This window comes from Thermobia domestica, chromosome 18 (assembly GCF_964235325.1).
Source record: "Thermobia domestica chromosome 18, izTheDome1.hap1.1, whole genome shotgun sequence".
NCBI classification, from domain to species: Eukaryota; Metazoa; Arthropoda; class Insecta; order Zygentoma; family Lepismatidae; genus Thermobia; species Thermobia domestica.
The window spans coordinates 17,134,460-17,422,817 of record NC_137471.1 but is presented as its reverse complement, the minus strand read 5'-3'; the positions used below and the strand labels follow the sequence as shown (position 1 = coordinate 17,422,817).

Genomic DNA, 288,358 nt, shown 5'->3' with positions numbered 1-288,358 from the left:
TCTGATAGAGAATGTGAAAATATGTGTATGTGCAAAGTTATAGCGGCTGAGCGCCATAAGAAACAGAGCGGGAGGGGGGTCAAAGTTGGTGGGGGAAAGGGCTATACTATGTTGTAGAAATACATCAAATGAACTGTTGAATCGTAAAAATAGTGGAAGATAGACAATACAAACGGTGATAATTTTACATATTGGCAAAAGAAGAATGGGCAGAGTAGATCACGAACCTCCGCCGCCATCTTGAAATCCGCCATTTTGAAATATGTGATATTTTTTGAAGTTTAAAGGTAGTCATGTGATACATCAATTAGGTCTAGAATGTTCTCAAAAAGTCAATTATGAACTTTAGTTATCGTTATCTGTACTTATTTGAAAAATTTAGGATCATGTTTATGGTTATTTACGAAACTGATACTCGTATGTTGAAAGTTTGGATTGTCACGAAAACACATGTAGACCTAAGTTAAACATATCTACAAGCCAAGAAAACTAAAAGTGAAATATGATATCCAAGTTGAATATTATTACATTATTATTTACGACATTACTTCCAATTTGCTTCATATAGTGCCAAAGAGAATCATTCCGGTCTGAAAGAAATTTCGATTTTTTTTTCGCACAGGGTGGTCGTTTCGAGAATGTGTTGCAATGGTATCCAAAGCGATAAAACAGGACATAGTTCATCAATGGTTAGTGATATGACAAAACGGACAGCAGCATCGCATTCCTAATCGAAACACAATCTTAACACATGTGCTGCATGACTACCTTTCCATTTAAAAAAATATGACATATTTCAAAATGGCAGCGAAAGTTCGTGATCTACTCTGCCCATTCTTCTTGTGTCAATATTTGGAACTACCACTGTTTGCATTGGCTATCTTCGATTATTTTTACGATTCAACAGTTTATTTGATGTATTTCTATAACATAGTATAGCCCTTTTTCCACCAACTTTGACCCCCTCCCGCTCTGTTTCTTATTGTGCTTAGCCGCTATAACTTTACACATATACATATTTTCACATCACCTATCAGACGCACTATATCTCATCCCGCAACTCGATTCATCCATTTGGGACCTTTACTTGTTAGGAAGTTAATTTTTAATTTGTGTTCCGTGTCTTAATGCAGCCACGGAAACTTTTCCTTTTTGTTGTTGTTGTTGTTGTTGTTGTTGTTGTTGGCTGTAGGAAAAACACATTTTTATTTTATTTTATGTTCGAATTAATTTTTTTCATTCTCCCAGTGTAGTATATTGTCCTGATCCTAGGTGATCATTACACTTCGAAGTTTCTCTTTGTTGAACGATCAACATCGCTCCTTCTATTTCCCTGAAGCACACTTCTTCCGGAACCATTCTGAGACCAACTTTTCTCCCTGCCTGCTTATTTTCATAAATAGAAACACAATGGCTCCTTTCTCTTCTACTTCCAATTCGAGTCCTTCTCCTGATTGTTTATTTCCTTCACAAATTTGTTAAATTACTTATGATTACCCTTCCATATGCCGAAGCAATCATCGACATGCCTGCTGAAAAACATAAGCTTGTCCCTTCCTTTTCTTTTGGTTTCCTTTTCCTATCGGTTCATCACTATCTCTTTCAATACGGGACTAATTCTTTATCCTATGCTCAGGGCTTCCTTGATCCTTTTTAACTTCTCTCTATAACGCAGAAACTATTTTTCCATATAGACTTCCTGTTTCTTTAAGTTTTCTGCATTCCAACCATGTATTTTCTTTTCTCCCATTTCCTTCTTCACTATCTTCAATATGCACTCCCTCTTCAAGCTCCCAAATCCTGTCTGAATTGCTCTACCTTTTACCTTAACAAAGTAATTTAACAATATGAAACGTGCAAGTGTCAATAAATATACGATATGGAGCCTACATCACACGTAGATCCGCAAGCGTTTGATATATATGCAAATACCCTTGGTATATAAAAAAATACACTACGCCGCTTCTCGTGTTTTATACTCCGTCCTCTATCTACCTTTTTGTTTTGTTTCTTTTATATACTGTAATAACAATGAAGGGGAATATAGTTATATACGCCAAATGACAAGTGAGTGTAAATAAAGCTAAAATAAATACTTTAATCTACGAAATAAAATTTAACCATTATTTGGAAAATTTTCTAGTGGTATAAAAAAAATATGCCGCGCCCGTTCTCGCGTTGCAAACTGTAGCGGTCTCTCCGAAAGGTTAAATATAAACCGTAGATGACATTTACATAAAAGTCTCAAAAAAAATTATTATTACACGCTTGTAACAAAAAGTACGGCATTGCAGTAAATGTGAAAGAGCAGCTTCATAGGAATCTACATTTATCAAAAATTCCAAGCGACACAAAAGCGCAGAAGTGAATTTCTCACGCCATTACGCAAACTGCCACTTCATTTATTACACGATGACGTTCCTCATTTTTTTCCTTCCTTCTGTCCAGATACGCCATAGTTCTAATGCCTCCTTCTGCTGTGAGTGCATCGATTTTTGTATCTTTTTTATATATATACATCAGGCAGAATAGATAATATTAAGCTGGACAACACACTAGAATATTAGCTGAGATGAATATTTAGAAGCATCTGTGCGTCAGGAGTAATTGAACAGTTTATACTTTTCATTTGCAGTATCAATAAGTAAATAAATAAATCATTCCAACAAATAAAAACTATCAACAAAGAATGACATGACTTTTAGCGCCATAAAAATTCATTTATCCAAGTTTTCTTGAAAACTGTATGAAAATTTATCCTCAATCAGAGGCGTACCCACGGGATATACACTACTTCAGACCTCTCTGTCCGTGTCTTTGTGACTTTTTTTTTTTTTTTTTTTACATAATATGTTTGTTTCATCTGTGCCAGGGGCACATTCATGTGGCGTCCACCTGGTAATGATCCCTTGCAATCAGGGTGCGAATTCCCGGGGGATGAGGGGGATTTTCCCCCTCAATCACATTTTGTTCCCCCCCCCCCCCAAACCATGCTTAGTACAATGCCAAATTGCACTGATTTTTGTCATTTCTTATAAGTTTAATCTGCTAGGCGTATTTCGAAATGAGCGATGTAAACCATTCAGTTTTGGTCATTTCTAATTTCCCCATCATTTTCGTCGTTGTTTAGTTGAATTATATTATTATGACTACAGTTGTTACTTGCAACCGCATCCTCGTATCGTTCAGTTCGTCGTTGTTCGCGAATCTGAATGTACTAATTGAGCATAATAAAATCACATACGGATCATAAATGCTCTTAGCGGTTGGCCAAGAAGAACTAAACAAATAGCTTCTTCCACCATACTTAGCGAAGATCGGACGTGTCATATTCATCCCGTACATTTGAATCGATTATAATCTTGTTTTAATTTTTGTTGTATTTCATTTTAGTTTGCAAGTTTGCAAAATATTCATAATATTCAATAAATACAAAAAGCAGACTTAATAGAACTTAGACGAACTATTATTGCCTGGGCATCACTACGTTTTACAGTTTACAGAAATGAACTTTGGAAACTGTACTCAAAATCTGAGTTATATATTCTCTCTTGGCTAATGTTAACGTACATGCTGGGAATGCGTCCGTAGTGAGCAAACACGTTTGTGAAGGTAAGCACATAATTAAAGATTTGTTTCAGCATTTACTGATACGACTTATTCTCCTATCACTGTTCGTGTTTGTACAAAAACGTCAAGTGCATCGTGCTTTTTAAAGTTAACCCTTCAGTTTTCCATCTTTCTTTTCGCTGTATACAGTTTGCTGTCCACGCCAATAATGCTGTCTGGAGAACTTCAATGTAATGTTTATACTTCATTTGATAACGTAGCACATAATGAATCAACTTAGCTGTAACCTAACTGTAAAGTAATTGTAAGTGTTGGCTTTTTGAGCTCCGTCACGGAATCGATATTTGAAAAAAAAAATCGTGGAGAGTGCAGCATTAGCGAGGAGTGGAAGTGCAAGTTCGAAATTTTTAAACATTAGACCTTCGATTTGACTTTGATGTCAGAAATTGGAACCAGCAATAATCCATTTCTCGTATAATAGGCTAATACGTAGATTAAAAAAAAAAAAAAAAAAAAAAAAGTAAGTCCGGTTTAACTGATAATTCAAGTGTTTCCATAATACTGAAATACAGGGTGAGGCATAAGTCAATTAACACTTCTGTGCACACATACGGCTTGGCATTCACCCTCGGTTCATGGTATATGTTGTTCGGGTGGGTAATGGACCATATTGCACGAAACGGTTGCCATGACGGCCATCTTGGATCCAACTTTGGGTTTTTAAATGTGAAGGGGTATCATTTGACTCGAGCTCAATCTCACGAAAATAGTGGTGCAGTCCATTTTCAACTACCGCTATTGGTTAATAAGCTATTGCGTCACAAAGGGTGAACATTTGGCACTACAGCATGTTTTCTCTGTTCCAGGTGATGTAAGATGTCGCTAACAGTCCCAGAACGAATCGCGATTGTGCAGAAGAATGGTGGACGATCTACCAGGTTGATTGCGGCTGAGTTTAATGCATCTCACCCAGAGAGAGAGAAAAACATCTCACACGTTAATTGTTCAAGTTGAATAAGTTCGATGAGACGGGCTCGGAGCAGGACAACGATTTATCTGGATACCCACGGACCGCTACAGCCGACGACAAGACGATAGCAGTGTTGGCTACTGTTGTGAAAAGTCCAAAACGCAGTTCTGGTCTTGTGGCATCCATAACAGGAATCAGCCAGCTATCAGTGGTACGGGTGCTGTATGTGAATAAGTGGCACAAATACAAGCTGCAACTCTAGCAGTGGTTAACAGAGGATGATCCAGACACGAGAGTGAAGTTAAATGAATGGGCCACAGAAAGGTGTGGGGAGCACCCCCATGTTCCCACAACGTGTTCTTTTCAGTAATAAGGCATTGTTTTTCGTCCCCGGAGAGGTCAATAAACAAAATCACACATACTGGAGTGACACAAACCAAGTTGGCGCCAAGACAGCAAAAATATGGGTTGGGAAAACGTGATAGTGTGGTGTCTAATCTGGGGAACGCGCATTATTGGAACGTACTTCATCCTGACTGGTGAGAAATATCGTGATCTGCTCGAGGATGATGTGTTCCCTGCTCTGGTGATTTTCCATCTTTTTTCCAGCAAGACGGGGCTCCACCTCATTATGCGTTATGTTCATGCCAGTGGCTCGATAGACAATTTCCGGGACATTGGGAAGGGCGATGGGGACCGATAGAGTGACCACCACAATCCCCAGGTCTTCCGCCGCTCGACTTCCTCTGGGGCCATCTGAAGAACCTGGTTTATCAAGAACCCATCTGATGCAACAAATTCTGCAATGTTGTGAAACCGTTGATCCTGACATACTGTTACGAGTCCATGCGAATTGGTAGAGGCGCCGTGCAGTGTGTCTTCCTCAAGAACGACAGCACATAGCTGCCTGAGATCGAACTCGTGTTAAATGATATCCCACATGCCCCCCTTCATATTTAAAAATACAAAGTTGGATCCAAGATGGTCGCCATGTCAACCATGTCGTGCAATATGGTCCATTACCCACCCGAACAACATATACCATGAACCAAGGTGAACACCAAGCCATTCGTGTGCTACAGGGGTATTAACCGACTTATGCTTCAGTCTGTAGGTTTTCTTTTACAAGACTGTGTGTAATAATGCAAAGTGGAAAATTTCAATATGAGCGGAAAAATTAACATATGCTTGTGACCAGGGCTATCAATCTGCCGAATTATTAAGTAAACAAACATTAGAGAGCTATGAGCACAAAAGTTAGTACACATTCAGAAAGGTTAGGTGTGGTGTGTGCATGTCAAAAAAAATGCGTATACATAGTTATTGTCGGTAGATTTATTGAATTAATAAATCCCTTATTTATTACCGATTCCATATCATATTTATGTGTAGGGGGTAAGGCATTATTGTCTCATTTTGAATTATTGTACCTCCGGACTCTACGTCCTGTTGGTCTAATTTTATCCCCCACCCCCAATATAAATTATCTAATTCGCACACTCCTTGCAATCTTTCTACTTTCGATTCCACCCAACAAATACTTCTGGCCGCATAAGTATTCTCAAGCACACCATTTTGTTCAGAACGATTGATGGGCTATGCCTCATCTTTGGACAAAGATTAAGGTTCGAAACTTTTAAAATCATAATTTGTGGCAATGTTTCATTAGCCATATTGCACACTGTCGTCTTTCTAATGTCACAATTCAAAAGTACGAGAACCGAACGGGGCGCAATAAGTTTTTAGACATTTTGCAGCAGTGTTTGAAGCTTGGTTCAATTTCTAGTTTTTCCCAGATTAACAGGGTACGGTGGTTCAGTTGTAGAGTGCTCAGCTCTAGCGCAAGGGATCCCTGGTTCAATCCCCTAGCCGACCGAGTGGTCTCAGGCGTCCTACTTCCGATTTGTCCTAGGTTCGAGTCCCACTGAACAGCATGATCATTTTTACCCGTCCTCGAAGTTTGTGTGTTCATGTCCCTGTTCTATTGAAGTAGGTAGAATATTGAATACTGTTAGTTAGAAGATAATGGAGAAAAGTGTCCTTGTGAGGCCAATTCAAGAAAGTAGTAAAGCACGCTTATAGTAGCCTCACGCTATAGACAGCCACTTGCTTACAAAGGGAAGCCGCCCCCATGTGCGGTTTCTTTTCATACTGTCCTGTTTGGTTTTCCTCTCCCTTGAAAACCGAATAACGGGCAATAAACTAAACCCAAACTGTTCCCAAATTTTTGTCAATGATCCTTTTTCGTTGACACAACCTCACCCACACACTATTAGACACATGGACGGAAGAGACAGAGAGGGAGAGAGGGAAAGGGAGGCACTACGTATGGCAACGTTTAGCCTTTTCTTCTTCCAAAGGGAACACAAACTTTATGACGGGTTCTTTGTGCTAAATTCAAAGTCTCCCGACTGGCTATCGTTTGGGCGCGCTTTCTATACTTTTGGTGCGAGGGGTCCCTAACTTGATTCCTGGTCACCTGAATTTATGGTGAACAACATCCTGTCCCGAAGTTTTCTCGGTGGTCCTCTATTTCCTCCCACATTCTCATTCCAACAAGTGCTCCATCTCCTTTAGCCTACAGGGAATACTTGTGGGACGTACAATTTTTTGTTCATTTCTTTCCCGAAAGAAATAAGCACTCATCTCTTGTAGGAGCAAACTCATAACGCAACCAAGGGGTTTCAAGCCCTCTCTAACACAAATAAAGAAATAATAATAATCTATACTATACAGGGTGTTTGAAAACAACACCGACAACGTTTAGGAGGTGATTCCTTACACCAAGATAATACGAAAAGTATAGACCAACCACAGTTGCTTCCTTTCGGAGTTGTAGGTTGCCAAAAACATGAAAAAAGAATGAAGTTTAAACGTCCACAACTCCAAACCTATAGAAGCTACCGTAAGAAATGAAATATTTGAGTTTTACGTCCCACGGTTATGCCGGTTAGGCTAAAGGAGACGGAGATGATGAGTAATGAATGTAATGGTGGAATGAAGAAAATGGGAGGAAACGGGAGAACCCCGAGGAAACCCACCACAAGGTTCACTTCGCGGTGGCTGGGATCGAACTCGGGATCCCAAGCACCAGAGGTGAACGCTCTACCACTGAGCCACCTCGTAGCTATAATATAGCAACCAAGGATTTGAGCCTCATCTCTAGAAAATTTTCTTCGGGCGCCCATGATTTCAATTCATGGAAATAACGATCTAGGTGAATAACAATGAAAGAATGTGGACGAGACCATAGGCGGCGCCAGGATTGCAGGCTGGGAAGAGACAACACATCCTAACATTGTTGCCAGAACGCTCTGCAATATTGAGCCTTTTAAGATCTCAAAAATAATCCCTAGGTTTTACTACTACTACTAATAATAATAATAATAACTCGTAAAACACGATATGATAGCAAGTAACTTATGAGAGACTTAAGAAGCCACTCAAATATATCCAAACATAAAAAACAATAAATATACAAAATAGAAAGGATTATTATAGGAAATCTGAAAATTGAAGTTAATGTGGGTGCAGCTGCACCCATTGCCCCCAGTGTGACGCCGCCTATGGTCGAGACACAGGATTGCTCGCAGAATGTTTTGTTAGGAAGGGTCCAAAGTATGGGGGTCCACTACTACCAGCCACTACATCTCTGTAGTGTTGAACCGATGATATTCTACACCCGAAAAAAATGATAAGTAATTTTGAAGTATTGCTACCTATATTTTCAGCAAAAAATGATAGAAGTAGGTTGTTTTGTAGGGAAAGAAGAAGTATAAATGGATTGTAAGATTAAAATCTTTAGGCTAAGCAAGTATAGTTTTATTAACAAAGTGTACGAATATTTATACATTAGCGTACGCGCCTTTGGCGTGGGAGACCCGGGTTTGAATTCCGGCGGGAGTTCATGTGGTTCGGATTCCACGTTAATCATTAGGTTCAAGTCTCACATAGCCTCACTACTGAAAGGAACGCTAATCTCACAATCCAATCCAAAATATTTGTGCAAATATAGTTAAGTTTTACTAAGTTTTTTTTGGGAGGGGTCCGGACCCGGTGGCCCCCTATATGGGTGCACCCTTGTCGAGATATAATAATATAGAAGGAAACAGTTCCCCCCATCCCCCCAAACTGACACAATGTTGTCCACCACAAACTTATGTGATGTGATTTTGAATCTGCCACTTATCTTTTCTCCCCAGAAGTGAGCGCTCTTGACCACAAAGCGACTTTTTGTCTCCCAAAATTTAACAGTCGATTGACAACGAATTGCTTGGTACATTTCTTCGCATTTCTAGGCGGTAGTAAATTTTCTTATTCTGTCAAAACCTCTTTACTTAATCGTAAGAATCTATCATTTTTTTTTTTAATAATGACAAACATTGTCACTTTGCTTCATGAAAAACAAATTAACTCGCTCTTCGTAATATCGCCAACAATTGTACTTTTAAAATATATTTCTGGAATATTTTATTTCCGGTAGCGAAATAGTACTTACCTAATATTCTTCAACATGTGTGTACTGATATTGAGCTCGTGCGGTATGGGGACTCTGCACCAATGATCGGGCCTTGCAGCCATGAACAGCTGATTGTAAGCGTGGAAGCCACATGGCAGGACTCCCGGGAGCAACACGAACCACAGCAGCAGTTGCTGGTAGACCCCGAACTCTCCCACGTCGGGAAGAATCGCGTCTAAATCCATGGCACACGCTACGATCACTGTTCCTCCGTGGATGGATTCTCAGCAGCAGACGCTCTTCCCGCCCCCGATCAATCCTCCGTCGCTCGCGCCGCGCAGACACGCTCGTTTACAACGACGACGCTGCCGGACAACTTTTTTTAGTGCCTTGGCGTTTGTCAATCGCAAGTTGCTTGTCTTGGGATTCTGTGTACTTCTTTAACGTCGATGCTATACATGAGACGTGTTCTATGCGAATCATAGGAGCTCCAACCGGGAATCGAACTCAGTCGTATGAATAATGGCGTCGTATCAGCAATTGAGGAGGGGAACACACTCTCATCATGAACACTAAGGTTAAGGTTTAAAAAACTGGACAACGAGGTCACGGGAGGTGAAGGCAAATGAGAAATAGAAAATAAATGAAATCCTTAGTTCTACGTCTCAGGTTACGCCCTGAAGTCTAAAGAAAACGAGAGAATTCATAGGTAGGGCGACCATACGTCCCGTTTTGACCGGGACAGTCCAGTTTTAGGGGCGTGTCGCGGTCGTCCCGTCAATAGATGGAAAAAATAGCATTTGTCCCGTTTTATACACGTGAAAAAGGTAAATAACAAACTCAGTACATTTACTTCTTGTAAAGGTATTAATAATTAATAGTAACCAAGACGCAAGAATTGAACTGAAATTCCCAACATTGAACATAATCTATATAGTTTGCAGTACTGCTCGAAATGTAGTAGAGGTTGTATCAGTTGCTTGTTTTTGAACAAACTTCAACGTCGTGTCGTTCCTTTTTCATAAGTATCGAATTACTTAACCCCGCCCTGTAACAAAGAGAGAGTGAGAGGTGGGGGAGCACTGATATTAGGGCGCTGATAAGAACAAAGGTAAGCTTAAAAGTCCAGGGCTGCTAATTTAGCACCAGTAGCAATCCTAGCCACTAGTATACTCAAGTCTTAGGTCTCAAACACTATTTATGAGCTTTTAAAGATACTCAAATCACAATAATATATAATATTTCAATAATATATATGGTTTAAATGTTGTTAGATACATCCTTCTTACAACTCTCTTGACGCAGAAGGATTCTCAGAACTTCTAGATGAGAATTAAACAATAAAGAAGTTTCCGAGAATTGAGACGAGACGAGACCTATAAAATTTATGAGATGATAAATCTTATTTCTGGTCTCGTTTCGTCTCATGGGCGACACCAGTTTGCACCGAAAGATGTAAAGGAAACTCTATTCAAATTTTATCTGAACATATTCATGGTAATATTAAGCATGGAGTAGTCAATGATTTGTTCCATTTTAGGTGATCTGTAGTAAGTTATACGATGGTATGTTTAGTTTTCTTTGTTTATGACGTATGTTAAGGAAATAATTCAGCAAATAGGCTGGAAAATTGAGGATCTGATCCTCACGAGGGAAGACTTCGCGAAGGCTTCGTCACCCTCAAATAATCTCGCCCTCAATGATATGAGAGCAAGGGCGATGAATAACTCCCTTCGCGAGGGCGAGGATGCGCGAAGGCGAGGAGAAGTTACCAGTACGGGAGCAAGGGCGAGCGAGTGCGATGGACAACCATCTTCGCGAGGGCGAGGGTGAACGAGGGTGATGGACAACTCCCTTCGCGAGGGGGAGGATAAGTTTCCAGCACGAAGGCGAGGGCGGGCGAGGGCGAGGGCTAACTGCCACTGCGAGGGCGAGGGTGAATGAGGTCGGAGTAAAATGAACATCTATGGTATGTAGGCAGAGGAAATTTAAAAGCGATTTTTTAACCCAAAACTTTTTATACATACTATGTTATATTACAATATAAATGTATTAGGTATTGATAAGATAAACAGGAACTAATTTACACACTCACGTGTTTCTCATTTCTCATGATTTTTAAAAATCCCGAACCTGTCCCGTTTTCAGCTAAAAATTTTATGGTCACCGTATTCATAGGGAAAAGAGATCGTCTGAAAACCCCATGGCCGCAGTGTCGTTCATCACAAATTAGCATGATTTCCTATCGAACCACTTACCCTTCAGTAAGTATCATGTGCCACTACATTATATAATCGGCATGAGATGTAGTGATGAACAAATAAAAGACCAAGAGCAAGACCCAGCTGGTCTTGGTCTTGTCTTGGTTTTGGTCTTGCACACCCAGTCTTGGTTTTGGTCTCGGTCTTGGTCTTGCTTGCAAGAGTCTTGCAAGTCTTGCTTTTAAGAAACCTTGTGTTTTTCATAGGTAAATTTTACTCTGGATATAAGGGATAATAAACTCTACAATGTGTCAATAGTAACGGAAATACAATGTATGTTTTTAAATATAATATAGTTTACCTTCGTGTAAGTATGATGATGGATCACAACATAGGCGATAACCTTTAGTTCTTTTTTTTTTAATGCGTGCTCACACTTTACTACTTATAAATCACAACGTTTCGTAATCTTTTTATATTTTATTTTAACATATCCAATACTCCGCTGATTCCCAAACTAGAGAGCCTACCCTTGAGAGACTGAAAGAAAATCAAAACGGCAAAGATTAATGAAATACCATGAATTCCAATATGTACTTTATGGAGCAGGAACATGGACATTATGTAAAAGCAATTTAAAAAAAATTGAAGACTTTCGAAACGTGGACCTGGAGAAAAGAGGAAAGAATTAGCTAGGTTGAACGAAAAACAAATGAGGTGTTAGAAATAGTAGCAGTAGGGGAGAAAAGAAGAATTTTAGATGTAATTAAGAGGAGGAAGAGGAAGTGTTTGGGACATTGACTGAGAGAGAAACTGTATTATGAGAAACATGCTAGAGTGTATGGTGGAAGGAAAGAGAGGGAGGGGGCGAAGGAGATTGTAGTTGAAAGAAGATATTAAAACAGAAAATTTCTACATCAAGACGAAGAGACTAGCTGAGGACAACCGTACATCGAAGCTTCTCAGTTGCAGCAAGTGACCCGCCAATAATGGCAGAATAGCTGATGATGATGATGATATGTTTAGCAATATTAGTCGAAAAAGAGAGATAAAAAATTAAAATAATAATGATTATAATCAAACCTCTTAATATTTGAGTGAAAACTGAAAACGACTCTACGTCTTTTGTGTAAACTCAATTTATATAAATACTTTTGACCTATTTTAGAAATACAAAATAACGGTATCAAACTCCAAGTTGTTGGAAATAACTATACAAAATCACACTCACTTGTGAATATGGATTATTTATTGTTGTATAATGTTATATCGCTCAATCCTCGATGTGCCGTATATTTAAGAAGGCTAAAAGTTATATTGATAAACAATTATTCAACGTATAAGGATCCGCCCATGAAATCAAACTTGCGGTCACATGCACTATGTTTTTGTTAATGTAATGAAAATGCTATTTCGATATTAATTTTATGAGCATACATTAAAAATTCCCAAGGGATGCTTAAGCCTGGAGCAAAGGCCATATCCAAGTAGTTGGCACCTATGGTTTACGGAATTACCGATGTTCAATACTACATTTCTCTTTAGTTTTGGAAGAAGAACACTACTAATATGTTTTGAAATCAAATCTAGTTTAACGTCCCACGTTCTACACCGAGGCTAAGGGAGACTGTGATGATGAGAAATGATGGAATTAAGAAAGTAGGAGGAAACGGGAAGACCCCGAGAAAACCTACGGAAATAGTGTTTGTCCGTCAAAAATGCTCACATTGCGCAAGCTTGGGTCGAACAAGGACCCCATGCGTCAGAGATTAACGCTTTATCACTGAGCCAGCGCGGATAGCATGTTTTAGTTTACTTTTCGCTTATCCGTTTTTTATGGACATGGGGCAAATTGATTCACACGGATTGCATACAATTCTGGGAACACATTCACTCCAGAGGCATTTTTACTGAAGTTAAGAAATTTAAGTGAAAGTTGTAATGACTTTTCCCCTTACTATTTACATTATATAAAAAAATCAAATGTACCCGTACTTGTTGCGACACTCTTGCGCAAGAGTGTTGGTCTTGGTCTTGCATCCCCTTGGTCTTGGTCTTGACCTTGCATCGGGATTCCTCGTCTTGGTCTTGGTCTTGCATGCAAGACTCTTGCACAAATTGCAAGACCAAAGTCTTGTGCTCATCACTAACGAGGTCAGAAATTTGGCGTTGGAAACCGATGCACTGTCAGTACACGATAGCGGCTGAAATGTGAATGATGTAGTCGATTAGAGTCCTTCATGGAGATGCAGGTAGCAAAAGAATCTCTTTTCAGTTTTCTATACTTAAACACTATTAAAATACTAATTACCCATCAGGATCCTGCCACCTACAGTCGGACAATTTGGCCATGCCGACGAGATGCCGCGGTCGGATTGCCGGCGCCGTACACCGGCTTCTTTCCGCGCGATTTTCGACCGCGACGAATAGTTGCCTTCCCGAGCAGTCGGCAAACAGCCGGAAATGAGAATTAAATGCGCCGGCGCCGCCGTCGAAAAGAGGCCGGCATAAGGATTCGGCAAAGGGTCGAAAAGAGGCCTTTCCGACTGTTTTGCCGACTCTGACGGTCGGCAACAGTCGGCAAAGAGTCGGCAAAGGGCATTTTGTTTTACGATTTTCGACCACTTGCCGCCTCGGCAAAAGATAGGCAACTTTGAACAAGTAGATCATCATGCCGCCGCGGATGGGTGCCGGCTGCCTCCGGCGGCAATCCCTCTTTCCGACCGCGACTTCCTGATGGGGTAAATTAGCGAACCGATAGAAAGAAATACTAAACATCCTGGTGCTACAGCCGATGAAAGTCTATGGCTCACCAGAAGGCACACGCTTAATTGGATGATGCATGAACAAAGCATCGGTTCCCGAGGCCAATTTTTTCTGGCTTTCTGGACCTGTTTAGAATTAGAAATTAGATTTCTGGGTTGTCGGCATCTATAACCATGTTATCCCGTCAGGTTTGATGGATGATATATCGTGGCGATCACGCTGCCCGGGAATGGGGGAGAAAGAAAAGAATGGGGAGGTAAGGGAGCGGCCTAGGACATTTATATGAGGTACCATTCCGGCATTTCCCTGGTATGAATGAGGACAATCCAGAAAAACCTCACTCAAGGTGACTGGACTGGAAAAGCTTTTACTCGTTTTCGACCGAGTGTCCCCATGGGGAATCGAACCCAGAACCGCTCGCAGTTTCTGGATCAGAATATACGACTTCTTAATTCAAGTAGCTTTCCAATTGCCGGGATGATATTGGATTAACACTGGAAAATTTTAGTGTTAACCGGAATAGAATCAGTGACCATGCACACTGAACTAAGAACCCTAACAATTTGGTAAGTAGGAGCTGAGTTTTATATATATATATATATATATATATATATATATATATATATATATATATATATATATATATATATATATATATATATAGGGAGTAGACAAAAAATTCTAAAAACACTTCATACAGAATACGTAAGTTTGGCTCTCCACTGTACAACACCTATTGCGGTTGCCGATCGTTTTTTGTTTTCAATGTGTCATGTGGATCTTCCTCTTCCCTTAGCAGTAACCAGTTCACCTGTGAGTGTTGTAGTGTGAAAGTGGGCGACCTGATAGACTTCTAAAGAGGCATGATCGTTGGTGCCCGTCTGGTTGAAGCTTCACTGCCAACAGTGACGAACATTGTGGGGGTATCGAAAGGCACTGTGTCCAATGTCACGAGGGCATACACAACTCATGGGCAAACGACGTCTGCAAAACAGAACAGTAGCCGAAAAACAATCCTGTCGGGTAGGAACCGGAGGGCATTAAAACGGATTGTAGCAGCTAAAAAGAAGACCACTGCAATGACAATTACATCTGAACTCAATTCCGGCCTACAGAATCCGGTTTCATCGAAAACAGTGCAACGGGAACTTCATAAAATGAAAATTCATGGCAGGGCCGCTATCGCTAAACCCCTGGTCACAGCAGTAAGTGCGAAGAGGCGTATCCAGTGGTGCAAGGACTACCAGGCGTGGACTCATGAGTAGTGGAAACAGGTAATGTGGTCAAATGAATCAACCTTTACCTTGTTTCCAACAACCGGTCATGTTTACGTACGGAGAACACCGACTCAGGCCTATGATACAGACTGTCTGCTCCCAAGTGTAAAGCATGAGGGTGGTTCTGTTACAGCATGGACAGTGACATCGTGTTTTCTGCAGGTCCTATCATAGCCCTGCATGGAATGATGAATGTTAAGGCGTATGGGGCCATTTTGGGGGCCTGGTTCTATCCATGGCCCAAATATTGTTCCCTGATGGTGATGGCATCTACCAAGATGGTTTGGCATCCCGTCACGCTGCAAAAACGGTGAAATCATGGTTTGAGGAGCATGACCAGGAGCTATCACATCTCCCCTGGGTCTCACAATCACCAGATTTGACATCATTGAGCCATTGTAGTCTGAGTTAGAAAGGTGTGTTCGGTCTCATTACCCTCCACCAGCATCCCTTAAGGAACTGGAGCATGTTTGGTGGAACAATGGTACAAAATTCCACACACCACGATTTAGGAGCTGTATACGTCCATTCCACGTCGGATCCAAGCTATTTTGGACGCAAAAGGAGACCCCACACCATACTGGGTATGATTTTCACACTTTTGCAAACTTTTTAGATTTTTGTCCAACCCCTATATATATATATATATGAAGGGTGCGGCAGAAATAGTTAGACGATGTAAAATGAACATAGAAAACGTAACCCGATAGATAACTTGCTCATTGTTGTTTTGTCGGAGCGTTGGTCGGACGAACATTGCGCTTTCGCAGTGGAATGTTTCTTCAAGAACAAAGACCCTGCAACAATTACGCAGCGTAAGTTTCGGAGTCATTTTAACATTGGCAGAAATGGACAAGTACCGACACGACAAACTATTCTTAATTGGATGAAAAAGTTCCGAGTTTCGGCTTCTGCAAGATCAAAGAAATCCCCAGGTCGTCGACGTTCAGTGAGAAGACCAGGCAACATAGAGAGGGTTCGAGAAGCATTAATTAGAAGTCCAAGGCGTTCAGGTTGTCGGCATGCTGTGTCACTTGGCATGTCAGATAGGAGTGTGCGGCGAATATTACACCAGGACCTACACTTCCACCCATTCAAAATTCAGATGATTTACAAGTTGCTCCCTGAGGATTTTAATGCTTGCGTACAATTCTGCAATACGTTGTTGCAAATGATTAACGAGAACCCAAACTTTCTTCAGAGGTTAATCATGTCTGACGAGGCTCATTTTCACGTTGTTGGGTGTGTAAATAAACATAATTTCCGTTACTGGGCACCCAGAAATACAAGGTTGTTGCATGAAGTACCCCTACATAGCCCTAAAGTAACAGTATGGTATGGTGTCTATATTGATGGGATTATTGGACCCTATTTCTTTCAACGACGAAGATGGTAACACTGTAACTGTCACGTGTGCTCGATATGTGGACATGCTCGAAAACTTTTTACTCCCAGAACTGCGAGGGCGTCGCCTTAGACATGTGGTTCCAACAAGACGGGGCCACGTCACACACAGCAATTGCATCGATCAACATTCTTGGGAGGATGTTTCCAGGACGGGTTGTCTCTCGTCGCGGCAATGTTCCTTGGCCTGCACGCTCGCCCGACCTATCGACATGTGACTTCATCCTATGGGGTTACTTGAAGCAACAAGTGTATGCAACAAAACCTGCAACATTACAGGATTTGCGTGAATCCATTCAACATGCAATCCACCAAACCCCGCTGGACATGGTAAACGAGCTGTGAGTGCTGTGAGGCGACGTGCAGAGATCTGTTTGAATAACCATGGTGCACACATCACTGACATAATTTTCAAGACGTAGTTACCATATGTAATGCTTTTGTATGTACATTCTGGACATGTAAAACTTTTGTTCATAAAAGGTCATTAAAATATTTATTTTCAAAAAAAAAAAACATCGTCTAACTATTTCTGCCGCACCCTATATATATATATATATATATATATATATATATATATATATATATATATATATATATATATATATATATATATATATATATATATATAGGAACTGGAACATGTTTTGGAGGAACAATGGTACAAAATTCCACACACCACGATTCGGGAGCTGTATACGTCCATTCCACGTCGGATCAAAGCTGTTTTATAGATAGATAGATAGATATAGATATAGATATAGATATAGATATAGATATAGATATAGATATAGATATAGATATATAGATATAGATATAAAGAACATTTTAACCACCTCTATTCGCAGCCAACCGATAGTAAAAATATTAGAGCTTTTGTTCTCTGATAATTAATATTGAAAACGGAAATGTCTACCACTTCTGGTATTGGGTTTTATGTAGTTATAGTAACCTTTTGTTTGAGTTAGTTATATTCCGACATGGCACCTGGCAATACTGAAAAAAAGACAGTGTTATACTTAATCCTCTTTGGTGTGAGAGGCTTCGATTGTGGTGCGCAAGGCAGACATGTAGTGGCACTGAGATGAGTTGTTTCTATTTATATATTCGGATCAATTTTGTAACATCATTTGAAATAAATAATATTCTCTTCTTTTATAATGAGTTGTGTCATATATAACTTAAAACCAAGTGACACATCTGGTTCGATAGAAGGTTAAGGGCAGACATATTAAATGTGTATATAAATGCAGAGTATTGGATATAAAATATATAATTTCAATATAAAGTCTTGGATGTTTTGTCATTATCCTAAATTGTGCTGTCAAATAGGAAAAAAATCAGAGTCCAATTTATGATCGTAGACCTTTTGTAAAACGATTCCCTTTCTTTACTTTGTAATTACGAAACCATTTTTGATTAGTACTTCGAGCCTCAACAGTATTAAATATGGAGGGGTGTTTTGTTGTTACGCCCTGCCGGATAAAAATGGGTCGGGTATTTAGAGATACTTTAACATGAGTTAAGTTCTTCCGATCCATCTTGAGTCCAGTGGCGGCTGTACTATATGTTGCATGGTTGTGCAACCGGATATTTCTTTAATACTAAAGATATTTTTAAGTATTAAAGTAGTGTATCAGTAAAAAAATAAACCTTTGCTCTTGAGCGCAAAACAGTATTGATGCATTTCTAAAAAAATAATTTTAAAAAAACTGAAAGAAAAAGAGTGATATACAAATCCAGTGGCAGCAAGCGTTGCCACTGGAAGCAGTAACATTGAGCATATGGGAACGAGCTGCTATCTTTTAACATGAGGAAATGGATTTATTCTTGCATCGCTGCTATCCTCCCGTATTACGCTCTTCCAGTTGCTACTCCGTTCGCAACTGGTATATAGTCAGCTTCTGTAGTAGTTACGAATTCCTCCGTTTGGCAGCGCTTGACTCGATAGGTTGAGTGAGATATAGACGCTTGGAAGAAAGAAGTTAATCACCAAACAGAAACTCGCAAAGAGCAAATTCGCGTCTGGTGGCAGCAGGGGCGGATCCAAGCTGAATATTTCGGGGAGGGCAGTCGTTCGAAGTCAATAGATTTTATTTTACTTCTATAATACAAAGGTAAAAATTCTTGGGATAGATTTTATTTTTAAAATAAAAAAGATCCTATTCTTGGGGGGGGGCGATCGAGACTCGAAGAAGAGAATGTCTTACCACTGGTCTAATTCCTAGCTGTGTGTCGCTCGTGCACATGATCCCGTGTTCAATTTCCGGCGGAGAGCATAAAAAAATTAATCTCAAATTATTCACTTTCAATACTCATCTGTCTTCTTTAGCCTAAATTGTTGGAATGTTAAACTATTATTTTTTTCATTTTCGAAGGAAAAAATCTTATATTTCATGTTTCTTTATAATAGAACAGCAGACAAAATACGTAGTTACTGAAAATGAACTCTTTGTCCCTTATATTCATACAAGGGGTCGCGGTGGCTCAGTGGTAGAGCGTTCACCTCTGGTGTTAGGGGTCTCGGGTTCAAACCCTGCTCCCGCCAAGTGAATTTTGTGGTGGACAAACACCGTGTACGTGGGTTTTCTCGGGGTTCTCCCGTTTCCTCCCACTTTCTTCATTCCATCATTTCATTCATTACTCATTATCATCGTCTCCTTTAGCCTAACCGGCATAACCGTGGGACGTAAAACTCAAAAATTTCATTTCATTTTCATTTTTATATTCATACAAAGAAATGCTAACAAAATGCATATTGTCGGAGGAGAGAGGTGTTTCTGTACCTTAAAGAAAATAAAGCGGAAAATATTTACAGTAGCGATGCTTTTTATTCAGAAAAACTTGGCGAGCAACATTTCAGATTTCAATGAAGTCATAGAAGAATTTGAAGCTCGAAAATAACGAAGAAAAACCTTCCATCCTAATATAATGCATAGTTTACTTAATTAAATAATTTTGTTTAACTGTGTGCATGAATATATGCAATTTTCTTGCTTTTTTTCTTCTTTTTGGGTTAACGATATCATTCATGGCTTACAGCTACTGCTCTCAACGGGTCGGGTCGGGTCGGGTTGAAGACTGACCCGACTCCACCCATGACCCGACCCGATGACCCGACCTGTGATCCGACCCGATAACCCGACATGAGCTGACCCGATTGACCCGACCCGACAACCCGACCCGAGCTGACCCGACCCGATAACCCGACCCGAGTAGCCTGACCCGACAACCCGACTCGAGCTGACCCGACTGACCCGACCCGACAACTCGACCCAAGTTGACCCGACCTGTAACCCGATCCGAGTCGGGTCGGGTCGGGTCAACCCGATCCGTTTGAGAGCACTATGGTCACGACATTGGGTGAACGCCAAAATGCATTGGGAATTAAACCCGGACCACGTGTACCGAAGTCGTACACGTTAACCACTAGCTAGATCAAGCGGGGGATTTGTATATGCATCTTAATATTTGGCACTTTTGAGGTTTGGTTATTTCTTTTTATAACTGATACCAATGTCCGACGTGGGAGAAATTTATTTTGTTTTCTTGCTTTAGTTCTATATGACAAATTTTTCTTCAAGGTCAGTGTTCTCACCTGCTCGGACGGCAGGGGTCTTCTCGGAAGGCAGTAGCAAGAGTCTCTTGGCGGAGATAAAAAGGAAATCGTTTAACTACAATGATAAGGATTGAGGAAACAGGAGAACACCTGTGATTTTTTCCAACCCTTCAACTTTCATTCCAAAATAGTTTCTTATGATTCCTGGACCCGTGCCACTTTGATTTTTCTTTCTCGGTAATTAAAACGTATTTTACAGTATATATAGTTGCACGTAAGAAGATACATAATATGAATTTTGTAATTTAAAATTTAAAAATACAGTATGATAATTAATTATAAAGTACTAATTTTATTTCATCACTTTCAGCCCAACAAATGAAATTCAAACAATTCGCTCCCTGGGTCTTGGTCATCATTACTGCGTCTTATTCTTTGTCTTGCAGTCAAGTCTTGGTTCTACATTTCGTAGTCTTGGTGGTCTTTCATGCTGTACAAGAGCCAAGAACTCTCGCCTCATCGGTACAAATGAAGACCAAGTGTGATTTTGATTATGGTCTTTCATACTATACGGAAAGCAAGAAAATACGCTCATCACTACTTGGTGATCACCAAAACAAGGCCAAGAGCAAGATTACTATGCAATTCGTCTTGCATATAAAATCTTTATCTTGTTCTTGTATCGATGTCCTTGGGCTTGGTGAAATAAAATGAAATATTCAGTTTAAAGTCCCTCGATTCTGCACCGAGGCTAAGGCATATGGTGACCATGAGAAATGAATGAAATGGTGGAATGAAGAAAGTGGGAGGAAACAGGAGAACCCCGAGAAAACCGACTACACGGCGTTTCTCAACCACAAAGCCTACTTAGCACAAGCTGGGATCGAACCATGGACACCATGCACCAGAGATGAATTCTCTACCACTGAGCCACCGCAGCCCTGCTTGGACTTGGTCGTCCATATCCAATCTTTCTTTTGACCTTGTTTAAACAACTTCTAGTTTTGTTCTAAATCCAGACTCCATATTGGCGTAGATTTTGTTATTACAGTCGATTGGTAAAATCAATCTTCCACATTTAAAAATTAAAGTACACACAAGTACAAAAATAAGCATTTACCATAAAAACACTAGCTGCAAGTGTTCAAAATAGATGTATGGTTTCTATAAAATCAATTGAAAATTGCTATTTTTAATTAGGCAGCTAGTGAAAAACAGCAGCTTTCGACTCCAGCCGAGTTTAAGCTCAACCTAAACTCAGTTGACCAAAGTAAACTGGCCCGACTGACCCGACCCGAGCTGACCCGATTGACCCGACACGAACAACCCGACCCGAGTAGCCTGACCCGACAACCTGACCCGAGCTGACCCGACTGACCCGACCCGACCCGTTTCAGAGCACTACTTACAGCACATGCTATATATTCGATTTATCTCTTGTTCAAACATGAACGTAGAAGTTTTTTGTATATAAATAGTGTATAAACGTACATTGATAGTGGTTGTTTGAAAAAAGGAAATAACTTATATATTAAATCAATATTAGAGAATACACTTTAATCAATAAATATACAAATGGAGCTTATAAGGACTTTCCTCTTCATATTTCCTGAATATTTTTTTGGATAAGACTCATGAATGCTGGGGGGAGGGGAACACTTGCGCGTAACTACATACCTTTGATATTGCAACATTGCAAGACCACGAACCGCTGCTGATATATATGGTGCTCAGAAGAAACGTTAAACTTCAAAGTAACCAAGCAGAATCTTTGAATGTCTGTTTAATTATAATGCCAGTAATCTTAGAACTAAAGTAAAAATCTAAAGCTCACATTAAAATTACTTGAGGTCAATGATTTGTTATATTGAGTACAAAGAAGTACAAAGAAGTATTCAGAAGTACAAAGCAATCTTTGTTGTTACACATTTTGAAATGAACTGAAATACAGCGTAAGGTTTGATAGCTTTTTTTTAAAGACTAAAGCAACATACATTTTTGCTTTACATTGATAAAAATACAAGAACTAATGTTGAATGAAAACCAAAATAAGGGAGCAAATGGATGATTCAAACATAAGGAGTAGTATTCTAAGCTTTAAAATTAATTTTCTATAACAATTTTTCATAATTTATGTATTATACAGGGTGTCCGAGAAGTCCTTCCCTGATTACAGAAATTGATAACTCAGGCTAGAAATAAGATAGAAATATGAAACTGGTGTTGAATTGTTTACAAACTATAAAAGTTTTTGTCTGTGTTAGGTGTCCGAACACGTGTACCAGATATTGAAACCCTGCAGCAACGAATAACTACAGTCGTTGCATCGATCCCTCCAGTGATGTTGGCTAATGTGTGGATGGAAATTGAATATCGCCTAGATGTGCTACGTGCTACCAAGGGTGCTCATGTGGAAGTGTACTGATATGACCAAAACTTTTATAGTTTGTAAACAATTCAACACCAGTTTCATATTTCTGTCTTATTTCTAGCCTGAGTTATCAATTTCTGTAATCAGGGAAGGACTTCTCGGACACCTTGTATCTAAATTATAGCAGTTCCATTTACTCTACTACAAATACGAAGTATACGGCAATTTGGAACTATTCATATTGTTAGCCTTAAGAAGAGTCAGAGTATACCTATATATAGGGATAGGCAAGAGTCGAGTTTGATAAGTGGCTCGCTCGTTCAGTTTGTTTTAACTCGTTTTGAAATCATGGGCTGATTAGACTGGTAAGTGAAAGCCATGAGAAATGTAAGCAGTAATGTGGAATATTTTTAGTGTTGCAGGCCCGTATCCAGGGGGTCTAGGGCGGCAGCGGCCCCCTAAATTTTTGCTGCCCCCCCCTAAAATTTTCACGGTAGGCTTACAAATGAACTATCATATGGTAATGAACTATAATATGGTTGGATCGGGCCCCCCTAACTTCAGCCGGGTCCCCCAAAGGCTGGCTACTGGCCTGTAATGTTGCTCACAAGAAGGGACACTGCCCGCATCTTGTCTCGTCTCGATTAACGAGACAACAATGGATTTTTTATAACGAGACAGCCTCAAGTATCGCGAGCACCATTATAAATATATTCTGTACTGACCTACACGGTCGAATTTTTGAGCCCAAGCAGAAACCCAATGCGGGTAGTAATGTCAATCGGATCGCATCGGTTCAACTGAGCAAACCGTTTGAGCCGGCTCCGTTGGAATGTGCCATCGACTCGGTTCAGGTTAGCCATTGACTTGAGCCAGCTCCGATGAAAGAAATCCACCGGCTCGGCTCTACTCGGCTGGTTCGAACCGGGTCGGTTGGGGTGAGTCATCGGCCCGAGCCGGCTCCGTTAAGTAAGCTGTAGGCTCGGCTTCTTCTCAGTTTGGCTCGATAGTGAATGAGCTGTGAGCCGAACGGTTGGCAACCCTAAACCCGGGCCGAACAGTTTTGAACAAGTTTGGCCGGCGCCCTATAACTTTTAGCAATTTTTGGCTTAAGCCCGAATACTTGCTCCTCCGGAACTCAAACCCAGAACCTCGTGAACAATGTCCTTGCCTCCTGAAGACTTCTGGACGATCGAGATCGGCAGTCAACTACTTTTTTGTATTCCGATACAAACCGCCTGTCTTTCATGGTTATACATGCTGTTATTACAATAATAATAATTTGTAGTAGTAGTAGTAGTAGTAGTAGTAGTAGTAGTAGTTTCATTAATAATTATATTGTCTATGTAGAATACTTGAAGAGAGTACTAGAAACTACACACAGGATTTAGCTCGTTTTGGCTCGACTCGACTCGAAACTCGACCCGAATTAGAGTTGAGTTGAAGGAAATTTTTCGAGCAGAGTTCTCGAGTCGAGCTCAAAGATGTCTGTTTCGAGTCGAGTCGGGTTTCAAAGAAAACTCGATCGTGTCCATCAACAACATATATATATATATATATATATATATATATATATATATATATATATATATATATATATATATATATATATATATATATATATATATATATATAGGGGCGGATCCCCCTCAGAAGAGCAATCTTTCTTATTTTATATATAAATAAAACCCATCCCAGAGTTTGGATATCTTAAAAGTAGCTCTAAGTAGCAGTATTGCAACACACCGTTCCCCAGAAGTCCGTCCTGGATCCGCCCCTGGATATATAATGCATTACTACCAGAGGCGGACTGGAAGTACAAGGACCCATCCGGAGAATAATGCTTAAGGGCCTTGATGAATGCTGAGTTGGTTTGGAGTCTGAACTGCCCTTTTAGGAATGAACCCTTAGCTGTAGACTTGGATGGCTAAACTCCCGCCCCTACGAAATGTAAAGTTGTGTATTCGTATCTATAGCCAAGTATTATTTCTCTTTCTTTATTTTCTACAGTCTGAAAATGTTCGCAATAAATCGTATATGTGCCTTCAAAGCAGCGACTGTTTATATTCAAAGAGATCTGAATATGATACGCAGATTAATCCAGTTATGGCCTTGGGTAACGTCTTCCCCTTGTTATTTCTATTGGAGTAAATTGCTTTGTCGTTGACATCCCACAAATTCAAATAAATGAATGAAACATGTTTTAAAATATAAATTGTGTACTTTTTCTCGATTCCATCACTTTCAGATTTTAAAGAAAAGCAAATTCGCCAAATGATACAATTCTACGCTTAGAGTATCGGATATAGAACATAATCCTTACTACAGTTTTGGCGTCACATATACACAGCTATTTGCGTAATGTTTCTCAAACCTAGCGGAATTGTATTGAAACTGAACTAGAACACTCTGAATAGCGTTTACTTAGCTATAATGGAGTTTATTTTTTTAACGCTTTTCAATTCTATCTTAAAAAAAAAAAAAAAAAAAAAAGTTCGGGTTACAACAATCAGGACCGTAGCTAGGGGGGCGAGCGGGGCAGTTGCCCCGGACACAGATAGCAAGATGGCGCAGAACGAGCAAGAAGAAAGAAAAATGTTGGAAGTGAGTAAACTACGCGTCGCCCCGAAAAAGTATTGGCGCTCTATTAAATCAATATTTTTTCGGTTTGCAAAGAAATAGATTTGGTAAAAAATGTTCTTGCTCGCTTCGCTCGCAACCCACACATTTCAAGGAGAGTCAAAACAAGTTTTTACTTTTTACTTAAAGAAGGTTGGTAATGACGATTTGATATAGAAGGTGCCGAGTAATGACTTACAGTGTATACGTCTGAATACCAGAAACGGTCAAAGTCTGAAATACGTCTTCGGCGGTTTGATGGTGATGACATCGCTTAGTTAATCACGCTTTTCTAACGAATCGGATTAATTACGACGGTGAGAATGAGGGTATGAAAATGGGAGGAGTGTAGAGACACACACAAGTTGCTGTTTGTATGGAAATATTAAAAATGAAGATAAACAAGGCAAATAATAACATTCTCGAACATGAATCAGTTTTAGAATAAGGGCTTAAGGCGTTAGAACTTAATCCAATGAATTTAGTTTTTTTCAAAGACTGATCACTAACAGCACTTTTTTTTTATTCCATTGACATAACTTATGAACTCCTTTCAATCTAAAGGAATTTATTAGAATCATTTCTCCATCAACTCCTTGTATCGCCAGGACTTTTTTTGTGCATACGTATCTAGTTACGTAATACGTTTATCTATTTACATATACAGGGTGTTTCAAAACAACACCGACAACGTTTGGGAGGTGATTCCTGACACCAAAATAAGACGAAAATTATAGACCAATTTGAGTGCACAAACGCTTCCTTTCGCAGTTCTAGGCTGCCGAAAACATGAAAAACTGAACTTTAAAAGTCCATAGCTCCAGAACTATGGAACCTACATTAGTCGGGTAAGACTTCACTTAGGAACTAGTACGTGTCCTATTCAAATATCCAAGTTTCAGAATCCTGTGGCACTTTCGCAACAATTTTTATAAAGGAAGTTGATGAGTACTTCAAATTAAATAACCGTAGCCAAACTGCCTCTATAAAAATTGTTACGTAAGTACCTTAGGATTCTGAAACATGTATCTTCAATTTTTTTTTCGTTTTACACTTTTTACATATCTACTTTGTTTCTCTTCTGTGAATTTTGCTTTAAGTTCTATTGATTTTATTATATAGCTGTTGGTCTATTGATTGAGCATATTTAATTTCCCTTCTGTGTATTTAATCAAGACACTTACACGCACACAAGATATAAAACAATTTTAATACAACAAAAGTGACCAAAAGATCACATATAAATTAATATTGTGTAACTGTTTCAGCAATGTAACATTGCCTTCATCAGACACCTTATTTGATGATGTGTCTGATGAAGGCGACGCACAGTGGTTGAAATGACGAGAAAATGCGGCGAAACTATTTGCGGGCATATTGAAAGCACGTTTTTGTCGATATGGTATTTTTTTGAAGATACATTAGGCTATTTTTGATTGTTCTGCTGAATTGTGAATAATAATTTACTGTTTATGGTAAATGATTTGGGTTGCCTATGTAGGTGGCGAAAAAAGTCGACATTTTCAAAATCAGGTTTACAAATACTATCATGGGTCGTTATAAAAAAATTTAGAACTTGTGGTACCGGTAATGTTATCTATCTATTAAAATGCTACAATAGCAACATAAGCTTTTTTTTTTTTTTTTTTTTTAGATGGTAGTTGCTGGGGCTAACACTTTATTTTTGTATACGGAAATAAGAGGGCATCTTGTTATCAGTGGAACAATATTTTTAAGTAATTGGAATAAGCATTAGTTGTATATAGTCTGCCACTAGAGGGTTTCGCCCTCTCTCTTGGCCTGGGGTTTGAGATCATCAATTATTCCTTATTAATATTATGGGTGGCCAAGGAGCGGTGAAAGAAATATTTATTTTAGTCATTAACAAAATGAAAGTACAAAGATTATATCAAAATAAAAGATTATTTTATATATCAATATAATAAACAAAACGAAATATGAAAAGAAATGTTATTAAACAAAACAATATTAAAATAAGTATTAAACTAGTAAACAAAGATGCGAGTGCAGAAAAATAACATAAGTGCAAAAAAGTGATAATAGAAGTAGAACAAAATAAATATTGTGAAATATATAGAAGATACTGTTGAAAGAAATTATAGTACAAATTTATGACAAATGAATAGTGATAAGTGAGGTGCTCTGGACGTCACAACACAGAAGATGGATGTTAGAACAGACAAATGCATCTTCTGTCCTGGGGCGGCTCAGGACTGATGAAAGACATATGGATAGCCCTTATTAGTGGTGTGGAGAAACAGTGCTATGGTGGTAAAAGATGAGGAATGTGCTGCTGGATATGTTGGTGACGAAAGAATGCTGCGTGATGATTATCTGCTGGAATATTGAGGAGATATATTGTAAGCAGGACGCAGAGTGGTGTATAATAGTATTTATATGTGGATTCTTGCTGTAAGTCTGTAAATATTGTATCAAGAAATATATCCTTACGATTCTGGAGATTCTTTGCTACAAAATTTTCACGCAAGTTAGCAATGTGCTGAACGTGCGAAGGAAAGTCAATTTTATGATATAGGTCAGTATTGTGATAAAGAAGTTTGATCCGATATGCTAAACGAATGGCGTGTCGCTCTAGAATCTCACGTCTGTTGTAGAATTTTTGTGGGGCTGAACACCAAGCTACGTGACCAAAAGTAAGGACACTCCTCATGAATGCTTTGTAGGTGTTACGTAATAATTTAGACTTCAGTCTCCAGTTCTGACCAACAAGGAAACGAAGAAGTTGTAATCTGTTTCTAGCCTTCGTAACATTTTTTTCTTCTTTTTTGTAACTGGGGTGTTCATTGCAACTTATCATCGAAGATGATACCTAAGTATGTAACAGTTTTAGAGGGGTGAAGAAGGTGATCGCCTACTCGTATCTGCAACAAATTCGGATTACGCCTAACTTTACTACTACACTTTGTTGGTAGAATAACTGGTGTCTGAGTTTTGTCTTCGTTTACTGATAGTCGCCATTTACGACACCATCGCAGAAAAGCTGTAATCGTAGTCTGCAAATGTATGTTAATATGTTGTATTGTTTTGCCTAATGTTAGAAAGGCTATATCGTCAGCATATTGGAACAGATAAGTATTCGGCGCTGGAGATGGCAAATCTGAAGTATACAAGATGTACAAAAGAGGCGATAAGCTAGAACCTTGCGGTACTCCCGTGTGTGGAAATACTGGATGGGATCAACATAAGCGTTTTCTTTTCTTTTTTCTTTTAGTTGCCAGCTAGCCGACGCTAGCTAGCTACTACCCGAAGAGGGTTACGCCCTCTATAGGGGAAGTGATGTTTAATATATTGTGCTGTTCAGGAAGCAGTGGTTGGGATATGGGTTGATACATAAACTTTATTGTTCAAATTGTGGTGGTCATTATGGCCTTTAACCATAATCATGAGGTAAAGGAAATACATAAACTTCAGTGAAGGAAAAGCAGAACTGTAAAATGATATGAGATGAGAAATGAAATTAAGTGCGAAACTCACTACAACACATAGGTTCTGTTAGTTGAACAAATGCAGGTTCTCTTCTCGCCTAGGGGCAGCGCTAGGCATCAATGAAGACAGAGGAGCCCTGTTAGTACAGAAGATATTACTGTGCATATGATGGCCATATGTGAGGTAGATGAGCGTCTGTAGAGTATGGTTCGTAATAGGCGGTGTCAGGGTGGTCTGGAGGTAGAGTGTAACGGTATAGAGTAAAGAGTAATGAGAGCGAAGGGAAAAGAGCAGCAGAAGGAGAGATGCTTCGGACGTGGTCTTCAAAAATTTTCTGGAGAAGTGGATGATTGTTGTGCAGGCGCTGGGTGATGTATTTGCTTCGGAGTGTTTCTAAATTATACAAGAGGTGTGGAATCGTAAGTCTGTCATAAAGATCTTGAGTGGTACTTGGTAATTTGATACGGAAACCGATTTGCAAAGCATGATGTTCCACTATGCGTAATTTCTCATAGTAGTGGATCGGAGCAGATATCCAAGCTGTAAATCCGTACGTGAGAACAGGACGGAGAAAGACCTTATATGTGTTGAGAATTGTATGAGCATTGAGTCCCCAGATAGATCCAGCAAGACGTTTCAGGAGATTGAGGCGAGAGTAAGCCTTCTTGGAGATACCTTTTAGATGTGCTGTCCAGGTTAGATGCTGATCGAAAGTGACTCCAAGATATTTGACATTGCGAGTAGGGTTAAGCAATACATCTTGCACTGTGAGGTGTAGAAGTCTTGGATTTTTGTGGACACGGGAACGATGCTTCGGAACAAGAAAGAGAATTGCCTGAGTTTTTGCAGCGTTTATTTAAACATAAGCATTTTTTTTTTGCTAGCCAAGGCTAGCTACCCGCCCGAGGGTTACGCCCTCCATGGGGAAAGAGAAGTTTGGGAATTGGGAGAAAAGGACTGGGAGATGGTCTAAGGGAATTTTCATTATTTTATTATCACTTTATTTCATAAAATTTATTATTATTCATCAGGTGGATATTGCTATCTTTGCGATAGCAATCATGAGGTAGGGGAATGTCGGTATTGTATGATTGATTGTGAGATTGGACAATACTTTCTATATGGGAGAAGAAAAGAATGAGATGACTATGAGATGAGGTGCACTAGACAACACAACACGAGGGTGATTGTTAGAGGACAGATGCAAGTTAATCTTCTCGCTTGGGGGCTACTCCAAGCATTGATGAGAGACAATGGGAAGCCCTGTTAGTAACAGAGGACTACTGTGCTGAATATGACGGTGTGATATGAGGTGGAGGATGGTCTATGAGAAAAGTACGAGTCAATGGAAGATCAGGGTGGTCGGGTGGTAGAGAGTAATGATACAGTGTGAAAAGGAGGGAAAGAGGAGAATGTGTGATGGGATGTGGAAGATCGAAGTTGGTATGAGCGTTGATAGTATCTCGGAGAAGCGGGTGATGAAGAGTGAGACGTCTCTGAAAGTACTTAAGGCGAAGTTGTTCGAGATGGAATAAGATGTGAGGAAAAGGCATTCGGTCGTATAGAATCTGAGTTGGACTGGGAAGCTTGATGCGGTATGCTATACGAAGGGCATGTCGTTCGAGAACTTTAAGTTTGTGATAATAGGAAGGGGGAGCTGCAATCCAGGCAGGATGGCCGTAAGTCAGCACTGGGCGAAGAAATACTTTGTAGGTGTTTAAAAGAAGTTTTGAATGAAGACCCCAAGTGGTACCAGTTATGCGTTTAAGTAAGTTAAGTCGACGGTATGCTTTTGCTGTAACATCCTGCAGGTGTGCTTTCCAAGAAAGGTGTCTGTCCAATGTAAGTCCCAGGTATTTGACTGTCTTAGAAAGCTGAAGACGAGTGTCGTTAACTGTGAGATTTAATAGAGATGGATTGCGGTGGACTTTGGAGCGTTTATTGGGTGGTAGGAATATTGTAGTTTGTGTTTTACTGGCATTGATCTTAAGCCTCCATTTATCACACCAGAGGATAAATGTATCTATCGCCTCCTGCAGTGCTGTGTTGAGTTGGTGAACAGTGCGACCTACGGCAAGAAAGGCAGTGTCGTCGGCGTATTGAAATAAATGAACGTTGTGAGGAAGTGGAGGCATATCTGCAACATACAGCAGGTAGAGTAGGGGAGAGAGCGAAGAACCCTGTGGTACACCGGAATGTAGGAAGATAGGATGAGATGATTGTTGATTAATGAAAACGTATGCGAGGCGTCCAGACAAGAAATTATAAATGAATCGAATGTATGCGAGGGGAAGGCGAAAATTGAGTAACTTAGAGAGAAGTCCTTTATGCCAAACTTTATCAAATGCCTTTTCCAGATCAAAAAGGACCAGGCAGGATGGTTTTGCCGTATTGTAGTGATTAGTAATGTAGTTTAGAAGACGCATGAGCTGATCGTTAATACTGAACTGTGGGCGGAATCCTGCTTGGTGGACTGGCAAGAGGTTGTACCGTGAAAGATGGAGATGAAGGCGTTGTACTATGATTTTTTCCAGAATTTTAGTGAAAACCGGGGTTAGCTGAATCGGACGGTAAGAGGATACTTGGTCGGGAGGTTTCTCTGGTTTAAGAAACATAAGAACTTTAGACGTTTTCCACTGAGCGGGTATATAGCCAGTACGAAGGATAAAAGTATAGATCAGGGCAAGAATATTTATCAGAACAGGTGGGCTTTCTTTCACATGGCGATAAGAGATGTTATCGATGCCGGGTGCTGTGTTGCGTTTGCGGGTAACTACATGCTTGATCTCGATAGGAGTGATGGGGGCAGTGAGAGCTTTGTGAGAAGAGACTGTGTGATGCACGTTTGGTTGAAGATGTGGAGACCAAAAGTTAAAGTGATCTGTAGGATGATGACGAAAATGACGTGTAGCTGACAAAGGCGTAAAGATATCCTGTAAATAGGTAGCGAAGGCATTAGCTTTATCTTGGTCTGAGTGGAGTGCTTGATTATGATGAATGAGTGGATAGGATGTTCTCGTGAATTTTCCGGTGAGGGCGTTGAAACGCTTCCAATATTTGGTAGGGTGGGATGTATCAGAAAGAGAATTGCAAGCCTTGATCCATTGTCGTAATTTATAAGCTTTAACATAGTTTGAAACTGTACGGTGGAGGGCTCGGTGATGTTGAAGAGCTTCACGGTTACCAGATCGCACATATTCTGTATAAAACTGACGGGAGCGCTGTATGAGAGTAAGATATTGTGGGGGTAGTTTATTTTTATGGGGTGAATAAGTAGATTTAGGAATGAACTGTTCGGAGGCAACTTGTATATGTTTAGTGATATGATCTAGGATAGAGTATAACTCATCTTCCGTAGTGGGAGGAACGCATTGCTGAAGAGAGTGACTTAAGTAAGTTCGATACTTCGACCAATCTGCTTTATCATAGCGGGGGATTAGTCTGGGAGGGGGTGGTGTGTTGGTGATAGAGGTAGTGGATACTCGGAGGCTGAGTTTAATTGGGACATGATTGCTTCCTATTGGATCTAAAATATCGATGTGAATACGGTGTGATAAAGAGGATGAAGTTATGGCGACGTCAGGAGTAGTATTGGATTCCGGGCGGGTGGGTTTAGGTAAAGGATGAATTATACCGGTCGTAGTTGTGACAATGAAATTTGTGAAAGTTGTCTTATCTCTATCAGAGCGGCTGTGAAAGTTAATGTCTGCTAAAATGATGTAATGACGGAAGTTGTTAGAGATGTAGTGAAAGAATGATAGTGGAATTGTGTGACCGGGACGAACATAAATGGTGGCTACTGTTACACATAATGACTTATAATATAGAGTAGTAATGAGATGTTCTGGTAGGTTTTGAATCGGAGCGGAATAAGTACGATGAGGTATATGAGGTGAAAAACCTATGGCAACGCCACCATTAGCACGGCGGGCTGGTATGGTACTATCATGGCGAAGAATGTGATATCCTGAAAGGCGGCAAGTGAGCTTGGGTGTAAGATGAGTTTCATTCAGAAGGAAAGTATTGACTTTTTCTTCTAATAGAAGTTGTTCAAACAGAATTTTATGAGTGAAAAATGAGCGGATGTTGAGGAATAAGAATATGAGAGCCATGATAATAGCCATAGTGAAGATAGATTTAGACAGCAGTTGTAAGTGGAGTTGCATGGAAATGTACGTAGGGGCCATTATATGTAGCATGGAAGTCAAGATGGAAAAGGTTGCGAGCGGCATGTTGAACATGCTGTAACATGAGTGGCCGTGCAAAAGGTTGGACGTTCTGAAGGGTCAAAGTGATGAATGCTAATAATTGATGAAGGGTGACATATTGATTGGGTTCCAGTGGTGTATCCACTGTTTGATTCTGAGCGTCGTGAGTACGTAATGGTACTACGAGCTCTGGTTTAGTCTCTTCTGGAGTAGGCCGAGATTTACATTTATAACTGTAAGTTGGATGAGATCTTTCGCGGCAAGTATTACAAGTAGGAGCTTGTTGAAGATTAGTGCAGGTGCGAGTTGGATGTGGTCCAGAGCAATAGCCGCATTTGAATTGGTTTGTGCAGCGATCAGTGGAGTGCGTATTGTATTCCTGGCATCTTTCGCATCTAAGAGGAAGTGGTGCTGGTGATCGTGACGGTTCTACACGATGTCTCTTTTTGAAGATGAATACTCCATTATCTAGTAGATCGTTGATCGTTTCTTGTGAAGTGGTCAAGATCCGGACCATGTAGGTAGGCCCCTGGTTATTCCGAATACGGATACATTTTTTGAAGGAATAGGCTTCCTCTCGTAGTTCATCTTCAATCTCTGCATCTGTTATCGACGGATCAACCCCGCGGACCACTACCGACATGGTAGGTGGTTGGCGTGGGGGTGGGCGCTGTTTCTGCTTATTGTTAGCGAGTGGAGAAAGTGTTGCGGTTTTTCCGAAGATTTCGAAGCTATGTTTATCTCGGATGGTTGTAGCAAAGTTTGGTGATGATGACTTGATGATGAAGCCGTTCCTGGTTTCTACTATTTGTGATATCTCAGAGCGTGGTCGGTATTTCAGAAGTTGTTGAAGAAGAAGTTTCGAATTCCGGTACTTCGGATCGTAATTTTGAAGAAGATAGCTATAAATGTCCGGTTTCAGCTTTGGAGGAGGCAGAGGAGGAAATTCCTCGTCAATGATGAGTCGGTCATCGTCGGAACTAGAGATGCTGTGGGCATCTGTATGGTATTTCTTGGATGGTGGCGATCTTGACGACGGTACTGGGCAGCTAAGAGGTGAGCGAGATCGATCTGGGCTTGTTTCTGCTGGAGACTTTTCCCTACGAGGCTTCCGCTTTTCCGTCTTCGTCGAGATAGTAGGTCTGGAAGCTGATGGTCCTGAAGCCTGTCCGGTATCCATAGCCAGATACCATAAGCGATGTGAAATTATACACTGCTAACTGTGAAGTGATGGAAGCGAAGCGAAACGAAGGAGTCAGAATTGATGAGCAAAGAATACACAATAATAGTGTACTTCAGCAGGCTTCCACTTGGGTGAAACCCTCGATCTCTCGTAACCGGTCGCCCGAAACTGAATTCCGATCGCCGTGCGTCCACACGTACGCAAAGAAAACAGTCTAGACTTGTTACGAAAGCTGTACTGCGCCAGCTGGTAAAGTGAACATAAGCACCTGACCTCCAACCTATAACCTCTGATTTCAAACATTTGATTTACGGTTATTTGTGATTTCACATTTAACAGAAACAAATATTTTAAACTATGTGTATTTTAAATAAATTATTTAAGTAGACTTTTTCATATAAAGTTTATTTTTAAAATTATTGTTAAAAACCTTTGTATTTTAATAAAGCTTTCCCAAAATCAATGCAAATGAATTGTGCTGCCATCTTTGGAGTTCTTTTCAACTATATGTTTGTGAGCGTTTATATGTTTGTGACCAATCCTTTCGACAATGAGATCTCGGATACTACAGGCTCTAGAAAGATGACGTTTTCACTGATCGATTGCAAATTTTATGTGAATTCTCCAGTTCTAATTGAATATTTAAAAAACATAGCCATTATTTCTTTATTACATTTTTACGGGTACACTGGAAGTGTTGAAATTAAAAAAGAAAAAACTAAAACATTATATCCTACACATTATACATTCCAACGCCACATAATTGTATACAGGGGTTGCATACCAATCGAGTGTTTGTTTCGATGATAATGATAATGAAAAACGAAGGATAATCATTTTTCCACTCTAACAGTAAGTTGAATCTTTATTGTTTGGTGTGTTTTGCCCAATAAACACCAAATATTACTGACATTATAATTAATTGTGTGTGTAATATATTTGCTTATTACATACTGCATGCAAGAAGAAAGAAAACACTGATCATATATGAATTAAAAACCCCAACCTGAAGTAGGCTCAAATCTCGCAAACGGTGCGAGATATTGAAGAAGTAATTGACAAAATCTCCTCTTTATAGTATCTGTTCCAATTTTTAACAAGACGTCTTTCACTTGTGTCTGTAAAGGAACATGTACAGATGTGAGGAATAACAAGAAGATTCATGCTCATATGTGAGTGATGCGCTGTGTAGAGAGCGCAGGTTCAGCTAGTCTATATATTAAAATGTTAAGTTTATATGTTTGTCTTCAAAGAAAAGTTTATATATTTGTCTCCAATCGTTTCGACAATGAGATCTCGGAATCCACAAGTACTAGAAACGGGCCGATTTCATTGGTCTATTACAAATTTTGTGTAGATTGTCCAGTTCTAATTGAATATTTAAAAAAAAACATGGCCGTTATTTCTTTATTATATCTTTTAGGGGTACACTGGAAGTGTTGAATTTTTTTTTAAAGTAAAGCATCATATCCTATGCGTTATACATTTCAACAAAACATAGTTGTATATGGGGTTGTATATATGCCAGGGGTTTGTTTTCTGCCCAAATGATAATGAAAAACGAAGGATAACCATTTCTCCAGGCTAAGATGAATCTTTATTGTTTGGAGTGTTTTACCCATTGAACACAGTAGTAGTGGTCCGCGTATGGCTCGCCGAGTCAGCAAAAATTTCTCGATTCTGATTGGCTGAGAGAGGTCACGTGACTTGAGGCCCCGCCCACGCGGGAAATTTAAATTTTCAGGTCACGTGGTATGGCGTCATGAGTCACCCTCATTCTCTTTTATGACCAAGATTTTTGAAATTTGTTCCCTTTTACGGGTAAGATGAGTACTTTGATACCTCATTCTGATTGGTTGACAGCTATCACATGATCTTAGACCCTGGGATATTTGAAAATTCGTTTCCTTTTACGGGTAAGATGAATGCTTTGGTACCACGATGCTGATTGGCTGATAGAGGTCACGTGATCTTAAGCCCTGGGACTTTTGAAATTTGTTCCCTTTTTACAGGTAAGATGTGTGCTTTGGTACCTCGATTCTGATTGGCTGATAGAGGTCACGTGATCTTAGGTCCTAGGATTTTTGAAAATCGTTCCCTCTTACGGATATTTTCTTTGATGAGTACTTTGGTACCACGATACTGATTGGCTGATAGAGGTCACATGATTTCAGACCCACCATACGGTAAACAGATTACATGGTATAACGTGGAGAAATCTCTCACTGATTTGTTTCCGTTTACAGGTAAGATGAGTGCTTTGGTACCTCGATTTTGATTCGTGTATAGAAGTTACATGATCTTAGCCCCCCCCAGTCCATGAGGAATATTCAATTTTTGTTTAGGTTACGTGATATGACGTCATGAGATAAGTCGATCCATCCTAGACCGGGATTTTAGAATTTTGTTCCCTTTTTATGGTTATCCTTAAAGTTCACATGGAGGGTTCAACCCTCTCCTTAAATAACTTTTTTTTTGTATCATGATATTGTACTAAAGTTTACATTAAATATTATCGTTCTCTTTGACAGATAAGATGATTACCAACTTTCTTACCTTGATGGAGAGACAGCTTGCCTTATATGTTTACGTATGGAGATCCTGTCCTGGAATTAGTACCCTATGTCTGTGAAAGGAACAATGGTGAAAGAGGGGTCCATCATTGTCGCTTGTAGATTTCTTATAACACATTGTTGTGAGTTTAAGCGATTTTTTTAAACGCTCAGTAAGCGCTTCATTAATGGAAACAGTGTTGCCAGATTTTTCTTACCGAAACTGCTCCGATTCTTTTCGAAACGGTTCCGCAGAGTACAAGAAATTTTAAACTAAAATTTTTTCGAACTAAAAAAATTTCAAAACTAAAAATTTTTCGAACTAAAAAAATTTCAAAATTAAAAATTTTTCGAACTAAAAAAATTTGTAACTAAAAATTTTTCGAACCAAAAAATTGAAACAAAAAATTTTTCGAACTAAAAATTTGAAACAAAAATTTCAAAAAAATTTCCAACTAAAAATTTAAACAAATTTTTCGAACAAAAAATTTTACACTAAAAACTTTCGAACTAAATTTTCAAATCAAAAAAATTTCAAACCCCAAAAAAATTTCGAACTAAAAATATTTAAACAAAAATTTTTCGAACGAAAAAAATATTTTAAACTAAAAACTTAAATTTTGAACTAAACCAATTTTTATAAACAAGTTTCGAACTAAAGGTGTAAATCACATCTAAAAATTTTCAAATCAAACTTTTTTATCGAACTAGAAATTTAAACCGTTTAAGAAAAAATCCTAAGAAATGTTTCTCCAGGAATCGAACTCAGGTCTTTCAAACCAAAGACGTGTATCCTAACCGCTTAGCTATGAATGAATTCGGTTTTAATCGCGCTTGGTGGGTTTCGAACCATGGTCCTTGAAAAGGATACACTTTTAAGAAAATAAATCTGCCAGTGTAACGTGAATTAAAATAAAAGGCTGATAGACTTCTTTGTGTGTTGACATAGAAGCACATATGATTGAAAATGCGAACGTCAGCGGATCGTATTACTTTAGTTTTACTACGAACGTGTCAGCATGATTCATGAAAAGGAAACATTGACATTTTCTTACGGAATATGAGGAAAATGAAATGTCGTCACAATTTACGACAAGTAGTGACATGATCCTGGCAGAAAGCATTTTGGGATGATGTCATGATCGGAATTGCGATACTAGATGTTGTAACTATTGAGAAACGTGAATGACGTCACGATCGATTGTTACACATCGTTTTGGTTCGTGATTCATGACAAAAGCAGCGAGCGTTTTGATTGGTTCGTTGTGATGTCATTTTATAAATTTCCTCGTTTCTGATTGGCTGACGGTGACGTCGTTTTCATAGCGACCTAAATAAAAATCTAAATTTCATTTTTCAAATCCTACACCGCTCTCAACTATCGAATGAGAAGGTCTACTTTTTTTTAGAAGTGTCTTCATTGCGCCGACTTTTCGTTCATTGAATTTGAGGTAAGTTCAGTGAGATTTTATTTTTCACACAAGATTCGAAAATCATTTTTATTTTATATTTGTGGGGGTGGATCACTCATACAATGTTTTACTTTTAGTACGAAATATTTAGACTATGAAGGAATTAGTGGAATGGGAAAGTGGGAGTACGAATCAGGAACCCCCACACATTAAAACTAAGCACGATAAATGATATGGTTTAGCGTCCCTTCAGCGAGCGCCCGTCGGGAATTGAACCATGACCAGAAAATGTGTATGCTTAGTTTTGAAAAGAATGCATTACAAAATTTCAGAAACTATGCCTGAGAATAATATTGTTCGATACCCATTGAAAGCATTATTTTAGTTTAGCGTCCCCTTCAGCTTAACGTGATATTCGAGCAATCACACGGGATTGAACCTGGGCCAGAGGTGTGTACGTCAACTATTTAGCTTAGTTTTGAAAGAATGTATGATAACGCATGAGGATATTAAATTTCAGAAAAGGCTTGACAGCGATCCGATGTGAAAAGCAAACCCACTGAGGATTGAACCAGGGCCTTCCACGTTAGAAGCATGTACGCTAACCACTTAGCCACGATTAAAAAAAAGATTGCATGAATATTTGGTTAAAAGATTTACGCTATACAGATTTTGTTTTGACAATTACGTATGCGTAACGTTGATGTTTGATGAATCTCTTCAACTTGCAAGCGCATCATTTAAAGGTCGTTGTGAGCGGAAAAAATGCTTACGCGTACTTTATCACATCTCAGTACTGTTAAAACATTCATTCATTTCATGCATTCTTTTTATCATTATAGAATGGTAGGTCAGTTACATGCTGATGTAATGGTCTCGAGTATGACAGCAATAAAACACACATTTCAGTAACATAATTATTTTTTAAAAACTTTGATTTCTAGTACACGTGCTTTAATAATGAGATTCTGAACGCCACCGCCAGGGAATCAAACTCAGGACCTTTACATGAATTACTTAGTTAAGAATTTATCATGAATGTTATGATTTCCTGTTTATCAGGTGATTAAGATTTTTCTTTCTTCTTTTCTTTTCTTTTGTAGTAAATTCACGCTGCTCAATTCCTTTTTTCCCATTACATATTTTATCGTACCTGTTTGTTTGTTTTTTCCTGTTTTTAACCATGGCCGAATCGGGTTTTACTGTTTGTAATGAAATCACTCGTCATTATAGACGATTTAACATTGAGGGCAGAATGCTCGAAATTCAATTTAATGCACCACCCGTAGGAACCGATATTATCCAATACGTGCATAATAGTTTCCAAGCAATGCTAGACCATTTATCAGCCAATGTCGACGATGAGGCGATGGTTGGTTTATCGGTAATATCACCACGCAATACCAATAAGCCATTTTGGGTGAGTTTTCGCCAAGCCCGAAACCTAACACTGGAAACAATGTGGGCCTCCTTTGAAAGAGTTTTACAAAGTAACAATGCATTTCTCCTGCACGAGCCATTCACCGTTCATTTTCATCGTGTGGATATTCCAAGAGGATACGGCGGCGGTTTGCGGCAAGGAGTGCTTCAAAATGAAGAATTATTACGTTGCAAACGAGGGATTGTACGTGTAAGAAATCAAGATTCAAGGTGTCTGGCGTACGCCCTTGTCATTGCTATTGGCCTGAGAAAATACAAGAATGTAGATATGAAACGACATAAGCAATATAAAAATCAGAGAAAATGTGTTGTGGACGATGAAGTGGATGCGTTATGTGCAAATGCAGGAGTGAATTTGGATCATGGTGCCAGTGTAAATGAAATTCGACAATTCCAGGCATACCTCAAAGAATATAAAATTACTGTGTATACCAGTTTCACAGGCCATGATATCATGTACGAGGGGCCCAACGATGAAAATCGCACTCCCATAAATTTGATTTGTTTGGCTGGCCATTTTGACATCATCCAATCCTTAACTGCTTGTTTTGCAACCAAGTTCTACTGTGAAGCGTGCCATAAAAAATACAGTGAACGTAACAGACATGTGAAAAATTGTCCTGTAACGTGCTCCAAATGCTTACAGAGACCTCTATGCGACAAGAATCAAACGCTAGTGCTGTGCAACGACTGCAATCGTCAATTTTACGGCGAAAAATGTTTTAATAACCTCGTAATATTGTATATCATCGTGGGGAACCTGTATGCAAAATGGTGAAGCAATGTACTAAATGTTACAGAGTATATTCCTTTGTGCATACTGGACAACGCATTCATGATTGTAATGAGATCTTTTGCAATGTTTGTAAGAAGATTGTTCCAGGATCACATCAATGTTTTATGCTTCCTGATCGCCAATGTTTGAAACCTGGTGTTCCTTCACTCATGCACGCAAAGAAAGCCTTATTGATTTTCTATGATATAGAATCTATGCAGGACACGAATATTGGCGATAATACGTATGTACACGTTCCAAATTTATTGGTTGCACAACAAGTATGTTACGCATGTGTTGAAAACGATAATATCCAGCAGTCTTGTAGTACGTGTGGTCAGCGCCAGCATATTTTCCAAGGAGACGATCCAGTTTATGATTTTCTCCAGTACTTGCGGGAACGTCGTCCCAATATAAATAGGATTTTCTGTCTCTCTCATAACTCGAAGGGCTACGATGGACATTTTATTCTAAAGACCATGGTAGAACAATGCCAATGGAGACCTGACGTCATATTAAATGGGACCAAGATATTGAGTTTAACGTTGAATAATCTGACGTTCATTGACTCGTTGAACTTCCTACCTATGGCATTAAGCAAATTGTCCAAAGCGTTCAATTTACCCGCAACCAAAGGCTACTTCCCGCATTTCTTCAACACCAAGGAGAATCAATCATATATTGGACCACTTCCAGAAACGAAGTATTATGGTGCAGATGAAATGGCCGTCGAAGACAGGAACAAGTTCATGCAGTGGTACAACGATCATCGTAATGACACGTTTGATTTCCAGAAAGAAATTCTCAAGTATTGTATTCAAGATGTCAATGTACTGCGACAAGCATGTGTTTCGTTTATGACGTCATTTGAAACAGAAACCAAAGTGAATCCCTTCTTGGAGACGATCACGATTGCCAGTGCTTCCAATTTAGTATTCCGCCGGAATTTCCTCAAACCCAACACCATTGGAATTCTACCGGCACATGGCTATCGATGGAGAAGTACGCAATCGATCGCTGCAATGCAATGGTTGGCCTACATTGAAAAAACCGAAGGAAAGCAAATCTTACAGGCGGCCCGACAAAAAGAAGTGTTTATTGCGGGATTCCATGTTGATGGCTACTACCAAGATCCTGAGACGTTAGAGGAGCACGTCTACGAGCATGCCGGCTGCTTTTATCACGGATGTAAAGTATGTATTACTACAGGCCGTAATCAGCCCATCTACGGCAATCCAGAAGACACCATGGAATTCCGTTATGAACGAACGCAACGAAAAAATGCAAGACTGCATGAATTGGGGTACATTGTACATGAAATGTGGGAGTGCGAATTTAAACAGTTCTTGAAACAAAATCCAACAATGGCGACGTATCTGAAAAATCACCCGTACATGAACCGCAGACCAATAAATCCAAGAGATAGCTTTTTTGGAGGAAGGACCAATTGCGTGAAATTGTACCACCAAGTCGACGAAAAAGCAGGAGAAGTAATAAAATATTTCGATATTGTTTCACTTTATCCTTACATAAATAAGTGTGCTAAATACCCTGTAGGTCATCCTAGAATTTATCTACAGGGTGATGAAAATATACCACCAATAAATAAAGTCAATGGTCTGATCAAAATGACGATATTGCCAAGTCGCCATCTTTATCATGGTCTCCTGCCTTACCGATGCAACAAGAAACTACTGTTTCCACTGTGTGCTGCGTGTGCCGAAGAAATGAACCCAGACCCTACAGCAACGTGTACGCACAACGATCAGGAGCGATGCCTCACTGGAACTTGGGTATCATATGAAATACAGAAAGCAATAGAATTAGGATATCAACCGGTGGAGATCTTTGAAATTTGGGATTATGACATTGAACAATATGATCCCATCACGAAAACAGGTGGCTTGTTCACGGAATATATCAATACGTTTTTGAAATCGAAAATGGAAGCTTCTGGCTGGCCCAGTTCCTGTGTGCCCGAAGAAGACAAATCAAAATTTATACAAACCGTCCTGGAGCGTGAAGGTATTGCATTGGATCCGACCAAAATTGAAAATAATCCTGCACGAAGAAGTTTATCTAAGCTTTGTGTTAACGCATTATGGGGAAAGCTTTCTCAGCGTACAAACTTTAGCCAGACCACAATTATTGATCGGCCGGAAGAATTTTATGAAAAACTCACTTCCCCCGACATTAAACTCCATCAAATTGTACCCATCAATGATACGATGTTATATGCGTTCTGGGAGTACAATGAACATGTGACTGTTCAAAACCGAAACACCAATGTCGTGTTAGGTGCATTTACAACATGTCAGGCACGTCTGGAACTGTACAAGTACCTGGAAATGTTGCAGGAACGTGTTTTATATTTCGACACGGATTCTGTGATATTTACAGAAAAGCCTGGGGAGCCAACCATTGAACCTTCAACGTACTTGGGATGCTTATCGGATGAGATGGAGTCTTACGGCCAACGAACGTACATCAAGACATTTGTCAGTGGAGGACCAAAAAATTACAGCTTAGAAATATACAATCCAGACACCAACATCACCAGCTACATATGTAAAATTAGAGGATTTACATTAAACTACAATGCAGGACAGCAATTAAATTTCAACACGCTAAAAGAAATGATTACAAATCAATGCCGTGGACAAGTCACTATTACCATCCCTCATAAAATATGCAGGACCAAAGACCATACCATCGTCACACGCAAAGAAGAAAAAATGTACAGCATCCAGTACACAAAACGTCGATTTAAAGAACTCAATTCCTATGATACGGTTCCGTACGGGTACGTTAAAAAACAGAAGTTGGAACTGGAAAAAGAAGAAGATGAAGAAAAAACTGTAAACACCCAATGAGGCCTCCATTTCTTTTTTCCTTTTCCTTTTTTTTATCTCCTTAACCACAAAGCAGCAACACCCAGAAAAAATGAAGTACCCAGAAGAGTTCATAAACCACCAATACCATCAGTGGAAGAAATGTAGTTATCTCGTATCCAAGGGGGAATCTTGACCATAAAGCACCAACACCAAGAAAAATGCAGTACCCAGAAGAGTTCGTAAACCACCATCAGTGAAAAAAAAAAATGCAGTCATCTCGTACCCGAGGAGGAAGATGAAACTAAACAGATCCATCATTTACGAGTAAGTTTTATTTCTCTCTTATCAATATTGACTCGTTTTTATTGTTTCAGAAAAAAAATAAATTCATAAAGTAATCCGTTGTTTCTTCTTTTTCTTTACAGGATACGTCTACAACATTCGAAGATGATGACACGTGCAACATATTCATTAATTAGATCCTGTATTTATTATGTTAATCACCTTGTATGAGAAAAGCACATACCTTTCGTTAAAATACAACAAGTTGAAAAAAAATGTGTTTTATTATTTCTTGAAACCTTGAACACATGTTTCCAAATCATGGTAATCTTGAAAATTTAAGGTGGAAAATATATCCAAAATTTGGTTTACATGATTTTGTTCGAAAAATTAATTAAAGAATTTTTAGTGTCCAAAATTTGGTTTTTAATCTAGTTCAAAAAATTGATTTGAAAATTTTCAAATGTGGTTTACATCTTTAGTTCGAAACTTGTTTTTAAAAATTGGTTCGAAATTTTTTAAAAAAAAATTTTTAGTTCGAAAAATTTTGATTTGAAAATTTAGTTCGAAAGTTTTTAGTTTAAAATATTTTTTTCGTTCGAAAAATTTTTGTTTAAATTTTTTTAGTTCGAAATTTTTTGGGGTTCGAAATTTTTTGATTTGAAAATTTAGTTCGAAAGTTTTTAGTTTAAATTTTTTTGTTCGAAATTTTTTCGAAATTTTTGTTTCAAATTTTTAGTTACAAATTTTTTAGTTCGAAAAATTTTTAATTTTGAAATTTTTTTAGTTCGAAAAATTTTTAGTTTTGAAATCCTTTTAGTTCGAAAAAATTTTAGTTTAAAATTTCTTGTACTCTGCGGAACCGTTTCGAAAAGAATCGGAGCAGTTTCGGTAAGAAAAATCTGGCAACACTGATTCCATTAATGAAGCGCTTACTGAGCGTTTAAAAAAATCGCTTAAACTCACAACAATGTGTTATAAGAAATCTACAAGCGACAATGATGGACCCCTCTTTCACCATTGTTCCTTTCACAGACTTAGGGTACTAATTCCAGGACAGGATCTCCATACGTAAACATATAAGGCAAGCTGTCTCTCCATCAAGGTAAGAAAGTTGGTAATCATCTTATCTGTCAAAGAGAACGATAATATTTAATGTAAACTTTAGTACAATATCATGATACAAAAAAAAAAAGTTATTTAAGGAGAGGGTTGAACCCTCCATGTGAACTTTAAGGATAACCATAAAAAGGGAACAAAATTCTAAAATCCCGGTCTAGGATGGATCGACTGATCTCATGACGTCATATCACGTAACCTAAACAAAAATTGAATTTTCCTCATGGACTGGGGGGGCTAAGATCATGTAACTTCTATACACGAATCAAAATCGAGGTACCAAAGCACTCATCTTACCTGTAAACGGAAACAAATCAGTGAGAGATTTCTCCACGTTATACCATGTAATCTGTTTACCGTATGGTGGGTCTGAAATCATGTGACATCTATCAGCCAATCAGTATCGTGGTACCAAAGTACTCATCAAAGAAAATATCCGTAAGAGGGAACGATTTTCAAAAATCCTAGGACCTAAGATCACGTGACCTCTATCAGCCAATCAGAATCGAGGTACCAAAGCACACATCTTACCTGTAAAAAGGGAACAAATTTCAAAAGTCCCAGGGCTTAAGATCACGTGACCTCTATCAGCCAATCAGCATCGTGGTACCAAAGCATTCATCTTACCCGTAAAAGGAAACGAATTTTCAAATATCCCAGGGTCTAAGATCATGTGATAGCTGTCAACCAATCAGAATGAGGTATCAAAGTACTCATCTTACCCGTAAAAGGGAACAAATTTCAAAAATCTTGGTCATAAAAGAGAATGAGGGTGACTCATGACGCCATACCACGTGACCTGAAAATTTAAATTTCCCGCGTGGGCGGGGCCTCAAGTCACGTGACCTCTCTCAGCCAATCAGAATCGAGAAATTTTTGCTGACTCGGCGAGCCATACGCGGACCACTACTACTAACACCGTATATCAATGACATTATAATTAATTGTAAATATAATGTATTTGCGTATTACATACTACATGCAGATGCAAGAAGATAGAAAACGCTGATCATACATGAATTAGAAACTCTAACCGGAAGTAGGTTCAAATCTTGCAAACGGTGTGAGATATTGAAAAAAATAATTGAAAAAAATCTCCCCTTTATAGTATCCCTTGCCGATTTTTATCAAGACGTCTTTCATTTGTGTCTGTAAAGGGACATGTACAGATGTTGTGAGGAACGACAAGGAGATTCATGCTCATATGTGAATGATGCGCTGTGTAGAGAACGCAGGTTCAGCAAGTTGTTATTAAAATTACAGAGTAAAGATCTCATTATAAACAAAATAAACATGTTTTTGGACAATAAGGAAAAATTACATACAAACATGAATAATGAATTCAACCAAAAATCAGTCCGTGTAAGAAATGTTTACAGAAACGAAACTATCTCGCAACATGCATATTTGAAAATAAAACGGTGGAAGTTGTGCAATCAGGTACAATAAAAGTCACAAAATTCGTTTCTGAAATTAATTATTTTCAAAAGTCTCTGGTGCCCAGACATTGGCGATGGCTATTTAAAAGTTGTGGTTATGATTTAGGGCATACTGGGTATAAGTGATGAAATTATCGTGTCACAAAAAAATGACAAAAAAATGTGTAGGAATTCTAGGTAAACATTTTTCCTAGAGTTTTTCTGGCACCATTTATCGCGATACTTGCGGGATTCTGTTTCGAGACTTCTGAGCTTCCTCACTTAACACCTCTAATTGGGAAAGGAACTACGGGTATACTAAATCCTCCAGCGATTTACCATGTGCACGAAGACTTATCTAAGGCTAGTTTTAGACGGAAGCATTTATCGTAGCATTTCTCGTAGCAAAAATCGTATCATTGATATCCTACCGTGTAAAGTAGCAAATGCTATAGCATTTCCCATGCCATGGCATATTCTATGGCATTTATTGTCTATAGAACCTGCTCTATTTCGTAGCATTTCCCCCAGCATATCTGGTCCGATTGCAGCACCGTGGTGTGTTAAAAAGAAGCGAAAGATTTTGTGCCAAATATCCAAGCTCTTTGTTTTGTGTGGGAAATTGAATTGTAGTAAAGAAAAATGAGTTGGAGTAGGGATGCTCTTTGCCCACATACTTCTTTGTGATTTTCGTTTTTTAACATGACCGGCGAGAACTGTTGTTACAATTAGTATAGCTTTAGCTACCTCACGCTTAATTTCGGAGTTATAATTGCGCTCTTCTAGAGTGATTTGTTTGCTACGTCATCGAAATGCTACCGTTTAAAAGCACCATATACTTTAGATGCCATAGAATATTATATGAAATTTTTGACAGCACATCTGCTACGTCTAAAACTAGCCTAAGTGGCAAGATGACAGGGCATAACGGGACTAGCAATCAGTCTCTGTGAGTATTGAGCGTTTGCCCAGACTCATTGAAGCTCGTTTCGTTTGCCAGGTAGTAGGTAGTAGCAGCTAATTTTAACAAAAAATCATTAATTGAGAGACCACAGAAAATATTAAAATGAAAATGAAACCTTGGACTTGCTAAGAAAATTTTAAAAGTCTACAAATATATATCAAAGCATTGATTTTGAATACAATGTTGTAAAAACTCCGCCAGTGCGCATGCGAAGTGCCTCAGAGGCCTGCTATTGGCCTTAAAGGATTGCTATTGTTCTTATCAACAATATCAAAATTTAGCATTTCATAACTATCAACATACCTACGAGTAACAGGTCAGTCATACAACCACACACGAAAAGCATTTTTACAAGAACGCGCAATTATCCATTTTCGATAGGTGTTTTCTCATGAACAAGTGATGCCAGGATGAAAAGCAGTTCTGTTCTATGTAGAGTGGACATTCCCCTACTAAAAGACTATAGACGTTCATTCCAGTAATAGAGTTCATTTTTGGGGTTTTGTGCAGCTTTTTTTGCTATTTCGACCACTGCGCGGCGTTATATTGGCGAAACTGTTACACGAATATTATTAATATATACTAGCAAACCCGCACGTCCTGCGCAAGTACAGGACACTATTGTTGTGTGAATGATTGAATTTTTATATATTAATCTCCCCTCCTCCCCCCTAGGTTCTACCGTCAAAGTGAAAATATTTTTTTAAAAAAACTTTCCAGGCTCGAACGTCATCTATGCAGAAAATTTGATCGAGATTGTCAAGTGGTTCAAGAGTTATTAAGTTTTATTCAATTTCATATATTTTCTCTCCTCTCCTCCCCTCCATTCCCCTAAGCTCTACCATCAAAATGAAATAATAAAAAAAAACTTTCCTGTTTCAAACTTCATCTATGTTGAAATTTTGATTGAGATCGATTGGGTGGTTCAAGAGTTATTAATTCACGAACATGGTCACTTTTATTTTTATATTTATCGATTATATATATATATATATATATATATATATATATATATATATATATATATATATATATATATATATATCCCTCCTCTCCATCCCTTAGGTTATTCCGTCAAAGTGAATGCTAAAATCCATCCCAGGCACGAACGTCATCTATGTTGAAAATTTGATCGAGATTGGTCTTTTGGTTCAAGAGTTATTAAGTTTTATTTATTTTTCAATAATTCCCCCTCTCCTAAGTTCTATGTCAAAGTGAATAGCTAAAAACACTTCCAGGCCAAGACTGCATCTACGTCAAAAATCTGGTCGTGATCGGTCGGGTGGTTCAAGAGATTAAAAGTCACAAACATAATCACTATCAATTTGGATCTGAAGTTTTTTGTTCACAGACACCGCTATAGATATTTGATCCTTTGATCACTTTTGTCGTATGAATAATGTGGAATACTTTCAAAGGCTGTAATGAATATGATACATAAACAAACAAATAATAACAAAAAAATACACAAACCCATCATCAACAGATAAATGACAAGATACTATATCAGATTAACCTTTTTATGTCTTTGTCGTACTCTTCCCATCTCTAAAGTTCATGAAATTATGTTTATTTCTAGTGTTTTTAAACACAGAATATGTAAAATCTTTTAGAGAGTTGTTTAATTGAGATTAATCCACTGATTTTTTTATCACTTAAGTTTCTTCTTCATTTATTATTTTCTTATCACTCAAGTTTCTTCTCCTTCATTTATTATTTTCTTATCACTCAAGTTTCTTCTCCTTCATTTATTATTTTCTTATCACTCAAGTTTCTTCTCCTTCATTTATTATTTTCTTATCACTCAAGTTTCTTCTCCTTCATTTATTATTTTCTTATCACTCAAGTTTCTTCTCCTTCATTTATTATTTTCTTATCACTCAAGTTTCTTCTCCTTCATTTATTATTTTCTTATCACTCAAGTTTCTTCTCCTTCATTTATTATTTTCTTATCACTCAAGTTTCTTCTTCATTTATTATTTTCATTTCTATGATTTCTCTGTTCTCAAACATTAGATGCTCTGGGGATTGATGTTATCTCCGACAGAACACATTTCATTATTTAAAAGTTCTAGTTTACTAAGTGAGGATTTAAAGCGTCATGTCATGTTAGGTTTTCTTTTTTGATTAATTAATTAATTTTCTTTATGTTTGGAAACATTGTAAACTCCCTGCCTTATTTGATTTTACAAATAAGATTGGCACTTATTACAGTTATTTTTTTCAATGTCTTAAATACATTGAACTTTCAACATCACGACTAAAAATGTCTGCAACTTTATCGCAAGGGCCACGAGATTTTCGCACTAACAATTTGAAAATTTCGTGTTTTGTCGCATTTTCCAAATAAAGTTTCGCATTTTGTAGCTCTTGGTGGAAAAGATATTCCCTGACATTTTTACAATTATTCCTATTATTCATAGATCACTACAGAAATAAGCCATTGATTACCTAAGAATAAAATACATTGAATATTTCACTTGACATTGTAAATTGCACTTATATAAAAATCAAACTGAAGGAAAATCAGTAACTAAACTTACTATGAGTAGGAAAGTTTTGCTGTCTTCTGAAAACATATAGGCACATGTTACATTTAAGCATTAAACATAAACATGTTACATGTTTCCACATTTTTCTCCTTCATTGTTATGCGTTTTTTACTTATCACCAGCCCATGCCATTGGCTAGCTAATTTATCTATCATATTATATCCTCATTGAAGAGGCTTTAATGTATAATGGGCTTATATAAATGAGTACAGAACGAGAGTACATAGTACATAGTACATTGATGTTTTCCTTTCAAAGTTTGGGAGGGGTACAACCGATTTTCATGTTACATATACGGTACAATAACTTTTTTCACACTTTGAACCTTAAGGCGGATCTTTATACAAGCGTCTGTTGCGTTCTTTGCTTGCTTGCGATATGATTGAATAGCCAATTGAGAAAGTTGTTTAAGTACCGTCCTACGTGTAACACAACTTTCTGTTGGCTACACATAGAAATCACAAGCAACGAACGCAACGGATGCTTGCATGAAAATCCGCCCTTAGTGTTTGTGACCGTGATTCATACATAGTCTAATATCATTAATGAAATATGATTAGTTGATCCTTCTCTAGTCTAATATCATTAGTGAAATGTGATTAGTTGATCCTTCTCTAGTCTAATATCATTAGTGAAATGTGATTAGTTGATCCTTCTCTAGTCTAATATCATTAGTGAAATGTGATTAGTTGATCCTTCTCTAGTCTAATATCATTAGTGAAATGTGATTAGTTGATCCTTCTCTAGTCTAATATCATTAATGAAATGTGATTAGTTGATCCTTCTCTAGTCTAATATCATTAATGAAATATGATTAGTTGATCCTTCTCTAGTCTAATATCATTAGTGAAATGTGATTAGTTGATCCTTCTCTAGTCTAATATCATTAGTGAAATGTGATTAGTTGATCCTTCTCTAGTCTAATATCATTAGTGAAATGTGATTGCTTGATCCTTTTCTCAAACTCGTTAAGTGTTGGACTTTTAACCTGATAGGTTAATTATTTTAATATATCGATATACCTCTACAATTTCATACTTTGAAATTTAGCATGGTAGTTATATCTCATATTCTAAGGTCGCTGATGAAAAATCATAGGACTTGAAACCTGATCGTTAATTAATAAAACCGATTTATGTGTAACAACAATCATTTCATACTTTGAACTTCTAGTCTAAGGCTATTAGTAGAAGACTGTCCTTGGTGCACTTTAATTGGATGATCACTTTTAAATTTTAATTTAAAAATAATTATAAGTGTATGGAAACTATTGTTAATTTTTCGATCATGTTTTATTATTATTGTTATTATTATTATTATTATTATTATTATTATTATTATTATTTTGTTTAAACACTTGTTTAAATTTTTTTAAGTTTGAAAGATTTTGCAGGCATTTAATTTTTTTTTAAATTTTTAATTAAAATTTTGCTCTTCGATGGTTCAGTTTGAAAATATTGCATGAAAAAAAATGAACAACAATTTGGAACTAAAAATTTTGAACAAAAAGTTTAAAAACAAAAGTTTTGAACGCGAGCAAAACTTTCAAACTTGACAAATTGTAAACAAAAATGTTCAAACAAAAAGAATGTAAAACAATGATCCAAAGATTACCAAAAACTTTCTTTCATAAACTTTTTAAAAAATGTTAAATAAAAATTTGACAAGTGATCATCAAATCAAATTGCACGAAGGGTAGCCATTAGAAGCTTTAGAATATGAGTTATGACTAAATTCAGTGTGAAATGGTTGAGTTGCACATCAATTGCATTAATAATTAACTGTCAGGTTTTGAGTCCTAAGACTTTTCATCAAATAATTCTAAGGTTGAAAAATATTGAAAGTACAAATTTTTAAAAAGTGATCTAAAAATGTTTTAAATGTTTTCGAAAACTTAAAAAAAAATTAAAGTTTGAAAAGTGATCGGGTAATCACATTACACCAAGGATAGACAACTTTCCACTAATGATTTTAGAGTGAGAGTTGTGATAAAGTTTAAAGTGTAAAATTGATCTTGCATATCAATCGATTTTAATAATTAACTATCAGATTTCAAGTCCTAATTTTTTCACCAATGATTCTTAACTAAAACCCTAAGTTTAAACAAAACCTCTCACTAAAAATTAAAAAATCAAACAGCGGTTGACAATTTTTTTGAACTTTAAGCAAAAATTTGGAACTTTTTGAAAAATTTTAAACAAAAATTTAAAAGTGATTAGGCAATCAGATTACACTAAATATAAGTTTCCACTAATGAAATTAGACTATGAGTCATAACTGAAGTTCAAATGGCAAATTTGTTGTTGCATATCAATCGATTTCAATTATCTGTTATGTTTCAAGTTCTATTTTTTTTTCACTAATGATCTAAGACTATGAGCCGTAACTACAATCCTAAGATTCAAAGTGTCAAATTGTAGATATGTATAGATGTATTTCATCTAACCATAGACCGAAATAATTAAATTCTAATACTCTTTGGATGTTTTCTTATCTATTTTAATAAGCGGATTCCTTTTCAGCTTACCACCTAATATATATGTTTTACTAGTTGATATTTTTAACTTGTTCTAATCGCATATTTTTCAAGCCCGACCCTAGCCATAGGGACTAAATACACGTTTCTGATTGAATAGAAGAAAATTGTCATTTTGTGTGTTTATAAAAATAAAAAGATAATTATATTTGGGTTCCATTTCTGAAGAGCATGAGGCATTTTTTCAAGCGCTACCCTAAAGAAATATGCATTTTGGTCACAAGCAAGCGGGTGAGGTTCGAAATTGGGCCACTCGCCCAGATAGCAAAAATGACTTGCAACAAACTTGCAGCACATTTGCAGTTCAAGTCTTGCAAACTTGCAGCAGACTTGTGATGCAAGTCTGCAAGTTTGATGCAAATTTAATGCAACCTTCCTAGTTGACGCTCTTCGAACTTACAGCATGCCTGCAGTGCAAGTGTATGGCAAGTTTGTATAGCAAGTTTCTGCAAGGGGTTTGCTTGCACAGCAAGCTTACTGCAATTTTCCACTTGCACTGCAAGTGCACAGCAAGTCGGCAACAAGTTAGTGCAGGTTTGACGCAAGTCTCTGCAAGGATACCACTTGCACAGCAAGTTTGCAGTAAGTCTTCTGCAAGTATATACTTGCATTACAAGTCTACAGCAAGTGAGTGTAGTAAGTCTTCTGCAGGTATATACTTGCATTGCATTACATGCCTTTTACAAACCGAACATTTACTGTATCAAACAATCACACAGTATATTTTTCTCATCAACTTTGTCAAACAATACACATTTAAAATATAAATTATCTCTACATACTGGATACTTACGTAATTATTATAATTATCCACTTGTTTTAATGCTTCACACACTTCGCTCCTACTACAAATGGCGGCCTGGCAAGGAGATTTCTAAGATTAGACTTTTGTGCCACCTGTTGGTAGAAACTAGAACTGACACACTTGCTACAAAGTTGCAGCAAGTCTCCGAGGCAAGTAAAATCTAGCAAGTGAAAATCAAATTCGACATTTGTGGGTAACTCTTTCAAAACGCCTGCAGCAGGTGTACAGTGCACGCACGGAAAGTCTAGCAAGTTAAAATCAAATATGGTGAAAGACTTGCTGCAAACCAACATGCCATTAGGGTCGAGTGTGACGTAATGTCACGTGGTATTATCATGGGGTTAAAGGTGGAACAAAACGAATCCTGCGGGGCTTCTAACACCTTCGCTCGCTGCTGCTCCCTCAGCTGTGTTTCGTAAAGTAAATAAATCACTTTTTATGTATTATGTATTACATACAAGAGCAAATGAGTATTTTTATCTTATTTTAATGATAAAAGTGTTATGAAAATTTAAAAAACTTTCCTTGGACAGGGTTTGAACCCACGCCAAAAGTGATTTTTATTATTACCTCGCTCGCTAGCACACTCGGCCACGAGGACCGACAGCAGCAGGCGTTTTATTTCTGCTATATGCACGCTACGTACCGCATATTTAGCTCCTATGGGTAGGTTTGAGCGTGATTTAAAAATATGCGTTCTGATCACACCAAATTTTAAAGTTTTTGTAACGCAATGTTTCGTTTTCTAATTCTTGCTTGAATTTCCTGTAATATTTATATCGCTACATCATCCGTATGTCTTACAATTTCAGCAACTTCTCTCATATCATTTAACATCTGAAAGCATGGCTGCACAGTTATATATATAAAAATAAAAGAACCCACGCTGAGTTATATGGACATCTTTTTATGGTCTGCCGAGATATCCAAAAATTATTACTTGGTACTTGCTTCTTTCACTAACTTAATTTTCAATTATTTTAAGCAATCTATTTATAGCACCTTCTGTGCTTTTCTTTCCTTTCACCGAAAACCATGCTGAAGTTTAAAATGTTGTATGCTGTTTCTTTGGTTTCTTCTTGCTATGACTTTTTCATATATTTTATTTAAACAGACATACTGTATAGAATTTTGAATATTTAGTACCAATTGATCGATGTAGTTATCCTTATTTTTTTATTTTTTTTATTTTTATTTTTATTTTTATTTATTTATTTATTTTTTTTATTTTATTTTTTTTTTTTTTTGTTTTGTTTTTCCAAAATTATTACACTTGGATCTGTCTGGATTATACTCCAAACTGTGTTCAAGCCGTATGTTCAAGGTCTCGTTTACAATGGTAAAGGTTATTGGTTGATGGTCACTAGTGATCCTGCTCTCCAGTCCTTTACCAATTATTAATTTCGTCCACCACATTTTTAGATACTATTGTTACCTACCGTATTTGCTCGAGTATAAGCCGCGTGCGAATATAGGCCGCACCTAAACATTTGACGCAAGATTATAGAAAATCTCCAATACATGCCGCACTACTAAATTTACAAGAAAGTTGTGTGTTGCAGCTTTGAATGTGTATATTAATCATCCATTTAGAACTAATGTAAGATAGTTCTATAGAAATTATATCATGAACAAAACAACTTCGACGTCACGAGGCCGTTTGTAACGTGCATTTATGTTGAATATTGGCTATTTGGCGGTCAATATCGGAAGAACTTGGTATGAAAAACGGATTTCCAATAATCTTGATGGGACTGAAGATGACCTTCTTTGTGATAGTGACTCTGAGCAGCATTTCGAATCGTCTAGCGTGGGTGAAGATTCAGACGCTGGTGATGCTGAAAAGTGATTGAACTTGGTTTGGGTGGGTACAAACAAGCTGGCATAGTTTTGCTAAACCAAGTTGCTTTTCTTTTTTCAAGAACATGTACTGTATATAAATGTACCGTATATATTATATATACTGTATAAGAAAGATGTGTATTCCTGCTAATAAAAGTATCAAGTGTACAAATAATTTTTGTGCCAATAAAAGGTGTTACCAGTACCCAATGAAGTTGGCAATTTTTGCAAACAAGCTAAGTTTTTGTGCTATTTTCTTCTTAAGTCTTTGATGGTTTACAAAATTAACTTATAATTGTATTAATTTCTACCTAGAAGATACGTGTACATATCATTTTGGAATTGATTTATTATCTGAGGGGAAAAATCTCGATTATGGGCCACACCAGTTTTTCAAGACAAAATTTAGAGGGAAAAAAGAGCGGCCTATATTCACGCACATTGGAGATTCTCTAAGTCGGCGGATTTCCCTCTGATAATGACTAAACTCTTTTATTTATGAAGTTTCCTACTTTATCTCCTCTTGAGTCTAAAATATTACTATTCCAGGTCGGAGACAGCGTTTGCATTAAGCAGATCATCAACTTATGTGTTCTATAATTCTGACATATAGTTCTTCGTTTATGAATATATAGTTCAACTTGATGGTTAAATTGAAGAATTCACCAACATAGTTACCAGTTGTTGATACGATCTCGGCATACACTGTTCACTTATCAGAAAAATGTGAAATTTTAACTATAATGTACACAGTGGCCCAAAAATAGATATACACTCCTGCATTGATCAAGTTTGACATTTTAGTTTATTAAGATAATTAATTCTAAGCTCGAAGCATGAGTGAAAAAGAGAATAAGAACAAATAATAAAGAGTTGAGTTGAATTTCAGTTTAGCGTCCCTTTCAGCAGCGAGGCTATGTCAGACGTGGACCTACTGATTAACGTCGAATTCGAACCACATGAGCTCCCGCCGGGAATCAAACCCGGGTTTCCCGCGCCACAAATAATGAAGAAACTAAGTCACTACCTGTATGGATAACAATAAGTAAATTATATAAAATGGCATGAGTAGGTCAGTACGGGACTCTATACCTATTGGGCCACCCTGTATATTAATTTTGAAGTTGATGATAGTTGGCATTGGTTGATCCCCCTTCTGTCAAAGTTTGTGCTCTTACAGGTAAATTTGACATTCCTTCTTTTACAAGGGGTTCTTACTGGCACTCAATTCCCATTTCTTCAGAGGTCATGAATATTTCCTTCATAACAGCATCGATCGCATAGTATTCAACTGAAATATATTTATACGATCGGTCTTCATCCACCAGCTCAGGCATTCTTCTTTTGGGTTATACACCGTACAACCATACAGCCGCACAAACTGTTTAGATCCAGGTTTAATTCTATTTAGGTGTAGAATAGCTTAGTGTTTAGAAGCCTTCGCAAATTTAATTTATTTTGGAATAGGCTTTGCCTCGTAAATACAATTAATAACGAATTGTAGACCTGGGTGGAATCGTGGTAAATATCATCCATACCTCTAGGTCCACAACATAAATAAGACAAGAAACTACAAAATAAATTTCAGCTTCCAGTACAAACCTACACTGCAGCATACAAGTTGAGAGTTTCGTTGCACTAGCTGCCACATTTAAACTCTGTAAAATAATTTTTAGAAAGGAATAGACAACTTTAAGCCTGCGTTTCTCGTTTTTAAATTGTTGTTGGTTAGACCACAATTATTTATTTATTGTTTTTTTTTCTACGATAAGACTTTTCACTAAAGTTCATTCAACGAACGTTCTGATCCTGATGTAAACATTGCAGAATTGTATTACTCCGCCAGTGATCGGATGATTGGCTATTGGTCAGCGCTTCTTTCGAGAAGCACGTGCTTGTATCCTGTCGATGTTTTACTTATTCCCCGCATGTGGCCATATTGTTAACTGTGATTCGCGCTAAAGTTAGGTCAAAACCACTTTCAATGCATGCATATTCTCTTTTGTTGCATTAATTCAATTTAGTTCTTAGATAAAGTGTTGTCTAATTCTAAGGAATTCTGGTAATGAGCCTTATAAGCAAGGACTATTTTCTTCTGCCGCATGGTTGTTCTAAGGCTCTCTAACCAATAAAATCAATCACCACGTGTATTTGTTTACATGAGGTACTGAACGTTCCTTGAATAAATTTTATATTAATGTTTATAAATGTTAAATAAAATTTTAGCTTTGGTTTGAAATACAGTATATTCCTGTTTATGCGCAGAAATAGCGGATAATCCATAAAATGACCGAAAAGGACACAGATCAACACGAAAATGCAATTTTATTTAAAGTATGGAGTATGCAATTGAAGGAGTTAAAGAATGAAAGTAGTATGTAACAAACTGCACATTTTCAGAAAACTGAGGTCAAAGTTCTTAATGATGGCATTTATTAATGGATCAATTTATATGTTACAAATTTCTCTCTCTTCATCCAGACGAGAATTACTTAAATCAGATGTATAGCAAGCACTTTCATCCATTACCAGAACACATCTAGTCGAAAAATATACCTCTAACTCCTTTAATTATGACTTGATTAGTTGTCTGTACTTACAGGATTGTTGGTTTACTTCTTTCACAAAAATAAATAAATAAAAAATGGTCAATTGTTTTCGCTTTTCCGTGTTAAAACTTCTATTTTTTTCTTTTTTTATTTGAGATTGATTTTTTTAAAACAAAATTAGAAGGAAAATGATCAAAAGACTCAGGATAATCTAAAGCTAAGGTTCAGTCAAATGAAAAGGTCCGGACAACGAGTTGAGGGAGCTGTTTATATCCACATAATGTGTAAGCCATAATAAATGTTGCATTTGTTGCGCACAAGCGTAGTATGGCACCTTAGCAGAGATTGGTTACCTATCAATGTTCCTTCTTTTCCCCCAGGTAAAAGAAACCCACGCCGTGAGACACACAAATGGAGGTACCAGTGACCAACGTTACCAAAGAAGAATAGCGGGATGTGATACGCTTTCTTTGTGCGGAAGATGTCCATCCAGCGGACATACACAGGAGAATGTAGAGTGTGTAGGGAGCGAAGTGTGTTTCAGACAAAACCGTGCGGTGGTGTCGGCATTTTCATGGTGGGGAGAGACGTTGACTGATAATGGACGACCAGGCCAGATGACGAATCGTATTCCTGATGGGACAGTTGCTGCTATTGTCAATTGCATTCAAACTGATAGAGAAGTCTCCTTGGATGCCATTACTGCTCAAGTACAGGTGTCTCATGGCAGTGTGCATGACATCGTGCGCAATAGACTTGGTTACCGGAAGATTTGTGCTTAATGGGTCCCAAAGTGTTTGTCTGAGGAACAGCGAGACAACAGAATGGGAATATCACTGAACCATTTTACGCGATATCAGAACGAGGGTGACGATTTCCTTGGAAAGATCATTGTCAGAAATGAATCCATATGCCCACTTTTTCAACCGGAATCCAAACATGAGAGTATGCAGTGGAAGCATGCAGGGTCGCCTAAACCAAAGAAAATCCGTTCCATATCAGCTGCTAAGGTCATGGGGACTGTGTGCTTCGACGAGCAGGGACCTCTGCTAGTGAAGTTCCTCCCCAAAGAAGAAACAATAAACGCCAACAAATACTGCAACATTCTCCGTCAGCTGCGGCTAGCAATCAAGAATAAACGCCGGGGTAACCTCACAAAGGACATCATTTTATTGCACGACAATGCCCGGCCTCATGTTGCCAAACAAACACGGATCTTTTGGCGTCTTGGAAATGGTAAGTGCAAGACCACCCCGCGTATAGTCCTGACTTCAGTCTTTGTGATTTCCACGTTTCTGGGCTACTCAAGAAACACCTTCAAGGGCATCACTATGGATCAGATGAAGAAGCGCAGCAAGATGTGACAGAGTGGTTCCATATTTAATCCAAGGAGTTCTTTCAAGGTATTTATAATTTCGTGTCAAGATGGAATAAGTGCCTCAACAGCAATAGTCATTACATATACCTCTAGCCAGTAATAGAGTCTGTACATGGAAATGGACCTTTTCATTTGACTGCACCTTATATATATATATATTTCAATTTTATGTCTTATTGCTAAAATTGCACGTGTTATACACATATGACATGTCTGTAAAAACAGACATCAATAAATGACATATGGCTCCCTCCCAACATCTGTCCCACCACTCTTTCCACGGAGTCAGTTCACCCCTGCTAGCAGAAGAATTTAAAAATGGGTTGTATGGACCTATAAATACTGTGTCCCGAATGTGTTAAGTAACAACTCCATATTCACATGATCAAATAATTACACCTTTTATTATCAACATAATTATGATACAGGAAGCAGAAGTAATCGAAGGAAAGAAACGTTTTGGCTGCCAGACGCTGGACCTTTTTTAGGAAGCTGATAAAACATCTTTTTGGATTCTTCAGATACAAGACAGAATGTTTGTTTCAACGATCTAACAACGTTTGATTCCAGTTAACACATTGATAAATAATCCACTTAACAACAAGTGAAAATATCCCATTCTGCTTATGGCCGACCCGATGTTCGATGTGGCAAGTTGAGTGACCTGATGCTCTACTTGTCCAGGTCTAAGTCTTCAAGGCTTTCTTCCAACTCATCCAGATCATCATCTTCAGTAAATAGGTTCTCATCAATGGGCACCGTGGCTGCAGCGGCTTCATCCAGCAATGTGTTTGGCGCTCCTGCAAAAATAACAGAAAATTTGTTAATTTCATTTTTTACGCAACTTGTACATTCATGACCAAAATTATTGTCGCATATCTATAAATATGTTATTTACCTGGCTGCTAGCCCGAGAAAACCTGTTCACAATATAAATATATTGTTGTAGGAATATAATTTGATAACGAATTTACCCGGTAAATCTTATGATGTTAGTAGTATATAACCGGCAAAGACATGTATGTGGCAAATTTCATGTCAAAAGAGCAGTAAATAAGAACAGTAAAACGAAAATCAAACTTTCTTGTCCATTTAGCAACATTTTGTTTTACTTATTCTAATTTTCGTATTTATAATTCTTTCCTATGAAATTTACCACATATATACATTTTCCGATTATACACATAGTATCAGTATTTAAAGTACCCTGCAAAATCATCATCAAATTATATTCTTACAAGAAGCCAGTTATAGATATATGCGACAATCATTTTGGACATGAGTGTACATATAATGAAAAATGAAAGTTATTTTATCTTCCTGTTGCGTTATTGTTTATTATCACCAGTGACGTAACTAAGGGGAACAAACGGGGCTTGTGCCCCGGGCGCCGGACTGGGGGAGAAAAACTGGGCACATATTTATCGTCACTATAAGGCAAAGAATGAAAATGAAATGAAATTAAATCTGAGTTTTACGTCCCACGGTTATGCCGGTTACGTTAAAAGGAGACGGTGATGAGTAATGAATGAAATGATGGAATGAAGAAAGTGGGAGGAAACGGAAGAGCCCCGAGAAAACCCACGCACACGGTGTTTGTCCACCACAAAGTCCACTTGGCGGGGGCCGGGATCGAACACGGGACCCCAAGCACCAGAGGTGAACGCTCTACATATGAGCCACAGCGGCCTGAGTCACATAGGAGAATTACTGTGTGATGCCAATATCAGGTGTAGTCGGGGAGCGTGTTGATTTGGTTGGGCACGAGGGAAGGGTGCTAAGGTGAGTTCTTGCCCCGGGCGACAAATAGCTTAGTTGCGCCGTTAATGATCACCAATATTTCGCTCTATCAAAATATTTTATTATCACTAAAATCAATAATATTTCATCAGAGTTAGAACTTTCTTATGCATTTTTTTTAAACATTAGATCTAAAATTGTTTCGAATGTAAATTTGTTAAAGACCACCGAAAACTATTGCTGACCGCCACTAAAAGCACAAATAAAATCTGTCATTTTATACCTGTTATATTCACTGTTGTCAAGTATTATAACTTTCTTGATGTATAAAGCTTTAAAGAGGCGATTACTAAACTTGTAGACGAGTTAAGCTTATTCGGTATAGGTCTAACTTCAATAAAACTCCCGAGTTACAGTTCTTACTGCCACTACACGCTAAACAACACGTGGATATAACAGACAATAAATGCTAATCAGATTTTATTTGTATTCGTAGTGTAGGTTAGCAATAATTTTCACTGTTCTCTAACGAATCTATATTCTAAATAATTTTACGTCCAATATAAAGAACAAGTAGTCATCTACATAGGTACGCTCAAACTCTGATGAAGCCTGGTGCAGAGTTGGCGGACGAAATATGAGTGTTGACACACACTCCATACAAAAGAAAAATAAATAACATTTATTATCATTATTATTTCATTTTACAACTAAAAGAAGCTAATGAAGAACGACAGATCATGAAGATAATAGGAAAAAGAAGAAACAGCATGCACGGTTATTTTACTCGGCACTCCGATTGAATCACCGAATTGGATTATTGATAGAAAATCTTTGAGTTTTACGTCCGACGGTTATGCCGGTTAGGCTAAAGGAGACGGTGAAGATGAGAAATGAATGAAATGGGAATGAAGAAAGTGGGAGGAAACTGGAGAACCCCGAGAAAACCCACGCACACGGTGTTTGTCCACCACAAAGTTCACTTGGCGGGGGCTGGGATCGAACCCGGAACCCCAAGCACCAGAGGTGAACGCTCTACCACTGAGCCACCGCGGCCCGGATTGTTGATAGAGGAGAAAGGCAGAAGAAAAACCAGGAAGAGGACGACCAAGGACAGAATATCTAGGTGTAGTATCGAAGAAGAGAACTTATCAAAGTATAAAACAGCTCTCCCAAGGGAAAGAAAAGTTTTAAAATTTACATGTTGCCCACCAACCTATGGTTGAGGTGAACAAGAAGATGATGATACAACTGTTATTAATTTCGAAGACAACCCTTTGAAACCTAATAAGACTATGACATGGTAACCTTTTTCATACACGTATATGATCGCTGAAGAAAATTAGCAATTTAAAAGTAACCAATGAACACTATCCCACTAAATAAGCTTTGCACATCTTCCAATGTAAGAAATAACATTTCAATTGTCTTTCGTGTCTGGGATGATCAGAAGAAAATCTCAGACTTTCCAAAAATAAAAGTTCAAAACCTTGTATTCAACGTAAAATTTTGATACGTTAAAAAAATACAGGAAAGCTTATTACAATTATTATACATCATATTACTTCGTGTATATATCCTAATTTACCTAGCACCTGATAAATATTAAGCCTTCCTTGTTTGTAAATTTATGCTGAAGTAATGTAGCTCCCGCAGTGGATATAACAATTGAGAATTCTTGAGAATCGACTTATTTCTGTGAAACAAAACTACACCATAACAAATTAATTTCAGAGATCCCCAAATAGAAGCAACACCTGGTTATGTAAATCTATAATTTTCTATGAGTCTAGGTGATTCTTAGGAAACACTTTTTTCTTTGTTCTTACTTTCTAAATCAATGGGGAGATACCAAGATAGACTACACATGCAATAGTGCATTCCTAGAAATGTTGATTTGAGTTGATTTTTGAGTTTAACGTCCCGTTCAGCAGCGAGGCTATATGAGACGTGGACCTACTGATTAACGTGGAATCCGAACCACATGAGATCTCACCGGGAATCGAACCCGGATCTCCCACGCCAAAGGCGCGTACGCTATCCGCTTAGCCACGAAGGAGCTCTCCTAGAAATGTTGTCTGCTTTAGCATCAACGTTGTCTAAAAAATCGGAAACGTGAGATTTAAGAAATGTGTGTATTACCTATCTTTTGTACTTTCTACAGTCATGTACCATAAACCTCTGCATTATAATTACGAGGAAGTACAACTGGTACGTCTACATACACCAATACATTAAAAGTTATAGGTGTGAAAGTGAGACTTTTGTAAGATTACAAATTTTCCTAAAGCCAAAAACGTACACTTGCGTTCATATTCTCAGAATGGGGACATTTAGCTACAACGAAGCTAATTGCTTAATACAAAGTACATCGAATCAAGATATGAATTTATCTCTAAGTGGGAACCATTAAATGACTGTTTCTTAAAAATATTTTCCAAATAAACTATTAAATAGAGACACGATTTTGTGGTAAATAAAAATTCGTAATTTCGTTATAAAAAAATATGCGTAAAGCGGGATAAAATCGTTGAATGAAAATTCAATAAAAGAACACTGTTTTCCTTGGCAATTACAGTTAGTTATCTTTTATTTTACCTTAATTTCCACTCATCAATCATCATGACATGAACTCATGCATGACTATATTAAACAATATTTGAGTATTTTTAAAAAAAATACACAGCATCCTCATTGAATAAAAGTATCATTTAAGCAAAGAAAGAAAAAAACACCTAGAGAGAGCATTAATAGAAAAAAAAATAACTTTAGTGTTCACAGTTTACTTATGCAAATAACACCTAAGCATTGTTTCAACGTTTTCTAGTGTTAAATTTGTTCTTTTGTCGGTAAGTATGTCATTGTAAGAAGAGAGAGAGTCCTCTCCACATCAACATTCGAAACTGATATGTGCGTTAAGGTCTTAAAATGCGATTTTTGAATGCTTATCTAACATACCTCGCAATACTCTCACCACACTATCCACTTCACCAGTAAATACCGTTTGGAGCTCATTTTGTAACTGCATGTAAAATTTCAAAAATTCATAGTGGTCTATTTTCTCAAAAATAGAAATTTTCGTCACGTTGCTACTAATTGCCAAAACTGGTCATGAATAAGTCGTAAAAGCGTCATCACTTTTGCGTAAATTTCGTGGAATATGAAGACATATTGCAAATTTCGCTAATTTGACAAAATTTCGCGTTTAATCGCGAGCGTTATATGGTCTAACAAATAGTGAAAAAATATCTATTTTAGGTACACAACATTTTCATACAAAACTGATACATTTCACGTTTTCGCGTGTCACCAAAAAATCGTGTCTCTAACTATGTCAGAAAGGTTCCGGTATGCTAAACTATAGCGTAACTAGAGATAATATACATACATACAATGCCGATCAAACTAATATCACCTCTTGGTTTTTCATGTGTTTCTGAGAGCGAGGATTACACATACATTTTTACAGATAATGGGTAATGGTGTGTACATTTTGGTACAATACGTGATAAAAATGGACAAACAGAAAATGGTGAGTTTTGGAACCGTATGTCAATTTGGCGCAAATAGAGCATGGCTTGTATTCTTCTGGTTATAAATATTAAATATTGCCTTTTGTTCTCTGAACTATAATGAAGAGTCGTGGCTAACCAGTGTAATATATCCAGGACAAAAACGATGTTCCTCAAGCAGTGGAAGTTACAGGATGGATACACCTGGAACAAAGCTAAATACGCCTGGATTCGCTTAAGCAGTCATCTCATGTGACAGATCGAAGCATTCTTCGTCCATCCCACAACCACCTCGTCTTGCAGTACTCGAAATTTGCATAGGAGACTTAGACTTTTTATGGGTCTAATCCATCTATAATAACCGTTCACTGCCGTCTGCAAGATGCAGGACTAATGACACGTCATCCTGCCAGAAAACCTTACACGTCTTCAGCAAGTCGTGGAACACGAGTGAATCTTGGAGTAACAATTCAACAATGGTCGAGGGTGTGCGGAGTGACGAGAACAAGTATAATTCGTTTGGCGAATCCTTAAACATTTTAAACAAATGCTCTAAGATTTTATGTAGACTGATGTGACGCGAAATTACATTTACTGAGAAAAAAAATAGAGAAAAAACTGGCGACCTACACGGAAGAGTAGTTAAAACAAATACCGTTATAAATAGCGTCGTCATTTTCTTCTGTAATTTATCGTTATTGCTTTGTACGGAAACTTGTGTAATGATCTGAACATGATTACAAATAGGAAGGACTCTAAGAAGTAAAGATCATTAAAAATCAAGCACTGATAAGGAAAAACAGCATTCGAAGAAGAATTTTAATAATTTGGCCTACGATGGCTGCATCATTATATTAATTGATATAATACACTTTATGCTATCAGTTCACACTTAGTTTTCTTAAGTTTGTATGTTAGTAAAGTTATGTTCATATTTACCAATATGCCCTTGTACAGTCCGCAGCACAAAACCTGCAACATGAACATGTAAGTTTATTGTAAAACGACGAAGTCTTTTGCTCCAAAATAAGTGTGCACGGGAGGAAGCCGAGGTTTCTCCTGGCGTGATTCGTGCCACTTAGACGTTACGTTGATTCCCTGCGCTGTTAGGCGTAGTTACACAATAAATTTACACGCTCATGTTGCAGGTTTTTTGCTGCGGACTGTACAGCAGACAGTGACTGAAACTTAGAAACAAGGAAGCAAGGAAGGAAGAAAAAAATGAAAAATAAGAAAGAGAAAGGAAGAAGAAAAATAAAAATGAAAGAAAGTAAGTAAGCAAGCAAGCAAAAACACGCACGAAAGAAAGAAAGAAAAGCAAACAAGAAAGAAAGAATGCATGCAAGAATGAATGAATGCTTGAATTGGAGTTAAGTGTCTCTTTCAGCAGCGAGGCTATGTGAGACGGGGACCTACCAGTTAACGGAATTCGATCACGAGCTCCCACCAGGAATCGAGCCTGGGTCTTCTGCACCGAAGACAATTATGCTAGCCATGCAGCCATGAGGGAACTCGATAAAGAAATAAATAAATCCTTTTATCTGTCGATAACCTTACCTTCATCGGAAGAGATGACTTCGCCATTAGTTGAGCTATGGTTCATTTGGGTTGAAAGACGGTTGTTAGGAGCAATGGTTCCTGAGTTATCAGCCTCTTGAGCTTCCAGTGCAAGATAATCCAAATTTATTTCACGGTACTAGCAAAGAAGAAAAAATACATAATACTAATTAATATTAATTCAATCAAATCTTAAATAAAATAAAACTAGACATCACAATTTGGGCATGGCTTGTATTACAGAATGACAAATCCAGCAAAATTACGAATACTCTTATATGAAGTAAGACTTAATCATATGTACTATTTTATTGCGTCTTTCTTTTGAGTGTACTAAGGATGCACAATCAGCAAGGTTGAGTGATTTAAATTAGCTTGGTTTAAACCAGTTTTTTTAATTATTATTTTTAAATAAACCAATTTGATTTTTTCATCCTTTTTGAACATCTTTTATGTAATTCATGTTATGAGATGCGACAAAAAATAGAAGAGACAGGTAAGACGTATATTATCTCATACGTGTTTTCAGATCATGTGTTAGTCTTCTAATATAAAGGAACAAATAATCAGTATTGTAAAGTACTTCAAGTATAAGGTACATAGGAGAAGCTAGGGAACTTAAATTTGTTTCTTCTAACGAAGATACGGAAGAATAGCTTCGCAGACTGTTTGGAAAAATATGTTAACAGGTGCAAAACAATTGTGAAAGTATGCAAAAAAACAACTGACTAGTAATTGATTCACCTGTACAGAGGTCTCTAATCTGGCACTAGAACGTCAAGCTGAAGATGTGTTACGTCTTTCTAAACCTACAGCTACAACACTTGAAATGCAGAAGAATAATTGCACTACGGAAGACTTACTACGAATATGGATAAATCTTCAATGAATTAACGCTTCTATCTTTGATTTTTCAGTTTGAAGGTAAAAGGAAACTATTTAACGAGTCATATTTTGATTCTACAGTAAAGACACAAGTATCAAAATATAAATGGTTGAAAAATCACAAATCTCAAATAGAAAAATAACTAACTAACTAACTAACTAACTCTATGGCCTATGGAACCCGGAGGTTCAGTGCCGCGTTCACAAAAGCTCTCCACTGACTTCTATCCTTAGCTAATTGCATCCAGTTTCTACTTTGTATTCCTATCTCTGCGAGATCCATCTTAATATTGTCCTCCCATCTGCGCCTAGGTCTTCCTACTGGTCGTTTTCCTATGGGTCTACCAGTCAAGACTTTGAAAGCGTTTCTACTTTCTTCCATTCTAGCTACATGACCTGCCCACCTAAGCCTCCTAGACTTGACGACCCTAACAATGTTGGGTAAACCGTATAAACTATGTAGTTCCTCCTTATGAAGCTTCCGCCATTCCGCATTCTCGTTCCTCTTGGGTCCGAATATTCTTCTCAGGATCCTGTTCTCAAATACTTTCAGTCTATGTTCTTCCCTCAGAGTAAGCGACCATGTTTCACAACCATACAGAACAACAGGCATGATTATCGTTTTATATATTTTAAGAACAAACTTATTTAACAACTTATTTTCTGTTATCATACAAAAATTAAATCTTTAAGTTTTACGTCCCACTTTTATGCCCGCTAGGATAATGGAGACGGTGATGATGATAAATGAATAGAATGGTGGAATGAAGAAACTGGGAGGAAACGGGAGAACCGCGAGGAAACCCACGCACACGGTGTTTGTCCATCACAAACCCACCAGGAACCCCATGCACCAGAGGTGAACGCTCTACCACTGAGCCACCGCGGCCCCTGTTATCATATATTTCAGAGACTTGGACATTACGAAAGTTAGAGAAGAAATATTTAGAGAGCTTCGAAATGTGGTGTTGGAGGAAGATGGAGAAGATAAAATGGACAGATAGAGCAACAAACGATGATGTTTTAAAACGGATACGGGAAAAGAGGACACTTCTAGCCACCGTCCTTCGTAGGAATGCCAATTGGACTGGACACATCTTGTGAAGAAATTGTCTTCTTCATACTGCCATAGAAGGAAAGATGGAAGGAAAGTGAGGAATAGGAAGAAGAACACAACTGATCGATGATTTGAAAAAGTAGAAGAAAATGTTGGGAGTTAAAAGAGGAATCTGAAGATCGAGAAACGTAGAACATTTCCAGGCCCAAATCTAAAAGTTAAAAACTCATTAGTCCCAGGACCTTCCGAAAGGCAGATTAATTAATTAATTAATTAATTAATTAATAACATCGTACAGTAATTAACTGCACAACTGTAGAAGTGTCTACAGCTACCAATGATTTTTTTTTTTCTAATTTGGTTTTGCTCTATAATCGTTATGAAACCGAAAAGGCAACTAAGCAGATATTTTTGTTTAAAGTTTTCCACACAAGTATCACGTTGTTAGTTAGCTGTATGCATAGAATATACGAATGACTAACCAATTATGTTGAACAAGAAAGCTACAAGTGGTCTGCGAGTGGAGGAATGGAGTAAAGTATAATAATTATAGTTTCTAGTTTCTACTACTATCAGTAACTGACAGTATTCATTACTGTATTAAAATAACGTACTTATGTTACTCCCAACACGATTACAAAGAATCATTATTAAGAACAATTCTATTTGGAGTAAGTTGATTTCTATTACAACAACTGAATTATTATTTGCGTTCTTAATGCTATGTGCTATAATGGAATTTAAGAAGAGTTTTCAGGGCAGAAAAAAAATGAAATTTAACAATCCATATAAAGGAAATTTGAAATGAAATCTCTGTTATTACATTCTTATCCAAAATTCACTTATTTGTGCAGCTTTGTGTGCATATGAGATATACCTTACAATTACGAACGTTAATTAGCAGATTGGTTTCGTTTTCAATTTACGATACAAGAAACTTAGTAATAAAGTAATAAAAAGGACAAAAGTGGAATTACAATACATCTGGGCCTACTACTCCTTTATGTAGAAGAGCTGTATTCAGTATTCTAATATGTATTGTAATATCCCACGTGGTATTGTATACAAACAATACTCTACGCTTGTGCTTACAAACACTACCACATGATTTTACGACAGTGTACTACGCACCACGTGGATTTACTATAAACAGAAGACGACGGACCTCTGGCTGCTCCTACGAAGCACAGGATGACATCGGAGCAGCAGCGCCATCGCCGCAAGGACGTCTATATAATGGGACGCAGCCGGCAGTTCTTTACCAGTTCTCTGGTGTCCCTCCGACTGTTTGCCTTGGAACATTAGGAGTAATCTAACCCCAAGCCCCTAGTCTGCTACGGGACTCTTGGTTATTCTTTTCCTCCTGGTTTAGTCTGCTACGGGGCTCTGTTGGGAATCCTACCTCAGCTGCTTAGCCTGCTTCGGGGTTCTGTGACTACTAACCTCCTCATTGCTTGCCACGGAGCACTGGGGATTCCTTCGCCACTCTGCTTAATCTGCTACGGGGCTCTGTAGGAATTCTGTCCCCGGTCTCACGGTCAAGGACGTCTTGATAGATTTCTAACTCAATAATTTAGAGGAGAATAACATTGTAGTATTTTCTGTAAATACTGTTATAGTGAGTTTTTATAATAAAAACCGGTAGTGTGAGTCGATTCCAGACACTCATTTAATTTACCTTGCTCTACCTAAAACCTATAAGGGACAGAGTTTTACAATATATATAATATTCAAAATAGGTTTTTAATATGAATAAAACAGACAGACTTAAACCATCAACACCGGTTGAAACCAAATAAACCTTTTTTTTTTTCCTGCCTCACAACCCTGACAATCAATAATGAATCTTTCCTTGTAATCCTATTTCGATCATTAACAACAGTACCTAGAGTGAAGATCAAAGTGTTGTTATAGTGCACTAAATGCAGTAATACGAAGTGGTTCTCTTAAGGGAGTAATTTGTCAACTAAGGCCAACAGTCTCTTGGGGAGTTTTATGCTTAATTTAAGAGAGAAGATATATCTGACAATTTTGCTTTACAAACTCTTTGAAGAAAATAATGCTACTAAATTTTAACTACATATTCTAACATAATCTATATGAATGAATTAATATTGCACAGATATAACCATCATCATCGTCATATCATCATCATAACAAATAATTATGTGTCAATTTGCCAAGTACGTTCGTTTAGCATTTTCCTCTTGCTAAAGAAACATTGTCAAAGTTGGCTTTTGAATAATACCCTGCAGTTTTATTTCACCAGAATTAATTTCAACCCATTTATGGTCCCTATTTTTCAGCATCATTCGCCCAATATGTATAGTCTTGGATTGAATACACTTTTCAGCATATCTATTTGTTTCTCTTGCTACCATTTCTGCCAGCTCAACGGAAAACAAATGCTCGAAAATTGTTTCTGGTGAAATATTCTCACCAAAACGAGTTTCCAAAAACATCGACCCTTGAAAAAAAGGTAGCGTTGCCCTACCGAATTCTACCCATTGTGTTGGTACTGCATCAATACTGTACACATTATTGTCGAATTCAGTTCCAGTCTCATTGTCACTGGGCCGGTATTCTTGGGAGTCAACTAGAACTTTCATTTGTGGTTAACAATTCGTATCAGCCTGACGAACCCGTTTCTCGCAAGAGAAACTAGCAGCAGAATTTGTAGAGGAAGACTTTTTTCTTTCTTCTTTCTTTTTCAATGAATGCGTAACACATCGACAACAGTGACTGTGCGTCATTGCTGATATTATATACAGAAAGAAAAAAGTAAAAAAGGACATACTCAATAAATGGCACGAATAAAGCTAACGAAAATATGCTCAATAAATGCTAGGACGTTTCCTCAAAACATAACGCTCATATATGGTACCAACTGCTAGAAAAAAGATGAGGTACTTTCACGACGCCTACAAGCGGTTTCTCCAACAAACCTCCTCCATGACACTAAAAACGGTTCACCCAGTTAAGAGGTTAAATATGGTTCCACAAGGCATATATTAGTCCACAAATCGTGAGGAAATGCATGACTGGTATAAGATTCGAGGCCAGGTTTCCGGCTTAACGTGCCCGATGTGTTAACCACTACGTCAGCCAGTTCGTTCTCTGAATAGCTATACATTTTATCACTCCTGAAATAGGTACTTAGCAACTCAGATCTTAAGGTCTGTACCAATACTCTGTTGTGCTTTGATAATCCAGTCTTTACATTACAGAAAACCTCTGATGATTAATTATATTATATTATTCGTGCATACAAAGGATTTCCTGTGATATAAAAACGATTATTTTTTAAATTTATTAATATTAAATATAACTTAATCAAGGTTGAAAAATCTGTATTTAAATCATTTTTTAAAAATTTAAATTACTTGCACTTGATCTTGTTTTTAAAAAAGTAAAGATTTAAATACCGTTCGTTTTCTTAATTGGTAATCTACGGGGCTTTCAGGTTGGTGTTATGCTCAAAAATTTATTACTACCGGTTCAGCTGGTTTCTCGTGATGACAAGACAGACATCGTTGATTTCAGCGTGGAAGGAAAAATAATATAGACATTTTGCCCTTTTTTCTCCTTACGAGCGGAATTTTCGAAATCGTTGGAACACGTGTCAAATTGCCTTTAATGTTAAGCTTATATATGAGCTTCATTTTCCTAACTTGTCTGTTCAGGTCTTTATCCATGCATATACATAGTTTTACTTTTGTTGAAATAAAAGACAGACCAAGAACAACGGCTAACGTGTATGGAAAAGTATATTTGCACATGTTCTCAATAAGAATTTATGTCTAATAAAAGGAATGCATCAAAACGGATTATATATGGAGTTGACGGAATCATGTTTAACCTTGATTCTCACAGAGACTCAAGCTTTCCAAGGTTCAGTACGCGAAACGTCTGGGAAACAGAATAAAAGTCAGCACATTCGAAACGTTAAGTTGAAATAAAATTCACAAAATACGGATGGAATATCAAAAATTAAACTTTAATTACAGGTATCTCCGTGAAAATTATGAGGAATATATCAAGTGAGTTTATCTAAATCAAGTCTTCAAAATGTTCTCGATCACTTTCAATGCACAAATTGGATCTTTTCATCACAGGACATATCAGACGACTATATTGTTGGATGATAATCTACCAAATTCGGAACTAATAAGTTGTTTTAAAAACTCTATATGCGTTAATATTTTTCAGGAAAAACTTCGTATTTCACTATTCTACAGACAGAAAGAATGGAGGTACAGTGTGCGGATAGGGCTGCACATATATTCAATCACATCTCGTTAATTGTTGTCATGTAACCACTACTTTTGACGTTCGAACGCATGTTCTTCAAGGGTTAATCAGAAAGTAAGGTTACAAAGCCTGCAGTGAAACGTGTATATATACTAGTTCATACAACCAATACAGACAACAGATAGTACAGACATTAGGTTATTTTTGAACATAGCCTCCATATCAGTTGAAGCATTTGTCGCATCGCGGAATGAGTTTGAAGATTCCTTCCTGGTAAAAAATCCTGTCCTTGCGTGTTCAGCAACGTTGTCACGAAGTGTTTCGCCTGCTCGTCTGAAACGAAGCGACAGCCTCCTAGGTGCTCCTTCAAGTGTGGAAACAGGTAAAAGTAGTTTGGAGCGAGGTCCGGGCTGTAGGAAGGGTAGTCTATGATATCCCAGCGAAACTACATCTGGGCTGGGCTGTATGCGGGCACGCATTGTCGGGAAGGAAAATGATGCCCTCGGTGAGAAGTCCTGGCCGTTTCCTCCTGATTGCTCTGCGCAATCGCGACAAGGTATCTAGTATCGGAGAATTTCAGCCGCGATTACATGTTTCACCTACGGAAATCGTAAAACTGAGCGGACTTGTTTGCGAGACCGGTTTTCCAAATGTGTCGCCATTTGTGTTTACCAACTACTAGTGCCGTAGGTGACGGGTGGATGAAACTCTGCACAGTTGGCACTCTATGTATTAAAATTACCTCATACTCCTCCTTCCTCTATAACAGACGAAACTCCAGAAATATTGACCTTGTAACCTTAGTTTTTGATCCTCCCTCGTATATTCATTGCACACTTACTGTCGTACAAATGTAATAAGGTTTAAATATTATATAAAATAACTTCCTGCAATATACTATTCACAAATCACACCATAATGATTTGTTTAGGTGAATCACCTGCTCCTACTCTAGTCAACTGAGACCTGAATGACTACTAGTGTCAAATGTCTTAAGGCCTACGCTATATTTTCCGTAATTGACAAATTCTGTATAACCAAAACAATATTAATGGATCTTGATGTTTACTGTTAGTATTATCACAGCTGGGTAGCACCACTCAGCGGAGGCATATACCGTACCTGTACTGATTCTTCTTCCTCTTCTGGTTCCAAATTGGTTGTATCTACGGCATCATCACCCTCATCATACATATCCCCAGCCGCCAGCTCAGGATTGAAGGTAAACATATCTCTTCCGGACAACTGCAATAACAAATAATACACTTACAAATCTCGTCTACCAAATTTAACACTAGAAACACTTCAAGTTACTGAATCTTGGAGCGGTCAAGATAAAAATCATTCTTTACATTGGTACCTATATTTCATGCAAAATGTCTTTTTTTTACAAAATAAAAAGACACGAAAGTAGAGCTGGTAAAGTATTTTTCTTTTTTTTAAACTGCATATACAATCATGAGTTATGGAGAGTATGTCTGTCTCGTAATATTTTATAACTTCTCTTGCAATGCTTTTTAAAATTATTGTAATTACAACTACCAAATACTATCGCTGTAATGCTCCTATAAATTCGTCATTTTAAGCAGTGTTTGAAACTCTCCAATGTATATAACAATTTGGAATACACACCAGTATGTATTCCAAAAATATGACATTACATTGGTAGAGTTTGCAACACTGCTTAACTAAAAATTAGTAGCTGAAATGTTTGCACTCGGATTGTTATGAGGTAGTATAAAAAGTATTTAACCTCTTGTGCACGAGATGACGTTAGTATTTCAAACTTTATGAGTTGCAGTGGGTCAGGTCTAACGTCATTTAAGTGCTAAAACTACCAATGTGCAAAAGATGTTGGAATTCTTATAAATCAGACGTAAGGTGTTGGGCCTTAAAAATAAGGAAACTTTCCGCAAAACTGTGCTACATTTTACATTTTTATTTCGATAAGAGCGCAAGTCCTTCAAGAAATTTTTCTTATTATCAAAGTTAACAGCCAAACTATGGTTCAGTCGCTTTTGTTCTGAGAATTTCGATGTCCAAGTTGCTCCTTGCATTGAAAATACCAATCACAGAAAAAGTACGTGATATTCCGGCAAAAGTTGAGCGCAAGCAGTCTTGATATCGCCAATGACCTGAACAACCATCAGCAAATAGTCTTAAACCATTTGGAGAAGGCTGGATACAAAAATAATCTCGAAGTTTGAGTGACACATGATATGACTTAAAAACTTTTACTCCGTCGAATTTCTACCTCCGAATCTGTATTGAAACTAATGAACTCGAACCATTTCTGAAGCGGTTGATCACGGATGATGAAATTGTGGATAAGCTACAACAATCTGAGAGAAAGACCATGGTCGAAGCGAGAAGAATTTGGACTGTAGCAAAGCCCACATTGACTCCAAGGAAGGTTATACTGGCGTTTGGGAGGGTATAGGCATCGTTCATTACAAGCTGTTGCTGCCGGTCAGAACGATATGCTCGGATCTGTACTCGACAATTAGCGCGGATACATCTAGCAAATTCAGAAGAAACGGCCCGAACTGGTCAACAAATTGGACTAAATTTTGAGTTTAGTGTCCCATTCAGCAGCGAGGCTATATGAAACGTGGATCTACAGCTTAATGTGGGATCCAAAACCATGAGCCCGGTTGGGAATCGAACCCGAGTTTCCCACACCAAAGGTGCCTACGCTGTCCACATAGTCACGAGGGAACTGAACTGGTCAACTGGAAGGTTGTCGTATACCACGCTGATAACGCCAGATCGCATACATCTTTAACGACTCGTCAGAAATTGTGTGTACTTATCTGGAAGGTTTTAATGCATCCACTATCATTTGTTTCGGTACCATCCACTACCCTGCAAAACGTCCTAAATGTTGTCAAGTTAGTTTCCAAAGAGGCCTGTGAAAACCATGTGTCAATTTTTTGATCGGAAACTACAGAAGTTCTCCAGCGACGTGATTATGGTGTACCCGGAAAATGGCATAAGATAACACTAGTTAACAAAGGTTTTGTTACATAAAAGGAAATACCTGTTCTTAAAGGAACTTTTTGCGCTGAATTCGAATATGCACTCGGTTTTTCTCCATCACGTACGATTTTCCCGTAACAGAGGGATTTTCGGGAAAATCCCTCAAAAATTTCCCTTTTCGTTTATTTTACACCCCAAGATCTTGTCCCCTTGCATATACTAACATAGAAATTATACCTAAGTATACTTTGATTCATATTTAACAAACCCTCCAAGTTTCGTAATAATCGCTTTATTCTTTCTAGAGAAATAAATATGTTTGTATGTATACTGTGTGTACTGTTTATTGCACCTTATAGTAATGCTTTCAGATCTCTTAAGTTGAGGTAAAACGTTTTGCTTTATTACCACAAACACATATATAAAATATAATACAATATAATTTACAAGTGTGACAATTTACAATAAACAATAATACAAATGTACCAAAAGGTCATGAAAAGACAATCAAAACTATCACAATATATGAAACTTCCATTGGGTTACAAAAACGTACACTACTTCCTTCTTTTGTAAGAAATGTTGCATTCTCTAACAAGACCCCTTACAATAGTCCCCCATCATTGAAGGATCCCATCGTCCCTGGTACCTTTTCTCCATTGCCATTATATCTTGGTGGAATCTTTCCCCCTGTTCGTCGCTGAGAGCACCTAGGTTAGCAAGAAAGAAGCTGAGGTGGGAGTGCAAAAAGTGGATTTTTAAAGACATCCTACAACCCAACTCTTTGTATTTCTGTATCATGTCCTGTACGATTTCTGTGTAACTCTCAGCTTTGTTATTGCCCAGAAAGTTGCGCACAACACACTTAGATGCTGTCCAGGCAGCTAGCTCAGCACTGTTTAACTTGCTGTCAAAGCTATCACCAAGCATTAATTTCCTAATTTGGGGACCAATAAACACTCCCGCTGAAATCTTAGCATCACTCAGGTTAGGGAACTTATCTCGCAAATACTTGAAACCTTCACCAGATGTGTCCATGGCTTTGACAAAGTTTTTCATAAGTCCTAACTTGATATGAAGTGGCGGTAGTAATATCTTATTAGGATCTACCAAAGGAGCGTATTTGACGTTGCATTCTCCAGGTACGTAATTCACTCTAGGTTCCCATTCCTTCACTTCATAATGTTTGTCATCAGCTCGGCTATCCCATAAACATAAAAAACATTGGTACTTCGTGTAACCGCACTGCAGTCCTAATAAAATACCAACTACCGTGAGATCACAACATATTTGCCAACAATGGTCCTTGTAATTTATAAGATTTAGCAAAGTTGACATGGTGTCATAGGATTCCTTAATCTTCACTGAGTGCGCAAGTGGTATAGAAGGTTTTTTATTTCCATTATGTAAAAGGACAGCTTTAAGGCTGACCTTTGACGCGTCGATAAATAACCTCCATTCTTCTGGAACGTCAGGAATTCCTAGCTCCGTCATCAACCCATTTATATCCGTACATACGCACACATTATCTTGCATTGAGAAATAGCTTGAAAATTGAACATGCCTTTTCCTGTACACTGATATGTTCGTTTCTGCATCCAATAAGTTCCACTGCTGGAGCCTTGATCCCAGAAGTTCCGCCTCTTGTTTTGTCAGGTGCAAATCACGGACTAGGTCATTAAGTTCACATTGCCGGATGAAATGTGGCTCGCGAACACAGTCAGGGATGAACGTTGGATCCTTGGATGTACATGTTGATGTCGATGGTTCATCAAGGTCATGATCATCATCAGAGTCTTTTGGCCATATCTCTTCCCAGTTGGTACGGGGCTCGGGAAGTGGAAGTTCATCCCCGTGCGGAATAGATCTAATTGCGGATTTAACGTTGGGATAACTTATTGTGTATTTGCTTTTTTTAGAATGTCCCTTAACTACTGTGAGACAAAAATAACAATCATCTAGATGGTTGGTGGGTTCTCTCCACACCATTGGTACAGCAAATTTCATGAACCTCCGTTTCCCTTTGGCCCATGCAAGTAAAGTGACGTAGCACGACGCACAAATTATGTTGGGTGCCCAAGTTTTGTCCTGATCTCCCACACGACATCCGAAATATATATAATATGCTAGTTTCACCGATGGCGTAATGGATCTACACTGTCCTTTAACTACAAACTGGCCACACACACAACAAAAACTATTTGGTGAGTTAACACACGAACGCCGTCCTCTTGACGCCATTGTACTGATCACAAACTAAACTTCTGGTCTTAGTTGGGTATAATGCCGTTAAGATCAAACATGAAAGCACTCTTAGCAGCAAAGACAACTTTGAAAGTGAAGTAGTGTTAAACCACACGTCAATATAAAAATGTACAAAACTCCCTCACCAGGTGTCAAGAACACAAGAAAAAAAGAAATGCGCGGGGGGAGGGGGGAAACGATACCGTAGTGGAAAATTCAGACTGCATTAGTTCATTGTTGTCAACAATGAGTCTGTATTCCATTCTTTCTTTCTTTTGCATTCTGTTACATTTGATAACAAATATTGATAACCATTTCATGAACAAAACGAAAAAACTTGGGGAATTGTATATATATGTATTAAGATATACATATACTGTACGTTTAAAAAAAATATACGTTGGAAGTACATTCTATTTTTATACACGTTTCTAATTTACAGAGAGCAATACAAGTGTGTTGTTGACTATTGTAAATATTCATTTTTATGTCTGTGTTTGTAGTAATAAAGCAAATCGTTTTTACCCCAACTCAGGAGATCTGAAAGCATTACTATCAGGTGCAATAAACAGTGCACACAGTATACATACAAATATATTTATTTCTCTAGAAAGAACAAAGCGATTTTTACGAAACTTTTAGGGTTTATTAAATATAAATCAAGGTATACTTAGTTATAATTTCTATGTTACTATATGTAAGGGGACAGGAGCTAGGGGAATAAAATATCTGAAAAAGGGAAATTTTTGAGGGAATTTCCCGAAAATCCCTCTGTTACGGGAAAACTGTACGTGATGGAGAGAAACCGAGTGCATATTCGAATTCAGCGCAAAAAGTTCCTTTAAGATCAGGTGATTTTTCTCATGTAACAAACAAAAAGTTTAAATTTGTTAACTAGTGTAATCGAACAGACTGGTTCATAACATTATTTTCAAATAACAATAAACGCATTCTTAATCTTGACCTCCAAAGGCTCAAAATCTTTTAGGCAACCTAATATTTGGGTGCTTACCCCTTTCACTGTTTCTAATGTTTTCAGTTGAAACAAACAAATCTGTATCAATATGTGGAATGACGTGTGGAATTGCGTCTTTCTCTGAACTTAAAACAAAAAAACAAACAAAAAAATCCATGGTTCAAACTGGTTTATTTTCTGAATCCAATTTACAAGATTTTGAGAGAAAGCACTTCGTTCCTTTCAATGTGGTATGTCTATCGAATTTCAGAACTAGTCCTGGTTTTAACGGGATCGCTGAGGGAAAAGTGACCCCAGAAAGGGGAAACTCGAAAAGCGCCAATGAGAGACAATTACATAGAAATTTTCAATTTCAATCAATCAGTCTCCTTATGCTACGCATGCTTCACTGTCCATAAATTATACCTTTCATAAATCTTTGATTTATTCTGTGTTTGTTTCCTGTTTCACGTCTCTAGGTCAATCAAGGAATGAACTACTGGCATTTGAAACTAATTATGAAAAATGCATTTCGTTCAAAAAGTCGCGAAGTGTATAGGATGTCACAAAAACTTGTCATATTATTTTGGGAACAGATTCTTCACTCAAAATCAGAAAAAGAAAAAAATCACACGGACCTGTGGTCGGAAGTGCATAGTTTCGCAGTTAAAGGCTGCCGAAAACGTGAAAAAATGAACTTTAAAGGTCCATAGTTTCACTCTACAGGACTGATTGTAGTCGGGTCAAGACATCACTGAGGAACTATTATGTGAACTATCCAAATATCCATCTTTCACAACCTCTGGTACCTGCACAATCATTTTTAGAGAGACTGTTTAGGAATACTTGATCACTCTCCACCTACCTCTCTAAAAATTGGTGTGCAAGTACTGGAGCATTCTTAAACATGAATATTTGAACAGTGCACATATCAGTTCCTCAGTAATGTCTTGATCTGATTACGACAGGTCCCATAAGTGGAGCTATGATCTTTTTAAGTTTATTTATTTCATGTTTTCGACACCCTATAACTCCGAAACTATCCACTTTTGAACGCAGGTCCATATGAACTTTTTTCTTTTCTTATTTTGATGTCAGGAATGTGTTTCCAAAATATTGATACATTTTTGTAACACCCTGTACTGTATAGGACAGCGTTCCCCAAACTTTTTCAACTTGCGGCACACTACGGGTGTTACTTCTAATGATTCTCGCGGCACACTTATAGATATTATTATTTGTAAATATAAAACACAGTGGTATTTTTTCTGTGATTATTGATCTCTTTCTCACGGAGAAGAAAGTTCTATCACTGGGTTTTCCCCGTAGTAAATCATTATGCTTATTTTTCATTCTAATTTAAAAATAAAAAAACAATTGCAATGAAATATTGGACTCAGGTTTTTAAAAATACCCTTTCATTTTAAAAAGATCACTAAATAACGAACGAACAAACAAATCTCTTTTAGTTTTAAAACACAAATGTAGGTAATTTGTCGAAAGGATTTAACAATATTTTAAATTTTCAAGTTACGAAATAGTCTGCAACAATAAAGAAGCAATAATGATGATAACAATGATAACAAATACTTTTTTCAACATTAGAAATGTACAGAACAGTAACCCGGTATGAAACTTAAAATTGTAGATTCATAGTAGAGGTTCATAGTAATGTGAAATACAAATATACATTTTTTCTCTACGTTTTGCAATTTGATTGCTATAAAATTAATAATTTTGTTTCGATTCCTCGCGGCACACCGGCGACCCATTCACGGCACACTGGTTGGGAAACGCTGGTGTAGGGTCTTACGCCTGGTCGAGTAAACTCGTAGTATATTATATAAAGGACTTACCCCAACATGTCTTCCCGCTTTGAACTCGTTTCTTTTCTTTTCCTCTTCTTTCTTAATGGCATCTTCCTTCTCTTTCAACTTCCGCTTCTTCCAAGCAAGAAAAGTTTCTAAAGTGACTTTGGTTAGAACAGAGCCTAACGACGCTCTCTCCTTCTCTATTAACTCTTCCAAAGATATCTCCTCCTTTTTCTCTTCTTTCTTCTTATCCTGAGAGGAGAAAAAAAAAGCATCAATACATTTTCTGATTCAGTCTCATGCCCTAGGATTTCGAAATAAATTCTGATAATTTAATGAACTCAAAAGTATTCACTTTATTCCCCGAAATATTATACGCTGTAGTCATTTAAACACAACGGCGGAACGTAAATAAGTCAGATGACTTCTTCTTCTTCCTCTTAATAATAATAATAATAATAATAATAATAATAATAATAATAATAATAATAATAATAATAATAATAATAATAATTCAGTACGAAAATAAGCAAATCTAAAGATGTGGCTGACGAAATCAAAAAGTTATTGAATTGTCAGAAAGTTACAGTAAGACCAACCATTATCTCAACTACAGCAATTGTCCCTGAAAGTACTGTGACACAACTTGAACAGATAAACGCAAAACATCTCCTAACAAATCTACAAAAAATCAGTAATACTAGACACTTGTCATATGGTCAGAAAGTTCTTTGGAGAAGAACTCTTAAAATAATCTGCACTTGCCAGAGACGGCCGTCAGATTATTACGCTGAAACCAGTTTAAATAGAGATATAGCATTAATAATAATAATAATAATAATAATAATAATAATAATAATAATAATAATAATAATTCAGTACGAAAATAAGCAAATCTAAAGATGTGGCTGACGAAATCAAAAAGTTATTGAATTGTCAGAAAGTTACAGTAAGACCAACCATTATCTCAACTACAGCAATTGTCCCTGAAAGTACTGTGACACAACTTGAACAGATAAACGCAAAACATCTCCTAACAAATCTACAAAAATCAGTAATACTAGACACTTGTCATATGGTCACAAAGTTCTTTGGAGAAGAACTCTTAAAATAATCTGCACTTGCCAGAGACGGTCGTCAGATTATTACGCTGAAACCAGTTTAAATAGAGATATAGCATTAATAATAATAATAATAATAATAATAATAATAATAATAATAATAATAATAATAATAATAATAATAATAATAATAATAATAATAATAATAATTCAGTACGAAAATAAGCAAATCTAAAGATGTGGCTGACGAAATCAAAAAGTTATTGAATTGTCAGAAAGTTACAGTAAGACCAACCATTATCTCAACTACAGCAATTGTCCCTGAAAGTACTGTGACACAACTTGAACAGATAAACGCAAAACATCTCCTAACAAATCTACAAAAATCAGTAATACTAGACACTTGTCATATGGTCACAAAGTTCTTTGGAGAAGAACTCTTAAAATAATCTGCACTTGCCAGAGACGGCCGTCAGATTATTACGCTGAAACCAGTTTAAATAGAGATATAGCATTAATAATAATAATAATAATAATAATAATAATAATAATAATAATAATAATAATAATAATAATTCAGTACGAAAATAAGCAAATCTAAAGATGTGGCTGACGAAATCAAAAAGTTATTGAATTGTCAGAAAGTTACAGTAAGACCAACCATTATCTCAACTACAGCAATTGTCCCTGAAAGTACTGTGACACAACTTGAACAGATAAACGCAAAACATCTCCTAACAAATCTACAAAAATCAGTAATACTAGACACTTGTCATATGGTCACAAAGTTCTTTGGAGAAGAACTCTTAAAATAATCTGCACTTGCCAGAGACGGCCGTCAGATTATTACGCTGAAACCAGTTTAAATAGAGATACAGCATTAATAATAATAATAATAATAATAATAATAATAATAATAATAATAATAATAATAATAATAGACGTAATGGATCAAGCAAAGGGTTTTGTAAAATATACTAAGTTTTGAAGTGCAAAAAACAGTGAGTTATATAGATACATATGAAAAGAAAACAAACAAACAAACAAACAAAATCTTTTGCGTTTGAATGTAAGTCAATACCGTTAAAAAAATGTAAGTATACTTTATACACTCAGTTAAGTAAAATCATCTTCCCAGTCATAAATTTATGAGTACATTTCACAGAAGATATACACATCTAAGGAATCTCTATTCCACAATATATAAAAAATAGGAAAATGAAAAAAACTCTTTTCTATCTTTTTTTTTTTTTTTTTAATATTACAAACGTTTATACACATTATCTGTCTTCACGAAACATGATGGTGAGAGTGAAAAATATTACAGATAAAGTAGAATGAAATTTATATTAAATGTGGAATTTCCAGTGACAGGTGTGATCTTTGCGAACACTTAGATAAGGAAAGGTATTTAATGGGAATTAGTTTACTCTATTTATTAAATTCAACGCTTTGTAAGATGAAATGGTGACTTAGTTTTAAAGCGCTTCACCCGCTGGTTTGATTCCGTCTATGTAAGATTATAGTGAGTTCCCCTCAAGTTCTCCAGTTCTCTCCCATATTCTGCTTTAACCAATTTGTCCTTACTACGTTTATCATCCTTTACACATTATACCTAAAGGATACATTATACTGTTTATTCGAATAATTATGCAAGAATAAAAAATATAAAACACTGCATAAACGAATAAATCATGCTTACAGGTGGTGTGGAATTTACTTTTGGCTGGTTACTCAAAAAACAGTAAGAAAGAGGAATATAGGGATTAGTATTAGATATAGGGAAGGCCATATTAGCCTGTCACATATGAGGGATGACATCATTCGACGATCACAATACCCAGGAAATTGAGGAGGAAGAAAGAAACCAGCTTGAAATTATTCTGTTAAATACCATTCCGACATTTGCCTCATGTGAATGAGGAAAATCTCATTGAAGATGGCAGGCCGCGCTTTTGAACAACGTTTTTTTCATTGATATACTTATTTACGAACTGTAGATGGAAATATTGCGTAAGCCGAGCCGATTATTAGCTTCTGATATGACGAGAAGCAAGTTTTATGCGGTGGGTGAAGAACAAGCAAGTAAGTAAGTACGAAAGAAAGACAGACAGAAAGAAAGAAAGAAAGAAAGAAAGAAAGAAAGAAAGAAAGAAAGAAAGAAAGACAGAAAGAAAGCAAGAAAGAAAGAAAGCAAGAAAGCAAGCAAGCAAGAAAGAAAGAAAGCAAGGAAGAAAGAAAGCAAGAAAGAAAGAAAGAAAGAAAGAAAGAAAGAAAGAAAGCAAGAAAGAAAGAAAGAAAGAAAGCAAGCAAGAAAGAAAGCAAGGAAGAAAGAAAGCAAGAAAGAAAGAAAGCAAGAAAGAAAGCAAGGAAGAAAGCAAGAAAGAAAGAAAGAAAGAAAGAAAGAAAGAAAGCAAAAAAGCAAGAAAGAAAGAAAGAAAGAAAGAAAGAAAGAAAGAAAGCAAGAAAGAAAGAAAGCAAGAAAGAAAGCAAGCAAGAAAGAAAGCAAGCAAGAAAGAAAGCAAGCAAGAAAGAAAGCAAGCAAGAAAGAAAGCAAGAAAGAAAGAAAGCAAGAAAGAAAGAAAGCAAGAAAGAAAGCAAGGAAGAAAGAAAGCAAGAAAGAAAGAAAGCAAGCAAGAAAGAAAGCAAGCAAGAAAGAAAGAAAGCAAGGAAGAAAGAAAGAAAGCAAGAAAGAAAGCAAGAAAGCAAGAAAGAAAGAAAGGAAGGAAGATAGGAAGGAAGATAGGAAGGAAGGTAAGTAAGTAGGTAGGTAAGTAGGTAGGTAGGTAGGTAGGTTTAAACGATCCTAACAATTTTTTAAATAACAAAATACACATTACATCTTCTCTTTGTTAATTTTTTATACAATACTTTAAAAAAATAAATATTTTTTAAACGGTTTATCACCCTCAATGTTTGTGATGAAAAGATCCATTGTAAACAGACTTTCAAACTAAACGCAATGTCTTGTAGAACTTTTGTTTTCAAGAATGGCCTTAGTGTTCCAAGAACACGTTCCATCCTTTCCCTCGACCCTCTACTCAATCTGAAACTGATATACGAGGTGTGTATCAAAAGTACACGCCATTTTTCCTATAGTTAAAAAAAAACTAAAAAGGGTAAATTAATATATTTACACCTGAATTAACTTCACATTTAAAAGCTTCAATGTGCAAAATTTCAAGTTTCTACCATGCTTGTTTTTAATAAACTGTGAAAACAAGCTTCTTTATATATACAGATGGTGATCAGAAAAATAGAAACACCTGAACGAAATTGCAACTTAACAGATTAATATGGTGTCGGGTCACCTTTTGCCTTCAGAACAGCCTTGATGCGACGTGGGATGGAGGCATAGAGGTCGTGAACTGTAGCAAGTGGAATTTTACACCATTCCTCGTGCAGGGCATCGGCCAGTTCTGTGAGAGAGGATGGAGGTGGAAATCGTCGCCGAAGTCGTGTTTCCAAGACGGACCACAAATGTTCAATTATGTTGAGATCTGGGGATTGGGCGGGCCAGGGGTGGTGTTGAACTTCATCCCGATGTTCCTCAAACCACGTTGCAACAACGCCAGCTGTGTGACTGGGTGCATTATCATCCTGGAAGATGGTGTCATTGTCCGGGAACAACATCCGGACCATAGGATGCAAGTAGTCTCCTAAAATTGCGACATAACCGTTGGCAGTGATTCGTCCGCTAAGTGTGACCACAGGACCCAATGAAAACCATGATATGGCGGCCCACAGCATGTTTCACAGTTGGGCGGAGACACTGCAGATCATAAAACACAGCCCATGGTTGGGAATAGGGTGAAGGATGACTCATCCGACCATATCACACGTTTCCAGTCCTCAACGGTCCAAGTTGCATGGTCGCGGCACCATTTGCGGCGTGCGAAAGCGTTATGGTCCCTGATGAGCGGTTTGGCCCATGCAACACGACCCCGTAAGTTCATGTCATGTAATTCGTGGCGGACTGTGATTGTCGAAACAGGGTGCTGATTGAGTTCCTGCGTCACTTGCTCCGCAGTGGCACGACGGTTCTGCGTGACAATGCGCTTTAATACCCGGCGTGACCTGTCACTCATGATTTTCTTCCGCCCACTATTCCGCTTCCCCGATGTGGTTTTCCCGTGTGTTGTGTAGGCCGTCATCACCTTCGACACTGTCCCACGCGACACACCTAACACAGTAGCCACTGCCGTCACACTCACTCCACATAACCGCTCCCCAACAATTTGCCCTCTTTGAAAATCTGAGAGGTCTCCCATTTTACACTACCTCCGTCTGCTGCAGCCACTGGACACTGCTGTTCCACTGCGCCTGACGTAGTATGGAGACCGACCTAACACACCACCACCAGCGGTCCGGCGCTGCGGGCGCCACGACACCACTGTCAACCCATACATCTGACGTATTGCCTACTACAGGTGTTTTCCATTTTTCTGATCACCATCTGTATATCTTCGTGAAATGAATTTCATGACAGGTGTCTAAAAAAGATTTTCTCTACATGTTATGTAAACGGTATCGATATTAATCGCCAGTTGAAGGATGTTTGTGGGAATACTGTCTTCCGTAACTGTATTATGCGGAACTGTGTTCGAATTCAAGGAGGGAGGAGGGGTGTCAACTAAATATCTGCCAAGGTCCGGAAACTTAATTTATGGAACCATTCCTCCTAAAGCCCTGGTTACTCAAAAAGGACAGAAATAACTGCTGAGGATCTGTAACCTTACACGATTCTCTCATTGAGTCGTAGAAAGAATCTTGATAAATCTTTGACGCTGTCATGGTAGGTTCACTGTAGGTCCCTCGACAATTCGATGAAGAGAAGATGGTCCCCTAAATAAGAAGGATTTTACAGAATAAGAACATCAAAGTGGTCTCTCATTCATTCTAGTCCCAGGGACTATTTCGCAGTAACCTCTGCCTCTTTTCAAAGCTGAAGACTTCATTGTGAGGTAGATATTTTCCGCCATGAATGCCCTCGGAAATATATTCCAGTGTCTATAACGTCTTCTAAATGTATTCGGAGATACTTTCGAAAACTGAATACATACTGCGACGGTGTGTGTGCAGGTGGACGGAGATTACGTTAAAAACTGATGGAAAGACTTCACTTAAAAGACTGTATATGAATGGAGTTATACGTGAACTGTGCACCTTGTACCTGTGAATTTTGATATGCACCTTGTAAATCTCTCACTTTCGGTTTCAATCTTGATTGATCCCCATACAGCAAACACGATAACGGTTGGTGAATTCCATGAACAGTTGAATTGAGTTGATTTTGCGTTTACCGTCCCTTTCAACAGCGAGGTTATATGAGACGGGACATACTAATTAACGTGGAATGCGAACCATATGTACTCCCGCCGAGAATCGAACCCGGGTCTCCCACGCCAAAGGCGCGTACGCTAACCGCTTAGCCATGAAGAAACTCTCTAAGAACAGATCCCACCTAAGCTCTTTTTCTGTTAGGGAGGACAAGGTCGCTCACTTCTAGTGCAAGGGTTCTCTGCCATGTCATGTGATTTTGTAATGAAGAACATCGTGTCTGTGGGGTTTATTCGAGGTATCTTCCGCTCCCTTCCACATTCTTATTCCACCAATTATTTCAGAATCACTCAGTTTCATTTTTGATCCGTCTCCTTCAGCCTAAAGAATGGAACCGCATTAGCCTTTTGTCAATCGATTGAAACCGGAAGTCGTGGAACTCTAGAACTTTCTGTATTTATAATGATTTTCATAGAAAAATTGCAAGAAAGCGAGAAACGGTATTTGATATGGATTCTACGTCTCAAGAGGTGGTTCCATCATCGAAATGAAATGAATTCTTACAGCTCAACGTCTCTCGCTTAAGACCTTTATGCTAAAAGAGACGGGTGATTCAGGCAAGTGAATGACGATGGAGGAACTGATAGAATGAGAATGTAGGAGAAAGCCGGAGTACCCGAAAAAACCCACGGACACGATGTTGTTCACCAGAAACTTACTTGACCGGAGATCGAACCAAGGGCTTCACATACCAGAGGATAAACGCTCTACCACCGACCCACCGTGCCCTCCGGTTCCATCATCGACCTTGTCCCTCTCTTATAATCGGAAGTCTATCGCAGTTTCACATTATGAAACGAAACCCATTTGCTATAGACGGAAGATCTGATGCTGCTCAACCATATTTCATGTTTCCCACTACTACCGAAGTCATTTCATTTAGATACCAATTTACTTCCACACAAATTATCATCTACAGAACATGATATTGCTTTTAATAAACTCAGAGGTACACTTTAGCCCCTATATATTCTTATAGATCGTTTAAAAGTTTATATTAAACGTCGATTTCTCGCTGACAGCTGTAGCATTATGAAGACATAGGTAAGGAGAAGAGTTTAGTAGGGACAGAGTATATGGAAACTAAGTATTTATCTTACCCTATATCATATACATTTTTGAATAAAAATTAAATTACTTTTTTCTTTTAGTTTAACGTCCCACGATTACTCACTCCCTTTAGGCTAAAGGAGACAAATGATTATGAAAGTATTGTTTATGCTCTTCCACCGGGAATCGAACCCGGAACCATGTGCATCAAAGGCACACGCGCTAGCCAGCGGATAACGCATATTTTTTTTAAAATGATCTGTAAGAATTTGGAGTTTAAGGAAGTACTTTTGCGTTTATTGATAAGATTACCATTCAAATGGTCCATATCACAACTGTACTGCTTTTAGTTCTAAGTTTCACCATCTTTCGTCTTTACCTACTTGGTGGTGAGACTTCTGTACTAGAAGTTTCCCACTGTGTTATTACCAGTTGATAATTACGAACCATGTAAATGAAATTTGAGACATACCATACTTTCTTGTGCTGCTGCTTCTACGCACCTTTTTCAACTGAAATCCTGGGGGCAACGCATGCCTGTAGATGCACTTCTCACCGTTTGGACATTCCCAAAACCAGCCATATTTGCTCTTCTCTACAGCTTCAAGGAAGTATTTGCATATCTGCGAACAGACAAAAACAGCACCATAAGTGTCAACATAATTTCTACATTATTATAAATGTAACCAAGAAAGTTCCGTTACTTTTTCACCCACCACATTCGAACATCGATATGTAACCTAAGACGTACCTGGAAGATCAAAAATAGTCCCCATCAGCATCGACGATCTTCTGCCCACGTTCTGGAAAAACATGGATTTCATCGCGGTAGAACTTGGTGGGCCGTGAAGCGAAGAAGTATCAAGTGCATGTTGAATTCTACTAGAGATTTGAACTGGCGTCCTCTAGCGTGATTGCCTAAGGAATGGAACAGGTGATAATCGAATGGTGCAATGTCCGGGGAGTATGGCGTATGCAATAGTATTTCACGTCCAAGGCGTAGAATGGTGTTCCGGATCATCCTAGCCGCGTGGGGTTTAGCGTTGTTCTGTAATAGGAGGACTACTTTGCGATTCAGAAGTACTGGCTCAAGAGTTTTGAGTTTTTCTTGAACATAGCTCAACTGCTGACAGTACACAGTTGCGTTGATGCTCTGACCAGCTGGTAGCAGTTCCCGATGCACGATGCCGAGAGCAGTCCACCAAATACACAGGATTTTCTTCTGGTGCAGTGCTGGTTCGGCTGTTCATGGGATGCTAACCAATAATGACGGCGCCGTGGAGCTTCGTACAGGACCCACTTCTCATCATATGTCAACACCTTGTCCAGAAATAGCTCCTTCCTCAGACGAGACAGCAAAGAAACACAGGTGTCTGCTCGCGTTGCCTTCTGGCCCGGAGTCAAATCATGTGGGACACATCGATCCGACCTATAATGCTTCCTAAGTTGATTGAGATGCTGCTGAATGGTTTCTCTAGTTCCTCACATGTCTGACCACTATTCGCCTAATTTCCAGCCTGAAGATCTTCATTTTATACCTGTGTTGGTCTTCCGGTACGTAGTGCGTCTTCGAGTGTTTCGTCACCGTCCTTAAACTTGTTAAAACACTGTCCGCATAATCACAACACCCCCACCAAAGGCCTGGTATATCTTTCGCCCCGCTGCAGCTGCGTTTGATCCCAGTTTGAACTCGTACAACATAGACGCCCTTATGTCGCTCTGTGGAGGTCCCATGTTCACTCTATCCTTACGCAAGTTCACGGTGTAACTGAAATGCCACAACCAGGTAGTATGTTGGATATACCCACACCAACAACTGACCTTCAACTATCTTCATTCGCATTCAACTCACGGTGTAAGGGCCTATTGAACACAGATCGCCACAAAAAGCGACAGAACTGTCTTGGTTACCTTTATATTAGCATTTAACGGGGAAAATACTGTTGAGCTAAACGAAATGATATGGATGAGTACAAATTATCATGCATAAGTTTTCGAGAAAATAAAATTGCTTTTGTTTGTAAACCTAAAATGTGACTGTACTACAACCATACCACATATTTAGGTCAAACTAATACTGACAACCCCTTCACTATGATGATAGTAAGATGAACAGTACACAAGCACGGTTAATAAGACAAAACACAAAGTTATTATTAACTGTAAAACTTTTTCTACTTACCGATTCCTGAATTTTCTTTAAACTTCCATTTGGAGCTAGAAATGAAGTAGAGAGACTGGCTTTTTGAAAATTTATTTATCTATATATTAAAATGCTAGGTTTATATATTTGTCTCCAATCCTTTCGATAATGAGCTCTTGACAATCACAAGTGCTAGAAACTTGCCGCTTTCACTGGCCGATTCCAAATTTTGTGTAGATTGTCCAGTTCTAATAGAATATTCAAAAAACATGGACATTATTTCATTTTATAGGGGTATACTGGAAGTGCTGAAATTTAAAAAAGTAAAGCATCATATCCTACAAGTTATACATTCCAACACCATATATAGAGGCTGTATATCTCTCAGGCGTCTGTTTCATGGCCAAATGATAGTGAAAAACGAAGGATAACTATTTCTCCAGTCTAAGATGAATCTTTATTGTTTGGAATGTATTGCCCAATGAACACCATATATCACTGATATAATTAATTGTGCATGTAATGTATTTGCTTATTACATACTGCATGCAAGAAAGAAAACACTGATCATACATGAATTAGAAACTCCACACGGAAGTAAGCTCTATCTTGCAAACGGTGCAAGATATTGAAAGAATAATCGAAAAAATCTCCCCTTTATGGTAGCCCTTGTCGATTTTTATCAAGACGTCTTTCATTTGTGTCTGTAAACGGACATGTACAAATGCTGTGAGAAATGACAAGGAGATTCATGCTCACATGTGAATGATGCGTTGTGTAGAGATCGCAGGTTGAGCTAATTCATTTAAAAAAAAAAAAAAAATTAAATTTACGTAAGGGATGTTGACCGACGAATGAGAGGCGGTAAATACAAAATTTTCACAGCATTGACATGACAATGAAAAAAAGAGAGTTGGCAACCTTCCAACAAGAAAGGCGACCAAATTGACTCCGCCATATTTTCGTCTGCATCTGGAGATCACTGAAGTACTTGAGAACGTGTTTCCGTACAACACAGCTCTATCCCTTGGTAAGTCCGTTTCATTTTTATTCCTTGATGTTTCTATTCTTTTTCTTCCTGTTTTTAACCTCCGTGACCAAGGCTCCAGGGGAGAGTCGAAAGCTTGGAAATTTAAAGAAAATTCAGGAATTAAAAGGAATATGTTAAGTAGAATAATAGAATTCCTGAGCGTGGTTTTGCATTCTCTTAACTTTAATTTCTGCTGACATAAAATTGCTGAAATTCTCCAAGAATAATATATATATATATCAATCGGGAGATCAAATTGAGTTGAGGATTAACTCACATGCGTAGATTTTGAGAAGATCCAACTTTTAGCGCACTAAAAAGTATGTTGTTTGTTGACAGTAGCTTTTACTCTGTTGGAATATTATGTACTTTGATGATTTATTACCTAGCAGGTTGATTTTTTCGTAATAATGACTCAACGATAAAAGCTAAAGAAACTCACAATTTCTGTCTTGGGCATTTTCTTATCTGCTTCTCCGTGCTTCTTCTCAACAACCTCCTTCAACTTTTCTTCGTCCCAATTCTCCATATTGTCATCGTCACGCATATCCACGTACAAGCTCCTTTTCTCCGCCTTCCGTTCTAAGGTTAAGTCATGGGAGAACTTACACTTATCACCTTTGCTGCATTGGCCTTGCTTGAAGAACGCACATAAAATGGACTTGGGATCAGCACCTGCAAAACAAACAAACAAATTACATTTTGTATTACACGAAGTCCAAACAAAAATTGTGATTATGGCAAGCAGGGTGAAAATGAATATCTTTCGTTGATATACTAGGCAGGGTGTCTATTAAAATTTTACAATGAAATTTCGTGACCTTTTCTTTACCAAATCATAAAATTTTCTAACATTTTCAAGAGCGAATTAAGTCGAATTTTCATCCTTGCGATACAAACGTACTTTGCTTGCGATTTTGTAGCGTCTAAAGCCGACCACAGACATTTTTGATGTTGAATTTTGATGTTTTATACAACAAAATTTTGTAATCTGTACTTACATTTGCACAGTTTTAAAAAAAATCGTGACCCAAAAGCTAAATTTCGTGACTTTCGTGACCGATAGACACCCTGTATACAGTTGGCGTACGCGTCTCGAACGTGGGAGACTTGATTCGATTCCCTGCAAAAGCTAATGTAGTTTGAATCTCATCTTAAGCTGTAGGTCCTCGATGCTGAAAGGGACGCTAAACTCTAATCCAACCAAACCAATCAAACGGTGGGAAATGATAATATATGTGGGAAGAAAACTGACGATAGGAGAAGAATCAGAAGCTTCCAGGAGATTCAGAAGAAACTAAACTAAGAATAATAATAATCTAATTAACGTACAATATTATATAGCTGTAAAAGAAAATATTGTGAATAAATACCACAGAATATGAATACCCACCCAACGGTGCACCTACATCTGTCCCTCTTATTAAGAACCCTCCTAATATTTCCATTAATACATTTATTTTTGTTGTTGTTTCGGGTATATTAATCAGGTAGGACGAAGAGGTCTGTGTCAAATATAAAAGTGAGAGGGGAGAAAATAGGAACAAGTGAATAGTTTTCGATATCTGGGTAATATTTTTAGTAATGACATGAAGTGCGAACTTGAAATAAAAGCAAGGATAGGAATGGCGAAAGAACCCTTTAGGAGGAAGAAAAGTCTGTTTTGTGGGACTTTGAAAGAGTTGAGAAAAAGACTTATAAAATGCTTTGTGTGGAGTGTTGTGCTGTATGGGGCAGAAACGTGGACATAACGTAAAAGTGATGAAAAGCGATGAGAGTCTTCGAAATGTAGCTGTGGAGAAGAATGGAATTAGTTGGGTCGCGCGGAAAACGAATGACAGGGTGTTAGAAATGGTGGGGGAGAAAAGAACACTTTTAGAAACTGTTAAAAAGAGGAACAGAAACTGGTTGGGACATTGCCTAAGAAGAAATTGTATCATGAGGGAGTCCTAGAGGGTACGGTGGCGGGAAAGAGAGGGAGGGGGAAAGGGGACTACAATTAATGCATGATATAAAAACAGAAAGATCATACGTCAAGACGAAGAGGTTAGCGGAGGACCCTGGAAGCTTCTCAGCTGCTGCAAGTGACTTGCCAGTAAGAGCAGAATACCTATGATGATGAATCAGGTAGTTTTATAATAAGAATTAAAAATCATCGTCTCAATTTTTGAAAATGAAATTAAATATTTAAGTTTTACGTCCCAGGCTTATGCCAGGTAGCTAAAGGAGACGGTGATGATAAGAAACGAATGAAATGGTGGGATGAAGAAAGTGGGAGCAAACAAGAGAACCCCGAGAAAACCCACAAACACGGGGTTTGTCACAATCTGGTCTACACCTGCTTGGCCGGAGAGACAGGTGTTGACACAGGATGTGAAAATGTTACAAATGCTACTATAGTTGATCCCAGAAAGATATTCTACCACCGCTACACATAAAACTGAGACTCATGAAGCAGTTTGTTAAGGCCTTGGACAAAGATAGCTGCTGTTTTCAATACATTGCAAAGAAGTTTCCAAATTTATCGGACACAAAGATCAAGGAAAGCATTTCTGATGAACCACAAATTAGGAAACTTCGGAAAGACCGAAACTCTGAATAGCCGGTGAATGCTATAGAGCATGGTGCATGGAATTCAATGAGGGAAGTCATGACAAAGTTCCTAGGAAATGTCAAAAAAAAATAATAATAATAATAATAATAATAATAATAATAATAATAATAAATCTTTAAGTTTTACGTCCCACGTTTACGTCGGTTAGACTAAAGGAGACGGTGATGATGAAAGATGAGTCAAATGGCGGAATGAATAAAGGGGGAGGAAACTAGAGAACCCCGAGAAAACCCACGAGCACGGTGTTTGTCCACCATAAAGTCCACACGGCGCGAGCTGGGTTCGAACCAGGGACCCCAAGCACCGGAGGGATCGCTCTACCACTGAGCCACCGCGCTAGGAAATGTCAAGGATGAGCAGTATGAAGCAATAGTGAAAACGATGTTGGATCTCATGAAAGATTTGGGATGTAAAATGAGCCTGAAACTGCATTTTTCATTCTCATCTCGTTTATTTTCCGGAAAATCTTGGGGTTGTTAGTGAAGAGATAGGAAAGGGCGAGTTTCACAAGTTTCTCTTTTACTAAAGTGTTATTTTATATATAAATTAGCTTTTTGATAAATTCTTTGCTTAGATTTTGTTGTTAGAGCACAGAGATCATGAATGTCACGTATATTCCTAGGTACTGGGGTTTGACCATAGGTATTGGCAATTACAATAGATGAAACTTTTTTTTATTTGACCCACGTCCACAACAAGGAATGCATATGTGAGGGCCTGTATAACCATGATGGCCTTATACAGTCAAATAGTATCAAGAGTCACCAACAGACAGGACAAAGTACCCATTCAAGCGCACACATGGACATTCCTTGTTTTTTTTTTTTTTTTTTTCCTTACCCTTTATATTTAGTCAGTATTTTTAATTATAATATGCAATGTATTTCTTATCTTGATGTACCTATAACAAGAGAACCTGACCTAATACGTAGAAACGGACGACGGATTCGTGTTCAGCGACCCCAACTTAGTTAAGAGCACCTATCACCATCTCTTGCCACAGAAAATGTTTTTTAAAATGCTGGGTAGTGCTATCATCAAATCGTAATGATTTTTTTTTAAATCCACCGCGAAAACATACTTTTTCAAACAAAAAAGTAAATCAGCAAAATTGGTGCATCTATATCGAACTTATACGTGATCGTATAAACACTCATGTGAGATAAATTGTGGAAAGAGTTCAAGCTTGAAACAACAGCATAAAAATAGACTCAAAACATGAGGTCACTTGGGGCGCGACTAAATATTCAATTGAGCAATGTTTCTAAGGGTTATTTTGGTCTGATTTGGTATCATTTGAGGGGGTGAGACTAAAGAATGTCCAAAACTAAAGACTACCTAATAATATATATATACAAAGTGTTTAAAAACAACACCGACAACATTTGGGAGGTGATTTCTGATACCAAGATAAAACAAAAAGTATAGATCAACCTGGGTACACAAATGCTTCCTTTCGGGTGCCGAAAACATGAAGAAATGAAATTTACAGGTCTAAAGCTCCAATACTAAGGAACCTACCGTAGTTGAGCCAAGACTTCACTTAGTAACTAGCATGTGCCTTATTGAAATATTCGTGTTTCACAATCCTGCGGTACTTCCGAAACAATTTTTATAGAGGAAATTGGTGAGTACTTCAGATTGTATGCCCGTAGCCAAACTACATCTATAAAAATTGTTGCGTGAGTACCTTAGGATTCTGAAAAATATATTTTTGGATAGCGCACATATTAGTTCCTGAATGAAGTCTTGACCCAACTACGGTAGGTCCCATAGTATTGAAGCTATGGACCTTTAAAGCTTATTTTTGCATGTTTTCGGCAGCCTATAACTCGGAAAGAAAGCATTTGTGCACCCAGGTTGGTCTATACTTTTTGTCGTATCTTGGTATTAAAAAAATCACCTCCCAAACATTGTCGGTGTTGTTTTGAAACACCCTGTATAGAGGTATACAGGTTGAACTCTCAACTTCCTTCTTATCGAAGTCGGTTCAAAAAACAGATGAATCTCACTTGATGTCCGTTTTCTGATTTCGTGACTTTTTCATGACTCTCGTGACCGATAGACACCCTGATTTATATATAAAATGGGAAAGTTTCCTCTTCTGGGTCCGCCACTGGTACTGGGAATAACGCTTTACAGTGGAGGAAATACGAATATACTTAATCTCCTTTAGGGGAAAGAATCCTTCCCATTGTCCACGAAAGGATTAAACGATCATTTGTGTGTTAGGTATCCTATAGTATCCATTAATGGACTGAAATAATGTGACGTCACATCTGTCTCATTGCCATGATGATCGTACTTTTATTTTCTAAACAACATCGTCTAAGAACTAGTTACAAAGAGAAACCAGTGACGTGTTAACTTTGCAAACATTACAGTAAGTGAAACACTTGTATGTTTAAAAAAACAATGAATGAAACTACGAAAACATAGAAAAAGCAATCAATTAGTAAGTACTATATTAAAATATGACAAAAATTGAAAGTGAAATGTTTCCCCTTATATCGCAGATTTTGTGATTTATACATTTAGAGGTTACATTAAGTGTCAAAATATATTTAGCATATTTATTATCGGATATTAAATGAAAATAATTCTGGAAAAATTTATAATTAGTACCATCAGTATCATACACTACATTCCAAACGTGCATGTCCACAGAAATAGTGTTTAAAATTTATGCTGAACCACTCATAATTGGATGTTTTCTTCTACTGTCAGTATATATAGGGCACATAACGGAAGATCCTATGCATGTTAACCGATCAGAAATTGGTTCAGATTGAAAATTCTCAGAATGAATATGGTTGCAAGCTTTGTGTCTTTTTTAATTTTTGATTGATTGATTGTTTCTTTACTTTGTAGCCATTATAACTATGTACTTAATTTTCTTTTTCTATTTATTAATTGATTGTTTCATTATCTTGTAGCCACTGTAACTATGCACTCATATTTTACAAGATGGGAGTAAAATATCTAAATAAGCCAATTAACTATTAGACAAATCGTATATTTGTTCTACTTTCATTGTGCCGACAGTTGTATCTTAAGAGTTTATATAATGTGTATAGTTGCTTTCGTTCATTGTACATTGCGTGGTAATGGTGCTGGCATTACTTATGCAATCAATATCTATCTTATCAGTTTACCTACGGATATGGCTACTGTAGAAAAAGGTTACTTAGATCTTACTTCGTTAATTACTACATTTCACTCGTAAATTTTCTAAATAGTGCACCCATATTCTTAATCTGTATCTTTTCCTGTCAACTTTACTTTGTCTTCAAAATATCCTAAAATTCTTATTAACAGTATACTTCATTGTATTTCTATCGCTTCACGCATTTGTTTAGAAAAAACACGCTGATCATCATGGTAGCGAAATGGAAATGATGACGTCACTAACGCAACTACTCTTTGCTGAAACAACAAAAAAGCTGGAATGCAAAACTAAGAAATGGTTTACCTTTCTCAATCTTCTGCGTGGCAACCGGCCTAAAGAGAAGACTCAACTCTTTCTGGTCTTTGGTCTTGTCCTTTTTATCTTTCTCTTGTTTCTTGGCTTCCTCCAACTTTCGAGCGCTAGGGTTGCCGCCATATTTCACCTGTTTCTCAACCTGCTGTATAAACTTCTGCTGCTTAGCTCCTTTCTTATTTTTCAGTCCGAAAGTTTTGTCCTGCAAATGAAATAAAACACATTCGTATTATAAAACTGCAACCTCTCAGTCTGTTACGTCACGATCCTTATGGTTTACAGTCAGGCTAATAGTTTTCGCTAGTGTGCAGGCAGCGGACGAATCGAAACTCTGTGGAAACAAGTAGTTCACTTAAATGAAAAGCAAAGGAAACTGCTCAAGTATTCGCGCATATAATCTAATTTACTCGCGACGATTATTTCGGTTGTCTACCTAGAACCATCCTAATACTTTCACTTTTCTTCGGTGACGGTTCTGGAGCACAACAAAATGTGAATTATCCCACCGCCAAGATACTCAAATCTCTAACGTTCTACACATTTCGTCAATAGTACTTTTTTGTAACCCACCCCCCTTAACCTCCACCCCCTTCCTATGACAGCGTGCAGCTTTCAATGTTATTTTCACTCAAGACATTGCTTAAGATTCTACTTGATTCAATAGGATGCATATTCAGTATTTATTAAAAATTACTTACCACAAAAGCACCCAGAATTATCCAATTGTGAATGTTTCGAAAAAAATTTAAAAAATAAAATAAAATAAAAATAAACAGCAGTCATCAGGTATCAATGTGCTGGCAATTCTCAGTATCTGCTGTAAGTAACTAGCATTAAGTGACGAACATATTAACAGAACAATTTTTATATATTATACGTATTTCTGGGCGTTACAGGAATCTCCTGCTTTAAGCCAGTCACTCAGAGGGATGACATTCCTCAGCCAGCACACTATTTTGGGAAGGAGAAAGGAAGGAAGCAGACCTGAGACCTCCATGTTAGATAAAATCCTGCATTGCCGTGTGTAAATGGGGAAAATCTAGGAAAAATCTCCTCACGATGACTGGCCTGCAAAAGCTGTTTCTATCGAGTGTCCTCCTGAGAACCGAACTTGGGATCGCTCGCTCCCTAAACAAAACTGATATATATATCTTAAAATTAATGTAATTCGGGATCAATTTTAAATCGAACGTATTTTATATAAGGATTAGTATAAGTTACAATCTTTCAAATTCTTAATTGTTTTTTTTATTAATTAGTTCAAAGATTTGGGAAAAAAGGTGTCAAATTATATGTTTTGGCATACTGGGTCGTGGTAATCGAAGTGGGAGGGGTGAGAGACAGACGACCATTTCGACATAGCTCACATATTTGAAAATCCATAACTCTTAAACTATGTAATAAGGATACATCTACCATTAGTTCACCATTACTTACATATGTAGATAATGATGATAATAATAATTACTGTAGTTAATTTGCAAACATTTGACAATAGAGTAAATTTATTCACTATACAGTAAGTTATTAGTGGGGGGAATATTTTTAATTATTTAAAAACATTATGTAGGGAAAAATCACTCCCATTTGTAAGATCGGTGATTATCCGAACCCTGACTAATCGAGTTCGTCTTGGAGGGGGGAAAAAAAATGCCGAAAGAAACAGCTCGTGTTGTAGTGTACAAGAAAAAGCCGACGAGACATTGGAATTGGTATAAATTCACAAAACTAAGAAAAGAACTTAGAAAGAAATCGAAAAGATTCGAACGTCCGGTTTTGGAATTACTAGCATAAATTTCGCAACACGCACGGCTACCAAGCCATTTGGAAAATCTACATATTCGTTCTTATTTTTTTTTTTTTTTCTTATAAACCGTTAGGCCTCGTGCGTAGTAATGGAACCTTGTGTACTGCTGTCAATAAATCATCTTCGAAATTTCTGGACTATTTTATGATATACCTAGGTAATTTTTGAAAAATACTGTACAGTGAGTTGTCTGCTTTTCTATTTTATTCGTTTACTTTCCAACTTACACCAGAACCATTGAAAGTGCTGTATAGCAATGAGTATAGGGTCAGTGGGGTAATTATATGAGACACCCCTCACTGATCTTCAACCCCTGCTGGATAAATACAAATTAAGAGCACAGGCATCAATAGTATCACCCTTTACAATACTCTGTCTACATTTTTAAGTTTCAGTTTACAAAAGTTTGGATATACCAATTCATTAAAAAAAAAAAAAAAAGTTTCGAAATTTGAAATCCTATCATTAACAATTCATATCTACTTGTGCAGTGATATCACTATTGTGAAACCAATGGATGTTGATGGTAGCCTAAATATGTCAGCAGTTATAGATTAAGTTGAATTTGTTCCTTGGGATTTCGTTTCAGAGTTACATTTTTTTTTTTATATATATCTCATTTTGCTTAAGGGTAACTATGAGACGCATGTAAGATTAATATATTTGAGAAATAACTGGAATCTGTCTCTGTATCCAAGTTTCGAAAAAAGCTGTATTCTGTAGTTTACGCAGTCCTATAGTTTTCTGGACTAAGTAACTGTCAAAATTGTAGACCTACATTATTTTGTTGAAAATAACCTAGGCTGCATATCAATATACCAAAACATAAAGAAATAGAGGTAGCCTAAGTTGTTTTTTAGTGAACATTCTAGAACTTGGTCTAAATTTGTTTCATAAACCTGTTTTGTAACCTTAAACTATCTATAGCCTATTAACAGGGTGGGAAAAAATAGTTTCTTTTTTTTAAAAATTGTTGATTTTTTTATTTAAATCGATTTTTTTGATTTAAATCAATCTTTCTCCTCGTATAATACAAGTCGTGAACTGAAGAAAAATCATTAGGAATTAGTATTAAATGCTAATTATGCAATTTAAGTGAAAGTATTGGGGTTGAATTTTGAATTATCCCAAATCGTTAACCTATATCAATCCCAAACAATGTTTCTTAACCCTTTTAAATTATGGCTCTTTTTAAAGGTAAATTATACCTGTAGACTTTCAGTCAAGCAGCTACAGCATCATCCCTATTTATCCTAGGATAATGGTACATACATCACTCTCTTTAGAACAGGACAGCTTTTGAAATGGTAACATTCACATTTCCCTATCATGTCCCTGAAGCGGGAAATTTTGAGAGTAATCGGATTTTTTTTTTTTTTTTTTTTATTTTGATCCCCTCTGGATTCCCCTGTGTTAACGCAAAGATCTCAAAATCAACTGCGAAATACTAAGGGGAGTACCGGTACTAAATGTGTGTACAAAATTTCAAGCTTCTATCTTGACTAGTAAGGGTGAGGAAACTATTGAGCTAAGAACATTCCCACAATGCCCCAGATGACCCGGAGGTAATGTAAAAATTTCCTCAGACATCCCTATTTATCCTAGGATTATGATTTGTACATTATTCTCTTCAGAATAAAACAAATTTTCAAACGCTACCCTTCAAATGTCTCCATCATGTATCTGGGGTGGGTAAATCGCGAAAAAAGGAATTTTCTGTTAAAAAAATCTCTTTTTAAATTTTTACCTCTGTGGACCCCTCCCCCTGTTTTAAGGCAGAGATCTGAAACAAATCTGAAAAATACTGAGGGGTCCACTGAGTAAATGTGCAAAATTTCAAACTTGTAGGTGCAAAAGTAAGCCCGCGAAAAATAATATTTCCCAAATACCCCAGATTCCCGTATAAAACAGGATCTCAGGTAACAGTTTCCTGAGACATCCCTATTTATCCTCGGAGCATAGTACGTACATCATTTTCTTCAGAATAGAACAGCCTTTCGAACGGTGCCATCTGAGGCGGGAAAATCACGAAAAAAAAGCTATTTTTTGTTAAAAATATCCTTTCTTTTAAAACATTTTTGCTCCTCTGGACCCCGCTGATTTCACGCAGAGATCTGAAAACATCTGAAAATTATTAAGGGGTGCACTGAACGAGTGTGCAAAATTTCAGTCTTCTGAATGCAAAATGTAATCCGCCAATACGCATAACAATTTTTTTTTTTTTAAGTTATGACGTCATCACACACTATGCCTCCACGCAGAAAGGCGTGAAAGCATATGTAACGTGTTCTAAAATGCCTTCAGTCTTGAAGAAAATGAAGTAGAAAGCCTTATAGGTACTTTTATAATCGAATAATGAAGATTCTACCCTATCACCTAAAAATAGGTGATATAATTTAAAAGGTTAAGCATTAAGAAAAAAGTACAGCAACGTTTATCAAAATGACACTTTTTTACACAAAAGTTACTGATATTTGGCAGGGGCCTATTTTTAAAAGCTCAGAACTACCTTGCAGCATGAAATACATAAATTTCGCCTAAAGTTATAAAATTAAGAAAAAAAAATTGGAGAGGGGATAGGACCCCTCTAAATACGTCCTATTATCTAGGAACAAGCAAACAGACACGCACAAAAAAGAATTTTCGTCTTAAATGTCGATGGTGATTTCCCGGTTGGAATAGTTAACGATTTTAAAACCCAAACCCAATGTTACGAAAAGAAGAAAGCAGGATTGCTCAGTTACCTGTTCAAAACGGGATTTTCCCTAATCATCCTCTGCATGACATATGTTTTCATACTATACTGTACATTTGAGTCTCACTGTATTATGATTATTAACTTCCATAATCGAAATAACAGAACAGAAACGAGATTTTACTTATTTTCACTTTAAATTCATTTATTTCGAAATTTGATTTAAATCAACGATTTTTATTAAAAAATCAAGTGATTTAAATCAATCCACCCTGCCTATTATAGTAAACTGTCAAAAATGTTTGAATAACATCAGTAGCTATTTCCACTTTCTTAGTTATTTTCTTGTAACTCAGACAAATATTCGGATATCTGCATGCAGGGTTGAACTCAAAAAAACCAACTGGTTTAAACCAGAAAACGAAAAATGTTTGTAAAACGGTAAGTGTTCGTAAAATCTTGAAGAACACACATTTGTGGGTTATCACGTTTCACTCCCTTATATTATAGTATAATATATTGAGACCTAAATTCCCCATTCATTACTCAAAAAGATTCAACTACAAAAGCAAGTTATATATATATATATATATATATATATGTTTATGAATGTTTCTTATGTGATTTTTTTATAGTTATTATTGTTATGCAACTGCAATGGAAGAAAATTCTAAATATTGTTTCGTTTTAATAATGTTTACTATTGATAACATACATCAAAATGCCGTATTATTTGGAGGGGAAAGGAGTCATACAAACCTCACGAGAGGCATTTATTGAAATCAGAAGTATCTTTGGTATTTATTTATGTATAAATTGGGCAGAGCCAAAGTGGACTCAAATAATTCGTATCTTTATTCACTTTTCTTACTGATTTGAAAACTAAGTCGTCGTATTTCCTTAACTGCGACTAATAAAAGTCGTAATGAACTTACTTGGACTAAATTAGTTTTTCTGTACTTTACAGTATTTTGAAATTGTCCATTTGTAATTCTGTATAATGGTTTTACTTCTGCAACTTTTTTTCTTTTGTCCTTCTGTAATAACTTCTGATAATTATATTAACAAGTATATAAAGATCAGTACACCGTATTTTCATCAGCGAGTCCTTCGGGAGTGAGTCGGCAGACGTATCGCATTTATGCCCAATTAGTCCCAGTTTCGAGTTTAAATGGAGGACAATTTCTTTCCGATGTAAGCCGAAAAGCCGTTCGGATTCCGCTTTAAGTTTATGTGACCCCTTCCAGCATAACCTGGTTGTTGCATAATAACACCAAGGCGAAACAAACTTATTTCTGTCCATATGTAATATAAATACATAGAGCAAATTATTTAAATTAAGAAAACATGGTCTAAACCAAAAAACCTGGTTTTTTGTTTTTTTCAATAAAAACCATGGTTTTTGCCAACCCTGTCTTCATGTAACAAACACAAAATAACAAAGACTTCTTTGCCTCACAATTGGACTCTTGCATTCCTCAGTATCACATACAGAAAGCTGGGGACAACAGGTGTCTCATAATTACCCTTTTCGAGGGAAATTATGAGACAGCACAAATTTGACATTTACTCATCAACTTATTAGATGACAGGAAATTTCTTGGCAGCAAATTGTTACTCTATTGGCACCATAAACTGCTGCCTAGGTTAACTGCTTTCGAAACTGTAAGCTGAGTAACGTGGAAAAGTTGTGAAATCTGTATCATAATTACCTTCACTGACCCTAGGTCTTTACAGTTATTACAGGGTACTGCACTTCATACCTTTACTACTGAATACAGCACTCTAATGCATTTTGCAGATAGACTATATTATCAGAGGTTAGTCAGGCCTACATTAGCTACGATAATTGTGGCTCTGCTGTACTAGTTCCAAACATTGAAAATTCTAAGATATTTGTGTACGACAGCAGAACTTATTTCGGATCAACTTCAAAAATGCTCGCTCCACTTTAATATCCTTTCACAGACAACATAAATTACACTAGATTAATTTTCACGAAATTGATTCAATCTTCATCCTTAAGCCAACCCAACCCTACTTTACTACATCCTTTTAAAGCGGTCGTACTTATCGAGCGCAGCTAGTGTGTTGTGTCTTATAAACAAGAAATTACAAAGTCGATTCTACTGATAAAGTAGGATGGTCTTCTTAGGAATCAATGTGCACGGTGATACAGTATATTAACTCATTGTTACTGCTGATTCGTAAAATCTATAGTTATAAGGCTTTGCTCTGATTTCCTTTGCATGATGCGAATTCTTATAATGTATGTGTCACTGATATTCAGGGTTGGCTGGCTTAAACCAAGGTGGTTTAAACCGTTTTTCTATAACCAAAAAATAAAGGGGGTCAGGGTGTCTACTAAAATTCCAAAATGAAATTTCGTGACGTTTTCGTGACCTTTTCTTTACCAAACCATAACATTTCCTAACATTTTCAAGGGCGAATTTGGGTGCAAATTAGGCCGAATTTTCATGCATGCGGTAGAAGAATGCTTTGCTTGCGATTTAGTAGCGTCTAAAGCCCATCATAAAGACATTTTTGGTGGTGAATTTTGACGTTTTATAAAACAAAATTTTCCAGTCTGTGCTTATATTTGTACAGAAATATCTGTGATCCAAAAGCTAAATTTCTTGACTTTCATGACCGCTTTCTGATTTCGTGACCGATAGACACACTGCAGGCTAAAAACAAGAAAAAATATTTTTCAAAAATATTCTAATATCTATTTTAGAGTACTATTAGGACCATATACGTGAAAAGAACTTTCCAAAATCCAGTGCGGAACTCTGGGCACTAATGGATTAATTCTGGGCCCCTTCCAGTATAATCCCGCTGTTGCATAATAACACCAAGGTGAAACACACTATTTCTGTCCAAATGTAATATAAATACATACAGCAAATTATTTAAACCAAAGAAATCTGTTTTAAACCAAGAAAACGTTCTTTTAATATGTTTTTTGCCAACCCTGCTGAAATCTGTAATCATGAACGCAGTATAGGCCTATATCGTTTGTTTTCATCTTTTGTAAGAAATTAATTTAGTTTTTACTGTTGTATATATATGGCAATATGAGTGTTTGATTCCGTTCTCTGAACACTTCTGAGGGTTCTTGATGAATCAAACCACGAATGATGGTCTTCACAGCTTACCCCAAAAATTACAGACCTAAAATAAAGTACAAGGGTCTTTTTAGAGCGGTATTCATTACCTTAATTTTAAGTATAGACGTGTTTTATATCTCGACAGAGAGTGTGGACAAAAACACATCCGAGGTTAGACAATATGCGGTGCTTTTAATTTTACTTTAACAAAAGGTCTAGTGCTATAAAGACAACTTTTACTCTACCTTCGGAATGTCATTACATAAACGTGTTACTAAGCACTAAAGAGGCTGATAACGGGTCGAAAAAACGTGCCTGCTTTCAAAGAAAAATTCTGACCTATTATCTCAATATAAACAATCTTCTTAGCATATATTTCTTGTACTTACTGTACATATCACTAAACAATGATACCATGTCACTTCCACTTACTTCAATAATTTTTTCTTTCTTCTTCTGTTCCGTCTTTTTGCTTCCAGCTGGCTGCTGTTTATTTTTCGGTGGCATATTGAAATTGTTAAAATTTCCTTCTTTAATATTAAAATTACATTAATTACACGTATTTTACAGTTTCAAAACATTCCTAATCTCTCACTCAACATGGACAATATATCACTTGCACACATCCTCATGAAAATACATCTGGCTCTGGTTCTAGTTTTGCCGTAAGGGGAGCACCAAAGATACTTAACTCTCCGCAATACTTCAGCCATGTTTAGCCTTATACACTTTGGGTATTGTTCCGTAAAAGTATTCGCAAAATTTTACGGACTGCAACGCAACGCAAAATCTGAAAAAGCAAAGGTTATGTAGATTATCGCAAACTAAAACGTAAATTTTCTGTTATGTTGACGCAAATCCGTACAGATTTGTCGTTAAAGAAATGAATAGGTAAACATATCAAGGCAAATGGCCACTCTTATAATAATTAAATATCCGGACTCAGGGGGTCTTTCTGTAAAATTCTGTGCACAGCAACACAACGCAACGCGAAAACTCATTATTACTGTGATGCCGATTATCACGAACTAATTCGTAAATTCTGAGTTGTGTTGATACAGACCTTACGGAATGTACCTCAAGCTTCTGGGATTGTATCTACATCCAGAACCGAACGTCTGAGATCAAGATCTTACACAGTGGCGTGCCGTGACTTTTCTCACAGGGGACTAGGTTCGAAGAGAATGTGTGCTGTATAGTGGAGGTCTTGAGTAGTATTGTTGACACCAAATAACACAATTTATATGTTTCTGTAAACGCTTCTTCAACCAAGCCTCTTTCTTTCAAGAAGTGGATAATTTCAGTCACAGTTTTATTTGAAAAATCTAAGAGTCTGTAAACCTATAATAATTCACTCCGCAAATTGTTAAAATTAAAAAAAAAAAACTCCCGTAAATTGATTTACGGGTCAAAAACAAGCAATCAGGAAATCGAGATTTCAAGCACTGAAAATTCTTTAAATCTAACAGCTCAAGAAATTGTAACTCATTGAGATCTTAAAATCACAGTATGAATAATGTCATTTAAGAGACGCACGTATTAAATTTCTGAATCTGTTGAGTCATTTACTTTACGTCTTTTATTAGAAGGTTCCCGTTGTCATCCAATTCTACTTTTCTATAAGTCTTCAAAATCGTTTCTTGCATTTCTAAGTTGAGATACCATCTTTTGTACTTTTTGGATGCAATATTTCACATCCAAGATTTTATTTTAAAGAATGTTGAGTAGTATATCCGTGCGTGAAAAAAAAATGACTGAAAACTTTTAGTAGAAATGCAAAATCGAAATCCTTCAATGATAACTCTCACATCTTTTTCTTTTTTTTTTTTCTTTTTTGTAGTCATGAAAGCTTCGGTGTCGCAATTATCTGAATCTTCTACAATGTTTTCAGAACACCGTAAAACTTCTACTTGATTTTCATTTACTGCATTTACAATTTTGGAATTGTAATTCCATCTTATAGTGGCAACCGTTGGAAATCGCTTAGTTACTTCCTGATTCAGCAAGCGCGTTACAGCGTTTCGATGAATATGGAAAGAAATTTGGAATGCCACTTATTCTAAAAAATATTTTACATTCCTTGATGTGATTAACAGACTGTGAAACAACGAGATTGAGTCTGTGATGATAGCAGTGTATAATGAGTGCACTCAAACACCTTTTGACAAAAGATTGTAAACCGTTCAAATGACCAGAAAATGTGGCAGCTCCATCCATAGCCTAGTGCTACAAGCTTTTGCTTACAATTAAAATGAGAGAGAATTTGGAAAGCATGCTCACTTAAAGCAGCGCAGTGCAATCACTAGTAACATCTGCAAAACAAATAAATCTTTCATGAATTGCCGTCTTTCACGTACCGATTGAATGTTGAGAGATCTTTGCAATGTCCGTAGTTTTGTCCAACATTATTGTTGTAAGAAGTGTATTGATTATTTCTGACTTAATTTTATCCAGAATTACTCACCAACACATTTAATAATATAATTCTGAATTCTGTTTGATGTTCCTTTAAACACTCCCATGCTGTGAAGGTGACAAGTCAACATGGGCGCCCGAACAAGAGGGCAGGGTGGGGTCCGGACCTTCCTCTTGCTCACGAAAATGTATACGTAATATAGCAAACCACGTATATTAAATACCAGAAATACCAGACGCAACATAGCAACCATGGAGATGGGCCCCTCCCTAGAAAATTTTCTTCAGACGCCCCTGCAAGTCCATTTAGTGTCGTACTTAGAAATTAACTGAATTACTTCAATATAATTTCCCTAATTGACAGAATTTTCCTGTTTGTTATGACTTCCAAATGATAGCTCTTGTTTAGCCATAAAACAAGAGGAATAAATCAATCGGTTCATTAGTTTTCGGTTTGAATCAACTTCTGCATTGCTTGCTCAATTGAAAATCAATTCTGGTTTCCCGAAAGTTTTCAATTTAGTTATTGTGGACAGGTGTGAATAACATTTTTCTTGGCGCAACTTGGGTTTGTGAAAATTGTTCATGTCACAAAAGCCATCATTATTCCACACGTCCTTTTCTATGTGGAACAGAATACAAGGCCAGCAATAAGTTTGTTTCTTGTCTTACATGCAGTTAACTATTTTGAAGAAGCAAAATAATCCGTTTTGATATTATGTATATAATCTTTCATTTTTGTCTAAATGGAAATGCTTGGAGTTGTTCTACCACTGGTTATTATTTGTTGCATTTCTTGAAAATTAAGGAATCCAATGGTCCAGAATAAAAGACTGAAACGGCCGATCCCCACCCCTACTGTCCCCTATACCAATTGAAGTAATATCACTGCTTGCGCCATCGCTTTGCTGCAAGGGACTCGGTTTCTCAAACGAGTCCCCTTTCATACTTTATTCTTTGAGTCATTTTCAAAATATATTGATAATCTAAAAAGTTCACACTTCACTAGATCTCTTAAAGTGTCAAGATTAATACTGTATATTTAATAGCGTTAAAACTATTAACTGCAAAAAGCAAACGAGCATTAAATTCGCTTACGACAGAACGCCTGTGCTTAGAGCTTAGACAACATAATATGAGGACTAGCTGGCTGGACCCTGTTCCCTTCCCCGAGAAAAGCCGATTAAAACCCGAGTGTTTCCGATCTCCACTTCGCTGTCGCACCCAGCACACGGGCGCTGACTATAGTTGTGTCAGAACAATTGAAATAGTGTTATTTTACGAAAATAGAGAAATACAAACAATATTTTCGTTTTCTTTGGTATATATTTATCACAGAATACTTTAATTAAAATGCCAGGGGACTAGCCTAGTCCCCTAGTCCCCTTGACGGCACGCCGCTGATCTTACATCCTAATGGTGGCATGTTATCTCAGTTTTAAAGCGCTTACCTGGTTTCTGTTGGATAACATCGTAAGATGCCACCAACTATCGGCTAAGTGGTTTCTGTTGAATAACATTGTATCCGTGAGTTTTCTCGGGTACTCATATTCTCTCCAACATTCTCATTTCACCAATTATTTCATAATCGTTCTTATCTAAATCACTCGTATCCCTTAACCTAACGGCTAACCCGTGGGACGTTAAACTGAAAGCCAGTACCGTGCAGTGGAAAATCAGCACCCGGGGCGACAGTATATGACAGCGCCCCCATGCATATGAGGGAAGTGAACAGACCAGCCGCGAAGCACCACCAAGGTTGACATGAAGAGTAAGAAAATTTTCAAAAATAAACCCCGCTTTTCCTTGATTTTGAACAGTCTTTATTACTTTTTCCTTATCATTTCTTTGCACCCCTTACTTCGGCCCCTTACCGTAGCTCCGCTCGCCCTCTCCCCGGGACACCACTAATGAAATATTCCACTTCATTACTTCCTGATGAAAGCCCCCCTGAGTGAATAAATTTGTAGGGAGCTCTATATTAGCCAACATTTCTGAAAGGAATATGTTCATATATTGATACTATCTACTTTTTGATATATCAACTCAATGCTACAATCTTTCTTCTCGGCAACTACTAATTTTTTTTTAAATCGTACATTATTTCGGCTTTAAACATAGATTTTCCAAAACAGCCATTAATGTCCGAAATTGTAACTCACTGTACATAAAATGATTTTAGGCACTTCAAAGTGTTCACTCCTTACGCTTGATGACATAGTCGATAGTAGTGCTGTCGAATTTTTGTGACATTTGTGGTTTTCGATTTTTGAGAAAACCGGTTTTCTGAAAACCACAAATGCGGTTTTTGGTTTTTAAAACCGACATTTCGGTTTTATAAAATTTCACTTTTTCAAAAACCGGTTTTCGATTTTTTCAAAAATCGATTTCGACAGCACTAGTCGATAGCCTTCTTTAATTAACGTAGGCCATAGATATTTCCTGCAATTGCAGGCTTGGATTAAAGCAGTGTTTCTCAACCTTTGTAAGACTGCAGCCCACCAACGTCTCCAAAATAATTCCTGCGGCCCACCACAAAAATTACAATTATTAGTTTCCATTAGTTTGCCATATTTAGCAACTAAGGTAAAAATATAATGCTACATACGTGAATACTTATTAGAAGTATTGATAATTGCTAATCTCAGTTTGCTGCACAATTAAAATGATAAAACATTTATGCAACATATACTTGTGTTTTCATCCCTTGAAAAGTTTTGTTCATCTGCACTGTAATGGATGGTAGATTTAATACAATGAAAATGTATTGCAATAAACTAATAACAGTAAGAATAAAATTATTTTTGACTCACCATCTCCACTGTTTGAAAGAAGCTGGAGTAAAGACGTCCAAACTCATCTTTTCAGCACCATTCAACACACACACACAGTATACTTTTAAGCATTGTTGCACAAGCCACTGTTAAGTACCAGCTGTCCAATTTTGAATTGAAAACTAGTGATTTTTAAATTTTTAGTTTCAGTCTCTGTACACAAATAATATTCATACATGATAAGTATTAACTAAAATAATAAATCGTTTGTGTATACAATTGAAACTAAAGGTGAGGAAGTTAATGGATTTGCAATGAATTTAAGTTAATGGGACCTCTGCTGTTGCTTCTTTTTGGCCAATTGATTGACTCTCGGGTGAAGTGAAGTAACAGCCAAACGTAAACAGTGAGAAAGTTGCAGACGATTCCTTTGCTTTGTTTTGAGAACAGTAATTGCAGAAAATGCTGTTTCACACAGATATGTCGAGGAAAAGCAAAGAAGAAATGTCATTGCTCTTTCATGTATTTCTGTGTATTCTGTCCTCATTTTTATCCAGAATTTGTAAATACTCATAGATTTGTAAAGACATTCAAGCTCTCTGTCCGATGATAATTCTGCTAACTGTAGGCCTACTCTTTCTTTGTATGTATGAAAAGGACGAATGCCTATGTTCAACAAAAGGATTTATAATAGTGATGAGCAAATGCAAGACCAAGACCAAGACCGGGGTGGTCTTGGTCTTGGTCTTGGTCTTGCACATACAGTCTTGGTCTTGGTCTTGCACTGGAATCCTTGGTCTTGGTTTTGGTCTTGGTCTTGGTCTTGCACACCCAGTCTTGGTCTTGCATGCAAGAGTCTTGCAAGTCTTGCATTTAAGAAATCTCAAGCTTTACATAGGTAAATTTTACTATGGATATAAGGGATAATAAACTCTACAATGCGCCAATAGTAACGGAAATACAATGCATGTTTCTAAATGTAATATAGTTTAACTTTGTGTAAGTATCATGATAGTGTACAACATAGGTGATGACCTTTCCTTTTTTAATGGGTGCCCACGCTTCAGTACCTGTACGATATGCCTAAATCACAAGCCAACAATCCACTGGTTCCCAAACTGGGGAGGCTACAACTGAGACGCATGAAAGAAAATCAAGACGGCACAGATTATTGAAATACCATGAATTGCAAAATTATTTTTAAACTCTAAAGGCGTCAGATATTTCTTTTCAACCACGATTCCCTAATCCTTGTATTAATCAAACTTCCAATTAAATTCTGAGATTTTGTTTTACTGATTCGAATAGGCTATGTAATATATGGGGAAGAAACATTGACATTACTCAAAAAAGTGATGAAAAAATTGCATGCTTTCGATACATGGGCATGGAGAAAAAATGAGAGAATTAGCTGTGTTGAACGGAAAACGAATGAGAAGGTGTTAAAAAGAATTAGCAGTAGGGAAAAAAAAAGAAGAATTTTAGATATTGTTAAGAGGAGGAAGAGGAACTGGTTAGGATATTGGCTGGGAAGGAACTGTATTATGAGGGACGTGCTGGAGGGTATTGTGGAAGGAAAGAGAGGGAGGGAGCGAAGGAGACTAGTTGAAGGAAGGTATTAAAACAGAAAATTGCTACGTCAAGACGAAGAGACTAGCTGAGGACCACCGAACGTCGAAGCTTCTCAGTTGCAACAAGTAACCTGCCAATAATGGCAGAATAGCTATTATGAAGATGATCATATATTTAACAATATTGACTAAAAAGAGGGAGGGAAAATTAAAATAATAATTATTATTATAATCAAACCTCTTAATATTGATTGAAAACTGAAAACGATTCAACTGTCTATGTCTTTCGTCAGTTTTGTGTAAATTCAATCTATATAAATACTTTTGACCTGTATTGGAAATACAAAATAACGGCATCAAACTCCAAGTTATTTGAAGTCTCACTTGTGAATATGGATTACTAGCATCAATTACCCACTTCGTTGGGTTACATTTAAATAATAATAATTATATATTTCGTTAGTCAGTCACTTTTTACTATTGGTAAAGCGCTCTCTGATATCGGTCATTCTCGATTATTTTTATATTTCTCTCCCATCCTCCTCCCCAAGTTACGGAGCTGAATTTGAATTTAAACGGCATCAGAAGTGTCACTGTTCGTCTCAGAGACCCCAAAAACTAAGGATTTGGCACTAATCTCGGTCATTTTCAATAAACTTATATATCTCCTTCACCTCCATGTTGCGAGGTAGGCATCGGAAGTGTCATTGTTCATCTCAATGACCTCAAAAACTATGAGTTCGACATTGATAATGGTAATTTTTGATAATTTTATATATCTTGTTTCTCCCCAAGTTGCGGTGCTGAATTTGCATTTAAATGGGATCGGAAGTATCACTGTTCACCTTAGCGACGCCGAAAACTATGGATTCAACTCTAATATTTGTCATTTTCGATCTTTATATATATATATATATATATATATATATATCTTCTCTTCCGTCCGCCAAGCTACGGGGCTGAACTTGGTTTTAAATAGCATCGGAAGTGTCACTGTTTATCTCAGCAACCACTAAAACTATATACCCCATTTTAGAATCCGTCATTTTCGATCATTTTTAAGTATCTTTCATTCCCCCGCACCTAAACTGCACCGTCAAAATGATATGACAGAAACCACCTCCTCTATGTCAGATCCTCATCTATGTTGAAAATGAGATCGAGCTCAGTCGGGTGGTTCAAGAGTTATTAAATTTTATTTATTTTTGTACATTTTCCATCCCCACCTCCTACCATCAAAGTGATTTGATAAAAAAAAAAGTCAGAACCTCATCTATGTTGTAAATTTGATTGAGATCGATTGGCTGGTTCAAGAGTGATAAAGTCACAAAGACACCACTTATATCTTTAATTTACACACACACACACACACACACACACATATATATATATATATATATATATATATATCCCTCTTCCCCCTCTCCTACATTGCACCGTCAAAGTAAAACGATAAAAATCTCTCCAGGCCTGAACTTCATCTATGTTGAAAATTTGATCAAGATCGGTCTAGTGTTTTAAAAGTTATTAAGTTTTATTTATTTTGTATATATATATATATATATATATATATATATATATATATATATATATATATATATATATATATATATACCCCTCCCTTCCTCCTCCCCTAGGTTCTACTATCGAAGTGAAACAAACTCTAAAAAAAAACTTTCCAGACCGAACCTCATACATGTTAAAAATTTGATTGAGATCGGCTCGAGAATTATTAAGTCACTTTTATTTTTATTTTTATTTATATTGATTTTTGTACATCTTCCCCTCCTCCCCTACATTGCTCCGTCAAAGTGAACTGACAGATAACATTCCAGGCCTGAACCTCATCTATGTTAAAAATTTGATCGAGATCGCTCGGCTGGTTCAAGAGATTAGGAGTCACAAAACTAGTCACTTTCAATTTTATAATATAAATTTATTGTTGTAGTATAATGTTATTTCGTTCAATCCTCGATGTGATGTATACCTAAGGAGGCTAAAAGTTATATTAGTAAACAATTATTCAATGTATAAGCATTCGCCCATGAAATCAAACTTGCGGTCACATGCACTAAGATTTTGTCAATGTCATGAAAATGTTATTTCGATATTAGATTTAAGAGCACACATTAAAAGTTTCCAACGGATGCTTGAGTCTCAAACCCAAGGCCATACCCATGTAGTTGACACCTATGGTGTACGGTATTACCGATGTTCAATACTACGTTTTGGAAGAAGAACACCACTAATATGCTTTGAAATGAAATGAAGTATCTAGTTTAACGTCCCACGATTGTGCACCAAGGCTAAGGGAGACAGTGGTGATGAGAAATGGCTAAAATGGTGGAATGAAGAAAGTAGGAGGAAAAGAAAAAATCCCGAGAAAACCCACGCACACGGTGTTTGTCCACCAAAAAAGCTCACATGGTGCGAGATGACACCTGTGTGGCTTGAAAACTAGTAATATCTACAGAAAACGCGAACAACCAATTGAGAAAACCACGTGCAGTTGCTATAAGCTACAGGGGCAGATCGACTCACACGGATTGCATAAACTACTGGAAACACATTCACTCCAGCAGCATTTTTACTGAAGCCAAGAAATCCATCTCCTTCTTTTTTACATTATATAAAAAATACAAGTAGTGCCGGTACTTGTGCAAGACTCTTGCGCAAGAGTCTTGGTCTTAGTCTTGGTTTTGCAGGTATGGTCTTGGTCTTGATCTTAGTCTTGCACCCCTTGGTCTTCGTCTTGGTCTTGCATCGGGATTCCTGGTCTTGGTTTTGGTCTTGGTCTTGCATGAAAGACTGTTGCAAAAACTGCAAGACCAAGACTCTTGCGCTCATCACTAATTTATAATCCACATATTGCTCTCGCAAGGATATTTACCTTTAGGATAATACTTTTCAAATGATGATGAGAGCATCTTAAGATGACTGGTTATTAGTTCTGACATGTCAACAACATCGACTTCAGTAATAAAACTGGAGAACTATTCAAAAATTTCAAAATTTCCATCAGAAACCATTTTGAGCGAAAGTTCAATTTTCTTTCTGAACGCTTCTATTTTGTTGCAGGCACTGAATATTGTTGTTCGTGAACCTTGAAGACTCAAATTCAGTTCATTGATCGTGGAAAAAAAATGTCACTTAAATAAGCAAGCTTGGCTACCCATTCGTTGTCCTTAAGATGACTGTAAGTGTTTTTTTATTGATAAGAAATAACTTCATTTCTCAATTCGTACAACCTTCTGAGAACCCTCCCCCTTGATAACTATCGAACTTTTGTATGGAAAAGATGCTGAGTATTAGATCCCAGTTCCTCGCACAATAGTTTCAACAATCGTGTGTTCAAAGGGTTGTTTTTAATAAAATTAATTATTTTAACAGCTTGAGAAAGAACTTCATTCAGTTTAGGTGTCATTTTCTTTGAAGCTAAATGTTCTCTATGTATGAAACGAGTTAGTATGATGTCATGATTTGCTATTTCCTTTATTCTGGATGTCACTCCTGAATGTTTTTCGGTCAGAGAAGCGGCACCATCGGTACACAACCGAACACAATTTTCCCACTCCAACCCTTTCATACGAACATATGCATAAAATGCATTGAAAGTTTCCGAGCTAGTAGTCTGACCTGGTACACTGAGTAAGTCCTCCTTGATGTTATCAACGGTATAATCAATATATCGTACAGACCTTTTCGGACCTTCGATGAACTTTGCTTCATAAAAAATGTACTGAATGTCACCGAGTCTCGTGGTCCCTTTTCCCATGTGTTTCCTCTCTGTGTGTGACACACATTAACAGTAAATGACAGACTCATACTATTATAGACCACGAGACTCGGTGACATTCAGTACATTTTTTATGAAGCAAAGTTCATCCATAATGCCACTTCTTTGATCAGGCCCGTATTTATATATTGTGCGCCCCTGTTCTCTAAATAATTTGCCGCCCCTCCCCGCACAAATTTAAATTTCAAACAAGGAAACAAGTCGTAATTTTGCAAACATACAAGCTCTTGTTGAGTAATAGTTTAGGTATGACAAGTTACAAATGTTACAAATTACCGGCAACTTCAATGATGATTATGATGTGGTGTTCTGTCCGAAAGTAGGTGTTTGACCCGAAGGTCCGTGGGTAAGGTGAATTTATAGTAGTTTAAAGTTGCCTTCCATGAGATGATGATGACGTACTAAGGACGGGATCTACAGCTTAACTTGGTATCCGAACTACTTGTGTCCCCTCCGGTAATCGAACCCAGGACTCCTTGATTACAAAGTATCAAGCTTAGCCACTCATATATTGGGGACACATTCTCTCAATACTGGCATGTAATTTATTCATGTAGGTTTTAATTTGCTGTCCAGAGAAAATACATTCTGTTCATTCATGATCTGTCTGTAGCTTATTTCGTAATAGATAGAAACATGAATTTTTAATATATTTTAAAGCTCTCAGAGAAATTATCAAAATGATCTGTTCCAGGTCCTTAGGTCACAGCTGAGCTGAGATATGGGGTGCAAAGTCCCCATAAGAATAACATTGGGACATTTTAAAAATAAACGAACAATATTAAAGTTGAATTCACAGATTTTGGAGGTGTTTAAAAATGAATAGTGACAGTTTTAATCAAATTCAACTTCAAGGTCATAATCCACTCCCCAAGGAGGGAGCGAGATTTTAAAAGTAATCGAAAACGAGAGATATTAGTGTTGAATTCATAGTTCTCGAGGTTGCTGAGTTGAAAGGTATCAGTTTTCATGATGTTCAAGTTCATTCTAACCCTTTGGAGTGGGTGGGGGAGGATAAATTTTAAAAATAATCAGATAAGCTAGCTAATTAGTAACTACGGTAATTAAAGCGAATTAAACGCATTAACATATTTTATCGCGCTTGCGCGGGACCTTGCGAGTTGCTACTTTCAAATATTACTTTATTGTGAATCTTTAAAAAAAATTCAAAATTTTGCGGCCCCCTAAATTCCGCCGCCCTGTGCTCGAGCACAGAATAGCACTTACCTAAATACGGGCCTGCCTTTGACATGTAATTTGTGAAATGTACACAACCGAATGAAATATATCGTGTTGACATGCTTCTACCAGAGACAGTACTTATGTACATATGAAATAGCTGTTCATATTTTGTGTCAGAAAGTTCCCATATTCAAAGTTCCGTACCTTTGTCCAACAGCTCAAAGGTAACAAGCTAGATAGTGAATATACCCTTTTGTTTTCTTCGGAGAGGAAGCTCTAAAATTTGTGCAAATGAATGGACATTTTTCAATTGCAAGAAGCTCCTATGTTTCGCGTGCTTATGTTTAAAAGTAAACTACGTTGTGTTTCAAAAGATATATGGATAGAAGCATGATTTCCATTAAAAAAAAAAAGTTTATCGAACGTCTTAGTGTATTGTGCCTTTTACATTATTGGGGAGTTTAAAGGTATCAAAGTAAGATAACATGTACACGCATCCACAAATCTTACATCGATGTTTTGAATTTCTTAAAATAATCTCCAAGCCAAGTCTAAGTTTTGCTATAGCCTTAAGCGTTTAGAGATTGTCCGCCTTATGCAGAGTCGTTTTGACGTTATGATTAGAATCATACTGAAAGCCTGACTACTGCAGGGAACATATGTTAGTCGAACTCTTTAGTATGCCACTAATCACGCATCAAAACGACTCTGCATTAGGCCCTGTGAATTCTGCAGTTATATTCCCATTTTTCTAGAGTCAAACATGTCCACTACATGATATTTGTATTTGAACTATTGAAAAATAGGTTCTAGAGTCTTGCAACATCTATGGGTCTAGCGGAATGCCATCTTTTGAAAGAGCGGAACATCAAAAGAAACATCTGACTTTTGAAAGGCGGAGGAGCTTACCTGAAATAAAATGCAAGACGAAAGGCGGAACAAATGACAGATAAAATGGCAGAAGTGATTTGTGTGATAAGATGACGAAGCTGTAGAGTTTCTACATGGCAGAAGAGTTATAATAATTGCAGTTTGAAAGAATATAAGAAATATATGTACAAGGAATATATGTTCGTAGCATCAAAATTAGTCATGTCCAGGAAATTTCATTCAAACAAGGACCTTAATGGTAAGATTAACTATTATTTTTTTTGCATGTACTTTTCGCTAGTTGTTAACTATGAAATATGAATTATTGGTAACTTATTGCATATTACATTGTGAGATATAAAGTTACTCGTAGTCCGAATATTAGTCACTGAATGAGGTGTGGCTGCTTGGTAAGGATGACTCAGACTGACTACTGTTTGTTTGATTGCTGCAGTATTTACTATGAATGACTTGTATCTAGTGATAGATGTTGTTTATATTCCATTTAAATTGCACAACTTTTACACTTCAATGCAAAATTTATAATAATTTTACTTTCCATGGATTATAAGAAGTGTATTTTTAAACAAGGTTATATTGTTAAATGTTGGTTTGTTTACATTTGTCAAGTTCATCATAATTGAAGTTTGTGGGTTAAGTGCGGCAGAGTAGGTCCAGGCATATGGATTCTAGTGGAAACTAACTTAACCTAACCTAATTTAACTTAAGGCTTAATATGTTTGACGTACTCTGCGGCACTAAGACCAAATTTCTGCACAAGAATGTAGCAGCACGTAAAGGAAACTTTTACATAAAAAAAAAAAAAAACTACCGGTAATGTTTAGAAAGCAAGTTAAGAGCTAAAAGAATCAGTTTACACTTTCCTTTAAAATATGTAAAGAAGTTGAATATATATAGGGTATATAATGTAGGATCCTGTATAATCTGACAGCGGAGTAGTTGTGCAGTATGGGTGGCAGGAAAATAAATGGGTGTAGATTAAGTTTCAATACACCACAATTTGGAAATCTAAGAGTAAATTTGAATAGTAACATCGAAAGGTATATTATAATGCACAAATTTATGCATGCGACAGAAATAAACATGCATAATAGAAGAGAAAATTAAGTTTAAACTTGACGTGATTGGAGTAGTAACAAGTATCCTCTATAGGGGATCTTCAAGTGCTGGTGCTCCAGATACTTCTTCTCTTTCCTATCCAAATTTTACAGACCTTGACGTTTGTTCCTTGCTGCTACTTGATATAATTCAATTTGAGAATCACTATACGATATTCTGACCAATGAATAGTCCATCAAAACTTTGATGACGTTTTGTATTAAAATGAAAGGGGGGAGGTAAAGTTGATACCCATAACTTTGCATAATACTTAAGTCCGCAGCATCCACTGGCGGAGTAGGATACGTCAGATTACCATGTTTCTTTCATCTCCCCCCAATTTTCGACACCAGACCTGACTTTTAAGTGATTATCTGCTAAATGAACTAGCAGTTCATTTAGCAGATTTTAAATGAATTGCTAGTTCACTGAAAATCAGGTGGCCATTTTTTCTTTCTTTCGTTATTTTTTTCTCCGAGAAATTCTGACATTTACTGCCCACGCTCTTGATATAATGTACGCGCTTGCTTCTTCCTTCAGTTTGGATCGTGTAACAAAATAATGCACAGTTACAGTATAGAATATTTCGTAATGCTGATTGTCAACACAGTGTGTTTCAAAACAACACTGACAACGTTTGAGAGATGATTCCTGACACCAAGATAAGACATAATGTATAGACCAACCTGGGTGCACAAATGCTTCCCTTCGGAGTTATAGGTTGCCGAAAACATGAAAAAATTAACTTTAAATGTTCATAGCTCCAATAGTATGGGACCTACCGTAGTCGGGACAGGACTTCACTTAGGAACTAATGTGTTCTCTATCCAAAAATACATGTTTCAGAATCCTAAGGTACTTACGAAGCAATTTTTATAGGCAGAGTTTTGCTAAAGGCATATAATTTGAAATACTGTCCAACTACGTCTATAAAAATTGCTTCGTAAGTATCTTAGTATTCTGAAACCTGGATTTTTGGATAGAGAACGTATTAGTTCCTAAGTGATGTCTTGACCCGACTATGGTAGGTCCCATAGTTTTGGAGCTATGAACATTTTTTCATGTTTTCGGCAGCCTATAACTCCGAAAGGAAGCATTTGTGCACCCAGGATAGTCTATACTTCGTCTTATCTTGGTGTAAGGAGTCACCTTCCAAACGTTGTCGGTGTTGTTTTGAAACACCCTACCGTATATATATATATATATATATATATATATATATATACACTTAGAAAGATTATTAATATAGAGAGTTACGGGAAAATGCATTAACTGAATTTTACAAACATTATTGTCAGTTGAACGGTAAGTTTTGCTAGTTTCAAAATAGTCCACAGTTTCGTTGATGGTGTTGATTCATATTATGAATTTAGTAGCTATAATAAAAATGTCTACGTGGCTTAAGTGGAAAAGTGGACAAAAACTGCTGGGACCATGTTTGCATATGCTGAACACAGAACACAACACACCATCTATTGTATTGTGGAGATTTGAATAGCAAAAATATGTTGTAATTTTATTAGTAAATGATAAGCTTAAGGCTGATACGTTAATGTGAACCGTTTTGTAATCTTTGTTGTATTTCTTTTTAATTCTAGAAAGCATTAGACTACTTCTAGGGAGACATGTCAAAATCTTGCTCAAAGCCCTTGTTAAGCTGGAGGCGAAGGGTGACAAGCCAGGAAGAAGAGTGTTGGTGAGTAGATAGGCGATTATACACACAACGTTATTTATTATGTATGATAAACTAATCGAGAGAAATTAATGTGGTTTGAGCTAAACCGTGGGGATGTTAATATCTAACGATTAATTAGACACATAGAGTACATTATAGGTTCTGAAACAAAAAATACTAATTGAGGGACTTAAATTCAATTTATTACAGATCCTCAAATGTAAACAAGACTCTTTATTGCAATGTAATATACAGGGTGTTCAAAACAACACCGACAATGTTTGGGAGGTGATTCCTAACACCAAGAAAAGAAGAAAAGTATGGACCAATCTGGGTACACAAATACTTCCTTCAGCTCCTTCATGGCTAAGCGGTTAGCGTACGCGCCTTTGGCGCGGGAGACCCGGGGTCGATTCCCGGCGGGAGCTCATGTGGTTCGGATTCCACGTTAATCAGTAGGTCCACGTCTCATATAGCCTCGCTGCCGAACGGGACGTAAAACTCAAAATCAATCAATCAACAAATGCTTCCTTTCGGAGTTATAGGCTGCCGAAAACATGAAAAAAAATAATAATAATAATAATAATAAACTTCAAATGTCCATAGCTGCAGAACTATGGGACCTACGAAGGTCGGGTCAAGACTTCACTTAGGAACTAGCATGTGCCCTATCCAAATATCTGAGTTTCAGAATCCTGTGGTACTTCCGCAACAATTTTTGTAGAGGTAGTTGTTGAGTACTTCAAGTTATATGCCCTAGCCAAACTCATTCTATAAAAATTGTTGCGTGAGTACCATAGGATTCTGAAACACGTATTTTTGGATAGCACACGTATTAGTTGCTAAGTGAAGTCTTGACCCGACCTTCGTAGGTCCCATAGTTCTGCAGCTATGAACATTTGAAGTTTTTTTTTTCATGTTTTCGGCAGCCTATAACTCCGAAAAAAAACATTCGTGCACCCATGTTGGTCTATACTTTTTGTCTTATCTTGGTGTCAGGAATCACCTCCCAAACGTTGTCGGTGTTGTTTTGAAACACCCTGTATATATATAACCTTATGTTATAAATAATCCTTAAGTGCACTTTAAGGCAATATGGAACTTAAACGTTAGGTTAATGATACTCAGTTTCCTGGGTATACTTTAGTTCTTGAAGTTCGGCATCCTAAGGAATTAACTTATCTAGTAGAACCAATTTTTGGTGTAAATTTTCAAAAACTAGGACGCTCGGGGCGAGTAACACTGTAAATTAAATTCAAACAGTTTTTTTTATTATTATTAATTTATCAGCTATGAGTATAATTGTTCTTTGGCAGCATTCTTTCATAGTTTAGTACAGATGAGATCAGGTAATTAGAAAATGTACTGTTTGAGTATCTTAATAGAAACTAACTTCTAACACAGATTATAGATATCATTAGTCTGGATAAAGTAGCTTTGACAGAATTAAAGTATGCATGGTGTACACAAACACTGACTTGGGCGGGATTTCACTCGTAGGTCTGACATGAGGAGGCCGCAGCAGCTTAAAAAATTGCTTATCTGTACCTTAATATTAAGGTGTTCTTGGAATAAATGGTAGGCTTCAGAGACAGGCACGATTATATGTCTTTTAGGTACATGGATACGTTTTCCAGTAACAGCATCTTTTATCGAAATTTCGTATCTTTCAGAGCTCCTTCATGGCTATGTGTTAGCGTATTCGTTCGATTCCAAGCGGGAGCTTATTATTGGAAGTCTGGAACTGGAAGTCTTCGTCTCATATACTAGAATTTCGTATCTTTCCTTCCATGTGTAACACTACTAATGTCCGTATTAAAGAAAAAAAATGCTTTATCATCTCTTGGTGTTCAGAAGTTACAGTATGATATTTATTTATTTATTTAAGGTTCCACAGACGTCTGGAGAGAACGTTGGCATCATCCTGTACTAATTTTAAAAGTACAGCCTGGTTTTAATTAAAACTCCCAGGCATTGCCCTTTTTTCGTTTTTAAGACAACCTTACACAGTTGCATTTTACATTTATGTGAACTCAAAGGAGATGTAAGTTCAGTACTAACATTTTTTTTCTTTTTTTTTTTTTAATTTCTTTAGCTTCAGTATCTTACATAAGTTTGTCGTTAGTTTTTCCTTTTTTTTTTGTGTGTGTTTAACAAGGGGAACATTTTTTCTTTCATTCGCTCGGTCTCGTTACTGTCAGCCGGTGCCTTGAGCATTCAAAACCGGCGAAGTATCATCATTGCGAGTGACTTCTCTTTTGGGTTGTTTATTTCATAATTTTGAAGGAGAGGGAAGGGAAAAAGAGCGTGAAACCAAAACAAGGGATTGTACAACAAAACTAAAGATCAACAAAATACAAAAACCAACAAAAAACAAACAAAAATAAACTACTTAATATTTGCTTAATTCTAGTGTTGCGAGATTTTGTGCGTTTTGTGTTTTATTGAGTTTGTTGTGTGTGTCTGTTGTTTTGCTTATTATTATTATTATTATTATTATTATTATTATTATTATTATTATTTTTGGTGTGTGTGTGTGTGTGTTTGTTTTTGTTTGTTTGTTTGTTTGTTTTTACTTTTTGGTCGTCTTCTTTTCTTCAGGTTTTCACTCTGTATGTTTGGTTTCACTGGTTTCTGCCTGCATTTCTTTCCTGTGTGTTATATTTCTCATTTCCACTATTTACACAGGCCTTTCACCTGTATATTTTACCACTTTTCACTATTCTACACAAACACTCCACCACACTCACTACTAACACCAACCCTAACTGTTTCTAATAAAATAACTAACCTTCACCAACTAATACCTACACTTGAAACACACACACACTACACTTACTTTTATCTAAATTTTCATGTTTTCCAAAGTTTTGATTTTCTTATGCTTCTATAGAAGCGTTTTCTGTTACTTTTGCTTTAATGCTTTAGTCTTCTCAGTTGCGTGTCAATTTCCACCCATTTGTGCTGGATTAAGGTCCAGGGCCCACTCAGAGCACTTAGTGCAGGCCCTGGTCCGTTTTATCCTTCGGCCGGCACGCCCTGCATGTGCCGTACTACTGGCGAAAGTTGTGTGCTATGTTTTGTTTCTGAGACACTATCCTCGCTTCACCTCTACTCGTTCACTCACTCAACATTCACTTTTGCACCGGAGTTCCTTTTCCAAACCGAAAGGCTGGAGGTGCACCACGCATTCTGGTCCTCGGTGAAAGCACGGTAATCCGTTCCTTGGGTTCCAGGAGTTTTTTCTCCGGTCCGAAGACCTCCTCACACATTCTTCCACGTGCACTCATCCTTCTGTTCTTCTATATGTTTTTCGTCTTAGTTCGAAGTATTCGTTAGTCGAATTTTCCAATATTTTGCATCTTCCTTTATTTCTATTATGTCTTTCAACAGTTTTTCTCTTATTTGAGTTCTTAGTTCTAAAATTTCTTCTAATAATGGACACTACATGACATGGTGCTCAGGAGTTCCTTCTTCTCCGCATTCACACATTGCGGAGGAACCCACGCACACAGTGTTTGTCCACAGCAAAGCCCATTTAGCGGAACCTGGGATCAATTGTTCCCTTCTTTCGTGACTTCGTTCTTTCTCTATTTCGAGAATCTGCTTCCATTTTGAGTCTTTCATTCCTTCCTCAGTTTACGTTAAGGAGATATCTAATCGCTGTAAACACCAAATGTAATCTTCACATCTATTGAAAACTATCTATGCAATTGGATGAGGTACTTATCTAAGCAATTTTTGAAATAAAATCTTTTGAAAAAGTCAGATTTTTCAATTTCTTGTAACTTCCTTTCTACTTTGACGAAATAATCATGTGATGACCCTAGTATTCGACATTAAGGCACTTTAGATGTGCATTACCCTGTCCATCTCAGGCTCTTTCACACTACATGCCATACCGTGTACGGCACCGCGCCGTGTGTACAAAAGTCGTGCTGTGAAACATACGGCTTTTGACGTGAACATCACAACAGCTTTTTTGCCGGCCAAACTGATTTGTTAATTTTTACAATAGAGACAGTATAGATGTTCGAGATAGGTTATTATATTTGTACTGGTTCTACTTAAAATCTAAAAGACGAAGGCACTGAGGAAGAAAATGGATTTATTTCTTGAATATTCAAAGACCTGTAGTTTCTGCATTTGTGCTAGCTATTATTTAGTGACTTAAGAACTGATGGAACGATTTTTTAAAATTATTTTTGTATGTCGATAGCAACTTTTGATGAGCTGTTAGACAAAATAAAAATACAGGTTATAAGGCAAAATACCCACTTAAGACATGCCATTTCACCAACTGAAAGACTTGCCGTAGCTCTGAGGTATAGTTGGAAATTCTACGTTTCCAAATGTTTAATGTTTATATTTTTACACATTTGTATCCAATTGTAAATTGGTTTTGAAAGTATATATCCCAAGTAATACAATATAAAATTTAATTTTAAAAAAACAGGATATAAATCACATTCTCCAAAGTACCGTATAAATAATACAAGATTGAACTATAGAATTTTGTCAGGCACACGCCGTCTAGTCTGCAGAACGACAATAGTAATCAACACGTCGTGAACGGCGCAGCGTCTTGTGGCCGGATAATCTGAAAAGCCTCATATATACTAATGGTAATCATATAATCATGGCGCCGTGCCAGATGCGGCACACGGCAAACGCCGCATAGTCTGAAAGAGGCGTCACTTGCGCTATTACTGTTCCAGATACCTCCATTTTGTTTCGATGTTTGGATACTCTAGCGTTCTTAGTTTGCAGGAAGTCACAATGGCTCAGTGATAGTGCTTATCTCTTAGTGTGTGGAGTCCCTGGTTCGATCCCCACCGAAGTAAGTTTGTGGTGGACATCGTGTCTGTGGGTTTTCTCGGGATATTCCCACTTTTTTCGTTCCATCAGTTCTTCCATCATCATTCACTTACTTTAATCATCGTTTCCCGTAGTCCGAAGCATATAATCGTGGGACGTTAAACTGAAAGATTTCATTTCATTTTTCCTTAGTTTCAACATTGCGTGACAAGTTTCGTTTGACATTTAGATTTGCAATAAGTAATAACCTGACGTAGTAATTTTGAATAATAATAATAATAATAATAATAATACAGGGTGTCTATCGGTCACGAAAGTCACGAATGTCACGAAATCAGAAAACGGTCATCAAAGTCACGAAATTTAGCTTTCGGGTCACGATTTTTTTAAACTGTACAAATGTGAGTACAGATTGGAAAATTTTGTTCTGTGAAACGTCAAAACTCACCACCAAAAATGTCTATGATCGGCTTCAGACGCTACCAAATCGCAAGCAAAGTACGTTTCTATCGCATGGATGAAAATTCGGCCTAATTCGCACGCAAATTCGCTCTTGAAAATGTTACGAAATGTTATGATTTGGCAAAGAAAAGGTCACGAAATTTCATTTTGGAATTTTAGTAGACACCTTGTAATAATAATACAATTTTATGTTGGGTTGGCAACACATTTATCCTTGCGATGTCACAATATGCTAAGAAGGGAAGTTTGGGAGGAAGCATTCACCTGCAGAGAAACTAAGGATACCATTTGAAAGACTAATTCATGCTGATTACAACAAGCTAATAAAATTCCTGTACGGTTGAGAACTTTTCGAGAGATTCAACGCTAAATACACGATTTGTACAACCATTTGATGTGTTTGGATTCGACCAATCAAAGATTATGGTAGGAGATTCGTACGTAATATGAAACTTTTCATCCAGACGTTCTGATGTACCAACGAAACAATCAAATAAAGTTCGTGTTCGTGGTAATGAATCAGTTCCGAACACCGAGATATATTGAATGATTGTTTCAGTTCGCATTCCACAAGGCAGGTTACCGAACAAATTATATACCTTTTTAATCACCTGTCGAACTTGATTTTCGCTTTGGTTATGCGAACTGTTCCCTTGACGGATGCAACGAATTGCAGATATAAAATGTCATGGTACAAAGAAGTCTTCCAGCCTCATTTCTTTATAGAACAGAACAACAGTGATCAGTTTTCATCCCTAACCTATCATTATTGTGAACAGTATAATGACTTGATTTTAACTAACAAACCGGTTAGTTATTGCAAAACAGTTTTGTGTTACCTCCGATAGATTTCAATTCGTATGTCAATATTCGTTGCTAATAATATTGTACTTAACGCGTTTAAACAAGCATGTACTAATTTTATTTATTTATTTATTTATTTATTTATTTATTTATTTATTTATTTATTTATTCATTCATTCATTCATATATATATATATATATATATGAACTTCCAAGTTGAATTTCTCAAGGTTCTCAACCGTACAGGAATTTTATTAGCTTGTTGCAATCAGCATGCATTGGTCCTTCAAATGGCATGATTAGTTTCTCTGCAGGCAAGTGCTTTCCCTCGAACTCCCTTTGTAAACCTGGGGGCGCGGTGGCTCAGTGGTAGAGCGTTCACCTCCGGTGCTTGGGGTCCCTGGTTCGATCCCAGCTCGCGCCGTGTGGACTTTGTGGTGGACAAACACCGTGTGCGTGGGTTTTCTCTGGGTTCTCCCGTTTCCTCCCACTTTCTTTATTCCACCATTTCACTCATTTCTCATTATCACCGTCTCGTTTAGCCTAACCGGCATAACCGTGGAACATTAAACTTAAAGATTTCATTTCATTTTTCCCTTTTTAAACCATATCCCCCTACCGATGTTCGGATACTATAAAATTTCAGCGTTCATTGTCCATTAGTTTTAAAGTCACAAGGGCGTGTCAAGAAAAATAGTCCACAGTGTACACCTTTGTTGTTGGCGGAGTAAGGTATGAAATTTGAGATGAATTTTTTTGTATTAACGAATAGGGAAGTATCATGATTTTTTTTATATTTAACGTCCCACAGATATGTCGTTTTGGCTATAGGAGACGGATGATTAATGTAAGTGAATAATTGCGAAATTATTTTTTTTAGTGCTTTTCCATCGGCATTCTAACTCGAGACCACGTGCACCTTCTGGAAATATTATGAAAAGTGTCTGCATTTTTAAATTTGTACCACATAACATTTTCACCTTCGGTAACATTATAACATTAATGAAATATATGTATTTCGTTTAATCCCACATACCAATCGGATTCTGATAATCGTATATTATTTTTTAATTGATCATAAAAACGTGTTCGACTGTTTTTAGGGACAGCATCGAAGGCGTTGCTTTCACAGCTCTAGATATTTTAATGTATGTGTATAAATGTATATTCCAGCGTAACTCCGGAATGTCTGGAGCAACTTTTACCAAACGTGGTAGGCATATTACTTTCAATCTAAGAAAAAAAAAAAAAAAAAATGTGCTAGTTAGATACCCTAAGACATAATTTTGGTTTTCGGTCGTATTAAATAACTATGGGAAAGCTCCCTGTTTTAAATTTCCAGACAGGCCAATAATAAATGAAAATTTGTTTTTTCGTGAAAGTAGGTCATATGCGCTAACTACTAGATCAGCGGGGAGGAGGGCAAATTATGGGGTAGAGGTAATTACAACTTCACTTATATTTTTTTTTTTTTTTTTTAAATTAAAGTTCCAGTAGGTAAGTTACTGATTAATATTTTGTCTTGAAGAGGTATATGCACACGTTCCTATCGTACTTTGATCTAACCGAAACGTAAATGACCTATAATGCAAATAATGTCAAAAAATAATGGGAAAGTTAAGAATAGTCGGTGTTGCTTTCTGTCATATATTTGCTTTATTTTAGATAAATATGAGTGAATTTGTAACGTCCTCCACCTCATAACTTACTATGCCAATGAAACAAAATGAACGCAAACCGACTAGCTTACTTTTAGAAAAATAAAAATATTACTATCAAGCCCTAGCTCAGACCGGCAGTATCAAGTGTATGGCGTGAACAATAAGATAAAAAATATACTTTATTGAAAAAAGAATCTATGAACATCCGTTAAGTATTTTAGGTCTAGAAAGAAAAATAATATCCCAAAAGGGGTTTTAATTTAAGTGTAGTGTTGAATCACGGTGGCTCAGTGGCAGAAGATTCATATCTGGTGCATGGAGTCCTTGGTTCGATCCCAGCTCGCACCAAGTGAGCTTTGTGGTGGGCAGACACCTTGTGCTTGGGTTTTCTCTGGCTTCTCCCGTTTTTTCCTTCTTTATTCATTCCACCATTGCATTCATTTCTCATCATCACCGTCTCCTTTAGTCTAACCGGCATAACAGTGGGACGTTAAAGATTTCATTTCATTTCATTTAAGTGTAGTGTTACCTACCATGGAATAATCCCTTTGTAGCTTGTAAATAAGGACTTTCACTTATTTTTTTTCATTATTAATAATAAAAGTCATGTTAAAAATTAACTATGGGAGTGGGATATAATCATAAAAATGGAATTAGCAAGAGTTGTAAAGAAATTTCAAAATTTATATTATTATTATTATTATTATTATTATTATTATTATTATTATTATTATTATTATTATTATTATTATTATTATTATCATTATTATTATTATTATCATTTTCTTACTGTTTGCATAACTTTGCTTATAAATATCAGAAACTTCCAGAAAAGTTTTTTTGTGTATATTTATGTATATAATGATTCTTTGAGCAAGTATTATTATCTTCTTTCTAGGTTTTCTCCCCGTGTCGGCTTTTCATCCTGACAACAAAAGTTCCTACAAGAGTAAGTATGTTGTGGCAGAAAGGGTGGAGGGATTAGGAAACTGACAAGGGGTTGACAAATTTTACTTCCTACAAAAGATTTTATTTAGAAAACGCTTAAATAAGCTTTTAATTTCGAAGGTGGTTTACAATAAATGTGAAGACAGCAATACCATTTTCAACAATTTGGTAGCTCAACCCGTTCGTTCCGGATATATCATGAGCACTGATAAACTTTACAACACTGCTTACAATTATGAAAGTACGAAATTATAAGTATGAAAAAATAATGCTGTATTATGAAATCAGACAAAAACAACATTTTGTAAAACAATTCTTTTACACCTACGTTGTTAAGCAGTATAGCCATCTTTATTCATATTTTTTATATCACCAGAGCGGGTTGAGAATCAAATTGCTGTAAACGGCACTTTACGTTAATTGTGAACTATTTAAGTAATTGGATGTGATAGTTATCTAAGCATTTTTTAATGTTAAACTTTCTGAACCATCTTTAATCCTTTGTTACTCAGTTTCTATGTCATAGAAATATGTTATATAGTTATAGTATTCGATACTATTATGCTTCGTTCTGCATTGATGCATTCTTCTGAGTTTTGTTATTGCTGTTGTAGAGGCTTCCAAAATTTGTTTACGGATATATGTGATACTGTTGTTGGATTGTAACACGATATAATAAATGTCAGGTTTCGTTTAACATGTAGATTTGAAATATGTAATAACTTGGATGTAGTGCCATTAAAATTAAATAAATAAACTAAGTTTTTTGTTGGGTTGACAACATTGTTAATTGGGTAGTATTGTAGATTATGTCAAATAATGTCCCCCTGTCGATATTTTGCATGTTATAAAATTACATAACCTTTTATTAGTTGGTTTGAAAGTTACAAGGCCGTATCAAGATATGGTCCACTCCTGTATGGTCCATTGCTTATATGTGTACCGTATTCAGAGTATTGATAGAGTAGCACATTCTGATTTTTCCTTTCATTTTGTTTTAAGAGATACCTGAAAATATATCAATTCTCCGGACGGAAAAATTTCCGTTCAATAACGTAACCTGATTTCCGTAAGTGGTAGTTTCAGTTACACAAGGTTGTACATAAATAGACATATGGTAATAAAACAGGAAATGTGCAAACAGAACGTATCGTAAATTACAAATACATTATAGTTTTATTAACTACATGAAGTACATAATAACAAATAAACAGTAAGAAAAACTATAGACAGACAGCTTTTATTAAATAAGGTCAGAAATGCGTATATAATTATTAGTGATGAGATTTTCAATGGGAAATCCCCACCTTCATCAGCGGCTTATTTATTTATATAAACATACACTGCTGTTTCAATCGCATCTCATTCGTTTCATTACATAATCAAAAGTGCTTGTGAGGAAGGTTAGAGTCTACCCATTAAATATTTCTTCATTAGTAAATATTTACAGACATTCCTGATTGACAGGCATCATTATTGATTGTTCAGTAGACAGCTTGAATCCTAACTTCCCATGTTTTATTACTGGATCTAAACTGACGAATGATTAAAATATTAACAATGACACACCTCTTAGATGCATGATATAATGACCGGAAACTTTTAAAGATCACAAATGAAGATGATTGAAGTTAACTATAGAAAACGTTCCGGTAATTATATATCATAACGTATAGAAGGCGAGTCGAACATAGTTCTGCAGTCCCGTATAAAATAAGAGAAGAAACGGCCAGATAAACTGATTTTACGGTACTATAATCGAACGCAAGAAAAGTATCCAACTTGAATGCCAGGATCATTAATAATAAAAATTTCAAAGGTAAAAGGCGTACTGGAATAATCGTTGAAATCTTCGTGAATCTGTTTTTATTAGTGTGTAAATTTTCTGTCTGGACATTGACCGAAACAAATATTTTTATCCCCTCCCTGCTAGTCGATTGGCTAACATGCACACCTTCAATAGATAGGGCCTCTCTTTTAATTCACACTGAGAGAGCATTGATACATTACAGTGCTTTGGATTCGACCTTGAACTGTAAATGTACTCTCATGTCCAAAATTATTGTCGCATGTCTATAAATATGTTGTTTTACGAATATAATTTGATAAGAAATTTGCCCAGTATTTCTTACAATGTTAGTATGTGTATAATTGACAAAGACATGTATGTGGCAAAATGTCATGTCAAAAGAGCAGTAAATAACAACAGTAAAACGAAAACAAAACTTTCTTTTCCATTTAGCAACATTTTGTTGTACTCATTCTAATTTTCGTATTTATAATTCTTTTCCTATGAAATTTACCAGAAATATACATTTCCCGATTATACTTATAGTATCAGTATTAAAAGTACCCTGCAAAATCATTTTCAAATTATATTCTTACAAGAAGACAGTTATAAATATGCGACAATTATTTTGGACATGAGTGTACATCTCATGTAGTCTTGGTGCTGAAATGGGACGCTAAACTTCAGATTACACTATACTTTTTCTGCTAATGTATAGTAAGCCTATATTATGTCATTTCTCTTCAGCTTAGTAGAAAGCCTATATTATAAATAATTTCTCTTTAGCTTACTAGAAGTAAGCCAATATTAAAATCATTTCTTTTCAGGTTAGTAGAAGTAAGCAAATATTATAAATCATTTTTCTTACAATCCTTGCAGATAAGTTATTCTATATACATAGGTATATAATGATGATAATGTATCATAATAACCGCAAAATATTTTTTTTTTTTTTTTTTTTTTTGTTATTGTACCATTAACTAATGTTAGTCCTATTTGTTTCAGATTGATTTCCATTTCCATTATTTGGAGATACTTGCCATAGAAAGCAAGAAACCAAATCAAGTAAGTGTATTGCACATAGAAAATGGGATTTCAATGTTTCCATATATGTATTGACAATTACACACAGTGTGCGTGATGAATTCTAAACACCTTTACACAAACGAAAATCTTGCTTTTGGAAGCATAAAATGAACGAAATTTAATACATGTTAGTAAGAAACTTTAAAGTAACAATTAAGAGAAAAGGATTCTTTTTCTGATTCGTAATATTAGAAGCATGAGGATTTTATTTCGCATTTAACATGCTGTAAATAATATTAGTTCATTAGATTTAAGCTTAATATTTAATACTTAAATACTTATTTTATTGAATCGAAACATCCAGTTATCTGCTTAAATATTATTAATTTGTATCTTCTAAATGTACTACTCCTCAGGGGCGGATCGGGGCAATCGCCCTCCCCAGAAGAAGAATTTTTTTTTATTTTATATATAAAAAAATCCATCCCAGAGTTTGGAGCTCTTAAAAGTAGCTCTAAGTAGCAGTATTACACCCCCCCCCCAGAAGTCCGTCCTGAATCCGCCCCTGCTACTCCTATATAAATATTTACTTTGCTTAAGGTATTATTGTCTATAAAAAAAAACTCACTAACCTTTTTGTTGTTGTTTAAATTAAATTGTTAAATTTGTTTGTTTGTAGTTAAATTTGACGGTGGGTGAAAAGCTGTACACATTCCATACTCAGGAGGAAGGGAGCCATGAAGTAGATTCCATGATTATTACAATAGCCAGTGCCATCAAGAACATCTTCCCGTCGGTTCCTTTTGAGTAAGTTTTCTGCTAATTTTTCCTTTAGTTTTAATCCAGTTATAATCGTCTCAGAGACAGAGAGAGACAGACAGACAGATAAATAAATAGATCGTCGTTGTAATAATTAGTATCTGAATTTGCCATTCATTGCGTCCTGCTATGATTTTTCGGAACAGTGGTCTTAGTTCTTTAGTACAAACTCGTCTTACACCTCAAAAATGTTATCTTGCACTTTTGTGTGTACAATGTTTAAGGAGGTTGAGGTCACAGATCTACCCATAATTCAATCATTTTAGTCTATGAAACACTGTAATTCCTAATATAGGGTTAGCTGAATGATTCATCGCGTTTCAAATCACTGCTTATTTACAAATATACGATGTACAAAGACGGGTTATATATGGAAAAAAAAAAAAATAAAATAAAAAAAAAATGCATACAATTACCAAGTTTCTGGTACATTTTACAATTGTTCAATGTGTGCGCCCTTGATGGTCCGACGCACATCCAAACGGTAATCCAGTTCCGTCTATACGTTTACTAGCATGTTACCGTCAATGTCCGTCGCAATAACAGCGATGCTTCCTACAGTTCTTGCAGAATTGTTGACATTGGGTGTAAATAAACTTTGTCCTTAACATAACCCCACAGGAAGAAATAATATTGCGTGAGTCGTAGGGGTCGATGCTTTGAAACTCGATGAATCATTTAGGCTAACCCTATAATTAACAGCCTCCCTGCCTTTATTTGAAAATGGATAATGATGTTGAACGTGCTTTTGTGTTTATTATTAAGACGGCCATATTAAATGAAAATAAGGGTGTGATTATTTCTATAAAATCCACGAGTACGTATTCCACGTCAAGGTTAATTCTTACTATAAAAGAAAACTGTTTCAGTTTGTGAGTAACGCTAATTCAAATAGTTAATATCCGCTCTAGTATGGATCTCTACGCACATAGCCTGTCTGCCAATAGATGGCACTAGCGTACAGGGGATTTGCAGATTTGAAACTACCAGAGTCACCGCTTAAGATATAAACTAATGTGTAAGAGTAATATACAACGAATATTACGCTAAGCAAATATATATATATATATATATTGAGGTGGATAACTGTGGCCGTATGTCGCCAGTTTCGACTGTTTATAGCAGATTTTAGAATAAATCTACTCGTCATAACGAGTTGGCCTAATTTATTAACAGTGAAAACTTTTGCACTGCTACTCTTCTACGAGTTTTGTTGAGAAGGTTATTCCAGAACTTCTTCCTTAATAATAATAATAATAATAAACTTATCGTCAGCGTCTGTATTTATAAGTTACCGTACAGTTTCGAACAGATGTCCTCTGTCATTATCATTAGTGCCGAAGGAACTTTCTCTGAAATCACATTACTAACATTCTGATTCGTAAAAACATTATCAACTTGTACCTGTGTAGGAAATGAAAAATTCATTTAGAAAAAGAATTAGAAAAAGGTTTCTTTCTGATATAATTAAAAAAAAAAATTAACACCAAACTCATCCGGAAGAGACTAATCTAGAGAATTCTTTTAAATTCCTTTGTCAGGAATAGTTAATCTGAAAATAGTAATAATACTTTGTTATATATATATATTCCCATTGTGTTTCTTATGGATCTAATTTTTCATTTCTTTCATACCTACAATTGATCAATGGTTTTACGGATCGGAAAGTTAGTTCACGAATGTTTAACTTTATATTATAAGAAATGAATTATTCATAGATTGATATCTTTGTGCAAACCTAATTGTTTTTGCGTCGTTATGTTTTTATATAAATAGTTGCTTGTGTTGGATACCCAACGTTGATACATTCATTTATTATCATCCTGTATATTGCCAGTGAGATTGCTGTATAGTCACTTGCGTATTTTGAACGTTTCTTGTGGAAACAATTGAAGTATTCTTTACATCATACTGTTATATCCTCTGCAAATAACAATGCTGCACGTTTCAACCACAACAATAACACCCAGCAAACAACGAAGATCATCAGTCAACATCTGATCCGAAAAAGGATGATCGTCATTACCCCCACGAGGATCTACAAAGACTCATAAGGATATAGTGTATAAGGCTCTGCAGCACCTTCGAATGCATCAGTTGTTGGGACTGCTCTTGGCTGCACCTGGCCTTGGGAACTACCTTACCCTCTCTCAGCTGCGTCTGGACCTTGAGATTTCGTACCACTCTCTTGATTGCATATGGGCTTTGAGATTTCTTACCACTCTCTTGACTGCGTCTGGGCCTTAAGAGAAGCCTAATCCTTTTCTCTTGACTGCGTCTGGGTCTTGAGGTTCTTCCGAACCAGTCTCTTGGCTACGGCTGGACCTTGAGACCTCCCTAATTACCTACTACGAAATTAAGGGACTATATTGGTCTTCGGGCCACCTTTAGAATTGTACTATACTGTTCGTAGTGAAGTTTTATAATAAAACTGTTGTGGAAGAAAGTCCAATTCTGTTTACCATCATTTGTCTCGACCAACCTGCTTTCCACAGAAGTTCACAATATTTTAGCTTTAATTTCATCTAATTTTTAGTACTTCCAAAGCATGTTAAATATGTCTTACTATGTTTTTTGTGCGTTTGAATCTCATGTTGAAATTATTCTTTTGTACAGCCATATTATACGGAAAGTGGAAGTGATTCCAAGTAAACGTCTCCAACAGCTGGTCCAAGGAGAATTAGGAAGGCCGAGCGAAGGCTTCAACCTGGGCCCTTGTGGTGGATTTTCTACGCAGTATGCTTGTATGTGCGATTACCATGGGATTCCGTATCGAGAAGAAGTTGCTTGGGTAAGCTGTTAATTTTCTTTGGTAAGGAGTAATATATGATAGAGCTATGTGTACTGTTGTAGGAAAGATCTCGGGAGTTTTCCTCCTCTCGAATATAATAGTACGGCGTAATGAGGAATGTGTGGCACATCTTCCAGTAATAAATAGCTTACTGGTTCTGCGCCTGCAGAAGTTTTCTTCGGAAATAAGAGCGCATGGCTCCCTTCGTCAGTCGAACGTCGAGAAATTAAAAATTTTATCAGTGAATTGACATAAGACTTGTCTTCTTTTACCTAAAATTATAGAGTAGAGCAGTGGCTCCCAATTAGTGTGTAGCGCAGTTCCATAGGGTGAATCTCAAAATTTTTGAACAGTTCGAGTTTAGGAAAGGTAGGGGCACCAGAAATGCAATGGATCTATTAAGAGTAATCGGTGAGGTTTATAAAAGAAAAGGGAAAGAGATGTATGTTAAGTTTATTGATATAGACAAAAACTTTTGACCAGTTGAACTAGGAATTGTTGATAGAAGTTCTAAAGAAGGCTAGGTTGAAATAGAAAGATCGAAGACTCAGTGAACAAACAAAATAAGTGTTAAAATAGGGGAACAAATGACAGAGGAGAGTTCAGTTAGAAGGCGAGTTTGACAGTGATATATCTCGCTTACGTTATTTAATACCTATCTAGAAATAGTAAAGAAGGGCAAATTCTTCTCCAGACACACATTTCGAAACCCTCTAGTCTTTTTTCATCATTTTTGCGTGGCGTTCATGTTTCTGTCCTATAGAATATAATGAAAGACGGTATTTCGGTATGATGTAAAACATCAGGTGCATACGGTTTACAGATGATATGATGGTGGTTGTGAAATCTGAAAAGAAAATTAATAAGATGTTAAAAATGTTGAGGATATACTGCTAACAATATGGGATGAAAATAATTATTAGAAAGGCAAAAGCCATATTAATTGACAATGCTGCAAATATAAAACTAAGAGGGAAGAAAATAAAGCAGGTGACTAGGTTTTCGATATGATATGATATGACATGAAGTGTGAACGTGAAGGAAAGGCAAATATAGAAGTGGCGAAACAAGCATTTAGGAGGAACAATTTTGTGGGTCCCTGAATCAAGAGGTAAGAAAAAGACACACACACACACACACATATATATATATATAAACCTACGCAAAAGAGTTTTAAAAAGACTGAAGGCTTTCGAAATGTGGGTATGGAGAGGAATGGAGATAATTAGCTTTGTAGAATGGGAAACAGTTGCAAAGATGTTAGTATTAATTAAGGAGTAAAGAACAATTTTATATTAATTAGGAGGAGGAAGAGAAAGTGGTTGGAATATTATCTGAGAAGGAACTGTATCACGCGGAACGTGCTAGAAAGTATGGGGGAATAAAAAAAAGAGAATTCGAAAGAGGCTGTAGTTGATGGACGGTATTAAAATAGAAAATTGCTACGGGAAGTGACCTGCCAATAATGACAGAATACCTATGACGTTTATATACAAATTCATAAGGATTATTTATTTATTAATATGTCATAAATAATAAAATGAAGTTGATAAAATACCAAATTGGATAGGTAGTAGTATCGTGAACAACCTAGAGATTACAAGTGAAGTTAAAAAAAAAGATTATTATTATTTGTAATAAATGTAATTAGGGAATCTGAAGCTGGAAACTTTGAGAAACTCAAACTCAACGTAGAAATTACTTGATTGAAACTACACAAAACAGTTGTTATATGAAATTACATACATATAGTAAAAATTGTACTAGAAAAAAACGTACTAGGTTAAAGGAGCTTGAAATGGGATACAAGAAACGATAGGCCGGTGTTGGGTTTGTTTAAACTCTTAAAGAAACCTCTAAATATTGGAGAAGTAAAAGTGTTACAGAATGAGCTTGAAAAGCTAATTGTAAAGGCGTGGTATTTTAGAACAGAAAGATACAACCTACTTTAGACTAAAGACAGTTGAATAAAAGGCAAGACTAGGTACTTGGAAATCTTGTGGATTTGATGAGGAAACTACACGCATTTGATTAGTTAACGTTGATGATGTTGCAAATGCAACAAGGACAATTAGAAAATTACAGGAAACATAGGAATAGCTTATCAATTTATAGAAATGCCTGAAAAAGTGCAACTTACCATATTAATCTGGAGTTGGACCACCTTTCTTCCACATCTAATGCGACGTGGAATATAGTATCGAGTTCGTAAATCGTACAAGTGGAATATTACACCATTCTGTGTGCATAGCTCAGTTCCATGAGAGAAGATGCTTTCGAAAATCTGCGCCGGATTCGTGCATCCGAAACAGACCATAGATGTTCAGGTTTGTTCAGAGTCCGAGGATTGGACGAGTCAGAGGAGGTGTTCAATTTCATCCTGATATTCGTTAAACCACGACGCAACAGCTCCGTCTGCGTTCATGGACGCATTATCATCCTGGGATGTGGTGTTTTCCCGGAAACATTATTTGGATCATAAAGTGCACATGATTCCCTAAAATGGCGACATACTGATGGCCAGTGATGGAACCGGTGGTAAGTATAATCACAAGACCTACAGAAAACAAGGATATTATGCTCAAAGCATGACAGTGCCAGCGCCATGTTTCACGGTTGGGCGGAGATAAGGCAAATCATACGCTTCGTTGGAGGGTTCAAGTCGCCGTGTTAAATCATTATGGTCCCTTATTAGCTGTTTCGCTTCTGCAAGCTTACTACCATACCATGTCCATACCATGTAATTCTTCTCGGGACTGGTTGTCGACACAGCTTGTGGGAGGCACTGCTTGATTCCCTCCGTCACGTGCATCGCAGTCGCACGACGGTTTTGAATTACAATCCACGGGGTTCCAACCATTTTTTCCTCTTCCCTGATTGACAAATTTTAATTTAAAAGTAAATATACAGATAGCAATTCAGGAAGAAAAATCAGAATTAAAGATGACGAAGATTAAAAAGAAAAAGCAGAGAGGATGTTGTAGGTGGTAGAAATGAACAATAATTGGAGCCATATGGTATAATGGCAAGAGAAAGAGCATGGTTACAGTAATACTGAATTTATTTGTTAAAAATACAACTGAATAGATACTGATTGTAGAAGTTTGTTGTTTTATAGATACTAAAACGTAGTGTTAGATGTTATAGTAATTTGAGTTTTTTTGTTGGAGAACCGAATGTCTTTGAGTCGCAGTTGTAAGTTAGTGTAAGGAATTGTATCAAAAGAGTACCCAATAAACGAGTAGGATTGGATACAGGGAAATTTTCTAATTGGTAATGGAAGAAGGACAATTTGTTATATAGTTTGATGATATGAGATTAATTTGGAAAGGTCTGATCTGAATTAGTTTCTTGGAAACGTTAGTTAACCATATCTATAGTATCATTCCCGACGTAGTTTCACCATGAGTTTTGAAGACCATTATTACCTTGGACACGTAGATGTTTGTAAGTGTGGTCACATCATATCTATTTAGACTTAATTATCATTTTTTTTAAATGTAAGTGAAAACACTAACTCTGCGTGTGTAAGACTTCTGAAGGGCTTCAGGCGTTGTGTTTTGGCATTGCTCAGTAGGTTAAGCCACTTAAATGAAAATGGAATCACTTTATAAGCATATTTTTTTTACTTTTATTGCATGGAGACGTCTTGTTAAACCGGTGGTTAAGTAGAAAAAATTAAAGCAATTTAATAATTCTTTTGTACAGTATATACTGATAATGTGGGAGTGTTGTAAACACTATCAAGAAGAAGAAGAACACTATCAAGTTCTGTTCACGTTGTTAGTATATATAGAAGAATTGTTAAATAAGCAGTTCCTAAAGAAATTGGCCTATTTTTTCTTCAACATAAACAACCAGTTTAATAAGAGCTTTCATTTCAATCTTGAACCTTTGCACTAATAGTGAAAAATGTGTTTATAAAGTGACTTGACTTTCATATGAATGACGTAACCTGCTTAACAAGTCCATAGCGTAGATGTCCAAAAACGTTCAGACGCAGTCAATGGAGTAAGTGATTTCAATAATCTTTTTAATAATTTGAATAAAAATACACCCAATTCTGTTTTTAAGTAAATATTATCAAGATGAAGTACCAGTGAAATTGACAATTTGGAAAATACTTTCTTTCCAGGACGTGGACACAATATACTTGTCACATGACACGCGAGAATTGTGCTTGAGGGATTTTGACCATCTGGACCAAAAGTGAGTATCATATACTTTGACTTTTATCTGTTGACATTACCAATATTCAAAGGAGACGAACATTGCAATTAGAAAAGAGGAAGTTATCGTTTTTCAATAATGTTGAATCTCATCCGTGGCTAAGTGGTTAGTATTCTAGGCCCAGATATGAAGTAGTTCAGTTCCTGGAGGAATTAGATGTGATTCGGATCTCAGTGTAAACTTCAGGTATTTTTTTCATATAGCCTCGTTAGCCTCATTAGTCGTTAAAGTAAAGTTAAATCGAACAGTTGAACACTCAATTTTCATTTCAGAACAATGTTTCCTGTTACATATCACATTTACACAGTATTACAACTGTGTACATACAGTGTACTATTCTTTAAAATGTTCCCGAAGTCCAGCAACTAATAAAACTATGGTAACAGACGTAAGCATGTGATTCTCATTGTACAGCAAAAACTGGAGATCTTTTATCGTCTCGAAAGATGCGAAAACAGAAACTTCATATGTGATGTCACTATTGGTTATGATTCAATTAAATAAATATTCAATGCTTGAATGCAATTTTGTACTCTGTTGTATAATAAGAAGAATATTTTAAATCATGTAATTGCTAGAATAACGAAATACTTTGTAGACTATTTAATTATACCATCTCCACATGTTTAGAATGTGCGTAAACACATAAAATATATGTTTTAAAAGTTTGCATTTTTATCTCAGGTGATTTATCTTTCGGACTCCCGTTAGAACTATTATCGACATTTGATAATCCGGTAAAATCGCTACTCCGGCACGGCCATGGGCGGAACGTGCCGGAAGAGCCTTACTGCACACTTGATTTCTTGCAATTTCAGCTAAATGTAAGATGACAAGTGACATCTCTTTTCTGCTCTCTTTCGTAGACTGTGGACAAATGAACGAAGAATTCATGTATTGCGTCTGTGAGTTACAGTACTTCAACATATTGTAACTAATAGAACATGTAACTCGATTACTTGGTATTAGTATTTTTAATGCTGTGTAAAACAGTTATATGTACTAACCTTAGCAGTGCTCAAAATTGGTATTTAGTTACTAATGATTTCAAATCTAATATAGTGTGTCTTCTTCTTCGGAGCAGTTAATAAAAAATTTCAGGCTCTACAACTTGAAAGCGTATATGTAAAGAGAAACGCTTCTGCCTGTATATCATTAATCTTCTAAACGGCTGAGTTTCTGGACTGTAAATCTTGTAGCTTTTAAATCTCCATGTTCTACGGAGAGCGGAGTCTCCGAAGATGAACAAAATTTGTGCACATACTTGTAAAGAACAATCTTCTTCTCCACCAGCAGTTATGCGTGATATGGTGGCTACTAGTTTTAACTGTCGCTCTGGAACGTAATTTCCAACGTAGCGAAGTTTAGGGAGTGAAATTGAGACCCCACTGCTTGCTAGGCTTTCCAGAGGCCCAGTAGTATGGTGGGACGTCTTCGTACGAGTTCTCGTTTCAGCAAGGTGAAGGTACAAAAGTCCATTGCGGTGGGTGGATGAAGAAGGCATGATAGACATACTAGTACGTTTTCATTCGTTAATAGTGTGCCACTGAACTCCGAGTTGTGTGACTGGATGGATCCATATCTTTCGGGTATCATTGCTATACGATTACAGGTAAGTGGTGTGTAAGGGCTTCGTAACTTCCGTCTGGAAGTAAGCTGCATTTACCTAGGCCTAGGAGTAGACATGGTGGTTTGACAGCTGCCCACGGACTTAGAATATTCGCACCAGCATTGAGTCCTGTGAAAACTTTTCTCAACAGACGGACTCAGAATGGCCCTTCGTACCAACTGCGATCTAAATAATGGCCCTAGGTTTACAGAGTCTTCGAGGTAGGTCCAAGCTTTATCGAGATAGAAAACCAATTGCCCATTGTCACCTGCAAGATAATGTCCATATAGCTTTCGCGCGATCGTTAATCTCTCGTGAACATGCCTTGGCACTAACTTCTGACTGTTCCCTTTGCGACGTTTCTTTAAGCTCAAATCGTGCGTGGTGATATGACTTAACTGTGCTCTGAGATACACTGCATGTTGTGGCAAGGTGGCATTGGGTGGAATGGGGCTTCTTTCAGATAGTTGTACGGATGTTGCATACAATAGATGATTTCGTTACGGAACTGACAGACCTTGACCCTTTAAGGGTGATCAATCAGTATGAAATTAAACATAACTCTATTTGTAGTAAACGTACCATCGTATAATATGCGTTCTTTGCGTATTATAAGTTATTATTCACATTAGTTCACTATTGGATTAATATTGCTGACTGGAAAGTCTATTTAGATAAATGAAAGATATTTTGTTGAAAAGAGTCTAGTGTCTTTAATACATATCTTCAACAACAAAACTAATTTCTGAAAGGGAATGATCAAAACTAAGTGTATGCTGAACTTAAGGAGTAAGTATTCTTAATTGTTATAATGTCAGTGTATAAATACAGATCTTATCTGATAACCATGTATGTTTTTAATTTCAGGGACATTGTACCTATAATCAGTGCTCTGGAATATAACACATGGTTTACTACATTTCGTGCGAGTGGTATTAGATTATCCCATGAGGCATTAGATCGCATTCTTCATGTAATTAGAAAGAATCTTAGCATAGAAGAGCTATATTTAGACAATTTAGGACTAAAATGGTGAGTATTATATCTAAGTATAGCTAAAAAGTTTTCATGTATATTTGTAATGTACTTGTATACGACAATTTTCGTATTGCAAAAGAGCTGTGTGCAATTATACCGTAGAATCCTATTTAATCCGTTTTAGGACTGGTGTAGTTCTAGGACCGCGGTGACTCAGCGGTAGAGTGTTCACTTCTGGTGCTTGGGGTCCCTGGTTCGATCCCAGCTCGCGCCAAGTGAACTTTGTGGTGGACAAACACCGTGTGTGTGGGGTTTCTCGGTGTTGTCCCGTTTTCCCCCACTTTATTCATTCCACCATTGCATTCATTGCTCATAATCACCGTCTCCTTTAGCCAAGCCGGCATAATCGTGGGACATAAAACTTTTCATTTTATTTTCTGTTGTAGTTTTAATTCGTTCGAGTTTTAAGACATATTTTTTCCCCTTTTAAAAAAATAGAAACTGGATTATTCTGTTTCTGGATCCCAATTTCTGTTTCTGGAACTCGAATTTTCAAAATTATTTTAACAGTAAATACATTATTTTAAGTTACAATGATGACAAATAATTATAATGTTACTTAAATATGAATGAATATTTCGGAACGCATGCGAATACACTAAGTTGTTATTATGTTTAAAAAAAAAGGCGCGAAGGTGTAAAATTAGCGAAAATCATTAGATGCTTTCATTGCAACTTCCGACACTGAACTGAATGACAAAGCGCAGGGAAAACATACTCAAATGAATACATGGAATATATGCTGGGTGTTCGATTCAGCATTCATATTCAGATGCAAAATTTGATCGAAGTTTTCGTTCGTGTTCCGAGTTCGACTTCAGGGGCGTTCGGATTCTGGAGACAGCCGTATTACGAAAACTAGTATAATCCTAATTTTCAATTCTTACTACTTCGACTAAGAGGTCGCATTCATCAGTGCCGTCAATAAAAACATTTTACAATAGCCTTTATGTACGGTACTGTCCCAGCATTCTTGTTTATAGTGTTTGAGGAAAATTGTAAAAAAAAAGTCAGTCAGTCAGGCTAATTGCAAGAAAGGTATCCCAAAGCGGGAATTGAAAATGAATGAGCAGACGAAAGTAAAATATAATCCTAATAATGAAGAAGAAGAAGAAGAAGAAGAAGACAGAAAATGAGTACTTTCGCCAAACCGCTTCATGAGGTGGAGATTGGGGAAGAACTAGGGAAGAAAGAACTTTTTTTTTTAATAATGTCTCACCATTATGTACCTCGGCTAAAGAAGATGTGATGATGATGCAGAATGAAATGGTGGAATGAAGAAAGTGGGAGACAAAACCCACGCACATGCTGATTGTTCATCACAAAGAAAAGGGAAATTTAAGAACAGAGAACGTCCAGGCGCGCCCTTTGGTAGCGTTACCAAAGTAGCAAATACATGGAGCCTATTAAAGGAGATAAAACTAGTAATTTAATTTTAAACAACATACACTTATTGAAACTACTAACTTTGACAGTGTAGCGAAATACATTACCCATCCTTCCAAAAATATTTCTTACTAACACTGTACCATTTGTTTACTAAGAAAGAAATCAGGAAATATGTACTTAATGCTTTTATTTATTGCTAAGTGTAATTTCCCGTACTTGGGGCTAATCCGTAACTCTTCATAGGGGGATACATAGTGGCTGAAACGAAAGGACTATAGAAGTGAAAAAGAGTAAGAGAGGTGATCAGAAACACAAGTAGGGAAACTGCGGAGATTTCTTGTTCTTCTATTACTACTACTACTACTACTACTACTACTACTACTACTACTATAATAATAATAATAATAATAATAATAATACCAGTGAATATTTCCTTTGGAGGCAAGATTGTGTTGTAGAGGACAGCCTATATGACGAGGGTTTATTTTACATGATAATTGTGCATCCCCAAACTGCACCGGAGTTAGCCCCTAGCCGTGATTCGGATATTACGTTAATAGCTATTATACTATAGTAGGTTTCATCCCTCATTACCTTGGTGTTACATACAAACGCAAACCCCATATTATTATTATTATTATTATTATTATTATTATTATTATTATTATTATTATTATTATTATTATTATTATTATTATTAATAATATATTAGTCATCTATTCCTCTTTCTTAAAAAAAAATCCTGTATTATCCGTACATGTAAGAAAATCGAAACAAAATGTGAGTCCTCTTCCGCGACTTGATATTTTACTTCAGCATAAATTATTAAAAATTTCCTTTCATAGTTGTAAGAATATGGTCTTTAAAACAAAAGTTTTAGTCAGTTTTATTTATTTATTTATCTTTTAACAATAGAATTCCTTGTGTAACCACTTTTCCATTCACCATAAAGGGTTACGGATTAACCGGAAGTATGCTAAATTAAAATTAGCTGTGAAACCTCTGCGTATAATTACACGTATTTCAGCTTAATTTTCATAAAACAAAAGAATGTGCTAAATAAGAGTATGACTTTTGTTGTAGAGTTAACCATTGTATTATTCATGTATGTTCTTATGAGGAGTTGTAATATGATTCGTTGTTGTTTTTCAGGGATTTTGCTCATAAGCTATCTTTAGCCTTGATAGCTAATAACAATACTCAGCTCCACACACTTGACCTTTCCAACAATTTTATAGAAGACAAAGGTAAGTCTTTTTTCGTGTACACTTCGTTACTATATCGCTTTCACTTTCTGGCTAAGGCTTAATTTATGTTTTCGCTGTACAAAAGCCACGAAAGAAGCTGGATAAGAAGTATACTAACCAGCTTATAATAACTGAACTAAAGGTATAAATGGGTTACATTGCTATGCTTGCTTTGTTTTCTGATAAATATCCCAAGCAAGTGGATTTAGAATTCCGCAAACTATAATCAAAAAGTAATGAAGGTGTAGAATAGGCTACCTAGATATATTTTATTTCTTATATCATACGTCACATAGTAACACCGGAAATATGGAATAGTTTTCGTACACTGTAAAAGCCTGAACATCGTAACTCATCCAAGAAATTAAAGATAAAAATAAGTAGAAGCATGATTTTGCCCTCATACCGGATGTAGAAATATGGTGGAAACTTACAGATAGTATTACAAACTAAGACTAAATCAAAAACAAAGTTGTGAGGGATATTTTTTTCTCCTGCAACGATTCTTTAGTATCGTTGAGTTTATTGCACAAAGCAACGGCAGGTACGGCATCAGCACCTGCAACCCCGGCACAGGCTTCTCCAAAGAAGTCTGCAAAGCCTAAGAAACCAAAAACAACATCTTCTCATCCACGAATATCAGAAATGGGAGCAACGCCATCAAGAATTTGAAGGAAAGGGCAGGAAATCACTGCAAGCTATAAAGAAATACATCTCTCAGAACTACAAAGTGAATGCCGAGAAGCTTGCTCCATTTATCAAGAAATACGTGAGAAGTAGTTGCTTCCTTGTCATTGGTTCAGACCAAGGGAAAAGGTGCATCTGGATCGTTTAAGCTTAGTGCTTCATCGCTGAAGGAGAAGCCTGAAGGTGGATCTTCAACCAAGGCGAAACGATCAGCATCAAAGGAGAAGGCTGCTGCTGCTCCCACCTTCAAGACGCCAAAGACCCCGAAGCCAAAGAAGACTACAGCAAAACCGAAAAGTTCCAAGAAGGCTGCACCAAAGAAGAGATAAATGTCTCAGTAAATCAACTGACATTTTAAAGATATAAGAGAATGGCAAGTTTAGAAAGTGCGATGAAAATATTTATACGTTCAAGATGTGGGGACACGTCACTCTCGTGAGATGTATAGGATGTTCAAAAAAGGTTAGAGGATTAGTATGGTTTATAAAACTCTTTTATTTGGAAGAAGAATGACGCATATTTTACATCATTCTGATTTAGGAATGCCATATAAGTTTCTTTTATCGCTGCAGCTTAGTTAACACAACGCCATACAAAGGAAGAATGGCAAGAATGAGGATGGGAATCTCGTGACAGTTAATGGAGAACGGTACCCAAATATAGTTGCCATTTTCTTGTGACCGCATTTCAACGGAATTAATACTGAACGCATGTAGTTTCAGCAAGATGGTCCTACCTGCCACACCTCCCACGAGACGATGCCTTGCTGCGTAAATAATTCCCGGGCCGAGATGGAACATTGGCCAGTTACGTCATGTTACCCTACTCCTTGCGACTGCTTTATTTAGACATTTTTCAAATCGAAAGTCTACGCAAACAAACTCCGAATAGTGCGAGAACTCAAGGAGCAAATTGAACGTGTTATCAGATACATTGAATGAACAAGTATGTGAAACGGTGATTATAAATGTCATTGTCTTGCAAAGGTGATTATCTGTTGTAATGATGTACACCGAGTGTTTACTGAATTATGACCATCCCTCCGCACAAGAAGGCGTGACCAGTAGACAAGATAATATGGTCACCCTGACTGTGGGAGTATTGCTGAAAAAGAACATACTCGAGGCTGTATGTTGGCAGACGGTACACTGTTACGATGGGAGGTGGGCAGGATTTATCCGCATTCCGAAAGGGCATGAACAATAGGTGCATCAATAACCCAGACAGCAGCATTTGTCGGATACGCCCGTTCCAGTGTAGTGAAGTTGTGCAAGGAGTGGCATGAAAACGTGGTAACAACCACCGAGAAACGGAACTACAGGGACGTACGGAAGGTCACATCGCGGGGCGAGCGTCGCGTCAAACGGCTCGTGATAGCCAAACGAACCATCAGTGTCCAGGAATTACGTGACCAATTCAATAGTGAATGCACAACACCCATTTCCCACGCAACTATGCTACGTACACTGGTACGCATGAAGTTCCACAGCAGACGATTCATTCATCCTCATGACTCGTCACCACCAAGTTCGTCGCCCATGGGCACAGAAGCACGCTAATTCGACCGCGGATGATTATAAAATGTTATGTTGGTCCGATAAGTACGGTTTGTGCTACACCACTCAGACGGGCGCATGCGTGTGTGCTGCCAACAGCACCAAGCTATGGATCCCTCGTGCAATGGTGGGTACTTTACAGGCTGGTGGGCCGGCTGTATGGTTTGAGGATGTTTTTGTTTGCATGGACTGGGACCGTTGTTGTGCATGGACCATAGTGTGACATCCGTTGTGTATCTGCAGGTGTTAAGGGATCATGTACGCCCTATAATGCAACACCTCTGCCTACACGAAGACGGCATTTTCCAAGACGACAATGCACAGTGCTACCGAGCCAGGACTGTACTACTTGGCTTGAGGAAATTTCCACGGAGCTGCAGCATATGAATTGGCTCCCTATCTTACCGGATCTTAATCGTATTCAACATCTATGGGGTAATTGTGGGATGCCATCAGGAATATATGGTGTCAGATACCCGTGGAAACATATCAACAACTTGCAGAATTAATGTCAGGCTGTCCTTCAAGCAAAAGGTGGACCAGCAAAGTATTAGGTACTTGGTCGCAATTCAGTGAGCACTCAGTGTTGAAACATTTACCATTTTGTAAATATCGTCGCTGATACTGCAGTGTCATGTGTCAAGTTTTCAGTAAAGCAAGAAAAAGAAAACATTGCTGTGATCAAATCAGATCTCTTGACATTGGCCGTATTGCCAATGTGGAAATAACTATCTTGCTAACAATAACTATTAATGCGACGTTTTTCAGGAAGCTGCTGCCTGCAGTTTTCATTACAAAATAATAGAGAACTGGATATGACTTTTTTTTATATATGTGCTGATTATATATATATATATATATATATATATATATATATATATATATAATATTCAGTCTCCAGTGAAATATATACTATTGCAGTATCAACGACGTTATACAATATTTTCTTAAGCTTATTAATGTTGAGAAATGGTAATACAGATGCATTTGGAAAAGATGTCAAGAGATAAAGAAACTGATGGAAAATTAATATAAAGTTGTCTTCGAGGGTCGAGTAGCAATATCCTCCTGACAGAATTTATTTGGCACAGGATAGGACGTACTATGTGAATGAACGTTTGTACTGTGGTAATAAACCTTGTGATTTTCTTTACGTGTAGAAAGTCAGTGCGTTAGTGAAACCTTAGCAAAATGTAGCATATTTTATAGTCGGGCTGAAAATTGAAGTAAACAAGTTCGTAAATATTGTTGACAGTTTTGTTCGTCGTAAAATCCACAACAGATTCCTGCAAGAAGGCACTCGTTATATGATTGCCAGGCGACTATAGTCAGAACCACAGACTTTCGTGGATCCATAATGCGAAGCAATTTTCTGAAGACGATGGGAGAATACCAGCAGAATGCTTGTTATTCGTATGGAAAAAGAAGGTTTATGAAAAAAAAAAAAAAAAAAAAAAAAAAAAATTCTGGTTTAAAATACTTGTTGATGAAAGTTCAGTTTCAATGGAATTACTTGCAGCGCTGTACTGGAACCCTAGCTTTCCGCTTAGGAGTCATATTTCGTAAAACAGTCGTATCGTGAACCTAAAGTACATGCTTTTTTTTTTAAAAAAAAAAAATAATAATAATAATACAAAATTTCAAGATTTTGGGCATTATGGTTTCGGGGGTTACTGTGACAACGAAAAATTTTTTTCAAGTACTCCTTTCGCTCTTGGTACAGAAAGATCATTTATACAAAATTTCAAAATTTTATACCTAATAGTTTCAGAGATTTGAATTCTATACCAAGTAATTTCAGAGATTTGGAGGGGAAAAAAGTTCCCATTTGTCTTCGTGATGTCGCATTTCTTAAAATCCCATTTCCTTCCCATGGCACAAAGAGATTACTTATAAAAAATTTGAAGGTCCTGCGCTCTAGATTTAAAGTCAGAGATGCGTGCTAACCATAATGTAGAAGAAGTTCAAATGAGAAGGAATATAAGCAAAACTGCAATTCGAATGCGCTATGCAACCGTGTTAGAAAATGAAGTGGATTGTGTAATTAATCACAATTTAAATCGGAAAAAATAATACCTGTTAATACAATTCAGAATAGCCATGTACCCTTTGCGTAAGGGTAAGGCCACATATATTGCAATAAAAGTAACAGAAATCATGTTTCGTCACAAAAAAAAAAAAAAAAAAAAGTCCAGAATTTCGAAATTGTCATTTGGAGATTAATTGCAAGTTACATGTACAGTTAATATAACATGTTGCTTGCAGTGTGCTTTGATTAACACCAAGTAAATAGAGAATATTTCTTTCTCTTTATAGGTGCTTCAAGTTTGTGTGGAATAATTGCCAAAATTACTCAAGGTGTGGTTATATTTTTTTAAGCACTTTTCTTTGAAAAACATAGGTGCAGGTGTAAATTTCTAACACCGAATGCTTTTGAAACTGTAAAGAGCTAGTAAAGCTTACATGCTACTAACACTTCTAGATGCATGTATTATATGCTGCTTTCAAAATTCCCAATGATGTGGGCAAATTTTTGTTGAGAGAGGCAAATTCATCATAAAAAGAGAAAGTCGTGTGTTCGCTAAAATTATTGTGAAATTCAGCGTATTTAGTGTAGAAGCTAACAAAACAAAATTAATTCGTTAAGACATTTTTTGTAGAAAGATCATCCCGAAATTAATGCCTCCACTGGAATAACTTTATTATATTGTAATAAAATTTCATCCACATGTAATACAATGCTAGCTATGCTACTAGCGCGCACATTTTTTCATTTGCTAATAACTAAGTAAACAGTATGAATGAGAAAGAGTTCTGGTTGAGATCAGTAGCGGACTAAAGGCGGCATGTGTAGAGGACGCAACTGACTTTAGAAATATTAGACGGTGGATGAAAAAGTTTCTGAGAGAATAAACATCGATGGGGAATAAACATCAAAGTGTTGGACCAGCAGTTGCAGGAACAGATGAAAACCTAGAAAGAATGCATCGCTAATTAGAGATAACACTCTTGTGAGGTGATTGACTGATGACATAAGCTATAGAAACATTAGTTCACGAATTTAGGGAACCTGTTCAATAGAAGACAAATCACATTCTACGAGACAGTGTTGTTCTGCACCACGGTACTATCCATTCGTACGTCTTAGTGAAAACACCATAAGCCATTTCCAAAGTAAGACTGTTATCAATACTCCAACCACCTTACAATTCTGATTGAGCACCATGTGACTTCCATTAGTTTGCTTCTCCCAAAAACAACCTTTGTGAACAGGACGTGGAAGACATTAAGGTCGTTTCGAATGTATAGGTCAAGAAAACAACCTCTGAAAATTTTCTAAAGCATATTTCAGCATTGGTTTGAACGGTGGTAGAAATGTATCGAAAGCAGAGGGCAGTATTTTGAATAGCCTCATTAGGTATCCAACGTATTTAACTTATTTTTACACGAATATTTCTTCCTCCTTCACATAAAATAGTCACAGTAGAGGAGGCATTACTATCGGAATAACCTTTGTACGATGCATTTTAGCCTCTTCGTGATTGATATTTAGTCTTCGAAGAAAATACGTGCGTTTGTTGAAGAAAAGATGTATACATGCTTTGTTGCGTCACTTCTAAGTAAAAAGTTTGCTTCATAAACTTAGGTTCTGCTTTGGGTTTATTTATTTATTTTAAGTGTTAATGTCTCAATCTAAAATTTGCCTACACTGGAATGTTGGTGTAGAAAATGTGCATGCTAATATCTAAGAAATACTTTCGACGAATGATTGTCACAGAGTAATAATTGCTTTACAGACACGATTGTGTTAGCCTGCTGAATGGGAATAAAGTTAATCCACAATAGTAAAAGAAGTTATTTACATTAAATTTATGACATAAAATACATTTTCTCTTTTAGCATGACTATACAGAACAAAAAGGAGAGCGTGGTCTGCATGAATTTGCATTGGGTAAATAAAGTGAACGCATTCATGCATTATATATGATTATAGTGGTGTTAGTTTCTGAAGTTAAATTGATCAAATAGAACTATATATTATATATACAGCGTTAAACGAGAAGTTTGCAATTATTATGCTTTGTTTTCAGAATACATAAGCAGTAATTAGTGCCGTAAAGGTGCGTGTTCCTTAATCTGAGCATATGTGTTTCCTCAGTTCCAAGAGATTGAAAGAAAGGCATATAGAAACGGACATGTAAACCGAATTGCTTACCAAAAACATAATGAAAACATTATTACACAATAAGAAAAAGTTACATTGCAAGTAGGGGCGGCTTTAAGATTTTAATTTTGGGTAAATTCGCTCTTTCGCTTATGGATACATTTACACATTTGATTGATTAATAACAATAAGAAATTACTTTGACAGTAGTGGTTGATGTTATTTGTTAAATAATTATCTACCATTAATATAAATAGTGGGAAAATATGTTATTCTTTATTGTATCTTTTAGCATTTATATATTTTTCAAAATTTTTGGGTAGACCCGTGCTACCCAACCTACTCGCTAAAGCCGCCACTGATTGCAAGCGCTTTTGCAAGTTGCTTTATCAGATGTAGCTTAAGATTAGGAGCTAGATTTCTGGGCTTTCGTTACCTATGGCCATTTTAGTCCGTCACGTATGAGGGATGAAGTCCCTCGGCGGTTACTCCCCAGGGAAATTGGGGAGGAAGGAAGGAAGCGACGTGAAACCATTATGTAAGGTACTATCCGGCATTGACTTGGTGGTAATGAGGAAAACTCAGGATGGCTGTCCTGAAAAAAACTATTATACTTTCTTTTACCGTGTGTTCCCAGTAGGAATCGAACTCGGGTTTGTTCGCATCAAAGACGAGAAGTTAGCAACTACGCTATGGGACCACTTTATCATATATGGAGAAGAAGAAATAAGAAAAATGGAAAATTAAATAACAGAAAAGCATTTGTGAAGCGTCCAGGTATCCAGCCCCGCTTTGAGATGCAGGATTCAATACCGCCTACCTGGTCGCCCGGAGTTTTAAAAAAGAGTGATTTACCAAAATTGCTTTTTATATTTTCTCTGTCTCTCTGTCCTAGAACCAAAAAATGTCAAGAACCACTTCATAAATCACTGCTAAATTAGGTCAGGGTGTAAGTCAAAAATTAGGGATCGAGTTTGTTGATGGAGGCGATATTAAAACCGGAAGTAGTAAAAATCAACCCTTTCCGGTTTTAACTTTGATCATCATAGAATAACAACTTAACAGATAGCGAGAAGCCATTTGCAATCAGTTAAACGTGCCTATTCACCGACTATAATCTTTCTGCTAAAACCAGAAGAGCTACAAATCAACCATGTCCGGTTTTAACGTTGATCGTTATATAGGAAAAAACGGGAGCAGCTAACGAGAAGCGGTTTTCTGCAGTCAGTTATTTTAGCGTCCCTCGAATATATTTGATCTCCATTCTAATCTCCCTAGAAATCTACTACCACGTCCGGTTTCAATATTGAGAAAATATCACGCCATACAAACCAAACTCCTTCACGTGGTGTACACGTGGCACTGATATTTTAAAAATAATAAGTTTTTTTCCACTTTGTTCCTTCCCCATCTTATAAAGCAGTTAATCAAGAAAATCTATAGGGCATTCGGGAATGAATCGTCACACGAAAACGTAAAAAACCTATAGACTAATATGAATGCACAAATGCATCATTTCGTAGTTATAAACTGGCGAAATTTATAGTCATGGATGTTATTTCCGAACTCTGGTAAGTATAAAGGTAACCAAGAAAGTTCTGTCGCTTTTTGTGGACGTCTGTGTTCCATTGGCCCTCACACGTGAGTTGAATGTGAATGAAAATAAGGCGAAGGTCGGTTGTTGGTGTGGGTATATCTAACATACTACGTGGTTGTGGTAGTTCAGTTACATCTTGAACTTGCGTAAGGACAAAGTGAACATTGGACCTCCACAGAGTGTCATAAGGGCGTGCATGCTGTAGGAGTTCAAACTTGGGTCAAACGCCGCTGCAGCGGGGCGGAAGATATGCCAGGCCTTTGGTGAGGGTGTCGTGACTACGCGGACAGTGCAGCCGTGATTTAACAAGTTTAAGGACGGTGACGAAACACTCGAAGACGCATCACGTGCCGGAAGACCAACACATGTATAAAATGATCTTCAGGCAGCAATTGAAGCGAACAATGGCCAAACATGTTAGGAACTGGGAGTATAATTCAGTGTGAGTGGAGAAAGCATTCGGCAGCACTACAAGTTGGGTCGATGTGTCTCACATGATTTGACTCCGGGCCAGAAGGCAACGTAAGCAGACACTTGTGTTTCTTTGCTGTCTCGTCTGAGGAAAGAGCCATTTCTGGCTAGGGTGCTGATATGTGATGAGAAGTGGGTCCTGCACGAAGCTCCACGGCGCCGTTATCATTGGTTAGCATCCCATAAACCGGTTCCAAAACAGCCGAAACCAGCACTGCACCAGAAGAAGGTCCTCCTGTGTGTTTGATGGACTGCTCGCGGCATCGTGCATCGGGAACTGCTACCAGCTGGTCACAGCATTAATACAACTGTGTACTGTCCCAGCAGTTGAGCCGTGTTCAAGGAAAACTCAAAACTCTGTAGGCAGCACTTCTGAATCGCAAAGGGGTCCTCCTATTACAGGACAACGCTAAGCTCCACGTGGCGAGGATGACCCGGGAGACCATTCTATGCCTTGGATGAAAAACGCATCCACCATACTTCCCGGACATTGCACCGTCCGATTATCACCTATTCCATTCCTTGGACAATCAGCTTAGAGGACGCCAGTTCAAATCCCTAGTAGGTGCAAAATGCACTTGATACCTTCTTTGCTTCACGCCCCACCATGTTCTACTGCGATGGAATCCATGGCTTTCCAGAACATTGGCAGAAGGTCGTCGATGCTGATGGGGACTATTTTTGATCTTCCAGGTACGCCTTAGGTGACATATCGATGTTCGAAGATAGTAGGTGAAAAAGCGATAGAACTTTCTTGGTTATCTTCACAATTCGTTTTCTACTTCTGTTTCGATATATATACCCAAAGGTTAAGATAAAAAACGTAGATCTAACAATTGAACTAATAGATGGGAATGGGATATTCGGAAGCTCTGAAAACCTAACCCAGCAATCGGTTTGGATCCTACGTTAAACTAAATCTTAAAACTCAGGGACGCCTTTATAAACTAAGATCGGTGCTGCATATAGACGTCAAACTGCAAACATACAAGGAATCGATCTTAACGGGAGTCTTGTGAACAAGAATGATCTATTAAAGAATTAACTGAAAGTTGTTGTCTTTTTTTTTTTTTTTTTTTTTTTTGTACTCATTGTATTTAATTTTGTGTATAATCTGATGAACGTAACTGCTTCAAGTAATCTAATTTATTATTCTTATTAAATGAACAGTTTGAACGTAATTCACATTGTCCCAAGTTTTGTTACGAAAATCTAGTTTAACATGCATAGGGTGAGATATTTTTATCTCATTTTGTACCAAATGAAGTAGATTTTTATTACAAGCTCTGCTTAAATTTAGGGTTACTTTTCTTTTCGTCATTTTTCTGCACAAATTACAATATTTTTTTATTTGACGAACAATTTGAAAGATAATTTCGTCTCTGTCGAAATTCAAATTATAATTGTTTGATTTTTTTTTTTTTCATTCATCATTTTAAATTTTCCAAATTAGGAGCTACCTCATTTCCCAAAATATTTCCTAAAATTGTATAACTCAGATTAAAATGAGTTCGGGTGACGATTGTGGTGCTTTCGAGAAATATGAAGAATTTCACCTCTTTTCTGTGTTTGCTGTTACTTGAGGGTCCTTGCTTTTCTAGGCACTTTAGTTTAGTTGTTTGGTGCTATTCTTTTGTTTTCAGGTGACAGTTATCTATATTTTTTGATAAGGTTTTCTTCTAGGACTAGAAAAACGAGCGACTATTTTGATGAGTAGCTTCGTCGTCTGTAATGAACGAAAATGTTACTGTTTTTACAGGTGCATCACATTTAAGTAGCTCAATATCTAAGATGTCGAAAGGCTTGATACATCTGAACCTGTCTTTCTGTGGGCTGACGTCCAAAGGAGTTAACCAGTTGGCGCATGCGTTGTCACTCAACAAGTGCATGCCAAGTACCTTAACATACCTCAATCTCAGTGGAAATAACCTGAAAGACGAAGTTAACGTAAGTTTCAATTTTAGTGAATCATGTTAACTCTAAAATGTTGAGTTATCTTTACTCTATATAAGAGATAAATTTAACTAAATTATTGAGCAAGTTTAGTTAATGATTTTTTTTTTTTAATCTGTTTGTAGTCTGGAGAAAAACCATGGAACAGCAAACTTTTTACCGTACTTTCAGAAAGTAATTATCAATAAAAGTAGCATGTTATGTGGCGAAGCATCGCAGGTGATAGCAATCCTTGCACAGAGCGATCGTAGGAGAGGAAGCGCTGGATGCGAAATATAAGATGTATTTGAATCTATTCAAAGATAGCAAAACATGATATGAACATTTGTACGGGCAAACAAATTTCAGCCTTGTAAATTAAATCAAGACGAGGATAGCAGAACATGATAGGATTTGCGGACATCAACATAAACAAGCCTCTGGGCTTAAATTAAAGGCTTAGCATTCCATCTAAAAACCTTGGAATTCAGGTTATCGACAGATCAGTTAAATTACAGCATTGAAACTGAGATATTTTGATCGAAAATGTACTGATTCTTACATTATATATATATATATATATAGATAGATAGATAGATAGATAGATATAGATATAGATATATAGATATATGTATAGGGTGTATCAAAACAACACCGACAACGTTTGGAAGGTGATTCCTGACGCCAAGGAAGCATTTGTGCACCCAGGTTGATCTATACTTTTTTTCTTATTCTTTGTCAGGAATCACCTCCCAAACGTTGTCGGTGTTGTTTTGATACATCCTACATATATATATATATATATATATATATATGGGTGATTCCACGAAAAAGGGAAATTTTCACTTGGAAAATTTTTGTTCCGTTGATGGTCGCCTATTTCGATAAAAATATCACATGCACTTACTACTACTAAGTACATGTTAATTAGGTGTTCAGCAGAGCTGAATCGTTATTGGTGTAGTAAATAAAAAAATAATAAACTTTCCAGCACCCACGGAGTTGAGACTATAGGTCACGGAGTTGAGATTAGTTAATACGGAGTTGAAAATTGCTGTGGAGTTGAAAAACGTGATACATCTGGGTGATAAGTTTTGGTTTATAAGTGATTCAATTTACATAAAAATTGAAATAATTTTCCAATAGCTTTTGTAAGTTAGAAGTATTCTCCTTATGTTGAATAAAATTCTAACAAACTAGATAACACGTAATTTGTTATACAAAAATACTCCAGAAAATACTGCAAACATATGAAAATATATTTAATGAAGGTTCCAAAATTGAGTACATATATATATATATATATATGAATATGTGACGTAAATAAGAAAAAAAGAAATACACATACACTTATCGAATATTGAAAAATTATTGCGCTTTCAATATGTTGACTATCATATGGAGAGAACAAACTTTTCACATAAGCTTACGAAACAGATGAAGTAGTCACTAAACCTGTCTATGTCTACTTCATTTGTTTTCTGAGCTTATGTAAACCGTCTGTCTTCTCTGTGTAATCAAGTCAACACGTCGAAAGTGCAATACTTTTTCAACATTTGGTAAGTGTATTTGTATATTTGGTATATATACAAGGTGTTTCATAACAATACACACATCGTTTGGGAGCTGATTCCTGACATCAATATAAGACGAAAAGTATAGACAACTGGGTGCACAAATGCTTCCTTTCGGAGTTATAGGCTGCCGGAAACATGAAAAAAAAAAATGAACTTTAAAGGTCCATAGCTCCAAAACTATGAGACCTGCCGTAGTCGGGTCACGACTTCACTTAGGAACTAATATGTGCACTATCCAAAAATATGTTTCATAATTCTGAGGTACTTACGAAGCAATTTTTATAGAGGGAGTTTGGCTACGGGCGTATAATCTGAAGTACTTACCAACTACTTCTATAAAAGTTGTTGTGGAAGTACCGCAAGATTCTGAAACATGGATATTCGGATAGCGCACATACTAATTCCTAAGTGAAGCCTGACCCGACTACGGTAGATCCCATAGTTTTATGCTATGGACCTTTAAAGTTCATTTTTTTTCATGTTTTCGGCAGCCTATAACTGCGAAAGGAAGCATTTGTGCACCCAGATTGGTCTATACTTTTTATCTTATCTTGGTGTTAGGAATCACCTCCCAAACGTTGTCGGTATTGTTTTGAAACGCCCTGTATAATGCACACTAAATGACAGTGTAAGGCACTCATCATTTCTGTTTTCTTTGGATAATTCGATGTTCTTTGTTAAGTAGCCCTCATTTTCCACTCCAATGAAGGAAATGTCTTGAGGAAACAGGGAAGGGCTGTTCTAGTCTACACAGAATGACAACTGCCAACGCTTTTTAAATGTCAGGTTTAGTAGACCAGGAGAAATTCCTCCCGATCCGCGTCATAAAATTGACTGTCCGTATATTGCCCTCAGACTCTTCGACAATCCCTGAAAAGAAAACAATTAGTTGATCATAAGATTGAGACTTTAATAGGTTAAAAACAGATACCATATATCTTGACTTGACTGAAGTTTTACCTCCGGCTACCTGACAGCCCCAAATCTGAACTTCCGCGAAACACTCCTTAAATGGGCTAGGACCCACCAGCCGGCCTTTGAGTGTGAATGTCACGTGGTCAGCGTGTCGGCTCCTACGACCGTTGCGATGGTCTGCGCGATCCTAGGTTTCAGTCAGTACATCTCTACTGAAATGAGTTTTTCAATTGCCTCACTGTGCGAAGTAAACACCATTAATTTTTGAGCTTCCACCGGGAAACAAACCCAGAACCACGCACGAAAGGCGAGCATACTAGTCACTAGACCATAAACGAGCTTTATTTCTATCAATATATTGAAAGAACAAATATTTGGAAGAGCATAAGCATAACAAACACTATAGGATTATCAACTCCGTGAACTTGTCTCAACACCGTGGATTCCTTAGCTTTCAGATGGACATGGAGTTGAGAAACACGGAGTTGAGAAAATCGAATATAATTTATCTTTACCGGCCCACTTTTTAACCAGTACATGTGAGTAATTGTGTACGAATTTTCTACGTTAAGGCGTAGGTTCCTCAAGGGAAAGAAGGTATATACCATACAAATACATTCAGTAATAAATACCATGGTGTTGAGTATCAATTAACATACGCACCTGCTTTCCACGCACAAAAATATTTTTCCTATAGCTTTTAACACATGCACACAACTTTTTCTGTTCTTCAGTCAAACATGTCTGCCTTGTCTTCTTGTGGGTGTTGCCAATGTGGACGAGCATGCTATCTGTTGAGAGCAATGATAATTTTTTCTATTGCCATGGAGTTGAGACGAAATAGAGGTGAGAGAAACGAAGCATAGTCAAGCTTTCGAAAATAATCGTTATAAAAGTTTACTTTCCACAAAACCGAAACATTGAAGTGTTCTCTTCCATTTAATTACCATTAAATGGTGTTTGATTTGCGACTTCAGTTGTAATTTATTGATTAAAATCAGTCAACTGTAGTCTGTGACAGCTCACGGTGTTGAGAAATTGGGTAATAATTAATTTTTTACGTATGTTTCGTGTTATATTTGCAAACTGTTATACATGGGATACCTACTTTGTGACGGTTACTACCAAACAAAATTAAAATGAGGTGATTCTTTCTAGTAGTAGTTTGAAGAAATGCCCGTGACAGAAAATTTCCCTTTTTCGTGGAATCACCCATATATATATATATATATATATATATATATATATATATATATATATATATATATATATACTAGCAGCGTTCACCCCGCTTCGCTGCGGTCACCCCGGAACGCAATAAACTTTGTTACTTAGATAATTTTTACTTTTTCGCTTTCAAGTGATATGATAAAAACCATAGAAGATTGCAGTAAATCTTAACATTATATCGCCTGTCATTTATGTTAACCCGCCCCGCTTCGCTGCGGTCATCCCGGTGCTGGCATATTGTAAAAGTGTCTGTAAAAATAAGCAAATCAATTAAAAAATTTTAAACAGAAGATTCAAGCTATTTTCCGCTGTATATCGCCTGTCATTTATGTTAACCCGCCGAGTGACACGGTCATGCGGGTTGCATATAAATACGTTTATTTTTACCTATGATGAACTAATAACAAAGGATTTGTACGTTATGGACACCTGAATGGTCAATTATCTCAAGACACTGGTAATTAAAAATTAAAGTGATATGATAAAAACCATCTAGGGTCCAAATCCTAATAACCCCCCAAAAATGAAAGAAATTGGTTCAGCCGTATTAGCGTGATGAGCGGACAAAAAATTGTACGTTCTCTTTTATATATATATTAAATAGACTTAAATAGACTTTGATGATATATATATTATATATACTATATATTGACTATATATATACTAATATATATACTATATACTATATATTATATATACTATAGACTTTGATACAAATATATTAAATAGACTTAAAAACCTAGATAATACATAAATCAACGAACTCAATGCTGATGTAAGAATCAGTACATTTTCGATCAAAATATCTCAGTTTCAATGCTGTAATTTAGCTGATCTGTCGATAACCTGAATTCCAAGGTTTTATGTATATATATACATTAAAAAAAGCTGTCAACAAAATCAGAGGTATTTAAAACATTAATAATCACGGAGTAAGGGACGTATTGAGAGGGAGTATACGTATTCACCTAATATTTTTAAAATCCAGTCTATACTCACCTCAAATTTACGAAAGAAAGAGCGTATATAAGAGGATGATACGCTACTTTTTCAAACTGTCTAGCGTACACTCACCAACAATTCTAGCCTTGCATTACTGCAGTCAAAGGTAATTTAACATTGTCAAGAGAAAGGAAACAATGCCAAGATATTTAGCATAAAATAGTACATTCATATCAAAGATTATAAGAAGCACAAAATAACAATTGATAAGAATAAATTTTCTTAGTATCAAGACAATGCGACACATAAAACAAACGGCAATAAACAGAATACGTAACTTGTAATAATGAAGGCTCAGATCAACATTAAGGCAGCACAAACTATACAGAGATCTAGATGAAATCTATAACACATCAAACTTATTCTTTACATAATGGGTCTAATGCCTTAGTAAGATTTGTTTGCATCAAGTTAATTATAGTGTAAAATACATTTGTATAACAGGAAACAACTCTGAAAACAAAATACTTACTCATAAGTTGCAATAAATGCTAGGCTTGGTTAAAAAATTGAAACATTATAATTGTATTAAACAGTATAAAATATTTTATTTGTTTTATATATAGGTACTGCTGTAGAATACAGATTTTGATTTCTGATGTATTTTTTTCTTTCAGAATTTATACAACTTTCTTGCTCAACCGAACGCCATAACACATCTTATCATTGCCGAGACAGACTTTACATTGGAAACTGTAAGTTAATATTATTATATTCATTCTTTTCCTCTAATTTACCTCTCCCCCAAATGTACCTTCCCCTCCCCAGACTTACTATTCTCCAATTTGATTGTACCATTTTCTGTAAAAATTTGTCCTCCCCCCCAAATAATGCTATGGGCGCAACTTTACCCTAAAATCCGTCTGTGGGCACCCTTGAATAAAATTACAGGAACTTAGTAATAATACGAGGGACATTCAATAAGTAAAGAGACAAATTGCTATAGCTCAATAAAGATTTATTTCAATCTTTCAAAACTAAGGCTATTTTTGAATATAATCACCCTTTACAGTTATGCATTTGTCCCATCTTTCTTGCAGCTTCCTAATTCCCTTGGCGAAGAAATTTTTCGATTTACCCCGAAGCCACCTTTGCACTGCTGCCTTAACTTCCTCATTGTTAGCAAATCTTTTTCCACGTAGGGCGTCTTTGAGTGGTCCAAACAGGTAAAAATCAGATGGGGCGAGGTCTGGGCTGTAGGCAGGATGAGGTAAGACCTCCCAACCCAATTCTTGAAGCTTATCTCGGGTCAGCTGGGCTGTATGAGGGCGGACGTTATCGTGCTGAAGAATGACTCCTTTTGACAAGAGTCCACGGCGTTTGCTCCTGATAACTGGTTTAGCTTTGTGTTCTAGCTTCTCAGAATAGTATAGGCTATTGATAGTTCGCTGATCTTCAAGGAAATCGCAATAGATTGGACCCTGTGAGTCCCAAAAGATGGTCAGCAGCACTTTACCAGCGGAAGGTTGAACCTTGAATTTTTTGCGAACTGGAGAGCTAGTGTGTTTCCACTCCATACTCTGCCTTTTGGTCTCAGGGTCGTAGTGATGGATCCAGGCCTCGTCGCAAGGCACTATTCTTTCAAAAAAAAGCGTCTCCTTCAATCAAACCTCGTTGCGTTAAGGCTTGACAAATGGAAAGGCTTGATTCTTTATGAGCGTCACTAAGCTGTCTGGGAACCCATCTGACACACGTTTTTCTGTTCTTTAAAATGTTCCTAATGACATTGTGAACAGTTCCAACACTTACTTGAACTTCCTCAGCTATCATTTCAACAGTAATTCTTCTGTTACCACAAATAAGTCCGTCAATCCTCGATTCCAACGAAGAACCAGAAACTTCCACTGGACGTCCACATCGGGGTTCATCACCTACACTTGTTCGGCCACTTTTAAACCGATCAACCCACTTGTACACATTCGCACGGTTCGTACAACTGTTACCGTACTGTCTCAACATTCGAGAAAAAAATTCACTTGGTTTTACACCTTCTGCGACTAAAAACCTAATGACTGAGCGCTGTTCTTCTAAGGTGCAATCTTCTAGAGGACTTGCCATGATGAATTGATATTTTTGAAGTTATGTTGACATAAAATTACGAAACAGCAGATCAGAGCATATCCCAAGGTTGCCAGCTAACACCCCTGAAACAAAAAAATATATATATATAATTGATTAGTGTTAAAAATATAGACTTTGTCTCTTTACTTATTGAATGATCCTCGTAATTGAGGAGTTTGATGTAATAAGGGCGTAAGCGAATTTATGCCCTTTTTGTATCAAACGCATTTGTGACTTGTTTAGCCTCCTGGTAACATTTCAATTCAATATCGGAATAAAATGCTACATACTACATTGTTTTTATGTAAGAAGAAAAAAACACTATTTAAATTTTCATCGTTTTTCTCCAATTGCATGATTCAGACTTACGCACTTACTGCATCAAACTCCTCAATTGAGAATGTGTAGATACGTAGATGGAATGAGGATTTGGTGGAGCTCCCGCGTGGCTAAGGGGTTAGTCTACGCGCTTTTGGCGTGGTGGACATAGTTTTAATTCCCGGCGGGAACTCATGTGGTTCAGATCCCACGTTAAGCTTTAGATCTAGGTCTCATATAGCCTCGCTGCTTAACAGGACGCTAAACTAAACATAACTAAAATCAAATAAAGGATTTGATGTGTTAAAAATCCGGACGTTTTCCTTTTTTCATTAATATAATGTGTATCATTATCAATGTCGCTTATTTAGTCTGTCCAATCATTTTTGATACAAACATCGAACAAGGTAGCTGACGGTGATATGGTTACTTCGGAGGTTCGACGGATTCAAATTTCTCGAATCTATCTTGAAATCATAGTTTGCCTTAAGTTCAATACGTAAATATAGAAGTAGTATCTTAAAATATTTCCAACACACCTACTGTATTTCTCAATCCTGGTTCTACAGAAGGTTAAGAAGCGCGAAACTGGTGTTGACTGAAACATATATTGATCTGTACATGATTTTATGCAAATATAAATGAAATAGATGCTGGCAACGCAATACACAACTCTTTATGGGGGCGCGGTGGCTCAGTGGTAGAGCGTTCACCTCTGGTGCTTGGGGTCCCTGGTTCGATCCCAGCTCGCGCCGTGTGGACTTTGTGGTAGACAAACACCGTGCTCGTGGGTTTTCTCGGGGTTCTCCCGTTTCCTCCCACTTTCTTCATTCCACCATTTCACTCATCTCTCATCATCACCATCTCCTTTAGCCTAACCGGCATAACCGTGGGACGTAAAACTCAAATATTTCATTTTTTCATTTCAACGCAATACACAACTCATTAAAATTATAGTTATTTGGGGTGTTTCTATGATTGTACTATTAACCCATTGACTTATACGTTTACTGGAAATCAAAATGCTTTTAGGCAGAGTTCCTTAAACTGCTTTTTCAGAAAAAATCACACAATGCACATTATATTCCATAATCAGTTCCTGAAAACGTTAAGAATATTCCTGTAATGTTTGCACAAAAACAAATGACAAAATGTACTATAAAACATATTCCCGTATATGACTAAGTCCTATGCAGCATTTGAGTTAGTAGGGAGGAACGGTGTGGAGCGATGTGAACCGAAAAATTTCTGTAAATCTGCCTTTTCTCTTAAGTTTGCACCAATGGATTAAAGATAATATGGTGACAATTTCGATATTGTGTCAATATCTTGATGCAGAACTCCGAACTAATGTAGTATGGAAACCGTTACATAACAGTAGTAGCTTTTATAAGAGTTGAGTATTGGTTTGTCTGAGCATATTTCATTTATATTTGTGTGAAACTACTAGTATCCCACCAGTTTGTAGATGTAGTAAGTTGTAAAGATTTATTTCAGTAAAAATCATTTTGCAATAAATAAATGAAACACTCCTTTCCAAAAAGGCTTTTGAAGGAAGCAAATTGTTTTTTTTTTTTTTTTTTTTTTTTTTAAACACCCTTGTAGTTATTACATAGTGTAGTTATTGCATATTATCAGTGAACAAAATTCCTTTTGTTGTGTAGAATGATGTAATGACCCCTGGTATTGTTACTTCAAGAACAAACTCCCATATGAATGAGTCTATTAGGAAAGGAACGATTCAAATGTTCCAAATTTTATACCATTTGAATTAGGAAAGGATTGTTTTTGAATTTTTGGTATACATACAAGCGAAGAAAAGCTGATGATTTTAACATCTTTCGATAACAGTGTGAATTGTGTATATGTACATTCGAAAGAAAACATGGCGTCTGATTGGGTTCTGTTTTGTTCTCAGCTTTTTGGTGCTTTGTTGAGAGGTTGTACGATGAATCTGACTCACTTGGATATTTCTCATAATATGTTCAGCAACAGGAAAAATAAAGAGATCCCTCCTTCGTTCAAGCAATATTTTACCAGTACTCTCTGCTTAAAGTACCTCAATATGTCCTCCTGCAAGCTCTCACCAGAAGCTCTCAAGTAAGTAGCACATTGAATGATTTCGAAGTTATTCGATATCTGGAGTTGGTGTTAAAAAAAAATACTGCGTAATAAGTAGAACATTACATAGTGAACTTATTTGTGCCACGTAATAAATATGATGTTGCTTAGTGAACTTATTTGTGTCACGTAATAAATATGACGGTACCTAGTTAACTTATTTGTGCCATGTAAAATATGACATTACTTAATGAATTTACTTGTGTCATGTAAGAAATATATTGACGTTACCTAGTGAACTTACTTGTAACATATAAATATGATGTTACTTAGTGAACTTATAAGTCCTCTTAAATTTATTATTCTAAAGCTTAATTTTCAATCGCTTACTGGGTTCTTTTAGAGTCTCAGTGGCGTAGTCCGCAGATCGTTAATTTATCAATTGGGCAAATCGGATTCGATCGCCGGTAGAAGCGGGAATTATTCTGTAGTTCCAATGTGGCTCAGGAGTCCATCCAGCCTCTTCAACCTCTTCATGACCAAGGTGTCTATCGGTCACGAAAGTCATGAAAAAGTCACGAAATCAGAAAACGATCATGAAACTAAAGAAAAAGTCACGAAATTTAGCTTTTGGGTCACGATTTTTGTTATCTTACAAATATAAGTATAGACTAGAAAATTTTGTTCTATAAAACGTCAAAATTCACCACCAAAAATATCTATGGTCGGCTTTAGACGCTACCAAATCGCAAGGAAAGCACGCTTGTATCGCGTGCATGAAAATTCGGCTCCATTCGCACCCAAACTTGCTTTTGAGAATGTTACTAAATTTTATGGTTTGGTAAAGAAAAGGTCACGAAAAAGTCACGAAATTTCATTTTGGAATTTTAGTAGACACTGATTTAAAATATTTCAATTTTCATGTGTTTGGTGTTAAAGATACTATAACTATTTAAAGGAGCTTCAATGCAAATGAATTTAATACAAACTGCTCTGTAATGTTTTAGTAATAGTCCGCCTCTGGTTTTGCATAATTTTTACCAGATACTTGTGGATTTATAAAGTACGTAGGAAACACTACTATTGATTGCAAATATTGTAATTGCTGACACTATGTAGAAGAATAAAAAAAAAAAGTCAAAAAAGAAACTTATTATAAGTAGAACTGCTTATGCTTATTGTTTTAAAAAAATCTCTTATCAACCCAAAGTCCCATATCATATCTAAATAACCGTTGAAATGACGATCTTTAGAATTTATATTTCAGATCAAAACATATTTTTCTCGTTATCTACAATTTTTGTGACCCTGAAGGAGTTAAAAGACTACATGGTGAAACGTGTGGAGTGCGTAGTGTTGACTCTGTAAATAAGTGTGTAGCCTTATTTCTATCCAGCTTTTGAGCCTTCTGTGATTTATTCTCAGTTCTTTTAGTGGATGATCCAGGGGGAGTTAGATTAAAAGCTTGTTTCATGTTCGTAAGTAGAAGAAGAGAGGAATTTCCTAAAAAATATTGCATGCAACCGCCCATTATGGAACAAAATGTTGAGAAACTCTTGCTGCGTAAGGGATGCCAGATCATAAATTATTTGAAGTATCAAGAAATATTGAAGCTATTGTTGAGAATTTTTCTTTCCAAAATTATCAGTAATATAGGAGTGAGGAGTCATTTATTCAAGTTGTGAATGTGAAACGAGTATTTTTTATTTCTAATTTTGGTTTACGTAGAATGTTTACATTGCTAATTTTATGTTTCTCTTCAATTAAATGTTTTGATAACCCGGAAATGTTTGTGTTCTTGTTTCTGCAAAACTGAAAATGTTTCTTAATGGACTGCCTTTACCGATCGTTGGGCTGATCGTTTCTTTTCTCCTTATCTTCCATTGAATTTGCGTATAAATAACTACTCTTCGGGGGAGAAGCTGGTCATTGCAAACTACGAAGAAATTATCCTACGTTCGACGTGGAAGAGCACCTCTATATTACTTCTGAGAGTTTTTAAATACACCAGTAATTATGATCGCACTTAACGTAATGTATAAAGGGTTCTATACTTGAATTATCAGTTTGATATTTTAAATTGTGAAGGGTAAAATTGCACATGTGCGCAAACAGTAGTTTCTTAAATGTGTAGTGTTTATAAAATAATAAGGAAATCAAGTCACTTTAGCTGGGTTTTATTAAACTCCGATGATTTCAATGAGATCTTTGTCGATGAGAGCAAAACTCTGAAGATCGAGTTGGTAAATATTTACATATTGGTCCTATGATTTCTTCATCCAAGTCTTGAACTTCTCGTAAAGCACTGCAGGTGTTACCGTCGCTCACCAGTCATTAGAGGGGATATTCTAAAAGGAAATTGTTACAAACGCAACTGATGGGTTAACTTATAACTAACTACATTTATTCAAACACTGAGTCGCCATCATTATTTATTGTTGTTAATCACTATTTTTGTTCAATTTTTGAAAAGTAATAATAGTAATAATAAAAAAGCTTGTTTTTAATATATTTCGTGTGGTGACTATTAAATGATGGTAACATTTGCAGTGTTTTAAAATAAGTTTAATAGTTGGATTTAAAAAAAAACATAATGTAAAAGTCCAGCAACTTGACTTGTAAACTTCAAGATTTCGCTCGTCTCGCCGCGACAGAAATACCAACGAGCACTGAAATCATCACTGTTTAATACGACACAAACACACTGAGATATGAGACTTTATTTCCGTATTATTTTACATAACTGTATTACGGCAAAATGAAAACCTTAATTTGGTGTGTGTTTCACAACATGAGAGCAGATGGCAGGATTATTGGTAGGAACATGAAGGGAACTTTGTTCCGTCTCGCCTCTGATTGTTGACATTGTGAGTGGGTAGCACGTGTATTTCTAATAGTATAACATAAGTAACATAAATAGGAATCATTGTGGGAACGAATTCGGTACACGATTATATTCTGGCAGTACATTATTTTTATTGGAGCGTGACTTTTCGAGTTCAGGAAACTAAATTTGTTCGAAGTTTCTAGTAAAATAAACTTAGAAGTTCATTTCTCAATCAATTTATAACAAAACTATTCACTTTTAAGCAAATAAAACCTCTGAAAGAAAATGGAGTTACTCTGAAATGCCTCTTGTTTTATTTTCATTCGAATACAGTTTCAGTAGAAATTTTTCTCTTCCTCTGGTAAATGCTTCTTTTATCCCAAAATCGTATGGTAACACCATCATTTCAGTTGCAGGGTAAGGACACTAATTTCTATTCTAAATGCGTGAGTAATTTTTCTTCAGGAGTGAAATTAAGTATGCTATTTTTTTTCTCCTATGCACTAAGTGATAATATCGCTCGTAAGTAGGGAAAAATGTGTGGGATGTGTCCGAAGTCAGGACACGAAATTTCAGTAAATCCAGTAGCCAGATCAGAGAGTTTGGTCACCATTTTTTCGAAGGCAAAGGAAGTAAATGGTCAAGTGCCTATCGCCAACTAAAATATTTGACTGGCAATGGCAACCTGGCCACTGGAAATTTCATTCTCGTATTTTGTATATATCGTTCTTCACTGCTGTTAGATATGTATAAATCAGAAGATACTTTATTGACATAAGGGGGAAGGGGGGCAGTGGCTCAGTGGTAGAGCGTTCACCTCCGGTGCTTGGAGTCACTGGTTCGATTCCAGCTCGCGCCGTGTGGACTTTGTGGTGGACACCGTGCTCGTGGGTTTTCTCGGGGTTCTCCCGTTTCCTCCCACTCTTCATTCCACCATTTCAGTCCTCTCTCATCATCGTCTCCTTTAGCCTAAGCGGCATAACCATGGGACGTAAAAGTTAAAGATTTCATTTCATTTTTTATTGACATGAGTATTTAAAACACACACACATGGTGAAGGCACTAAATGCATAGAATTAACTCTCAAGCCTCGAGCTTGTCGAGAGTGTAGAAGAGAAGAATAATACTAGAGAGAAGTAAAGTTGTAGTAACCAAGTCATTGACGGAGTAAAGTTTCAGGAGAGGTTAAGAAAAACACTGGAAAGAGAAGTGGAACATCGTTAACAGTTATTTTTGTTGCACCTGAAATCATGCGAATACAGTGTAACTCAAAACACATCGCTATGTATATTTGAGCGTCAGAGACTTTGTCATTGTTGAATTTCTTGAGATTATCTAAATTGGCGTGATTGCTTTCAGGAACCTTCTGTTGGGTCTCGCTTGTAATGAGACGACGACGGGCGTTGAATTGGACTTAAGTAGCAATAATCTTGGAGCTCAGGGTGCCCATGTGTTGGAGTCCTGCATCCACGGAGTCAGGTGTCTACAAAGTCTGGATATTAGCGACAACAGTAAGTCTTTTTCTGTACTGTTTTTCTTTCCATCAAAATAAATGTATCAGATAAATGCAGTAAACTTCATTGGTATTTCTTGACATTCACAACCGATGTCTTGAATTTTTGTAAAAACTTAACGGTATAAGGTAGTAAAGGCTTCCAGGTCTCGGAGGCTACTTATGACATCATTATTGTCGGTTATGGCCTTGAAAACAACCATTAGTATACCAGGATCACGCGAGGGGGACATGAAAGATTGTAATGTTAGATTTTTTAAATAGAAGGTAGAACCATTGTTTCCACTGACTTCGTTGAAGAAGCCAAACTGTTTATTATGAATCAATTTTTAGAACATTCATTTTATTTTGTGTAGTGGACTTTAAGATGTGCATTTAGTTTTCATTTCTGCATTTTTTTTTTTTTTTTTTTTTTTTTCATTTTACTTTACAATGGACTCTTTATTCACGTTTGAACCTCAACCGTGGGAACCGGAGCGATAACATACTTTCATAGACTTCGTTTATACGTCACGATAATGCTCCAGCGAATGAGAGTGCATGTGCAGACGAAATGAATAAAACTTCGTTTGAAACGAAAGTTTCGAAATTAATTTTTACGTCAGGGTTCTAGACCCATGGGCGGTGCTTCGTCTGAGAAGCGGAAAAAAACTATGCGTAATTGCAGAAAATGGCCAAAAGTTAGAAGGCCCTGTAATTTAGTCTCAGTTGAATTATTTTATAAAAAGTTATTTTTTTAATTGTGTAAGAGAACATAAGTATAAAGATTGTAGGGTTGCAATTATCACAAATATAAATATAATAACTTAAACTGTGTGTGTCTTTAATTCAGCATTTTCGCTCGGTATCCGTTATGTTCATAGTCCGCCAATACTAGGTTTCACATTATGTTACAGCGAAATCAAATTGCTAAAGTTATTGCTTCTAATATAATTCTTAAATAACTCCTAATATTGTGGTTTATTGCGGTTGTTTGTGGTCAGATTGAAACAAAACTTCGTTTCGTTTGAATCGCATCACAATTGGCATTGGAACAGCGTTTGTTTACGGATAGCTTTGTATGTATTATGGTCATTACTGGCGAAGCTGTCAGTGCATAGGAGCTGAACTAATCCCAAATTCGATTCTACTTATTACGTTGGTTTCTTTTGTCATCCGCAATAATCATAATATGTTAACATCCTAACGGGTAACGGTGACATACATCCGTTCGTTTTTCCATACGATAACATATTAACAAAAGTGATTTTTTTTTTTTTTTTTTTTTTTTTTTTTTGAGTAGATAACTATAGTGATTATGTCAACAAGTTCATTAATGGAATCAACCCCTTAACATCTACTACGGGTAAAGGTGACTTTAACGATGGGTATCCGTATCCCATTTTCTACTACTGAAAGAAACACACAGTTGCAGAATGTTGACAATCCGATGCAGGAAACTTTGCGTCATTCCTTGCACTCAGGGAATTACACACCTTTAGACGGCGATTCTTTTCACCAGTGTCAAGTCATGTGCCACTCACGAGTCCTACTTCTTCACCTTCACTGATTGCATAGAGCTGCCGAATGACAGTGATATGGTGTATGCACAGTTTGTCTGCAATGGTACAAACCTTTTCCGAGAGTCTCCCTAACGCTCTCGCCTTCGGTGCGAACGGTTCCGGGTTCGATTCCCGGTGGGGTCACTCGGTCGAAAAAGTGTAACACGATTTTTCAGGCCAGCCACCCTGAATGAGGTTTTCCTCATTCACACCTGGCAAATGCCGGGGTGGTACCTAACTTATAGGTCCCAGGCCGCTTCCTTCCTTCCCTTTCCCCGGATTGTGTGCTCGCCGAGGGACGTCATCCCTCAAATCGTGAAGGGCTAAATGGTCTTAGATGCCGAAAGCCCAGAAATGTAAATTCTAAACCTAAACCTTTTCCGAGAGTCCACTTCCACAGTCTTCTCAAGGAGCTCATCTGAACATGAAGTTGGTAGGGGCCCACGGGACTGATTTTGCAATTCTGTGTCACCGGAACGGAATTTTACAAACCAACAGCAAATGCTACATTTATTCGGCATTCCTGGCCAAAATACACGGTTGATGTTTTTGTGGCTTCCTCTACAGAATGTTTGAAGGTCCAGTCGCAGTTGTGTGTCCTTCATGGTCCACTTTTATACGATCCTGTCTTAGAACGCACGCCCTCCTGATTGTCTGGGGACCACAGCTTGCTTACTGGACGTTTAGATACATTACTTTAGTCAGTTAATGAGTTGTGTTGGTGAGGTGAGTTGGCCATCTGATTTCAAAGCGAACATTTCATTTACATGAACCTAATATTTCGAAAATAGATCTATAATCTCTGATGTACTTAAGAGTAAGATTTCGTATTCAAATATATGTAATATTTAATTTAGAAATTTTAAGTTTCAATTTGTCATTGTCTTCTAATTATTATGATTTGAGCGTAACTTCAAATGCACTGTTTGATTTTCAGACATGGATGTTGAACTTGCTGCCGTTATCAATGAAATTAATAAAAATAAGTCAATAAAACATCTAAACATAGGAAGAAATCTGAACAACATAAAAGCGAAACATGTAACTTTCGTAATGGAAGCTATTGTGCAGATGATTCAGGTAAGTTTTGCATTTCGTTTAATGTTTCAGTTTGCTTATGTATTTCACAAAATCTTGTCATCTATATTGTAGTATTATCTCGAAACTGAAGACCTTGGATAATTAAACTGAACGTACTTAATTTATGAAGTGTTCTAAGAACTCTTCCAATACCCTTCATCTGTCACCTTCTGCTTAATACATGTCAGATAATTGTGTATTGTGTATTGTGCGTAAAAGGGATACGAATCCACGTGTGATGAAATAACTGTTCTGTTTAGAGATTAATATCCATCTCACTTATTGGAAATCCATTCTGTGAGTGCTGTTTTTTTTTTTTCAAATACCGTGTGTAGTTGATTAATTTTTTAAACTCCCTCATTCCTATATGATCAGTGTCCGCGTCTTTGGCGCGAGAGACCTGGGTTCGATTCCCGTGGAAGTTCATGTGGTTCGGATCCCACATTAAGAAGCTCCATGTCACATATAGCTTCTGTGCTAAACAGGACACTAAGCTTCAAATCAACCAGTCATAATCGATTAACTAATTACAAAGCTCGGTTTGGAGTAAGTACTTTTTAATAACAGTTTATCTTGTTGTGCAGCACAGTCTTTATTCCTCCGATGATGCGCAGTGGTAGAGTTCAGAGGTTCTTTGACGCCAGGTCATAAAAATTAGATCTTGTCCCTGGATTTTTCTCGGGTTTCTCCCGTTCTCTTATTGAACTAGTTCTTCCATTGTCTTTATTTATCGTGATTTTCTTTTAGCTTACCAAACGCAACCGCGAAGTATTGAACTAAAGATTTGTGGTCTTATGCAGAGTCGTGACGCGTGATTAGTGCCATACTAAAGAGTTCGACTAACATGTTTCTTGCAGTAGTCAGGCCTTTAGTATGACGCTGATCATAAGTCAAAATGACTGCATAAAGCGGTTCATTTCTTATTTCTTCTGCTAAATTAAGTTTCCAGAGCAAGATGAGTTACTTTCGGAAATGATTTAACAACGTTTCGAAGCAAAGTGAACTCCTTGAGTAGGTGACAAGAAAAGAGGGAGAAAATAGAATTACAAAGTAAAGGCAAAGAATCATGCCTTAGGCTTGATATCAATAAAATTAATATATTATATAAAGTTTACATTTCAAGAGATATAATATTATATAAAGTTTACATTTCAAGAGCAACATTAATTTTGCTGTTTCTGTCTACCGTGCATCAAATTTCGTTCTTGCTCAAAGCTGCCAGTTTAATTTCCCTGTGGAGGCCGCGGTGGCTCAGTGGTAGAGCGTTCACCTCTAGTGCTTGGGGTCCCGGGTTCGATCTCAGCCCCCGCCAAGTGAACTTTGTGGTGAACAAACACCGTGTACGTGGGTTTCCTCGGGGTTCTCCCGTTTCCTCCCACTTCTTCATTCCACCATTTTATTCATTACTCATCATCATCGTCTCCTTTAGCCTAACCGGCATAACCGCTGGACGTAAAACTCAAAGATTTCATTTCATTTTTTTTTTTTTTTTTTTATTTCCCTGTACGCACATCCAATTTTCGAATACATTGAAAGCTCTGATTCTGTTTCTGTCGAAATTTAATCAGAGATTCTTTCTTTTAATGTAAAAGGCTGCCATTACTTTTCTTCCAGTATTTTGAACATGTATATACACAAATCTTTTACATCGTTTCTTATATACTTATTGTGTTCCCTTATCCTAGTGGAAATGCTCCGTTTAGTATTCTATTCATTAGTTGAACAAAAACTTCGTAAATATCACTTCCGCAAATGGTCCGTAATATAATTTATTACTTGGTTACTTTTTTCTTTTCGTTGCAGATTTTTTTTTTTTTTTTTTTTTCGGAAATTCCCTTAATAGCATTCATCACAACGTAAAGTAACAGTAGGAACAAAAGAAAACAACAAATTCACTTTATATATTATTTACAACGTAGTTCAGTATTAATAACGTTGTTCAGCAATCATAAAGTCAGATATTACACATCATTTCTCTAAACTGATCTTCGTAAAGACGAAAATCTTGCTTCGTGGCTTTAATACAAGACATGCATTACGAAATTGTATCAAGATGTTTGACTTGGACATCCTCCTATTTAGAATTACATGCAAAAAGTACTTGAAAGTATTTGCAGCCAAGATTATGGTAGATCTACTCTGAACTATGAATTGACAAAAGCTCTGAGGTGTCTAAACCCAGAACATATAAGATCCTTGTTGTAAACAAAATGTGAGATTTTGTGACTGATAAAGTCGCACGAGAATATAAAACATCGTGTTCCAAGCCTGAAGTTAAAGAAGCCATAAAATCATTTACTAGAAAAGAATATACTTTAGAATATACTGGTTGGATATAATCAACGGTAGAAGTGATTTTGAGAATCTTTCTAATTTTGTTAAAATAATGTTGATACTGTCATATGGCAATGCCAATATTGAGCGTGGATTCTCGATCAACAGAGTGTTGGGTTCCGAACGAAAAGGAACGCTCTTCGATAGCACTATGACATAGTACTGAAGCAGTGAACAGTGTAGGTGGTGTGAAAAAAATAGCTGTAACAAAGGGGATGATCGAAGCATTCTAAAACTCACATGTCCGTTTTAGGGTAGTCACTAACGCTGTCGCCTTTGGTGTAAGCAGTCCCGAGTTAGATTCCCGATGGGGACACTTAGTCCTGACAGCACGAACCGCAATGTGATTGATTCTGTAATAAGCATAAAGTTCAAACCTTATGTTACGATTCTGCCCCCAACACGAGTGAGACCCTCCACATGTGATTGAGTATTTCATAAGGTAGGATGTTACAACCTTACTTGCATAAGCGTGAACGTATGGGTTAGCTGGTTTTTGCTTACCACACAATGCCCAATATTTTCTAACTGCGTTGACAGTTCGGTTGCTAGATGGTATAGTAATACAAAATGTTGCTTAAATAGTTTTTCTTAATATTGTGTGTATTTTTTTCTTTTTACAGTGTGCCCAGTGACTTCAATAAGTCTACTTTTATTGGTTAACTAATTTTTTTTGCATAACATCATCCAATTGCTATTAATACATTCGAAATCCGTATGAATGTTAATTGTTTCTCTTTGTAGGAAGAAGACTGCGTACTTCAGTCACTCTCGATTGCAGACTCAAGATTGAAATCTGATTTGTATAGCCTTATAAATGCGTTGGGTAGTAACCAGTGTTTACATAGCATTGATATTAGGTACGTTTCTGCTTCTTATTAGTGATTTTTACTATATGTGTATAGTATTGTCCAAAAAAAAGTTGCGAAACGTAGTATCACAAAATGTGCAAAATGTGTCTATAGGATTAAAAGTGACAAAAGAAAAGCTGGTCTTCGACAAATTAAATGGATAATAAATTTATATAGAAATAAAGCTGATCAAAGCAAATACTCATTACTACTAATCTTTGATACAATTTCGATGATATATCAGTACTTCATCAGATGCATTATAGAAACACAGTCTAAGGCTAGAGCTTGTTAAGTTTCAGAAAATAAGCTATTTCCAACAACCAATAACGTTAACACATAAAGAGTGAAAAAGTGAATGACTGGAGCGTGACTCGAACCCGGGATCTCCGGCATACCGTGCCGATGCGTTAATCACTACCCCACCCAGTCCTCCTTGTGTGTTATTGAAGTTGCACCAACAGAGGATTAGGTGTTTAAAAATAAATTTAATTCAGGTGTTTCCTGCTTTCATTAATATATGTGAAATTACAGCCGTCAAAAGATGTTCTCAATGTATGGACACCGTATTGTCCAAGTACAGTAGCTAGGCTGTGGTACAAGCCATGTGGTCTGAGTGGAAAGCACCGACTGCAGGAGTGAGAGGGTGTGTGGCTGTTCTGGGAAGCGGACTGGATGGCGTAGTGGTTAACATATTGGCACGGTATTCCGGAGATCCCGGATTCGAGTCCCGGTCCAGTCAAATCACTTTTTCACTCTATATGTTACTGAATACCAACCAACAGAGAATTAGTTGTGTAAAAATAAGTTTCATTCGGTTGTTTCCTCCTTTTATTATGTACGAAGTTCATGAGATGTCACTGTCATTGTAGAAGGTGAACGCAATACAGACATCTTAACTATAAATGCAAGTGAGAGCTCGACAGGCAGTTTATCATGAAATTGTATTGTGGATTTTAGAATCAGTTATCTAAGAAATGCTTCGTTACGCATGGCAAAACTCTGGTTGCGATATTGGGGAACCTGCAAATAACTTCAAAAGTCTCATTTATATTGCTGAGTGTGCAGTTGGCACTTTTCTTTTAAGTTTTGTAGTTATTTGTGCTGTTTTGACAACCTTCGTACATTTATAGTAAAATATCAGCATTGCGTTTAGCTCCTACAATGGCTGCTGCAGTGATATCTACTGAACTACTGGAGGGTCTTGTAGAAAAACAGCACCAGCACACTCGGAGGTATGTAATGATCCTATAAATAAAATTTCATGCAAATATGTCCTTTTAACCCTAATTACTTTTTTCTAAGAAAAACGAAGAAGAAGAAAAGAATTTAGTTATGGAAGCTATAGCTCCCGTATGTTCCGCACAGTCGTACTTTGCATATACAGGGTGTTTTTGCATGATCGTAGATAAAGCTTGAAAGAATGGTGGATAATGACAAAGGAAGCAATTTTAGATACGGAACAGATGTCCGAAAATGTGTCAATTCTGAGTGTAGGTGCTGAAAATTTATCGAAATTCTTCCAAAAATGTCATAACTGGAGAAAGAATTAGCGGATCAAGGTACAGTCAGAGGTAATATATTACATTGTTAAACTCGTAGATTCATTTCCAGACAGTGGTTCTGTATCTCAAATTGTCTCGTTTGTGATTGTCCATAATCGCTTCACATTTTACTAAAGATCATGTAAACGACCTGTAGATTGAGTCTTGTTAATAATGTGTTACTTAGTAGATAGTAATTTTGAGTTGTCTTTCGTTACAGTGGCAATATGATGGGTGATGCAGGAGCGCGTTTGCTGGCCAAAGCTCTTCAGATTAACTCACGGTTAAGGAACATCTTTTACGATAGAAACAACATTTCGCTTCAGGGATACAGCGATTTGGCATATGCTTTAGAAAGGTAAGAAGCTTTCAACTGGTTTATGAAAATGATCTTTGATTTTCAAATGCCTACATTTAAACGATAAACAGGGGCATTTCTGAAAGAGAATATACTTAAATTTCCGTTAAGTTCACTCATTTCCCCTGTATACGTATAATTTTACTCTCCATTGGCAGAATCGTATAGTTCAATTTGTTCTCAATGATGCACCAGGGAATTTATGAGGCTTCGCGATATTGCTAATAAAAATAACCAGAAAAATTTCATTCAGATAATTTTTGAAAAAGTGCAATATATTCAGCAACTTAAAAGGTAGCTATTTGTAGAGAATTTGTTGGTTTGCCAAACAAAACAAGTTGTTAATGTGACAATTGAAGGTGTCGTTTATTATAGAGAAATATAAAGCCATTTACCAACTCGCACCGCGAAAATTCACTGGGAAGAATAATGTGCCGTGAACAAGAAAGGTTAAAACCTGCTGATCCAGAGAATTAAGGAGTCCTAAATGGAATGAAAGTTGGTTTGATATAACTAACTTTATCCATCCTGATTTTATATATATATATATATATATATATATATATATATATATATATATATATATAAGACTTCGGTTTTACCGCATGAGATACATGTGAAATTCATTTTGGAATCGTAAAAGCAAATTTTCCAGCAAATATCTCGAAAAAGTCATTGTATTGTGTTGGACTGCTGAGGATAAACAGGAGTAACAATATTAGTGGTATTGGATAATGCGGACAGCGTAAATTGATTCAACTTTCACAGTTGAGAAGCAGTGTTATCTTTATGTTATTACTTAATTCCAAACAATAAATGCGGGAAAAGAAGTGGAACAACATAATACGGGGCCGCGATGGCCCAGTGATAGAGCGTTTACTTCTCGTTCTATTCCAGCTCTCGTGAAGTGATTTTATAGTACAGACACAGTATATGTCAGTTGTCTCGGTGTTCGCGCGTTTCTTTCCGTTTTCCTCATTCAACCGTTTCGTTTAATATCATCAACAACGTCTTTCTTATGCTCGGAGTGTAGTCGACGTTAGGCTAGAAAGAGAGGGAAAAAAGCATAAAACACCATTAATATTAGGAGCAGAGGGGATCTATGTACTACCAAAATCATTGGTAGAAATATTGATGTTTGGTTAACTAAAATTCTGTGTGAATGAAAGGTGCTTATAATTTCATTGTGAGAATTGCTGTATTGCTGTATTGCGTTCATTCATTTTCTTCTACGTTCCTTTTACGATGTTAATTGACTCTTTTTTAAGGTAGCTTTTACACTGACATTGTGTATTAGTGTATAGAAGGATATATTACATGTAATTTCTTAGTGGTTATAATGCGACTAATGGTGGTCTTATATGCGTTCTTGTGGAGGAACTAGTATAGTTGAATAAATTTGCTATATTTCAAAGCTTAGTACTTCTAAATTTTTTGTTTTAGTACGTTGAATAAACTCTGTCCCTCACATGTCTGCAAAAATAATTAGATTAAAGAAATTAACTTTTCCATATGTCTTCTTCTGATGATGTGAGTAATCGTAGCATAATGATCCGCTTTCAGGTAACATTATCTAGTTAATTATTGGTTTAGCCTTGTTTTACCATTGTTGATTGATCTATTACGAGGGCTGCTCTATATATTTCTGGCCTAATAATGAAAATACGAATATTTATCAACGAAAATGGTTTTATTGTTTTTCAAAATATTCTCCATCAAGATTTATACACTTTTGCATGCGCTCAAACCAATTTTCGAAGCACTTTTTCCACTCCGATTGAGACACCTCCAAAACATGGTTTTTGAATGCTTCAACAGCATTTTCTGGCGACGAAAATCGTTGACCACGCATTTTTTTCTTGATGTGTGGGAATAAAAAGAAGTCATTGGGTGCCAAGTCAGGGCTGTACGGCGGATGACCCATCACTTCGACGTTTTGGCCGGTCAAAAATGCGCTGGTTTGAGCCGATGTGTGAGAGCTCGCATTGTCATGGTGCACAATGATTCGTCTTCTCTTGTTCATTTTTCGAATTTCTCCGAAGACTTCAGGCAAACAAATGGTGGTGTACCACTCAGAATTGACCGTCCTACGTTGCTCAAGCGGAACAGTCGCCACATGACCAGTTATGCCGAAGAAACAGGCGACCATTTGCTTCGAAGTGCTTCTTCCACGAACAACTTTCGTTGGATTTGGCTCGTCTTGGAAGACCCACACGGTCGATTGCTGTTTTGTTTCGGGCTCATACGCATAGATCCATGATTCGTCACCTGTGACGATCTTATAAACGTCTTTTGAAGCACCGCGATCGTATTTTTTCAGCATTTCTTTACACCAATCCACACGAGCTTTCTTTTGAGCGATTGTCAAATTGTGCGGGATCCAACGAGAACAAACCTTTTTTACGGCCAGGTGTTCATGCAATATCGAATGTATGCTGGTGGAAGAAATGCCTAGGCATGCCTCTATCTCACGGTAAGTCACATGACGGTCTTGCATTATCAGTTCACGTACGGCATCGATGTTTTCTGGCACAACGGCTGTTTTTGGACGACCTTCACGGAATTCGTCTTTGAGCGAGCGTCGGCCACGATTGAATTCGTTGTACCAGTTTTTCACAGTGCTATAGGATGGTGCTTCGTCGCCATACAAAGATTTAAGTTCATCGATGCACTCTTGTCGTGATAATCCACGTCGAAAGTTGTGAAAAATGATCGCACGAAAATGTTCACGAGTTAATTCCATTTTTTTGCCAAGTTGATTTCTTCAAGTACCTGTAAAAGAAAAAAAAATTGTCGTAAGTCAAAAAGTTCTGAGTACATTTATGCTACAAAATGTCAAACTTTCCAATGGAAATGTCAGATTGCACCTGGCAACACTTAGTGTTGCCTAGGCCAGAAATATATATAGCAACCTACGTAAACCAGTAGGTTCATCTCTTAATAGTTAAAGCAAGCTTTTGTCAGAACTGAGAACTGGAAATAGTAATGAAAATACTTGACGGGAAGTTTAGCAAATTGGTACGCCTCAAATGAGAAATTATCGGGGCTGATCATTCTCCATGTAGTAATGACAATCAGTAAAGAAAGTTTAAGTACTGTCTTCTTAAAGAATAAAATAGCTTTCATTGATGTATGCAGCTTGTTTAATCTGGTTGATTTAAAAATTAAAGATGGGAATCTAGGTTGACATATGCTATAGAAATTCTCTATTCTAAAGTTACGGGTTGCATAAGCATCTAGGGGAAAATATTTAAATACAGAAGGTTGTTCGCTTTATATCAGACCATTTCTGACGGGCACTCAGCTTACGAGATACCGCGCCGCCACCACCGATGATGTTCTATTGGACTCCCAGCATTGTGGACTGTCACACGGCATCACCCTTTCCATTGCATCAAGCTCCGGCGCAGAACAGGCATGGGAATTCAGTTCCACTCCTCCCTGCAAGCTTTCCATAGACCACCCAGGGTACTCGGACGACGATGTTGAAGACGTAGTTTCAACAGTCCAAATGCGTAAAAATCCATTGGACTGACATCAGGGATTTTCATAGGAATGTCTTCAAACGGAATGACACGAATTCCTAATTCCTCTACCATTTCCTGATAAAACATAGTTATGTTATGGCGATATGACTCGAAACCTTGTCCATATAGATCATCACCTGATTCTGCGTCCATTCCATACAATTGTTGGATGTCTCTCCGAGAGATGTGTATCAGAATGGATTCTTAAGAAGTATCTTGCATTCACCTTCACGTTTTTATCCACCTTGCGATCATCGACTTACCCTCATATCCGAATCCAGTAACGACCATAAAGCTACGAGGGAAACTTTCCGTGTACTGATGAAAAAGTGCCGCACTCCTTGCCGTCAATGTCACGGTAGGTAATCTCCCGAATGTGACCACTAGCAGTGAGATGGACATGTAATTCATCCATGTGACAACTTTCTTCCATCTGGAACCCGCCAGGTACTTTCTGCAATTCATCTTACGTTCAGCAATGTGATGCAGTAGCAGGTGGTGTACGCGGGCCTTCCGCACACACTTAACCGGAGGCGCTTGCGAATTGTTTTGTTCACAGTTGACGGTACGAAGTGGAATCTGTGGTCCATATCACGTTGCGTCGGGAGATTGTCTTGGCACGACAATCTACAGGTCTCCCTTAGCTCTACGGGTGTCACTTTGCTTGTAGCCTTTCTCCTGGTGGTTTTTGTGGTGTAAATGTTTCGCAAGCGGAGCTGTTGTGTGTAACGGGTCACAATAGCTTTCGTAATCGTCACCCCGACTGTTAACCCATTCTCCCGACACTTTCAGAATGCGTGCGTACGAAAACTTAACATGAAAGGCCATTACGTAACTGTGCCAGTACCGGTTGATTTTCGATGCCATTTAATAATACTCACTACCAACACTCACGCATCTACAAAATCAGACACAACACTGCTCCAGCAAACCCATAGTTCCAGCATGATACAGCAGGTGGCTGCATCGAATCGAAAATGGTCGGATATAGAGCGAACAACTTTCTGTATTTTTAATTCTTATTATAAACTCATGACACTCTACCAGTCGTGCTAAATCCTAATAGTTCTCAACAGGCTAATAGTTGGCGCTAACGTGCAGGCAATTTGAAGTCAAGCCGAATTATTTGGGAAATAACTAGTTTTTTTTTTTTAATGTTTAAAGACGATTGGGTAGCGGTCATGGCCTATCATTGGATTTCTGGTGAGCAAATAGAATTTTAGATGTTTACCGTATATTATCAGACAGTTGACTATTTGAATCAGCTATCTCCGACCTAGAAAGCCAGCAATGTGCCAATCTCATACTACGCAAGTAAAAATCCGGGCGGTATATCGCCATCGAGCTAATGTGATTAAGACTATATAATTTTATGATAATTCTCTGATATTTTATGTTCTCACTTTCTTTCCATTTCTAGTAATTACACGGTGCAGTACATGCCATTTCCGGTGATCGACCTGATGGCATGTATGAAAGTCTCAGCAGAACGAACGGAAGCAGTTACTAAAAGAATTCAGGATCTTCTCCATCGGAATGTGTCGCCCAAGAAGTACAACAATGCACAAGCGTTTCGACTTCAACAGGTAAGAAAACTCACTCAACGTGACCACCCTTATAAACTCTTTTTGATGCTGTGAGAGTGATCTGATCTTTTCTGAAATACCGTATTTACGCAATTCTAAGACGCACATTTTTGTCGGTTTTTTTTTTGGGGGGGTGGGGCTTCCAAGATCAAGGTGCGTCATAGATTTGAGTTATGCAAATTTAGGCCAGATTAGATGGAGTTTTGCCAAAAATTGCTAATCCCGTAGAGAATGTATATTTTGTGTGTACGAACAGAATGCAGAACTAAAATCGTGCATTTTACTCAAAATAAATAAATAAACTTTAAAATTAGCCCGCAAACCAGTGGTAAATGAAAGAGATGAATCATTCTTGTGGATTTATGATAGCGGAGATTGTTCCTTTCCTTCCCACATACCGTGACTAGTGTCTTCCTCCGTTTAAAGAGCACAGACAGTTGAGTCACATGTTTTGATAACAAAATAAGGAGTTTAAGAACTCTGCAAATCAGGAAGTTAAAGGCACAAAACATACTGGTATAATATAATATGATACCGATAATGGATTGCCATAAAACTGACGCAAGCACCTGTTGTACCGTAATTGCATTAGGAAAAATAGTACTAACAGATACACATGAATATACCGTATACAGATACACATGAATTCCAGCAGGAAGTTCAATATTTCTTTATTTTCCCGTGACATTATTTGTTTTCCCATGTTTATTATATTATTATTATTATTTAATTCTTTAAAATCAATGCAGTGTAGTTTTCTTTTTCATTTTCGCCAAGGGTGCGTCTTACATTCGAGGATTTTTTTTTCCCCTTCAAAAATTGGGGTGCGTCTTAGATTCGCGTAAATACGGTATGTACAGAGATTTGGGACACTAACATCATCTCTTACGCAAAAGACTTTTATATATATATATATATATATATATATATATATATATATATATATATATATATATAAAGACTTCCTGATGTAATTTAGATGTTTTTGATTAAGAACAAGTTTCAATAGATTGAAGTAATTATTCCGTTAGTTGAGATACAATAGAGCAATTAAATTGCGCTAACTTCATTATTTTTTTAAAATAAAAAGAAAGAATAAAAAGTAATATGTGTAGGATATATAAGAACCCGCACCATAATCCATATGTTAGATTTTATTCAGTAATCATAATTTTTTTTCCTGTAGCATTGACTTGCAGTTCTGTGCCATCCTTTAAAAAGCTTTTAACTCCTGTTAAAATGTACATTTTCAGGGTTTCCTTTTAAGCTCAACACAACAAATGGTAGATCGCTTAGTAGTCCAGACGCAAGACGTTATTCACAACCTGAAGAGCAACTCGTTGGACTCCAATAATGATATTAACCTTGCTCAAGGGCTTATCCAAGATGCAGATAACTCCAAGCAGGTAATTGGATATTTTTATTTACAAGGAATTGAATAAAATGTTCTTACCTCAGTATCATTTAAAATTGAGAAGACATTTCGACATTCGCTGATGTCTTCATCCGTAACGCATCGGCTAGTTCTGGGCTTCCCCAAGAGTCAATCGCCCTGAGTATGGGATAAGTCACGAAACTTTTTAGAAAAAGTGGTACTATCTGAGTAGATATCTTACACACAATAGATTATTATTATTATTATTATTATTATTATTATTATTATTATTATTATTATTATTATTATTATTATTATTATTATTATTATTATTATTATTATTATTATATTCCTCTATATAAATATAATTTTGGTAACCATTATATTCAATTTGTAAATTATGTTAACGATTTAAAAATTACTTTGGGTACGAAACTATTGTTTCAGAAATATCTTCAGGTTATAACATCTAAAGCTAAGAGAAATTTAGCACTTACTAAATGGTTGTGTAGAAAGTTTAACGCAATTAATACATGCAGGGTTCTTTATGTAATGTATGGTCTCACCTTTAAATATGTAACTGTTATTTGGAATTGTGAACCTGAATATTTTGGAAACTCTGTTGAATCTGTTCAGAATAATTTTCTTGTGTGGTTAAAATGGAAATCTAAACAAGTCCGTCCACCCCTGCGACCTAGTATGATTTGCATTAACCCATGTTCATCTATCCACACAACGTTTTCTCGATGCTCTTGTAAAATGTCCCGCAAGAACTGTCATCTTTTGGTAACAACTTGTGTTCTTTCCAACAAAACTTTTTGCCCAAAATACTTCTTCCACTTCAATACCAACGATAAATTAGTTTTACGCCCATCGAACAAACCATTATCCTTAAGTGAAACAAGTACTTTTTTCCGGGTGGGAACTTCTTTTCGCTGGTAGTAGTCATAAAGATGTCGGCAGATGGCATCTGTTTAAAATGCATCCAGATTTGTCACTCTTGAATATCTTCTTTATTTTTTTCCCGGAGTTTTAATACACCCTGAAGGCTCATTCAAATTTTCTGGGCACTTTTCTTTAGTGGCCGTTCCGATATGCAGAGCTGCAGATCCTCTCTGCACAATCTTAAAAAGTGGAAGTAATGGTCCTCTATTTTCCCTTTCTGCCTCAAAATATTCCCGCATATTATACATAAGTGCCCGAGATTGACTATTTAAAACAACACGATTATCCTTTCTTCATGCAGATGCCATTTTCTCTCAAGCTCCACTTTTATACGAAACAACAACAAAAATTAACTCGCCCACACAATATTCACACAACATGCAAAAGCGGAAGTTCGAAACAAAAGATAAGCAAAGTGACTTGACTGAATGGACGGCAAAAGGGAGGGAGGGGGTGAGTGAAAGTTTGGCAATGTGCGGTGGTTACCATGGAGACGCAACAGGTTCTGAGCCTAAGGTTGGTTGACCTGCTAACTTCTGTTCGCTCGCCGTGGCCTTGTGCAAAGCTGTCAGAAATCATCGTTCACCTGCTAGGATATTCTTCTTCTTCTTCTATTATTATTATTATTATTATTATTATTATTATTATTATTATTATTATTATTTCCGCATTTAACGTGTACTTCCCTTGAAACGACGAATAGAATCGTCGTATAAGATTTACCATGCTTATGCATAGCAGTGTGTGAAAGATCAAAAAATGCGAATTGCATTGCATAGTAATAGTTAAATCTAAACAATGTCACAACATTATGACTGGGAGTATTATTACTTCGTCATATTTTTTGTCTGTAATTTCAGCTTCTCCCCAGATTACACGAATTAGTACAAAGGCAGGAAGAGGCTGGAAATCCCGTTGACGTGAAATTAAGACAAGTTTCCGAAGAGCTTCATACTGTCATCACCAATCATTTGCAGGTGAGTCATCTCTTATTCGAATTCTTTGTAAATTCTTAAAACGACTAACAACTTGGTAAATATATGATTCATCATAATACTTTGTCATGTACGAGTATTTTTGTTTGTATGCAAGTTTTAAAAGATTTTTAGGATTTAGATTTCTGTGCTTTCGGCATCTATGGCCATGTTAGCCCGTCACGTTTTGAGGGACGACGTCCTCGGCGAACACACTATCCGGAGAAAAGGAAGGAAGAAAGGATTGGGGAAGGAAGGAAGCAGCCTGGGACTTATAAGTTAGGTACCACCCCTGCATTTGCCTAGTGTGAATGAGAAAAACCCAGGAAAACCGCATTCAGGATTGCTGGCCTGAAAAAGCTTTACATTTTTTCGACTGAGTGCCTCCACTGGGAATCGAACCTGGGACCGTTCGCGTCAAAGGCGGGAGCGTTAGCAACTACGCTACGCGAAGGTCCTCAAGTTTTAAAAGAGTAGAGCATAAATATTTATTATTGAAAAACGTAAGTTATTTACCTTATTGAGCGTAATTGATACTTTCGTCCTCAATTACGTCAGAGGATTTTTTAACCGACTTAAATGAAGGTTCTCAGTTTGATTTGTGTCTATATACCTAAGAATGTTCGCTATTATCTAACAGGGATGGCGTCGAGCGAGCACCTGTTTAAAGAATCCAAACCCACAGTAGTCAATTGATGAGGTGTCTTTGGATTTTAGAGGGATGGAGTAAAATGGGATCATTGGAATTTCTCTCTTCTGCCTTCCTTGCTTGTAACGCCTGGGATGGTCGAGCAGTATGATGGAGGCTTTATCGATTTGGATTCACATATTTGTTACCTCGTCACCATGCACGCGGAGGATGTGTATGCATGTGTCATACAGAGGGTTCATAGCGTTCTTGTGGAAGTAAGCTATATTGATTTAGCCGTTACAAGGCACTTCGATAAGAGGCAGCGTTCCCCGACTACAATATCCCGCCACCACTGGAAATACATTGGAAAACTTTTCCTTGAACTGCAGCACAAAGTCAGAATGAGTCCTGAGATCTGACGGTAGAAAATGGATCGAACTCTATTGGTCTCATCTAGCCGGCGTTTTGAACATCTGGAATTGGCACTCTGTGAAGTGATGTCGACGCTTCCACAGCGAAGCTTTCCGGATAAAGTTGGAAATCGTGCATTCTGAAATATAGTGTCAATGGCAAGCTTTTCTCTGTTGGGGGGGGGGGGGGGGTAGTTTCACTGCTGTCCTAATGGAGCGCATTATGTTGGGGAGAATGTTCTAAAAATTTCCGGCCGATCCCATACTGCAGGGGCCTGTTAGGTAGATCCACGGATGACGATACCCACACCAGCTTTGCTGATGATGCACTGTTTCACTTTTGCTGAATTGCTATAATGGGCGGCGGGGAGTCCACAAATGAACCACTCGCAGAAAATTAATACTTTTATTTTCATCGTTCTACGGATCATGTTCAACTGATACTGTTGTCAAGTAAAGTCCTCATCTCAGCCAGCCAGCAATGTATCGGGACATAACGGTTAAACGCGTTGGTCTGGACTATCAATGGAAATAGACAATTTTTATGTTGGGCAACCTTAAAAAATTATGGTATGTAAAATTATGGAAACTTTAACGTATTATAGAATAGTGAGAGATTCTTGTTTGTAAGATAATATGAAAAACTGCATGTGGAAGACCAGATATACAAGACCTGAGTTTTTATATTTTTCTGATACTTTTAAGTGCATGTACTGCAGATGTCATAAAATTAAATTAATGTGTGTGATTTCAGGACACCGTGGAAAGCATGATCAACTGCGCGAGGGATTTATGCGCCCATTCTCTGTCCAACGAGCGCTTCCGGGAGCAGCTGAGAAGAACATGTCGAGAAAAGAGCAAAATGCCTGTAGAGTATGTAACAACGTGTCTTCTGGAGAAGGCTGGAACAGACATTATGAACAAAGTCAAGTAAGTATTTGGAAATTTGGTCAATTTTATTAGCATGTGACAACCACGCTGCTATTGAGATGCAACTGATACTGAACTATATACACTAATCAAGCCTTTCATTATAACACTAGCAATTGATACTAAAGTATATATGCACTAATCAAGCTTTTCATTATGACACTAGCAACTGATAGGGGCCGCAGTGGCTCAGTGGTAGAGCGTTCACTTCTGGTGCTTGGGGTCCCGGGTTCGATCCCAGCCCCCGCCAAGTGAACTTTGTGGTGGACAAACACCGCGTGCGTGGGTTTTCTCGGGGTTCTCCCGTTTCCTCCCACTTTCTTCATTCCATCATTTCATTCATTACTCATCATCTTCGTCTCCTTTAGCCTAACAGGCATAACCGTGGGACGTAAAACTCAAAGATTTCATTTCATTTACTAGCAACTGATACTGATGTATATACACTAATCAAGCTTTTCATTATGACAGCAACTGATACTAAAGTATATAGACTAATCAAGCTATACACCGTAACTTGAATCTGCATGACTCATCTATTATTGGTTGTAGTTCAGTAGTTCCTCTGAATATATCCACAGAGAAATAGTTGGGTGAAATGTCACGAGCAAGCAAAGAATCAACCAACCTAAAGATTTAAAAAAATCATTAGATGTAAAGTTGCGTAAAAAATGGCATGTGTAGCATTCACATCATTTTGTAATATTAACGTTAAGAGTTTTATTTAGCTTAATAAACGAACAATGTCATGCAATATATTTTATAATTATTATGTTAGTGAATCAGTTTGGATCTCATATTATTTTTCTCTCCCAACAGTGAATTAAATCTTGCTGTGTCTGCTCATATATCAGATCGCATCACTGATGAAGTAATAGAATCTTTGTCAAGAAGCTACAAGTCCCTGGTAAGTGTCACTAATTGTTTTGTGCGAAGCTGTACTATGATACTTAATTGCTTTTTATTTTAATCTTTTTGAATAATTTGATGAAAACAATATTTCGGGTTTGCGCCAAATATTATCATGTTAAAATATCACCTGAAATTTCTTCCAATTTTTACATTGAGATGAATGAAATGAAGACAGAAAGTTTTTACTTCCTTAGTCACCCAAATACGTTCACCTCTGGTGCATGGGGTCCGTGGTTCGATCCCAGCTCGCGCCAAGTGAGCTTTGTGGTGAACAAACACCGTGTGCGTGGGTTTTCCCAGGGTTCTCCTGTTTCCTCCCACTTTCTTCATTTCATTCATTTCTCATCATCACCGTCTCCTTTAGCCTAGTTGGCATAAGCGTGAGACGTAAAACTTAAAGATTTTATTTCATTTTCATTTTCATTTTGGATACCAATTTGAAACTATCAAGAGAGTAAATTTCAAAATATGGAACACGTAAAACAAGCTTAGTCACAAAAATAGATTACTTTGTTTGAAGCTAATAGTAGATAAACTTTTTTTCTTAATATAATAAGGCTTTCTTTTTTATAAACTTGTGTTTCAGAGTACGATGTTGAAATAATAATTTGGTAATAATAGTAATTTACAATATGTAACAGGATCAGTAACAAACATAATCAGTTAGATCTATCTTGAAATTACTCAATACTTTTGCAGCAGTGCAGATGTACTGTATGGCAACAAACTTGAAATAATAAAAACTACTAATATTAAGAAAATGCCTTTGATGAAGAGTACTCGGTGAAAATTTAAAGAATTATTAAATGATATATACCGAGATTATTTCAAGTTAATGAAGACTTTAGTTTTTGAATTTAGGGTCCCTTTCAGCAACGAAGATATATTAGACTCAGACACTTACAGCTTAACGTGGATCCGAACCACATGAGCTCCCGCTTTGAATCGAACCCGGGTCTCCTACTCTAAAGGCACGTACGCTAACCGCTTAACCACGAGAGAGCTTGTTAATAAAGAGTACAAGTATTTGTATGCATCCTTTGGAGAGGCTCTTCCAGTCTTGAAGAGGTAGAAAGTGAGATGATAAATGTAATATGTATGTAGTGAAGTTCTTCGATATTTTGTACAAAACTCCTTTCAGCTTGTAAGGGGCCGCGGTGGCTCAGTAGTAGAGCGTTCACCTCTGGTGTTTGGGGTCCCGGATTCGATCCGAGCCCCCGCCAGGTGAACTTTGTGGTGGACAAACACCGTGTGCGTGGGTTTCCTCGGGGTTCTCCCGTTTCCTTTCACTTTCTTCATTCCACAATTTCATTCATTACTCATCATCATCGTCTCCTTTAGCCTAATCGGCATAACCATGGGACGTAAAACTCAAAGATTTCATTTCATTCATTTCTTTTCAGCTTGTGTATTTGTAAATAAATTGAGAAAAAATTTTCAAATTGCTCTTCTGTATTCTTTTACGAATTCATTAAAAAAAGACCCTCAGAAGAGCAAAGTGAATATCTTTTATTCAGGGTACGATAATTTTGACACCTTTAAAAGCATCTGGTATCTTGATCTGAGTACACATCTAGAAATAAAATATTCCAGTAATTGGGTTCTTCTACCTTCACGTATTTCGTACTACAAAAATATCTAACCACCAAACTAAACTGAATTATAATGCAAAAAGTGAAAAAGTGACTGACTGAACCGGAACTCGAACCTAAGACCGGCATACAGTACCGATACGTTAACCACTACACCACCCAGTCCGCTTCTCAGAACAGTCACTCATTCTCTCACTCTCGAGGTCAGTGCTCTCATCTTGGACTACGTGGGTTGTACCACAGACCTCTGCTGTGACTGGACAATCCTATGTTCATATACCGAGCACCTTATGATGGTTATAATTTCATATATACTAATGAAAAAAAGGACGCAACCGAAACAACCAATCACAGTACCAACCTCGAGAGTGATTGAGCGAGTGGCTGTTCTGGGAAGCGAATTGGATAATGTAGTGGTTAACGTATCGGCACGGTATGCCGGAGGTCCCGGTCTTGAGTCCCGATCCAGTCAGTCACTTTTTCACTCTTTTCGTTAGAATTTTGTCCTATAGAAGCCTTTGTGTGTAAATAGAAAGGCGATTATTTGCTCCTTTCATTAGTATATATAAACTGAATTATGCTACTTGAGTAAATCACCGAATCACGTAAAATAAAACTGTTTTATTCTTCTTACCAATTGAGCACATTTAAAATCTCATCTTGATTCAGAGTTGCCAGGCATTATATGGTACTTTTCTTTTTTATTTTTATTTATTTATTTAATTTTACTATGAAACATTGCAACTACGAACTCAAGCTACGTATGAAAATACTAAATATCACAATTACAGCCTTTCATACTCACAAAAAAAGTATCATATAGTGTTTGACAACTCTAAATCAACATGTTGATGGGATTTTAAACACACCCAGTTTGTAATAAAAATAATAATTTGTATTTTATATGTTTGAGTGATTTACTTAAAACACCAGTAATCAAGGCAGTGTTAATTTAATATTTGGATATTGTTACAGTGTGAAATAAGTGATAGGATTGTGTGTGTGGAAGAAGAATCCAGTAATTGAAATGTAGATGGTCACCTTGATATTTGACATCTAGGACACGTGTGCTTAGAAGCTTTTAAGCGGTAGACATTATCGCAGGCTTGCAAAAATATATATATATTTTTTTTAATAAGTCTGCAAGAGGATACAAAAGGGCAAGATAGCCTTATTTATAAGATAGACAAGTCCACAGGATTTTCTGTACAAACATGCTTACATTATCAGTTGTGTAGAGCAAGAGTGAGAAACTGCGCCCTTCTGGGTCTGTTGTAATTTATATATATAAATATATCAGAAATATGAAATATAATTTTGAAGTTATATAAATTTTATAGATTTTCAAGTATATTTTAATATAACTTACAGTTTAAGAAAGAAAAAAAAATGTTTATTCAAAACTATCATATGGAGCCTTCGTACGAAGTGTACATTTTCAGTCAGACCTTTAAAGCAAAAAATGTTTCCATCTCCGGTGTAAAGTGTCTAAACTATTCTGTTCCGTGTCCTTTCGAGTAACTACAAGTGAGATCAATTATACAAGAGTCTCTCCGAATTTTCTGAATATTATCAAAACTTTTCGAGTTGCTATGACATGTATTGACGTAGGACTCTGCTGTCTCATGGAGAGCCAGAATTGTAAATACCAACGAAAATTAATAAGTTATCTATTTCGGTAACACTAAGACTTTTTCTTCTTCTTTGTAGCTTGGCGACGTCACTCGGAAAAGGCCGTCAACGTCAGACGCTGTTCCTCACAGAGCGTTTCTTACTTCGAGTTCCTCCAAAGACGATAACAGTGACAGTCTGTCAGTAGTGGATACTTTAAGCCAGAAATCGGACTATTCTCCAGTTGTAAGTATTACTAGAATTACCGATATAAATATTAAGATGTTATTAAACTTGTGTTTATGCAAGTTTTTTTGGATTATTTAAGTAATAAGTAATTGAAAGTAATAAGTGTGTATCTGAATGTCATCATTCTTTTGTCTATATACACACTTCATTTCGTCAAAAGTAAATATATGAGTTGGCAACTTTTCAAATGTTACAAACGATTGAGAAATTGTTTTAGGCGTAACAGAGGTGAATTTTTATTACTTTTGTCTGTTGTTTAAAGCATGTTCGTTCTTTAATAGGAAAAGAATCGTAGAAAATTTAAACAAGAAATGTTTAGGTTTTAAATATTGTAAATAGAAAATACCATGTGAATGAAATTGTTAAGAAATTATAAAACTTGCCTCAAATGTTGAAATACAAAGTAAATCAGCGTTTCTGAATCCTTAAAATAACTCCTTGAATTTGGCTCTGAGTACCAACGCAACTTGTAATTTTCAGTTATTTTCTAGTTTTTAAATCGTTGCAGGGTCTTTAGCGTTTGTTTGATTGCTAAGATTTAGCCTGTAGCACCTTTACAGGTTTCATTTTGTATACCACAAGTTGTTAAGTTAGCCATTTCTCTGACTTCGTCATATGCCTCTGGCTATATGCCCCTCTCCCCGTGTCTCAATGGTAGAACGTTCACCTCTGGTGGATGGGGTCTAGTTCGATCCCAGTTCGCGCCAAGTTAGCTTTGTGGTGGACAAACACCGTGTGCGTGGGTTTTCTCGGGGTTCTTCTGTTGCCTCCTACTATCTTCATTCCATCATTTCATTCATTTCTCATCATCACAGTCTCCTTTAGCCTACCCGGCATAACAGTGGGACATAAATCTTAAAAAAGAGCATCTGGCTATATGATGTTTTTTCTCAGGGTTGCCCACTAATGTATGAGGGTGGATCAATAAGTCTTAGGTCTAGAGTAAAAGGAAAATGCAGGAAGCTGTAATGTATTTTTGTTCTTTATCACACCGCTAGTTCTATCCATTAATTACATAGAAATTACTATAATTAATTTGCTAACTTCTGACAATAGCGTCACATGATTCAGCTCTCTCATACAGTAACTTACTAGCGAGAAGAGATGGTTTTCTTTTAAAAATAAGTGGCACTCTGTGTCCAATATGTTTAAACTTGAAGAGACATCGTATGGATGGTGATATCGAAGCCATGAAAACTTAGGATAGTGACTATCGAACAATAGTTAATTCCAGGATCAAGGCAACGGAGGTGGTGTAGGCTGGATACCATTTGAAAGGGTATCTGAAAATACACCTTTAATAATAAATTACCGATATCAATGATGACAGACTTTCTTAAACACCTTTCGGACAAAATAATTAATCGTAACAACGTGAATACTGTATCTAGCAAAACAACACGTTAACGTTCTAAGCTTGGTTTACGTTTGTACGAACATTAGGCGTAAGACTTACTGGTTCATCCTCGTTAGGGAACATTTTGTGTGGAATCAAGTGTAGCCAATTTAAACATGTTTTAGTATGTGTGTCAGCAATCAATTCAAATGTGTCTGGGTTAACTGTTTTTAAAGGTTATTTTCATTTGAAAACCATTTTCAGTAGAATTTAGGATTATTTGTCATGTGTGTGTGTGGGTGATAAGACATCGAAAACGTTGAAAGCAAATGAGCTTAACGGTAGTTAAGAGCCTGCCTTACTAAAAATAATACAAAGTTTACCATTTTTCTTTTGCTTGTTTATTCATCAGTGAAAGGATATAATGAAATGCAAGTCACCACAATCATAGATAATGCTATTCTACAACAGAAAATATGAACCTGAAGAATGTTCAGTGTTGCCATCCATAGAAATTACAGTGTTGCCAGAAAAACAATTTCCCTAAAATCTAAGTTAAGATAGCGAGTAGAGGAACAAACTCAACATCATTTGGTTACGTATCATATTGTTTTGGTTTCCTGTGAACTACTTTTTAAATAATAGTTGTATTTAGTTTGTAATAAGCAAAATAGTTTTAACATACAGTTATTAAAGCTAAATAATAATGTTAATTAAAAAGTAGTTCACAAGAAGCCAAAACAACATGATACGTAATCAAATGCAGTTGAGTTCATTCCTCTACTCGCTGTCTTAACTTAGATTTTAGGGAAATTGTTTTTCTGGCAACACTGTAATTTCTATGGATTCCAACACTGAACATTCTTCAGGTTCATATTTTCTGTTATAGGATAGCATTATCTATGATTGTGATAACTTACATTTCATTATCTCCTTTCACTGATGAATAATCAGGCAAAAGAAAAATGGTAAATTTTGTTTTATTTTTAGTAAGGCAGGCTCTTAAACATTAAACCTTCATAAATTATGTGGAGTAATATCAATTATCCATTTTGTGGACGGTTAAGATACCTCATAACATGATACTGAATTTTCTATGTGACATTGGCTAGAAGTTATGAACATAAAAGAGATTGCTAATTGAAATAAACATGTTGATGTAAGTGTGTCCTAGGTTATTGAAAGATGCTAATAGAACTTTGTATTTTTCCCCGTTGCCTGCGTAGAAGCTGGAATATTTGAATCTTGTAAGTATAAAGTTATTACTGAATTACCAGATGCATGGTTTATTTATTTTCTCTTCGTGTAGAAAGAAATAATCCATCGTTCCTGTAATGTAATTTAAATTTGGAATTTTCTATCCATGTACTTTGTATGTCTTTAGTGACAGTATTTTTGACGCACGCTCTTACTTCCTATAAGTAAGTACAATAATTTTAGTTACTAATAATATCATTGCATCTCTCGAATATTAATTTTATGTGTGTGTATCATTGTACTGATACATAATTTAGACAAGAATGCCTGGTAATATATATAATATGGAACTATTTAAGTTGATATTATTGTATGTTATTTACAAATATCGTTACTAACGTAAAAGAATGTTTATTTTGTTATTTTTTTTTTACCAAAATTCATTGTGGAAAACAATGTAACACTGATCTTCATAGTTACTTTTTTTTTTTAATGCAACTTCTACTTGCATTCACAATTTTATCGTTATTTTTTCATATCGGGTTAAACATATTTTCTACACATTTGACAGCATGTTGACAAAGTTCGCAAAGTGTCAGGTCATCTAACGTCACTTGATATTTGATTAACTCTCCCTCGTATGCCGTATAGAAAGTGTATCTTTTGATCTGCGTTCTCTCGTTTGCATGAGAAGCATCAACTGACTTCAAGAGTGTAATATAATTTATGTATCCTTAATATAAGCATCTGTTATGGAGATTCAGATTATTGCATCTGATAGCAATTACCAAGTAAAGAAAAAATTTCAGAGGAATACAGAAATAAATTATTAAATTTTTAGGTGATTTTCTATAAGTAAGCAGTGTAGAAATAAGATTAGATTGGAGGATTCACTTTTCAGAACTATAATAATTAATACAAAGTTTGACAGTAAAGTTCCAAATTTGACTGATAGCAGATCAATGGTTCAATATTCTTTGTTGTAGGAGATGTGAAGATTTGCTAAAGAAAACAAGTAAAACATTGGATCATCGAAGAATCTGCTTCCCATTGCAGGGCTCATAGCGAGAGTCACTTTCTTTTTTTAAGTAAAAGTTACTTTTTTTCAAGTTGGTCACTAAAAGTTACTTTTTTTTTTTTTTTTTAAGATTTGTCGCTAAAAGTTACTTTTTTGGGAGGAAAAGTGACCAAAAAGTTATTTTCTCGTGTGATTTATATTTTACATTGGCAGTTTTGTAAGAAAAATATAAAAATAAATGGAAAAAGGCAGAAACTTTTTACTCATTACTCTTCTGAAAGCTTCAGTACTTGCTGCCACATGTGAAACAGTCAGCTTTATCCTCACTTCAGCTTTTATTCTTTCTAAAGCACAGTGGATGGTTAGTGGATGCTTAAACTCGCAAGGTGGGGTTGAGAACCCTAGTTTTCTTTCGTAATAGTTAATGCTCCGCTCAACATTGTGTGTGTGTGTGTGTGTGTGGTTCATCGTGTTCGTCTTGTGTTATGCTTCTTGTATGCTCTTCTTAAAAGTAGGTGATGAATTTGAATATTTCATGGCTTTGAGAACTCTCAATGCTAAGTTAAATATAATGTCTGGGATGAAGAACTTCGGAAATAGGCTAGAACTGGTTCCAGTTACTCAGAAGCTTCTTACATCTGCCAAGTCTGCTTACCGTAACTACAAAGCATACTTAGGAAACCTAAGAAAGGAGAAAGCTCAAAAAGAAGAAGTAAAGAAGAAAAGATGAAACAAAACAACATAGAGAGAGGTGATGGAGAAATTGACAAAGGAAAAAAGAGCCATGATGAGATTTTAGTCACTTTTCAACTATTTACAAGAGACCAGACCACTATGAGCCCTGCCATTGTCATAAATTCTGATATTGATAGAACCAGATTTCATCACCTATGACGATGTGATCCAGCAGTGAAGGGTCCGACTTCATGCAGCACGCGGTTCTCTGAGGTTTTTTGCTCTTCAAAGAATAGGCACAAATCTTCCTTTTTCTTTCACAGATCTTTTTTCAGGATATGTCGGATCGTTTAGTGGTTAATGTACAGAACATCTTCATCATGCAGAATGTAATGCGACTGTCTGACTGCAGCGGGTCGCGAATACGCTCCACATTATCATCGAAACGACCGATTGACCGACATCCACTTCTAGGGTGAACAAAAACATCTTCACGTCCATTCGCATATGATAGGGTGTTTTTGTGATAAACACTTCCGATCAACTCGTAACTCTGTGTTGATAATTTTTTTTGCAACGTACAGCAAAGCTTGTTTGCCCTTAGTTCCATGTAAGTACCTATGACAATAGAAACATACGTGTCTTCGATGACCGATGTTTAGGACATAGATGCTCCCTTCACCAAATCTTCATATATTCTATAGAAGAATCTCACATGAAAAAAAAAAAAAAAAAAAAAAATGTCATTACCAGTTACAGAGTACCAGGATCAGTCTGGAGTTTTGTCAAGCTTTGTATATGTGAGAAGTAAATTTCAGTTGTGGTATCTTCTACATATAACCATTCAGTTTGAGAGTCTCACGTACTTTTCTGTAAAAAATTTTGTCATTAAGTGATTTTATTAGGAGAATAAATTTTATCAGGTAGTTTAAAAAGTATTGAACCTTGCGCGCATTACATGGCGTTAGTGTCCAAATCTCAGGATATGTAAGTCGTAGTGGATCAGCCATAACATCAATGTGACTGTTCATGGTTGAAGCTAGTAGCTGTGCAAAAAGTGTTGGAATTCTTGTAATCAGGCATAAAGTATTGCACCGTAAAAGTGAGTGAATTTTCATCAAAACTGCTCTGCATTTTATAATTATATTTCGATAAAGGTAAAAATATTGTGCAGACCCGTGAACAAATCTGTGCTGATTATGGGAAAAATATACAATATCAAAAGAAAGAAAGAAAAAAAAATAGTCGCTTTCGTTCTGAAAATGTCGATGTTCAAGATACTCCTCTCAGTGGACGACCAATCACAGTAAAAGTGGATGATATTCTAGCAGAAGTTCAGCAAGATCATCATGTAGCAGTCATGGTATCGCCAATAAACCTAAACATCCATCACCAAACTGCGTTAAAAAAACTGGATACAAAAAGAAGCACGATGTTTGAGTGTCATATAATCTGACTCAAAAACATTTACTCGATCGAATTTCTGTCTGCAAATCCCTTACTGAAACATAACGAACTCGAACCATTTCTGAAGCGGTTGCTCACGAGTGATGAAAGTGCATAACCTACAACAACAATGTGTAAAAGGTTGTGGTTGCACAGTCTGTAACAAAGCCCAAACTGATGCCCAGGAAGATTATTTTGTGCGTTTGGTGAGATTAGACGGGCATCATACATCACGAGCTGCTGTCACACGGTAGAACGCTAGATTAGGACTTGCTGTCAACAATTAGCATGAGTGTACCTAGTTGAGACTTGCACGGGCCGGGCTTGGGCGGATCGACTCAGTTATTTCTTTGGGACACTGATTTCTCTTCAGGTCGGACCGGGCTGGGGCCGATTAATTGCAATTCTTTAATAATTATTGACTTTCGTTAAACGATAATTAGAATAAAGGCAAACGTTGAAGAAGTGTGCCCGTGAAAAATGTTACAAAATGAAACTTTTAAAATTTATCGGGCCCGGGCTGGGCCGGGCCTAGGTACATTCGGGCTGGATTGGGTTCGGGCCAAAAAATTCGGCCCGTGCAGGTCTCTAGTACCTAGCAATTCCAAAGAATTGTTTGAACAGAAAGGTGATTGTATACCACGCTGACACATGTCAGATCACATACATATTTAATGACCCGTTAGAAATTTCGAGAACTTGGTTGGGAGGCTTTAATACATGCACCGCATGACTTGGACATGGCACCGTCAGACTATAATTTATTTCCGTCTCTGGAGAACTCTCTAAATGATATTAAGTTAGTTTCAAAAGAGACATGTGAAAGCCACGTGTCACTTGTTTTCTACTAGGGGCCGCAGAAGTTTTATAGTGACAAGGTTGTTGTGCCGCGAAAATGGCAAAAGATCATCGAACAAACTGGTGCATATGTAGTTTCATACAAACACTGTGTTCTCGATGTTGACTTCTAAAGCTTCAATACTTTTTAGACGACCTGATATTCTGAGGGACATGGTAGCAGCTAAAATAAGGAAGTGAAGAAAGATTTAGTAGATTAACGGAGATTAAGTGTAATTCTAAAGGAAAAGATAAGCAGGGAACGGGAGCTACTCAGTTTGCGTACAGTGACGCTGTAGGCTGACTGTATTTCTTTGAAACAAAAACTGAACTTGAGATCGCGAAACGTGTCATTGAGATTTTGGCTACTTAAGTGTCGGCTGGATTAGTTCTGCCCCCATGCACAAGAGAAAAAATGGAAAACTCAACGACCGTAGTGCATTCAACACTCTCCCACCGGGAATCGAATCGAACCCGGAACCCCACGTACAAAAGGCGCGCGCTATAGCCCTTAGACCAGAAGACAGGCCGTAAAGAAATATAACTCCATGAGTCTACAAATTGGGTTATTGATACACAAGCATAAGTGGTGGTGCGGTGGTAAACTTTCACCTTTGGTGTGTGTGCGGTTCCTGATTCGGTCTCAACTCGCGCCGAATGGGCTTTTTGGTGGACAAACACTGTGTGCGTCAGTTTTCTCGGGATTCTGCCGTTTCCTCCCACCGTTTTGTTCATTATTATCACCACTTCTTCTTTTAACCTCGGAGCATAATTCCAGGACAAACTTTAAAAAAAAAAAAGATAGAGAGAGAGAATATAGGTACGTCAGCCGGTCTACTGGTTAGCACATAAGTCTTTGCTACACGTGGTCCGGAGTTCGATTTCCGATGGGAGAGGATTAAAAAAATGAACGCAGTACGGCCCACACTTTAAACTGTAGGTCTATCTCTTATATAGCCTCTGTGCTGAAAAGGGTCGCCAAACTTCAATACACAAGAAGACAAAGGAGTCTTATGAATAGTAATTTACTATTGAGCATTATTTTTTTTTTTTTTTTTTTTTTTTTTTTTAATGGTATATTGGTTAAAACGACAAGACGGCCAGGAAACAAAAATAAAAGTGGTCCATATTATCAGCCTACAGTGACTGCAAAATTGTAATGAGATAGATTTATGTTGTTTGGTTCCTCATAGAGTGAATAGGAACTCGAACGTTTAATTTTTCGCATGAAAATTATAGCTCTTAGATAGACACAATTTATTTCCGAAATCAGTTTGTAGATTCACAGTTCTTACCTGACCACAAATTCTTTGCATGATTATATTTCAGTATATTTTACGTATTATTTTTGCATGTAAATTGCAATGATGATTGTTGTATTAAATAAAATTCTCAAAGCATGGTTGCTTAATCCTCCATGGACTGTTGGATGTACATGGAAAGTACTCGCAGGTGGTGTTGGTGGACTTACTGAAAGAGACTAACAAAAATTGAATGTATAAATACGTATGTTTTGAGAATTTAAATATAATCATTTCAGAAAATATGCTAGATGATGATTCAGTGTTGATATTATTTATTTTAAGAACTTTAAGTTCATATTTAAGAGAAAATGTTGTAATGTATTGAGAAAAAAAACTTTTTTTTTTTTTTTTTTTTTTAATGCAACTGCACAATCTATTGTATAAAGATATTTCTCTCACGTTCCATTAGCCGAAGAAAATTCACGAGTAACCAAGAGATTTCAGGTTTGATCCACAGTGCAGTACATAAGGCTGCATGCAGAGTCATATCTAGCAGCAAACTTCAACCCCGCTTTTGGTCTAAAATTTCGGCCATTTTGCAGGTATTATGGCCAATATGTTCGACATAGGCCCAACAGAATTTGTAGGGTCAGCCAGACCATGATCCCTTCTCCTCGTCCCAGCTGCTCACATCTTGGTTCGGTTCCAGGTGCTGTTTGTAGTGAAGGGCATTGTATCTTTAGATTTTCTTGGAGTTCTTCCATGCCCTCCCACTTATAATTCCATCAGTTAATATATACATCGTGTACTTTGGTTTTCTGAAGGTTTCTCCTGTTTTTTCTTGCCACTATGTTCGTTTCGCTAAATTTTGTATCATGTACTTTTATCAGCCCTTTTGCTTTAGTACCACGTTTACTAAAAAGATTTTATGAAAGAAAATTCCATTCAAACAAAAACAATCTAATGATCTAGTATACATGGTCAGCTACCGAGACAAAGAAAAAAGCGGGTAATGCAAACTAAAAAAGTAGTTACAGGATTTGAAACGGGATTTTTGACATGATTGTAGAATTCTCTATGAAAATAGGATAATAATACTTCTCCCGGACAATAGTGACGACATTGTCACATAACGTGTCATCAGATAAAAAGAAAGGGTGGAGGAAGTAGAGAGGGGGAAAAAATGTAGCAGAAGAGCAGCTTTTAAGCGTTCAAATGGTAGCCATATTAGAATCATAAGTTTGCTGTAACTATGATAGTTTCGAATAAAAGGAATTCAGTGAGAATGGTTGTCGAATTTTATGGATCGACGGAATGACTTAGTTTTATATCAATCGCTTAAGAAGTAAGGAACAAAAATGGTAACTGTCAGCTGCTGACGAAATTTTACAATGTGTTCTTCGTTTTAAGGTAATCATTCTAATTTAGGTATTTCTTCATATCGAATGCATATTATAATAGGTTATCGTCAGTTTACGTAGTTTTTGGACTTTTTGTATAAACAAACGACAAAATATAAGGCAGATCAAAATTTGAGCTGTATAAGAACGCAGCACTTAAAAAGTACTAAATTACAGAAGGTCATATCAGGTTCATAGCCCCTGAATTCGCATCCTTACCAACATAAGAAATACTGCAACACCGCCAATGATTGTGCTCGATGTACAACTCCTGTTTGTTAACTGTTGCCTGCATTTTAGTTCCACTGAAAGAGACTGCGTTGAAGCACACTTTGATCAAGTATGTTCCACTCTTCATAACCTTTCCGAAGATCGCGGAGTGTATCCGTCTGTCGAGAGCCCAACGCTTGTTTCAACAACGGGAACCCACAAAAGTCCATAAGGGATGCTTCAGAAGATTTCACACAAATGTGTGCAAAACGGAATTCCTGTTTCATGTACGTCCCCGTTGACATCACTGTATGATTGGATACTTTATCGTGAATGACAACGCGAGATGTGTTGCTGACATTTACAGATGGAATATTGTGACAGTATAGCGGCTCCAAAATGTTGTCCTCGTAATTTGCTACATTGATTTTAATCTTTTTGTTCATAGTGCGTAGCGTAAATTTGCCATTATAACAGTAACCACCAACAGTCATAAAGACGTGTAGGAAACATTCCGCACGTTCACGTACCCAGTCAGAACGACCTCAAGATTTACGGGAACGATAGATGATTGCGCTTTTTCTATCATATTCCAACAGATATATGTCATCGTCTATGCCTCATCTAGAATCACTGCAAACTGCCACATGACCCCTGCAACATGACGTTCGTACAGCTTTGGAGTCTTCGTCTTTCTCTCCGTGGTATATGGGAGACCAAGCATATGAACTCGAGTCTTCTGCTTTTTTTTTTTTTTTTTTTTTTTTTTAAATCGGTGGATTCTCACGTCGCAACTAAAGAATGCACTTTTTGTAGCACATTGAGTGTACACCAGGTCCTCTAGTATTTGCAGTGTATTAGAGGTCCTGCAACAGTAGAAGTATCTGTTTAGTAGCGATTCAACGCCAGGGGTGATTCCTTTCTTTGACATGTGGAAACATTTTGTTATGCACTGTTTATTTCTTTGGCTATGTAGGTCTGCCAAAAAGCCGTAATTTTCGGAGCCATATGATCACTCCCACATACACAACTGTCCTCCTTGCAAGTCAACACACAGCATTTTCGAACTACTCACGATAACTTCTCAGGCGTGTTCATGTTCATGTTGCTATTTAGGTGGTTGAATTCGTTACCATAAACTTGGAACAACGTTCTATAAAAATTAGGAACGGCTTTTCTTTGAATGTTATGTCGGAGTTCAGTTCTTAATTTAAGTAATTCCCCAATTCCTTCATGGGGTGGGTAGACACTTTATTTTATCGATTAACTCCCGGCGTAGGCATACTGGAGCTTATAGTTCCACTCCGTGTGTGGAAGGGAATACCTTATTTCGCGGTAACTACAGGGTGGCCCATGGTTATGTATATGACGGTAAAGAAACCAGCAACGTAACTTGAAGATAAAGTTGAACATAAATACATGACTCTGTTACCTTTTCTAACAAGAATTTTAATCTCTTTCCCATGGCATGGTTCATCAATGCATCATCCAAATCGCTACATGCCTGGAGACGAAGAGCAACGTTGTCACAAGCAGATTGACGACCCGTACTGGTATCTTGTGGAACTCTTCTGTGATAGCTTTCTGTAGTTCGGCCAAATTGCATATGTGAGTGTTGATACACTTTGGCCTTTAAAAAACCCATAAGAGAATGTTAGGTGGGTACAAATCAGGAAATCGAGCTGGCCGCTTCACAGACCCACGTTGACCGATCTAGCGGCTCAGGAATGTTTCGTTTATCCTGTTTGGCATACACTAACGGCTCTAAATCCAGTAACCGTTATCCCCATTCTCAGGCTACACAATGTTGCCATATCGAAACTTTTTGTCCAGAATTACAAATATTACAGTCAGTCAAACATCAGATACATTATTATGGGCTACAGTCAAACATCAGATACATTATTATGGGCCACCCTGTATTTGCCAAATCTGAACAAAATTTGGTTGGCATGCGTTCCATCGTCTAAGGAATATATATATATATATCTCACTTTTTGGTAGCCGAGTCCGGAATGTTTCTGTAGGAATTAATGTTTAAATGGGTATAATAGACAACAGAGGTTGTGTTCCACAGCTTTGTGCGCCGAAAGTTTCTGAATTCGGGTCACCAACTGTGTTCTGATTGTTTGTTTTTAATCTTTATGAAGAGCGTGAAATCAACCGTGACCACTGGAATTGATTTTCGTTTATTATTTTTTCTTCAAAACGTTCAGCAGTGATAATTCCAGAATTTATTCGTCATAAAACCACTAATTCTTTGCGCATAGAATCATCGTGCTATTTAACAGTACTATAACGAGCCTTGTAAGGATATTTTGAATTCTATTTTTGCAAACAAGAAAAAAAACTGTAATATTTGAAAGAAAGTACGAATTTAGTGTAATTAAGTTCATATTTTTCCTTCAAATCTTACGAAAACACGATACTGAAGTAATTACAGTACCTTTGATGCCTAAAGTTTAGAACTGAAAATAAATGTAAAATATAGTTCCAAATAAATGTACAAACTGTGCCCGGAAAGTTCGGTGAATGTGTCTATATTTCGAATGGATTGTTATCATGCCTGAAACAGCAGGAACTGTCCTTGTAAGTAATCTCGTTGTTGTTAATGACTTCTGGAAACGGCTGTACAAGTCTTGGAAATTCCTGGCGTACTTGTCTTTAGGGATGGCCATCAATTGGGTCGTATCATTACGTTGGATGTCCGAAATGTCAGAAAACCTCTAGCTTTTCAGGGCTGATTTCAATTTGGGGAAACAAGAAAAACTTCGGGGGAGACAAATCTAGGCGTAGTATCGGTGATTGAGTGAGACCCATTCCCTGTTGTCCAGGAATTTCTGCACCAGAAAAGCAGTGTGTAGTTGGATATTATGGAGCAGGGTCCAGTCGCTTTGCTTGGCGTACTGGGAGCGTGCTTGCTTATCCGTTGCAACAGACGTTTCAGTATTCCCACATACATAGTGGCATGTAACGTGGTGACCTCATGAAGGAATTCTTTATGGATGAGATCCTCAGATCAAAGAATAATGACGAGCATTGTCTTGGTGCAGGATCTCTCACATCGCACGTTCTTGCTTTTCGGCGATCCCGGACACCGCCACTCCATACCTTGATGCTTACCTTCGGGATCGTACCTGATGCACCAAGCCTCGTGGCCTGTGACGGTGTTCGTTTCCCGGTGGGGGCACTCGGTCGAAAAAGTGTAAAACGCTTTTTCAGGCCAGCCACCCTGAATGAGGTTTTCCTGGGTTTTCCTCATTCATACCAGGCAAATGCCGGGGTGGTATCTAACTTACAGGTTCCAGGCCGCTTCCTTCCTTCCCCCATCATTTCTTCCTTCCCTTTCCCCGAATTGTGTGCTCGCCGAGGGACGTCATCCCTCAAAACGTGAAGGGCTAAATAGCCTTAGATGCTGAAAGGCCAGAAATCTAAATCCTAGTCTGTGACGGTGGTTTTCAGGAAATTTGGGTGTCGACCCGCCATCTCGGTGAGATTTCCACAAACGTCAGGCCGAACTTAATTTGTTCCAACGTCAAAGTGTGAGGCACGAGTCAGGAGCAAAGGTTGCGTTTACCCTAATCGTGGGTCACTATGAGGTGGGCCGTCTCACGACCAATTCCCACTTCCTCCACTAATATTCGCACTGTCACACGACGATCCTGGGTCAAAAATTCCTTCAGTTTCTGTGCGTTGTCCGGGGTGCGTGCAGTTGCATACATGTTACTTCGGGGGGTATTTTCCGCAGTCTCCCGCTCTTCTTGGAGACGTTTAAACCATTCATAAAAACACTTCAAGGTGACAGCATATTCTTCGTAAACTGTTGTCAGGATTTCATGAGTCTTTCGATAATTTTTTAAATTTGAAACAAAACGGCGTATTCCGTTCGCTGCTCCATTTTGATATCAATTTTTGATTTCGACCGCATGCACTGCCTGCATTATTTAGTAGTTAACACTTTCAGTGCCACTGAAATTAAATTTGCTTTGTCTTGCCCTTAGTTAAGGTTAAAAATCGGGAATATGTTTGCGAAAACCTAGAAATGTAGTCTTAATCAATTTTTAATATGAAGTTCAACTTTTTTTTTTTTTTTTATCATTAGCAACAAAACAATTTTGTACGAGATGTATCAGTAATGACGCATATATATATTTAATAAGTCTCTCATGATTGATGTATTGAGATATATTGCTTTAAATTTTAGAAGAAATTTTGTAATGTAATTCATTCAGAAAAAATAAATAAAAAAAAAGCATTACAGAGACTATTGACACGCTATGTTGTATTGTATAGAAAGCATTCTGTGTTTAATTGTTAATCATAAAGTATAACTGAACTCATGATAAAAATGCTATTCTTTCCAAGATGATCACTGCTAGCTGCTAAGGTATCTGAAATTTGTTAAAATAATTGTTTTGTGGACGTTGCGAATGTTCGTATCTTCTTTCCAGGCGACACCACAGTTATCATTCAAAAGGAAGTCGTTGCATGGGCGAAAATTACGACCAAAGTCTGTTATAGATGGCGCTGATGGTCTGTCTGTGGGTGATATTCCTGATCTGCTTCCAATTCTTTCCAAGTCCTCCGAAGGTAAACGAATTCTTGGTAGCCTGTAATTAGTAAACAGTTGTTATCATTAAGATTCATTATGAATAGATAAGAATACTTAAATTCTATTGATGATAATGTAAAATTTCGAAAGAATGAAGCACAATAAGTCATTACAGGCTAATAGCTTCAAGAAAATTACATAAAATAATACGTTGCACGACTGCCCATAAGGAGAGGCAATGGAATTATCTCTCTCTCTGTCTTAAGTTTTCTTCATTCAGTTGTGATTTATTTCAAGTTTGAAATTCCAAACAGTAACAAAAGAATAATAGGTACCTTTTATAGAGGTTAAAGTAGATAAAATTACATATACAGGGGCCCATACACGCAGACACATGCATGAAGAAACCTTCCCACATGCCTGAAAAATGATAAAACCACAGGCAAGTTGATCGTGTATGGCCTCGTTCATGCATGTTGAAAGTTTTCAAAATCCTCTGTAAACATGCATGATAGTTTTGCCGGTCCGCCAATCACGATAGCGGAAGAAATCACGTGACTCTCCTCCGATTCATTCTCCTAGTAAGTTGGACAGCAAGTTGGTACGTATATGGGTAAAAAATTCTTCCAACATGCAAGATGAAACAAATCTTTCATGCATGTTGGTCATGTAAATGTGTGGGTCTGTGGGCCCCTTAAAATGTAAAAATAGCGACTTTCCAAATACCAATTGGTGTGAAGGATAAATTTTATTCCATTGGTAGTACAGGAATTTAGCAACTTTTGAATTTTACGTGGCTATTTTCAAAAGTGGAGTTGGAAACAGGGCTGACGACCGGGGGTGGGAGAGTGTCTCAAAATTTATGAGGGGACACATGAAATCTGTGGGCGGCCCTGGACGTTGAAATAGTAAACAAACATAAGACGAACAGTGACGTGTTCTATGCAATGAAGTAGAAATCATGTAAATTTCAGTGGGCTATCTATTGAAACCTCGAAGCCCAATTTCGAAGACGTCGTAATGAACTTTCAAAGTAAGATCGAAAATCTATTTCCCTCAGGGTATTGGTTTATATAGATAACAATCCGTTTCTTTTTTTCAACAAAAAACTAACAGTTATAAAATACAGAATTTTAAACATAACGAAAATTTACATTATTGTATAATTTTGATATCCAAACCAATAGTGTAATGCAGGGCCCAAATTTATGGTCGCCAGGTCGCCATTGGCGACTAGAAAGTTAGAGCTGGCGACCCGTGTTCAGTAGAAATGGTTCATGCCTCGACTCAATTTAGGACTTTGATCCGAAAACTGCAATCGACAACTAGTACTTCAGTGCAGAGAGAGAGCGTTACACAAACGTGAAGTCTTAAGGTAAGATATTTTTAAACATGTATATGAATTTGTCCAATTCAAAATTGATTATCCTGAATCTAATTGTCGGGTTTTGGAATTTTATGCCCCGATGTAATCATTTTCCTTGTCAAACCAAAGATCGTGGGGGGTGGATCTCTCATAATTTGTACTTGAGAGATACTGCCGATCATCATTTTTAGATTGTCGAGTGCGTTGACTGAAATTTTGCGCCCTGGTGTAATTACTTTTTTTTAAAGCATACACAGTTAATAGGAAAGAAGTTTAGAAATGAGGTTTCTGCTTCTAGTTTGTCTTGTTTCTTTGTTGTTATAGAATCCATGGATTCCGAAATGCCAACTGCCATTGGACACCAACTGCAGCACTTGGTTAAAGGGCGACCTCGACGGATGAAGACTCGCGCCCCGTCGCGGCCGATGCTGCAACCAACAGAGATAATCGAGAACATACAAGACTTGGGAGAAGGGTTAGACACGTTCTTCCATCCTGGCTCGGTTACTCCAACAACACCTCTTATATCGCCCGCTTCCGACGAGAAGTAAGTGTCTCATTACAAAATGGGGAAACGAGATTACATGCAAGGGCTTCAGCTCGTGAACTACGTCGAGGCTGTGACACCAAAAGCTCATTCCAATCTTGTTCATATGGTTTTTCCTTTCCAATGAATTTAATACTGTAGAAGTATGAGGTGCATGTTTTATAAAGTATGTAATCTATTACATAGAAATCGTTTTGAAATAACATGTCACAAGAAATGCTAAAGGTCTCGCTGGATATCTTGAAACAGTGAGAAGCTAGAGTATTAGGTAATGAACGAGCTAGTTGTGACGTAATCCAGAGCAGAAAGTAAGTTATCTTAACTTGAAATTAACAATTTTTCCGGATGACGTGAATAAATAATGAAGAATGTAGTTAATCAGTTTTGACAACTACTTAACGTAGATTTTTAACTTTTGATAATACTGCACATTTCAGTCTCTGATAGTTATCTTTTAGAAATCTTTTTATCATCATAGAACATATATAATATCAGTCAATCGAACAGTCAAGCATGAGAACCTCATAATTTCGTCTTGTTTAATATCAAATTAGCTCCTCCTCTTGGTCAGAATGATGCACGTGGCCTTTGAGAAAATGAGAATTAAGGAAAGGAATTATAATGAGGGTTGTATTCAGTTCAGAAATGGTTCAGTTAGCTGTTATATAATACTTATAACAACATTCTTTACCCACGTTTGTTCTGTAATGCGTCTTTGAGAGGATTGCTGAGAGACACGCCTTCTTTTAGGCTCGCTTTACAAAGCAAGAGAGTCTATTGTATTGGTTGTATATTTCAACCACAAAGGAAATATTATCTATGTGTTCTACTGAAGTGAACTTCTCCAAACGATTGAAAGAGTCTGTGTTTCGGAAGAAGGGGAAGATTTTATTGTATTAATTTGATTTCAGTTGCTGGAACTAGAAAACTTTTAAAATATAAAGGTCGTTTTTTAAAATAATAATGTGTTGACAGATTGGTAGTTTGTTAAAGCAAGATGATGGTTGTTTTCGCCTTTTAAATAAATACTGAAACTTTTAGACTTGATAGTTCACACAAGTAGAGGAGTAGGGTCGACATTTCTTCCAATTTGAGTGCGAAAGTGAATACTGTTACAGTGCAAATATGTTTTTTTTAACTTTCACTGTTCAGATATATAAACTTCGTATTTGAAAGATCATTTGTGTGATTACATCATTCCTAGAGTGGAAAGGAAAGAAAGAAAACATTTTCCACATTTAATTATTTATCAAAGACGAAGAACTATTGAAAGTTTTGAACTCAATAAATTTTCTCTGTAAGGTAGTTTTGTTCCTGGAGTTTTTGTATAGGTAATCAATATGTGCCATGTTATAATTCAGTGAATAGGTTTTTGAGGCTATGATGTTAGAATTTTAATTATAATTTAAGTCATTGGTGATTTCAGTTGTTGGCAGTTTAAAAAAAAAAAAAAAAAAAAAAATGTGAAAACTCGTAGGTGCTGAGCTTGTTTCTAAGTCGTGGTTTTTCTGCCTTCAACAGCTCAATGTGTAGTACATCCGCTTCGAGTGAAATGGCGCAGTGATGATGTACGTAGACCTCTAGTCATGAGAGAAAGGACTGCCACTGGGCGAACAAAAATGGACATTCCATCACATATTTTGTAGACATCAATTCCTTGTATATATATATATATATATATTGACTCGTGCATAAAGGTGGGCCACTTATTGAGATTGAGGTACAACCTCATCCGTATGCACCCTCACAGCTATGAATAAGCTACGTCATTTTGAGGTTCATAGAGTTCCAAAGGGTCAGAAGTTGTGTGAGGTTTGGAGAGAAATGGCCACCCCTACTTGTATATAGATATTAGTTGGTTATAGTTTAGATATAGTAATGCCTTTAGACATTATTTATTATTAATTTTAATCAAAATAATTTCTTTCTTCGTGTTGATAGCTTAATGTGTATATTATTTCTGTTATTGTTTAAGCCTTTGAAGTATTTGTGCAATCTTTCTCTGTGTGCAATTGTCCAGTTTCGTTTTTAACTAAAATGAAGGCTCCTTTTTTTAAAAAAAATAAGAATATATATGTGAAAATAAATTTCAATGTATTAGATGTTATGTGTTACCTCTTCTCTAGGATTAGTATTTTTCTTTTGAGAATTAATAACTTTTTTTTCTAGAGTTAATATTTTTCTTCTCAAGCTTTTATTATTTTTATTACTTTTATATGCATTTTTATTGTGTATATTTTCTAACGTAGTTTTTTTCTTTTTTTTACCCTTTTACTGAATGACTATTTTGTACTACCGTATGTATTAATTGTTTACTGATTGACTGATCATTATTTAATTAATTATAATTATATTTTGGGCGGGACGATAGCTTGTTTCTAGTCTTATGGTATTTAATTAAATTGGACTTGACAAAACATCTGTTGACAATTCAGAAAATTATTTTTATAAATGTAGTATAATGCCACAAACTACTACAAATATTTTTTAATTGTATTTGTTTCTTGTGCATTGTGTTAAGTATAGTGTTCAGAATACTTTGCAGGAAATGTGTTACGTGACAGTCAAGTGAAATTAATTAGGAAACCTTAATTTTCTACAGACAAATTGACTGAAGGAGTCGTAGAATTGATAGAACTTAATTCTAGGGTTAAGTGGATCAACAGTTAAGTGGATAATAGTGTAACTTAAACAATGAAATGCCGTGTTCTTCACTTTCTCGTACGAAACGTCTACTGTTAAAAAAATTCACTTCTAGAAGGATCAGTGCGCTTTACGCACATCGTACGAGGCACATCCAGAAAATAAGTGTATTAGATTTTTGTAGGTTTCAAAAAATTTATTATAACCAAACATGGTTACATCAGTACATATGTGAACTATTTCCCCCGTAGTCGCCAACCCTCTCGATGCACTTAGTGAGACCAGGAATAATTTTTGTATGCCTTCATGAAAGAAGTCTACCGCCGCTTCTTTTGCCCAATTCTTCACCTTCACCTGCACTTCTTCGTAAGTTGAAACTTTTTTCCATCCAAGTGCATCTTCAGGGGGGTGAACAGATGATAATCTGAAGGCGGAGCAACCCAAGTTTCATCCCCTGTCACAATAGAGTGCAGAAAATCATCACCTTCAAGTTCATCCCGCTCCAAAAACTCTTTGGAGGTTGCATCTGTCGACTGTTTTGGGACCCACCGTGCACACAGTTTATGAAATCTGAGTGTTTGTGTGATTGTTTCATGCAGCAGAGATCTGGAGATTTGTGGGAACATGACCGAAAAGTTCATCCAAAGTGAATCTGCGGTCGCCACGAACAGCTCCTTAATTTTTTCAAGAAGCGAATCAGTCAAAATCGACGGTCTTCCACTCCTTTGCTCATTGCGCAGATCAGTATGATCGTTTTTAAATTCCCGACACCATTTAAACACATTCGTACGATTTATAACGCCTTCGCCATAAATTGACTTGTTCTCATTAAAAAAACTTCAGACGAAGATTTTCCCTTCACAACGAGATAACGGATAACGCTGCGAATCTCCCATTTGGCGGCAGGTTTTATCGACATCTTTCACGGAAGATGTTACTGTGGCCACAGTTGTGGTCGTACTGACACGTGGTTGGGCTCGCTGGAAAGGGTAGAAGCCAAGCTATACGACAGTGTAGCCAACATATCAATAACAAATTTTCTCTGTCCGCGAGGGCCCTAGTACACTTTATTTTGTTGACGTGCCTCGCAGTTTAAGGGGCTGAGGGCAAGACGGCGTTAGCTGCACTTAGAGTGGCCTGATTTGTCATGTCGCGTCGCCCTCCCACCTAAGTAAAATATAGAACAAATTTTGTTAGGAGCCTTTGGTAGTTCAACATATACTAACATCCTTGTGTACTTCATGCGATTGAATAAATAGTTAAGTAACTAACTATTGCTCTTCAATGAAAATTCGACATTTGAATTCTGAAAACTGTATTAAAGAGTAAGATTATGGTTGAATATTGTAGTATTTATATACTCCATATAAGTTCCACAGAATGTTGAGTTGATTTTAACGTCCCGTTGAGCATCGAGGCTATATGAAACGTGAACCTACTGATTAACGTGGAATCCGAACCACATGAGCTCCCGGCGGGAATCGAACCCGAGTCTCCCACGCCAAAGGCGTGTACTCGAACCGCTTAGCCACGAAGGAGCACGAGTTCCACAGAAATCTTTGAAATATAATAAAGTAGACTTAATATTTCATGCACGTTTAATTTTATTTGAACTGAGTGATTATACAGGCAGAGAGTTGCTCTTATAACGCCTGTTCACATAAAAGTAAAAACACAGATGGAATATCAAAAAGTCTAATGTATTTAGTTATGGTATTTATTTATAACAAAATTCTCCGAGACAGACGTAGTTTAAAGCAAAGGAACCGTTGATCATTGAAGCTTTGGACGAATTTCACTTGATTGTGTGTAATACATGGAATGCGGTATTGTATTAATGAAATTTGTGACATTCTGAATGGTATATGGCTACGGGTGTTTATTATTATTACTATTATTATTGTAAACCCACGAGGCGAATATGTGAATGGCATCTTTACTTAAGAAAGCGTTTAGTAACTTTATTTTATTATTATTATTATTTTAATAATAAAAGGTTCGATAATGTCTTTTACTGTCTGTTACTGTTAAAATTATGCTTAGTAGAAATAAGACATTGGGGTTCTATAGGGAAACAATTGTTTTATTAGTAATTTTATTTTTTCAAATTTATTTTAGTAACGTTATTTAAGACATGTTATTCTGACTTATGACCAAGAAAACGGAGTTTTACTAACGAAGAAAGAATAACTCTGTTACTGTTTAATCGATTATAAGCCAGCCAACCCCCCCCCCCCCCCCTTGTTTGTTCGAGAAACTCGCCTCCTTTAGAAACAATATCGTTACCACAACCAGGAAAGTAGACGACTTGTTTTGTTGGCGCAATGCAAAAAATCCAACAAGTATCGCCAGAAGTTAGTTTTTGGCATTGTATAAACTCAGTGTTGCAAAGTCAGTAGATTTTCATCTAATCGTAGTGGGTTTGAGTTTTTACCAAAAAATAAACGCAGATTTTACATTGTTCATATTTGGATTTAGCAAATATTTTAAGTATTCACAGCAAGTTAAATGAATAAGTAATGATGACTGTGAATCATTTGATAGTGATAACTGACTAAGCCATTAAATAGCATGAAATTTATCCAATTAAATAGCATGTGTATGCTTCATTAATAAACTTCAGTATTATTTATTTTCGTTTTTAATTTCTGGGAGTTAGCTTTTACAATCAGTGTCGGCTTATAATCAAAGAAGCACAATACTTACATTGGTCTATGTATTACAAAGTTGCTTTGAAAATGAGGTATATGGGATGGTATGTCTTTAAACAATATTTTAAAATGAGACTAATGCGTGAAGTAGCATGTATACATTTATGTATTTTATATTTTTACTTGTAATTCATGACGCAAATTCTCCAGTCGGATTATTATGTCCAAATACATTTCTCAATATTGATTTCGATCACATAGAAACAAGCTATTGTTCAAATCGTTTGAAGTGTTTTTTTCAATTATGTTCATATATGTGTTGTTAAATATTTACTTTTGTTTTTATTTCATGCATTCAGAAGGTTTCAGAGATAATCATAAAGCACTTAACATTATTAAAAGAGAGAGAAAATATATTTATGTACATTTCTTCTTGTTTGTTATTCAGCTTCTGTTTACATACAACTTGTGTGTATGTATTGATCATGTGATCGTTTCTGATTAAGTGAGAAGAGAAACGAACGGATTTAATTTTGATATTGCGTGCTTCACACACCGTTTACATCTTGTTACCCATTTTACAAATTTTTTATTTTACATGTAGCTAGTCAAAAAGTGTGACTGACCGTAAATTATGTTTTGACTTTATAAGGAATTACAATCATAAAACTTAAGATTTTGACAGTTGTTAAGGACAGAGGTAAATTACTTTTCTAACGGCTGTATGCACAAACAACTTTTAAATTAAGCGAGCTAGAAGTATTTTAAACCATATAGCAATGTGGTTACATTTGCACCATTGGCTGTCTTCTTTTTCATTTATGTTGGTACTTCGATTGCGCGGGAGTCAAGTTCGCAACCGTTTCTTGGCTTCTATAAGCTGAAATTCCTATATTCTAATCGTTAACTGTTTTCGTCTGTACTGTAAAGAAAATGAGCCCGATTAACATAAGTTGAAAAGATGAGGACTAAGGATGCAAATACCCGTTAGCATTTATCAATAATTATTTGAAGCCAATTACATTAGGATCAAACTCCTTAAGAACGGGGCTGGCTCTACTGTGTGCGCAACACTTGCATTTGCACGGGGCGTCAAAATCTGTCATAACTATATTATTTGAAATAAATATTTCTTGTTGGAAATAGATTTCATGATGATGGTAGTTAAATTTACTAAGCTGACCTTCTGTTTGAAATACTACATTTATAAATTACGTTTAGGTCACATTAGATTAAAGTCACATGGACAGTGCTACGGCAAATAGTCAAATAAATCCCAGCATGAATTTCTTGATTATCGTCAAATACAAGAACTGAATTCTCGAACAGTAGTAAACACCTGTTCCATTTAATTAGTTACCACAGTTTTGGCATGAAAACTAATCTTGTCTTTGTCACAAACAATCCCTTATCATTGAAGGTGGGAACAAATGTTCTTTTTTTCTTTTTTTAATTAATTAACAGAGGTAAAAGGAAAATCAAGAAATAAAGATAAAAGAGCTAGTTGCACTGGAATTACAAACTGATATATTGAGATTGAAGCTCGATATTACATTCTATATATAAAAAATATTACCATCTTTCCTCTGCAGGTGTATTTGCTTTGTCTTTCGCTAACATAAAGATTATTATTTAAAAAGAAAAAAACAGACAAAACGAGATTGTATTTGTAGTGTTTAGGTCTTTCTGAGTACGACTGCTCTTTCCCTCCCGTTTATGATAGAATAGCATACTTAAAATCGTTTATTTTTTTAAGATTTGTTCTTTCTGGAGAAAGGGGGCGCCAAATTGCGTAGGACCGGCCCTGCTTAAGAGTAAAATACAAAGCAAACTTCTGAATTAAGACTGAGAAAGAAGACCCAATAGTTTTGCAATACCCAAACCTTTAATTTCGTTTATTAAATAAGGTGTAGTGATACATAAGTGGTACAGCTAGAAATGACGTCAATACTTACAGTAATTGATGAAGAGCGTAATAATTCCATTAATAAATGAAGATCTATTTGTTTGTTTCGAATTTAATATCTCTTAGGGTGTATGTAACAAAATGACATCTTACGTCCAGCAGTGTCTTAAGTATGAAGAGTTCGTTCCTTCTAAAAACTATTATATACTTTACTGTCTAAAGTTCAAGAAATCTCTTACTAATGCTAACAGTAACATATTTAGGTCAGCCGTTTTTCAAGGTACAAAGGCTGGATACATTGTTATGATTCGTACCTGGCTTTATGCACTGAAGAACACATGTTACATTCCTTTAATGAATTGCCTCCCCTCTCTATCACCTTCTGCCACGCGTATGAAAGGCGTCGTACACCGTCAGCGCGTCAATCTTAGTCGTAGTGCTATATAGCACGGATGATGGCTTTTCTTGTATCGTAGTGCTTCCTGCGAAGTAGTTACTTCATTTTGACGAATAGATAGTTACCAAGTCCCTGAAATCATTATTGTGCACTGCGCCCATGTGCTACTTCAACTTTGATCCACTCACCGAAACATATTCCACTTTCCTTCTCTACAGCATTACTGCTTTCGACTGAATAACTCACACTCATTATCCTCGCCACAATTTATCGCCTCACATTCCCTTATCAGCTACAGGATTCTTGTAGTGCCAAGACACAGCGCTTAAACGTGAGAACAGTATTGCCATTACTTTTTATCCAATCTATGTATATTTGAAAGTTTAACATTTACTTCTTGTAACAACTTTCGCCAGGAGATGCATCTTTTAGCCTTATTTGTTCTGTAGCTAGACAGAGTGTTAGTCCATTTCACACTATTATTCGTAATTTAAAAACAAAGTAAAAAAAAAAAAAAAAAAAGTGATTCGCACATTTTCACTCGATCCGATTTGTAACTGTATTCACCGACAAAATGGATATAAATAAATTAATAATGAGAACACTGTAGCAGAAGAGAAATAACGACTATGTGGGAACATTTCTTTCCTTCCATTTTACCATGTGCAAATGGTTCAAATAGGTGTAACCACAGTATGATTAATTTGTGCATTTCGTATTGCACATAGTACAAGTAAGCTTCCACTTAATATTTGGAGCAGTGTATACCACTGCTGAAGCAAAACTGCTTCTCGATCACGGACAAACTTTTGGGAAAACTGGCAATCCGCAACCCGTTTTCTAAGAGAATCCAAACATGTTTAATGTGGTTCTAATCAGGAATTCGCGCTGCCCATCCCATAATGCCGAATTCCTCAGTTCCAACTATGTCAATTTCCTTTTCAACTTGTGGATAAGCGTTTCCCTTCGTGTACACCAACTCTGTTCAAAAGCGTTTCCTCTCATGACTAAACGATAGATGTTACCCTTTTCGGTGCGAAAGACTCGAGTAATGAGTTCCGTGTTAGAGCTGCTCATCTGGTACGAATCCCACATTATACGGTAGTTGTCACATAGTGACAGTGCTTTAAAAAAAATCCAGTCAGCTAATATCACTTTAGAAAAGCAAAATATTATTTTGCACAATTATGTTGTAACTCTCAGTTATTGTCCCACTCCCCTGTGGTGAAATAGGTGGAGTAGTGTACGTGACCTGCCAACGCTTCTCATAACTGTCGTGTTCGAAGACGTTGGTTGGCCTGAATTTGATCTCAGGTTCTTCTCAGATAAGAATACATTTGGGTCCACTGTAGATTAAAGCGGAACGCATTAGACATAATCTTCCTCTCTTTCTCCCGTGATGTACCTTGGTCTGTACTAGTGTTTCTAGCAGGTATACTCCCACCGCGTTCCAAATAAGTTAGATTACGATTATATGCTACTTGTATAGGCACGTCTTTCAGCAAATAGTATGATAGTGCAGCTCCTTTACATTATAATTCCCTCCTTCTCTTACAGACAAAATATTCTGGAATAAAGCCGGTCTGTACACGAGCTTTGTCAAAAGGATGCAGACGCCTATACACGCACATCGTCGCTCGTATGTGCTGAATGATTTGTGGTAAGCCCCTGGCTCTATAAGTGGATAGCAAGGCAGGGCTTAAGTATGAGTCCTTAGAGAACACGAGTCCAATAAGGTAAACGAGCTCCATTGATGATAGTGAGTCTCCACCCTAGTGAGTTTCTGGTTGTAAAATTGCCATCTCTATTCTGTTGTGGTTCTTCTCCAATGCCTGAAGAACAGTCCCCATGACTGAAATGTTCTTGTATATTTCCGTCTTGTCGAAAGTCTAAATAAGCTACTGGTCGGAATATACATGATTTCCACCCGTAATTCATCGTCTTCCAGTCACTCGATCTCGTCAGTATGAGCATGCTAGATCAAAGTTGCCCTATTTCACCGTCCATAAGTGTTTCAGCATCAGTATAATTTGTAACATACTATCATGATTTTCTTCCACCATCATCGTTTGTGACGTTGTTCTGTTTTCTGTTGTTTGGTATTATATCAGTGCCTGCTCTTTATAAGAAAATTTCACAAGTTAAATTCGGTCGAGTGGACGAACCACGAAATCATTTATGACCGTCAGTACACTTAATTTAAATCATTTTCAACTCGTTTAGTTTAAATGTCGTTTGTGCAGACGGCTGTAAGCACACGAAAGAATACGGAAAGTGTGTAGAAAGTGGCTTTGAGTGTCATTGAGAAAGATATTTAAATAATAAATGTGGAACGGCTGCGGGGGGAGAGTGGGCTGTTTTATGTATGTGTTGAACCCAAATATGAATATTTATCGTGCTTTTTTTATCTAGATAGAACGGATATTCAATTTTTGAGAGGTTAAATGACTTAAGTAGGAACGGTTACATTGCACTTTGCCAGTCTGATGACAAAAGCTGCATGTTGTTTCATAAGACATAAGAACACTGATTACTTTAGCATACCATTTAGATTTATTTCTTCATACACAGTTCATATATATATATTTTTTTTCAACCATACTACTAATCCGTTTAGTATGTTTATTACTACTACAATTCAACGGGAATTTTAAAATTTATTAGTGATACTGAGCGAAAAATGTTTGTGGAGTTTAAGTGCATAAGCAGTTTCAAAATAATAAATTCACTCTTCCGTACTTATTTGTATTAACACCCGCTCTTCTCCCTGCATCTGTCTTTTTGTTTCACTCGTTCATGACACGTATAGTTACTTCAGGGTTCAGACTTTGGAATATGTAAAACAAATTTTCATGTTTTCAGTATTTGAATATGCTGTTTTTCTATATTAATGTACTCTTTCTCTCAGGCTAAAATGTTCGATGCTAGAAGGTCATACATTAGACGAAGTTATAATTCAATTATTTTATATTCCACATTTATTGTTTTCTTTGTTAGGGAAGTTTAGATTGTTCTGTCTGATGGCATTGAAATTTTTCTCACAAAACAACAAAGTTTGAAGTCGACAACTCTGAAATCAAAGAAACTATTAACATAATGTATTTAAGTATGTCAGCTAAGTCTAGGCGTAAGTTTTTCCCATTAGTATTAACTCATTCTTTGTGTTATAATGGTATAGTTGTGTCTGTGAATTCTTCCTGTTTGCCAGATGGATGGGATATATTTGATTCTAAGAAACTCTAATGCATAATAATACGATATTTGGTTTATTACTGAGGAGGAAAAGGCCAAAATACAACAAATACATATGTTGTGTAACATTATAATCATTATGATATCTGAATGATGCCACAATTTATTGTTATTAACTCGTATTAGTATACTAGTAATGTACTTCCGTTTAAACTTGTTTTGCATAATAGTTTTGACATACAAATCAACATATTTCATAAATTTAATAAAGTGCTGTTGATACAGATTGTCTTTAACGGTCAAATACCAGAAATACGTGTTGACTTTATAATTTAGTGAATTAATTTTAATACAAAAGTTTATTTCTCGAGAACATGTTCGAAGGAGTAAATTTGCTACTGATTGTGATGATACTATTTTTATGAGAAAGTACTTAGTGTTGGTTGCTTTTTATTCTTTCTTTAACAACCTGTAATTATTGTACTTTATTTGACAAGAAAGCTTCTATCCACTTGACAAGGAAGAGATTGTTAAAAGTAATTAAAAAAAAAAATAGTTGTTCTTATTTTTTGTTCAAAATGGCGTGCTTTTTACACGAAGTTAAGCTGGCTTATTTTTATTTTTTAACGTTATTTTCTGTATACTATTTTATTAATTATAAGCGACTAGTAATATACATCGATATCTCTGCGAGATTCTATGTACACTCTCCAGCTGAAAGTGAATACCTATCCTACAACTTACCTTCCATTATTAATTTAAAGAATTGAATTGAAGGCGAATCGAATGTGATGAATATTGTTTTCAGAAAGAGCTCTTGGTTTTGAAAAACAGCAAGAGAACCCGCGAAGAGGGAAGGGTCCGCGGATCTTTTAAGTTAACTCTCCTGAAAATCCAGTTCTAGGTATTTTTGAATGAAAATGGAGTTGTTGTTTATTTTTCACAGTGGAAAATGTCCTTGAATGAAAGTATGGCGACGTAACTTGAAGTTCTAGCCTTCTAACCTCAATCTTAGATCTCGTCGCTGTCTTTTCATTTCTGGTAAATTTGCTGCGTCTCTGCTTTATGAAAAAAATCGAGCCCTACTAACATTTAAGAAATACGGCGAAGGATTTTCCCCTATTTTTTTCTTTGCTTCCGTTCTTCTCTCGGTTTTCTCTTATTTCTCCTCTCGCTTTTTGTGTGACTAATGAGCATTCGCACAAGAATTCTGGAGGGTACCCGAGGACCGGAACACCCATGGAATCGGAGCCTCTGGTTTTCAGTAACTTAAAAAGAATTATCATTTTTAAAAAGTGGTGGTTGGGGGGCGGGGTCGTATTTATTTTATAGGTTTCAGTCACTTATTCTCTGAATTTTTTCAACAGGTTAATTCAGTCGGTGAAAACTTCTTGCTCTTTAGGTGCAAGAGCTCTAAAATTGAAAAATTGAACAACTGGCCTCTTAATACACTGGTTGTTTTTACGGGGAAGATTCTTGGAGAAATTTCGTGAAAATATTGGAGATTTTATTTATCTAAGTGAAACACGAATCACGTAAAAGCGTCACTTGGGCGCTAGTTCCTTATTGCTTGAAAATACTTTTACAAATAACATGTAATATCTATGCAAAATTAAAGGGAAAATTAGTAATTGTGCGTAAACGACAATATAACTATTTTATACACTGAAAATCCGGCCCAATTTTATTTTTACGTTAACGGTTGTGTGTAGACGATTTTGAACTTCCGATATAATCGTTAAAGATGGATTGCACATTGGTGCTCACACTGTCACTATTAGAAAATAGTATTAAAAATGTATCGGATACTGTCTTTATATAAAATTGAAAGAAATACGATCCGTCACGTTAAAGAAATTGCCTCAAATTGCTTCATCTTGTTACGAAATTATGAACATATTGATGTGTAGGATAGATATTAACTTTTTTTCAGCGACTGTTCAACTACTATTATGAAGTCTGGAACCAATAAGAGAACAGATAAATACTATGTTAAATGGTGCATATGTCTCCCCGCAATTCTCGATACTTCCTTAAATATTCGATCATGTTCGTTTGAACTGCCGATTCCACGTGAAGATCTCATACTGTTTTGCGAAAAAGACGAAATTTTTCATTATACAAATGCCGCCATCTCCCTATTCGCTTTCTTTCACAAAGAATTATTTTCTTGACGTGGCCGTCTTTTCTCAGGGATACAGCTCACTCGTAATAGAATAGACAACAAATCAAATGGTTTCAGACTTCTTTGTTCATATACTTTGCTAAATAGTTGTTAAATAACTAGTTTAGTTCTCGCTTTTCATGATAGAAGTAGACTGCTTAAGGTACAGTCATGGGCAGAACTGGTAATCCACACCCTATATGATCTTTGTGAATAAGTTTCGAACGAATAGACCAATCAGAATGCATAAAGTTTCGTGTTCTTTTCTTATTCAGACAATTAACTAATTTATGATGCCCATATTTCATCCGGTGTCTTCTGTGGATTTTTTCTGGACTTCATCTTGTTACGACAGATGAGCACAAATTTTCCGAAATGTTACATTCTTTTCTTTAATACGTAAAATCCAACATCAGAAACAGTTGAAACATGTTAAGTATTTGTTCAGCTTTCACTATCAGAATGCGCTTTTGGTGTTTGCTGTTTTCGGGTTATCTAAACACACCATTAAGGAAGCGAACATTATTTGTAAAACGTCGTCGTATATCGTAAGACTGGCCTATGAATAGTCACGTCTTCTTGTTCACCTCAACCATAGGTTGATGGGCAACATGGAAATTTTAAAACTTTTCTCCTCCTGGGGAGAGCTGTTTTATATCTCGATAAGGTCTCTTCTTCATAACTGCATCTAGATATTCTATCCTTGGTCTTCCTCTTCCAGGTTTTCCTTCTGCCTTTCCCACTATCAGCAAGGTGATCCAATTGGAGTGCCGAATAAGATGGCCAAGCATTCTGTTTCTTCTTTTTTCTATTATCTTCACGATCTGTCGTCCTTTATTAGCTTCCTTTAGTACCTCATTATTTTTCTTCCTTTCGGTCCATGATATGTGCAGCATTCTGCGCCAACACCACATTTCAAAATGCTTCCAGCTTGGATATTTCAGCTTTTCTCAACGTCCACGTCTCTGATTCGTAAAGCGCCAGGCTCCATACCACGTAAAGCGACCAAATTTTGTAAGCACATTGATCTTCAGCAAATTTTATTATGTACGAAGCCGTTTTCTCAATTTTAGACTCAGAGGGGTGGAGGGTCAAAAGTTATGTATAGTAAACCTTTATTTCTGTGAGGTAGGCAACCCAGTCGTTCTTCCTGTCGTCCAGGTTGCACGCCTTTCAGGGAGTAATACGAATTTCTTCCTCGTTGTTACATACTTCACACTTTTCATTACTTTCAAAGATTGTGCATATACACTATTCCTTCTATGCGAAGAGCACGCGCTTCTGCTAGTAATTCCTAAGAACTAAATGGCCTAAATTAAATGCGAATGAAGACAGTCTTGATAAACAATAAGATTATATCAAACATTTACGCGTATTAGATAACAAAGCCTCAAAGTTTCACAAAATATTGGATCGTATCTTTCATATACTACCGAAGTTTCTTCAATGGTTTTTATCTCATGTGCAAAGAAGTGGAAGATGGTAATCAAGTATTTGTTCATATGATAGTACCCTGAGGAAAAGAAAGAAAAGAGAAAAAAGCAGTGCTATTAAATTATTATCTACGTTATCTCGAAGTGTCTAATGCATACCAATCTCTATTTTATACTACAAGTTGAGTCATCATGCCAAGAATTTTACACATCGCTGAAGTCGATACTTACTGACAGTGAAATGCACAGAAGTCAAGCATACTCTGTAATGGGGAGGGGGGAGGTAGGTGTTTCAGAATTTTTGGTGTTGGATTTTAGGTATTTATAAAACAAGAAAAAAAGATAATATGGCAGAAAATTCGTACTTGGTTGCCACAAGGAGCCCCTCCCCCCGAAAACAAATCACCACAGAAGATTTAGCGGATTAAATATAGACATCATAAGTTGGTTCGAATAGAAAAAAAAAACGCAATTATAAAGATACAGTAGTTTCATTTTACAATTAGAATGTAGTTCTGTGTACTATACAGAAAATAATATTCCCTCTGCGTAAAAGAAAGCTGAATCTGAATTGATCGACCGATTTCAAAGTTGTTCAGAAGGGAAATGTACGGTGTGTTTTACCATTTTTGTTGGAGACTGTACAAATCCTTAGTTAACGAACCTGTTCGTTTCGTGATATTAGTTGTACTTACTAGTAGGTTTCTGGACTATCACAAAAAAGGCCTGTTATAATTTTTGTGTTATTTTATATATGTTTGTGTAGACGTTTAAGAAATAAGTCAATTGAAATAGCAACCAACTGCAGTCAGTGTATTTCAACCGTGATGACTGAACAGACACGTGAGTAGCAGAGAAACTAAGTTTTCTCATCTCAGTATTTTTCATTTCTTTATTTGTTTTGATAAAACCAAATTTTGTGCAAGTATTTGTAATACTATATTGTGATTCATTTGTAGAGTAACGATATGACCAGTTAAGGAACACTGTGACGTAAAAGATAGAACACTTCGTCGGGCAACAAAATTCAGCTTGTACTGAATAAACCGATGAGATCTTAATGTAGACTGACTGATTTCATTCTAATAAATAGGCTAGGTGAGAAGGTACGAATGTATAATTTGTGTAATTATGCACTGAACAAGAGTAACTTTGGTAGTTACGCGGAATCATTGTACAGTTTGATATTCTCGCATTAATTGATAGATTAAAAATGCACTTCTGCTAAGAGTATTTCACTTTTATTTTATTCTTCTTAATAAAATAACTATGTTACTACAAGTTGTAATTAGATGCGCTCCATTTCTTTGTCCTGTGCCTTTTCGTTGATATGTATGTATTTTTCTGTTTTTCACAGCACAAAGCACTTCGATCTTTTTCCTTGGCGCTGCAATGGTTCATAGATAGAGCGTTTATCTCTGATGCCTGAGGTCCCTTGTTTGATGCTACCTCGTGCCAATTGGGCTTTATGGTGGAGAAACACTGTGCGTGGATTTTCTAGGGGTTTCCCCGTTTTCTCTCATTTTGTTCATTCCACATCTCCTTTAGCCCACACGGCATATGCGTGGGACGTAAAACTGAAAGATTTCGTTTCTGATTTATCTCTTTTTCGTTGTATGTTTTCTGAAGACAATTCCGACGCAGTATATGTATGCTTCAACCAAATTGTCTTCCTGTTTTTTTTTTTATTGCTTCTAATCTTTTTTTTTTCCTGTTTTCCTGAATATTTTATCTTCTATTTTCTCGATCCATTTCACTTTGGGAATATTTATGCAACATCGCGATTCACAACTGTACAAAATTACACTCCATACAAATCTCTTACCTGGCTTGGTGGAAGAACGTTCACCTCTCGTGCACGTGGTCCCTGGTTCGATCCCAGCTCGCTCCAAGTGAACTTCATGGTGAACAAATACCATGTGCGTGGATTTTCTCGGAGTTCTCCCACTGTTCCATTAGTTCATCCACTCTGATCATCACAGTTTCAGCCTACATGGTATATGCGTGGGACATAAAACTGAAAAATTTCATTTTACAAATCTCTTCCTCATATGCACAGGTAGGCTTTTTGCCTCGTGTAATCTTTTTACTTTTGTTTAGTACATATTGATAAAAGTCGTGATAATCAAGATGTTTAAAATTGTATTGAACTACGAACATTATCCAACGCACCCCTCAAGCAGTATTTAGACTTAAAACTTTCTTAATGGTTCTAACTTAATGGTCTGACCCATCTCTTTCTTCATTGCACAGCCATGATTAAAGTATGTTCTCGTTGAATAAATTATATACATTCAGCACAAGTCTGGGCTGATGACTTGGTCCTGTAATCAAATTATTATAGGCAAGATAATATAGTGGGGAATACTCTATACTGTGGAGGTTTGTCTTCGCTCTCACCAGCTGCCCACTTCAATCGTAGGTCCAGTCTGTCATAACCTTGGTGTTGCAAAGCACAAAACCTCAAACTTAACTTTTTACAGAAACTTCTAGTTGCTGCATGGTTCTAATTAATATTAATTATTCATTTTAATGAGTATTTTGCGTCATGGCCCCTGCTATTAGAGTACTTTTTACAGATTCTGTGTTGAAACAACGTTATTGACATGGTTTGGAATTAAAAACCAAGTCTTCTGCTATTTTAATAAGTTCTGAGTGTTTTTCAATAGATTATATACTAAAATTATTAACCAATTTCTCATGGGAAGTTAATGTTAGCAAGTGGTATCTGATATTCCTCTAAATAAGAGTTTATAAATCTTAACAGTGAAATCATAACACACTGTCATCAAAAGCTATTTCTCCTTCATCCTTAAAAGTAGGACATTTCAGTACATTTTTCGAATGCTCAGAGCTAGGTTCTCAGAAAGGTAGAAATTGTCCAGGAAGTGTTGGACATCTAGTCAGTCTATGACTTCTCACATTTTGTTAGTTGATTCATCATTATACAGACCTTTTTTTTAATTCATTGCATTCTTTTTTAAAAACACTTTCTTTATTAGTATTTCTGTAGTGGACCATCAATTTGTATATTTTATACTTGCATCCAAAGCAAGTGAAGCGTTTAGCATTTGTCGTGCGCGCTAGGAACTAAGTCCGATGTCTGTGCAGGCTGGTCTGGTGTTGGTGTATTTAGCTTCTTTAACAATCCTCTTTGTTCATTCAGATATCACAACACATCATAAAGAGAACAGATATTTAAAATAATTTATTCAGTATCAAGAATGAAGTAGAAAATGTGGAAGCCTTGGCTTTTCTAAGTACATGTATGTATCATTGGAGTTTACACGAGATAAGATGTTAGGATATGTTTCAGCAGAATTAATAAGTTGAGATTTCGCATCCTCGACGAAAAAACATTCCATTGTGTGGTTCGTAATTCAAACTACTGCTCATAAACATTACGTATGACCTGGTTTAGACAGTACCTGTATCATTCGTCCAACCCGAGTTGTTGTAAAATGTTTTTCAGTAACATGCGTTCGTACTGCACATAAAGAAGTGCACAAAAGCATTTCTCTTTTTACTGAAGACGATACAGTGATTATGGAGGCTGTTGAACATGTGGATGCAACTAGGAACTGTGATCAAAAGAGTAGGGCTGATCATCCTCTAAATACTGCAATAATGCCTGTTTCCATTATTGAATTCGTGATAGCGGCAATATACACTGAGATTCTGGAGCCGTGTGCGGATGCAATTCAAGATATATTCAGGATTTTTCCTCGTTCAGGTTAATAGTGGAATGGTATCACAAAAATCAGTCGCGGTTGATTCGTTTCCACGTTCCTTTCTCTTTCGTTATCTAGAGATTCTCCTTAGATACCAAAAGGTCATACATATATATTTTTTAAAAAATCGGGAATCATACCACTACAGACTTTGCCTTCCCTGCGAAAAATCCTGCGGACATCCATGCTTGCAGCCGATGTTTGTTGGCAGGGATAGTTATGACAGCAGTTTGTTAGTGTGAAGCAATAGATATCGGACTTCGTTCGTGGCACTCACTTTAGTTACCTCAGTCAGGCATATCAACTCAGGTTTGTGTAGGATACGAGAATTGAAAGACTGTGTAATAATTGCAGTAAGATACTGACAAAATAAATAATTTTCAGCAGTTTGAAAATACTGTAGGGAAGAGCGTTTTTGGCACATCCCTTTTAGTTTAGTGGTTCACAGTCTGAATTTGAAATGTTACGATGGTTGATTTATTGACAAATGTCTTCAAAAAGAAATAATAATTCTTTTACTGACAGTATATCATATTTTCTATATGTACATTGTTTTTTAAAAAAATATTTTTGAACGTAATTTTAAATGCGAAAATATGGGTCTGCTTAAAAGATGATTAACGCTAAAAATGATATACTTGTCTTGGAATCTAATAATCGCAGTGCTACTTCGTTTGCCAGATAAAACAAATACGTAGGGTTTATTTGTCTGTTGTAAACATCAGGTTGAAGACTGCATTTGGTCCACGAATCTGACAGCTAGCCGTAGACGTAATTTTTTAAAAGTATTGTAGCTATTGTATTATTTTGATTTATTTTTAATGCTTTTATCCGTATTTTTTACATAATAATAATGTTCTACATTTTTTTCTGGTACAAAACTTTTCTTTGCTTTTTTTTTAGTCGTTACTTATTTTTTCTTTAAAATCACAGGAATGATTGAATTTACTGTGTGATTTTATAGTTTCTTTGTAAACAACCTTATTTACAATTATAACGATATTTGAGCGAAATTGTAAGGATTGTCGTTTTGTAACAAAAATGGGAGTAAATTTTCGTTGGAGGTTTGCGCAGAGAATATTTTCTAATGCTGAATTTACAATCGGCATAAAGGCTTAATGTAATTGAAATGGAAGTATTGTATTGTGAATGGTGTAGACGCTACGTAATCACAAGCTTCACTTCTTCGCTGGAACCAGTGTCACCATTTTTTTGCATGAACATTCCACTAAGACAAGTAGTCAAAAGATAGTATAGTCATATATAAATTTATAGAGATTAAACCATGTAGGATACCTATTGTTAGAGTAAGAAAAGACTTCTCCTCTATATGAGTTTTTAATATTCCCCATTGTGAACAAATTTAAAGCGCTTTGCCATTGCCCGAGCGTTAAAAGAAAGAGATTTATTGTACAAAAACAAAAGAAAAGAGAAAATTGTTAAAAGGGCATTTTGTTCAATGTAGTTGAGAATAATAAATGGAATTTAAAGAAATTATAAATATATATATATATATATTATATATAAGTTATTTTAGAGTAAATTATGTATATTTGTTTTTAGAATTAAGTTTATTATTATTTATATAAATATATAAATATTAATTATTGTAAATTGTGTGTATATTTACTGTTACTTGTATAAAAAAATTGAGTGTTTTAGTTTATCTAGTAGCAAGTGAAGAAATTTCCTGTAGTACTTGTAGAAAGAGAGATATTTAATTGTGTATATTCATAAATGTATTTTAGCCACATAGAAGTAATTATTGTGGCGCGTGTTAAAATATATAATTGAATGACGTAAATACTTCTGTAAATGATGGATAAAAAGTCGGCTGAAACGAGTGTGAGTGAGTGAAGGACATTGTTACTGTTCTCTGAGGTATCCAATATATAAGCTACATAGTAACAGGTATGGAGCGTTTTCTACTTTCAAAAAAAAAAAAAAAAGAGAGAGAGAGAGAGTATTGATGTTACTTTGTGCAAGCGGACACAATGGTAGCAAGAACTGTCAGGTTCAAAAAAAAAAAAATCGTTTTTCTATCTGAACTGAACTGACTTCTGTGTTCATCTGGGTTCATATTTTTCACTTCATAAATGCATTGAACGCGTATGTTATAAACAAAAAAAAAAAAAAAAAAAAAAAAAAATGCCATGTGGAATGTTGTATGGTAATGTTTTTCAGTTTATTAATAAAGTGGCTCCAGAAAAATCAGATGTTTTATCTTAAATCCCTCCCATGCTGTGACATCTGGTTTCAGTATCAAGGCTGTATAACACGGGCGTGGAAGTCTATTATGATTTTTTTTTCATTAGTGTGTGTTTTACTGGACCTTGACATCTCAAAATTAGAACATCATATAGTAGTGATAGCACCCCTATGTGAGATGTTATCACCACAATAACAATAAAGAAAAGATGAGAATCATCATCCTCCTCCTTCCTGAAACCCTCCTCGTTGGTGTGTGGTTAACATGCACGGCTTTGGTGCACTGGGTTCCAGGTTTGATTCGTGGTGGTGCACCAGCAATGCACCAAAACGGGTAAAGTGCTATTCTTGAAAGGGTTCGAAACATATTCCCTTTGATGCGGAGTTATAGGCAAGAATCCAATTTTCAAGAAATATTCAGTACTTTTCAATAACACTAACATTTATTCATGAATAAACGTAATAAATCAAAATTGTAACAACCATTTAAATATAGTAAACAATATAACAACATAAAAACGTAATTCTTCCCCTTTCAAAACTTTCTGGTAGTAGCGCGAACAATTTCACAGTTTAACGCTCTAAATTTACTGTCCGACAAATCTATCAAAATAGATTTTTGCACTAATTTCCAATTTAATGCCAAAGCTTTATACTTAATAAACTCAAAATAGAATTTAATATTACAAGGAATAGTTACATATGACCTGATGGAACACATCCACCAGAAACGAAGTATCATTGATCCAAAAAGGGCAAAAGAATAGGTTAAAAATTTCAAATATACTTAACAGTTTCTGCTGAATATGCTACATTAAATCACTCACAAATACATTACTATCACATTCCAGGCGATATTCAACACTACATTATGAACGGATCATTAGGTTAATTCCAAAACACACAATATAGTTACACAATTCCCTGTTTAATTTAACAAAGCACCATTAAATTTTTCTCGATCCATCGTTCGTTACCTTGTTTTCTGTTCTGACGCAAATCGGTAGTTGTCACTTCAGCCACAATTCCTAGGTGGCGTTACTAATATTCCAATGAACAAATGAAGAACTAAGTTACATTGACCTGACCTACTAACATAATTCATAGTAGCCAACTGTATGCTTAAATGAGTGATCAGCTGTTTCACAAAGTCCAAAGCTGATGTTCTTTTCTTTTTCTTTCTTTGGAGAAATGTTACAGTGGGAGCATAGAAATTTGAACTTAATACGACGTTTCGATTCCACTAGGGTTTGATATATTTCAAAAATGAAAATCCGGGACGCTACTAAATTATGAAAATCTTCGAAATGCTTAAAATGAAAGGAAGTATTACATACTATATAATGGTAGTGGTTCAATTACCATATATCCCGGTTCGAACCTTACATGTCCCTGTGAGGGATAAGCCAATTTATAACGTTACTGGGAGTTCAAACCTTACATGTCCCTGTGAGGGATAAGCCAATTTATAATGTTACAGGGAGTTCAAACCTTATTTTCCTAATTTGGAACTTTGTCTCTGCTCGGGACGAGCTAATTTATAAGAGTATTCCTTGGTTCGAAGACCGTATGTCCCTGTAAAGAAAAAAAACATGTATAATTGTTTAGGATTCATCTGTTACCTGTTCCAGTTCACAAAGCCACATTGCGCTATCGGGATCCGAACCTTGGATGCCACTGGAAGAGAAAACCACTTTACGACATCATTGAGTTCCAAAAGCTAGTGGGATCATTTACTAGAGATCAGTGAACTGAAATACTGGCAAAAAATAAAAGGAAATCCACTCCCACGGTCTTAGGATCCGGGCGTTATGAGAAACCAGAGGCATATACAGTGTACCCACCGTCACTGTCGTGTCATGCTGAGGGTAAATTTATTGACACCTGTAAAAGAAAATACGAAGTGGGATCCATACGCATGATTAACGCCAGATGGGTAGTGGGAGACGAAAATAAATATTTGCACTACACTACTTCTAAGATACTATACCATGATCAATTCCTGGTTCAAGTTACGCACATATCTGAGATAATATCTTTCATCCACTAAGAAAGAAGCACAACATTAACAATCACACATTATTATTATTGGAGATTATTTCTTGATTTAAGAAATAAAAATTGATTTGTAGAAAACATTTATATTTGATTTTTTACTTTCACGAAACGAAACATAGATGTATATGTAACAACACAATAACACTTATGAATTATAACCAGCATTTCACTTGAGAAAGAAAGTGGCCCAATGAAACTTTTCTGACGACCACGGGATGATACCGTGAACGTACGCGATTTTCACGACCGAACGAATGCGGTGAAGTGAGTGATGATTATGGAGTCCACTGCAGACACTTCACTTCCATCGTGATACAGAAAAGATTTTGTTTGGTATTTTTGAATATTCAATTATATTTTCTTCATTTTGGACTTCAATTATGTTGAAAGACGGAGTCTGTTGAGAGTTCGTAATTTACATTTTAACACAACGAGATGTTAGAAGTACTCTTGCATTTTATTGTACCATTGATACCAGATTTGCTTGATAGTTTCCAGGACTAAAATTCTCACTCGAATAACTTTCCTAGGAGTATTTAATCATTTGTGCGACTTACTAAGATGTTTTGAGAGTGCGGCTACAATACGTTGTACTACCACGAAGTCCTTAGAAACACTCTGACGCGCCTTTTGTGAGCGTCACTTGCTTGTCTGTTTAGCGCCGCAGAAATACACTACCAAAACAAAATATAGTCCATATAAAACACTTAATTTTCACTTCACTGTTCCACTACTAAGGAATAATGAATTAATTACCGTTCAATTGAAATTACATTTAAAATATTGATGCTCCCATTAATGTAAGGAGGTTATTAATTATAGACAAAACCATATTGTCATGTAGAATTTGTTGTAGTTGCTTCTTGAGTCTATTCTGCGTGGGTGTCAGTGAGGAGACAAGCAAATTCCTCACCATATTAGGTCTGACGGGAGATGCAGGGCTGTCTGGAAGAATGAGGCACCTTTTGGGTAAAAAATTCCAATGCTTCGCTTCTCTGCGAATTTAGCTGGTTACGCCTTGCTTCCAAGAACTGGCGTTGGGAAATACGAGGGTTGATTTAAAACTTTAGGGGTGACAATATCGCTACAACTAATTTACTTTTCTTCCATTAGATATATTTGTTCAAGATTACGTAATCACATTTTCAGTCATTTTTAGTAGACCTTCTCATTCCTAGCTAAGCAAACGTAATCTAAGCAGATGATTTATCCCCTCCCTCTGGTAAGCATTTATTATTATTATTTCTCAGGATCTGTTATGTTTCGTGGCTTTCAGAGTCATTTTCAGCTCATTCAAATGGCTCAGAAGGGGCAACGGAAACGCTTAACCATTGTTGCGTAAAAAGAAGAAAAACTGCCGCAAATAATAATAATAATAATAAAACGTTTTCCCCTACCTCATAAGCTTCTGTGTTGTCTGCTCAGTTTTATTAATTAAAACAATATACTTTTCTTGAATGGTCAGCTGAAAATTACCAAAAATATCGGTCAGGGATTATTGATTAAAATATTTCACAAGCAAGATGCAGATTGAAACAGAGTACGAAAGATAACAGTAAGATTGAGCACTAAAACCTTTTGTCCCTGGCCCAATGAAACGAATGCTTTGTTCCTGTCAAGGTAGTTAAATTGTGAGCTTAATTAAATCCATGTTTTATGTATTCAAGTTTTTTTTTTCAACGTTTGAATTGACATACTCAGAAGTTAGAGAATAATTATAGACTATACCTAATCCTGTGAAAAAAGCAAACTTTCCCTTCGTTTTGTCTTCGTTGAAATTCGGGACATTTAAGTGTCCCGAGAAATATTTTCGGGTTGCTGGGACGCAAATCTCGTAATTTGTGGCGAATGGCAACCCTAGATTCCACGTAAAACTATAGGTGTAAGTCTTGATGTAGCCTCGGTGCTGAAAACTTGCAATGTTCCTTTATTTTCGTTTATTGAAAGGATAATATCTTCTGTAATCTGACTCCACTAAACTTCTTATATATAAATCTCTTTCGATAGCACACTATAATAAAAGCTCGCATGGACGGATTAATACGTTTGTATGTTAAATTATTGCTCATTAATATATTGAATAACTATATTTTGGCGTTAGCTATTACAGTTGTTACAATGTCGCACGGATGTCTTAAACACTACGATCGTACCTCTCAAACTAACTTATTGAACTAACTTTTTACACTCAGTGTATCCAACTACAATATAATACCACCAATTCAATTCTCTTTTTTTTTTCTTTTTTTATGCATACAAAATAATTCAACTGATCTTTACAAAATATTAAACATTACAAACTTATACGCATACATAAAACAGGTCTTTTGCTGTTGTTTGTTCGAGTTTTTACGAGGATGGAAAAATGATATGTCACTTTAGCAGTATGTGTTTCATTTTTACGAGTAACCTGAAAGTAATAAGATGCATCTATAAAATAACTGAAGTTCTACAAAAAGAATCAACCTCCTTTAAAATGCTACTGTAATATGGCAATAGTGGGGAGACTTGTGTAAGCTTCCTATTAGGCCTGTTTAAATCGGTTTCATGCAGTTTGTATTTGCGTGAGCGTCCGAGAGATGCATGTAGTGTGAAGTCACACGAAACGCGCATCGAAATAGAACAACATTCTAACATAAGATTCTGTTACAAATTGGATAAATCTTTTACCAAAATGTGGCAGATGGTAAGAACTCCATGTACGTAAATAGTAAAACCGTGAGGGCAGAAATATTGTAGATGATCCAAAATTTCGTGTAATGGCAAGTGCTGAAAGAGATGTAACCATGCACAATTGTCAACCACGCTTCACATTAACAAAAAAAGCTTTAGGTTAATTTTAACTAACGACCCCAAAAGGAGGAAAGTGTATGCTTATTTTGCAAAATGTGTCGTACAGGACAGGAAAGTTGTCTCAGTGTTAGAGCGTTCACCTCTGGTGCATGGGGTCCTTGGTTCGATCCCAGCTCGCGTCAAATGAGCTTTGTGGTGGACAAACCATGTACGTGGATTTTCTCGGCGTTCTCCCACTTTCTTCATTCCAGCATTTCATTCATTTCTCATCATTACTATCTCCTTTAGCCTAGCAGACATAACCATGGGACGTTAAACTTCTAATTTAAGATTTCATTTAAATTTAAGATTTCATTTAATGTAATTTCAAAACGGGAAAAAGTACTGTGAGGATTTGGTGGCTACTGCAGTACAGAACAAAAACTTGCTGAAGTGCATCGTGGCGGGCGATGAAACCTGCCGTTCAACGGCTTCACCCGACATGCATTTGCTGCCCGCTTGCTCAAATACAAACTGTGTAGAGCCGGTTTAGCAAAGGCACTAGCAACAGGAAACTTAAAAAAAGAGCTTTCCACACTGTTATACTACGGTAACATTACTAAGGGTGTTTGCTGTTTTTCTAAAAGATCGGTTACTGAATGGGCGCACCTTGTATTTTTAATTTCATGCTAAAATCTTTCAATTTACTTCTTTGTGAAAAAAAAGTCCATATGGTGTTCGGCCATTGTATAGATATACCAGAGCAAGAATCCAGCTGAAGCCGATGGCGCGTTCAGTTGTCCTTTAGACGAAATGGTGCGGTGGGAAAACAGTCATTACTGTTAAGATTGATCTTATATGAACAAGGGCGCCCGCTCCCCCCAGAGGAAATTGTACTTCGGAATATCGAAACCCAATAGAATTTTTAGAATAGTTACAGCAAAATTTGAAACTATATTTGAAATATCGCTTTTTCTTGCCTCCCCCTCCCCTTGGAAACCACAACATGGGCGCCCTTGTATATGAATGGACTGTGTACCGCGGTCAGTTTCAGAGACCACGTTAATACCCTAGCTCCTTCCCTCAAGATCTCGGTGTTGTAGGAGGACGCAGAAGACATAAAGCGAGAATTCATCTTTTTATTGCTTCTATGTTGAATCTCTGACATAGTTTCTCAGAGCCTCCTGTGACAAAAATATCTTGAATTAGTATTTTTCAAACGGAATGGGTTTGGGCTTACATCCATCCGTCATGTAAGTGATGGTATAATTGTGGTTTGTGCCTAAACTATGCCCTATGAATGTAAATATGAAAGAAGTAATATGGCTAATTTGTTTTTGAAGCTTATTATTATTATTATTATTTATTTATTTATTTCGCAGTTGGATCTCCAACAGTCGATTGTTTGACTATTCTGAGCCAGACTCATTAATTTTCCTCATTATTCTCCTTCCCTACAAAACGTTTTTATTTGATCTATTCTTTACCTTCCATTTGTCTCGTACTACTTTTAGCCAGCCATTCTGTGTCGAAATCGCCTTCAGTATACTGTTTTTTTCTTCTTTCTACTACAATATTTCCAGTACATTTTAGTTCGATATCTGTACCAATCGTCGATTTTTTACCATTCTTTTATAACCTATCGCTTGACAATCACAAGGCTTGTTTGTCGCTGGTTCGAATCTCGCCCACGGTGTGGGTCCTCTGTATTGGCCTTTTCACTATATATTCCTTCTCGTTTCGCCCTGTAACATAAAACTAGATCAAATAAGTATAGAACCACAAGATTTCAATTTTCTTGAGTCCATGCTTCACTTTGGACTGTTTGACGCCCGAGATAGTTCAAAGCATGGGCGACTCAGGCATTAAAAGTTACGGGATACGACTACTACAATGAATGCTTGTAGACCCCAACTAAATTGACATCAAAAATTGAGGGAAATGGGAAGCTACTTGAGGTTGCAGGATAAAGTTTGTACCTCTCAGTGGCGGATCCAGGGGGGGGGGCAATCGCCCTACCAGAAGAGGAAATTTTCTTATTTTATATATATATAAATAAAACCCATCTCAGAGTTTGAAGCTGTTAAAAGTAGTTCTAAGTAGCAGTATGACAAACCACCGACTGCCCCCCCCAGAAGTCAGTCCTGGATCCGCCCCTGGTACCTCTACCAGTACAATTAATCATATATTCTTCCATCACTGGTACACTCATGTCCAAAATGATTGTCGCATATCTATAACTGTCTTCTTGTAAGAATATAATTTGATAATGATTTTGCCGAGTACTTTTAATACTGATATGTGTATAATCGGGAAATGTATATTTGTGCTAAATTTCATAGGAAAAGAATTATAAATACGAAAATTAGAATGAGTAAAATAAAAGTCAAATGGACAAGAAAGTTTTATTTTCGTTTTATTGTTCTTATTTAGTGCTCTTTTGACATGAAATTTGCCACATACATGTCTTTGCCGATTATACACATACTAACGTTATAAGAAATACCGGGCGAATTCGTTATCAAATTATATTTCTACAACAAAACATTTATAGACATGCGACAATAATTTTGGACATGAGTGTATATCACTTGCAACATGTGTAGAAGTTTCCATATACTGTGATCCTCAGCGAACTTCGCCTTAATGTTAGAATTATATCATTAATACTACCCGCAAATTTTATATTTTTCTACCATCCTTATTTTCCTTCTATGACGTCAGTCAAAGTACCGTTTGTTCTCCAAGTATATCATAATATCTTTAGAATTATTTCCCATTCTGTTTTTTTCCTTATTGTTCCTAATGATTCTCATTAGTTTAGCGTTCCAATCATCATTATTTTATTATTATTTTTTTTTATTCTCCTCAACATACAGATTTCGAAGAACTCAAGTACAATATATATATATATATTTGTCGTCTCCGTAATTTCCATGTTTCTAAATCGCACAATGCAATATTTAGCATTTAAGTTTTTCGTGTAATTCTTCATTTAGTGACCCACATAGTGTGCTTATTATTATTATAATCACAGTTATCTTAAAGATATTTCTCATGTGTTTTTTATTTATCGTTTACATTCCATACTTTCGTTAACAATACTACTTAAGTATTGAAAACTACCCTTTTATTCTACTTTGTTTGGTCAGATTCCTACAAGTGCCACAGCTTCGATCATACTATTGCTTTAATCTCTCTCAACTTTTGTTTTAATTTCAATCTATTTTCAGAATTTTTCTTTATTTTTTCTGACATCATGATAATTTTCGACTTAGATTCCGCAGTGGCAATCATATCATCTGAAGAGCAAACAGTAGTCCAACTAGTTCCTTTCAAATTAAACTGTTCCCAATCAAATTATTCTTCCCTATTGTTCTACAGGGTGATCACAAAGTCCCGTTACCTCCTATCGCACACTTGTCCGAGGAGAACACTTTCCTCTTTGAAGGAAGAGTTGTAAAGACATCGAGCTTTCGCCCACAAGACTGCCGACATTTTTGCATTCCAGTATCACCCAACTCGTTTACAAAAAAGGTTTAAATACCTTTAAGTGCAAATCCTTCATATATTTTTGTAATGTCGAGTTGGAAAACTCAATTTCTGTGACCGTTTACGAATACACTTTTTTTGACGAACATTCGACAGACGCTGGAGCCTCCACACACGTGTCCAGTTGTATCGGTAGTCGCTATGAGTGGGGTTTATCTTTAATTTAACCCGTTGCAAAGAGCTTTTCCTCCCACCGTAAAATTGTTGGTTTTTGGAGAAGGTTTCTAAAACCTTACGGTGAAATCATGCTGAATATGTCTCATTGATTTTTCTGTATGGGGTCATTCGTGATCCCACGTGCTCATCACGATTTGTTCCTCCATGGTGTAAGTGGACTCATCAGTAGAGGCACGAGTTTTACGCAATGCGCGATAAAACGAAATTGCGTCAGAATTAAGTAATGTTCAGTTTCTTAACGTTTTGTGATATTCTGTGTATATTTTCATTGGTTTCCGTTGCGCGATAAAACGCGAAATTGGCAGATTTGCGCGAAATTTCTAACAATACACGATATAACGCGAAATTTTGAAAATACGTTTTCATTACTTTAAAAACGCTAGTTTTCCGCTGACGGGACGGTAGAACGTGGCATGAACGGTGCATTTTGGGTGATTGCGACGCGACTATGGAAAAGATGTTGCGCGTTAGCTATCACCATCGCAGCTGGATGGGAAGTTCCGAAGTGATGATTGTTTGAAGTTAATGCACTTATATATGTGACTTCCAACAAGCAATGCCAACTGTTGGGATTTTTTCCCTTTCTTCAAGTATGGACTGGTGATAAGTGACAAACGTACAACAACGAAAGAGAAAAATGTGGAAACATGTAACATGCTTATGTTTAATGCTTAAATGCAACTTGTATATACCTATGTTTTCAGAAGACAGCAAAACTTTCCTACTCATAGTAAGTTTATTTACTGATTTTTCCTTCAGTTTGATTTTTAAAAAATATGATTTTCCATAAGTGAAATCGACAATGTCAAGTGAAATATTCAGTGTATTTTGTTTTTCGATAATTAGGTCTAATGGTTTATTTTTATAGTGATCTGTGAATAAAAGGATTAGTTGTAAAAATGTCAGGGAATTCTTTTCCACAAGAGCTACAAAATGCGACAAAACGTGAAATATGAAAAACGAAACGCGAAATTTTCAAGTTCTTAGTGCGAGAAACTCGTGACCCTACTCATCAGCCATGATTTACATGTATATCAATCAACACCTGTGACAATAAGAAACAACATTTCATTATACCTTGGCCGGCGAACAATGATTTCTGACAGCTCAGCTCGCAAGGACGACTGAGGAGTGCGGTGTTGCCATGTGCTTCTCGCGCAAAGGGAGAATTTTCTGCTTCCTCGTTGGGAGTGAAAGTTTGGCAATGTGCGGTGGTTACCATGGAGACGCGACAGGTTCTGAGCCTAAAGGTCGGTTGACCTGCTGTCTTCTGCTCGCTCGCCGTGGCCTTGTGCAAAGCTATCAGAAATCATCGTTCACCGGCCAGGGTATAACAGCTATGTAATACATAGGGGTAATGGGACATGTTGATCACTCTGTAGATAGTAAATAATGTCACTTAGAGGCAGATTTTTTGTCGAACATCTCTTCCAACTTCACTCTCCTATATAATTTCTTGCTTTTCAGCTTTCAATGATTGGTTCATATGTAAGCATCTTTCAGATCACCCAGTTCAACCAATCAAAAGCCTTTCCTTGAGTAAACGAATACGAATTCCTTCCCCTTATCTGAGAAATTTTCGTCATCAAAGGCTATGCAGAAAGTTCCCAAATCTTTGTCGATTTCCCTTCTCAATTTTTTGCAGTTCAACTTTTCTTACATTATTTTGCGTTCTTCAATGCAACTTTGTTTTCATATTTTATCTTCCTTAGTTTTGAAGAGTTCCGTCTATAACCCATTCTTCTTTGCTGTTCTACCTTCATGATACTATACCTTTACTCGCGAAATTCAAAATGCACTCACAAATAGTTAGTTCCTGTATCTACTTTCCCTCAACTCATCTACTTTCTTTCGAAATTTCAAACGAATATGTTCTTTTTAACTTTGCAGTATCCAACTTTTGTGTTCTACTTTTCTTCTAGGTATTATTATACAGTGAGACACCTCAGTCAGCACAAGTTTGTGATCTGACAACTTTTGCGTTTCTTTCGTACCTTTGGCGTTCATCATCTTTGTCTGAACGTATTAATTATACGCTTTAATATGATCCTTTAACAGTCTTTCTCTACTTCACTTGTTTTACTTCCATTATACCACACGGCACTTAGAAGATAATTCCTTCTCAGAAGGTGAGTTTCATATAATATATGCATAATGTAATACTACTACTAATTATTATTATTATTTATTCTTTTTTTGTGAGTCCTGGGTCTAATGAGGTGTTTATTTATTTATTTTAGGTTTGGGCTTGAAAATATTTCTTCCACATTTCTCGATCTTCAGCTTCTACTTTTAACACCCAATATTTTCTTCTGTTTCTCAAATCATTGATCACCTGTGTTCTTCCTACTCCTCGCTTTCCTTCCATCTTTCCTTCTATGGCGATGTGAAGAAGACAATTTCTTCGCAAGATGTGTCCAATCCAATTGGCCTTCCTACGAAGGATGCTGACTAAAAGTGTCCTCTTCTCTCCTATCTGTTCTAAAACATCTTCTTTTGTTGCTCTCTCTCTATCCATTTTATCTTCTCTATCTTCCTCCAACACTACATTTTCAAGCTGTCTAAATATTCTTCTCTAACTTCCGTAATGTCCAACTCTTTGAACCATACAGTTCAATACTCCATATATATCATTTGACTGACTTCTTCCGTAGTCCAGTATCAAGCCTGCTAGTTAAGAGTGTGATCTTTTCTTGTTGAATGCTTCTTTCGCTGTGGCCATTCTTGACCTGATCTCTCTTATGCAATAAGCGTTCCTCGTCAAAATATATTTCTCAGATACTTGAAATTATCGGTCTATTTAAATTCTCTTTGTTCTCCTCTGAAGAGTAAGGGTACGTTTCCATGGGATATTCTCATGGCTTTCGAGTTTTCGATGTTGATTTCCACTCCATATAATTTCGCATTGTCAACTATTTTCTCAAGCATCTCCTTAACCCTTTGCTTGTAGCTGTAATAACGATACCATCTGCATACCTGATCTTGTTAATGATCTGCTGTCCGATCTTGAAATCTCTAATTCCAGTTAATGCTTCCTTCATTAAACATTTACTATAAATGTTGAATAATTGGGTCGACACGCTACATCCTTGTATGAGTCTTCTTCCAATCTCCACACTATTGATTTCTCCTTCATTCAAACACAATTTCACTCGTTGTCCTATGTATAGGTTGCGAATAAATCGTCGGTCTCTCTAATTGACCCCGATTTCTTTAATTGACCCCGATTTCTTTAAGTATTTTCAGTCATCCAATTAATCCGGTCAAAAGCTTGTTGCCAGTCTATGAAGAGCAAACACAACTGTCCTTTATGTTAAGAACTTGTTCTGAGATAATTTTCATCAACCCAGTAGCACCTCTGGTGTCTTGTCCTTTCCGGAATCCAAATTGAACTTTCTCCAACGTCTTTTGTATCATATTCCCCAGCTGGCTGTTCAGTATGCACGTATGGATATAAGACTAGTGGTTCTGTGATCGCTGCACGTCTTTGCTTGCTTTTTCTTTGAGTAATGCAATCGTTGTAACATCAAAAAAATCCTTTGGCCATTCTCCATTTAAGTAGATCTTGTTAATAAATGAAGTCAGTACTTTCATTGCGTTGTCTCCTAATCCCTTGAGCAAATCTGCCGGTATGTTGTCTCTACTAGCTTTCCTTCCTTCGCATGTCTTTGATGGCTTGTACTACTTCACTTTTCAATATAGTTGGTTCTTTTTCTTCATCATTCACCTCTTCTGCTTCGGTCGCGATATCTTTGGGGCTGTTTTCTGATCATACAGATCTTTTGTATATTCCAAATTCTAGGTATGTATGATTAGTGACTACATGACCTTGTTGATCTTCGATTACAAACGTGCATACTTTTGTTAGCTTTCCCTCCTAATCGTTGTGCCTTTTGATACATCAGATCATGTCTGCCGTGTCGTTGAAATTCCATTATTTCTTCACATATCTGTTTCATGTACTTTTCTTAGGCTTTGTCCGTCTCTCTTCTCAATTTATTATTCAGCCCTCTATATTATTTGATGTCCATGGTTTCCGCCCTTGTGCGTTCCTCCATTCTCTAAAGCATCGCCTCAGTTATCCATGGTTTTCTCAGTGCTTTTTCCATCCTGCCAATCATGGGCCCTGAAGAAAATTTTCTAGGGATGGCTCAAATTCCTGGTTGCTATATTACGTTTGGTATCTTTTAATTTGTATTAAGAAAATCTTAAGAAATTTAATACATTTTCGTGAGCCGGGGGTCTCGGGCCCCACCCTGCCCTCTCCTACAGACTCCCATGCTGCCAATGTTATTGGGGAGTGTGACTAGTAGAACTTTTCCTCAACTATTTCTACATTGCGTATCACGTATTCCACACATTTTTTTCAATCTCTTTTTTCAGATCACTGCCCATACTTCTTAGTCGCTGTAAGTTCCATTTTCGATTTCTCCTCTTATTTTTCTTGATTGATTTTAACCAGGTTTGCACTTCTGCCAGTAGGAAATTGTGATCCGAATCAATTCCGCACCCGTTAATGCCTCCACGTGTTGTATACTATTCCTGAAACGTTGCTTGACAAGAATGTAATCGATTTGGTAGCGTTTCTTATCTCCTGGACTTTTCCACATGTACAGCTTGGTTTATCTTTTCTTAAGCCACGTATTCGTCACCACCATATCGTATTGTCTACAGAAGTCGATAAGCATTTGACCCCATGCATTTCTTCTATCTAGTCGAAATGGTCCACCTTATTCGTAGCTCTTTCTCCTACGACGCTGTTAAGTCTCCTATTACTATGACTCTGGTCTTTCCTCTTTCCTCCTAATGCAATATGTCACTAATCTTATCATATATTACCTCTACTTCATTGTCATCATGGTCGGTTGTTGATATATATACTTGCATTATCACAATATCCGCTGATTTCACACTTAGTTTCACAAACATCAGGTGGTCACTGCAGCATTCTACTTTGGTTACACTTCTTGCTACTTCATTCTTCATTGTTATCGTGATACCATTCTTCGCATTAACGTTACCCGAATAGAATGTGTAATTTCCAGGTACTATATAATCTTTTCCTGACTACCTCATTTCATTGTAGCTCATTATGTTCAATTTACATTTATCCATTTCCACTTTTAAATTTTCAAGTTTACCTGCACGTCGTAATGTTCGTACGTTCTAGGTAATACACGATTGCGGCTACGGTTGGTTAGCCCAACCATCTTATTCGCTTGATTTGGCACCTTCTGACTTTCGTCTCTTTCCAAAGCTCAAAAAGTAGTTGGAAGGTTTTGACACTGATGATGATAGTATGTCGTAGATGAAATTTTACACGCCTTCGACATTGTTTTTTTAACCAGCGGCATTAATGCACTTGAACATCAATGGGTAAAGTGTGTTGACTTGTCAGGGAGTATGTTGAAAAGTAACACCATCCATAAACTCGCTACTGCTCCGTTCATAGCAGGGGCGGATCCAGGACCGACTTCTGGGCGGGGGCGGTAGGTTGTCATACTGCTACTTTTAAGGGCTCCAAACTTTGGGATGGGTTTTATTTATATATATAAAATAAGAAAGTTTTGCCTTCTGGGAGGCGATCGCCCCCCCTGGATCCGCCCCTGGTTCATAGGTAGGCTTAGAACTTTTGTAACAAACCTTGTATTATGAACAGTACAGAAGCAACACGAACTTCATATGTTGGCTGGTTGTGTATAAAACAGGCAGAAGTCCCTGTACAAATGTAGGCGTTCGTCCCGCCGAAATGTGAGTTAACATTTTTGGATAGCCCTTGTATAAGACAAATTCAATTATTCCAGAATCGAAATAATAGACATTCAATTGACTGAATTACATACAAACCATGTCTAGAAAGTTCGGTAAATGGTATAAAAAAGCAAAACAGAAAATAAAAATAAATTAGCTGCATTTGCTTTCAAAATAATTGCCAACCTCCACAACACACTCTCGCAACGTTTATAAAGCTTCTGGAATATATCAGGAAAGGTTTCTTTATGAATCCTGTCCTGTGGAGAGATGCCATATATATTTTCTGGAAATGGAGTAACGGCTTCTCTCCACATTCCCACTCGCTTTTATTCCTGCTCCTCCCACAAGTTGCGGGACTGAATTTGGATTTAAATGGCATCGCAAGTTTCAATGTTCATCTCAGCGACCCTGATAATTATGGATTCGGCACTAATATCGGTCATTTTCGATCATTCCCCAAGTTGCAAGGCTGAATTTGAATTTAAATGGCATCGGAAGTGTGTCTGTTCTTCTCAGCGATCCCGAAAACTACGGATTCGGCACTAATATTGGTCATTTTCGATCATTTTTATATATGTCCCTCCTCCCCAAGTTGCGCCGTCAAAGTGAAATGACAAAAACTATCTCAGGCCTGAACCTCATCTATGTTGAAGTTTTGATCGAAATTATTAGAGTGGGTAAGAGTTATTAAGTCAAAAATATAGTCACTTTCACTTTTATATATAAATTTGACAAAGTTTAGATAAAAACGTCCTCTGTATGAATCAATGTTTAAACTTAACAAAATCCTTCGGCATGGTACGTTTACATCCAAATAATGTTTGAAAAACTAAAGCTTTGCACAATACTGATTGTCTGTAATTCATTCAAATCCTACATAATAATAAGAACTAACAAATTGCAACCGTACAGGACGAACAAAACACCATGAAATATTATTGTTATATGGGAAATTTAGCATTTAAGACAGGAGATCGAGATTCATCGCCGTCTTTCATCATTATCTACCATTTGCGTTAATTTTTACATTAAAATTACTATATTACAAAACAATTATTTATAACAGAACTCAATGATATAAGTGACTGTAACCGAAGTCTGCATCTGAAGATATAAAATTTCATTTGACATGGTTTAATACTTGGCCAGTGTGTGTCGCTGATTTACATCATCAGTCACCTCTTCTCCACCACCACCACCAAATATGTACGGAATTCCAAATGTCCCGGTTTCTCTCCAGAACACAAGTTAATATTATCCGTGCAGCATTTGAGTAATCTAGTCTTTGTCTCTAATCTTTTGGTGAAATTTGTACTAATTCTGATATTTCAGCAAAGATCAAGTGCATAGTTATGACTTTATTATAAATTTTCACAGGATGGTTCGGTTTTTAGTGTAAATTTTCATAGGGTGTATTTTTTTTTCCTGAAAATCTGGGAACCTTAACCGTGCTATTTGTATATACAACATTCGAAGTTTTTACTCCTAAAGATTTTATATACCTACTGTTCAGTGAGTAAATGAATGGGGTAGAAGATTAACAGCAAAGTACTTTAAACTAATGGCCAAATGTCCATACTTTTGTGGCAAAGTTACTAACGTGCGTGGTTCCCGTGTTCGATTCCAATGGAAATACTGTACTTCCTTCAGATGCAAACCCGAATAGTGATTGGAATTTTGCATTAAATAATAGCCTAGCTCTCATTTCATGTAGTTCTACTGCTCAAAACAGTCGTTTAATTCAAATCAATCAGAACATCAGTAGTAAGGGCTACGTAGGACTACCTTGACCCACCTCGCGGGGAGGGAGGCTTATAGAACCTCTAGAAATTTGTCGTTCCTTCCCTTTCATGGGTATAAAATTATCAAAAATACAAATTTTCGTTTTTTTTTTAAACTTATATCATAATCTTTGATGAGGTCTTGTTACCTTATATCGTTATATGATTGAGCACACTGGTCCAGAATATAGGTATGATGGTACACATCAAAGATGATAACATAGGTCAAAAACCTCCGCAAATTTTTATTTTTGATAATTTTGTATCCATAAAAGGGAAAGAGAAATTTCTAGAGATTCTATACGCCTCTCGTGAGGTGGGCCAAGGTGATCCTATGCACTCATGGGTTGTCGCCCTGGGGAGTGGTCCTATGCATCCCTGCTCTATGGCTTCTGAGCAGGGACTCTGACTCCTGACCAAGGGACACTAAAGTGCGATAGGGCGGCGCCTTTACTACTACACTTTCATGGCTGTATGTTTAGTATACGTATCTTCTATGCGAGAAAACCAGGTTCGATTCTCACAGAGTTCATGTGCTTCGAATTTCATGTTAAGCTGGCGAGGTTCATGCCTCTTGGTGCTGAAACGAGCCGTCACACTCCAAACCAACCAACCAAGCAATCAATCCATGGCAAAATTGTCTTAAAATCTTGAAAATTAAGTAACTGAGAAAAGTTTGTGTGTGTGTGTGTGTGTGTCTGTGTGTGTGTGTGTCTGTGTCTGTCTGTCTGCCTGCTATTTTCATACGAATTAGTATTTTTTTAAAGTAAGATTTCCATATTTTCCCCTTGAATCCGGGACTCTTTTAACTTAAGTCACGGAGTATATTGATTTTGCTTTAAAATTCTGTAATTTTTTTGTTATTTGAGCTTCGCCTCCCTTTCAGTAACAAGGCTATACCAAACATAGATCTGCAGCTTAACGTGGAATCCGAATCATATGAGCTTCCGCCGAGAATTGAACCCAGGTCTCCTATAACAAAGGCGTGTACACTATCCACATAGTCATTAGGGAGCTCGAAAATCCTGCAATATCAAGGGGCTGTCCATGCAAAACGTTGAAGTCTGGTAACTTTACTTTAAGACGTTGTAATTAGAATATTGATTTTTAAAAAAAAAAGTTTTTTTTTTTTTTTTTTTTGCTCTATTTGTAGAACTTACTTTCTACGAAAGATGTTTTGAAAAGTGTTTGCATCTTATATTTGATAATATTGATGTAGATATACTTTTTGCCATATTAAGTGTTTCCGAAACATAATATTTACTTCAGCCCCAAAACGAGATTATTAGTTAAATTGCGTGAGCTTCCTTTGAATTTATTTCATGAATAGAGGTGGAAAGTGCTTTACTTAAGTGCTTCCACCACTGACCAATTTGAAAAAAGAAGATGCAAATATGTTTAAAAACGGATATACGAAAACTCAACAATATAAACAGAAAAAAATTAAATAAACTGTCATGGCCTCCGAAATAGACTATTTACAAAACTAAAGTGGCATGGTGGGTAGATAGATGTTAAATATTATGGTGTAGTTATGGAAAATACTATGAAATATCGCAAAATAGCAAGAACACATGTTCCTCGCCCATTGAAATCTTATAATAAAGGAAAGCAAAGCAGACGGAAAAACACATTACAAAGGGAGTTATTGTATATGGCAGTGGAACGTCCTAGTAATGTGGAATATCCAAAAGTATGGAGTGAATTGAGAGCTAATAGGCAGTTGTGCGATGGAATTATTTACAGTGCGGAGGGAAAAGTATTCCATGTTCATCGGGCCATTTTATCAGCATCCAGTCCTTATTTTAAAGCACTGTTTACAAATAGTTTAAACGGAGGACATCCTGAAAATAAAGAAGTTACTTTGGAAAACGTCCCTGCCGATCTTTTGGAGTTAATATTAGACTATGCTTATACTGGGCAATGTCGTGTTACATCACGAAATGTGGAAAGACTTTTGCCTGTTGCCGATCAACTAGAAGTATTGGGCGCGGTTAACTTGTGTTGTCAATTCCTTCTTCTAGAACTTCGTCCAGAAAATTGCCTTGGTATTTTGAAATTTTCACGCCATTATTTTTGTCGTGATTTGGAACACAAGACTAGAAAGTATGTGTTGCATCATTTTAAACAAGTGTTTATTCGCAGTCCTGAATTCACAGATCTCTCATTTGAAGAACTAGAAGATATATTAAGTGACGATGAGTTAAATGCTCGCAATGAAGAAGTTGTTTTCGACGCCATCAAAAAGTGGACAGAAACTAATTCGGAGCGACGCACTGCCCACCTGCCTTCACTGCTTCATTGTGTCCGCTTTGGGTTAATGAGTTACAAATATTTTACAAATTCAGTTTTATCATGGAAATTTATTACGAATAGTCAGGTAACTAGAAGAAAGATAATCACTTTTATGCTTATTTTCTTGGATTCACTCGAGCAGACGGTTCATCAAAAATAGAAAATTTAAAGGTCCGTTTGCTCGAGTAATGTCCGAACGAACCTAACCTAACCTGAAAATGTAAGAAATCTGTCAAAATTTGATAGAACCTGTGCTCGAGAAATGAAATTTTCTTAATCACTAAGGGCCTTATGCAGAGTCGTTTTGTCACGTGATTAGTGCCATACTATAGAGTTCGATTAACATATGTTTCCAGGCCTTTAGTATGACGCTAATTATGCGTCAAAACGACGCTGCATAAGGCGGAAAGTTACTTGCTACAAGACCGTAATATCCTTGGACTTGAATCCATATACATCACTTCACCCCACGCCAAAAAAAAACTGTATTTATGTAACACAATGTAGTACGTTAATAGTTATTGGTGAAGAGTCATTAGTGTAACTAGGGCATTTTCCTAGCAGGCCCGTATCCAGAGGGGGTCTAGGGGGCGGACCCCCCTAAATTTTTACTGGTCCCCTCTAAAATTTTCACGGTAGGCTTGGAAATGAGCTATAATATGGGATGAACTAATATTTTTGGATCCCCCCCTAACTTCCACCGGGCCTTCCCAACATTTTCGGGCTGGCTACGGGCCTGCTGAGAATTGAAAGAATACCTTGCCTGTGTTGCAACGGTATTCTAGGCTACTCTGTCCCACATCAGGCTACGCCTATGTATATAGTCGCAATAATTTCGAAAGGGACCAGTTTTTAGAAATTCAAATGGAAATACTTTTTTTTTTTTTTTTTGCCTGAATGAAAGATATATATGTCGATACATTCGCGGCAGTATTTTTGTTGGTGACTACGTTGAAGGAGGTGGTTTAAATAAAGCAACTATAAATAGATCATATCAAAGTATAGCGACATAGTCTGTAAGACTTCCCTTTTACTATATTATTTTATTAATAAACCTACTGTATTTAATTAATGAGCACAATATTTATAATATTGGTAACGGCATGTTCACGTAAATACTGTAGCATATAATTAGTGGATTTAGGGTAGGCTTACTGGTTAAGTAGGATAATTGCTTTAGTTTATTATGTTTGTAATATATGTGCTTATATTGTTGTCCTGACTTGTCATTGTTGGATAGCAAGGGCTCCGATCCTGGGGGGGCCGAGGGCCCCCAAAGCTCATGTGGGCCCCCTATTGTATTTATGAATACACAATATTCGGCATAATTTGAGTGCAATTTGTCTTAAAATGTTAATATGTATACCTTCTGCATCTGAATGAGCCCCCCCCCCCAATTTACAGAGAAATCGGCGCCCTTGTTGGATAGCCTAGTGTTTGAAAAGACGCAAATTAAAAGACGAAAAGACGTTAATTAAATTGAAACTATGCCAAATAAATAACTATACAGTGAAACTCCAATTACCTGCTGAGGGGGCGCGGTGGCTTAGTGGTAGAGCGTTCACCTCTGGTGCTTGGGATGCCTGGTTCGATCCCAGCTCGCGCCGTGTGGGCTTTGTGGTGGACAAACACCGTGCTCGTGTGTTTTCTCGGGGTTCTCCCGTTCCCTTCCACTTTCTTCATTCCACCATTTCACTCATTTCTCATTATCACCGTCTCCTTTAGCTTAACCGGCATAACCGTGGGACATTAAACTTAAAATATTTCATTTCATTTTTCCAGTTACCTGCAGAAATGAGTTGTGAACGCAATTCGGATAATTGTGGAAGTCACCATCTCAGGTGGTGTAATAAAATAATATCTAAAATCGCCTTTATTTAATAAGAAGATAGGTAGACCCAAGGGTAAAAGTGGATCTGAAAAGGTAGGGGGACGCATAACGCCATGCCGGCCCCTTGCCTATTTTTACTCATTGTAATTCTTTTAGGAAATGGGGGACGCCATAGATATTTTATGGAAGTGAGTGGACGACGTTCCCCCGCGTTTCCCCTGAGTAGGCCTATTATGTGTTGAAAGTAAGATCAGTTTTAGTGCAAACAATTAAAAAATGGGTTAAAGGGGAGCTAACTGGGCCCCATATTTTTTCGCTTGTTTCTTGTAGTGTGTGACGAATCAAACACGATTTTACCAAAATTATCAAAATTGCATGTGGCCAATAAGAGTAATTTGGGTAATTTTGTAGTTCTGTATGCAAAATGAAGGAGGGAGCAGACAGGGCCCCCCATCTTTTTCCCTTAATTCTTGTACTATGTGACGAGTCAAACACAATTGTACCAGAATTTTGGAAATTGAACCGGGGGAACATGAATAATTTGAGTTTTTTAGTTCCGTATTCAAAATGAAGAGGAGGAAGCTAACTGGGCCCCATCTTTTTCGCTAGATGTGACGAGTCAAACACCGCGGTACGGAGATTGCATCGGAGGAAGATGGATAATTTGGGTAATTTTGCAGTAAAATTTGTAAAATGAAGACTCCCTCCTCTTCATTTTGCATATACAACTACAAAATTACCCAAATGATCCATGTGCAATTTCGATAATTTTGGTACCACCGTGTTTGACTCGTCACATACTACAAGAATCAAGCGAAAAAAGATGGAGCCCAATTTGCTTTCGTCAAACCCAAGGTTCTTTTTACTTGTTTGCCGTTTTCAGACTTCCAAACTATGCTATGCATAAGTATCGGAAGTTCTATAAAATGGCTTTTTCCGTCCGTCCGTCTGTCAACAAGTATCAGAACAAGTAAAAAATATCGAGAAGCGGTTTTTTTTTTTTTTTTTTTTTTGCAATCGATTCAATAACCCTAAGAATAGGTTTCATCTCTCCCATTAACGCTCTATTTAAAGCGGAATTGGTCGAAATTATTCGTTTCCGGTTTCAACGTTTGTCGTAATAGAAAGAAAACGATAGCAGATAGCAAAACGATGACAACATAACGTGACTATTAACATTCTATTAAAACCGGAAGTGGTTGAAATTTTAAATAACTCCAGTTTCAATATTCATTCAATACAGCAGAAACGGTAAGTGATATACAGAAGTGGATTTTTGCAATGGGCGAATTCAGGAGGAGGCGATGTGGGCAATTGCCCTCCCCAGAAGTGGAAACTTTCTTATTTTATATATAAATAAAACCCATCCCAGAGTTTGGAGCTCTTAAAAGTAGCTCTAAGTAGCAGTATTACAACCCACCGCCCCCAGAAGTCCGTCCTGGATCCGCCCCTGATTTTTGCAATCGATTTTTCGTCTCAAGGAATAGAATCTACCTCATTCGTTGAACCTCTATTCAAACCAGAAGTGGTAGAGATCATCCGTTTTCGGTTTCAACGTTGATCGTCATAGAACAAGAACGGTTAATAGGTAGGAACAAAGCGGTTTTTAACAGTTTATTCACCGTGTCAAGAAAACTACCATCATCATTTGCAACACTGCCAAAACCGGAAGTGGTTGAAATTGACTAATAATTTCAATACTTATTTTCATAGAGCGAATAAGGCAAGAGATTTCGAGAAGCGTTTTTTTTTTTTTTTTTCGACAGATTCAGCGTCCCATGAATGAATTCGTCTTGGCTACTATCTACAAGGGTTGTTCAAGTTTGACCGAGACTTTTATTTCTTCAGAGGAAACAGCACAAGAAGCACCAAACTATGTCAGCTTTTCAAAGTATTCTCCGTGCGCGTCGAGGCACCGTTGCCATCGTTGTGGCAGCTCCCTGATTCCTTTGGCGTAGAAAGAACTTGGTTGTTGTGGTAGCCACTGGAGGACATCGTTCCGCAGTGCTTCATCTGTCGTAAATTTCTTCCCTCCCAGATGGTCTTTAAGGGGTGAAAACGAATGATAATCACTGGGGGCTAAATCTTGACTGTAGAGGGGATGGAACAGAACTTCCCAGCGCATTTCGGTCAGAGTCATGGGCGGAGTTATGAATTGTCTCATGGGGGCAGACCTTGTGTCTGCTGGGGGGGCACGGTAAATACAAGTGAGAATTGAAGGATCTTATAGGTGGCATTTTAATTTTTTGTCAAAGTTGGGGCAATGCCCCCGTATGCCCCCCATAGTTCCGCCTATGGTCAGAGTTGTCACATTGACCGTGTGAGGACGGGCAATGTCATGGAGAAGAATGATATTTCCAGATAACATCCCAGATCTTTTCTTGAGAATGGACTTAAGTACAGCACCACTCAACAATGTGGAGTAATACTGGGCATTAATTGTGGTCCTGTTGTCCAGAAAATCCACATGGATAACACCCTTAATGTCCCAGAAGACACTTGCCATGATATTTCCAGCGGACGGCTGCGTTTTGCTTTTCTTGGGCGGCGGGGAACCTTTATGCCGCCACTCCATGCAGCTTCGTTTGGTCTCTGAGGTTGAATTGTGCAACAGTTTCATCACACGTGATGATGGATTGCAACAATTCATCACCTTCGGTTCGAAATCGATTCAGAAACTGTTCACAGACCGCCATGCGTGTCCACTTCTGATCAAATGTCAGTTGGCGGGAAACCCACCTTATACAGATTTGCGGAAGCGTAGGTGATCGTGAATGATTGTCTCAACACTCCCGTCACTGATATTCACCTCGACAGCAATATCCCGCACTGTTACTCGCCGGTTCTCAAGAATCATTTGCTCAACACGTGCGATATTCACTGGTGTGACTGCAGTCGGGCGAATGCGTCCATGCGCTTCATTTGTCACCAGCTCCCGTCCTTCGCGAAACTGTTCGCACCATTCGTACACTCTTGTCCGTGACATCGTTTGTTCACCATACTGTGCTTGCAATCTTCTGAAAATATCAGCTGGTTTAACTTTCTCCTTCACAAGAAATTTGATTACACACCGCTGCTCCACAGTCACAGACACACTGCTTGCAGCCATGTTCGCTGCAAGTGCCAAATACGACATGCCGGGTGCTAGTTACTCAAGAAGGAATACATTATGTCACCCGCAAGTTTCATCATGATCAGGCTATTCATCAATTATTTACGTACGAAAATCCCTGTCAACCTTGACCGACCCTTGTATCTATTGAAACTGGAAATGGTGAAAATCTACGATTATTCGGTTAGAACACTGATCGCATAATGGAAGAAACTGAAGTAGATATCAACAATGTATATATATATGGATGATTCAGTACCGCAAGAATATGTTTCACCTCTGATTTTATTTCTTTAATTAGCTGAAATAACCCATTCTTCGCATGGGTCACATAAAATCTATGTAAACAAACTGAGCAACGAAAGGAAAAAATATCGGTCTTTTTTCTACTACTTTTACATATCCCAGTAAACGTCCCCTGAGATCCCCTGGTTCGAATTTAGAAAAAAAAAGACGCCTCTGACCCCCAGCCAATGGGGCTATATTTGCAAGTCAACACCTTTGGAAGTATCACCATTCATCTCAGCGACCGCGAAAACTATGGATTTGACACTAATATCGGTCATTTTGAAGTATTTTTACATATGTCGGTAGGCACCCCGGCCCGGTCCCTTAGTGACCCTCGGTTCGCATACAATGGTAGCTGAATTTGAAAGTCATCGCTAATGGAGGTGTCACTATTGATCTCAGCGGCCGCGAAAACTATGTATTTGACACTAATATCTGTCATTTTGAATTATTTTTACATGCCTCGGTATCCCCCCGTGACTCCCGGCCCGCAGCCGAATGGGGTGAATTTGGAAGTTAATGCAATGAGAGTTTCAACCTTGATCTTAGCGACCGCAAAATCTAACACGAACTTGACACTAATATCGGTCATTTTCTACTACTTTTGCATGTCCCCCCCGCCCTAGACCTCCCTGGCTCGAATTTTGAAAAAAGAACTTCGTAATGATCTGGAGCCTGGACCAAGGTACCCGTGACCAAAATTTGGTAACTCTCGCTCCACTCGTCTGGTCCCCAGCCCGCACACAAACAGACAGACAGACACACAAACAAATTCTTTATTTTATTTATATTAGATTAGAAGGTTGCAACAAGATGTGATATACATCAAGTATCACTTCCCGTTTCAATGTTAAGCTTCATGGAGTCAAAATGGTAAGAGATAGCAAGTAATGGCTTTTAAATATGGATTCAGGGTCTAGGAAAGAGGTTCTACGAGTATTTTTCATCTTATTCCTCTCTTGTAACCTGTAATTGTAGGTGCAATACTTCAAGTTTCAGGATTGAATTCGCTTAATTGGAAGTCTATTGTAATTTCACATTCCGAAACGGGACTCACTTGTTTAATTATTTTTCTTCTCTGAAAATGCAATATTTTTTAATATCTTGATATTGATCTGGCTGACTAGAGTTTAAGGTAATTGGAGTTAAACTGCATTTTAAAATTTCTTATTGTCTTTTGAGGGGCTGAGGTGGCTCAGTGGTAGAGCGTTCACCTCTGGTGCATGAGGTCCCTGGTTCGATCCCAGCTTGCGCCGTGTGGACTTTCTGGTGGACAAACACCATGTGTGTGGGCTTCCTTGAAGTTTTCCCGTTTGATGGCATTTTCTTCATTCTACCATTTCATTCATTTCTCTATCATCGCTTCCATTAGCTTAACCGACATAATCGTGGGACGTAAAACTCAAAGCATTTCATTTTATTTCATTTCTTATTGTCTTTGTCATCTGTACGTGTCACTGTTTACTGTATGTTGCCTATCAGGCTCCAAGGGAGGATAGTAAGATTCCAAGGGAGCACATAGTATCATATAAACAATTTCGAAATAATATCGTTATTGATAAAAAAAAAAATAGCGTGGTCCTTGTTTTTCAACTTCCGAGTTGTTTTGAATCTCACACTCTAAAATGGTTCAATACGAGACCAAAGTAACCCATAAGGGAAAAAAAAAAATAACTCAATTGAATAAAATTAAATGGTGCCCCAAGCGACCTCAAAGTCCTCCATCTTGGATTTAGATCCAAAATTTTTAATAGGAAAGGGTCATGCAACATATTGTTTAGAAGGTAGCTTGTGACTTTATTTCCAACTTATCTATAATCATTTAATATTTATTAATTATTACCTTCATAATATTTGTTTGTTAACCTACAAATCGTCTTTCCGAACTTACATGGTACCTTTGCCTCATATTGTATATTGTAAATACATTCATAAGTTCAAGTCGGATAAGCTACAATTTAATATTATTCAATTGAGCTAATTTTTCTCATGGCTTACTTTGGTCTGATATTGAACCATTTTAGGGGTGTGAGATTACCTTTTCGCACCTCCCTATGTTTTACAGAAAATAAATAAATACGAATGCAATTATAGTTATTGTATTCAAAAGTTTTTTTCTTTTTCTTTGACACATCTTTCTAATCAGGAATGTCAGGCTGCCTTGTATCCAGCATCCATATTTCTGGCCCAATTAAATTCAAAGGAGAACGCAGAGATTGACCTGAACGACCCTCTTGCAAGGCCTCGCGTTCCTTACGAGATCTTGTTTGCTGTCGGAGGATGGAGCGCAGGAAGCCCGACTAGTTTTGTTGAGACTTACGACACAAGGTAACCATCATTCTATTTCTATTATTATTATCATCATTTTAAATTTTGTTCCATAATGGTAATTGATACTTCTCCATTTTCTTCTGCTGTGTATCTATTTATATTAATAAGAAATTAAGGGGGCAGACTACTAAATATTTTTCAAAAGCTAACCATTTTTTTTTTTTTTGCCTGCTTTTTAAGGGAAAAGAGATAATGAAAGGTAACTTACCACAATAATAGATAATGTTATTCTACATCTGAAAATACGAATCGGAAGAATAATCAGTGTTGCCATCCATAGATATGACAGTGTGGCCAAAATTTGAATTACCCAAAAATCTTGGTTAAGTCAGAGAAAAATAAACTCAACGGTAATTGATGACTTATCATGATATCTATGTAACTTGTTAACTACTTTTTTTAGTATTATTTGCATTTATTTTGTAATAACTTATTTATTTTTACCAAATAAATATAGTTATATTTATTTGGCAATATAAAAAATCTTCAACCGTTGTTTTCACTGCAGCTATTGGTTGTTTGTTGTTTGTGTCGAAATGCGCCTGCGCTCTGTCTCCCAGCATGCCTTGGGCATGAGGCGACACCAATTTGTTTTCGTTGCGTCAGTATGTATAGTTCAGTGTGGACAGTTGAAATATTTCGTCCAATTGAGAATCCCGCCAAGTATGAAATAAGGTTTGTGATTTAATTTTTGATAGCAAGGAACGTGTCAGCAGTGGAAGTTCATCGCCAAATGTGTCAGGTGTACGCCCAAATGCAATGAGTGACAGTAAAGTGAGTAAATGGGTGCGATCGTTCAAGGACGAGCGCAACAATATTCATGATAAACTGCGATCGGGCCAACCTTGTATAATCACAGACGAGTTAGTGTGTGCAGTTGACACAAAAATCTATTAAAACCGTCGTTACGTGATTTCCATGTTGACACTGAAGTCATACGTTTCATGATCAATGCTGTACTCAATCGTTTGTGAAACCTTGAAGTTTTGAAAACTATACTCGCGATGAGTTCTCATACTGTTTACTGAGGAACACAGAAAGACGAGACTGGGTTGCGCTTCGACGTTTGACCGATTTTTAACCTGATACACTGAGGAAGGAAATGAACAGTTCGACCGCATTGTTGCAGGAGACGAAATATGGGTTTCAGACACGACTCCAACATCGAAGCAGCAATCAATGGAATGGTGACACACATCTCCAGTCAAAGTGAAAGTCAAACAGACAATGTCTACACGCAAGAGTATGGCTACCATGTTCTGGGATCACCATTGTGTCGTGTAAGTCGAGTTTATGTCTCAAAAAACAACCATCAACTCAACTGCGTACTGCGAGACCTTGAAAAAGCTTTACGCTATACAGAATAAGCGCCGTGGCTTACTTCATCAGGTGTTTTGTTGCTGCATGATAATACAGTCCCGCATTCTGCTGTTGAAACTAGAGAGTTAATAAGATCTTTTGGATAAGACCTACTGAACCACCCACTGTGATACCCGGACCTTGCGTCGAGTGACTGTTACCTATTCTCCGTACGTGAAGTCAGTGGTGCTCACCCCCCCCCCTCATGTCCATGACGCACCCCCCCTCAATTGTCTATCCGTAGGTGTTCTTCCATGAAAAAATCTTTTCGGTTAATTTTTACACCCCCTCAAACATATTTATATAGATTTTAACCCCCGCAAATATTTCAATGACGCAGTTTGCGTCATAGCCCCCCCTTTGTGGGCACCCCTGCGTGAAGTAGCTTCTCGCAGGCTAAAGGTTTGACACCGATGAAGAAGTAAAAACTACGGTTGAAGATTGGTTTCGGCAACAGGCGGATGAATTCTACGACATGGGCACACAAAAACTTGCTGAACTCTATTATGAATGTTTAAAGAAACGTGTTAACTATGTAGAGAATAGCTTAATGTGCACAGAGGAAATAAGTAAAAATGTATGGCACGATCTTTACTAGTTTTGTTTCTACTGACATTCGAACCTTACTTTAAATAATACTCGTAATAACTGTGCACAAGGTTGTCAAAGTTAAAAGACCTCCATCAATGATATCAATGTAACTACAAGAGTTAAATTATAATTATATTTATGTACAACTTATTCAAAATATTTATATAAATCTTCACTATTAGTTCTCACTCTTTCAAGGTTTTAAATGTCCCAATTATTTTTGGAAGTCAGTCAGTATTACCAAGTACTTTCAAATATCTAGGAATAACAGACCAAACCATATCCACGACGAAATCGTATGTCGACTGAAAGCAGGAAATTCGTGTTATTATTCAGTTCAAAATCTCTTGTCGTCGCGAATTCTGTCGAGGGATTTGAAGTTTAAAATATATAAAACGATAATTCTGCCTATTGTATGGTTGCGAAACATGGTCGCTTACTCTGAGGGAGGAACGCAGACTGAAAGTATTTGAGAATAAAATCCTGAGGCGAATATTCGTGTCCAAGAGGAACGGGGATGGGGAATGGCGGAAACTTCATAACGAGGAACTACCTAATTTATAATGTTTACCAAACATTTTCAGGGTCGTCAAAGCTAGGGTGCTCAGATGAGCAGGTCTTGTATCCAGAATGAAAGGAAGTAGAAACGTTTTCAAAGTTTTAACTGGAATTCCAATCGGAAAACGATCATTAGGAAGACCTAGGCGCAGATGAGAGGACAAGATTAAGATGGATCTCGCAGAGATAGGAATACAAAGTAGAAAGTAGATCCAGTTGGCTAAGGATAAAAGTCATGGAGAGCTTTTGTGAACGCGACATTGAATCTCCGGTTTCCATAGGCTATAGAGTTAGTTAGTACTGCCAAGTCTTGGGTCTACTAAAATTACATCTTAAGTAGGAAGTTCATATTGACATTCAAAAGCATGTCAAAGCGTTTGTTTCACTCAAAATGTCCAATATATAAAAGTAACCACTTAAAACATTGGTATATCCAGTGACGAACGCAAAGGAAAGTTTGGGGTTTAAGACCCCCTCCTCTTAAGCAAGATGTTATGGGAAAATAAAAATTTATTATACTAAGATATAGTATATATACTAAATTCACGCTTATCCTGAAAGGGTATGATATTTAGTGCATGAAGTTCCGTTGATGAAATTTTGTGTACGCCACTGGCTACATTTATATAGTTCTACAAATATGAGACGTTAAGAAAATGGCAAACTAGTAGATATAATTTAATCAATTACTTGAATTAAAAGCTGTGTTTATTTGGCAGGGCTGATCGATGGTTTCTGTCCGTGAACACTGATTTGACACCCAGAGCATACCATGGTCTCGTTGCGTTGGACAACTTAATTTTTATGATCGGAGGGTTCGACGGGAACGAACATTTCAATACGGTGCGCTGCTATGACCCTGTGAATCGTGAATGGTCGGAGAAAGCTTGTATGTATCATGCTCGATGCTATGTAAGCGTCTGCACACTGGGTAAGTAGATTCCAATTGTGTTATTAAGCAAGAATAAGTTAACTAATAAATTTGAAAACGACAGATGAAAAAAAAAAAAACTTTATGCAAATGTTAAAAGTTCACACTATGTTGGCTTTGTGGTGGACAAACACAGTGTATGTGGGTTTTCCTGGGGTTCTCCTATTTCCTCCCGCTTTCATTATTGCACTGTTATCATCCATCTTATCGTGACCGTCTGTCTTATCCACGGTGCATTATCATGACACTTTAACCGTTGTACGCCCGCCAAGGATTTGAACGAAATCATAGACTCTCACGTTGGATGTTTTGTGACTCCTAATTATCACAGAATCATGATTGATGCATCGTTGGAAAACTTATGAAACACATTCCAACGATTTAACATTTGTGCAATTACCGCCCTATCCGTAGAAGAAGAAACAAAAAATCCTTTAAAAAAATATGAAAAAATAAAGCTGAATGATGTTAGTTACTATTTTCTTTATAGAACAAATTATTGTATGTGTGTGTGTGTCAAAGAAAACAGAATTTTTGTGTTTTACTAACAAGAAAAGCATAATGAATTCGTTTTATGTAGGAAATATTCTCAAGAAAATGTTATACGTAGAAGAAAAATTCATTGAATTTGACACTTGCTACCTTCCCCACCATAGTACCACGTTATATGCGCATCATTTTTTCACCCCAAGAGTACTTTGAAGGAGATTAAATCAAATTCCATGTAAGCTTATTACTTTGTTTCTAATAAAATTATTCACCGTATTTCTTGTTTCTAATAAAATTATTCACCGTATTTCTTGTTTCTAATAAAATTGTTCACCGCATTTCTTGTTTCTAATAAAATTATTCACCGTATTTCTTGTTTCTAATAAAATTATTCACCGTATTTCTTGTTTCTAATAAAATTATTCACAGTATTTCTTGCTTCTAATAAAATTATTCACCGTATTTCTTGTTTCTAATAAAATTATTCACCGTATTTCTTGCTTCTAATAAAATTATTCACCGTATTTCTTGTTTCTAATAAAATTATTCACCGTATTTCTTGCTTCTAATAAAATTATTCACCGTATTTTTAAAATCACATCTCGTATGTGCATTCGTGTTTCCAGAGTTCATAAAAAGATTACAAATAAATTGGAAATAATTGAAAGGTAGAAAAATAAAAGGCTAAGGTTGGTGAATATTATTAAAAACTAAGATCTGATATACTTAGGTAATATTAGAGAAAAATACATACTTGCAATCTCCTCATCAGTTGCCATATTTCATCAGTGCTAACTAATTTATCTTTTCTGCAGATGGAAAAATTTATGCAATGGGTGGCTACAATGGTAGGACGAGAATGAGCTCTGCTGAATGCTATCATCCGGAATCCAACCAATGGGAAATGATCCCCTCCATGCACCGTCAACGCTCAGACGCCAGTGCAGCCACCCTCAATGGAAAGGTGTGTTAATAGGACGATATCAACACCAATTGGCCGTCCACGTACCTGAAGAGGTGAATTAACGTCTACATTGCCTACCAGAATAAAATCAACACAATTCTTGGTATTATTCCTTTTAAAAATTACTTCTTTTGGTTTTCTGTATTTTTCACTTGTAGATGGATATTCATGAACTCTTCAGGTAACTGTTAAACGAAATAATAAGCTGTGTTTATTATATTCTGGTAGGATAGATTCATAGTAATTCACAAGTGTTTTCAATTTTGCTACCCACTTTTGTCTTTTGAGGATTGAGAACATTTCAAATCAACATTTCATAACGCTTTAATATGTATGGGGTTAATATTGATTTCAAACAATAAGTTCTTTTAACTTATTGATATATTCTTTAAATCTACAAAATCTCAACCCGTGTCTAATAACAAAATATTTCATCGCGAATTTTCAACCAGCCATAAACACTTCAATGCAAAAGTGTTCTGCATTAACTAGGAACAATATTCTCACTTCAAAAACGCTTTAATCTCTTTACGCCATGCTTATCTCTCTTTTTGAAACAACGAGCATTTATGGAAATGGCTATTGTGTGATACTGTGGGTACGGATTACGTATTTTGTCATTCTGGTATTCATTCTTCTGTTATTTAGGAATTGGGTCCCCCCCTCCCTTGTTTCGACTTCAATATGTATATGAATGAGTAAACACCATAAAGGTTTAAGTCCATAAATCTTATCTGAGAGGAAAACGACTTAAAAGTTGACTTATCTGAGAAGTTTCTGAAGAAAAGTGCGATTATAAAGAATTATGACTTTGGCAAGTAACATAATTCTATTTAGACCTCTGTGTCACACAAACTTTCTTGAAAGTTGTTATTATGAACTTATCTCAATTTTGACTAAAATGTTCCTTACACCTTTTGTTTTTCACCCAAGTCCGTATTTAGGTAAGTACTATTCTGTGCTCGAGCACAGGGGGGGGGGGCATTTTTTTTTTAAAGATTCACAATAAAGTAATATTTAAAACTAGTAACCGGCAGAGTCCCGCCCAAGCACGAGAAAATATGTTCGCATATATTGTATAATAAACATAAATAAATTACATGGCAGTATTGAGAGAATGTGTCCCCAATGGATGAGTGGTTAAGCTCGTTGCCCTTTAATCAGGGGGTTCCGGGTTCGATTCCCGGTGGGGACGCAAGTGGTTTAGATCCCAAGTCCCGTACTTAGTACATCATCATCATCCCATGGAAGGCAATGGCAAACTACCATGGGTTCACCTTCCTCAGAGACCTTCGGGTCAAACACCTACCTTCTGGCAGAAAACCACATCATACTCATCATTGAGAGAATTAGGCTATTTAAAATTACGTTGTAACTTTTGTAACTTGTAATACCTAAACTGCTACTCAACAAGAGCTGGTATGTTTGCAAAATCACGACTTGTTTCCTTGTTTAAGACATAATTTTATGCGGTTGGCGGGGGGTGGGGTGGGGGGGAGATTATTTAGAGCACAGGGGGCGCACAATATATAAATACGGGCCTACTTTCACCATTCACATGTGCCTCTTACTCATTTCATAATATTAGTATATTTATTCATATCCAGAAGTACAGTAAATCTAATGTAATCCACAGAATATAAGGTATTAATCGTATTATCTATGCATATTTCCCAACTAAATAGAAACAATTTATTGAAAGACAATCTTATAATATTTCAAAATTCTTTAATTAATTCATATTGAGAATATGTGCATATGGCAATGTTATGCGTATTAGTAAAAATGGTGTTGAGATGGTATCAAATGAAATTTACTAACATAATACATAAGGACTGGACGTGGGAGCATTTTCCTATTTATTTCGTTCCTTTTGACGTTCTTTAATAAGTTTTGTCCTATTTAAAGTTTGAAAATTTGTTGAACTTTTTTCCCTAAAATTAGTACTATCCCTAAAGATAATTATATATATTTCATTAATATGGACTAAAGAAACCCCAAATACATGTTTTAAGTGCTATCTTGTAGAACGCTCACCTCTTGTCTGTGGGACCCCTGGTTTGATCTCAGCTGTCGCCAACTGGGCTTTGTGATAGACAAAACCGTATACCCAAGTTTCCTCGGTATTATCTCGTTTCCTCCCAATTTTTCCATTCCACCATTTCGTTCATTATCGTCACCATCCTGACTTTCGTTAGGCTCGGAGTATAAACTTAGGACATTAAACAAACAAACAAAGAAACAAAGAAACTAACAAACAAACAAACAAAGGCATATCTTGAACGGTTTCAAAGCATAATATGCCGTGTTAACTTTTCACTAATACTAATGTAGCCATCTCAGCTAGTAATAAATGGAGTTTAAAAAATTGTCATTCATTATTTGAAAATGATATATCTATATTATGCAAATATATTTCTCTCACATGTAATAAAATTTACAACTATTTTTTCATGTGTTAGATCTCAAATCATTCTGTTGAAATTTATTATAGTAGTATTATTTTATCCTCGGTCAAAAAACATCACAGTTTCTATCTATAGTCAACATTCTTGTACAATTACAGTGCACATTTGTTCGGGGTTGTAGATAGAAACTCAGAATACAACTTTTAAGATCCTTTGATCATGATTTAAAATCTGCATTAAATTTTGAAATGGATTAAAAATAAATAAATAAATAAATGAATAAATAAATAAATAAATAAAAGGAAAATAAACAGAAATAGTTTGAAATTCTTGTGCAAATCTCTGTGAAATTAATGACCGAGCTCCACCCAAAGTATTTATCGAAGATTTCTTTACCCGTTTTAACAGTACTGCTCACATAATGTATTGTTTTATTCTGACTTAATATCGCAAGATGTTATATAATTTTCTAGTTCATGCAACAATAATAGTCTTTGATAAATATTTCTTATTGTTGAGGAAACTTGAACGAATATTGAAGACATAGAGAGATTATTGGACACATAGTTGAAATGATTTAAAAAAAAAAAAAAAATAAGGAGTTCTTTTAGTCTGTTAACCAAACTGTTTCAATGGTGAATTCGCGTCTTCTTCAGTAGAAGAGGAAATAAAAATTTAGTTGTATATTAGACGATGAAGACGGAGTTCTTCATTGAAATATTTTGGTCAGCTGAATAAAAGAACGCAGGGCGCTTTAGACGAGTTTCTTTTTAACCATATAAATTAAGATTGTTTATTGTATTTACGAAAGAAATACAATTTTTTACTGACGTTTCAGTAACAGAATTGTATTAAGTAGCTTGACGATTTTGGAAGCAATAACTAAAAGGAATATTTAGAAAACCAACAAATTGAAACATAAGTTTCACATAAAAAATCAAACAAGAATATTAAATAATTCTAAATAAATAAAAATAGAAAACGAAGATTCTATCCATAGTTGTATGAGCACTACCCGGATGAAGATTATATTTGTAATTAAACGTATTGCATAGGCGTGGGATATAAGCACATAACACATGATACCTAAAGTGTCATTAAAGTTGATCCTTGAGGGTTACGTTACATATATATAGTGTTTTGGATATTTTAAACCCCCATAGTTTGTTAATTGAATATACACACATTCACGATCGGTATTGATATATTTTGTTTAGGCTATGACCAATTGAAGTGTAATGTATGTTTGACGTTTTTCTTAACAAAAATAATCTTGATTTCTAATTTCTTTTTTATTTTCTTTAATTACCAACCTTAAAATTTGACTAACTTCCCAACTTATTGTACTAGACTTCAGAGAAAACTACAAACTTAATTGATATTAAGTTCTGTTTAAGAATTTAGACATTATGGAAACAGATCCTCTAACAAATATTCTAACAAATATAAATTACAGTGTTAACTTTGGTAAATTTAAAAGTTTAGAATTGCTATCAAAAGTTAATGATTCAAATGATATATCAATAATACCGGATAATGTTTCAGATGAAAGTTTTATATTTTGTGTGAATTTGAATCTGACTCAAATATTTTCCTTTTTCTTTAGATTTACATCGTAGGAGGATTCAATGGCCAAGAAGTGTTAAGCTCCTCGGAAGTGTACGATCCAGTGGCGGCGCAGTGGTCCTATATCCCTCCGATGCGAAGTGCAAGATCTGGAGTAAGTCTCGTAGCATATCGAGGTTGTCTCTATGCGTTAGGTGGCTTCAATGGTTTCTCAAGACTTAACTCAGGTAGATCATTGGCGTATGTATCTGCGCAGTTTATCAATGTTATAAGCAAAGATAAAGTTTATCTTCCTATAGTTACATGTCATAGTTCTAGTTTAAAGCAAACATCTATTAAATCAAGCATCAACTAGTTCAGCAACGTTAAAATAGGATGTATGGTTTAAGACTTTCCACAGTCTACTCTGAGATGAGTTTTCCCCTATCTAATAACAATGGAACTCTTTATGACTGTTTCACAGTTACCAATAAACAAATCATTACAAAAATTTGCAAGAAGTCACGTCGAGAATAAAGATTTGGATTCATGGATTTCTAATTTTCTTACAAGCCTTCAATTAAGTTATCCATTAATCCTTTTTTTTTTATGTAAAAATTTACAACAGCGCGATCTCTGTTTCTGTCTGTGTTATGAGTGTGCAACAATTTGGGCAGGCCTTTTAAAACAAGATTTTAAGCCTTAGGCCAGGGACTTTCAGCAGTTTTGATACTCGTATCTTAGGGAAAAAGTGTGATCACCACACTGGCTCCCTGTCATCTGTAAAGCTTGTTTCCTTGATGGAAGGCTAACTGCACTACCAACACCAGCTGAATTTTCACAACGGTGTGCTGATCCTGGCCAAACGCTATTTGACTTCTGTGACCTCACAGAAACCGGTAGATCAGTGGCAAGTAGCAATTTATAATAATAATAATAATAATAATAATAATAATAATAATAATAATAATAATAATAATAATAATAATAATAATAATAATAATAATAATCATATGTAATAATACATTGTCATTTTCATTTTGACAGCAATCTTTAATGGTGCTCTATAAAGTTAACGCTAAATTACTGATAATAATTATTCTTTATCATATATGAAGGAAATTTAGAAATAAACTTTTAATTTTTTGCTACACAAATGTGCTTCCAGTTAGCATGCATATTGTCGGATTCTATTTCTTGCGATGGCAGATTTTTTTTTTATTTTGAGACAATTGGGAAACTGGCAATGAGAGCTAAGATGCTGAACACGCAGTATCCCACTAATTAAGCATATTTATAGAAGAAAGTGAACTGTAAAATCAGACATTCTTTTACTACCCAAAAGACACATGTACATAATGAAAGTAGGCATGTTTAGTGTTGATACATATAAGTGTAACTTTCTTACTATTATAACTTTTCTTGAAATATGAATAGGGATATGCGTTTTGATTCCAGTTTATATTCTAACCTGGTAATAACCTTACAACTTAGACATTGTACATGTGAAATATTTACTTTTCAAATGGTTCAAAATGAGATTTATGGCTACAACACTAATTATTATGAAAATAATTTTAATTTTATGTGTTTATTCTTGTCGTGCTTCATTTTTAAATACATTTTACGGCTGGTAATTTTAACGTTTAATTAAGTACACAAATTTGTGAATATCATACATACTGAATTAAAACATTACAACAAAGTGTATAAAAAATGTGTACGGAATACTTTGTTACATCAAACGACAAAATTATGTTAAAGAACATATTCCAAAGATAAATAAATAAATAAATAATATAATCAAAACATCAACAAAACACTGCTCACAATTTCAATATCTATTAACATACTTCAAAACCCCTTGAGAAGCTTCTGTGGTGAGTAAAAAGATAAACAAAAGTCACAAGATCATGCTAAACCCAAACAAAACAAAACAAAAAAAAAAAATCATATACTTAGTAGACTGCCTAAATTATTGCCACTTTTTAATTTCATTGATCAATGCATAAAGTTAACTATAGTTTCGAAGTATTACACTTACTTCACTTAAAGATTAACTATCATTAATAGCAATATATCCAGAGGCGGATCCAGGACCGACTTCTGGGGGGGGGGGCGGTGGGTTGTCATACTGCTACTTAGAACTACTTTTAACAGTTTCAAATTCTGGGAGGGTTTTATTTATATATATATAAAATAAAAAAGTTTCCTATTCTGGGGGGGGGAAGCGATCGCCCCGATCGCTTCCCCTGGATCCGCCATTGAATATATCAAGTGCAACATTAACATTTTAGATTTGTTTTTTATACAATAAGTATGTCAGGATCTCTTGTCGTCGCAAAATTCTGTCGAGGAATTTGAAGCTTAAAATATATATTAAAACGATAACCATGCCTGTTGTTCTGTATGGTTGCGAAACATGGTCGTTTACTCTGAGGGAAGAACACAGACTAAAAGTATTTAAGAACAAGATCCTGAGTCGAATATTCGGTCCCAAGAAGGACGTGAATGGGGAATGGCGGAAACTTCATAACGAGGAACTACGTAATTTATACGGTTTACCAAACATTGTTAGGGTCATCCAGTCTAGGAAGCTCAGTTAAGCAGGTCATGTTTCCAGGATGGAAGAGAGTAGGAACGCTTTCAAAGTCTTAACTGGAAGACCAATCGGAAAACGACCATTAGGACGACCTAGGTGCAGATTGGAGAACAATATTAAGATGGCAAAGTAGAAACTGTATCCAGTTGGCTAAGGATAGAAATCAAGGGAGATCTTTGTGAACGAGGCATTGAACCTCCGGGTTTCATAGGCCATAGAATTAATTATGTATGTCTGAATGAAAAGTATCTTTACTCAATTTTTATTTCATGCATCACTAAAATAAACTATTTTAAGTGATAAAATGAAAGAAAAGAAAAAAGTATACAATGACAAACTAAACTGAGATTACAGCATTAGAGTATATAAAACTAAGTTTCTGTGATATTATACTATGCGTTGTAAAAGATCAAACACAAAATTCTATAAGAAGTTCAAACAAAATGCTAAAAGTTGACATTCTGCTCGTACTTCCGAATTTCATCTAAGTCAATTGGAAAAATTAACAAAAGCTCTGAGAAAACTTTATGATTGAGTAAAGAAATATTCAAGAAAGGTTCCAGTTTAACACAAATATAATCTAGAAAGAAGTAATTTTAAAAATAATCAGTAGTTAATAAAAATGTAGATAAAGAAATCTAAAAGAGATTCTATAAAATAAAGTTAAACAAATCTTCCCTAGAATAAATGGGTTTCCTAAGTTGTCATGTCATGGCACCATCTTTTACCGTTCTTGGTCAGTGGCCTGAATGGTCTTAATTTCACAGTAAGCAAATAAGCAATGTAATAATCGTTGTCCATACAGAATGAAACTTTTATTTCAATTTACAGTTACTAAGTTGGTTTCCACTTAAATTTATGATTCTAATCGTAATGTTTAGATTTCGTTAAACTCTCAAAAAATCTACTCATAAGTAGGGTTTACACGTCTTATGATGAATCACTATGAAATATCTTTATTATACATTTAAAGTACATTTACTTCAGGTCTCGTTTGTTTTGTTACTAGTGAAATGCACATGCAGTTCATACCAAAAAAAAAATGTACACTTTCTAACAAACTGAATTAAGTTAAGAGAACATTCTTCTCTCAATTGTGATTTATATACGAACAAAATGTTATTCAAAAGGAAAGACAATGAAAACTGTGTGTGCAATACAAAGGAAAGAGTTCAATATTTTTCCCATCAATTACTTTTTTTTTTTTTTTTTTTTTTTTAATGTTAAGTCAGATTCAAACTGCATGCATATTATCCTATGTTCCTATCAGGCAGCAAGCGTGTAATGTAAAATGACTCTAGTTTCGTAATTATCGATAACATGAACTTTCAATCTCGCTGAATGGACTATAACTGCTAAGTAGTTTCTTACACAAAGACTATATAGTCACAATGATTTACATTCGCACATTGAAATTATGTTTAAAAGCTTTTCTTCTAAGTAAAGAATAAGCCTAGAATTTTGAAGGATTAACAGCCAGACGATGATGAACTGGAAGGAATGTCAGTGATTGATTGCATCATGAGATAATAGGTTCAGCCTTCTGAGAGTTCCCTTGTTTCGTTTGTTTTGAAGGAATTTGAACTATTTTCTCATTTTTGTTTTTCTTTTATGAGTTTAACGTTCAACGATTATGCTGTTGCAAATCTTCACATGAGAGAGAGAGAGAGAGAGAAAGGGGGGTTAATGGATATTTTAATTCAAGGCTAGAGGTAAAATTATAAATTTGTGTGTTCAATCCTTGACTATCAACCTGACTCCACGCAAATTTTTGTGACGATTTGTTCATTGCTAACTGAAAAACACTCGAAAACTTCTAAGAGAATACTATTAGATAGGAGAAAACTGGGACTCAGAGCAGGCTAAAGAAAGAGGTACCAACCGTCTTAGCAATGGATTGCTGTTGTATATATTATATAGATTGTTTTTATTTTTGGCGGTACGCAACGGTATGGCGTACCTGCATCTTTTGAAAGAACCGAACATTTCCTCTTCTGTCTTACAAAGGGGGTGACGAGAAACTTCGAAAATACCAAAAATGTAAATACATAGTTTCTTTGAAAGTTAGTTTTTATTGTATTCTCTTTTTCTTTCTAGAGAAAGATTTACGAATCTTTGTCCCTTCTTGAAGTCAGTTAATTGTATTCAGCGACTAGAAATATTTGGGCCCTTCTGTCTTTTGCTCGCTGGCACGTCCTCGAGCCTCCCTTGTTTCATTTCGTTTTCGAACGGTAAAATAAACCATAAAGGCTCTGAACCGACCAGATTTTTTTTTTTCTGAAAAGACTGACCTCCCACAACGAAATAAGACCAACAAATTTGTCTGTCGCTGAAGTTCGACTAAACTGTAAGCCAGTACAGAAAATACCTCTGTACTTTCTCAGCAGAGGAGTCTTTACTCAGTTCCTATTTTAATGTATAAAATTAATTGTTGTTATTCATTATTAGGAAGAGGATTAAGTGAAAACATCTAAATTTTTTCACAAAGTTTATCCATTAATTTAGTAGAGGTTTCTAGAACATTTTGGTAGTTATGACTAGTATTCTGAAGAACATTATGTGAACAACGTACTCTATGTGTGTTGTTATTGAAATTCAGTATTTCTGGAACTCTTGATTTCTTTTGAAAACAAACAATAGCACCTTACTTTCGCCTGTTTACAAAAAGAGAAAAAAGCAAAAAACAAATCACTAAGAAATATTGATTATCATTACGTTTATTGTATTATAAAATTAAGACGTAAAAATCCGATATTTTAAAAGCATCTTTATATTATACGTTCGTAAGAGTTTTTAGTTACAACACTGCAGTGATATGCTACTGCACATTATTATTATTATTAATACCCTGAAAGATATGAAACTTTTTAACCATTATGAACCTTAGGTCCAACGTACCGGCACCTTTATTTTTTTTAGAAAACTCTAAATCTCTATATTAAACTTAACATCATTCGTTTATACATTTAATCAACCATTACTTCAACAGTAAAGATCTCATAGACTATGCTTTTGCCTACAACCGCACAAGTCTCATCCTATCTTTGTCTCTAAAGATCTACAACAGCCGCGAAAACAAAAATCTTTCAAATTGTGTGAAGTCCTGTCTTTCAGCTCTTTTCTCTGGTCTAGAGGCTATCGCTCGCTTTTGATGCCCGGGGTTTTGATTCGATCACCGGTGGGAGAATATTGAATGCATTACGGTAGGCCCACGTCTCATGTACAGTCAGAAACAATATTAAGTATGGGTTGGAACTATGATTTCTTATACCTCCAACGTATACTTAATATTGTTTCTGACTGTACATAGTCTCGTTGCTGAAAACGGACGGTAAACTTCAAATTACACACAATATATACATAAATGCTATCTTTTGTATTGAAATACAATATTTATAACCATTAGGTGGCCCCGCGTAGAGTAGTCGCTAACACTCTCGTCTTCGCTGCGAGTGGCCTCGGGTTCAATTCTCGGTGGGAACACTCGGTTGAAAAAGTGTAAAAAGCTTTTTAAGTCCAGCCATTCTGAATGAGGTTTTCCTGGCTTTTCCTCATACACACCAGGCAAATGCCTAACTTATAGGTCCCAGGACGCTTCCTTCCTTCCCCAATCCTTTCTCTCTTCTCTTTATCCGGATAGTGTGTTTGGCGAGAGATGTCATTCCTCATACGTGATGGGTCAAATGGCCATAGATCCCGAAAGCCCAGACACATAAATTCTATATTCTACATTTATAGCCATTATGTTAAAAATAATTAATTAGATTAAAATCTGATTATCATTTAGTAATTAATTTTACATTCTCTTCGTTATAATTTAGCTCTATTTGTCAAAAATTCTGAAAAAATATTAAGAACAAACAACTAACAGTTCACTTCTTAATTAAAGCTCCAGATCTTATATTTCGTCTAAAAAAAAAAAAAAAAAAGTAGAATCATCGAAGTCAATATTTCTGTTGATCAGCAGGTCAAGTTGAATTTGTTTTGAAAAGTCAGTAAATTAAAATTTTCTTCTTGGTTGTTTCCAGATCAGCTAAAAATATGCTGAGAAATGAGTTTCATTATTTTGAGAAACTACTTTTACGAGCAATTCCTATCCTTACCATTCAAAGAGAGACATATGGAAGTCAAGTCAAATAGGAATAGGTGATCAGGGAAAATGTGATGTATTATGCGTAATATATGTCATATAATATCTTTACTGCCTTTCCATTTTCAATTTGAGATAGTGAAAATCATAAAACGAAACACAATTCGGTTTCAAAATTAAAAGAAAAGGATTTATTATTATTATTATTATTAAGTTCAAAGCTATAACAAATGAAGTTGTTGCATTATCCAGATACAAAATTTTATGCCACTAAGCGTAATCATATTCGTATTCATAACGTGAATGTTATTTTCATGGATAACTTATTAGAAAAATTAATAAATTGTATTATGTTCAAACTTCCAATCTCGGTGGTAGTCGTTCTCTAGGATAGTAACAATAGAATTTTTGATTTTTTTTTTTTTTTTTTTTTTTTAATTTGGGCTAACCTGCTGTTCTTGTCAGCGGCCTGCTATTAATATGACTATCCGCTGTAGAATGTGAAGTTACTCTCATGTTTGTTTGAAAGGCATAGTTTCTTCTCGGAAATGAGGAAGAAAACTTCATTATCTTGTTTATTGTATTGTAAAACTGACATGTATTAATTCATGTTATTATTCCATTCTTCACCTTATAAACAACTGAAGAGCTATCATTAATAAAGAGAAACAGTAGCTTGGTCCATTCTGTTTGACGAATTTAATATTTTTTATTTTTTTAATAACTTTATCAAAACATTCTTTTGAGTTGATGAGTTGATGTTTAGTTTAACGTCCGTTTCAGCAGCGAGGCTATATGAGACGTGGACCTACTGATTAACGTGGAATCCGAACTACATGAGTTCCCGCCACGATTCGAATCCGGGTCTCCACGCCAAAGGGGCGTACGCTAGCCGCTTAGCCACGGAGGAGCTCGAAACGTTCTTTTAATCCTTTTTCTCCTATCTTTGAGGAAAATATCAAAGTACGGATCAAAAAATTGAAAAGAAAATAACTAAGTTTAAATCTTTTTCTCCCATCTTTGAGGAAAATAGCAAAGTACGGATCAAAAGTTTGAAAAGAAAATAACTAAGATTAAATAAATTGTAAGATAGTTGGGGGTTTTCACTGCTTAACGTGTAATCCGAACCACATGAGCTCCCGCCGAGAATCGAATCCTGGTCTCCCGTGTCGGAGACACTTACTTTAACCATTGAAAGGCTAACGTATACCTAGCAGTTGAAATATTCAATTATCTGACGATTAAACAATAAGATCCTGATTGTTTCAAATAATATTGTTTATTATAGATTAGGCACGCAATAAAAAGATAAATTCAACTTGAATATTTGGTATTGATTTTCTTTTGCGAGTACTTTTCTTATTTTTAGGTGAGCGTTTCGATCCCTTACGAGCGTCTGAGTGGCAAGATATTACAGATATGTTTAGTCCTAGGAGCAACTTTGCTACATCGGTTTTAGACGACATGATTTTCGTCATAGGCGGCTTTAATGGTAAGAGAAGTCCATTAATGGTAAGCGTTTATTAATGGTAAGGCATCCATTAATGGTAAGGCAGCTTTAATGGTAAGCGTTTATCCAACTTAGCTTAGAGAAAAAGCTGTTTTAATTCTTATAAAACTTAAAAAAAAATTCAAATCAGTGAATACTTATTTAATCATAGAGCAAATTCTGTATTGAAACTAATAATTTTATGATGGTCCTGTGAGGTATCTTGCGGGAGGTCACGTCGGTAAAGAATTAAATTTTATCATTACAAGCTAAGGACAAATTCTTACCTAATGACAAATTTTTATCTAAGGACAAATTCTTACCTAAGGACAAATTCTTACCTATGGACAAATTCTTACCTAGTGACAAATTCTTATCTAAGGACAAATTCTTACTAAGGAAAATTCTTGCCTAATGGCAAATTCTTACCTAAGGACAAATCCTTACGTAATGACAAACTCTTTTCTAAGGACAAATTCTTACCTATGGACAAATTCTTAACTAATGACAAATTCTTACTTAAGGACAAATTCTTACCTAATGGCAAATCCTTACCTAATGACAAATTCTTACTAAGGACAAATTCTTACCTAATGGCAAATTCTTACCTAAGGACAAATCCTTACGTAATGACAAACTCTTTTCTAAGGAAAAAATTCTTAACTAATGACAAATTTTTATCTAAGGACAAATTCTTAACTAATGACAAATTTTTATCTAAGGACAAATTCTTACCTAAGGACAAATTCTTAACTAGTGACAAATTCTTACCTATAGATAAATTCTTACCTAACGACAAATTCTTACCTAAGGAAAAATTCTTACCTAAGGACAAATTCTTACCTAATGGCCAATTCTTACCTAAGGACAAATCCTTACGTAATGACAAACTCTTTCCTAAGGACAAATTCTTACCTAATGTTCCTGTATTTCTTCCCTTATTCTGTAACGATAAAATTTAAATTTTCGCCGATGTGATTTTCCTTAAAGAGGTACTACAGCGAACATTGCTTTTCAGCGTCCATGGAACTTATAAATATACATTATAAGAAATAAGTGAACATGGAATTGGTAATGGGCCTTACAGAAGGTTGAATCTTGTATATGTGTCTATCTTCCAATTCCAATCATGGAAACTGTATCCATCTACAGAGTGGTTTGAAAATCAACACACAGCTATGACCTGGCAGTACTGTTTCACTTTAGTATGTATCTGATGTATGCACCATGGTTCCGAAAGTGAACAGGTTTCGGGAAGCAATTTTCCACATCAAACTTTTTGTGTCCAAAATTCTTAAACAACGCAAAGAATATAGATGCAGCATAAAACGAACCCACTATCAAGAACATAATTAAGTGATAATAATCAAGAGGTTTCAGTTCTTAATTCACCCAAGGGCGTCGAATTCGAACATGTAGTGTAATTTCCTACGGCAATTTTGAGTTCAAATTTAAACACATATACGTGACTTTACCTTCTGGAGATCGGGCCCTCTTGTCTATATGCAAAAGATAACTTTTTAACCGACTTCAAAAAAGGAGCAGGTTCTCAATATTCAACCTGTATATATATATACACACATACACACACACACACACACACACACACACACATATATATATATATATATATATATATATATATATATATATATATATATATACGGCTTGAATATATATGTTCTAAGTACGCTATATATAACTTTGCTTAGGTGCACAGATTGTTATTATTATTATTATTATTATTGAAAAAGTATGCTTTCCCAGTGATCCCATACAAATTTATTTAGGTTCTAATGATAATCTTCAAAGCTAGGCTATGAAACACCTCAACGGATACTGGCTTGATTACGGCAAAGTAGTATACTTATAGGCAACCATACATACTTTAGCGTAATTGTGGTTGCATAACAGCGCAGGGGTTGCAATGCAAAGTTTAGGGTCACTTCCATAGTACATTATATTATCTGTTGTTTGTGACATTTTAAACAAGTGGATTATGTGTGTGAAGTTGGGTGAAGATTCTTATTGTTTGAAGAAGTATATAACTTCCTGGTGGACCCATATAAGATTCTTTAGGATCTGATGATACTAGGCTATGAAACATTTCAATAAATACTGGGTTGATTAAGGCAAAGTAACGTGCTCACAGAAACCATATATTCTTTAGCGAGATTATAGTTGCATAACATCATAGAGTTTAAACGGCAAAGTTTAGGTACATTATACTATGGTATTTCATGGTACATTATGCTATCTCTGTTATTCACAACACTTTAAACAACTTACGTGTCTGAAGACGATTAAGTTTTGTTTTGAAAAAACGTTTTATAATTATTGTAAGTGATAATGACCTCCATATCTGAGCCTTTACTATTGTCTCAATGCCAAGATAATTAAAGCATCGTCTAGACCCCTTTCCTCTCTCTCTTCAAATTGACCTCTGCTCTTGAGAATGTTTCGTTCTGCATAAAATGTTACAGACGGAGAGCGTGTTGTCCCTAATCTCAACAATTTAATGATTACCATAAAGTGTATCGTTAATTATGAATTAGACAAATACACATAATATGAAACTATGAATGCATGCCTTCCAAGATAGTGGGCACCTCAAAGCTTGTTAGCTTTTTCTTTGTTCTTTAATCCGACTTCATCCCCTTCTATCTGATGAAATATTTAGCGAAAGAGCTCATAGTGTATTTTTTATTTTTATTTATTATTTTATCTATCTATCTATCTATCTATCTATCTATCTATCTATCTATCTATCTATATACAAGGGCGGATCCAAGAGGGAGCTATAGGGGCTATAGAATCCCCCCTTGACCCTCAGGTATACATTGGATAAAATGGACTTCAATCCTGTTTTACACTGGATAAAGCGGCAAACTATGGTTTAGCCCTTCCATACTATGGTATATGTATAAAGTAATACTTTTACTACATAATTGGAAAATTTCTATTAGTAAACATCTATCAATTACACAATATTATACATATATCTTCCTTCATTTGTCATATGACACTTTATTATAGTTCAATTCTTATATAACACAAATCAATTATAAAAACAACGTAGAATTTCAAGAAAGAAAACATTTAAACATTTTAAGATATTAAAATAATGGCTACTATCCTTGTAAACTGTCATATGTGTGCTGAAGAAAACTATATAAGTATTGTTAACTACCACAATACAAAATACAGAAATGAATTATTCATCATGTTAGAATCAGTAAAATAGTTTCATAGTAGAACGGAACTGTGAAAACTATTAGCATTTAGTGTTAGAAAAATAGTTTTAAAATCCTTAAAATTTATTATAACAATTGGGAAATACATTTCATATATATTATTATAGAACTTTAAGAAGAAATCTTAAAGTTAGAGCAGAAATATTAAAACTATGTATTAATCATATTATACACGTATTATGAGACATTGATAATATACTAAATAGTGTGTATTAAATACTTACACAATTTAGAATTGATTTTAATTTTATAATTTTAATACAATAAATATGTGTTAAGTATATGTATTCATCGTATTATAATCGTAATATGTATTTTAAATCGCGTATATATACATATATATATTTCCTATGACAACAATTTGTCGTTTAATGGTAAGATACTATGCTTATTCGTAGCAGCTTTTCGTACACATGAAGATGAACGAAAGTCAACTGAACAGTCATATCCATTATGTTCAATGATTTCAAAACATGCTATTAAACATTTTTGTACGAAAGTGTATGTCATAGTATTGTGGTGTTTTTTTTTTTTTCAGGATCAACAACCATTGCTTATGTGGAATGCTACGATGGTGACACCAATGAATGGTATGATGCTTCCACCATGAACCTCAACCGAAGTGCTCTGAGTGCCTGCGTTTTGCGAGCGCTGCCCAATGCCAGGGAATACTCGTACCTGTCTAAAGTCCAGGAAATTGGCCAGGGTCAGGGACTAGATCAGGGAGAAGCATGCTGCTACAAGAAGTAAATTCTGAGCGGTAAGTTGAACAACTATATTCACATGTCTACTGTAAATTAAATGAGTTTATCTCGTTCTGTTTGCCGAGACGAACAAATCGTCAGAAAGTATTAAATGCAACTACCTTGAATCTAAGTCATACAGAAATAATAATTAATAATTAATAAATAATAATAATAATAATAATAATAATAATAATAATAATAATAATAATAATAATAATAATAATAATAATAATAATAATAATAATAATAATAATAATAATAATAATAAGAAGAAGAAGAAGAAGAAGAAGAAGAAGAAACCGTAAAAAAGGAAAACTAATATAAAACATAATGTAGATAAAATACAATTAAGCTGAAATATTCTTTGTCAGTGCTGTTAAGCGTCAAACTCTGCGAAGCGTCAAGCGTCGAGCTCTATATCTTTCTAAAACAAACAAAGAAAAGCTAAGAACAGTAATCTTAAAATAATATTTTAGCTTAATGTTGCTAAAGTAAAGATAATATTAAAAAACAATCAGTCAGGTGTCATAAAATTTTTTGCTTAATGCAGTAAGTCTAAATTTATATATTTAAAGAATCTGTCATTCTGTTTAAAATATCACATTTCCAGTACAGATTAACTAAAATCGTGCTATTTCTTACAGTATTCACTGATATATATATATATATATATATATATATATATATATATATATATGTGTGTGTGTGTGTGTGTGGGTAGTCTTTATGTAGTCTTCTTGTATCTTTGCATGCATACTTTGTTAAAATCTTTTCTTCTATTCGTAAGACTCTTCAAAACCTAATAATCATTCCAATATTCTAGCTATGTAAATATTAGCTTATTTTCATTTTAAAACAGAAAAAGAATTAAACACTTTTGTCAGATTTTACCTTGTTTGTCAGTTTTAGAAACGCTGTTCCATATTACTGATCCGAATTTTAGGTTTAGCCTTACAAGTAATTTATATAAATATACGTACGTTTTATCTCTTTGAAATACAGGCCATTATTTAAAAATAAAACCTACATTCCTTCAGGCACCTTGTACTGTAGAATTTATGTGGTTAGAAAACTAAATGACTGTCAAATTAATGCTTAGATCTTTAATAATGTTTAATTTCCCAGGCACATAAAAATAAGTTTTTCTCAAAAATCACGCATCAGAATTACCCTCAAACACATCATTTTGTTCTGCTGAATGAAATAAGCTGTAACGATTAACACAGGGTGACGCTGAATGAGATAAGCTGTAACGATTACACAGGGTGACGCTGAATGAGAAGTCCATTGCTGTGTTCTTATGAAACGGAAATCTATCCATTTCCCATTCTTCGGCCGCAACCCACTCCAAGCTATCGTGCCTCGGCAATTTTGAACTTTAAAGTGTGTCATTTGGCTCGATGCCAGTCTGTAAATGTTTTATTTTTGAATAATTTTGTTTCCGTTAAATTAATATTTTTGTTGGTACAGTATTTCCAATATTTTTTGTTTTCCTATTCTTTACCAAAGATTCTTATGTTAAGATATTAGATTTTCTTTTGTTTCGTTTGATTGCATTGCATACTAAGTATATAAATTTTATCACAAATGGATATAATAAAATTCTTTTATTTTTTTCAGCTTGGAAAATTAATAAGCCAACGAGAGATTTATATAATATAAGATTCATTGAATAAAAAAAATAAATAAGGTATTTTGAATAATTTTTGTAGTGTTGTATAAACTTATACTGTTATCAATATGTTCAAACTTTAAATTACATTCTGCATAAGAAATGATTTTTTTTTTCTAAATGTAAATAAATTTATCTTTACAAATCCAGTTCCTCTGAAGAAATTTTGTATGAACATTGTAATGTTAATGTCTGGCAAACTGATTTTGTTTTGATTATATTTTTAAGGATCATGTAGAGTTCAAGTACTTGTATTTCTTTGTTACAAGAGAACTTCAACTGTGGAAAGAAATTTTGTTATTCATTTTCAAGCTGGAATTGTTATTCTTTTAAAAGGGCGATATGAAGAAGGTTTTATCACTTTTCTATGTATTATATGAAATAGAAACCACAGTTTGAAATGTTCAAATTTTTTTTGAAGGAATTCTGTGATTAATTAATTGTTAACTGTACTTCTTATATCTTGCAATAAATTATTTGTTTAAAAGTACGAGAGTTTTCTCACAATTTCATCTATTACAATTTTAAAGTTTAATCTGTGTTAGGTGTTCATTTCAGCTTTATGTGAACACTACACACTCGCTCACATTTTTGGAGCCGTGTTGGCTCAGTAGTAGAGCGTTTACCTCTGGTGCATAGGGTCCTTGGTTCGATCCCAGCTCATGTCAAGTGAACTTTGTGGTGGACAAACACCTTGTGCGTGGGTTTTCTAGGGGTTCTCCCATTTCCCCCAACTTTCTTCATTCCATGATTTCATTCATTTCTCATCACTACTGTCTCCTTTAGCCTAGTCGGGATAACCGTTGGACGTAAAACTTAGAGATTTCATTTCATTTTTCGCTCACATTTATTCGAAACTTATTTCTTAATTCCTCCATGGGCCACTTTTTTCTAAATGAAGTCTCTGTGGTTTTTCGTAAAGCCCGCGGTAGAGGAGATTATTTGACAGAGCTAGAAAGCTTAGGATTTTCAATAGAGGTAGAAGGCCTGAGATGAACCTTATTATCGAGGCGCTGTAGTCATATCAAAAAGCAATTTCGCTATTTCTAACCGTTTTTGTTTTATGAAACAAAACCGTCATTAAGAGTCTGCAATACATTTAATACTTTACAGTAAGAAAAAATAATAAATAAATAAAGAAAATAAAAATAAATGACAAAAGACTCTTCAAGAAGTTGCAAATAGTAATCGATTGTATTATCATAGTCCAGATTTCATTTTAATCAATAATAACAGTATAATAGAACTATTTAAGAATCTAGTGACTAGATCCGGGGTTCAATTTTAGGGATTATAAATATTATGTTTGGTTTCCAAGATTTAAGCATATTGCCACATAGTAGAAAATAAAGTTATTCTTGGAACATGCTGTATCACTTTAAAAAAAAAAAAAAAATGTACAACATAGGTTAAAATATATAAAACGATAATTATACCTGTTGCCTGTATAGTTGGGAGACATAGTCACTCTGAGGGAAGAACGTAGACTGAAAGTATTGGAGAACAAGATCCTGAGACAAATATTCAGATCCAAGAAGAACATGAATGGGGAATATGGCGGAAACTTCATAGCGAGGAACTGCAAATTTATACCATTTACCAAACACTGTTAAGGTCATCAAATCTAGGAGGCTCAGGTGGGCAGATCATGTAGCCAGAACGGAAGAAAGTAGGAACTTTTTCAAAGTTTTAACTGGAAATCCAATCGAAAAACGACCATTAGGAAGACCTAGGCGCAGATGAGAGGACAATATTAAGATACATCTCGCAGAAATAGGAATACAAAGTAGAAACTGAATCCAGATGGCTAAAGATACAAGTGAAAGAAGAACTTTTGTGAACGCAGAATTGAACCTCTGGGTTCCATAGGCCAGAGAATTAATTAGTTAGTTTGGTTCTTACCTCCTGATGATACTTAATTTTGATGTTCTAACCTCTTTCTAATCTTTTACAATATGTCAATGCACTAATTATATACAACAGTTTAGAATCGCTCAACAGGCTTCTCTATACAATAGGGTAATAAGATTTTTGCTACAACAATTCTGTGAAATGCTTCCGTGTCAAACAGGAATTATAGACCCACTAGTATTGCGAGAATATTTTAGGAAAATCTAACACTACGAACCTACCAAAAATGTAATGGAAGGTATACAGGATTATACGTCATATATCTACATAATATTTTTTATAAATGAGCATACATTTACTTTAATTCTAGCAAATGGAGATACAAGTGTAGATACAAGCTATTTTTTTTTGACAACGTTTCAGCGTGGAAAACAAATAATAAATACTAGCAAAAATACAACTATAAATCAACCAGTATACTACACACGTTTTCACTTTTGCAACTTTGAGGTACATTGAGAGAATCATGTCTGAGCAGATCAAATGCAATCTTCGAACTGAAGTAAGTTACAAATAATAATAATAATAATAATAATAATAATAATAATAATAATAATAATAATAATAATAATAATAATAATAATAATAATAATAATAATAATGTTATAGTGGTAGTAGTATCATTGATAATAATTACATTGTCTATGTAGGATATTTGAAGAAAGTACTTGAAACTACACACAGCATTTGGCTCGATTTGCCTCGACTCGACTCAAAACTCGAATCAAATTCGAGTCGAGTTGCAGGAAATTTTTCGAGCCGAGTTCCCGAGTCGAGTTCAAAGATGTCTGTTTCGAGTCGAGTCGAGTTTCAATGAAAACTCGCTCGTGCCCATCCCTATTAGGGACACTCAAGTTTAAGGTTATTGGTATAAAATTTTGATCGATTTATTTGAAACGATACCGATTTCACACTTTGAATTTTTGTCACAACTAATGGTCTAAGGCGATTTGTGGAAAGTTTACTCTAGTGAAATCTGATTGGTTAATCTCTGCTTCAAATTTCACATTTTTGGACACCTGAACCTAATAGGTAAGCTATTGATGTACATAATAGTTTCACTTTGAACACTAGGACTGCGTTGCCAACTTTTCTTAAGAAGGGGCCGTGGTGGCTCAGTAGTAGAGCGTTCACCTCTGGTGCTAGGGGTCCCGGGTTCGATTCCAGCCCCGCCAAGTGAACTTTGTGGTGGACAAACACCGTGTGCGTGGGTTTTCTCGGGGTTATCCCGTTTCCTCCCACTTTCTTCATTCCACCATTTCATTCATTACTCATCATCACCGTCTCCTTTAGCCTAACCGGCATATGCGTGGGACGTAAAACTCAAAGATTTCATTTTATTTTTTCTTAAGAAAAAAGCGGGACGGGACAATCAGTGTTGAGACCCCTTTTTCCCTACCGGAGACGACTATACGCACGACGAGTCGTTGAAAACAATGTAGCGACATCTTTTCTTATTTTCCCAAGCACTGCTCATCAGTAAGTATAAATAATATAAAATGCAACAAATTCAAACCAAAACTACTGCAATTTATTTAATATAAACAAAGTTTAGAGGGAAAACTATAGGAAATTTTTATCACAAATGAGTGCATAACATTGTTAAGAGTCTTCATCCCGGCGAAATTAAGATACGCTAATTTTACAGTAATTATGTGATATCTTCAAATGGATAAAAGATAATTGAAATATGGAACAAGAGCGCCCTACACAATATTATTTTGCGTGAGGTACCGTTATCACAAGTCACCTAGTGGCTTTATGTTTTCAGCTGTTTAGAAACGCGAAAATAAATGCCGATTTTCAAAATGGCTCGAAATCGAAAGCAGATAAGTGAGTCATGATAACGGTTTCTCATGCAAAATGATATTGTCTAGGGCGCTCTTGTTCCACATTTCGATTATCTTTTATCTATTTGAAGATATCACATAATTAATGTAAAATTAGCGGTATTTTAATTTCGCCGGGATGAAGACTCATAAGGAATTACTGACAAAAAGTACTACTGAAGTCAAGTTTTAGTCTTTGGCTGTCATACAACAAATTCAAACCGAAACAATTGTGATTTATTTAATATAAGAAAACTATATAGAATGTTTGGTTTTTATCACAAACAAATTAGTCCCTTTCAAGAATGACTGATACAGACTATAGACTGAACAAGTATTTTCCTTGGCCATTTCCTTTAGGAATAACTATAAACAGGAGCTGCTAACTACTTTTTTTTTTTTCATGAGTCAAATTAAAACAAGTTTGTTAAATTTATTCTATACATAAAACTGTGCGTGTTAAGGATAAGTTATTCCTTTGTAAAAATGGCCCAGTAAAATACTGACTTTGAAAATCGATAAATCGGCACAATATGCGTCCTGACGAGTGTCCGGTCCGGACGCGGGACAAGTCAGAAATCGGTACAGTCCCAACAGAATCGGGACGTTTGGCAACTTGCACTAGGACGACTTAAGAGTCTATGGTTAAAATAAGAATAAAAAACGTGATACCTGATATTAAAATCTATTGATATGCAACAACACTTTGAACTTCAATCACAACTCAGTTTAAGGTAATTATTCTTGGTATAATCTGATTGGCTGATCAGTGGAAAGTCATTCTTAATGCAACTTGATTGGCTCCTTAAGGCACCTCCTCGCTAGGGCTCGGCTTTTCTACTGCCCTGATTCATTAGCATTCGTGCTTTTTTTTTAGTGGACACATAGCACAGGTTGGTTTGTGTTTTATAGACATCTCTCCTAAAGTAAGTTTGCACCCATTAATGCAACTCCTCTCTTAGAAACACAATCTAAGGCACTAAGAGTGCACTTTCTGCTAAGAGAAGTTCAGATTTCATGAATATGAACATGTCCCCATATAGGGTTGCCAACTGGCCGGATATATTGGTGTTATTTTGATTAAAGCCGGTGACCGGTACAAACTTCTTACCAGGCCCTTTATGACTGTTTTTTTTTTTTAAATTTGTATCTATAAATAATTCGAAGCATTTTAATTTAGTTCAAAGTATATATTTAAAAAGTTATTTGTATTCTGTAAATCCAAAACTGATACCTTTCACCAACGATTAATAAATTTTGTTCATCTGTTTAGATAATTTTAAAGAGATGACAGGGACTCTATCAGGGAAAATTTGAAATTTAGTAGTAAGGAATTTTATACATTTATTGAGCGTGAAAATGGACTTCTTAAAACAGTTTCCTATAGCTGAAGTATAAGTTTAACCCTCAAATGGTGTAGTGAATTTTTAGTGCATAGTTAGTGACGTAAAGTCCCTAGGACACCTTATTGATTATTAAATATAAAAAGGAGCACAATTACTTTTGAAAGACAAGCTTGTTTTAATTATACATTGTAGCTATAGAACATAACGCACTATAGATATAATAAAGAAATATAGCAATATGCATGGATATAACATGCTCAAACCAGTCTGGTATAAGTTTTCTAATGTAAATAAAGATATCTATATATAAAACTACATGAGGCTGACATAAATTACGGGGCGTTTACACTTAGTCGATTTGCGTTCGATTCAGTTGAATTGACGTCACTTTCAACATTTAATCGACCGTGTAAACGGGACTTCAACTTAATCGCTTGTTGATCGAAGGCGACTAATCGACTGGCAACTGAATTAAAAGACGTTCTATTTTCTCTGGTTGAAATAATTGAACACATCCATCGATCTGATTCAGCCTAGTTGCTTCGATTTAGTGGCAAATGCAGCGAGTCGATTTAGTCGTGCGACTAAATCGACTAAGTGTAAACGCCCCATTATTGAGCACTTCCTGTAGGGCTACAATGATTAAATTTATCATGATTGTAGCTTTCCGGAACTAACCCATAGGAAAATTACAAAAAATGAATATTTATAATTTTTAGGGGGTCTAAAGAGAGGATGAAAAAGTTCCCTATGTTATTTAAATGGGCCTTTTTTTTGAACCTATAATCACATGTTTTACGTACTTAGAATTGGAATAAAAACTTGAAATTTGGTATGTTTGTACGTTTTCGTTAGCACTACACAAGTAAATCAGGTAAAAATAAAAATTTTCAACTTTAGAGTGGTTTTATAGGGAACTGAAAAATCTTTCCTATATTATTTATATGGAACACCTTTTACACCCCCAAATTATTGAGCCCTTCCTCTAGAGCTAGAATGATTAAATTTGACATGTTTGTAGCTTTTCGGGACAAATGCACAGAAAAATTGCCAAAAGTGAATATTGTAAATTTTTAGGGGGTCTAAAGAGAAGATGAAGAATTTCCCCATGTTATTTAAATGGGCCTTTTTTTGAACTTATAATCTCATGTTTTAGATACTTAGAATTGGAATAAAAACTTGAAATTCGGTGTGCTTGTACGTTTTCGTTAGAGTTATCTAAGTGAATCATCAGAAATAAAAATTTCCAACCGTAGAGTAGTTTTATGTGGAACTGAAAAATCTTTCCCATGTTATTTATATGGGACGTCTTCTACACCCCAAAATGTTTAGGCATTTCCGGCAGGATTATAAAGATGAAATTTTGGCATGATGTAGTTTTCCACTACTAACCGACAGGAAAATTGCTCAAAGTGAATATTTTTAATTTTTGAGGGGTCTAAAGGGAATGAAGAAATTCCCATGTTATTTAAATGGGCATTTTCTTGAGATACAAAATCTTATCTTTTAGATACTTGAAATAGGAAAAGAAACAATAGAACTGTTGGTGCAAGAGGTGCGAGGCCGTAGACCGAGCAAAGACAGCGTGTGGGGATTCAATAAATATGAAGAGAAGATATAGATTCACGAAATATGAAGAGCAAGATCACTAAATTCACTGTTGATGAGAAGGCCGATAGATAAGAAATGCGAGGCCGTAGGCCGAGAAAACTAGGGGCTCTGGGGGCGGAGCTCCCAGCTAGCCGAAGGCTAGTCTTTATATATGGCGACACTGACACTGATATGGAAAATATAATTAACGAACTCCTCAAAACTATTGTCAATGGAAGGCAAGGCATTTACAAATTTGTGAAATTTTTGGAGTATATATTAGTTTCGCCAATTTTGCAAAGATTTGTTCTACCTTACTTCTCACTGCATCATTGTCACTTTCTGAAAAGAAACATGTAACGTGTAATTAACTTTTTTCTGTAAATTCAGAATTATATACATTCACAGTGGATGGGCCAGGTTTGTCAACCATAATGTACGAGAAAAAGTGAATATTTTTTTTTTCAAAATGCATAAAATGTGAACACTGCAGAGCTCCTTTGTGGCTAAGCGGTTAGCGTACGCGCCTTTGGCGTCGGATACCTGGGTTCGATTCCCGACAGGAGCTCATATGATTCGGATTCCACGTTGATCAGTAGATCCCGTCTCATATAGCCTCGCTGCTCAAGGGAACGTAAAAACTCAAAATCAACTCAACTCATGAACACTGCCCTCAAACAAAATAGTAACACATCTAGTGACGTGTGGTCCCTGGGACTCCACTAACTGCAAGGAAACGTAACAGTGACATCCGAACTCTACAGCTACTTATAGCCAATTGCGAGCGAGAAATTTACTAGGAGTGGCACGTACTCAAAGTAATCGTGTGCTAGATTCAGAAGAAAAAAAGGTGTTCGGTGTCCGTGGGGACCTCACGTCAAGTAAGGGTTAAAAAAATAAATTTCATTTTCCAAATCCAAAATTGTCACGTCAAGATTAATATACTTTTGTTCATTTGTTTCGCTAATTTTAAAGAAGTGGCAGTTACTGGTAAATACAATAAAATGATCAATGCCTATTTTCAGTTTCTCATTCATAGCACAATATATCTATTAAGCTTATTAGTGAATGTACTAAGGATATGCAGAATACAGGTGTTTATACTCTTTTGTTCACGATAGTACATTTCCTTCCCATGGATGGGTCCGAACAGAGATACTTCACTAGACTTTATAGCATATGACAGTGGTTCTCAAAGTGGGGTACGCGGACCCCTGGGGGTCTGTGGAAAGTTGCCAGGGGATCCGCGACGTCTAAAAATTGAACTCATAGCTGTTATGCAAGAAGTTTTTTTCAGTTACTAAAAAGAAAGCAATTAGAAATTATACTTAGGTTTGTAAATTTAAATGTTTTTCCACTCTACTAAATTTCTGCCCTGTGAGTATGGAGAGTTGTCTAAAAAGGCATTGCAACATTTGATGCTTTTCCTTACCACTTACTTATGTGAACAGATCTCTTCTGCTTTTTGCATTATTAAACCTGAAAGCGAAATCGTCTTAATGTGGAAACGGACCTAAGATTAATGATGACAGAACTTATTCTGGATTTCAGTGCAATTATGGAAAAACAGAAATAATTTCATTCCTCAAATTAGTGACCCCACATTTGAGAACATCGTTTATCAAGTGAATTTCCTTTTTCTAAAAGTACATTGATTTTCAGTTTTGAAAGTTACTGTATTTTCAATTGAAATTTCATTCACTAGGAAACAATCATGTATCTTTAGAATAAATTACTTATTGCAATATTTTTCTTAATCTTTTTCTTGTCAGTGGTAATTCTAATTAGTATATATTTTTAATGCCATGTGAAATTTCAGATAGCATTGTAAGGGGGTCTACGAATCACTTTCCGAATGCACAGGGGGTATGCGTTATCGGAAAATTTGAGAACCACTGGCATAGGATATTTTGAAGGGTGCCGGTTTTTTATTTTCCAGAGTTGGCAACCCTATCCCCATAACATGGGATAGCACAATGAATTCTTTATTTAAATTAGAAATATTAAGATAGTTTTTGTTTATTGTACGTATCCAGCGCAATAGCGCAAATGTTTGACTTACACGTAGTGAAAAAACGGTAAACAAATTTTTGAGTTAAAATAGTAATTTTTTGGAAAAGAAAGGGATATTTCGAAAATGTACCTGAAAGTACTGTTTCGGTGAAAGTAAATAAAAGCAGTAAACGCAACAGTATCGAAAATGGCGGAACGGATACAAAAAAATTCCAATACGAAAGAAACTCCAGACTCGAAGAATCCAGTTGAAGTTTCTACTACTAAGACTGATTCAGAGGGTGAGATTATATCAGTATCATGTGTACATGTCAGTTTATCTATTTAATACCTGCAAACAATGTAATGTAAAAATAAGTGTTACCTCTTTGTTACAGAACATGCTGTAAGAAAATGGCGTAGTGTTTATTTACGTATTTATTGCAGTATATATTTCAGATTGGATCATGCAAATTGAGCTCTTGCTAATAGCTGTATACTGATAATTCTTCATGCGTACGGAAGATACAGTAAAATATCTCCGATGCTTTAGAATAAGAAGTGTAGTGATATAATTAGTTTTTTAAAACTTTTATCAGATTTCAGTACAATTTTCAATTTCTTTTCAATGCAATTTTTTATATGAAGTCAGAAATGAGACCTGTGTGCTGCAGAATAATCACAGTATTTTCAGGCTGAAAAACGTGAATCTTTTGCAACTTAAGAGAAAATTCAATGTCATTACCTTAGAGAAAATATTTGTGAATTCGTCGGTGCACATTCACATTAGGAGGACTACAGTTTAGTGCGCATTTACTGCGTCCGAAAATAATGCCATAAGAACTAGTTTGAAAAACAAACAATATTACTCGAGCAGAAGGTTCTATCAAACTTTGAGACATTTCTTATAATTTCAGGTAAAGTTGAAACCTCTTTTTTTTTTGTTGTTGTTTTTTTGTTAGCAGAGCATACTCTAAATGAGGAGCTCCATTACTACTTGCAGTTGACTTCAGGAGGGCTCACTATAAATACAGTGTGAATGTATGGCATAAAAACAATGTATAAGACAAGAATCAATTTGTGCGAAGTTGCCCTTAAAAAGCACGAGTGATGTCTAGGTTAGAAGCGTAGCAGGGAACCCAAGTTGTGGCGAGAGAGTGCGTCCGTATGAAGCAGGCGCGTGAGCGACGGGGCCATACGTATAAACGAGGATAGTGAAAGAGCACTCTTACACATATACATTACTTTTACTCAAAATTCATTTCAATATGTTGTGGGCTGACAGTAATTATATATATCCACACTTAAATTCCTTTACGACAAATGTTTTACGTCATATTTTACTATAAATTTTCTGTTTGGTAGAACCATCTGCTCGAGTGAGCCCAAACAAACCAACCTGTGGTAAACGTTCACAAAAAAGTACGAATACTATTTGGTCTAGGAATTAATTCGTGCGGGTGGACAAGAGATGGCGCAACGAACGGAGCGTCCCACAGTTCCGTGTATCCACACATGTGTTGCAAACCCCTGTCATCGCGTATCGTTCGTAGTATAGGGCAGTGGATTAAAGCGTCAACAACACCAGTTTGTAGTTAAGTGAACATGGCGCAATTTGTGCCTGATAAAATGTTTTTGCGGGGTGTCCTGCTGCATTACTTTAACATGCAGAAAAGTGCGACTGAAAGTCATCGTATTTTGGTGGAAGTGTATGGTGACCATGCTCTAGCTGAGCGAACGTGTCAGAAGTGGTTTGCACGGTTTAGAAGTGGTGATTTCGGCTTGGCAGACCAAGAGCGAGCTGGACAGCCAAAAAAATTTCAAGACGAAGAATTGACAGCATTGCTCGAGCAGGATTCGTGTCAAACGCAGGAAGAACTTGCAGCAGCATTAGGCGTTGATCAAACAACAGTCTCCAAACGCTTGAAAGCCATGGGAATGATTCAAAAGATGTCACATTGGGTTCCACATGAATTGAAAGACAGAGACGTTGAAAGACGAAAAACCATTTGCGAATTGCTGCTTCAACGACAGAGCAGAAAGGGGTTTCTGCATCGAATTATTACGGGTGATGAGAAGTGGATCCATTACGAGAACCCTAAACGAAAAAAGGCCTGGGTGAAACCAGGTGAACCAGGTCCATCACAACCAAAACGAGATATTCACTGTGCAAAGGTTATGCTGTGCATATGGTGGTATATGAAAGGTGTGGTGTACTATGAGCTGCTGCAACCGGGTGAAACTATGAATGGAGAACGTTATCGACGACAATTAATGCGTTTGAAGCAAGCTCTGGCCAGAACACGACCAGAATGGGAGAACAGACATGATAAACTTATTGTTCAACATGATAACGCTCGCCCACATGTCGCAAAACCGGTCAAAACCTATTTAGAAAATGTCGGATGGGAAGTTTTACCCCACCCGCCGTATTCACCAGACGTTGCTCCTTCGGACTACTACTTGTTCGATTGCATGAACAACGATTTGATTGGACAGCGGTTTACTTCTTCAGAAGATATCGAAACATGGGTCTCTGACTGGATCGCTTCCAAGGATGAGGACTTCTTTCGCCACGGAATCCGTACATTGCCTGACAGATGGGCGAAAGTGGTGGCTAGCGATGGACAATATTTTTCTTAAGGTATTTATGTATTTTGTGTTTGTACTACAGCTTCAATGTGTGCGTACCAACCGCACGAATTAATTCCTAGACCAAATAGATAACCGAGTCATGGCTAGCAATGAGCAGTGCGAATATTCCCGGTGGAAAGAAAAGTAAAAGATGGGAATATTCCCGGAATTTTCCCAGGCATATAAATTCCCGGGAAGAAATTTATTTCCATTTCTTTGATTTATTTTTCAAAGTAGAAGAACAATATGACTTATTATTTTATTTTCATTTATTATCATTTACTTCTAGGTTTTAAATAATTTGGAGGTTAAAAAATATTTCCATTTGCACTAGAAAGTATCAAAGTACTAAATTACGAACGATGAAAAGGAACCAGTTTGTAAATTAATGTAGAAATTATGTAGAAATAGAGATGGAATACTATTAATACACCCCGAACCATCGTTAGTAATAGACGTCGGTCTGTTTGCTCTCTCTGACAATTTCTGAAGGGGTATTCGAACTTCTCTTACATGTGAAATAACGCATGGAATTTCGAGAAGTGGGTAGGAAGAAAGGTCTTGTGTGGCAATGTTACGTTCAAAATTCTAAAGACAAGTCAATATCTTGCAAATATTGTGGACATAAATGTAAATGTGCAGGTGTTGGTAAAATGGTGAGACATGTATTTTCCGGCAGTTAACCAACCTAATTTGTTTATAACATTTAAATGTTTAATATGTTTTATAATATCAGTAGCAGGGTCAAGTTTAGAAAATCCACTTACATATGAATTTTAACTTGTTAGCGATGTGAAAGTATGTAGACTTTCTCTACCAAATGTTTTTTTTTTCTTTTTTAACATATTTACTCGCATAAAACATATTGTAAGTAAATATAGGCTACAGTTATGCGTAGTCTCTATAATAAAATTATATGATACCGTTCAGAATATACATTTTGAAGAATCCTCTGGAGACAACAGTAGTAAATATGCTGGGATTAAAAAAGAATTTAGCTTTGAAATCAGAATATAGTAACAGAATGCAATTTTCTTCGTGTTTGTACATAATTTCCTGGAATATTTCCATTTTTGGTGCTCTTCCCAAGGAATATTCACGAATAATATCTTCCCAGGAATTTGCCCATCACTAATCAGGGCATTAGCGCAGCAGGAGACCAGAGTAGTAGCAAGGTGGTGCGTCCGTAGGGGGCAGGCACGTTAGCGATGGTGGGTAAGCGCGAATACATGAATGTTGCTAAAACACTAGGTTTATTTTTTCTAATTTTGCACCAATACACTATGTTTAATAACCCATTCTCTATCGACAACTTTGTGTTCTCGAAAGAAGTACCTTTCACTGCCAACCTGTTGCCAATGACATTTGACACCATCAACACCGTGTTCAAATTTAAAGCGTAACTCCCTCCATTTCTTTATTTTCGACGCCTTAGATTTACCACACTTTGCGCTCAATTTCAATAATCCGTGGCACACCATAAAACGTACCGTACTAATAACTTGTTTCGTTCACCGACATGAATTTTATAAATCTTATAATTGAAATGTCATATACGCACATATAACTGCCATCTTTGAATGCTGGGAATTAAGTTCCTTATTACACCGTGTCTGACGTCAGCCTGCCGTCATTGAAAATTGTACCAGCTAACACTTGAAAATACCACATTACATTTCTTTTGTCAGCATTGTGGTGGACAAACACCGTGTGCGTGGGTTTTCTCGGGGTTCTCCCGTTTCCTCCCACTTTCTTCATTCCACCGTTTCATTCATTACTCATTATCACCGTCTCCTTTAGCCTAACCGGCATAACTGTGGGACGTAAAACTCAAAATTTCATTTCATTTCATTTCTTTTGTCAGCATGAATTTCATAAAAAATAACCAGCTCTCGTCTTCTTTCCTGTAAATTTTACGTTTTTTCACATTTCTAGACCTACTGTCCTGGACTTAACCCGAGAACAGATTGATGATATGCGTGCGAACTGGTGTGCCTTGGAAAGGACTACGTGCTATTCTAGTA

General features: G+C 36.5%; 5 protein-coding genes across 9 annotated transcripts in view; 3 read left to right on the top strand and 2 right to left on the bottom strand.

The window, feature by feature from the left end:
- The window catches only part of LOC145675955 (beta-alanine transporter-like), a 385,199-nt gene extending 375,907 nt beyond the window's left edge, over positions 1 to 9,292 (bottom strand). The window contains exon 1 of the mRNA XM_081746772.1: positions 9,039 to 9,292. Within this exon, the coding sequence (XP_081602898.1) occupies positions 9,039 to 9,244 (206 nt within the window). The 5' untranslated portion in view covers positions 9,245 to 9,292. The remainder of the gene's footprint in view (positions 1 to 9,038) is intronic.
- A 49,597-nt stretch (positions 9,293 to 58,889) lies between these two features.
- On the bottom strand, positions 58,890 to 104,522 carry LOC145675581 (zinc finger CCCH domain-containing protein 15 homolog). The gene is made up of 8 exons (XM_081746104.1): positions 104,268 to 104,522; positions 96,215 to 96,425; positions 90,571 to 90,803; positions 87,459 to 87,578; positions 79,550 to 79,756; positions 72,638 to 72,760; positions 65,323 to 65,461; positions 58,890 to 59,313 (listed from the first exon to the last, which is right to left on the bottom strand). Exons 1-8 carry the CDS (start codon positions 104,340 to 104,342, stop codon positions 59,186 to 59,188), a joined length of 1,236 nt encoding a protein of 411 aa, XP_081602230.1. The 5' UTR covers positions 104,343 to 104,522; the 3' UTR covers positions 58,890 to 59,185.
- An 11,821-nt stretch (positions 104,523 to 116,343) lies between these two features.
- Positions 116,344 to 226,223, top strand: LRR (capping protein regulator and myosin 1 linker 1 leucine rich repeat protein). Of its 2 annotated transcripts, XM_081745064.1 has the most exons (26): positions 116,344 to 116,702; positions 119,161 to 119,258; positions 127,881 to 127,931; positions 130,725 to 130,784; positions 131,425 to 131,552; positions 134,181 to 134,355; positions 138,491 to 138,564; positions 141,062 to 141,226; positions 143,774 to 143,868; positions 148,428 to 148,469; positions 154,104 to 154,291; positions 159,618 to 159,695; positions 163,298 to 163,479; positions 167,627 to 167,778; positions 170,259 to 170,401; positions 173,480 to 173,595; positions 175,351 to 175,488; positions 180,436 to 180,601; positions 181,855 to 182,007; positions 183,782 to 183,898; positions 185,691 to 185,866; positions 186,686 to 186,773; positions 190,081 to 190,227; positions 204,045 to 204,183; positions 205,836 to 206,058; positions 207,580 to 226,223. In XM_081745064.1, exons 1-26 carry the CDS (start codon positions 116,627 to 116,629, stop codon positions 207,620 to 207,622), a joined length of 3,213 nt encoding a protein of 1,070 aa, XP_081601190.1. In that variant the 5' UTR covers positions 116,344 to 116,626; the 3' UTR covers positions 207,623 to 226,223. The 2 variants fall into 2 exon arrangements, with proteins under 2 accessions (XP_081601190.1, XP_081601191.1); XM_081745065.1 differs by lacking the exon at positions 148,428 to 148,469 and having other exon boundaries at positions 116,346 to 116,702.
- A 17,637-nt stretch (positions 226,224 to 243,860) lies between these two features.
- Positions 243,861 to 275,520, top strand: LOC145674887 (kelch-like protein 10). Of its 3 annotated transcripts, XM_081745133.1 has the most exons (8): positions 243,865 to 244,857; positions 252,150 to 252,331; positions 255,562 to 255,773; positions 257,078 to 257,226; positions 261,241 to 261,427; positions 269,241 to 269,363; positions 273,153 to 273,374; positions 274,981 to 275,520. In XM_081745133.1, exons 1-7 carry the CDS (start codon positions 244,012 to 244,014, stop codon positions 273,362 to 273,364), a joined length of 1,911 nt encoding a protein of 636 aa, XP_081601259.1. In that variant the 5' UTR covers positions 243,865 to 244,011; the 3' UTR covers positions 273,365 to 273,374; positions 274,981 to 275,520. The 3 variants fall into 3 exon arrangements, with proteins under 3 accessions (XP_081601262.1, XP_081601261.1, XP_081601259.1); XM_081745135.1 differs by lacking the exon at positions 274,981 to 275,520 and having other exon boundaries at positions 243,862 to 244,857; positions 261,241 to 261,354; positions 273,153 to 273,291; XM_081745136.1 differs by lacking the exons at positions 273,153 to 273,374; positions 274,981 to 275,520 and having other exon boundaries at positions 243,861 to 244,857; positions 261,241 to 261,440; positions 269,241 to 269,356.
- Positions 275,521 to 283,781: 8,261 nt separating this feature from the next.
- Rnf146 (Ring finger protein 146) overlaps positions 283,782 to 288,358 on the top strand; it is a 19,697-nt gene continuing 15,120 nt past the window's right edge. Inside the window, exon 1 of one of the 2 annotated variants that reach the window (XM_081746179.1) lies at positions 283,782 to 284,002. In XM_081746179.1, coding sequence (XP_081602305.1) covers positions 283,909 to 284,002 — 94 coding nt within the window. In that variant the 5' untranslated portion in view covers positions 283,782 to 283,908. The remainder of the gene's footprint in view (positions 284,003 to 288,358) is intronic. The other variant, XM_081746178.1, reaches the window with a different exon arrangement.

Excerpts from the sequence above, each read along its gene's own strand:
- LOC145675581 (XM_081746104.1), bottom strand. The coding sequence starts at position 104,342 with ATGCCACCGAAAAATAAACAGCAGCCAGCTGGAAGCAAAAAGACGGAA. Across the intron at positions 72,761-79,549 it reads AAGCGGGAAGACATGTTGGG|TTGTCCGGAAGAGATATGTT; the intron begins GTAAGTCCTTTA and ends TTGTTATTGCAG. Across the intron at positions 65,462-72,637 it reads AGGAAGAAGAATCAGTACAG|TACCGTGAAATAAATTTGGA; the intron begins GTACGGTATATG and ends CTTCTTTGCTAG.
- LRR (XM_081745064.1), top strand. The coding sequence starts at position 116,627 with ATGTACAAGGAATATATGTTCGTAGCATCAAAATTAGTCATGTCCAGG. Across the intron at positions 141,227-143,773 it reads GACAATTTAGGACTAAAATG|GGATTTTGCTCATAAGCTAT; the intron begins GTGAGTATTATA and ends GTTGTTTTTCAG. Across the intron at positions 186,774-190,080 it reads CAAGAAGCTACAAGTCCCTG|CTTGGCGACGTCACTCGGAA; the intron begins GTAAGTGTCACT and ends TCTTCTTTGTAG.
- LOC145674887 (XM_081745133.1), top strand. The coding sequence starts at position 244,012 with ATGGAAAATACTATGAAATATCGCAAAATAGCAAGAACACATGTTCCT. Across the intron at positions 244,858-252,149 it reads AATTTATTACGAATAGTCAG|GAATGTCAGGCTGCCTTGTA; the intron begins GTAACTAGAAGA and ends CTTTCTAATCAG. Across the intron at positions 255,774-257,077 it reads TGTAAGCGTCTGCACACTGG|ATGGAAAAATTTATGCAATG; the intron begins GTAAGTAGATTC and ends TCTTTTCTGCAG.